The sequence below is a fragment of the Poecile atricapillus genome, chromosome 5 (assembly GCF_030490865.1).
Source record: "Poecile atricapillus isolate bPoeAtr1 chromosome 5, bPoeAtr1.hap1, whole genome shotgun sequence".
Classification (NCBI taxonomy): Eukaryota; Metazoa; Chordata; class Aves; order Passeriformes; family Paridae; genus Poecile; species Poecile atricapillus.
In genome coordinates, this window is record NC_081253.1 from 27,261,581 (window position 1) to 27,549,938 (window position 288,358).

General features: G+C 41.5%; 3 protein-coding genes across 4 annotated transcripts in view; 2 read left to right on the plus strand and 1 right to left on the minus strand.

Moving 5' to 3' along the window:
* Positions 1–4,509, plus strand: part of TYW5 (tRNA-yW synthesizing protein 5) — a 9,349-nt gene extending 4,840 nt beyond the window's left edge. Inside the window, exons 4-8 of the mRNA XM_058840097.1 lie at positions 455–499; positions 969–1,106; positions 1,704–1,791; positions 2,252–2,368; positions 4,071–4,509. Of these exons, the coding sequence (XP_058696080.1) occupies positions 455–499; positions 969–1,106; positions 1,704–1,791; positions 2,252–2,368; positions 4,071–4,327 (645 nt within the window). The 3' untranslated portion in view covers positions 4,328–4,509. The remainder of the gene's footprint in view (positions 1–454; positions 500–968; positions 1,107–1,703; positions 1,792–2,251; positions 2,369–4,070) is intronic.
* Positions 4,510–10,018: 5,509 nt separating this feature from the next.
* Positions 10,019–15,538, minus strand: C5H2orf69 (chromosome 5 C2orf69 homolog). The gene is made up of 2 exons (XM_058840276.1): positions 15,208–15,538; positions 10,019–13,516 (listed from the first exon to the last, which is right to left on the minus strand). The coding sequence occupies exons 1-2, from the start codon at positions 15,508–15,510 to the stop codon at positions 12,677–12,679; spliced, it is 1,143 nt and encodes a 380-aa protein (XP_058696259.1). The 5' UTR covers positions 15,511–15,538; the 3' UTR covers positions 10,019–12,676.
* Positions 15,539–110,055: 94,517 nt separating this feature from the next.
* Positions 110,056–239,953, plus strand: SATB2 (SATB homeobox 2). 2 transcript variants are annotated; one of them, XM_058840383.1, is made up of 11 exons: positions 110,056–110,377; positions 110,856–111,074; positions 130,384–130,560; positions 165,718–165,844; positions 167,943–168,066; positions 172,804–172,906; positions 185,291–185,763; positions 197,980–198,192; positions 202,781–202,936; positions 214,595–214,792; positions 236,951–239,953. In XM_058840383.1, exons 2-11 carry the CDS (start codon positions 110,906–110,908, stop codon positions 237,404–237,406), a joined length of 2,196 nt encoding a protein of 731 aa, XP_058696366.1. In that variant the 5' UTR covers positions 110,056–110,377; positions 110,856–110,905; the 3' UTR covers positions 237,407–239,953. The 2 variants fall into 2 exon arrangements, with proteins under 2 accessions (XP_058696366.1, XP_058696365.1); XM_058840382.1 differs by lacking the exon at positions 110,056–110,377 and adding an exon at positions 110,490–110,648.
* The last annotated feature ends 48,405 nt before the right edge of the window (positions 239,954–288,358 follow it).

Sequence of the window (288,358 nt, forward strand, 5' to 3'; positions counted from 1 at the left end):
AGTGTTCAGGCTAGGGATTTTTCAGATAACTGTGATTGGCAAACAAATAATTTTGAATGTAGACATGCTTTTTTCCTTTTATGCTGCATAGAATGCTGTAAGTTTTCAAACCAATCAAAATAGTTTTCTGCATCAGTATACTGAAGAACTTAAATTATAATCTGCATTTACTTTGAGTCTGTTCAGTAACAGCAATGCTGAAGTAGTTGACCAGTCTCCTCACACTTTACTCTTCTCCATTCAGTTAACTTATTTTTCCCATTTCTCAAGATGAGCTGCAGGGATCAGTAAAGGGCAGTATAACAAAGTAGCTGAATTTGTAGATGCCCTTTATTTGTACCATATTTTAATGAAACTGCATTAGATAAATGAGAAAATATAAGCTCTTTGTTTAAGTGTTTTGGTAATTCTTATTTAAAAACCCCAAACAATTCTCTTTTTGTGTTCTCTTCAGGATGAAAAGTACTATTTGCGATCAGTGGGTGAAGATGTTAGGAAGGTAAGTTACTGGAGATTACAGTTCTAAGACTGTAAAGTTGCAGTTTAGAAGTGTTTTTAAAGCCTGTTGTCATGCAACTTGCTTAGGGTCACATGGCTTGTGAATCTGACTGAATTTAGGTCAGAGTACTTCAATGTGTCTAAAATAGTTGATGTTGCATGGGAGCTTAGCTGATCACTGGAGAGTACATTGCTAAACTCCCATTCTTTAACTTCTGTTGTAAACTAATCTAAAAAGATTTATGTTGATCTTTTGCTCCTTCAGTGTGATTCCTAGCAGCCATGGTTAAGAACAGCTCTCTGGCTGTTCTTATTGAACAAGTAAATGCTGAAAAGCATTGCTGATTTCAGCTGTTTGCCAATGCTGAAGTTGTAACCCTGTTTCACATAATTGGAAATGACTGTGAAGCGCTCCCCCATTTTAAATGTGCATAGATGGTTCTCTAAGAGTTTTGCCCTTTCCGTTTCAGGATATTGCAGATATCAGGAAGCAGTTTCCTGTTTTAGCAGAAGATGTTCATATTCCAGAGTATTTTGAGAAGGAACAGTTTTTCTCTAGTGTCTTCCGCATCAGCTCAGCTGGATTACAGTTATGGACACATTATGATGTAAGTAATATGTGGGTTTAAAATGTTGCAGATTGCATTACAGTGTTGAGATAATAAGGTGCAAATCTCTGTCAAAGAGTAGAGAATAATAACAAACTTCACATATTTTTTAATAGTGAAATGAAGCACATTCAGTGCTACAGTGATTTTTAAATGTTACATTGCTTGGGCATAATATCTTAACTGAGTTTATGTCTAATTGCATATTTGTAAGCTTGAAGGAGGTTTTATTTTGTTTCCCTTTTTTTAACTGTTTAGAGTTTCAGTTGAAAATCTGAAACACAGTAACTTTCAATATTTTTGTCTTCAATTTTTTTTTTTTTCTTTCTAATGGCCAGATTTGGATAAATTCTATTTGTGCAATACACTGCCAGCTGTGCAATGACTGTAGTGGTTTCTGGCTGCAATGCAATAGATTTCAAATAAGGTTGTCTTCTAACGTTGTGCAGTGAGCTCTGAACAAATTTATTTTTAAGATAATTCTTAACATATGAGGGTTTTATTAATTCTCTTTTTTAAGCTATAATTAGATTGGTTGAAGTCTATGTTTATTCACTCAACTTTTGGCTGACATTTCTATTATTACACTTATCACAGGTAATGGACAACTTCTTAATCCAAGTCACAGGGAAAAAACGAGTTGTTTTGTACAGTCCTCGAGATGCACCATATTTATATTTATCAGGTATGCATGTCATAGGTGTCTAGTTCTGAGTCTGGTGATCTTGGCTTTTCAGCTCACAAGTGCTGCCCTGTAGAAAATAATCACTAACAGATGACTTGGTATAAGAGAAGTCATTTATTCCTTTGATTCTGTGTGTTTTAGTCAAAGTAAGGAGAACAGCAGCTTTGCCTGATTATTTGCCTGATTACAGTTAACTGAAGGAGTAAAATGTTCTGTCTGGGTTCAAAATGGTTTTTCAAATGTCAGGAAAAGTGTTTTTTAGTGTTAATAAGGTTGCAGTTACAGAACAAATACAACAGGAGAACATCTCTTCAGTAAATGAAGTGTGCCATCAGGTTTCCCTGGTTTTGAGAAATAAACCAGTACTAAATTTGATTCAAGAACTGCCATTTCCAGCAATATGATAAAGCTTTGTTACTATTGGAAGAATGGGAGTATTTATTCACTGAAGTTTTCCTAGGTACTAAATCAGAGGTGCTGGATGTGGATAACCCAGACTTGGAGAAATATCCCCTTTTTGTGAAAGCCAAGCGCTATCAATGTGTTTTGGAAGCAGGAGATGTGTTATTTATTCCAGGTAAGTAGTAAATGGTTTCTGACCATGGGATGGTATTAAACAGTCTTGTTTCTATTTTATGATTTCTGGAGATGGTTAGAGGTTACTAAAGCATTTCTGTGTTGTAAGCAGGAGCATTCAAAGATGCTGGCAAAACTTTCATTTTTTCCAACTGTACAATTAACCTGAAAAACAGTATTATTTTATCTACAACAAATCCTACTTTCCCTCAAGTGGACACTGTATGCTCCTGAATTTCTGTCTTAATAGATTAATACTATAAACTTACCTTCTGAAATCTGAAATTACTTCAGTGACCTGAGTTTTTTAATGACAGACTTTAAGTGAAATACCATTTCTATTTTTCTGTAGTCTGGCACTTAAGCGCTGTGAGGCACGTGGTCTGATGAGAATTATGGATGGTAGAGTTATTGGACCTTCTAAAGATTTATAATCATCTTTGGGGAATGGAAAGACAAGTCCTAATAATTTTTCTGAACAAGCAGAAAGCTGCTTCCTGAGCTGACATGACAAATTCTGGTAGTCAGGGCAAGGCATTTGAATTACTCCTATTGAACTACCCCTCCTTGTGACTGATTTTATTTTAACTCATTGTGAGCTTGCAGCAGATAGGACTGTCTGATATCCTGTCACTTCTCCATTATCTGGGCAATATAAACAGGTCAGTAAACAGGTTTTTTAGGAAGATATTCTATAATAGTTTCTTAGCCTTGGACTTGTTACTTAATTTTGAATTTACCGTTATGTTTCTTCCTAAATAAACTTTTGGTTGCAGTTAAACAGTTGTATGTCACAGTGCTGCTGATGTCAGCATCCCTGTTTTCTGTTTATGAAGTCCAGATAAATTTTTGTGTTTGCCAGTGGGTGAGCAGAGTCAAACTTGAGACACGCTCAGCTCTCTTAAGACTTACTGGGGAGTGCAGAGTCCAGAGAATTGTGCTTTGTCAGCATCCTACAGTGCATATCACTGAAAAAAAAGATGTTTTTTGAGGAATGTGTGTGGTTATTATGAAGAAGGTAGAAGCAGCCCCTCTTCCTAACCTAAAAGAAACTTCATGTTGATTTCTCAGAATAAACTTTTCTATGTCTTCAGCACCTACAGGCAAATAAGATGCAATAAAAATAACATTCAGACTTTTAGCTTAAAATTCAAATATCCTAAATATACCATGTTAAACTGATTCTTTAAATGCACTCAATGAAACAAAGATGTCTTGGCTTCCTTACCACAGTCATGATGATTCAGCTGAAAAACCTCATGCCTTCATCATGACGAGATTAGCAACTTGCCTGAGTGACCTGGCTGATGGCTGATGGTTTACATTTAATGCCTGGACAGTGTGTGCAAGGTTAGGGACTAATTGAAAATAGATATCTGCATTTAGAGTGGAGGTGAGCAAGGGAAAGTGTCTTTCTTTCATCCTACACATGCTTATCCTTTGCTTACATTTGAGTACCTCTACACTTCAGCAACTTTTACTTTTATGAGAAGTTATGGATCAGCATAAATGTCTTGAAAAACTTTGGTTTTTCAAATTTTGGTACAATGCAGTATATTCATATGGATATTTATAAATAAACAAAAATACAGTAGTTGAGGCTTTTCCTCAATTAGATTTGGTTTGGGCAATTCTGACACTTGCTTAAGTCACATGGAAGTTTTGGACAGTAATTTTTATTTTAGACACTGTTCTTTCTACAGCTTTGTGGTTCCATAATGTAATTTCTGAGGAATTTGGAGTGGCACTGAATGTCTTTTGGAAGCACCTTCCTGCTGAGAGCTATGATAAGACTGACACTTATGGAAATAAAGATCCTATGGCAGCCTCCAGAGCTATACAGATCTTGGACAGAGCTCTGAAAACACTTGAAGAACTACCTGAGGAATATAGAGATTTTTATGCTCGGAGAATGGTGTTACGTATCCAAGAAAAAGCTTATAGGAATGATTATGGATAAAGTAACACATTGCAATTCAGCAAGGTCCCTTGCAAGTAGAAAATTGTATGTTGGTATGGAAACTGTCCATTGGCACATACATTTTCTGTGAGACCAATAAAAACTGTCAATAAACATTTGTCTATAACAAAGTTGATCATGGAGATTTTCTTTCTAGTTTTTAGTGAGGCCTGGAGTCTGCTTGATCTGGAGATGGTCTTTTTTCTATAATGAGACTGACATTTGCAGTGCCTCCACTTAAAACTATTTTTTTGCAATGTTCTACTTAAATTTTTCTGAACAAAAGTTTTGGTATGTGAGCTGACAGCATGTATGCTTAGAAGTAACTGCACATCTTTGTGAATGCAATCTCATTAAATTTTTGGAAAGCCATAGTGGTTTCTGAGGAGGTCAAAGTAAGCCATTGGTGGTAGCTGTAATGATCATGGTTTCTTTTTAAGTAATGACCTGGCAATTAGTGTAGAGAGTTTCTTCTCCCCCTTGTAGTGAGACAGACTGGGAATAGGAAAAAAAGCAAAAACTTGCCATGCCAGGTTACACTTAGAATTGTGCAGCAGCTTGACTGCAAGGTAAGTGATTTACCCTTTCCCTAGCTCATAATGTTTTACTGGGGGGAGAAATCTCTTTTGTTACTGCCCCAGTGCAGTCAGACAGCATTGCTGTTCCTGCAGCTGTGGAACACTTGCCACTAATGTGCTCACAAATCCATTCAGATACAGTCCTGGTATCTGCAATGGAGTTCATAGTTGTGGAGTAGACACGGAATCTGTTGGGAGCTGTATTTGATGTGCTCTTTGTTTCCATATGAAAGGAGGTTTGCATAGCACCTTTTGGGATGGAGCCTGTTGTTTAGGCATTGTAGGTTACTTTTTCAGCAGATTGTGGTGTTTACAAAAGCCCTGTGAAATAAAGGTGTGGATCTAACAAAAAGGATAAGCTAGTCATTGTCTCTTTGAAATGCCTCTGCTGTTATTACTTGTGCTGTTTGGGGAATGCAGCGTTTATCTGACTTAGGTCAGTCTGTTACTTCTAGCAATGTTTTTTGAGAATTGTAACTTGTCAAAAGCTCTTAGACTAAATAAATGTGTAGTGTTAAAAAAGTGCTGGAAAAAAGCTTTCCTCAGAAGAGCAGGAACTTGAACACTGTGCAGATTATTCTTCTAAACCTGTTCTTCTTGGCAGTTCAACACAGTGAAAATAGTTGGGTACCATGTGAATGGGCACCCAGCCACCTCAATGAATAAGCATGAATGGAACCAGCCAAGCGATTCTGCCGGGCATCATTGTACGTTCTGAGGGTAGAATTTAAATTTGGGATCACAAATAGGTCTCCCAAAATTTTTGTTCAGAAAGGAAGAAGGATTGTTTGTGCATACTGCTGAGACAGAATGTCTTTGCCCATTAGGCTGGGGTAACCTCTTGGCTTTGTTGGACTGGTAATGTCAAGGGCCCAGTCTGAATTGGAGAGGTGAACAGAGCATATTCTTTGTGTGTTAGGACTGAATGGAGAGGTTCAGAGAGCCTGCAGGGCTCACCAAAGCTGTGTGTCCAGCATTGTGCCTGCACAGCCATCACTATAACTGCCAGCAGCTTCTCAAGATCCTGGTACAGAGAAGCACTCTGCTGATGCCTCCTTCTGCCATTCCTTGGGTCTCCATTCATAAAAGGGTGGTGTTAGCTTGGTATCCTCAGGCCCCCTCAACACTCAAGTGTAAATTTTATCTTCATGCTGCCAGCTTTCAAATGAAGCCTTTATTTCCCTTTGAAAGAGTTTCTTCAATTTTTTATTTAGTAACTTCTCTAAAACAGTTTCTGAAATGCTACAAAACAATAATACAAGCATTTAAAAATGTATTTTCTTAATTTGAGTGTAATTGGACAAGTGATAAAAATCTGGAAGTTACTGTGTTAAAAAAATTAAGTTACTTAGTGCTTTGTAGCAACTGTGCAACATGGTGTGAAGCAGGCAATAAAGTGATGAATGAATGGTGAAAGCATTAAAGGAATAACTTTCAGATAACATAGTAAAAGATTACAAGTAGGCACACTTAGAAATCCATTACTGAAATCACACAAAAAATTAGAGCCACTGACATTTTGTGGACATTGTCTGTTAGAGATCCTGCCACAATAAAACAGGTGAAGTTATGTTAACAGGTATTTGAAAAATAAACACTGACCATCTTGAGCATTCAAAGAAGCCAAAGCATACAAAGCCACTTCAAACAGTGTATTTGTAGGAGCTGGGTGATGCAGACTGTCCAGGACTGAAAGATGAGTTGACATTTACATAACGACAATGTCTGAAATCTGAAGTTTAAACTTGGCCTACCCCAAACCTTGAATTACTCTAAAAATTTGGTGACTGAGGCATTTAAAATAGAAATTCATTGCAAGTCAACACATGGAAAGTACTATTTACTCTTAGCCATATGAAATATAAAGGATGACAAATTATTTCAGATTTCTTTTTTTTTTAAATGTGCTTGCTGTGGAAACATTCAAATGAAAGAAATTGATGTAAAAATATTTTTCTTGTCAAACAATTAAACGTATAATTAAAAATCTGCCTGTCATGTTTGTGCTGACAATTTGATGTACTTAGAACATCTTCCTCTCCATTAGCTACACAGGGTCTAGGTTAAGTGTCAAGTTAAATGACTACTGAGAAAGGGTTTGACTTGGATCACAAAGGATCAGAAATACATTTGTAATTGTTTTTAAAATATGCAGGATGAAACTACTTGTCTCATTCATACTGTTGCTTTCACAAGACTGACTTGACTAAGATGAGAATGATTTTACCACAGTAGAGGTGAATTACAGATGATGTGATCCCAATATGCCTTCCTTCACAGCTTCATAGAAATTCTTGTATGCCTCGATTTTTATCTCTCACCAAAATGTATCTTCCCAAACTTGGTATCTTCCTGCTAATGATACAGGTGTTGAAGATACACATTCTGAGACAGTAGCTTTTGCAAGGGATTCTCTAAGTGTTGGTATCACTCAATAACCAAAGAGTCTGGTGTTATTTGAAGGACAGATGAAGTTTTACATCTTCTGAGTTACCCAAGTTTACAGTTAATGTGCAGTAGAACTGTACATTAAGATTTCCTGTTTTACTTTGGATCAGACTCTACAGTGGGGATAGATTTTGAGCTCCGTATGTAGGAATTTCTGGGAGCAAGAATCTCTCTTAAGTGGCAATTCCTGAGAGCAACAAGAGCAGATGACTTTGTTTCCAACTGTTCAGGTCTGTTCCTTGACACAGATTGAAGCCATTAAAAGAACTGCTCAACCATGTCACACACACAGCTCCACGTGCGGTGCTGCATTCATGCAAAAATGCTCAGAAGCTCTTGCTTGCAGTAATAACACAGATCCTAGCAATGGACAATTTCTGCTGTGAAAACATTTATATTTCAGCTGTCAAGCAGGACATGAATTGCTTTAAACTTCCACCACAAAACCCTAATGTATTTCTCATAATGGGGAATGGGAAAGAAGAGCTAAGCACAGTCTGTAAGAGATAAAACAGCTTTGTCTGACACCCAGGCTTGGGAGTTTTGCTCAGAGCATAAACTCTGCTGTGGGAGAAGAGCCTTGTCTTGCCCTTCAGCACTGGTCTGTCTCCTGACTATTTCTTAGGTCTTGCAGCAGTGCTTTCTTTAGAAACAAGTCAGCTCTGAAATGCCAAGTTTAACAAAAGAAACTAGCAATCATGACTGAAAGTGCTCTTTTGAGAGCCTACTGAAAGAAAGAAAATTTATTCTGAACCTTGAAGTAATGGCACTCTGTTCCTTTTCAAGTACATAAGGTGTTTATACACATGAATTAAAACCAGGTACTTTATTTTTCCATTTTTTATTCCCAGGTGCTTTTCTGGTTATTTGCTAAGTAGAATTTGTCACTTCTTGGGTCACTTGGAAACAGGTAATCAAGTCCTAATGACAGAAAACGACAAAGCCATCACTACCTTATAACCCACACTCCACTATTCAAAAAGACTGCCTGAATCAGTCTTCCATGGTTTCCACGGTGATGTAGAACAGCTAATCTGGTGCAAGTGGGTTTTGTCAGCAGGAGTGAATTACACTGTTAATACCTACAGAATGAAGTTAGTCAGGAACAGTATGTCTGGCACTGGAACAGGCAGTGCCTGTCTGATACATAGGGGTGTTATATGATCTTGCATTACTGGCTTCATGACTTCATGTTACTTTATTCCACTTAAAACCAGTCACCCTACATCTGAACTGAGTTAAGAGATCAACAACACCAACAGAAAGCCAGCTTTGGTCTTAGCTTCTCCATCTGCAATATTTAAATGTGTCTAAATTTTCATCAGGTTATGACCATTAGAAGTTAAACCTTTTTTATTTAATCTACCATCCTTACAAAAATGAAATGAGATTTCAATATAAGATTTAAAAAGATTGCAAATTAACTTTGAAGGTGATTTAAGGACGCTGTCTCTTATGGACTGCAGTCTTGAGTCACCTGCCTTTGCCTTTGTATTGCACAAGGGCACCAGACATATATTTGTGTTTGTGGATTCTGCTAGGCTGCAATGTACCAAAAGGTGTCACAACAGAGCACACACATAGCAAAATTTTCATTGTTAATAATTCTTTCTTGTATTAACAGATAAGACCCCATGTAATTTAAAATAAGCATTCAAGGTAAATTAATGGGTAAACAATTAACCTCAGTGCTTCGAATTTCATTCTGCACAAGACAACAAATACTGGTTATGTGCAGAGATGAACTGTTACAGCTCAAAAAGAACCGCTGGGGAAAAATCTTGAGTGCATGCTCATTCATTATAATTTTTATCTGTGCATATCCACAGTTGTAACAGTCTAACTCCTGAACTGACTTAGCAGTCTTATTTAAAATAATCTCTCTGACTATTTAAATACATAGCACTGCTATTACTTATCTCTATCACCAATGATGTTTGTTTAGAAAGATAGAACAACGTATCATAAAAGTGCAGGGGACAGAGAAAATTGCTCATTTCAGCCACATGTTAAGGATGGGACCCTTAATCATCCAAAATTAGGGGCCACTACTGACATCGGCATTTGCAGAGATGTGATTAAATCGGCCCCAGATAGGAAGAAGTTTACCAAACTTTCTAGCATTTTAGATTCACACAAAATAAAAATCATTTACGTCATCTGGACAATTTCACAGAATCAAGCCTTGCTTTAAAAGAATTTAGAAGTCACAGTTTAGAACATGTTAGCATGTCTTAAAATCTGAATAATGTCTTGTCTATTGTACCAGAAACAAGCATGTAATACAAAGGACACCAGCCATTACTAGGTTGTACTAAGGACTGTGTAATGTTGCTCACTCCATTAAAAACCAGAAGTGTCTTGAATTACACCACTATAAGTAGGAAAGCCACCTAACTTTAGGCATTTACATCTAAGCTTATTAAGAACTGCCTTTACAGTTAATGTTGAAAAATGGGCATATGCAAACTATGATGCATTTCATCCTAACATAGAAATGTCCCACCCTTGGCTGCTTCATGCCAGCTTTCCTGTGTTTGTGAGATGCCAGTAAGCTGTTTTAAAACTATGGATGCTGACTGCACAAATACAAAGCCTCCTTGAAGAAAAGTTACCAAATAAATCGGATTTTTTAAACTAGGTCTCCACAAACACCTGAAAAAGCTTAATCCACAAAACTGCACATTCCTTGTTTAATGGTTTTATACTCACATCAAAGTGGTTTCACCCATTAGAAAGTTTATTTTCTACATAGTTTGCAAAATTTATTTTTAGCATGCATTGTAGTGAATGACAGAGGCACATTCCAACAGAGTACTACAGCTGTTTAAAGAATGAAAAACAATCAGTCAGTTTTCCCCCCACAACACGAGGTCTCATAACAAGATTAGTTTTACAACAAAGTGCCTATTCTTCAAAGTAATGCAGCAACACTTGAGCCTATTTAACAGTTATTGTAGGCAGCTTTCATCAAACAGGTTAGTATTATTTTCGTAGGACAGCCATCCAGAAACTTTTGAAGACAATGTCAATATTTTAACAGCTATTTCCAAAAGCTTGCAACAACGTAGTCCTGTTGTTTTGGCAGGCACAGATTTGTTTAGAAATTGGTCTCTGATCTGCAGAGTTATTGGGTTGGGCAAGTGTTAGCACACCCAGCTTAGCCAAGTCAGTCTGAAACTGTGGGAGCAAAAGCAATAGAATGTTCTGGGGCTTTTGTTGGATTACTTTTTGAAATTTTATTTTGTAAGTGGATGGTTAAATGTATTTCAAGCCATTTGCAGGCTTTCTATTAAAACCACTTCTTTAGGTGACTCATACTTCTTTTACAGAAAAAAGTCCTCACATATGCTGCAAACGTTAACAAAAGGACCAAAAAGGGGGAAAAATGTTCCATGAAACACATTAAAAAGTTGTTATAAGCCTATTAAGATGGTAATCAAGAAATAGGAGTGAACGAAATCTCCAAGAAACTAAAAGAAAAAAGCAGATGGAACTAAATTTCAGGTTTTTTTGAGTTTGTTTGCATGTTGCACTTTTCTTTATCAATTAAAATAGATTTATTTTGATGAACATATCGATGAATTAGGTATATTAATCTAATTATTAGTGATAGAGTTCTCTTTCAAATTGTAAGGTGCATGCTGTATGCATAATTCTTTCTATCACCCTTAATATTTTGAGTGTTAAGAGAATTTTCTTAGGAGTACAACACACTTTTCTCATTGTTCAGTGATCACTGATATGCACAATTTCTGCCAAAAGTTGCCTACAGGGAACCTTTTAAATTTTAATGATGACAACAAAAGAAAGATCACCCAGGACTTCCCTTCCACAGTGTTAAGGGTCACAGGAAACAAGCAGCAGGGCAGAGATGTCACTAAGCCATCAAACATAGAACCAAAGTTGAATAAAACATCTTTTTTCAAAACTTAGCCACAATTGTGTAATCTTCATGGTGTTCTGTATTCCTTTACTTGCTTTTGTATTCCTATACTTCAGGAAATCCAAAACCATTTGGAGTTACTGGTTCATTGTTAAAAGCTGCAGTTGCCTTTAAGAATGATTCTAAGCTTTGTAGATAAATGGGAAGTTACTTGCAACAGTAGGAAAGTTCCATTAATACCATCATTGTCCATCTTTCAGTATTTCTTTCTAAAGAACACTCAGGTTTGGTGTCTGAACCAGATTACATCTTTTGTATCAAATCTGGCTGTCCTTCTATTCAATTAGAGATTGTTTTTTTTCTGTAGGAAAAATTAGGCTCCAAAAATAAGATTTCTGGACGTCTCTAGAAGCAACTACTGCAATACATTTAAAGGAGATAATAGATCTTAAAACTGAGGCATTTTGAAAGAGCTACAGTCAACACAGTCTGAATCTTTTTTTATGCAACTTGTAATAGATTTTGTGCTTATGGCTCAGTTTAGAGCAACATCAATGCAGCAATTACCAAGAAAAACCCCAAGGTAGGGACGTCACCGCTGGATGTGATAATAAAGGTATTACTGTTGGTCCTTACAAAAGTTAGCAAAGCAACAGCAAGGAATGTTGAAAAAGGAACAAGCTACACCCTGTTCAACATTCTTGGTTGCTTAACGTAGGTACATCAAATTTTCAAGCCCCCAGGTAAAATGGCTGTTCTCTAGCAGATACTACACAATTAATTAATCAAACTTTAGAGTGACAGAAATGGCAAGGAGCACGTAAGGAAGAGAAATACATTGGCACTATTATTCCAAAGGTGGGTATTTGTGACTTTGTGTCAAACAGGAAAAATGTTACAAAACTGGAATATTTAATTACCATATAAAACAGGTCTCAGCAAAATATGTAACTATGATTCTTCTTACAATCAATTTCCTTAAGCCAAAAAACTAACCTTCAATCTGTTATTGACAAAGAGCAATACTTCTAGCCCTGGAAGCCACTCAGTTGAAGTATCCACATATGTAAAATTATCAAGTACTTTAAAGTCCCATTAAGTGCAGTCTGTGATATTAGACATCCAGGACTAAAAATTCTGCCAACAGTTTAAGAATAAACATTTACATTTAACAAAAAAAAAAAAAAAAAAAAGAGTATAGGATTGTTCTTCATAACACTTTTTTTCCAGGAATCAAAAAACAACATCTGTTATAGTTATGGGGTCCCAATATGCCTTTTTTAAGCGACAGAAATTTATATATTGTATCTATTAGCAAGACAGAACTGACTTAGTATTCTGTTTAGAAAGCATCTACTCAAAGCTGAAAATCAAGTTGACAACACTTACAGTGTTAAAAGTTTCTACAAAGAATATACTGTTCATATACATACAGTCTCAAAATACTTCATGAACTCTGAAATGGTTGTCTAAGGAGGGAACTTCATCAGCAAAATGCAGTTGATCATTTATTTCCACACCAAATCCTTCAAGTATTTGTACAAATTTCTCATGCTCTCTCCCAATCCATGACCTCATTGTGTCAAACACCTGGTATGGTGTAACATGAGCATGAACTTCAATTCCTGTCTCTGCAAGTTCTTTCAGCACTTCAGGGTAAGTAACCCAAGTATTGCTTCCTCCCGAGTGACCACCATCCAGCCAGTAAATTGCTTTTATGTTTTTTAAGAAGATATCTGTATTCTTGTCTTTCTTGGCTTCCTTCAGCTCGTAAAGCAGCTGGTTCAAAACCACACAACCTTTACTGAAGCCAATCAAAGTAAATGATGCTGCACCTACAGCCGACGGTACCATGAAGTTCACAGCAGAATTATCAGAGCATTCACAATCTCTCTCCCTTTCTTTGGATGAGCAGCCATTTGTTGCAGGAACAGACTGCGGCTGTGATTTACAAGCAGCTATTTTTGCATCCTTGCTGACACCATGCACACTTTTCTGGGACAGCAGAATATTCTGAGAGAGTCTGAATGCATTAACTAGCAAAGCATGGAGATGCTTGAAAGCTCCAAAGTCAGTGCTGTGCTCTGGTGCTCCAAACATGTTACTCATCACAAAATTGTCATAACAACTGAATTTGTGCAGGTGCATTCGAGAGCACTTTATGACCCAAATAAAGCTGTTGGGGAACCGGCGTGCAAGTATGGTAGCAACATTTTCAAAACTCCAGTGCTCCCACTGAAAGTTTTCTGGGTGGCAAGACATGATGTCATGATAGTTCTGAAAAATTAAAGAAAATAGAAAAGATGCATTACTACATTGTGAAAAGATTCAGCTCCAATGTACTCACATTTTTAAGAAAGGACTTTAAAGGAAAAATATGCATTAAAGGCTCTCACTTTTCAGGTTTGCAGAACAAGAAACACATTAAAGAAACTGGTATATTTCAATTTGCTTACTTTAATATCTTTTACCACATATTTTTAGTACCCTCAAGATCAATACAATAAAATCAGCACATGAAAATACTCATAGTTTTTGTTGACTTCACACAAAAAGAAAACTGAAATATTACTCAACTTAGTATGACAAAGAATACATAATTTTACTGTATTATCTCCATCTACAGAAATACTGATTATCTTACTACAAAACAACAAAAAAAGACTTAATACTTTGTAGCAAGTTTTCTGGATTTTATACAGAAACAAAAATATCCCCTCTCATTCAGCTGCAGGAAATTTTTATTGCTTTATTCAAATCCATAGAGGGCATATATGGAAAGAAATTCATCCCCAAGTCATGAATGAACTTCATGTCTGAAATCTTAAGGGCAAAGAATACTAGTTCATTTATTTTACTAAGGAATAATGAAGCTACATGAAAGAATGGCAATCAGACATATGTTCGTAGGCCATCCCAATCCTTAAAACCCATAAAATTCTGCATCTTTACCTGACAGAAGGGAAAGCCTTTTCCCTTGAAGAAGAAGGAACTACCCCTGCTTTTGAGAAGCAGTAATGACAATTGAGATTAGCTGGCTCCAGAGCATGCTGTGTTAGAGAGGTCGACCACATGCTCGGGGACAGCACTTCAGAGTCTCTGCAATTTCTTGCCAACTCAGGAGACCACGAGTGCCTTTTCAGGACAGGCCGAGAAAGCGTTAGTGCCTGTCCAGTTCCCAAAGGATGGTGTGGGATGTCCATCCAGCTGCACAGAGACACGGTGCTCTGCCTGGAGAGGACAACCGGGCACCTTAGGGTTTCATCCTCTTGTGTCTATTGACACTTTCAGACACTGCCATCCCTGTCACAAATGTCACCCTCAGGCAGTGCTATAGGGCTGGAGTGAGTCCAAAGAAGGGCAATGGAGCTGGTGACGGGGCTGGAGCACCAGTCCTCTGAGGAGCAGCTGAGGGAGCTGGAGGTGTTCAGCCTGGAGAAGAGCAGGCTCAGGGGGAGCCCTTATTGCTCTCTACAGGTCCCTGAAAGGCCCTTCAGCCACATGGGGATCGGCCTCTTCTCCCCGGCGACAAGAGGACATAGTTTTGGGTCGCGTAAGGGGAGGTTTAGGCTGGACATTAGGAAGCACCCTTCACAATAAGAGTGATAAGCTATTGGAATGGATTGCCCAGGAGGTGGTGGAGTCACTGTTCCTGAAGGTGATGAAGGAAAGACTGGATATGGCACTTAGAGCCAGGGTCTAGCCTGACGCGGTGGTGTTGGTCATAGGCTGGACTCAGCGATCTCCAAGCTCAGTGATTCTGTGAAGACGACTCTCCTCCCCTCCTCTACCGCTCCAGCTCAGGTTTCCGGAGGGCCCGTTCCGCTGCCTGTGCCCGACCGTGCGGGGCAGCGAGATGCTCCGATGGCCGCGGCGGGAGCCGGGCAATGCCCATCCCCACATCCCCTCCGGGGACGCGTTCCTCCGGCGCCACTTCCCCGCTCCCGCCCTGCGGCCGCCCGCCGTACCTGCACGTCCCCCGGGAAGTACACGACGTGGTGCTGCGGCGACGGGGCCGGGCCGCGCGGGGCCGCCGGCGGCAGCAGCAGCAGATCGTTGCTGCGGTGCGGCTCGGCGCCCGGCACCTCGGGCAGCCGCAGCCACGGCGGGCTCAGCCGCGCCGCGGAGAACCCCCCGCCGCCGCCCGCAGGCCCCGCGGCGCAGGCGGCCGGCGCCCCGCAGAGGCTCATGGCGCTGCCCAGGCACAGCGCGGCGGGGCCGGCGAGCCCCCGCAGCAGCGCGGCGGCGGCCGAGCGGCAGCACCGGCTCATGGGAGCGCCGCTCCGCGACCCGCGCTCCGCCCGCGCGCCGCGCCTGCGCGCCGCCCGCGCGCCGCCCCGCCCCTCGCGCCCCGGGAGAGGGACCCGGCGGGGGGCGTCGCAGGCGTGCCCGCCCCGCGATGACGTCACGAGGCTGTTCAAACGGCGGCGGCGGGAAGCGCGCGGGGCCGCGAGGGAGCCGGTGCGCTCGCGCCGCCCGCGGGGCGGTGCCTGAGCCCGTAAATCCTGAGGGGGGCCGGGGGACGAGCGGCCGCGGAAGGGAAAAGTCTCTGCGGGGCACAAAAAGCCCGGAGTGGGCGGCTGCCGAAGCTGCGACACAGGGAGGGATCTAGCGCTCCACGCAGAGCAGTTAATTTCCAAACCGATAGGTATGAGTCTTCCCTTGTCTCCTGAAGGTGCTGGTTGTAGTAAAAAAAGTACATAAAAGGGTAGTTTTGAAATACTGGCTTTGATTGCACTAGTTCTGCTGCACTGGAAGAAAAGTTTTCACGTATACTGGTGAGAACTCTCATTTCACACGGTAAAGAAAGCCTTTATTTCTAAGCATTCACGGTTCCTTTTTCTAGATTTTTGATATTTCACATATTTATTCCTTTATTGTGTTTTCCTGGTCTACTTAAAAACATTTGTATGCAAACCTAGAAAACTACCAACTCCCAAGCCTGTCTCCCGTTAGCTGAGCCACTCAAGAAAGGAGAGTTAATTGAACGCTAATTGCTTAATCAAGTAATCAAACTATTGACTGGTTTCTTCTTGTTGGAAAAATTCAAAAAGCTATTAAGGATATTTGTTAGTGTAGCAAGCTGGAAACCAGCAGAATACTTTAGAATGTGTAATTTTTTTGAAGTCCTAGTCTGTGTTTTTGTGTGGACTGCCCGTGGAGGTTCAGTTCGAGCTATGAGGTGCTCATGGTCTATTTGGCACACTGAGTATGTCTTTGGGCTCATGCTAGCCCAATCATCAATATAAATCAACAATTTTTATATTCCAGAACTCATCCAAATGCTCTTCCATAGAGTGTATCTGCACCCTGTCATTGAGGGTCCTCTTCGAAGCACAGAAGAAATGCATACTTGAGATTTCACTGTTTGGTGTGTAAGCAATTCATGTTTTTCTTCAGTTGCAGTTAAAATAACTTTTTTTAAAAGCTTAACACTGCTAGGTTTTTCTTGTGTGAAAATTATCTTTGATATGGTTGCAGCTTTTTTCTCAGACTAGGAAAAAAAAATCCAATTTTTGGTCACCAGAAGATGGCGCTGTGCGGCGCGATTTGAAAAATCCGTCTCAGACCAGCCAGAAACATTCAGGTGTTCGCTTTCGAATTTTCCCAGGCACATCCTCTTTCTCCTGGTTTGAATTTTTGAGATATAATAGTAGAATGTCCTCTAGATTTTCCTCTGTGAGCATGCCCTACGGCTGTGATCCGAGTGGAAATTTTCACAATGCCTCTGCTAATGAAGCAAAACTATTTAGGAAAGCATCTTTAGTTCCTTCACTCAACTGTTTATTTCAGTTTATGCGGACAGATTTTCTCAGTCCAATTTTGAGCAGTTCAGGTGCTGACATTAAAACTTAATTAGGTGGGTTAATGGAACTTTCTCACTTCTGTTCCCTATTAGGCACTGTGCAGAAGAAATACTAGGTAAGATCTACTAAATGCACACACATAAGAAGAAACTAGTGCTCCGCTTTTCTCATAAGAAGCAGATAATTTAAAAGAAAGCACCTACAGAAATAGAGAAAAATGCCTGTGCTCTGAAAATCTGGATATTTGGACCTTATTTGCTAAGGTTTGCTTGCACAGGCACAGCCCTATTATCAGTTAGGATTATTGGTACCAGACAAAGATGCAGGGATCTATTGAAAAGAAGTGGTCAAGCAAAAGAAAGTTTTAATTTTAGTAGTTATTGTTGAGAAACATGAATAATGTCTGGCAGTACTGTGGAAGACATAAGTGCTCTCCTCCTCTTGTGGACTATATTCTCTCCAGTGGTTTCTGCAGATGAGAGATGAGTTTTCCCAGAAGTGTTTACAGGCATTATTCACATTGCGGGGATTGTTACGGTAACCAAAGGGGATGCTAGTGCTTCTGCTCTGAAACACTTATTTAACCACAGTGTGTTCATGGTGCAACTGGTACCAGGTAACTAAGGCTAACACATAAGGTTGTAGACAGGCTTTTGTCTTCATCCTAAGGCTAACACATAAGGTTGTAGACAGGCTTTTGTCTTCATCCAAAATGCTGCATGGGCCTTAGGGGAGAGCATGGAAATCAGTCCATATCTTAGTCAGAATTCAGACACATGCCATGACCAAAATTGTGAAATGGACTTCCTTTTGATTTTAGGAAATAATAATACAATACACCATAATAATGGTGTACATGACCTGCTTTTCCCACTTAAAACAGAAAGCACCAATTTATTCCTACTCTCAAGAAGATCCAAGAAATCTTCTGTGACATATTATAAATTTTGATGGAGACTGATTGCTCTGAGTTTGCTTCCGATCTTTGTCACGTGGCTCCTGCAATATGTAAGTAGATTCAATGATTGAGTGTGTTAATCCTTATACATATCACCCAATGGAGGCACAAAATACTGTATTTTTGAGAGGCCTTTGTCAGCCTTTGTGTTTGTCCTTTTCTCTGTGATGCCTTATGTCTACATTCTTGTATTTTTTGCTTGCTATGCTCTCTATTATTGGAAAAGCAAAGACCTTTTCTTTTTACATGCTGCTTCTCTTACCCCATTTGCTCTTCTTTCCCCACAGAAGCCCTAACATATATATACCGTATATATATATACACACACACATATATACAAGATCATATACCAGATCAGTCATGAGCTGACCTCTGAGCTGCCAGTAATACAGGCTGTCCTGCATGTGATTTTCCCTCCTTCTGTAGGTTAGACAGGGAAGTGAATTGTATAGCATTTTTTCAAACTTTGTGGATGTTTGCCCATACATCTCAGGGAGTTTGGCAGAAAGAATGTGTATCGTGGTTGATTAGCAGTGATGAGAGATATGCATATAAAAACTAATTCCTCTGGAGAGAACCAATGGCTTATTCACCTCTTCAGTGTCTGAGTTTCCATACAGACCTTTGGGGATGCCTGAAGGGTGGTTAATTAGTTTAATCTGTCAGAGGCAGCCAAATCTACAGTTTCTGACTAGAAAGGGTACCACAGCAAAAGTGATCTCTATTACACTCAAAGCACTTTTTCTGAAATTTGCTATGTTTCATTGCCTTTAAAGGACATATGCTAGTCCTGAGCTTCCATCCAGGGCATATATAAATGGCATAGAATAGAATTCAGGTTGTATGCATTTTCTTAGACTGAGAGAACAATCTGTAGTTTGTTTTAAGTATAGCACTTAAACTAAAGCATTTTAGTAGGTGCTTCACCAAAAGTCTAGGTGACAAGCAACTATCTGCTGATGTGATATCTTTAGCCAAGTATTTAATGTATTTGAATTTGTCTCTTCATTTTGTAGTAGCTGTAATATTTCAGAAGAACACGCTCCAGAAAAACATTCTTCCTGCTCAATTAATGTGCAGTGTACAGATACACATATTTGCATATCTGTATATTATGTATATTCTAGCCTCCTTTTAAATATTTTTCAACTCATATGCATTGAAATTCCTAGTTTTCGTCTTGGCAGAGGATCGGAATAGCTGTGAAAACACCTGTTAAATACTGATGGGAAACTCCTTAGCAGTTGATATGCACCTGTTGACTATTCACTATTCACTGTTCACTATTGAGGGAAAGTGCCAGGCCTGGCTTGTCAATTTTTCAGGTATAGTAACACTTCCAGGACTTAGCTACCTACATCTGTGGTGAAGTGTGCACAGAGAAATTCCCAGCGTCTGCACAGTGATGAACACCTAGGTCTTGGCTTGTAGTTTCATTAATGGCAACAGTTCAAATGAAATTACAGCTATTGTGCTGTATTTTAAGTACTAAACAATTTAATTCTGCTGAAATTCCTACTGACAGCTGTGCCTGCCAGCATCCATCTTTTGTGTGGGTAGAAGATATTCAGGAGATCATAGCAGAGAATAAATCACTCTCTGGGCAATTTACTGAGTTGTATGAAAGTAAGAATAAAAGCTTTTCTGCATGAAAAGTAAATCCATGTTTCTTCTATGTCAGCTGTGTGTAGAAGCTGCTAAAAAACAGAATATAGGATCTCCTTTTGTTTTTTTTAATGCTGAAAAAATCAGTGTATAAAGTATTTGGAACTACTGTACTGTTTAAAACACCTTTTTCTCTCCTCTATTTCCCTGTGGAAATTTGTTCTGTTTAATCTTGGTTCTGTCTACCTTTCTGATACCTTTCTATCAGTCATTTTAAATGTCTCTGCTGGCTGCTTTAAGTGACGAGTAGGACTTCAGAGAAAATAATCTGGAAGGACTGGGAAAACTGCTGAATTAATAGATTAGGATGATTCAAATGAATGCCTCTACTGATGGAAAGCTGGGGAGAATTCAGCTTTCATACAGCGTGTTTGAATGTGATAGGCTGAAAATTCAGTGTGGTAGCTCTGCATGCTGCAGCCTGCATGTGTGGTCTCAGTCCTGCTCAAGTGCCCAGAAGACATGGTGGAGAGAAAGGGCTGGAATTACTTTAATAGAAAAAATAAGAGCAAAGGGCAGGAGTCCCTAAAAAAAAAAAATAAATTGGTAGTTCTGCTCATTGTAGAATGCATACTTCATGGCAAGTTTCTGTGCTTTGCAGTTTGTCTAAGTGTACAAGAAACTTAGGACTTAAGGAAGCTCTGTGTTGCCTGGTGTAAGTCAATGTAAATTAGGAAAACTGTTTGGCATTTAAAAGAATGCACAGTGGCCCAAGGAGTGTAATAAAAGGGGATTTCTTTGCTTAAAGAATTAGACAAAGCTCAGCCCCCTAATAATTTCTGCAGTCTGAGGTTAGGCAGTGAAATTTTGTCATTTTGGTTTGTGTGTACTTGTATCACAATTTCCCTTCTCTCTTTTTTTCCTTAGAATATTCTGGCTTTGTAGATGTGTATATTGCAATGTATTCAGCATGAGACTAATTCTGTCATTCCTTTTTTTAACTTGGATTGCCTCATGCACAAAAATAAGGTCAGAATTTGGCCAAAGACAGTATCTGTGCACCATGGGTTTCTGGAATTTATACCACATCCACTCTAGTTTTTCCTTCCAAAAGTGGTTTGAGATGCTGCTTGCATGGTACATTACATTACATTACATACGTTACATTAAATAGTAGGCAAGTCGGTCCTCAACATGAAATTACTTGTTTCACAGAACAGTATTTTCTTAGGATGGGCTCTGCATAAGGTCAGGACTCTGTGCTAGCTCATTTGGTTATGAGATGCTAATCTAAAAAAAAATATTCAACTAGAATTTGTTTATATTAAATAAGGGACAGACATAGCCATACCAGTGGATACAGATTTTTCAGCTGTCAGTTATATTCTCTTATATGTAATGACAAAGGAAAGTATGTAACAGGCAATGTTTGTTACTTTACAGTATAAGGCAGTTCTTTGTTGCTCTTAACGCAAATAATCCTGTCACAGTCAGTGCTTCATGCGGATGAGGAATATCCCTTTTATCTGCAGATAGACTTTGAGGATTTTAGCACATGTAATACATATAAGGTTGTAAGAAAAGTGTCTCTAATTTAAATTATTATTAATCAAAGTATTTAAGCACCTGCTTCTGTTTGGCTTTATCAAAAGACTTGTTTTTAAGTGCAGGCAGAAAATGATGTACATGCTCATGCAATATGGAGGTTGGAAGTTTTTGCTAGTTGCTGAATACTAGAAATCTCAAATTTTAACTTCCTGTAGAGCACAAAAGTAGTCAAGTAGCAGTGGTAAGTACATCTCCAGATGATGCCCATAACAATCTGTTTTAATTAAAGAAGCTCCATTTGATATGTTAAGAACATATCAAATATTTTTATGCTCCTAAAGAATTTTTAACTCTTGTCCCAAAAGGAACTTCTGTGATTAGAAGATGAGTCTTATTTCCCACTTATCTGATGTAGAAGAAGCTATATTTCATATAAGGAAATATTTATTTCCTGTAAATGTGATGAAACACTGAGCCAGGTCTCCATACTTGGAGATATTCAGATGTCCTGAGCCATCTGCCCAAAGTGAACCTGCTATCAGAAGGTGACTTAGTCTAGATGTCTCAGGATGTCCCTTCCAACTTTAGCCATTCTGTGATTCTCTAATTCATCTCAAGCAAGCCCATGTGAAACCTAAAACTGAAAAGTATATTTCAGGCCATGTTGACCTACCTGTGAAACAAAACTTCTCTAATCTTCTTACTTGTTGTTCTAAGGTCTTGTGATGTACATGCAAAATGATGTTTTGTTCTGTTAGGAGGTCCCTATCCAGACTTCACTCAGATGAATTTGGAATAAAAGTCCAGAACACTCAGTGAAATTCAGTGTTTCTAGCTGGTTTGCTTTTTTCTGAGGAAAAAGAACCAACTAAAACCACAAATCAAGCAAACATCAAAAAATTTCCATAACAACAAACAAAAAACCCTCTCCTTAACTGATTATCAAGATTTATTTGGTGCCACCTTGAGAAAACTTGTTTTTGTTTAATCTACCAGTGGAAGCAATGTGTCTGATAGCAACATGATGTCTTGGGTTGCAATGCAAGATGTAACCAAGAGTATGTATTTTATTACTATCTGTTGAAACCAGGTGGGGCAATGTTCTTTATCTCTTCCATGACCCATCCCTCATAATTCCATGACAATATCTTCTGTTAATGGGCCAGCTGTTAATACCAGGTGGGGCAGTGTTCTTCATCTCTTCCATGACCCATCCTCCCTCCAGGAGACTCTCTTCTGATGATAATGGGCCATTGAGTCTCGCTGCATGACTGATAATGATAAAATCATCCCATTGGGAGATGCTCCACCCAGAGGGAGGAGCCAAGCATTCCTACCTGGATATAATCTGAGTTTTGGAACACTACAATCAGCCTTTCTCTGCTGGATTCTCAGAGGAAGACCAGACCCATGTATACCACCACTGGACCTTTGGAGGAAAATTACACCCTGCTACAGGATCATTGCTTCAACAGAACAATGTCTGTTACTCCAGGAGGACTGCAGCCACCATTTAATCAGACTGCTACCAACACCCTGACCAATAGGGTGTCAGGTTGTATTCTGTTAGTGGGGTTTTTTCTACTACTCTATTTTTATTTAAATATTCTTACTAAAAAACAGTTATTCCTATTCCAATATCTTTACCTGAGAGACCCTTGATTTCAAGATTATAATAATTGGAGGGTGGGGCTGTTTTATTTGCATTTTTCCATTTCAAGAGAGGTTTCTGCCTTCCTTAGCAGACACCTGTCCTTTCAAACCAAGACACATGAATTGACAAATTTTGCCAGGATGCTTTGGCAGAAGTGGTTGCCAAAAAAACCCACACAGTGAGACAATAACAGGGTGGATGATTTTTTGCCTACCTGGATCATGGTTTTCCAAAGACTCTGGTTGTGTTCAGCCTTGTATGGCCTTAAAAATTCAGAACAATAATCACCAGAGTATTTCTGTGTGCATATCTCACAAAAAAGACTAAGTTGTAGGACTGATTTTATAGAGCATTAGCAATCACTACTGAACACTTCAATAGAACAGGCAAGAGAACAATTTCTATAGTCCTACTACAGCCACTTGCAACAGCCAGCTGAAATCCATGCATCCTCAGTGAAAGGATGCACCTTCAGATTCTGATTTAGAGCCAGAGATCGTTCTGGGAAACTGTCTAGTAAATGGGTGCCTCAGTTTAGTATGAAATGCTTCTTTAAGCTGTTTTCATTGTGTCCCTTGTTGAACTGAAGAAGCCTCAGTTCTGCAATGCATTATTTTAAGATATAAATTCTTAAACCTGAGCTAATAAATGAAGCCATAAATGCATCTAGATTCCTGGACTGTTTATTACCAATTTATTTAGCCAGAAAAATAAATAAATACAAAAATTTAGACATTTAGAAAAATTCCTCAAAAAATTGAGGAAAATAAGCAAGAACTGTGCTGAACTGTATTTCTCCCTTTTAATAAAACAAAGATTTGCATGTACTTTAAAAATATATCCTCTCAGAAATTTAACTTTTATTGAGAATGGCAGTGTTTGGATCCATTTTAAAAATGTTATACATAAATAACTTTCTGAGAGGACAATACATGATTTTCTTCTGTAATCACTGTTTTTAATTTTCTTAATGCACTTTTCACTGTTGCTTTGTCTGAATACATTTTATTTTTGTTCCTCTAGACAGGATTCTGCCACAAGCATTTTTAAATCAGACATTAATAGCATAGTTCACAGTTGTTACTGCCAGTGCTCAAACACAAATACTGCATTTGTGTTTGGAGGAAAAAGCAAACATCAGATCTTAATTATGTGCATTTGTGCTTCTGTGCTTAAGCAAGCTGGCATAAGGAGTTTACATCACTATCAGTTAACTGTAGTCTGTAGCTATCAGGATTACCAACTGGATGGTTTGCAGTGGTGGGGGAGTTTGTCCTATTTCCCTATTTTTAAATGGCAGGATTTCCAGGAAAGCCTGAAGTTTTGTGTTTACTTTATCCGTAAGGAAATTAGTAGAACTTGAGTACCAAATGCCGAACTAAAATAATTTATTTGCGAACTGTTTTTGGGTTCCTCTGTGGGATTTATTAAGAGTGAGTAGGCCAAGCATTAGAGCAGAGATCAGAATTGTGTCAATCTGGAATATAACATCTTATGTTTTTCATGAACAGACAAATGGGTTGATCATCAGCCCTTTGGAACATGGATTACATTTGTCTGTTACAACAGGACTTTCCTCGTGGCATTTTTAGGCACATTTCTAGTGATAAGCTTTAAAACTTGAAAAATGTACATAGGTCATTCAGGCTTTGGATTGCTGGTCAGTTATTAAAAAAGATTGTTGTGATTCATTAGTCTCTGATGGATCACTAGAATCACATAATAATTTTTCCTTCTTCCATTTTGTAAGGTGTGGGAGGTGCTGAATGTCAGCAAAAGTGAACTTTCATATAAAGACATTTATTCTTTGCAAAGCAATAGAAACACAAAATCTTTATATTCTGGAAGAAAAGTTACAAAAAAGGTTCTGTTGTAGATCTTGTCCATATGTCATTTGTAGAATAATAATAGGATTGGGTCTAGTAAGAGTTAAGTGCCAGGGCATGCTTAGAGAACCTTCACCAAGGACTCTGATCAAATCACTGTTCAGAGCAAAAGAAATATCACCTAAACCTAGGAAGGATTACATGCCACGCAGAAACACAGGCCTTTATCAATAGAATTGTGTCAAATCAGGGATGCTGTCACCTGAGGTTCCAAGTATATACAAATTGTCCCACTGAACAAATTAAAACTTCAGTGTATGCTTTGGATCTATATAACTCCACTTTTTCTGTCATTTTAAAATTCGGTCTTCTAATGTACTAGTATTTTACTTTGGATTAATATTGTAAACAGTTGAAAATATTTTAATTATTTTTTTATCTATTTAACTAAGAATATGAATTTGATGTAGTTGCAGTGAACAGCAGAACATGTAGAATTGGTTGAATTACCCCCCTTTTCATATAAATAGGAGTCAGCATTTATTCTTTCAGTTAGAAACGATTATAATCTGGAGACTGTTGTTAAAGTGCTTTTTTTGCAATTGCTAAAAGGAATGTTACAAGCAAGATGTTTTCATTTTGTGTGCAGCTAGGAAAGTTTTGTTAAATGTGTTGTTGTCCCAAAGCCATAGGAATAGTTGCTTTTTTTCCTGCAATGTGAAGTTGAGTCCAGCAGGCTGAACTTTAACATCTTTTTCTTGAGCAACAGGCAATGGTGACTTAGAGAGAGAAGTGTTAATTAATTGTATTTCAAAGTTTTCAAGCTAGACTCTTGAACATGGATATTCAGTTTTGATCATTCTAAATCACACTGATACATCAATTTTATTTTTCTTGCCTGAAGAAAAGTATATGCCAGTCATTACTTGCTCCTAAAAGAAATTTGTGTAGATATCTCTCAGGCTCCATTTTTGAGCAGTGGAAAGTTTAGTCTTTCTGAAATCAGCTCATTTTTCTTGCTCTTTCATGCGGAACACTCAACAGGAAAGCCAAGAGGCCCATCTTTGGAACAGGAATTATTATTTAGGTGTTACTTTTTAAGATGGACAATGAATCTGATGTGAGTGGATAAAAGGGGACAAATGAAATACGTCTTGTCTGTTTTCAATAAAGACCTTTGTATATGCAAAAGGCCTTCATTTTTAGCACAGTGCAATAAAGGAACAGAAAGAGTAGGAAAGTAAAAGAAATTAAGCATGTACATATTGAATATTTGTGATTAAGAAGTCACCTGGAGACGAGGAACTTTGAGAAAGTAATAAAAACTGAACATAAATACTAATGGGCCAAGTGGATGCAGTGTCAGTCCAGAAACTTTTAAAGTCAGATGGGTTGCCAACAGAATAGGTTTGGAAAAGCTAGAAACTGCTCTTCTTTTTTTTTTTTTTTTTAATAAAGGTGTGAGAAAATGTGTAACTGATGAGGATTTTTGTTCTTACAGATCTGTTTTTCTAATGATTATAGGTATTGGAGCCAGCTTATATGTATGAGGTGCAATATGGCTATGGGTGCTGAGGAACTGGCTTCATGAAGAGGAGATAGCAAGTGCTATCCAAGGCACCAGGACAGGTGGTGTGAAGGTCTGTGGAAGACTTTTTGCCCACAGTGTGAAAACTGAACAAATGTGTGGCGTGAAAAATTTTAAGATCAATATGCTGACTTTGTATGAAGACTGAATATTTTTAATACTACGTTCTTGAAAATACCCCCCATGTGTCTGTCCTCAGTCAGCAGAGGTGTACTTTGAAGACTTGGCCCCCGACCATGGAAAGAAGACTGCTTGGATGGCACTAGTTGGAATCACTCTGAAGGACTGTAAGCTTTGTGTGCCTTAATGGAAGGCACTAGGTAATTTTGCAAAAGGGAAGGCAATTTCCATCTCACTTTATAAAATGCATATATGTATAATCATGTATCTTAAACATATGGATTTTAAATCTTGGCATTGAAAGCTTTCCTGTATTGAATTGTGAAGTGTATGAACATAAATAGTCCTAAATTGCTGTGTTAGTGGAAGCACAAATGAACAGTGTGAATCTAGAATGATTTCATGTTAATTACCGTGTTTTATTCCAATGGTTTAATTAGGGAATGGTGTCACATATTGCTACAGAATATCACAATTTACCTGCCCCCATCTGACAATCTCTTGGCTTTAGTAACAAATGAAAGTGTAGTCCTTTTTGGAATGGCTTTGAAGATCTGAGATGAAAATCTTATTTAAAGATGGATAAAATGAATATATCCTTTTGGAAATTCACACAATGAAGTTAACTGACCTTCTCAAGATAGATTAGCAAAGTGTTTCAGTAGTCAAGAGCATTTAAATTCCTGACTGTGTCCCTCTTTTTTAATCATTCTTTCCAGATCAGTCTGATGGTGCTCTCACCAGTGTCTGAGGCAGTCAACAGAACTGAATTACTGGGTATATATTTTTCCTACAGTGAGCTTTCTTCTTGTAAGTAACCTACCTCTTCAGAGTTTTCTGGTTTGCTTTTTTTTTCTGAGAGGAAGAGGAATGGGGTAGATGAAAAAGGTGGCAAGCTAAATCTGAAAGAAGATGTTTGGATTTCTTATTGATGCTTATACTTCAGGAGGAAATTTACATCACTGCAAGTTAACAAAACAGAAATGTATGTATATTAAAAGGATTTTTCTGTTCTCGCCAGGAATAGAATGCCTTGACTAATCATAATTGGTTTCGTGTCTTGGAATTAGGGTCAGTGGCCAGGAAGAGTTCTTATAAGAGATTTGTAAGAAATTCAGTATTTCTTCTAAGTGTCTAAAGCAGGAGATCATATATTACACTTTCTTTAAGTAAGCTCCGTTGATGATTTACTTTGTGGGATGAAAGATTGTCAGTCTGTGCCTTAAATCCATGCTTCTTGAAGATGTTTTTGAACCTTTGTTATAGTTTATGTAGTAGATTCTTTCAAAAGAATCTCATTTGCCTAGAATTGCATGCAAGAATATAGTTTTGCTTTAGAGACTCTATGCTGTGTTGCTGTCATTTACCCATTGCATGAGATGTTCTTGAATGTACTGCTGAAAAAAAGTTGTTATAAATAATCCTGTGTTTAGTAGCCCTCTAAACCAGAGAGGGATTACAGTTAGTCAGGTGAACTGGATGCTGTATTAGCAAGGATACAATGACCCAAATTACATTTTCTATTGAAATACTGTTAAGGATTACTATGTTTTCACCTATAGCAAACTTCAGACTCATTGAATTTGTAGGTACCAATTCCAGTAGTACAAAACCCCAATTTGCAGCGTGGCTGGGAATTCTGCTGACTTTTCCTCTGAGTACCTGTTCTGCTTTTTAGTAATCCTGCTATTGATTACTTCAGTTTCTTTTGATTGTGAATGTTTAACCTACTTTTGTGCACTTCTTATGTTTATTTTGATGTTAAACACGTCCGTTTTGCAGCTACTTTTTAGCAAGCATTCAGCAGACAAACATCAAGTGGAACTAGTCCTTGTAACAGCCATGTAGCAAACATCCCGACATACCTTGGTGTCTGACAAGGTTCATGCACAGCACAGGCACAGAATTCATTGAGCCCACTCATGCTGATCTCTGTGATGCTGTACCTCATGTGGGGCACTACAATTCCTTACCGTTTAACAGTTAATGTTTCCTGCTTCAGTATTGTTTCCACAACAATTCTTCTGTTGTTCCACAGGTACTAACTCAATTCTATTTTTTTACTTGTCTGTTTTTTTGCAATAAGAACTATATAAAGCCTAAAGTAAGAGACATGTTTCCTAACCTGATTTTGGCTTGCAGTTTGCTCTTGTTTTGTCAGATCTGACACAAGTATTTTTCCTGAAGTCTGTTTGTTTAAATGTAGCCATTACTCATATTTTCCACTGTAAACTTGGATAGCCACTGTGGAACAAGCCACAAAACACGTGGGTTTCATGACAAAATTGTAGACCAAGAATTTTATAGTTCAGGAGTCATCTTGCGTGCTTAACTAGCATTAATTGAGGAGCTGGATTTCCAAATATTACTCTATTGTCTGGTAACTCAGGCACTTCTCATATAGCGTGATATGTTTGCTCCAAAACTAATCTGTGAACAAGTATCTGAAAAATTGGAAAGCTAGGGTTGTAAAATGGATCTGAGTTATGGAATCTAAGTTTTACTTCAGAATTCAAAATCCATTGAGGCAAATATAATCTTCTCAGGACAAATAAACCTCTTAGTGGAATCATGCTTTTTAGAAGAGTACTGCCTTGAACAATATTATGCAGCTTCATGTACTTCATGGTTTTCATCTCCATGTGTTTAATAGTTAACAAGCTAACACAGATGAACAAAGGCTTGATATGTGCTTTTTGACAACTTGGGATGAAGTGAGTGAAAAGCAGCATAATTCATATGAACAGCTTACACGGAGACTTCAAGTATTGTCATAGCTGTTACCACTCAGCTGATCTCAGGAGTTATATCACCCTAACTTCAAAGGCTGGATGCATTTTGTGTCAGACATTCTTATTCTAAAAGTAGCATGCAGGATAGCTGGGCTCTCAGGGGAAATGAAATTAAAGTGTTAGGGAAGAGCAGAGGAGCTTTTTGTTTATGAAATTTGATGTACAACTCCTAAATTTCTAATAATACAATTTGTTAAAGGGCTGATCCCTTCTGGTAGTGCTGAATCTTTATTTCATACATAAAAGTTGTCTTGTTTGCAGGTCATAATAATTTCAGTCATCTTTCAATTTATACTTGGAGCATGGATCTCTCAATTGGTTATTGATCCCCTCTAAAACTAGCCTGACCAGAAGCATAATTTGTTGCTGTGATCTACTGAGCACTTAAGCTTTTCTGCTTCCTCAGTAAGGGAAGCAGAGCCTGGATTTTACCCTCTTATACTGTAGCTTAATCAAATATACAAAGAAAAGCAAAGGAAGTGGTTACAGTCGCCCTAAGTGTATGCTGTTGACTGCTCCAGTACTTTTCCCACTACCCTGGCCTATGTGGTTTTCTCTAAAGCTGCATTTTCAGAATTCAAGTGACCAAAAATTGCTTCTATTTTTGCAGTTTCTACTGCAGGATGTGGTTCCTTAGCAATAGATAAGTTAAAGCTGGTAGAGTCCTGTGCTCTTATTTCCATTTTTTTACCCTTTCCTGACAATGCTCCTGGCCTTTGTGTGGTTAGGGCCTCATTCTGCTCAAGATTGTCTCTCTTTAGTTGTTTAGTTTTCTCCATTAGAACTGAGTATGTTTCTTGGGATGGAGAAATGTGTGGGGCAGCAGCACATGAGATTGAGCCGCTATGGGACCTCTTACTGAGATCACTTACTTACTGAGTTATAACTGATGTTATAACCATGGGAGGAACTACTCTGCCTGTTACAGAATGGTATGGCTTAAACTTTAGAAGTTTTATCACAGCATCTTTCACTTTCTCTGAAAAGGACTCGATTAAATTTGTACTGACTGGTTTGGAGCTCCCAAATTTTGTTGAAAGAAGACTAAAAAGAATAATAATCAAGATACACAGATGGCAAAGCTGCAATTTGGAGAAAGGAATTTAGCTGTTCCCTGTCTTGCCATGTTGTGAGCAATTTACTTTCTATACCTTAGTATTCAGAATTGTTAATCAAATAGCAGTGGGCATTTGTTTGTGGCAGGTATTTTGCACACAGGCAATTGTATGCATCTGGTAACTCAGATTCTGAGCTGATATTTTTGATTGGGTGTTTAGGTCACTCAATGTATTTTCTTTCTCAGACTGAATGACTTTCATTTATTTTGATTGAAGTTCCCTCAATAAATGTTTGGTTCTTAAATTATCTATAAATAATTCCTCATACTGATAAAATCCCTTGTTAATCACTTGCTGACAATTGAAATTACTAAGTATCTCTAGGCAATGGCCGTGGTTGACAGTCTGAGTCAAATTTGGTGGGTGAAAAGTAAAACAGATTTTCACTTGTCTCCACATTGAAGTATGCTCTAGTGCTGCAGTGCATTTTTATGCAAACAATTTGTTTTTCTGTCCTAAACCATTTTCTGTCCATGGAACATTGGCGGGTTGTAATAATTTTATCTGAAGCTTTCAGCTTAGTATTGGTTTAAGATGAAACTATTACTGTTGTGCCATATGGTATAAAGCTTGCTGTTATGTAGTCTGTTACATATATGCCTTGTGTATCTTCATATCTGCCACTGGAGAGCTGTCTGATAATGCCAATCTCAGATATGAAAGGTAAGGAATGTCCTCAGTTCCTTCTGACTTCAGCTGGATCTAACATTGCTCGTGCTTTTGTAGACCACTGCAGAATGAGCAGTGCAAATCACCATTCTGCGTGTCACTGAAAGTCATTACTGTTTCACTGACTTCATAAAGAAAATTTCAGTAAAATGTATAACAATGTAACTAACTGACTTAAAAAAAGAAAATTTAAATTTATATACAGCTTTCAATTTGATATCAGTAGGATAAATATGGAAGAAGTACCAAAATGCATACACCATATTCTGTAGAAGCTGTAACTACAGGCCTAAATTTTTACCTGTCTTGCAGAAAGCATTTTGCACTATTTAGTAAATGTTTAAAAACCTAATTAGACTAATGTTTCAATTTTATTCAAGCAGATGTACACATTCTGACATGTATGTCCACATAGGAAAGAATTCCAAATCTCCATCTCATGATGACTTTTCCAATGAGATCTCGTCATACAAGCAATTACTGTGGCTCTTTGTTGTCTGAGAGCATGGCAAATTGCTGCAAATTTTCTTCCATATGTGGATGAAAGCAAACACTCATTTTTGTATTTGATTTTGCTTGAAATTTTACTGTATTTTGATATTGAACTCTATTTGTAGTAGTACTTGCAGGGCTAACATGGCTTAAAGCAGAAAACTGTGGTAGGAAGGATCACTGTGTATTCCATATAACATGGCATACTTCTCCTTCAGGAAAGGTTTTTTTGTTTCTTATTTGTATCTTATCAGTTTAGGATTAGATGCACCTAATTTTGTAATTCCACCTATTACTCTGATTACTAATTTTGAGGTTTGTGGTGTAAGGAGCAAAGAGATGAACAGCACTGGGAACAGCTCTGTGCTTCATGAAATCATTAGACTATTTCATGTGGATTAGACCAAGAGTTGGAGCAGTTTTGCAGAAGTTAAAGGAAATGTAATGACAATGTCTGAATTAAACATGGCTCTATTTGCTGTTTTTGCAGCAAATTGTTTACCACACTGCAGTGTAACCAGTGCTTGAGCATTATGGAAGAACTCAAGGGTTTCAGGAACAAGAGGGATGCCAGTCATGTTTGTATTCTATATGCTGGTTACTTTGAATACTACGGCCTGTGATGGTAATGCATCTAACTTGAACTGCAAGAATTGGAAGTTTTTCTAAGAGGAAGAAATGGAAAAAGAATATATGCCCAGCTTAAACATCTTATTTTAACACTGAATTGTAGTAAGAGGCTTGGTTATAATGAATTTTGTGTATAGGCATTCCTTTTATTGTTATTCAGTTTAAAGGTCCTTCAGATTTTCTCTGCTGAATCTTTATTTCTTTTGTAGCTATTTAAGTCTCATCCACACATTGCACATTGTTATGCGTAATTGTGTTGTAGAGCTGTTTCCAGTGTTACAGTAGTGTAACTTGAATGATTTCTGCTTTTGTGCAGTGAGATCAGACCTGGGTCCACTACTCAGTGTTATTTCTTACTGTGCTGCCTGACTTATTCAGTACAGAATAAGATACTGCAAGTAGTTCTTTAGCATCCGTTTGGAGGGAGGTGCATCAATTTGCCCTCTCTTTGTTCTTCCATTCTATTTGCAGGTAAGATCTGGACAAAAGCATCTGAAACCCAATATAATTTACTTTTTGTAAAGGCTTTTTTTGGGTTGTGACCTCGGTTAGTTGTGCCTTACAGAACAATGCTGCTAGCAGGGATTTTGGAGTTAGTCTTTTGGTACAGTACACCGTGGTTTTGGGAAGTGGAAGAATAGGTGGGGAGATAGCCCCTAGACCAGAAACTTCATATTTTAGAATTTTTTGTTGAAAACTTCCCCCAAATTATTAAAGTTTTCAGTAGCAAGAGAGGTTTTGTTTTATTTTTCTTTTTGAATAGATACCCTCCTTTACAATGACGATTATTCCTGTCTTATGTTTTACTTAAAATAGAAGCCCGTGGATGTGGGTTTCATGTAAAATTCCACATTCTAGGAGTAAGCATTTAGACAAGTTCAGCAAGGATTCTTTGGTAATTTTTTCCTTGAACTTTGGCTTCTGTTTTGTCACCTGTGTTTTTATTTACCTGTCCTTGTTGTACTTCTATAATTGAATTGACTTTGTCTCCTCATTTATGTATTTGCAAATGAATATTGGGACAGACTTTGAAATATTTTTGAATATGTTAAAATTCATTAAGATCCTAAAAATTAGGGTTTGCTCCTCATTTTGCTCATTCGTTGTGTCTTTTCTGGAGCTGAGTAGCACTGAGCACTGAAGCACTGTGTGGGAAGATGAGTGGAACGCAACTTCAATCACAATGCAGACTGCAGTAGGAAACCCTTGCTTCCTTTGGCAGTCATTTTATAAATTGGCTTGTAGAGCTATGTGCAACTGTAATTACTTTCAGCTTCTCAGCATTTAGTAAATCTAGAAAATGGCATTATTCTGGGGTCTCAGCATTTACGGAGCTGCCTTTGCCTTCTTTACATCAGAAGGCGGCAACTGGCTCCTCATGTGACAGTCGCACGGGTTTAGCAATCCTGCCTTTCCCTGTCTGTCTCCTTGCCACCTGCTGGCAAAAGGTGGAAGCCTGCAGCATGTGGAAATCAGACCTCCTGCTTTTAGGGAAAGTCTCTCCTACTTGTATTAGGCACAGTGGACCAATTTCTTCCTGTTTCCCAAAAAATCTGGGCTTTTTGTCTCAAACACCAAATTTAAAATCCACAAGGATTTCCAGAGGGATCCAAAGTTGTTAAGCCTTCAGTTTGAAAGAAAAAAACAAAAGCTTTCCTTGCTTTTTGCTCAATATCAGGTTAAAATGGTTTTGTGTTCTATGTTTGAGGGGTGGATCTATTTGCTGAAATGACAAATAGACCTTATGGCTTTGTGCAATTTGTGTGTATTAGAAGTAAATATAAAGTTTTCTCCTAATAACTTTAATGTTGTGCAGTTAAGTGGTCAGATTAAATATTTTCTGTTAATTTTTTTTAATGTTGCCACACCTTCAAAAGCATTGAAAGAGTTTCTGTGAATTGAAACGTACAACAGTGCTGCATGTAGGATATATGTTAGTGACTACCAGTCGTAAATATATACTTATCTGAGGCAATGTAAAAATAAAGGATGATGTAGCCTCTCAACACTTTCCCAGAAGCAAGGCTGCATTCTTTGAAATCTGCAATATAATGAAATGCATGGTGTAATATAAGTAGAACTTTTGGGTCTATGTGTATGTATAAATACAAAACATAGGGTATGCACACAAATATTCAAGCGTACCTCCTTCAGTGTAGACTGTTACTTCATCATATGCTCAGAAATGCTGCCTTTAGTTAATGCTGTTTTGCTGTTGGTTCTGTTATGATGCTTAATTTTTAATGAAATTTAAATGTAGGTTTCTTTATTCTTGGACTATTTCACATTGAATTCCTCAAGGAACTATGCAAGGGCAACATTAGGTTTGCATTAGTGTTATTTTTCAGATCATGCACATTTTGCAGTCATTGAGGGTTCAAAGCCCATGACACTTTAAATAAGGTGGCCATTTCAATTGTAGACCTGAGAGCTTTTCAATTTTTAATGTTTGGTTTCTGACTAAGAAGATGCTGATATAATTTGAGTTTTGGATGGAACACAGTGAACCACTCATGATGAAGTAGATTTCACTGAGGTAACCTTGGCAATGGGGCTGATGGGATTCATGCCAGTTAAGCAGTCTAAGTATATGAATTGGAATCCCCAGTTGTGTGCTGAAACCTGGACATTGGCTTTGTATAATTGTGTCCAAGATCAGATAACTGGATAACAATTATCAGATAGACAGGTTTTCTAATTACAAACAATTACTGCCAGAAGGACATTCATTATTCCAAAGAATGAATATCCTTCATATATATATAGATATATATGTCATATATAGCCATGCTGTTAATCTGTTACATTTGTTTGAACAAGGCTTTTGTGGCTTCTCAAAGTACTAAAAACATCTTCAGCTTGCAAAGTAACTTTTTAATTCCACAAACTGCTTAAGATGACAAGAAGCAATGCTGCTGCTCAGAGGTAATTATACTCTCATTCCAACCATCTGATCATTCCAATAAATTTCTCTCTCCCTTGCTCTATTTCTAACCAACTGTTTATGCATGTAGTTCTCTCTGAACTGATTTACTATCTTTAGAAAGAGTGAACTGTCTGATTTTGGTATAAAAGGAGCTGGAAAAATTAGAGCTTGTAGCATGAATGAGGGGTTGCTTTCATAATGTGATAACAGTGGTATGACCAATTTGAGCCATTTGTGTAATCAACAGCCTCTTAAGAAGATGGTATGATGATAAAACAGTATTCATGTTGCTCTTAAGGAGACAGATAAATCATCTCAAGTTTTCAGTAAATGCATATAATAAATGACAGCTCAGTTTAATGCTGCAACTATTTCATTTTGATATAGCAGGTCAGAGCCCATTGAAGACGTGTTACGCTCTGTCACCTTAATAAACTAATTACTCTTCACTAGCAAAATTAAATTTTTCTTGACCACTGAAAAGCATAAAAGCAAATAGAAGTTCTAGTATTTTCTTTGTATTTGCTGAGGGTGGGTTGCAAACATACGTGGTACACCGCAAGAACTGTGCACTGTACTTTCATTGGCCATGTTTTTCCAATATCCTTCTAAGTAATTAAAACTGGTGTAACACCAGTCCAATGACAAAACTGTCTAGTTCACTGGAGACCACTGACTTGAATACCTGTTAGTTATGGGAATAGCTCCATTGTTCATTTTCACTGTGATTGGTTGGAGAATGTTGACTACTGTCATGCTAATATCAACTGCTCATTGTGCTTTTTATGGGTGACAATGCAGTAAAACTCATCTTTAAATATGTCTGAAACACTCTTGCAAGTCAGTCCAGTTGCAACCCAGAATAAATTTGGAAAGTGAGCTGAATTGCACAGAATATATAAAATGTTACATTGCACAGAGAAAAACAGTATGTAAGGTTAAAATGACATTGTAGCAAACTAAGATTTGCATTTATTTGAATTGCTGTGCTCTGCACATTTTTGCAAGAGAAAACTAGTGTGTTTGGAGGCAAAACAGTTAAAGACCACCAAGTTATTCACAAGTGACTGGAAAATAATGAAAATGCAGTCTTTAGTTTCAAATGTGGGTGAGTAAGAAAGTATGTAGGAATCTGAAAAGAACTGTCATAGATTGAGAAGGTAGAATTTTGTTTCCCATTTCTCATATTGAGAATAATCCACTTAGTGTTAAGTGATGCTCTTAATGTAAAAGGGTAAATTTATAATTAAATCTTGGACTTCTGTTACACAACACTGAACAACTTGAGTCTTAAAATTTGTGGCTGTTCTGTGACTATGAGAATTGTTGTTCCATTGCAACGGGCAGGGGTACAAAGAAATGATCCCTAATTTTCAGGACATGAACCAGATTTAAACTTTTACTGTAGTCACCTTTTCACAAAGTACTTTGAGTTCCAGCAACTACTAAACATAGTTGCCTGTCCACAACATGTTTGAATTATTCCTATGACAGTTGTACATATAAGCATCTCATTTTATGGCTATGTTCCATTTCATTCCAATTGATTGACTTTTATCTCAACCCAAGCAATGAAAACAGTCTATAAAACTGCATTTTCTTGTATTTGAAAATTATTATTTTTATTAATTACTTTATTAACTATTAATCTGGTCTGACCCAATCCCATTCCTTCATAATTATGTACGTGTGTGAATATACACTTATATTTGTTACATTTTTTCTGTATATGTACTGTATATATATTTTTATGTATGTGTGTATTTATTTTCTTGCAAGTTATTATTGGCTTGTTTAGCATAGCAAAGTGTGATAGCTTTCTATATGGAGAAACTAGTAATGGAATAAATACTGAAGGGGATAAGTTACTTCAACTGGCAGAAAATGTTGGTAAAGAGCAAAAGGACAACATGAAATAAGTTCTGTCAGGTACTTTGCAGAAGGCTACAAACTACCATGAGAGTGAGGCATTGGAATGGCATTGTTAGAGTAGTGGGAGTAAGGAAACGCTACTAATTTTAATTGAGGGCTTGATGAATTCAAGTAGGATGAGTTTAAATCAGCCATAGATTGAATCTGTAACTTGAAGTGTCCTCTCCCCAGTCCAGTGTCCCAAAATTAATAGCTTCAAGTGCTTCAATATGATGTGGATGTAATATTAATTCACATTACATGTTATACTACTCTTAACTAAGTTGATACAATATATTGAAATGAGAATGACTCTCTAAATTTTATTTTTCAGCACATTTTTGCTAGATGAGAGAACTGCTAGAACCACTCTGTAAAACTGTGCAAGTTGCCATAGCAATTAAACCAGAGTTCTATGGTTTTCCTTTCTTAAGTCTTAATTCTGTTTGTGATTTTAAATAACAAGCCAGTATTTCATATTTTTTCTCATTTTTCTGGCTTATTAGAGAATAGATTCAGAAATTCTTGATTTCTTGTGTTCCTTGCCTGAAGTATGTTAAAATATAGCACCTTTTTAATTCGCACATGGTTTGGATTCTTTCTGCTGCTTAGATTGTTGGACAGCTCAGAGCAGGGCCAATGATTACCAAAGATCTCTAACAACTGGAGATCTGTTCCTGTACTTTTAACATTGTCCCTCAGTATGGCTCCATTTGGCAATACTTCTAAGCTGTATTTCTAATTAAAAATAATAATTGACAGGCCTTTTTTTCCCCCTTTACTGTTGATCCTAACAATTATGAACTTGGGAACAATTTACTTACAAGTCTCTGCTTAGACCTTTACTTATTGTAACTTTTCCCAGAGGCTAAAAATTAGCGCAGAATTAAAGATAACTTCTCTCCTGGAGTGTTTTAAAATCATCTGAGAGACTGAGGGAGGGAGACAGGAGAGTGATAATGTCTGTATTCAGTATTTCTGCTGCAGTGACCAAGGGGGAAAAAGGCTTCCATATTTCAAGCCATCTCCTGTACTAAGTCATGCACCCTTGTTCTTGGAGGCATGGAGCCCTGTGTTATGTGGACAGTCGCTGTGGTATGAATGGGACACAAGCTACAACTGAGTATGGCCCAAAGGGACCAAAAGGCGAGTTAGTGGGAATTCAGACCTTTTGTTATATGGAAAAATCCCCAAGAATTTCAGGAAGGTGCAGCAAGTCATGCTGCTTGGGAGGGCGGTAAAGAAATTATAAAGCTTTTCACAGAACAGGAATTTTAGAAAATTAATATTCTTGAAAGCCCTGAAAATACAATTTGTTTTTTTCTTGTTACTGAAGTAGAGCAGACAGCTGTCCTCAACTCCTGTGAGACAGCTTGGGAAATCTCTTTGCATAAACAGATTCTTACAGCAAAACTGATTCTGAAGATCCCATTCTTGCCAGGTAAGCTGGCAGGAGAGTTGACAGTGTTACAGCTGAACTTTGTTGAATGTACAATATATCTGAAGATATTGTTTTTATGAATCGTATTCTCCAATGAAAATTCCTTCAATAAGAAAATTTCTAGTTATAATTAATTCCCAGTTATACTTAGAACTTTTCTTAAAGGCCATTCAAGAAATTTCTGTCAAGGCTGAGAACTGAGAGAAAACCTTTTAGGGTTCTTGCCTTATTGGCAAGACAAATTCCAAACTGGAACTGAGAAAATAGCTGCTTCTCTTTGTATTCGTAAGGTGACTAGTGATGACCTTTGTTAGAAAATGAGTTGAATAGAGAACCTTTGCAATCTTGTGTGGTAGGAAAGCAATATTAGGTTGATTTCAGTAATTTGTATTCAGTTCTATTTAGCAGTTGCCTATGATGCTTCTCAAAACATGAATGGATAATTCAATTTCTTATCCCATAGGTTTTTGGTTGAGAGATTGTATCTTTATAGATAAGAAAGCTTTAACCTTGTTTTCTGATAAGCTACTCTATGTTAGTCATAAAGCCTGTCTTCTGGAAAATAGAAAGTACTTAATTTTGGATTTTGATTTAGAAATTTTTTTTCCCATTCAAGTGAGAGCCTGTCTGGGGAAGAGGCTTTCTTGTCGTATCTCTGACCTACATCTGTTTCTGGAATGGATCAGATGGAAGTACCTCTGATTTCCTTAGTCACTGATAATGGATTATGTATCTTGGCATGTCTGTGGACCCCTTTTTGGCTGTGGAAAAATGATTGCACTTTGCTCTTTTCCTGAGCCAGGCAGAAATACTTTTTTTTTCCCCATTTTGAATCTCGGGAGCTTGACAAGTGGCTTTGTGGTTTTTGGCTCAAATACTTCCAGGTATGGGCCTTCGCTGATCAATCATGTCAATTGGGCAAAGGATTGAGAAAGATGTTGTGGTTTTTTTTGGATGATGTCTTTAGGAGGAAGGGTAACTTGTACAAACCTGAAATTCTAACCAAGAGAATATCACATGCCCCCCTCCCCCCCTTTCCCCACCTGAGAAAACAGGTAGGGAAAGGCACTGTGTTTTGCCTTTTGAAGGGTCTCCTTGCAAGGCTTTCAGCTGCAGCTGGGAATCTTGGAGATTAAGCTAAAGCAAAAGTCTGTTGGTGTGGTGTGGTTGACCTTTGTAAGGTTAAAAATAGAAACCCTTTTTAAGGTCTGAAATGGAAACCCTGCACACTTGCATATTTCTAAACTTGTTTGTTGTTGGGCTTTTTGGAGTTAATATGCATTTTATCTGTAAAAATATCTGCAGTGCACACTGTTGTTCTGGAGGCTTATGATACAGATGTGTGGTGTTGTAAATATCAGTGATTTAAGCAAGGAACAATTTCAAGAGAACCATATGTACCTTACTCTAGCAGGAATCACATGTATAGGATGGATCCTGTTATTATTGATGGCATTTAGGAGAGAAATGGGCTCCAGCTGGAAGCATGCAAATGGTCATCTCAACAAGTTGTGTCTGACAATATTTGCTTTATAAATAAGGCACATGCTTCTTTTCTAGCATTAAGAGTGATGATCAGCACAAAAAAAAAAGAGGGGGCAATTCAGCTACTGAATTTTTTTAAGAATAAAAGCTGCTCTTTTCTGCCAGAATGAAGACATTTCCCCATGACAATGCCAGAGAAATTATTTTCTGAAGCATGGGAAGTGGCAGTCACCTGCTCAAAACTTCCATCATGTGGCCTCTGCTTTTGCCACGCGCCTTAGAAGTGCCTCTTGCTGACCTCTTTCTGAGAATGGCTTAGCAGCTTCCTCCAGCTCAGCCTAAGCATAGCTGGTGTTGCAGTCCCTGCCCTGGCAGGCCTTTAGCCAAGATAGGAAACAGCAAAACTTGTCTGTAAAAGTGGAATACTCTGTTAGCAGAAAGCAGAATATGTAGTTACAAGACATCTTACCCAAATAACATTTTCTTTTAATAAAATATCTCTACTGATCAGAATATAAATCTTTGCATAATGCTTGTTTTTGGGAGGGTCCTAGACAGCTGAATAGATACCTGATAGATAGCCCAGAAACCTGAGCACTGTGTATTTCTCATGTGTACATGATTATACATAGACTTACATGTGTGCCTATATATGCACATACATACAAAACCAGATATAAATCACCACGTGTATGTACTTAGGCACCATCCCAATCTGTTTTCCCAGACTTTTTCTGGAAAGGAGTGGGAACTGAGTATGATTCTGATACTGATGGCTTGGAGGAGCCATCTGTTGGCTCCAATCCATTTTGTAAACACTTTTGTATTGTTGCTGTGCCAAATGTAAACCATGTGTTGAGAGTGACAATTGATGCATCTACAGTAAGGGCATTCTTATGCATAAACTCTGCTTACAGTTTAATTTTGAAATATAAGACAATGTCTCTGTGGCCATCCAGTATAATTTTCTTAATCCAAATGAGAAATCATGTACTGCTCTATTTATACAGACTGTCAAAGGGCAGCTGATACTGTAGCACAAAGCTGATGGAGATGAGATGCATTATACTGGCTGAAGACCTTGTCTTCATTTGGATGTCATTCCAAATGCTTGCGTTGTTGTTCACAAAATAACTCTTGTGCAGAGATGCAAGCTCCAAGAAATGTCTCATATAGTAATCTTATGCACTAACTTTCGAACTACTAAAAGAGCATTCAAAACCACTCATGAGCTTACACTGTTTTATTTGTATTCAAATTATACAGTTTGTCTCTGCACTGTAGAGATCATCAACAGTCAGTGTGTTGGAAGTGACAATGAATGCTGAATCATTTCCAAAAAACTCTTCAATTAATAGGACAGAGACAAAAAATAGTCTGGAAAATGCAAAAAAAGCTCCCAAAATCCTACTGCTATAATATCCTTTCAGAGGTAAGGGCAAGTCCTGCTTTTCAGAACAAGGAGTAGGTAAACAACAGGAGGTAGCTTCCTTCAGCTAAACAGACCCTCTTTTAGCTACCACCTCAGGAAACATTTTTTTTTTTCTCTCAGAATCATGAAGCTAGTGGTTATTGAGACTACACTTGTCCCTAGGGCTCTTTCTTTTCCTCATTTTTCATGTATTGCTTGTCCTATACCTTTGTTCACAATTCAAATCTTGGATCAATTCTTCAGTTGTTCTTGCTCAATTTGGTACCATACACTGAAGTTTGAAAATAATTTTAATTTTGTAAAGAAACATTACAATTTCATAACATGAGAGCAGAGGTCTTAACTTTGCTGCTGTTGCATATTTCCCACAATGGCAATGTGTTTTTGCAGGATTTTGTCAGTAACGGTGTGACAGTAGAATGGGAGATCTGGTGTTTTTGAGGGGTTTGCCTTGGCTCATGTTGGACTGCAATGCCCTTCTGTATATGAGGGCAAATCCTTGCCTTACAGGAAAGCCAGCTGGAGTCTGTGACTTGAGGTGTAATCCAAAGCCATGTAGCTCAAATAAATAAATTGAAGAAATTTGTCTTCTGAAGGCTTTGAGTCATGCACTTTAGTATCTTGGAAGGATTAGAAACTTGGTCCAAATTCTTAATTTGGGATGTCTGGTTTTAATGGATTCTTAAAATCTCTCTGGTCCTTCCTTTGTGCTACCGTAACTAAGTTGTGCTTTTCAGTACACATTTTGTATTTATTGCATTATTTTTCCAAATGGAAGCTTAGCAGCAATCCAGTGCTGCATGCTTCAATGCACAATACCATTATTATTAAGCATTTTTGAGTTTTTTTCTGTTGCTGCACCTTTCAGTAATGTCAATATAGAAATAGTTGTTGCTAGCTGTAGAATCGGAATCTGTAGAATCAGACAGAAGTGCCTTATTGTTAGACTGGAAATGTCATCTCCATCAAACAGCTATTTAACTGTGATTAACAGCCACTACTTGAGATGTCTTGTTCACCTGTATCCTGTTGGACTTGTGACTGCCACTCTATTTATTCTGAATAAGTGAGTCTATAGCAAAGTTGCCATGGCTGATCTAATAATTTTTCTCCCTGTGAAGCTTGTGCTCTTTTCAGTGAACAGAATCAGGTGTTTAATGATGTGGAATGGAGGAATGAGTAATTTGTAAGGCAAGCAACCTGGGAGTGCTAAAATACCATGGTCTACTTATGCTGTCAAAATACTAGGGAGTTTTGTGGTGGTGTACTCTAAATGGCCAGTTCACATGCTTGAAAGTCTTATTAGTATGCTTTATCTCCTCAACAGAGTGAGGAGAGAATAAAAAAGATACAAATGATGATGTACTCATAGCTGGTATTGAGAAGGGACCGAAGCAGTATCAATGGCCTGATCTGACAGTAGCTTCAGGAAGAGATAATGTGCTTGGTTGTTCTACTGCTTGGGCCTAAGGAAATCTTGCTTTGTCATTATGTAGCAACAAAAGTGATCTCCCAGAGGCCTGTTTTCAGAGGATTTTAGTTCAGATTTTTGAAAGCCTGTATTAGTCAAATGGATTGTATAATGACAGTCCTGAAATGCTGAGAACTGAAGATAGAAATGAACATTACCTTCTTTTTAAAGTGTATTGGTTTCAAAACAAAAGATATTATTTTTCTCTTCAAGTTGTTCAGGAAAACGATGTGCCTGATCATTCTCCATTACTCTCTTTTGTCCCAGTTTTGAACAGCTGAAGGATTTTCAACATAAAGAATTACTGTTTTCTGTGAATTCTGAAGAACAAAGGATATTGTGGGCCTTACCATCTATGTGATAAAGGGTAATTTTCAAAGCTGGCTGGGAGATGGGAACACTATAGGAAATTCATGTTGTCTGGTGCAATGTAGCTCTTCCTATCACATCAGGCACTGGCCTCTGGTGGTTTAACCACAGCTGGCAGCTAGGTACTATGCAAAAAGTGGCCACCCACCATGGGGAGGTCAGTCAGGAAAAATGTACAACTTGTGGGTTACGTCAAGTTTAATACCTGGAACAAAGCAAAACTTAACTATTCTAATGATAATAATAATTGCAATGAAAAGGAGAGAGAGAGAATAAAACCTGAAAGAAACAAGAGTTGCTCAACACAGTTGCTTACCACCTGCTGGCTAATGCCCAGCCCATCCCTGAGCAGTGATCAGGCCCTCTTGGCCAGCCCCCCAGTTTCTATACCAGGCATGGTGTTCTATGATATGGAACAGCCCTCTGGCCATGCTCCCTCACAGCTTCTTGTGCATCTCCTCACAGGCAGAGCATGAGGAACTGAAGTGTCCTTGATTTGAATATGCACTACCTAGCAACAACCAAAACCTCAGTGTGTTATCAGTGTTATTGTCATGCTGAGTTCAAAACACAGCTCTGTGCCAGCTAAGAAGAAAATTAACTCTCTCACAGCCAAAATCAGGATGCCTGTCCTAGTGGCTTGCCCTTCTAGGGACTGTTTACTTTTTAATTTGAAAACTACCAATTGTAGCCTGCTTCTTCTCCGTTCTTTCACACTGCAAATAGGAAAACTTCAGCAGGCCAGATCCTTGTACAATATATGCTGTTGAAAACAAGCACTACAGTTATAAATGGGTCTATTAACTTGTAGGTCATAATCTGTGAATAGTGAAGGATTTACCTTTTCTTCCACATGTGTGTTATATAAGGGTTAACAGTGATCAAGAGCTGTAGAACTTTTTCCTAAGGGCCAGTAAATCTTTGAGCATCTAAGCATTACTTGGATGAAAGTGGCTTCAGAACTGTCAGAAAGAAATCCCTAAATAAACATCCTTATAAGTCACTTTCATGTAGGTTTATTCACTCTTGAAGCATTATAAATAATGCAAATTTACTGTCCATCTGGACACTAGGTTTTTGCCAACTGCTACCAGACCAGCTGCAAAATTCACTGACTACAAGCTTTGCAGCTGCCATGTGCCATCAGTGCCAAGAAGGAGCACACTGCAAATTCTCCTTTGAGTGCTTGGACTAGTATGCTGGACTGGAAAACAGGTTAACAAGGAGTGAGATAGGGAAATGGGGAATGTAAGGCTTTGCTTCAAGGCATTCACCTTTGTTTTAGGAAGGCTGCTTGCAGAGAGAAGCTAGCTGAGATCTAATCACCTTTGTTTGCAGTGGCTCTTGTGATTCTTGTTTACTTGCTTCCTACTGTAATGCATATTATCTGCACTTTTTGTGGCATGTAATAATACCACCTACAGAAATTCATAGAATCTCTGTATACCTATGATTTTGATGCCTACATCTGAATGCTTTTGTTTTTCAGTATTTTTAGTCTTCCCTTGTAGGCTTGTTGACTGCTTATCTGAATTAACTGGTAGACATTCTCTCTTAGCGACAGTTTCTTGTCAACATATTCAGACTGTTTTGGCCTCTGTGGTTTTGGATCTACATGGGACTCCTAAATTTTGAGGAAACCCCTCATTTCCTTGAGCAACTGGTCTGCTTTGTCACTCAGGATTTGTTAATTTTGATTTGTTCTTCCAACTGCTCAGTATTTTGGAATGCATGTCCCAGTAGACCTGAAGATGCTGATGAGGAGCCTAGGGCTAATGCTCTGTAAATTGAAACCCAGAGCTCATAGCAAAGGTGATTGAAACTCTGACAACAGGGGAAAATACAAGGTCTAAATTGAAGATGGATCTAAGATTATTGCAAGCTTTTTTTTCATTAAGAAGGTGTTCTTTACCTTCAGGGAGAGTCCATGCTTTTTGACCATTGATATTAAGTTGGCTAATATATTTAGATCTCTCCAAGCACAAAGCTTGTGCTTTGGACCACCACTGTATATATCAGTTTTATAAAACAGTGTTCAGTTACTCAAGGAATAGAGCTTTCTAATAAAGAGCTGGACAATGGTAGGTACCTTAAATTGAAGGCATCTGATATTCAGCCATGTTCTCAAGCCACTTTAAGGTTCAGAGCAGAATTTCAGCTGGCAAAAATCAGTGTCAGCTTTTTCAACTGTATTGGATCTATGCAGGTTAACATGAGCTGAGAAGCAAAGCATTACTTCATTCTCTTGGTGTGTATTTGGGTGATTGTGCTGCTCTGTTCATTTGGTTCAGCAACCCTGGCACGGCACTTGTGAGTTTTCAAGAACAGGAGGAACAAGGGTCTTGATTATTTATTTTGTCTTCTTCCAGACCACAGTGCATGGTGTGATGGCAATTAGTCTTCTCTGCTACAGAAGAACACCATAGAACATTAGCAGGGAGGCTTGCATAAATATATGTACTCAACTGTGAAATTCATAACTAGCCTCTTCAAAACTAAGCTTCTGTGAAAGTCTGGATTCTGGGGAATTGGTATGTTATTGATGAGTGATTCACAATTTTTCTTATTGTCAGTCACCTACTTCATGAAAAGAGGGATTTTATGAAGGGGACTGGGATAGGCTAGCATAAATCTCTGGACATTTCAGGTTTTGTGTTCATCTCTCAGTTGCAGTGCTCTGGCTTTTTATACACTGGTTATGAGGGCTATCCTGAATCCTAGACTTTAGAAAATACAGATCATTACCTCATGTTCAGTGAGACTTGCCTCATTTCCACATTTTCTTTTTTCTTTGGATGGGTATTAATATTTTATCATGTAAATATTTTAGTATGCCACAGTACTATTAATCAAATTATTTTTAGTCTTATCTGGGAAATTTGCCATATAATGAATATCGGTTTATTACTTGTAATAGACCTCTTACAGCTAGAGTTGTATTCTGAATGTTTATAATTGAACAAGATAAATATTTTATTTCACTCTGATAACAGATGTCACTCAGAGAGCTCAGGTGTTTATGCAGTGCCAGTTGATAAGCAGAGGTGTAGCACAAATCTGACTTTACCAATACACAGAGCAAGGAGAAACTAAGGGCATAGTTGAGCTGTGTCAGTGTGAGTGCCCTTGGCTGTAGAGGTGAGGATGTGTTTGCCTGCTGTACTGCATGAGAGCCCCAGTTCTGCCATGCAGCTCAGGCTGAAGGATGTTGAGTTCTCATTTGTGTAAGCTCAGTGAGAAGAGTATATGAAGTATAGTCTGTGTAATACAATACAGGCATATCAAAATGGAAACTAACAGGCATAAGTAAAAGTGATTTATTGATACTCCAAACAGTGCAATATGGAAATATTAAGAAATAATTTCAGTCAAGGCAAATCTTTCCTTAACTCTCTGCGAGCATAACCGTAATGTTTATTTATGTGAGCAGAAAAAAGGAAGGTGGAAAAGTTTTCTTTATGCAAACTAAATTAGACTGTTTCAGATGAATGTAAGTGTCCTGCAATATATATTTGCATATTGTTGTAATACAAGTGACTATAGGGAGAACGGTAATTTCTGATTGAGACATTACAAAATTTTAGTTCTTCCATTACAGTAATATTCTACTATAGTCAAGTAAAAGCACCATATAGAAAATCAACAGAATTATTTCAAAACTGAACTCAACTTGGAAACATTTACCCCAAGAGATAGGTGCTGGGGCTGACTGCCTTTAAAGATTCAGAACTTTAGTTACTTCCAGTTTTATGGCATTCATGCTTACCTGTCCAGCGTATATGGAGAATGAAATGTATTTTGGGCTAGTCATTCAAGTAGTTTGTTAACTGAAGTTCAGTGACAAAACCACTAAAGCCTGGAATCTGTGCACACTGTGATTTTATAAAACCTTCTCATGTTTGAGGGACTCAGCCAGCCCTCAGAACTGAGCTTCCCCAGATGCATTCAGCTTGGCCCCATTTCTATTAAAATCCATTTTGTGAGAACAGGTGCTAACATCAGCTTGTTACTAGGTACAGAAATTAGCTGGAGACACCCATCATGATGATGGGATGAGTGTTGAAGTCCAGTCATGTGCTATTGTGGCCCCTAATATGTGCCCTAGAGGACTTTATTGCAGCTGTAAAAGTAGGACTTTTAAAATGTGAAACTTATTTTTAAGAATTTACAATTAGTCAAAGATTGCTTTTGAAGAAAATACTGCAATATAAAATAGCTAATTGAGCAATATAAGCCATAAACACCTTAGGGAAGCTCTTAAAGGACACTTTTAAAGCTGACTTTAGAAATCTGCTGGGCTTTTTTAAAGTATTCCTGCCTCTAGCAACACTTCTTTGAAAACTTGACAGGCAATGAAGGGGCTGGAGACGGAACTTTGTTTCCATGAAAGGAAGTGGTAAATTCCCTCTGACTCCTACTGCTGGTCTGCTTTCATAAAAACAAGGAGGTTGGGAGAAGGACTGACAGATACTGGTGGAATGGGGAATAGGTTTGGGAGGCCTCTTTTTTATGACTTTGTAAAATGACTTTTATAAAGTTATTTTCACATGAGCGGGGTGGCGAGGAAAAAGGATGTATTTTGCACTGCTCATTTTTGGATCTAGGTTTGTATGGCAAAAGGACCAGAGATGAGAACAAGATTTATATATCAATTTGACAAAATCTTGCCTTCATTGCACTCATTGATGAAACTGGCTTTCCATCTCTGTATAGGCAAAGCTTCACCTTTAGTGTTTACCTTTTATCAACTTGCTTAATGTCTGCCTGAAGCGCATGCAAAGTGAAACAATATTTATGTAGTTCGCATGAACTAGTTTTGCTGGCAACATTCTCTGCAATCAGTAGGTTGAAAATGTTGCATTGTTTGCGTTGGGAAGTTTTTGTGAAACAGACCATTAATCCAAATTGGTGAATTCTAAAGCTGCTTGAGGTTACCTACTATTTTCCTTAGACTATCTGTTCAACAGAGTATATTGCAAAAATGAATCAAAGTTTTTAACACGTTCTTGTTTTTAAAGTATTTCAAAGTTGACTTCACAACTTCTAAAATATGTTTGCTAAAATTTTGCACTGTTTTCACTTTGTGTTTTTATTACTTTAAAGTTTCTTAATTTTTCATATTATTCCTTAACTACAGTAGGCTTTTAAAATATACTTGCAAAGCAGTTTTGAATAAATTTGAGTTTTTGAGTTCTGTTAGCAGTGAATGAACATTTTTTGAACCAAATTTATTCTGTTTTCATATCATATACGAAAAAAATAGCACTTCTACATCAAGTAATTTTTGATACTGAAACATGATGGGCAAGAACATATTTTGAAAATGTTGACTGACATTGCTCTTTTCATGGAAAATCCTGCTGATTATAATGTGCCAAGTGGTTGCTTTGACCTGACTCCTTTTCAGGTGCTCAGTGTTGCTCCTCACAGGGACTTGTAAGATCATGTCATTCCCTGGTGAAGCAATTCTTCCAATGGTGATTGTTATCACTCTTAAGGTTGAGATGTGCAAATCATAGAACACCCAGTTTGTTTGCAGCTTTTGCTTAGTACAGGAAGGCAAAGAAGGTCTCTATGGAAATCATTATTCACACTTTAACAGCTGCTATGGGCGTATTCAGAACACAAATAGAAGCTATTGAAGCCCCTGTGATGTGCTGGCTCTGGTGTGGTGCTTAAATAATTCACCATCAGTCTGAAGATCTGATTTGATGAACTTGAGGAACTATAGGGAATTGGCTGAGAAATTGCCAGTGTCATTTGGCCCATGTAGTAGGATTAATTATAAATCCCAATCAAGGTCTCTTTGGAGAGGATGCAAGTTTCAAATGGGCCCAAAATGGGCCAGAGATTTGGGCTGAGCTTTCCTGTGCTACTTAAAGTATGCTTGAATTCAAATCCCATTGAGATAAATAGAAACTGGGCATTAAACACTCACTGTAGGTGGTTTGCAAATCAGTCTTGAATATTAACAGTGATCTTTCAGTCCTATTGAGACTTATAATAGGAGGTATTATAAGTGAAATAAATGGGCTCTGACACAAGTCTGGCATTTTTGTTAAGACAGGCTGTATGTGCAAAATTGCAGGCACATCCACATACTCTGCCTAATGGGTAGGCCCTTTTGACTTCCGGTGATGTACTGTCTTTATTACAAAGTTACTGCTTGGGCAAGGAGCTTTAATATATTAATAATCAGTGCCTTAGGCCAGGTATCAGGTGGCTTTTATTATGTCAGTCTGTGTGGTCCCACATTTAACTCCATGGGTAAAGAAGTAGAGAAACCGCTCTTACTTTCATTTATTTCTCATATAAGAGAGCTGAACAATTTCAGATCTCTGCTCCATTTCTTTTGGTAAGCAATTCCCTTAAGAGTTACTTCAACACATTTCTGGCTGCAGATGGTTAACTATTTGAATGCACACAATCTTGTTAGCGTCAAAAAACTGTAATTATTCTGTCTTTATCCCCCTTTATCTTAAATCCACAAAAGCAACTTTGCACTGTTTGATTTTAGCTCTTGTTAGCATTGGAGTGGACTTCAAGAATTTATCCGTTTTTGCTACATATATCATGATGAATTTATATCCTGAAGGAAGCAGATAATGCTTCATCCTGAAATAATAGTTAATTAGGAAAAATAGTAAACAAAATTAGAATTAGTTTCATTTTTAAATTAATGCAGAGCAGAAGAAAGTGCTGACATAGTTGTCTGTATTGCATAAGAATCAATTTAGTGATGTGAGGCAAACAGGATATTAACACATTTAACATGGTAATAGCTTAACACTAGTAAAATAAGAGCATTTTTAAGCAAGACTATTTCCTTTTTATCTTTACTGATCTGGGCAGACATTTGGTCATGTGAACTTAGCTATTTTACTGCCCTAAAAATACAATATTCCATTGCTGCCAGTGTAGAGGTCTGCTCTTCCAAGCCCTTGCTGTGAAGAAACTTGTACAAAGATATAAGCATTGGGATTATTATGAGGCCAAGCCCACCAGAATAAAAATATTTGTGTGCTTTATGAATAGCTCCCATGACTGTATAGCCCAGGGCATAAGAACCTTGGTGACTTTGGCATATTATTAGTTTGTTTGCATATGAAACCCAAAGGAAACCTTGGAGGGTGTGAACACAGAGGTAAAGGTACTACTACTACTTCATAGTACCTTTTTAAGGGAAGAATGACATACATTAACAATTACTTCTGAAAATGCAATGGTCTGCTTTGAGTGGTCAAAGAGCCACTAAGGAAGTAATAGTGTCAATTGGGGGCCAAAAAAGAATCCTCTAAAAATTTGAGTGAGGCACTCTCAAATTATGATTCACATTCATACAAGTCTGCTTCAGTTTAAATTCTTGGGTGAATGAGAAACTCAGATTCTGGCTGTTTCAAAGGTTTACATTCCAGCTGCAAATTGGACTGAAAATAGTTTCTTAGCCTAGTCCTTTCTAATAAACGCCGGTTAAATTTGAGTTATGTGAGATTAAAAAGGAAACGTTTTTTTGGTTTTTTCTTATTTGGAGATTGTTGTGTAACTAATTTCTTTCTGAGAGTCCTGAAGTTTCTGGGTAGTGATTGTCATGATCTACTATGTTCAGAAGAGGGCAGCATCAACCTAAACAAGTGGGAACACATTTAATTTAAGGATTTCAGTATAAATGGGAGAGGCTCCAGAAGGTGACACAAATGCAGTTGTTAAGTTTAAAACCAGAATTTTGTTTGTATTCTGATATTGTAACAGATCAAATCCTTAATTCACAACTGAGTATTATAGTGTCTCTGCAATAACATATTTTTTATCTTCCCATAGTAATACATTTCTCAGAATATTGATTACCACACCTTAGTTATTATGACACCTATGGCCTTCTATTTACAGGTACTTTGAAACAGAACAAAATGAAAAAAAGGATCAAAAACTGAATGTTTTGTGGCTGAAATGCTACTGAAGTCATAGCTTATACAAACTAGGTATTGATACAGGTGATGGCACACTGCTCCCAAGGATCTCAGTTAACAGGAGAACTCGGGGACATTGGTTGCTGATGAATCTAGTTGCTTTGAATCTAGGGTTGAGTCAAATGCAAGATTTGGACTAAAATGGGCAAGTACTTGTGTAATTATGGCTTACGGAAATTTGCTCAAAGTTTTGACTGTCCAAGGACTGCACTGAGTACAGTTTATTCACTGTAACTGAACTGTTAGGTTAGCCATTCCTCACCTAGCTGCCCACGGCCATATTCATTCCATCATAGTGGAATGGGCCCGTGCCATATTTAGTCATTTTACCACACGGTTTTACTTAAACAAGGTGCTTGCGAATTTATGTACAAGTTCTACTGATGTCAGTGATGCTTCTGTGTATGCTGGAGTGTTTTGCTGAGAGGAGAACTGCCAGAGGAAGTCTGAATCATTAGGTCATGAGTACAGCCAGGCTGTCAGCCTGCACAGTGGCAATAGATGATCCAGGCAAAACATCTGCAGGGGCTTTTCTTGTAGGAGTTAACAAATTGTATTCTGAATCAGGGCACCAGGAGATAAAAGTGGATATCGAAAACAATATTTTTTTCCTGCTGACAACAATTTTAAGGTATCTGGATGATTACAGCTTTTTTTTCCCTGGATGTATTTAGAGTTCCTTGGCTGAGGAAGATGCATGGTATTTCAGTTGATTCCTTGTTACAGGCTAAAAGAACTGGAACAGGTCTTCTATTTTGTGCATCTCAAGGTGCATTATTTAACCTTGAATTGTGTCAAAATCCTGTTTCGGCATAAAGACTACGTGTGCATACGCTTAATGAAAAAGACCCTAAAGATTTGTAAAGAGCCTAAGTTTATATACTCCATTAAATATGATCTTCACAGGCTAATTAGTTAGAAATTTTACCCTTGCTTATAGTATACAACATTTTATGGTCAATAACAGTAAAATCTATGTAAACCATGCTCTCTATTAATAAACATTATATGCTTCTGGCTTTCAAATAAGGAAATTGATTACTTGTTTTTCTCTAGTGACTGGGCTGCTGGCAGAGTAAAATCCAAGCAATTAACATTATGGATAGATTGCTTCATGTGAGACATGAAGGCATTACAGATAATTTTGCTTTCTATGAAAATAAGGATACTAGTACTGTGAAGAAAACTTAGATCAGCAATATCTAAACGAAGAGATTTCGGGGAGGGTCCAAGCTCTCTGGGGGTTGATATTGCATGGTATTATTTCCCCTGTATGTTGCAGGTTTGTATCCAACCAAGATTAGTACTCACTCAAACTGGTTATTAGCTACTTGTTGTTGGATAGCTTCTGTCCTGTTTTTAGCAATAATGTGTATACCCTTAAACCTTCCCCTGTAAAGGGCACTGTTGACCTTTTTAAAGGAGGCACTGAAACGGAATGGTTTGGGTTATGCACCACTCTCCCCATCCCTGCAGGGGCCTCTCTGGGTCAGCATTTGAAATACAACGGTAGAATGAATGTTCTCTATGGAGCTGTAAGCTTATGTGACAAACTGTTGTTCTGCCAGCACACACAGACATAATAATCTTCTGTTCCAGTCCAGGAGCTCCCCAGACAATGTGTACTTTGGGGATGTATATAAATGAGCAACTAATTTTAACTTTTCAGTTAATAGGATTTCCAGTATAAGCCAGAAGAAAATACCTGTGCCCTTTTATACCCCTTACTTTCCCATAGAGGGACATTGCTGAAACAAAACAGCCTCTCATCCTAGAGTGACATGTTTGAAATGTGCACAGTTGTATATGGAACCCTACAAGCCCAGGACAGAGAACAAATATATTAAATAAAGGTATGCTGTGGTAGAGGTCTTTTCTATGGCCACACTCACTAAACAGATGCTGAAAATATTTTAGTAATTTAATTAGAAAGTTCAGGCTAATGGGTCTTCTGGTTATGAATAGAATTTAGATTGCCTTTATACTTTAAAAATGTAGTTGTTTAGCTTCAAAGGGAAACATTGAACTGGATGAAGAACAATTGCTTTTTTTGCAAAGAGCATGTCTTATTGATCTTGTCTGAAGAAAGCAGAATTTTCAACAGATTTTGTTTAAAATAGTAACGTTAGCACACAGTGCAGCTCCCTTCTCCTTCCAAAGGTGTTCCCTGGGCACCAAATATAGTTCATAAATATATAAAAAATATCTGACCAAATATCCAGATAAAAACTAATAACTTCAGTGCTTAGAAATTGAGCTTTTACATATGGGAGACTTCCTCTCTCCTGTATTTTGTTCTTTCATTTGTTTTTTAATCAAGAACAAAGTATATTTATAAGGATAGCAGTTCAGGAAGATTTTCCTGCCTTTTTCTGTCCTCTAGTAGCTCCTCCAAAATACCTACACTGAATTTACTTCACAGGTCACAACTATTATTGAGTTGAAAGCTTGAAAAGGCCAAATTAAGTTTTTTACATGAGTGCTTTTCCCTGAACAACTTTGCAGTTCCTAGAGCAGCTTATGATAATTTTTTCCTTTTTTTTTTTTTTTAAACTAGACTATATAGTGGTCAGACCAAAGCAGAACTGATTCATGCAGAAATGAAGATTTCACTCCTGGATGCTTAGAGCAGTGCCTAGTCATGAAACCAGAATCTGACTCTTGTATGATTCGTTCTCAAACTGGAGTGAGTCATTAACCAATGCTCATCAGTTTTAAAGGAAAACTGTTGATTCTGAAAATGTTTCCATAAGTAAATCACTTTTTCTCTAGAGAAGCAAAGGGAGACATTCAGCTCATGGAGTTAACTTCAATCTACAGTAGAAATTCTCTCAGTGTGCTAAAACATGAGGATTGAGAACTTGAGTGAATTCTTTTGTTGCTGAATATGAAAACATAAAATTTTTGCTGAAAGCAAAATCCTGTTGCTACTTGGATGATGGCATTCCCTTAGTAGGTGGCCACCATCTTGTTTACAAGGAAATCTCAACCATTAGGGTTTGAGCAAACTGCTTATGGTTGGCTTTTAGCAGGAATGACACAAAGAACAAATGAGGCATATATTGGATTGAGGTAAGCAGTCTCTGTTACCACAGCTCTATTACTAACTTATGTTTAATTGCTCAGCATTTATGAGGTTCATAGTTTATTGTCTTTCTTGCCACACAATAGGTTGGGCAAGTCAAAAAAGCTCCAAGTTTCAAAGGCTAGAGTTTTGGGTGCCTGCCAGCACTGATCTGTTTAGCAAACAGGCAGCAGGGTGCTTATTAGTAGGTTGTGGCTTGCAAACCATGAAGTCTGTGGAGCCAGATGCACTGATCAAATAGTGAATCTATAGATCAGTAAGCTCATTAGATGAAAAAGGGGAGCACCACTGAATATAAATATAGTTTTCATAGGCTTCAATTAGCTACCATAAATGACTTTTGTAACTCCTTCTGTTGACCCAGCAGTCTAAATATTAAACATTAGTTTAAGCAACATTTGTTCCAAATTGCTTCTCTTAGAATTTCCCAACGACTTATAATTATATACTACTTCATAGTAAAAGTGCCAAATTGCTCTTATTATTTCTATTTATTTCAGTGTAACAAATAGTGCCTACTTGTAACTCAAAGTGCTTGTATATTATTCATAAAAGCACAATAAAAATTGGCAGTGAATCAACCGCTGCATAAGATCAGGTGATTAGGTGGTCTGAATCTGTGTGATTCTGTGGAATCCAAGATAAGTCCAGGAGTTCCCTGAAGTCACTGGGGTTATGAAAATTTTCTAGTTGTTAAGGATCCTACAAAAAGACTCTGCAAATGACATTTCACCCTTTGAATTCAATTGGAACAAATGAAACATGAGTTGCTGTAACTTCAGATTGAAGATTCCAAGAGCAGACTTTACTGTTTTAATTACTTGAACTTCCCTGATTGATTTTTTTTTTTTTTTAATGTATTTCAGACTGTGAATTACTTGTTAATTTCCTAGGAACGCTACTGTTAAAGTAGTTGAAATTTGGTGTACCTCATCACTTAAGTAATTTGGCAGGATTCCCTCTTCTGACCATTTACCTGCTGAACCCTGGAATGAGCATTCCTAGTCCTGTTGCTTTCTAGCAATGTTCTTGTGAACACGATTTTACTCCTATAAATGTCTGCAAGGAAGAAGTGAAAGATGTTGTAATGCCACTAAACTATCACTTTTGTCATGCAAAATTCTATGAATTCTTTTTGTAGAGGACCCAATTCTGGTTTCAGTTTCCTGCCTCCTCCAGGAAAGATCAATAGGAAAAAAATACCTGAAAGAGTATTTTGAAGATCAATCTGAGATGACTTATATAATAAATAGGAAAAACATTAATTTCTACAGCTGAGAATCTTCTGTTGATAATTCTCAGAAGCAGAGAACAAAACTACTGTCCTTTCAGCCTCTTTCCACTCTGTTGTCAGCATCTTCTCTTTGTTTCCTTTCTGTTGAGTAACTCAGTGCTGCTTTAAATTTTGAGAAAAAACTACAGAAGAAAGCATGATGATAGTATTTTATCAATGATTGTCTCAGGCATTGCATGGTTGATGTGAATTAAATTTGTTTGAAGGTACTAGTCATTGCCAAAAAAGTCTTCCTCATCTGCGCTTTCCATATGGACAAAAGGGATATGCTGCACCAGTTTCTAAAGGAATTATTATAAAACATATTATTGGTAAGATATTTAGTTTCAGGTGTTTGCACACTGCAAGAGAAGCATATCCACATAATATAAAAAGAAATCGGAACCCATTAATTAATTTTGCAGCTTATCAGGTTGAATCTGTTTAAAAGTCTGTGATGACCTTAGTGGCATGCAGCTTTATTTTGGTTCTTGCACTGGCAAGATGCTTAAGCACATAGCAATTGTTATGTATTTCAGTAGTTCCATGCTGGCATGCTGAAGTAAATGATGTGTATAAAATTCAGTGTGTCCTTATATTGCTTAGGCTAGTGCAAACTGAGACTTTGCACTAGTGGAAGTGAGAGCATGTTTAGCCCCAGCTCAGCAAAATTTGGAAGAAAAAGTCACGTTGGCATTTTCAGAATGTGTGATTTATTTGGATGTTTCTTACCCTTCAGTTAAAAGTCTACTTTAAGTTGTATCATCCAAGGGCTACGTTAGCTCTTTTTAGATGAGAACTCTATTGTTCTGAGTCTAAATTAGGACTAGAGGCCAGATTAATAAATAATATGATTCACTTTCTGGAATTCTTAAATGGCACTAGGCAAGCATACCTCCTTGAGGTTTATTAGCCTCATTATTCCTGTGCAGAACTGACATCTAAGAGCACAGACAAGAACAAAGACTAACTGAAAAAAAGGCTAATTCTAATGTAGAAATCTTACGTACCATTGAATATAGGGCAATCTAAGACCCAGGAATCTACATTACAAGCATCTTTATTTTTCAAGCAGTAGCATTCCAGGGAAACACAATCACTCTGTGACCCTTACATTAAGTTGGTCCCTAAATTAAGGTATTTTGATTCCCACTTCCTCCTTTTGAGGGCCAAGGCCTATACCCCAGCCAAAGTAAGCACTCCCTCATCCATGTGCTTGAACATTGACAACCCTGCTCCTCAATTCAATTTGCAAGAAATCTGTTTTTGAAGCCTGTGAAGTTTCAGATGCATTGAGTGGGAGAAGGGTAAGAGCCAACAGGCCTTGCTGTGTTGATATCCTTTCTTACAATATTCCTGAAAAGAACTGGAGGAAACAACATTCTCTTTTGTTTATATCAGAGAGTATCTGCAGATAGAGAGGCTTTCTGCTTGTACAGCTGGAGTAATAGAAAATCTTTACAAAATGGTTCTGCAAGAGTTAATGACTTCTAGTTATTCTGGCCCACTGAAAAGTATCCTAAAGAAAAAGCAGTAGTAGTTTTTCTTTACTAGATTATCTCTTCAGAATGAACAGGAGAACATTAGTCCACACCTCTTCATGCTCATCTCCATACCTCTGGCTGTGGCCAGCAGTTAGTCCCGTATGAGAACTTCAGGTTCAGTAAGAAAGTGATGCAGAAATTAACTCGACCCATAGTAGTGCTCTCATCTCAGGCTTTGTGTGCAAGACCCCACACCAGAAAAGGGACAGAACTATTGTGAGAGCTTGGATAGAAAAGTCTGACACCTGTAAAATTTTCTGTAGCCTATGCTAACTCAGACTAGGTTAACTACCTTGATTTAAAATGCCAGAGAAGGAAGGCATCTTGGTTTTTATCTTGGGGTAGAGTGCTTGCTTTGAACTACTCAATTATCTGTAATTTAACTGATAACTTCAGTTTAAATCTTAGATATGTTGTTTTTGCTGCTGTTGTAGTCTCAGGTTAGAAGCTATTACACCCTCAGGCAAGAAGTTCCAGCAACCCCAGATAACAACCTTTTTTATTCCCTGACCCCAAGTTGTTTTCTTTCTTTCTGGTTAGACATATCATTTGAACCATATTTGCTAAGGGGTAAGTGTTTGCAGCTCCCAGGGGTTTTTGCTAGGTTGGGGATTCTCAGGATTTCTGAACTTCAAATCTTTAATGAAGCATGGGAAAACCAAGGAAAACATTGACACTGTAAGAACGCCACATGCTGCATGTCTGCAGAGAAAGAAAGACGAAAACTCTTTTCTTCTACTAAACCAGTGGATTATAGCTAATGCCATGAAACTGGACCAAAGTTTTCATGAAAACAAGTATTCTTTTTTGAATTCACGCCATCTTGCTTTGCCTCAAATGCTCTGTTTGGCTGACATTCAGCAGGGGTATTAGGAACTGCTGCTAGCTGAATGCAGAGCAAACTCTCACAAGCCAAAATTAAGAACAGTGCTGTCTTCTGCAGGGTTTTTAAAACCTAATTAAAGTAAATACTTTGGAATGATTAAAAGGCACACACCATTTTAAGATAAAAGTTTATTATAGTTAAAAAAGGAAGCTCTGTAATTTAAAATGGAAAGTTTATGAAGCTTCAGGATAAACCTCAGCTAGGAAAAATAACAGGTTTCAGATGTTCCAAATATCATACGTTAACCCCAAATGATCATTCTATAACACCAGTTTCCTTAGTCCATGCTGGTTGGAATTAGAACACCCACTCTGCTTAAAGGCACAATGCTCACTGCCACCAGCCATTAATCACTCCGTTCCTGCCCTGTGTCAAGGCTCCAGGCATCATGATTTGAAAAATGGGTGATTGTGAATCTATCCCAATTAGATCTAATTTCATCATATCTAGGTGTACTTTGAGCAGGAGGTTGGACTAGAGACCTCCTGAAGTCCTTCCTAACCCAAATGATCCTAGGGAAATGACATGTTTTGTAAGGTTGTTAGTGTAACAAGTAATGCTTATGTATGACAGAAAAAAGGGGAGAATATTCAAATATTCTTTACTTAGGAGTTACTGTTATTGAATCTACAGAATCAGATTTATTTGGATAGTTGCTATAATTAAATTCCAACTGACTACTAGAAGCATTAAAGCTTAACAACTATGTAATAAACCTTCTAGGCAACACTTGTGTTGGGTAGACAAGTCTACAAATCTTTTAAAGTTATTATGAGAAAGGAGATGGAAAAAATAATATCAGAAAGCAGTATAGTTTAAACTATGAATTAGATGTAAAAAATCAGCCCATGGTTTGTCCTTATTGGGTGCACCTTCCTGATGGTATGCAACAAAAGACAGTGCAGGAGGGTGGTAATGGATGAACCTGCAGCCACTGTTGGAGTTGTGCTGTGACTGAAATCTCCTAACACATCACTACTTGCTGTAAACAAAAAGGAGTAGTTAACAGCAAATTTCTATTAGGTAGGCTACTCAAGGTATTTCCTGGCTCAGAATTTAGTCCATTGGTTTAGACCAAATTAAGGTTGCAGAAATATGTACATCCCATTTCTCTTTCTTCCCCTCCACACTGCTTGAGCGAAAAACACCTCTCTGCTTTTAGTATTAAAAATACTGCTGTTCTATTAGGCCTGAACTCTTCTGATTCTACAATGATGCTCAATCAAAAGCTCTAAGGAGGTCTTGTGTCAGCCATTTGGTTTACCTTGCTTTGAGAAGATCTGGGAAGATATGTAATTGTTCCTCTTTCCATATACTGCTGTGGTAACACTTGCCTGCCTAACTCCCTTGGAAATACTTGGTATTTCTGTATGTTCTTATGATTACCACAAGTGGGGTTTTTTTTCTCTACCTTTGAAGTGGAGAAAATTGCCTAGGCTAAAAAGTTTTTGCAGGAGTGGGATTTATGAGTGACAAGCCAATTTTCAGCACTTTTTTATACTCATTTTTATTGTCCTTAATCATTGGTCCTTTCACTGACTATACCTAACTTAATTCTGTGACTGCTTGGCATTGGGCATTGTACTAACTGTTATGAGGGACATCCTTACAGTAGTGAGGGTCTGTATGAGTTGGCATTCAAAATGTGATGTCCTTGTGGTTTCAATGTTGTCATTCCATCTTTTGCTTCACAGACTGTGCTGTTTTTTTAAGCAGTAATTCACAGTAACCCTTTGCAGCTACAGAATTCTATAATACATTGTCAGTAATCAATTACAGAAATACAAAATATTCAAACACACTATTTGTGTCATTATTAAAGTAAAATAAGCTCTCTTGCTCAGAGGATAGTAACAGTAATGGCATTTTTTAGTCCAGCCATTGTATTCCTACTGTTTCTTCTGCGCTGCACAACCTGGAAAATATGCAAAAAAAATAATCTTGAAGAAAATGCATGCACTGTGCTTATATGAACTTTATTTCAGTCATTATTTTAGTCACCTGAAATTTCTCATTCAAACTTTTAATTAAATGACCCCATTTCTGTCCACAGTTTTAAACAATTAGTTAAAATCCTTAAGCCAGCATATCCTGACCTACTGTAGCCACCTCACAACTTTATGATGAGCCATGATGAGTATTTGTTAAATGTGGCTATAGAGTCTAGTTTAATGAATATGTGAGGAATAGAGGTTCCTTACAAATTGTTTTAGAAAGCCAGTATTGTTCGATGAATAGTATAACCAATATAAGTGTCTCCCCTTGTTGTTAATTTCCTGAAGTGTTTGTCTTATTAATGGTAACTTCTGTGTTTATAGTTGTTGGTATTAGATTTTTGTCTACAGCGTTTCTTTTCAAGTAGATAATCTATCAGCAGCTGCTGCATGAGGGTATCACCAGTCAGTTACTATTGTTTTAAGGACCATTATATTTTAGTACTTTGACATTATAATGCATCTTTGGTGAAACAGCCTAATAAATAAGATACAAGCAAATAAATTGGATGAAAAAATTATCCACATTCAAGAAAACAGCACTTTTCTGGGTTTATTCTAATGCTTGCTGAAGATGGGCTGGATTGGCTTTTTGGACTATAACAACAGTAGCATTCTTTAGGAATTATCTTCCTGAGCAGTCTGGCATAATTTATGCTGAATTAACTAATGAAGTGTAATTTTCTCTGCATGTAATTTTGTATAATCTGATAATAAGCACAGTTTAAAAAATTGGCACAAGCATCATGATTTCAGGGGTGCAAGTAGTTTTAACAGCACTTCATGACCTGCTGTGAATTCCTGTGTGTCTGAATGGGACTGAGGACCATTTTATTCACAGGATCTCAAAACACTCTACAGTGCAGCACATTTTTTTAAAGTAACTTGATATGAACTGGGAACAGAACACTAATCAACAGGCTTCTGAGTGCTCAGCTTTATCCACTTGACTTCTGTGTCTCTCATGGCCTTAAGCATAAGGAGGTTTATTGATTTCTTGCTAACAGCTTTGACACAGTTTGTGTTATCAGTAGTGCTCACTGTGTTTGGAGTGGACATCAGAACATTGACCTGCAGCAGAATGAGTGGAAAAGAGCAGTCACTTCCCCGACCCACAGATTCATAAAGAGAGCTTAGGTTAAGGTTAAGGCTTACAAAGTCTTTCTTCCTTTTTTGTTGGAATCCTGTGGCTTTTTCTAGTGGCAGAAAAAAAGGAAGTATTTCTGTCTCAGGAAAAGATCCTAGGTAACCTGCTCTGTTGGCCTTGCTCAGAGAAGCAGTGTTGGACTTGGTGATAACCTGAGGTGCCTTCCAACCTCACCCATTCTGTTACTCCATACCAGGGAATAGTACTGATCAGTCAAGAAAAAGAACTTTGAATAAGCAATGATCAGGCTTTTGAGAGATGCAGTCACATCACACTTTACTGCCTGCAGCCCTCAAGACTACCAGGTAATGGAACTGGAATCCTTTTTTCACACACACATGCTACTATTCTTCCACTCATTAATTTACCAGTTTTATGGTGCAAGGTTTCTTAAGATATTTTAATTCAGTTTATACTACAAAGTGCCAGAAATTCATTTGAGATGTTTTAATTAAACTTGAAATGGTCTATATCAAGCTGGCTAGAGAAAAGTGAACCCCAAAGGAGCAGCAATCATACGTTGCTTTGTTTCCTCTGTAGGAAGATAACCCTTGCAAAGGCTGAACTTTACAGCCACAAGAGCACTAGAAGTCAAAAGGAGAAATTCTTGTCTGCCATTGCTGACAAGGAGTATCAGCCATTATAATTTATGGTATCTTGTGTGTTAGAAGCTGTGTAGCAACAGTGAGATGGCAGCTTTTGTGCTTTGCTGCCACAGAAAGCCCCATCTAAATACCCATAATTACGTAGACCAGTGTCTGCAGAGTGTCATGAGAGGCTTGCCATTTTTGTACTAGTTTTATGAACTAAATGTATGTCCTTTTATTGTAAATCTGTGGTTTTATTTCTACATATCTGTATTTATCAGAAAGAAACAAAACAAGTACCATAAAATGGGTTAGAGGAGGAAAAGGAAGCATTCCTAATCCCAAAAGGAAAATAATTATGGTTTAAGAAAGACTAGGTTATAAGCTAGTTGTTTGGAGATGTTTTTTAGGGACTTCAAAGTTTGATAGAATTCTACTTTGAAAATTTCATGTTGTTCCATAGCAGACCTCAGCACAAATGTGACTGGAAAATTTGAAAAAAAATACTTCCACCACATTTGTAGAGAGAGAGAATGAATATAAATGCATTCAATATAATGAATATAAGACAGAAATGACTGGAGTACTTTAACCAATTTACAGAAACATAATGTCCTCAATTATGGAGAAGGGGAATTATGAACTTAATGGTGAGGAGGACAATCCTAAGTGCTGATAAATCAACAATATTTAAAAGTTTTGTTCTGTCTATAGTCCCCAATCCCTGTAATATTATGAAGCTAATTCCTTCATAATTATCTCTTTTACCCCCAAAATGCTCTCAGTAAAGGGACATGATCTATTCCAGACCAACTTCCCTTCTTATTTCCAAATGGGATGACACAGCAGGAGACAGACCGCAGCAGTGAAAGGGTATCCAGCTTGGCATATAGAGTTGTACTGGTGATTTTGATTTAAATAGGAGTTGGTTAGCTGGCCTTAAAAAATAGCCACAAGGTTACAGCTATGGAAGTTTAAGAAGGTTGTGAAGTTTTAAAAGAGCATAGCTACATCCTTGAAATTCCTTGAAGCAAGTTACTATTTTCTTCTGTACCAGTTCAAAATCGAACACAACAGTGATCTCTTACTTTGAGATCCTTGGTGACATGGCCATACAAATGAGTAGTTGACAACAGATGGCTTGCTTGCATTTGAAATTAGTAGTTAGACTTAGTGGCTGGGGAGTTAGTATTTACGTTTGTCTCTGAAAACACAGGGCAGGCAAGATGGACAGTTGTTCATACTGCATTTACAAGTATTTTTTGAATGATATTGAGTATGAAGGCATAAGAAGACTGAGCAAAGCCATATATTCAAATTTCTGATGCAAGAATGCATGAACCTTGCCTCTATCTTTTGTATGTAACAGCATTTGGATTTTCCATCTGCTAATGCTCTTAACTCATTTGAAGGAGTAGTTCTTAACTGTGCTGTTGTTGAAAAATGTAGGGTTTTTTAAAGGAAAGTATATAGTTATGAGGCTGTGGTTAAAGTCTTACTAAATACTAGTATAGAACTGTTTATCTGGGTGGAAAGAGAGCTGAGAGTACAGGCTGCTTGTTCTCACTGGAAACCCTCCAAAATCCAGGGTCAACATTTTATGGGCTTGGGGCCTATATGAAATCAGTGGACTAAGGCTAATATGGAGGACACGTTTTTTGGCAGAATGGTTTTGTACTGCTTCCTTGGTGTCACAGAACTTATGTAGTTCCTCCCTAACTCAGCAGGAAGGAGAAAGTCGCTGTGGTTTTAAAATACTTTCCATGGTTAGAGTTTTCTTACTGTATAAAGCAAACCATTGGCAGCAGTGGCTATCAGCCACCAGTGCAGCTACAAAAGACGTAGCTGCAGTCTTGGACCAGAATGCACCCAGTTTAGCCTCATTCACTCTTGCACCTTCTGTCAGTAAGGCTTTATCGCAGGTCTGTGCTTTGTGCTTGTCAGCCTTTGATCTGTGGACCCCTTGGGTGATCTTTAAATGTATGGAAAAGACCTGCACAGATACCTTTGCCCACGAGTAAAAAAAAAAAAAATGAAATGGGAAAAGAGAAGCAAAGAATGAACCCTTCCAAATTTGTACTGGTTTGTAAGCAGGAACAGGGTAACTTTACACAGGATGCTTGCTATTCCCACACTCCTGCCCCAAGGGTTATAAGGTTTCTAAACTTTGAGAAAACGTGTAGTAAAGTTTGCTGGTATTTAAACAGCCATTTCCATCAGTGGATACTTTGCCAGAGAGATGATGTTTTAAAACAGGTGTACGTATACAAGAAGGCACAGAGATTGATATGACAAAGACTGCCTTGCAGTTCAGTGGCAGAGAGAGGTTTCCCAGTGCTTGCCACTAAAATGCCCCATTTTTCCAAAGAGGATCTGTTGGTGCTCTGTCTTTTGACTGATCACTTAGTAGACCTTTAATCTCTCTGCAGACTGGACAGGTGAAGAAACCGCAGTTCTCTGCCTGCCTTAGCAAACAAAAACATTTCCTTACCCTCAGCATGCCCTTAACTCTGGTGTGGAAGGACCATTAAGGGCAATTCAATCTACATTGTGGATTTGATTTTTGGTTTCTCAGATGAGGCTGCTGAAGCAGGGAACAGTTAATGCCAATTATAGTTAATGCCAGTTAGAGTCGTGGCTTTTGTGTGAAGAACATTAATCCAGTAAGAGCTGTCCCAGGACCACCAAGCTGTTTTACAGAAGCCAGGAAACAAGCCACCCAATGGAAATAGCTTTTAGTTTTGAAAGTACAGCATCTTGCCAGAGTCTTTGAAAAAGCTGTTGAGAGCAAGAAATTCCTTGGTAATATCGCCACCTTGATTTTTTTTTCCTCATAATGCACTTCTGTTTTTTACAAGTACTTTAACATGATCTTCTAAAATGCAATTAACTTGTGTATGTGCTTGAGGCTTTCATGAACAAAACATATTTTAAAGTGACTTTTCCTGTTAACACAAAGTTACATGTAACCAAGAGGCTGCCACAGCATATTGTATGAAAGCTGCTGTGCCAGGTATGTTCACATTTCACCAGGGTAGCACTGATTTCTTTTCACTCCTCAGTTTACATTTCCAAACATATCAATACACAGGTACTGGAGGATTAACTTTACATTTTGTAAAGAGGTTGGCATTGTTTGTGATAATGCACAGCCTTTGGTATAATTACAGCAAGTCATGAGAAGGTTCAACTGTTTCATTAGCTGACTGGAAACAACCAAGCCTTGCTTTTCATTAAAATCAGATGTAATACTTGTGTTCCAGGATCAGTTGGAAACTAATAGGAACAATCTATTCCAACTGAGGCTGAGCTGTGCTAATCACATTGGGGATCATACCGCAGTGATTCTGCATTAGAATATGCCAATATCACAAGTCCAGCTTCTGGATGTAATCTCCTGGAGATGTGAAGAGTGAATGAAAGATGATGTAGGCTTTGCTTATGGAAGCATGGATATGGAGTTCTTGCCTAACAGATTACCTGAAGATACACCAGCAGTTTGTGAGCTCCTTAGTTTGGAGGCTGCACAGAACTCTGATGAAGGTTTAACACCATGACAGAGAGGGACTTCCTGCATCAGTTCTTTTTGTATGAAAGTCTGGAGCTCAGTAGCAACTCCTGATGATAAAGAAAGATGATGATGGACCTGATTACTGTTACCCAAAAAAGCCAGGGTCACTTTAATAGCAGCAGTACTCAGCACTAAGCTTGTGGTTCCCCTTGCTGGACAGGGTGTCATACCCTTCACACTAGCCCAGGAAGAGGGATGCCCAGCTAAATGATTATGATGGACTCTTTCAACTGGATTTCTTTTGTTAGTATCTGCTAAACTGAGGCAAGAAATATGGTTAAGGGGTTAAGCCAAAAATTTAAACACATAACTTTTAACTGGTTGCTACAGAAGAGAGAGCAAGGTCCAGTTTCCCCATCCCCTTAGTCCAAGCAATATTTATTCTCCCTTATAGAAGGCTTGGCCTGTGTAAAGGCAAGATTTTAAAAGTAAAGGAAGCAAAAAGTTGTGGTTTTGGTCTTTATATTTAAAAAAAAGTCTTACCCAGTCTGAAGGCAAGGCTGTAATTGTGAAATGAATAAAATAATTACATATAATCTAAGAGGAAAAAAAAAAGAGCCCTTTAAATGTTTTGCTTGGAGTTTTTTGGGTTTTTTTTAATATTTATTTAGCTTTAGTAGTTAACACAGTGGAGAAAAGCAGCCCTTGTTAGAGAGAGGGGAACCATTATCTCTTACGTTGTAAAAGCTTTCATTTTACATGTTCTGGGGAAATTCAGAGAAATAGGGAATCCTAGGAAATATGAATTAAACCAAACATGTTTAAAACTAAAAGTCATTCTGATAGGAAACACAACAGCCATAGTAACAACACAATGACATTTGAAACACAGCAAAAATCAAGAAGATTATGGCCAACTTATAGCTGTTCCTCTCAAAAGGTTTGTGTGATTTAAGGGTTTGGCCTTTACTATCTGTTTTCTATAAAGAAGTCTCAAATGCTGAAGCAATGGAGGGCAATATAATCTATTGGGTTTTTCTAGAAATAGATTGAGAACTCAGAAAACTGTCTGAAATCAAGAGAAAAAATTCCAAGAAACTGCAGAGGCTTGAATCAGATGCAAAATCCTTTGGGGTCTTTCTTTCCAAAACGTAGGAGCTGGAATCTTGTCTTTTTATTAGCTCCTGCTAGTAAAAAGTCTGCAGTGAAGTGAAATGAAAAACAATAGAACACGCTGTCTGAACTTCAGCCAGACACCCCCTTTTGGATCCCAAAGGAACTTTGATGTGCTGGTGCAAAACTGATTTTTTAGAAAGTGTGGCTGTGATAAAGGCATTCACATAGCGAAAGAGGCCTGACTGGGTTAGGAGGGATCTGAGAATATAAAAGCAATGCAATGTAACCTCTTTTTTGATTCAAGAACCCTTGCATGGAATGAGCTAAAATAATTAAATTTCACTAAGTGTTAGAGCCTTAGTTGCGTCTTGGTACCTTTCATCACACAAAATGATATTCAGCCCAGAACTAAAACATTAAATCAGGAGATATGAAATGAAAAATAAGCAGCAGAAAACATGACTTTTGACTAAATGAATTGGCTGTAAAAGCAGGGGTGAAAATGTGGTATAAAATTATCAAAGCTCTCTGCAATTTTTGCAGCACTTTCTCAGCCACAAATATGCTTTCCCACATAAGACAGTAACTTGTTTCTTTGTAGAGCTATCATTAACTACAGCAGAATGCCAAGTCAATGTCAAAGCTTTGTAAGCAAACTATTAGTGTTTTCTCTCGTCCTTCCTTACTTTGGAAAAAAAAAGAGAGATTTGTTTCAATTATGCATTTTTAACAGATTCAGATTACAAAACAATATATTCTACACACATATGAAAATGAAGATGCCAAGGATTTCTTTCAATAGGATCTTTCCAAAAGATCTGTTCTTTCCTTCAGAATGCATATATGACGCCTTTGGAAAGGTGAGGAGTATTTCCAGCATACCGATGGCAGTCTGCTTTCTAATTCCGTTTTATCTGACTGACCTGGCTGAACTTTCTTACAGATCAGTAGTGACTGGATCACACATGAAAGCATGTTAATGCACAGTGCTGAAGCAATGGTAGCTGACTGAGAACAAGGATTACAGCTGCATATCTGAGGTTTTTTTCAGACTGTGATTTTTGGAGCCTTGTTAGGTTTCTTCTTCATAATTAGATTGTAGTGAGCAGCATGATCGATGAAACGTAATCATCATAACTCCATCTAGGGCTGAGGTTGCATTACCAGAAATGTGAGTTATGTCTACATGACACAATGCAACATTGTGTAGGTATAGCAATTTAGCTCTGAGGACCAGAAATATGGCCTTGTGAGCTGCAAATATGCCTCTGGTGCTGTGCAACAGGGGAAGCTCAGGAATGCAGGCTGGTGGCAAGGTTACTAGAGGGAGGCATAGTGAACACTGTGTAGCCATGACCTCCCTCCCTCCTACTGCTTTGCTGACCTGCACGACAATTTACTTTGATGTTTTCAAACAGAGACAATGGCAGATACACACGTGTGCTCTTTCCACACTAAAGGAAAGCCCTAATGCTGGGCAGGCACTGGAAGGAGGTCTTCAAAAAGGTTATATGACATATACAAAGAAGAGGTTTCTCTGGATGCCTGACCTGTGTTCCTCAGGGTTACTTTGTATAGCCCTGGCCTTTAGGAATTGGCCTGGGTGTTTCATTACCTCTCAAGCTAACTTAAAAGTTCCCTAATATATGATGATTTCAGTGTGTGCTGTCAGTGTCATATCTTTAGATGAAATCTTTTACTAATGTACTGTTCCATTGGAACTGAAAAATCTAGCTGCTTTATTCACTGCTGCAGGTACAGTTTCAGCCATTAGACAAGGAATTGCCCTGCTGGAGAGTAACCACTCTGGAACTGGGTTTTTTTATGTGTCAGATCTCATATGGAATATTTCAGAAGAGGATTAATCACTTCCCAGTTTTGTTGAACCTGAAACAAGATTTTCTGACTAAAATTCACATAACTTAATTTTCCTGTGGCTGCCTATAAAAACCACCAAGAAATCATGCCATCCAGCAAGGATACTTTAATTTGGTTTTAGGGAGAAAGAGACTCAGTTTGGCACAGAGTCATGGTGTAGTGGAAATATACAAAAATAATAGACTGACGATTTTTTTTCTATACTGTATGCCCCTTATGCAGTAAGCTTATTTTCCTTTGCATGGACACTCCCCTTGTTCTGAAGGAAGGTGGAATCAGTTGGCAACAATAATAGTCTTGCTTTTTCAGCTCCATGTTTCTTGCAAAGGAAGAAAAACAATACTGATTCAGCACTAGAATGAAGTAAGTGATTTGAATATGAAAATGAGGTATAGAAAAGAAAAAATAATTATCTGAATTTGGGAGTAGAACCTGAGTAACATGGCAAAATTCTCTGGGGAAAAGGATGTTTTTCCACAGATTATTTGCTGGAGCCTGTCCTATTGTATGTTCAGTGAGAAAAATGAGGGCCTGCCTTAATACGTCATTAGTTGCTGTAATCCATCTGCAGTGGAACTGATTTACCCTCCACCCTCTCCATGGAGATACATCAGTACACACAATAAGTCACACACACCAAGAGGCACATTAATAAGTTGATTCTCACCTCACGTTTTTGTGTAGTTAGGATTTTGTTTCCTCAGGGGTGCAGTGCAGAGGTGCAGCCTCTTCTAAGGTGTGTTCTCATGGGCAGAGCACAACTAGTGCAGGTCACTGAAACCCATTGTCCCATGTGCATTGCCCATAGGGTCATGGTGCAGAAGAGAGGAGCAAAGCCCTCCAGTGTCTGAGATTGAAACCAAATATCGGACTCCCTACTCGAAAGGTGTTTGCTAATACTGACTAATACAATGGCCTTTTCTTTGTTACATCAACTAATGTGTCAGATGCAGTTATCTGTTCAACTGGATGTGTCACTGTCTTTCCAAATCCTGGGCAAATGTTTGGGCGGAGGGCACAAGGTTAAATGAGGGACAAAAGAGACAGATCTGAGAGTCGAGATCCAACAAGGACAAGGGAAGGTGGTGCAGGGGGGTGGATAAAGACCAGGAGAACTAAGGGGATAACGGGTGAACAGTGTGGCAAAACAGAGCCAGAGAGGGTTAAGGGAAGGAAGAACATCCTAGGAAGGGTACATGAATGGCAAACGGGGGCTGAACAAGGGTGACATCAATCCTCACACACTATCAGAACACCAGAACCCAAAAGGCACCAACATATGGCTGCAAAAGGCCCATGGGAGGGAGGCCTTTTCTTACTCTGTTCTAGAGGTACATCTCTCCCCTTTTGCCTCTGCCCCTCCAGGGCTGAGGTATGACCACCCTGGTGGCAGACTCCTGGGCCTCCACAACTCACTGCTGAAATGCTCAGCTTGATGCAGAAATTACTGCTGAAATGTGCTGAAATACTCTTTATGCAATGAAGCACACTACGAATTGCTGGCAGCTCTCAGACGGCAAATTCTTCACAAATAAAGGATCAATAAGCTTCTAGGAGTAGAATTGGCCAGCAGTTTCCTGTCAAAAGATTTTCAAACCTAGTATGGTCTATTTTTTCTTAACAAGAATTTTCAGTTTCTGTTAAATGTCTAGGTTTTTTTACCAAAGAGATGTGGGTTTAAGGGAAAAAAATCCTTGTTTTTCTAAAACAAGTGAGTACAGAATGTCAAAACCTTTTCAGAGGAAAAAAATGAAATAAATAAAAAAAGACAAATTGGATACTTTGGTTTCCCCTAAAAATAGAAGTGAAAATCCTGAGTAAACTGATTCTTCAAGCAACATGAAAAATATTTTCCATATTTGAAATTTTTCTATTACTCTGTGTTGAGAGCAAGACTTTATGTCATCATAAAAATAATCAACAGCCACATGTATGATAACCAAAGTGCCATAAAAGCAAATTATAAACAGTTTTTATATCTAGATGATATGTCATTAACAAAACAGTACTTAAAAAATTAATTATTTTCCAATAGTTTTCCGTAATGTACCTGCTTCCATAAAACCTCAATAACATGTCAGTAACTCAGTTTCCATCTCTTAAACTGCTGGGACATTTGTGGTTTAGTGTTAATAGCTTTATAGGCATAGAATTCTGACTCAAGCAAAGTATCATGTTAAAGGATTTATGCATTTAGTGTACTATCAAGTGCAAACACTGGCATTTAAACCTAGTACTTTCCAGACTGCCAGCCAAACCTGTGTTTAAGATGTCTGGATATAGTCATGTTGGGGTTTTCCTACTATCCTGTCAGAGGCTGGCTTCTATGACTGACTCTTCAGCTTGGTATGTCAGTATGAACATTGTTGTTTAATTTTGGAATATTTGAAATAATTTTCTTGTTTTAAGAAAATTAATTTAATTCAAGCTGGATTTTAGATATCTGAAATAGATGGGTTCACAGTGTGATGCATATGGTGTGATTCTGGGTGTCACAAAATTTATGCCTAATCAGAGGAAACTGAAAATGTTTCAGATTGGCCACTACAAAACTGAAACACTAAATTTACTTCATACGCTTTCCATATAAAACTTCGTCTTGAGCTGCTACGCCTTGCTTTGGTAAGTCCACTGTAATGAAAAGATAAATGTGGAGCACATTACCCAAGGAGGTAAGTGGTGTGACAGCCAAAGGGCACATTCCAAACATAAATGAACTCCTGTGGCTCAGGATAATCATGATTGAAACAGGGACAATTGAAGAGCGCACTTCACGAGAAGGGAGCCCACAACACAGACATGTTAAGAATTATACATCTGTAAATGTTATTCCTTGTGTGTATCCCATGGTAATGAGGGCCTTCCAAGCTTTCATGGAGGTGATCCCTTTCAAGAAGCACAGAATGTGGAGGGCAGGACTGTCCTGTGAATATATCTATGCTGATCACTGTGTCAGTATCAACTCAAAATTCCTGCTTTTCATATATCTGGTGTTTAGGTATGTAGGCACCTTTAAGCAATTCAAGCAGATCGTAATGCTAAAATAAAATACACTTGATCTTCTCTCTTTCTCAGTACAATGCAGTGTATTCTCAGTTGTCATGGGTCCTCCATATAGAGGGATAGTTCCATCAGACTCCCATCTACCCTCTGACTTTGTATAGATTATTTGAGGTACAGATATACATGTTAAAGTATGGTAAATATTCTTTTTAATTGCATAAAACCTTGTACTTCTGCACAAAAATAAAAATATAAAATTCTGTGGGATGTACCATATGCTTGCTTTGTTTCTGCCCAAGTCTCTGGATGAGGTTGACCGTATTCAAGAATGCAACAGATGATATCTGGAAAAAAAAGTTATGGCATTTTTAATACCCAAGGATCTCAGTATGAATGCACATACACAGCACTTTGCTTGTTCTCTGCCCTTTTTCCAAAGTTTGTAAGAGCTGCTCTTTTAGTAAGTATTCTATTAGTTCTGTTGTAGATAGAAACCAGCATTTCAGAAGAGGATTATTTATCTCTTTATCTAATATGTAATGAACATGATTATCAAATGTCTTGATGTAGAGCCTTGGTGTGTGTCTTCCTTACTGTGTTATGACAAACCCCTTGCATTTCTAATCCATCAGGAAGATGAGCAGGTACTGTGTGACTGCCTAAACAATGATCACAGCCACTCTAGGGAGGTAAGAAAGCACCTCTGCCATCTTCTCAGCTGTAATAGCAGAAGTGTGAGTTTGCTCATCAAATTCCTTCTGCTGCTCCCTCAGGGATAAGTGTGGCCCCCTCTAAGTTTGCTAGAACTAACACAGCTGCTTTGGAAGTGGCAAATTAGAATATCTGTGTGAGGTGGAGATGGCTGCCACCAGGCCTGATGGCCTACACATGATGTGGTGGTCTTGGGAGCTCAGAGCATTCTTTACAGGATGGTAGCATGGACCAGTCCTCTTTAGGGCTAATGCAAGCAGGAGTTTCTAATGCTTGCCAGAGAGCTAAAAGGCAACAGAGAAATAACATTTCTGTGGCTTCCTGGAAAGTTTTCTGCATTGCCCCTAGCTGGTCTGACAGACCTCCAATTGCTCCCTGGGAGGAATGGCAGTGTTCTCCTAGTATCTAGCCTGCCTCTGGGTTTGTAAACTTGTGCTAGAGCCATTAGCTGAATAGGAGACCTCTAGAACGTGCCAAAACCATGACTAAAAAGAATCCTCTTGGTTGCAGATACTGCAGATACTTCTTCCTGCTGGACGGCATTGAGACAGTTGTGATACCAATTCAGTGACATAACAATACTTTGACACCTAGAAAATATCTCTGTCAATTACTTGTTGTGTTTAGTATCAAATTAACTGTTCATGACAGTTCACCACAGGTTATTATATGTCATTTACTGCCACTGCTACTTTGCAAAAGCCTCACTGGTGGCAGAGAAACATGAATTCATAGCATTTGATACAAAGATTCCTTCAAAAGAAGGACATGCAAAGACTTTTAGCTTAAAATTATTTCATTCCTCTCATTTCCTTAAACATATATATGAGATGAATTAATCCATCATTCCTCATCAAATCATTTCTTGCTGTTCAGCTGCAGAATTTTAGGATATTAAGAAGCTTGTGAGAGAGAGGTGTTGATTGCCAAGCCAGCGGAAACTTTAGAAGTCTATGTCAAAACTAAGCTTGTTTGACATGCAGGACCAAAACATTTGCAGTTGTATAATGATGAGGAGGCTTTGGCTTTTGTTTTCTGTTTTTAAGTAGTTCTGGATAGCAGTTGGTGTCCTGTTTTGCAAGGCACTAATATTAGAGGTCTCTTTGATGTGGGGAGGAGACTGCACTATTTCTTGGGCTGAAACACTAGAGGTTGTTGCTTCATGATGATGAACAAAAAGGAATGAAAACTGTGGCAATCAGCGTGCTGGGATGGAGATCTCAGACATATACAGTTCACAAATGAGCATGTGCTGCTTTGAACATTGCTTGTTATTGTATGTGCACTGACTCACACATTCCATGTCTGCACAGCTGACCCCTGGGGGGTGGAAGCTGGCGCTAACTGAAGGACATGCCAGTTCCTTGATTAGATTGCCCAGGCTGTAGGTTTTTAGTAAGCAGCCATGAGATGTTTTTCAGTATGCTAAGCCATGAGGATTCCTAGTGACTGACATGTTACCGGGAAGGCTAGAAACTAGTCTGGCAATGGCACAAGAAACTCTGATTTTGGAAATCTTGGCCTGCTTTGTTCACTTTTAAAATGAGTGCTTTTTTAAATTGTAAACTGTTATGAAATTATCTATCACAGCAGCTACTCATGAGACTCCACCTGGATTCCTGCACAATAGGAAGGACATCAAACTTTTGGAGCAAGTCCAGAGGAGGGCCACAAAGATGATTAGAGGAATGGAGCATCTCTCCTTTGAGGAAAGGCTGAAAGTTTGGTTGGTGCAGCCTGGAGAAGAGAAGGCTTTGGGGTGACCTAATTGCAACCTTCCAGTACCTGAAGGGAGCATACAAGAGAGCTGGAGAGGGACTTTTTTACATGAGCATGTAGTGACAGGACAAGGGAAAATGGCTTCTAACTGAAAGACAGTAGGTTTATATTGGATATTGAGAGGCAATTTTTTACTGTGAGGGTGGTAAGGCACCAGCACAGGCTGTCCAGAAAAGCTGTGGATGCCCCACAGGGTTGTCCCTGAAAGTGCTCAAGGCCAAATTGGATGAGTCTGTGAGCAACCTGATCAAGTTGAAAGTGTCTCTGCCAAAGGCAGGGGAGATGCAACTAGATGATCTTTAAGGTCCCGTCCAAACCTGATTCTACTATGGTATGTGTTCCAACACCACCTGTAACAACAATCGGACCTGACACTTATTCAGGTGACTCATATATTCCAAAGGGAAGATGTTCTGGGAAAAGGAAATGAGGAGAGGTGGGTGTTATCCTGTGTGTTTTCATTGTTTCAAACAATGCTATCTTCAGACATATGATTAGTGGGATTGTGCTGCTGTTTTTATCTTCTGCATCACCCTCTCTCCCCTCCTTCCCACCTCCTAAGGAGCCTTCTCTTGGTGAGAAATTTGTATGAGGAAACAGGAAAATCTATACCCAGCATTTGTTCCCCTTGGCAGCTATCATCTGTCAATCCAAGGAAGCCACAGTCTCCTGCAGGGCTCTGCTTAATGGTGCTAGGAATAGAAAATACTGTCTACAGTCTTTCAAACATCAGTCACAGATCCATGGATTCTGGGATTGACTCTGTGTTGTTCTGGGTAGGTGTAAATCTTATCACTGCTGGCATCAAACTGATTAAAACTCTACAAAACAACATGGCCGAGAGATCCCCAGAAATGGTATTTCATCGACCAGAAAATATATGGTCTTATATAAGCACTTTAGTTAGTTTATAAAAGGATAAAAAGTCATGCTGGTTTAACTGCTTCTGATTGTTTAAACACAAGAAAAGCTTTGTACTTAAGTTGCTGAGGCAGGATTCAGATCCGTGTCCATTTTGTTCCACTGCAGAATTCCTAGGTGACCTGAACACATTCTTTAATCTTTGTTCCCATCTAAAAAGATACAATGATAAGGCTCTTTTTATTTAAGTTTTCATGTGTGAGGTTTGACAGCAGGCATTTGCCTTATCCTATGGGGATACAAGGTATTCTTTAGGAGGGAACCTCATTTAAGCTGAGCATTACAGTTGTCCTTCTTTGTTACACAGCTAATAATGGTACCTGTGAAATACAGCTGTCATATTATATAAGCTTAGTTTTAAAGAAAAAAGTTACATACTGGCTCCAAGGCTTTTCACATTGGCAGGCGATTTATTACACAATTCAGAAACCTATATTTTTACAGAACTGGCCAGAGCGGGAGCCTGAGAACCTGGAATTGCCCAACAGGGAAAAGGGGAGAATATACTCTTGGATTGAAACAAATCCCATCATCTTGTCTGTGGGAGAAGAAGGGAACTGCTGTGCACACCAGAGCAGGTGGGTTGTTGAATTTGGTGCACAAAGAGTGAAGATGCTGCTGGAAAACACAAGCTTCCTTTCATGTTTTAGGTGGTAAATGCAGATGTAATTTGAGAGTCAATGCGTAGCTTTTGATTGAACACAAAGGGGCAGACTGTTCCATTTAGCTCTGAAATGAGGTGCAATCATATCTGTGGATTGCATGGTGGCAAATCACAGTAATGTGCCTTAGGATGCATCATGCTGCCTGAAGTGCAGAGTCGTGCAGCAGCAATCTCTCCTCACTGCTCTGGACTGTGTCTGCTCGAGGCATTGTGCTGTACTGAAGCAATAACATACAGAAAGGAGAGCTTTCTGCCACAGCAAAGAGCAGTTTTACCAGAGTCAAATCTCACTAATCCAGGACTAGCATTGTCTTAATCAGTTTACATGGCTGCATTTCTGAATAGTTATTATTATTGCTGTTGTTCTAAAAATAACACAGCATTTCCTAAGTTGACTGTTTTGAATATTAGTGGGGTACACTTCCAGAGTAAATTGTGCTTCTCCTGTATTAGCTGCCACTTCTGATGTCTGGAGACACTATGAGAACAAATGGTTAATGAATCCTATGTGATCAAGTAGAAATAGGATCAGAGCACAATTATCTTTCGAGTTCCTTGCTCTTCTCAGAGCATTTATTCTTATTTAAATCATTAAATTAGCAAATTGAAGTCCAGTAAGCAGAATGTGACTAACATGAAAGCCAAGAGATTGCTGATGAAGATCACAGCCCTAAATACCTGCTCACCACTTTCACTAATTTTTTTTTAAATAATAGAGTGGTATGTATTAGAGCACTGAAAAGAAGAGAATAGACTGGTGACCTTATTTTAAAACCTTGAACTCTTTAAATAAGGAAATTGTGTAGATAGCAGGTAGAGAATCAATCACATAAATCTGGAAGAAGTCTGTTCTTTTCTGATTCTTTTAACTCTGATATTCAAGATTATAGGGCCTTAGAAGAAAGATATTGATAGAAGTTTATCTTTTCTCCAGAGAGAAAGTGAAAACAAGGTGTGCCAAGCCAGCCATGTTGGATGAGCTTTTGACATGTGCTCCTCACTCAGATCAGAGTCTGTGGCAAAGCCTTGTATAACTCTCTGAAGGTGCAGTATTGACTGCTGGTAGAAAAGTGGATGGAGAGTGGATGGCACTCACTGCAGCCAATAGGCACTGAGGCTTTATGGCTCTTGGAGTGCACTCCTGCCACACCGCAAACTTGTACCCAGCTGTGTCAGGCAAGGCCTGTTCTGTACTGGTGGGGAGCATTCGGTGCTGTAGCTGCTGGAGCAGCACCCTGGTGTAAAGATGCTGTCAGCTGGGAGGGGTGCACACTCCCACTGCTGAGAATTTTTCTATAAAGAGGCAAGCAACTATTTTATCTGTTTAACTACACAATGCAAGTGCCTCTTGCCAAGAGCCTGTCTTCTCAGTTTAAAGAAGTGTTAATTTAGCAATAGACAATATTTGTCATGAGGGAACTATATGTCTCAGGAATGTCTGCCACTGAAACACAAGTTCTGCAAAGCTATATTTTCTTAAGTAGCACATCCTTGCTGCACTGTGTGGGTTCTGCTGTGGCTACTGTTCCAGACAGGACTGGCCATAACCCCTGGAATAGATCAGCAGTGTGAGTTTTGTTTTGTTATTGTGGTAACCCTTGTAACCTAAGAAGTCAATAGCTGACTTTTTTATTTTAATTTATCTTATAATAAAGAAATGGCAATGCGCTTCTGGTAAAGAAACGCAATTCTGTTTCTTTCTTCCAGTCCATAAAGAAACATTGTGTTCACCAGATCTCGCTTCTTCAAAAATTTTGAGACTAAAGTCTTGAGATTATGCCCCTGAAAAAACCTATGAAGGATTGCTCTGTCTAAATTTTCATGGAATCTCAAAGTAATTATTGTATGTTTTTAGTGCCTGTCTCCATCTAGGATGTCAATTCACTAATCTTCAAGAACTTTTGGAAATCAGATTGCAAAAGGCTGTCTTGAGATGTCTTAAGCAAGTTTGCCTCTCTGATAATAGATACTAAAACATAATACAATCAGTCTCTTTTCAGATATATCAGATACTCAAAATGACTAGTCAGTTTTGAAAGCTAGAGACCCTTGGTGGCTGCTTTTCCATGATGTATCATGTTGAAATATTACTTCCTAAAGCTCATAATGATTTAAGATATCTAGAATTATATGAGCCACTAGTTCATAAAAATGTATTCTTAAAAATTTAATTTAAATTAAAACCAGGCTACTTTTGTTTCTGACATTCATTTTAAAAGCATTATACTGAATTTCTATGAGCAAAAGTCTCACCTGATTTTGATGTTAACTTCCTATCTGCTGTCTGGAAACACTGAGGTGTGTTTACTACTCACTAAAAAACACCTTGATTGGCCCAAGTAGCGAACTACAAACAAGTTAGTAGATTTCTAAACCAAATTGGGCACACAGGTACAGTTCTGAGGAGCCTGTGAGGAGATAGAAGCAGGGAGTTGGGTAGGCTTTGCCTACAGCAGGAGCATTTGGTCAAACTTCATAGCTGTAGTCACTGTTTCAGTCCTGAGGAGCCTGTGGGGAAAAGTCCCTGTTACTGGCAATGCCTTAATTTCTGCAGGGATGTGTCTCTTGACCTTGGGTAAAGTTTGATGACAAGGAGGTTAGAGGAGAATCTTGTTGCTGGAAACAGTGAAGGCAAACTCTTTCAGTTAGAATCCAGACTTGCTTCTACATGGCTGATTTGTTATTACAAACCTTTGATTTTACCTTTTACCTAATGGACATTGTCCTAGAGGATGTAATGTATTCTCATCTCTGCTTCCATGGTGTTTCTAACTGAGGGAAAGTTTTGTTGTAGATACTTAAATGTAGCTTTACAGAGAAAAAAAACCCACAGTGCATGTCTTTTAAAACACAGGAAAAGGAAATCCCACTGCTGTGTGGTTGGGTCAGCCATGACAATGAATCATAAGAATTTCCCAAAATCACAAACTTAGAGGTTCACCCATCTCCGATATTAAAGCTCTGGTTGGTCCAAGGCTGAATGTATTCCTGGTTTGTGTCCTGGCTGACAAACTGAGCAAGAGCTTCACAAAGAAACACCTTTACTAGATGACAATATACAATGCATTTTAACATTGCATGTTTTATATCTCCTCTTTTTGAGACATATTGTTTTTCTTAAGAGTTGTCTAAAGACCATATATATTCAGTTAAAATAATTAAGTCTAGAATGTGCTGATTATTTCTAGACTGTTCATAGCTGGACCACTCAGTTAAACAATTATGAATTTGAAAGTGTGTAATCTCTCCCATTTGGTGTACCTGAAAAGTGTATATACTGGTCCTAGTAATGATAGCTCCTTTTTATTCACTTTTACCTTTTTTGTGGCTTTGACCAAATGACATTTATAATGCAACAGAAATTATGAAATAACATCAGGGCAGTACTAAGGAACATTTTGCGGTACTTTCATTTTTTAATTCATTCTGAAGGCTTACATGTAGGTGTAGATATTTTATCAAAAATTCTTTTGTTTTAATTGAACCAATACCTTAATTCATGATGGAAAGAAACAGGCATTTTTCAAGCCAAATTTGTAGCAATTTATTCAGAGAGATGAATTGAACTGTTTTGGAAAAATTCGATATTGCTCCTTATTATATTCTTTACTCCTAAGTAAGATCTTCACTTGAAAAGAACTGACATTTTTAATCATCTGGATCATTGAGGTGACAGGAAGCTTTCTATTTCCCAATGAAATTTTAGTGGTGTCATCTATTAAGACCTGGTGTGACAGCACAAGCTTCTTGTCTTTCAAAGGGATTTCCTGCAAAGGTGAATTCAACTTTTTTTGTGGGAATGCAAGCCATCAGATCTCATGACAGTGAACATAGCATCTCAAGTGAAGGGTTGGATTGTGTGACAGTGGTTGGGAATGCATTTTTTGAAAGGAAACAAAAAAAAAGGGAAATAGTTTTGTGTTGAGTCAGCAAGGTGAATTAGCTCACCAAGGAGCTCACCAAAGGGTCCTTGGCCAAGAAGGATAAAATTCTGTGTGGTCAAGATCAGTGACAGAAAGAAGCCTGGTGGGTGTAAGATGAACACTATCTTTCCTTTTCAGTGATGCAGAGCAGCTAGAACAGTACAGCTTTACTGTAGCCTTTTATACTGGAAAAAACATAGGAAAATAATACCTGATGGGAATCAACCCTAATGGAAAAATAATGACTGAAAGTGTTAAGATGCTGGGAAAGCAGTATTTCCTAAGTGGCCATGGAAGATTCTTCCTGGTTCAGAATGTGTAAGGTCCCTGAAACCAGTGAATGGAAACTGGATCCACAGCCACTTCTCCCTTGATGGACTCAGTTATTGCCGTCTTGATTATAGACATGAAAAATTATGTAGTTACAGATACAAATCTGGCACATAGAGGAAGCAGTTTTAACTCCCTCATGTATTTCCAGTGCTGCCTTTCTCACTTGTTCTTTGCTTCTTCCCTTGACAAAGGGTCACTAGAAACCATAAAAATTCCCTATTTTGCGGAGTGTCCTGAAAACAAATGCATGAAAAGTGGAAGGTATGCAGACCCTGTGCTAACAGTGACCATACTAGGACAGTAGATAGCTGGCATTATGCCTAAATTTCTGCTCAACAATGATGAAGAGGATTTATTTCTCTAATCCTTTTAGTGTTTTACTTAAGTATTGTGTTGACTCAAAAATATGCATTTCTTTCCATCAAGACTTTCTAAGCTAAATGATTCATGGAGGAGAGGAACAAAACCCCATATTTTAATATGATTATAGATAATTCAATTTCCATGCTGGTGATCAGCAATTAATTAGTAGCTGAAAACATTAATCCAGTCTGTGAACCACAAAGCTACAGTCTATTCCAACGACTCCAAGATAGAGCAAATCTTTGGAGCCAGTTTAGTAATATAAGTAGACCATAAATCTGACCAAAGCGATCTAATGAAAAGTTCAAGCACAACCCAATGGTCTCTAGAAAGTTAGAATTCCAGAATAATTGAATTCAGAGTAATTTTATCCATTTGTGTGGGCTTCTGTGAAGTGGGAGATGGACAAGAGTTTTATTTCATTCTGGCTCTCCTAAAGAAATCTTAGACGTTTCCTTACTGATCAGATTACTTTTCGTTTTCTGTATGACATTTTATTAGAGTTTGTTGGGGCTGTCTGCTATTGTTCCTCACGTAATCTTATGGAAATTCTGGGCAGCGGTAAGCACAATGGTTTTACCACCATGATTGGTACACATTTTCCACACATGATAAATGCAAGTGATTTGCTAAATGTCTGACAATTAAATACTGTAACTTTCCCTTTTTACACAATTATTCATATAAGCTAGAGACTACAATCATCACTAGTTCACAATTCTGCCTTTATAACAATTAAACCAGTTATGGTATTGAAATGGGTTCTTGTGTCTTCTACTGGCAGCAACAATCTTGGTTAAGAGGATGGCGAATATAATCTACAACAGTTCCAAAAGCAGGAAATACTTCAAGCAAATTCCAGTGTAGTTTTTTGTCTGGTTATTTGTGAGGTTCCCAGCAACTTCCATCTGTCTCCCCTGGCTTCCATGTAATAAGTTAATAGTGCAATAATAGCTGATGAACAGAGAGGGAGCAGAGGAAACAGCAGAGTTGTGCTAAGAATGGAATGATGTGCCCTTATGATGATAAACTGATCCCATTCCATTAAATCACAAAGCTGTCTCCACTCTTCTCTTCATCCCACGTGAGCGGCTGAAGAAAAAATCACGGAATTGCTATCGCTCAACTGCAGCTGTCAGGAAACGATACTAATTAGTTTAATTTGCAATAACACAAGCACTTAACTCTCCAAATAATCTAAGTTAGTAAGTCAGTTTTTATATTATGACAATGACATGTTTAAGAGCCTCTGGAGCAGTGATTTCTTTAACCTCTGACTCAAATGTCTTTCAAAGGAACACAACAAAACTCTTTGTCCCATGTTATTCCGATACCTGCTTGTGAGGGCAATTACTTGATGGGAAATTGTGGCAGCATTGCTTAACAAGAAGAAAACCTGACAGCTGGTATACATAGGTATTTTGCAAAGTAATGTAATGAAACATTATTGAAAAAAAAGAAAAACAAAAACCTGTCCTATGGAAGTAATTGCCAAAGGATGATATCAAAAAAAGATGGTCAAACTGCCTTGGTTTCCTCCTTTCATGGCTTTGTGATGTTCCTTGGTAATTCCTTTTTTGTTTCATTTTCTGGTATTGTGTATGAGCTCCTAATGCTTCTGGACAAGGCAGAAAATGTTGATGAAACATTTGGAAGTACTAGTTAGTTGCAAAAGGAAGAAATATCACTCTATTGGCTTGAAAATAATGAAATTTTAAACCTGCCCACCTATAAAGTTGGGTTTGCTTGCTCTAGACATCTCATATTTCACTCTGGACAGTCATAGGATGTTATTCAACCTTCTGAAATTCTCTGATATAATTAGCAATTTAATGTAAAATCAACATTCTAACTTTAAAGTTGTGGAGTAATCAAATGTTGGAGATGAATGGGGCATTTGTACCTCTCCAAGCTTGTGTTTCAGGGTCTATGCAAATTCAAATACTACATTAAGGCACTGCTTCTATTTTGGTGATTATTTTGTATTGGCTTCTTATATTGATGGTGATGATGGTATGGAGAAAGCCATGACAGTGTATGCCATTTCCTCCTCTACCTTCATTTTTAAATAATGACTAACATTTTGAAGCAGAACTTTTTACAAAGAGAAAAATTCAGTGATAACTTCCTCAGTGATGGAATTGTGGAAATAGGTGTTTCCTGAAAACAAACACATTAAGCTGACTTAAAAGTCTTGACTGAATTGTCTGTCAAAGGCTGCAGTCATACCTTGGATTTTAAGACCTTTATGTAATCACTACAGTTCCATTGTACAGAATCAATCATCTCAGGATCTCTTCTCCTTCCTGGACTTTATTTGAAGACATTGCTGAGAGACATACTCATCCCAGTCTTTAGAGTTCAGTGAGGGTCTGAAAATCCTGAATGCCAGGAACAGTCATAACAGTTTGAAAAGTGTATCAGTATAGTAAAGAGGAAAAAAAGTCTCTGTAATCAGGGCTGGGAGGGGGAGGAAAGCAAGAAAACAAAAGCTTATTTACTTAAAGAAAAAAATCCTAGAACTCCTTGTTTCTTCAAACCTCATAATAAAGTTTATCAACTGTCAATAACCAAATGCATGTTTCTCTTTTCCCAAGAGCTGATTAAAGCTGTGGTCGCCTCCTGTAATTCAGGGCATTCCATTGTGTTTGTTTCTCCTGGAATTTTCAGGCTGAATTACTGTAACTAATATACCACTAACTCTGTACTGCAAGAGCCTGACCTTTTGAATCTCTGCTTCTTAGCAGAAAATTGGCATAGAAAATTTCAACACAATAAATGCTTTTAATGTTTTACTTTATTTTGATCCAGAAATACATATAAGCCATCTTATTAAGTTAGTTTGCCACCAGTATCAGATTGGGTTGGAGAGTTCTAAAGATGAGGAGATGGGAAAAGACAAACTATTCCATTTGCAATGGATTAGAAATAATCAGGAAAAGACTGAAAATTTAGTGCTTTTGCCCTCACTCTGGAATGGGACCATACTTGTGTACAAGTATCCATACAAACTAATCACAAGTCCTCACAGAAGTTCCTTCCCTTTGGAAATAATCAAAATTTCATGTATTCATCAGAAATTGAGAGAAAGTTTTTGTAGCTTAAAAAATTATTACCTGAAATGTGGTCCTGATTATTCCTTGAATTTAAATAATTGCATTAGCTCATTAGACCCTGCACATATTGAGAAAGTATTCAAATGATAGGTGCTAAATATCTTGCCCAGGCAAACAGCTACCATCTTGTAGTCACTGGTACCATATCAAGACTTCTGCTTACACAGAGCCTTAGCAACACAACGCTGCATGATATGGAATGGAGGCACTGGAGGTTGCAGAGAAGAGACTGTCTCTGGTAACTGGACGGTTGTTAAATGGCAATCATATCTCAATTCTCATGTGCTGGATGAATCAGTTTAGGATGTCTATGTTTCTTGAGGCTGCTTTCTTTTTTCCTAAATGTGAGGCAAATACTGGTATTTTTCAAGTAGTTCTGTTGTACATTGCTTTTGCAGATATATCCTACACTGTGACAAACACAGTAAAGTTTTGATAAGGGTGGAAAATACACAACATGAAATTTCCCTTGGCCATGGACTTCTGTGCTTTTTTCAGGCACAATGACACATATTTTCCTGTCACTTTTGGACAGACTGCAGGTATGGTGTGTGGAGGAGCAGCTGAATGATCTCTGTATGAAAAAGCAATAGTCAGATGACTCTGGCTCTCTGTGGGAGTATGGATCCACAGGATCCCTGTAAAGAGTAAAACCTGGCTCAGCATGTGACACAGAACCTTCAAACTAAAGGTAAGTTGCCACCGGAGGACCTCACTGCACAGGATCAATAACTATGCTACATTTTTCCTAAGGAAGTGATGTCTGACACTATCCTCTTCAAGCTAAAGCTAGTAATTTCACATAGTCATACGGATCAGATTGCTAGTTTTCCATTACACCTTATCTATTGTTGCTGATCCTTATCCTCAATATACCTATTTGCCATTGCTGACTTAAGTGTTAAAAATTTTTTAGCCTTTTTATGCTAGATCAAATAGAAAAAATAAAACACAGCTACTTTACAGCTAGATTATACAAATTCCTATACAGATGGATGTTATGAAAGTACGCAGATAAATCACTCAACAAAATTAAAAATAGTAAGATTGTTGATAAACAACAAAAAGAATCACTATTTAAATACAGGATTTTCAAAATTCTACATTAGGCAGAGTGGGCTATTTCAAGGGAAAAGCTTTTAGTCGCCTTTGCATTGTTTGTACATTTAGTTAGAACTAAAGTGAAAAAAAAAGATTTTTTTTAATGAGTCTGCTCTCTGAGGACAGCAATGTAGCTGAATTGAAATACCCACATTCTTTCTGCTGGTTTTTTTTTTTTTTAATAGGTTGCTATGTTCTAAAACCACAATGAAAAATATCTTCTTCTAAAGTGTGTAATTACACTCTGTCGCTTTCAAATCTCTGGTTTCTGAGCTCATTTAATAATAGTGAACAGATGAGCAAAAGTTACAAATGAAGGTACTATCAATTTGATGCTCAGCACATAAATACCTATAATGATAGTGTGCTTGTCAGCATCCATTGTTTCCAGTTCTACCCATTTTCTATTTCTACAGGGATTTCAATCCTCTTATGCAGACAGTAAGAGACAAACAGGGATTTCAGACTAGGCAAAAAGGGCCCCAAAATCAGAAAGTGTGTATATTAATCTCTGTATTCCCCAAGGTTTTAGATTGCTAAATCAAAAAGTTTTACCTTGGAGATTCACATCTGCACAGGCTGAAGTCTGGCAAGTCCAGACTGATTTGCTTACTAACAAGTTTGTTGAGTGAATTGGGGCAAAAGGTATGGGCATACCTCTACTTTGTCAAAAGCACAAGTCCATTTTTTATGTCACATTCCACTTAACCAATTTTGTATTGGACACGTAATGGAAATGTTGGACACAAAATGGACACACCATGAGGAAATGTTTGTAGAAGTGCAGTAGAAACCTCTGAGATACCTGTGGGGAGATTCATGGACAGTATTACATTGTATGGGAAGGAGGGAGCCAGAAAATATAAGTCAAAGGGTATAAAACAAATAATGCCTTATTATCTCCCTTACAGATATTTTGACCTGTGACTATTGCCTTGTTCTTGCCACCTCTCAAAGCCTCCTGGCAGTCACTATGCAATTGCAGCAAGCAATCACTTGTAAATATTAGAATAGTGGTTTTGCTCTAGTAGGCTGTTCCTCTGATAGCTGTGGGCATGTTTGGCTTGTTGTGTTAAATGCCACTACAAATTAGGAAGTTGCATGGGCATATGGAATCTTTCTGTATGCTCAGTGCAGGGCTGGAACACTGTGGAACACTGAGGGAACCATGCTGCCTTGCAGATTATACGCAGGACTAATGCTTTAGCCAATAGATAGACCTGGCAGGTTTTGTCAGGATAAGGTTTCCCAGATCCCATTTCAAGTGTCTTGGTCTAGGAGGGAGATCTGATGAGGATCTTGGCCTCTCATGTGATCCTGGGAGTATGGTACAGCTTTGAGTTTATTCTCCTTTTCAGACATGCTGAATTTGCATCCATATCCTACAGTCTGTTCTAAAAGGAAGCCTTAAGCTGCACTCCTGCATTTGCTGGAAGTGAAGAGACATCACAGACTCAAATTTATTTTGCTCTTATACTTTAGATCCAATGGGTTTTGTGACAGAGGGACCATGAGGCACATGTATGGGTGTGTGTGGACCCTACCACATCCTAGACCTCATTTGTTGGAAGTACTTCTTGTGCCAAACCTCATATTCCCTACATCCAGTAAGGAAACAAGGTGGGTCAGGCAGGGCAGAGCTATTGGCTGCAATTCTAGTAGAAACTGTGTGATTTGTGTGAGTATATGGAAAGTACACTCATCATTTCTCCTGTCAACTCCTTGTTTTCCTGAACCTTTCCCTTGAAATGAAGACAGGCTCTGAATCTTTGCTGATCCAGCCCTGCTATGTTTTTATTGGTAAAACACCACATTGTGCTCTGCTTTTAATATATTCATTCCTTAACATTTTAAGTGGGGAAAAAAATTGCCACTGTTCTGTGTAACGTTTAGACATCACTATTTACAGCACAGGCTTCTCCAAATGGGTTGCACTGATGTTGCCCTGAGAAAGCACAGTACAGATGGGACAAGGCTAGGCTGTGACATTTTTTATGAGCAGTGGGAAAATCCCTTCAGGGCAATCATTTGCTTTGCTACACACAGGCATTCCAGGGCAGACTCAACAGCAGTCTCTAAAATACCTTCCTCTAAAATATGTCCTTGTTATTGGGATGTAAAATGGAGGGCTTAATCCGTGCTACATAAGCAGTGCTCCCATAAAAGTATTTATCCATTTTATTTATCCATTGTTTGTTTCTATAGGAAGATACTCCATGCATCTTAGTTCTGAAATCCAGATTGTCTTGGGTTGTTTGCCCTATTGTGTTTTCCACAGTTGAAGGTACTTTTCTCTTGCTTTTAGTAGTAGTCACTTAAAATGTTTGCTATAAAGCCAAAACTCCTGGAAATTAGGAAAAAAGGGCATGTTTGTCTTCTGCTTGAACCTGACATTTCCATTGAAACCTGCCTTTATTCCCTACCCGTCGTTTCTTTGGGTGTCAGAATTTCAAGCTTGTGATTTCTATTGCAGGATTCAAGAGGGATGTCTCAAAGAACGAGGCTTTGAATAAATACTTGAATTTTGGTAAGAGTGAGGACAAGGGTGAGCCCTGCCCAGTAGCAGTCCTGCTCACAACCATTTCTTCTCCTTATTCTCTGTGAGGGCTCCTGTGTGTGGGGATGCACACTCTCACATGCACATGCGTGCACCTTCACAGGAAAGTGAAGCTGTTGTGTTCTTCATTCACTGCATTCTACCAACTTTTATTTAATCTCATGAGGTACACAGAACTGATATGAATAATAAACTATAAGCTATATTTACAAAAGAGAAGGTGGAATAGCAGCCTTTATTCTGTTTCTGTGTCTTTTATATCCTCTCCCATTTTCTATCTTTCTTCATTTTGCTCAGATCAAGTGTACTTTGTAAAAGCACCCTCTGCCTTTTTTTGTGTGTTAGTTTTATAAGAGAATAAGCTCTTCAGACACTTAAGTGAGTTGGAGTGAAAGGTAAAAAATTAATATTTTGTCTGCCTAATTCAATAAAGACCTTTTTTCATATCTATTTGGATTATCATGCATATCTGATTAGCCTGCTGGGACTAAATCCAAACTCAGGACCTTGTCATGCAATCCAAAAGCAGCCCAGGTTGTAAATTCCTGGTCCCAAGGCCCAAAAGCCACAGATGTTGAGTGCTTGCTGCTATGCAAATACTCCCTACTGGTCCCGTTTCCCCCACCCCCTTTTGTTGCAAGTTTTGCTAGGAGGAAAATGCTTGTCACAAGCTCTTATCAGAAGAATTTCTCATTCAGCATCTGTCCCTGCTGGTTAGCACTGCAACACCAGTGGTGCAGCTCAGAGTGCGGAAAAGGTGGTAGAACCACACTATTCTTCGTGTATTGAGTCATTCCTGCTGTAAACAGCATAAACTGCCATTTATCCAGATGTAATGTGTGGGACAGCAGACTCTGAGACTAGATGAAATAAAGGAATGGTTTATGTTTTTTTATTGATTGAATAGATGTTCAATCAATATAAACCCGAGGCCAGATTTATGTTGTTGCTGAGCCCACTGATTAATATCACAATTGTGAATACCACAATCAAATTCTCACTGATTTTAGACAGTCCTTAAAAATAACTTGTGAAACTACAAGGTGATATTAGCTTCCTATAGATCTTTCACCTTATTAGTTTTTAGGTTTAATTATATTCCTACTTGTTCTATATCTCTCCCAGCCCTGCCTCCCCCATCTCACAAACATGTGTACAAATGATGTACACAGTATATTGAAGACCCAGAGGTGCTTTGCAAGTTGTGAAGTTTATTCTCTCTTTTAAGCCATTACCTTCTCACCTGTGAAGGAATGTGATGAGCCAGCTAAGCCAGTTGTCTGGCTGTGTCACATAACTGCAGCAGTTCAAGGCATTTGAAAGCAAGAGAAGGTTTGGTGGTTCAAATCTTGATGTCCTTTTCTTCAACGAAAAGGTCTTTTCCATCCCCATCACAGAAACATGCCTGAAGAAACAGCTAGAGTTAGCAGCCATTATATGTATGCACACATGGGAGAACAGATGTCAAGTTAAAAAATAAAAAAGCAACTGTGAAAAATGATGGGAAAAGTCATCTGTTTCAGTGACCTTCTAATTCTGCTGTACTGGTCCTCTGGAGGACATTGCTGTCAGTGGCATTTACATCTCTGAACTGAAGGGGATGTGTGGCCATGAGATGAGGGCATTCATCTCCTCCTTGGAAGTGTTAGTTGAGTCAGTTCCCCCAGTTCCTGTTTGCAAGAGAGGAACACTGGTTTCCCAGAGCATTTGTAAGATCTAGCTTTTGTTTTCTGCAAAATGTAAGCGCATGAGAGACAACTGTCAGGCTTCATCATGGTCTTACAATTAATAATTGACCAGCAATTCTGGGATGAAAACAAATCAGTTCAAATGAGAGTGGGGAGAGCAGGACAAGACTGTCCAGACTGCATTTCATGACAAAGGCATGTCCCAGGCTGGCCAGTGCTCAGCGAGGACAAAAGCCTTATCTTTCCCTTGGTAAAATTGTTATCAGTAAAAGCCAAGACAATGTTCAAGTAGATTTTCCATCTTTCAGAAAGGAAAAGCAAAATGTAGAATTATCTTTTACATGCAGTCTGAGCAGTGAATTAAATGTTTCTACTGATGTATTTTATTTCTCTTATAGTTCTTATGTATCCCTGTCTCCTGTGCCACAACAAATTCCTAATATTTTCTTCCAGATAATTCTTTCAAAAATCTTGGGTTTCCATATAAATAAATTAATACAGACATCTTCTGCAGTGGAAAGTCCAAACTCACTATACAACTCCAGGTAAGGTTTGCATTGTAACAAGAACTGGATTTTGCCAACTGAAGCTTGCGTGTGTTCAGTATACCTGTAAAGAACAGTTCTTGCTGTTTGGAGCTGATACTTGATCATCCCATTTTACTCCAAAAGAAAAACAGTTTAAGCTTTATTTGGAAAATTCTTCAAATGTGATTTATCAAGTAGGAAAGCACTCAGTTATCATTTGAGATGATAAAGTTTGTGCAAGTTTGCATATTAATAAATAATAATACATCTGCCATGCAGGTCTTGTTTCTGGGAGCTGGAGTGGAAGAGCAGATATTGTAACCTCTGCAGTTTTGCTTTTGCCTGAGGCAAGATCTTGGCTCCATGGAAAGCAGAGGCAAATCTTGCATGAGTGTAGGGACACAGGATTTCATCTCAGATTGTCAGTATTATACTGGGCATCACGCACCACTGACCAAGGTCTGTCTCAGCCTCCATAGTATTTACAATTGTTATCTGTTGAAGTTTCAGTGCTCACATTACCAAAGAAAATCCTTCAGGCATATTTATTAACACTGAGGCTAAAGATAAATCCTACGGTGCCTTTTGACCCAAGCACAACATGCGTATGCACATGTACACCACATCTCACCTCTAAGCACTCGATGAATGCAAAAGTACACACAGTTTCCAGAACACCAAAATTTCTTTTTCAAATTTACTTTTCAGTTTCTTTCCACAGCTTAGTGCTAGATCAATAATTGTCAGGGCCCTGAGTGCCAAAAGGTCTAGGGACCATGATCAGCTTCACCTGGGGCTTCCCCTTACATGCCCTGCCCATAGAGACAGAACCATAGCATAGACCAGGGGCTCTATTTGAGCTCAGCCCTCGCTAGTTCAGGCTGCTTCTTGAGAGTAATACGTACTGTGAATCAGGAAACAAACACTCCACCCAGGAAAAGAAGCACTTAAGGTCAGATTAAAAGATTTTTGTGGTGGTTAAAGAAATAGAATAAAACTTATGGAGAATGTTAGCCTAATGTATTACAAATGAGATATATACTGAAATAAAATAGTAAATATTTTTGTGAGGTTTTTTGGGTTGGTTTGTTTGGTGGGTTTATTTCCTCTTTTGTTTGTTTTTAGCTGTTGGCCTCACTTTTAAATAATTTGGATTTTAATTAGGTTACATTTTAACAGAAAAAATCCCATTAGAATGAAAAGTGATGCCTAGAATATATTGTGAAGAAACAGTTTTTTCTAGAATGGTATTTGTCTACAAATACATCATCTGGCAGGGGAATATGGGGGAAAAGCCAGTAGTGCAAAGATCTCTTTTCCTTCCCAATTGTTCCTACATATAGCAGGAGCTCTATGAGAACTTGATGGCTTCTGACCTGCACACTGCAGGTTACTGTCTTCTCTGTTTCAAGACTATTTAACTGAAGGCTAGATTCACCCCACTTCTTTACAAGTTCAAGAATACAGTGTATTATACATTCTGAGTAAGGGTTTCTCCCTGTGTGTTTTAGCTTCTGTTATTCTCTGTATTTCTTCATACTGTTGCTTGCAAGAACAATACTTTGCAGCACCCTCATCTGCTGAGTCCCTAATTATTTTTTAATAATCTTTTTGATCTTTTTTACTAGCAACCAAATATTTGTTAAAGACCCACCGAGAATGGAAAGAAGCTGAGAGTATAAATACTTTCTTGAAGTATATTTCCATTTTTCACATGTAACTGCTTTAGCGGATGTTGTTCTTAAAATATACAACTGACATAAACCCAAAGCAGCTTCAAGAAATAAATTTCTCACAAAGAATGCCAGCCTACAGAAACATTACAATGAGCTAGAGCATGTTTTTTTAATCACAAATGCCCCAAACAGCATGCAATTGCCTTATTTTTGTACAATGCTTATAACTAATGCACTGTCAGGAAAAAGAATCCAAATTAAAAAAAAAAAAAAAGTTTGAATAATTAATTATAGCCACCTGTTTAAACAGAATGTCTCAAACACCTAAGGCAGCAGGATCCATCTTAGGGTGCAACACAAGATGTAACCAAAAGTATGTATTCTATTATTATCTGTTAAAATGGGGTGGAGTGACATTCTTTATCTCTTCCATGACCCATCCCTCATAACTCCAGGGGTATCTCTTCTGTTAATGGGTCATTGAGTCTCACTGCATGGCTGATAAAATTACAGCATCCCAGTGTGAGATGCTCCACCCAGGGGGAGGAGCCAAGCATTCCTACCTGGATATAATCTGAGATATGGAACACCACTGTCAGCCTTTGTCCACTGGATTCCCAGAGGAAGACTGGACACAACTACACCACCACTGGACCTTCAGAGAAAAACTACACCCTTCTACAGGATCACTGCTTCAACAGAACCACATCTGCCACTCCAGGACTGCAGCCAACATTTAATCAGACTGCTACCAACACCCTGGCCAACAGGGTGTCAGGTTATATTCTGATTCTGTCAGTGGTTTTTGTACTACTGCATTTTATTCTAATTTTCCTATAAAGTTGTAGGGTTTTTAATTTTATTTATACATACTAGTAAAGAGCTGTTATTCCAATCCCCATGTCTTTGCCTGAGAGCCCCTTAATTTTGAAATTATAATAATTTGGAGGGAGGGGATTTACATTTTCCATTTCAAGGAGGCTCCTGCCTTCCTTAGCAGACACCTGTCTTTTCAAACCGAGACATATAAGAGAATAAATCAGCAAAACTATAGTATCCATTTAAAGTCAAGGTGAACACATGCTGGAAACTTGCAAATGCTGGGGAGTTTATCCAAGATTTGCAGCTTGGTCACTGGGACAAAAAAGAAAATTGATATCTTAAAGGCAGGTACCATGGTGAGACAGTACTGTCTGAATGGTGGCTGAGTGGCTACACTTATTATCCTACTGAATAATCCAGGGGAATTAAACTCTGCATATGTCTGCCAAAGAATGACCCTTTTGAAGTCTTGGATCTCAGGCTACATTCTGCCAGGCTTCCTGAGTTCATTCATAGCTGAACATTATTCATCTTGCGGTAGGGACTGGTAAACAAGTGGGAGTTTCTTCATCAATGCTCTTCCTCCTCTGATGTATCTAGTCAGGGTTACCTGATTTTCCTTTCCTTTTTATTTTCTTTTGCAGTGATAATCTTTGTTTGGTGTCTTTGTTGTTTATGAGCTGAGGGAAGGAAGGATGGACACAGCAGTCAATGTGCCTGCAAATTTTGCTTAAAACCTCTCCTCTTTGATATTGGCTACCCCTACTCCCTGTGTAGAAGGGGGTGCAGATGGTGATACCTGCAGCTCATTAAATCCTTTGTTTTAGTAACAGCAAAAGTACTTTTGCATTAGACAGAAGTGACTCATTGACTTAGGGAGGTCTGATGGAGTAACCCAAAATACAGCAGGAGGCAGAAATTTTGGGCAAAACTTTTTTTAGTGTTCCATATTCTAAATTATTTTTTACTTTATCAACATATTTGTTTTCATTTGTATCAGGCTGCAAAAATTCCAGATTTTGGAAACATAATAGATGAGAAGGGAATCATCTGAATGCTTATTCAAAGTTTGAATGCTCTCTACAGCAACAATTGTCAGTGTAGGAAAGGAAATATGACTATATTTATTGTCAATAAACCTTCAGTAAATTGGTTCTTAAAATCATTGAAAGGCTAAGTTTAGCTTAGTTATTTGTGTAACAGGGCAGAACCTACTCCTAATGCAACTGTAGAAATGGGACTTTTGGTATTGCTACATGTAGGATTCAGCTCTGTTTTTGAAGCCTCTTTCCTGTGTTGACTTGATCACTGATTCAAACCAGGTGATGGGCCAAATGAAGTTTTTATATTTGAAATGTGTGAAAGAAGAGATAATAAGAACACACTATTTGTCCTGGGGAATTTCTATATGTTGCACATTTTATCATTCTCTTTTTATAGTAATCCAAATACTTATGTTCTAACTAACAGTTGAAAATTATCCTAAATACAGAAAGTTTGCAGATCATTCAAAATGTTCTTAGAGTCTGCATTTTGGAAATGTTCTGCCAGACTGGGAAGCAGACTGGTCTGGAAGAATGCAGGGAATAGGGAATCAGGAATGACTGGGGAACCTTCCAGTGATCCTCTGCACAGCCTCGGGCAATCACTCGGCTCCTTGCCTCTTTTTTCTTCCCGCACTAAATGTCCCTCGGTGCATGTGAGGGCAGGAAGCTGGGAAGCAGCAGGGCAGGATCCTTGGTGACTTTCTCAAGTCTGCCTTTGTGCAGAACAGAAATGTAACTGTTCTTCAGGTACTTTGCTCCTCCTTAGGGAAAGGGTAAGAGCTGTCTTAGCAAGTTCAGTGTTAAGACTTTATGATTTCCAGCTAACAGATCCTCTCTGATTGCTAGGTGGGTCAGGTTTGTTTCCTTTTACAGATGTAAAAAACAAGAGGTGACTTGAGAGGTTCTCAGTTGTGCTTTTGTGTCTTAGGAGGGTGTGTCTGGTAGACTATTTGTCAGTCTTGTTCTCCCAGATCAATAATATACTTCTAAAATGCCACTCAAGAAATCTCTCTGTAGAAAGGGAACTGGAGCAAAGCTATGTCTGTAGCCCAAGCTTTTAAAGAGCCAGATTGTGCACTTACCTTTAGACTATATCTTCAAAATAGGAGCTAATGAGGCTTGAGCTCCATCAGATATTAATAAGTGTTCATGTGAAAGTTGTCAAATATCACTACTGCATCTCAGAGGATAAGTTCTGTTATTAGTTTTGTAGTTTCATCCCTACTAAACCATAACCCATATCTGGTAAATCTTTCCCAGACCACTATGACTTTTCTTGTGTGGGGCATATCCCACCCTTCATATCGCCTCTGACTGGGTCATACTTCATATCCTAAGGCCAGATTTCAGTTGGTGTGGGCTTGCTATCTTCAGTGACTTATGCTAGAGATGGCAAGAATAGGTCCAAACTTGGATGTGTGGAATGTCTTTCATCTGCTTTTATAACATTGGAAGGAAAAAATAAATATATCCTAGTTCTTAGCATATCTTGCTTTACTGAGAATCTCTGCTTTTAAGTATCTGAGATACCTCATACCTCTTATTTCCAACCACCTCCTCATCCACCAAATTCTGGAATCCTTCTAATGAACCATAAAACAGAATGAAAAATAAATTGAATATGGTGAAGACCCACAGCAAAGTTTCTGCAGCCTTCACAATCTGGCCCCAAAAATACACACTGGTCTGTCTCTTCTGGTATGACAGGAGAAATAATAGATCCAAAGTCTCTGAGACAATTTTAGAATGGATTAGTTTATGAAAAAGTTTTGATAATGTAAGGGATTTCCAGTGATTTCTGAATGGTGATAGCATTGACAGAGCAATGAAGACCAATGAAGCTTTTGTCTTGTCTGTGTCTGATAGAAAAATAGAAGTTTTGGGGTTTTACACTGTGTTCACTACTAAAGTAGGTATGTAATCTATTTTCTCTAAACATGCATAACTGCTATACCTGAGAAAGGATAGATGTTGTAAAGACATGAAGAATTAAATATTGATAGCACAATAAAGAGCAAAATTCTGACTTCATCTGCTTTGGTTCAGCCATACAGAAGCACATCACAGCAACACTGAGTGGCCATTTTTTTTCATCTTCAGCCAGTTTATATGCACTGTACTGTGCATTTTTGCACACTGTGCAGGAACCTGGAGTTCAAAAACCAGCATTGATGTTTTCCTCTTGCAGTTCCACCTTTCTTATGTAGAACTGGAAGAAGCACTGTCTGCTGGTGTGTCAGAATGCTTCTGCCACTGAGGTTCTCTAACTTGCCCACAGCAGCCTCCACTGTCACTGCTTTACAGTCTTGCCCACCAAAACAAGATACCCTCAGGTGAACTGCTTATTGACATTGATCTCTGGCCTCAGACAACTCTGGAGATCTGCCCAAGACCTGTTTCAGACAGTGCTTGTTGGCAAACTCCAAACTCATGCAAAGAATCAGTTTTGATGTCTGGTGGCGCAGACCGTTGTGTTCTGTGGTCTAGGAACATTCCTAAAAATGCAAGGTATTTCCCACATTGATGGATCCCAAGCTGGTACAGAATTTTTCTCGATAAAGATGTTTTAAAAGTATTTAAAGAGTATTAAAAATTTCAAACATGTCAACAAATTTAGTTTTTATTGCAGTGGAGATGGACTAATGTAGCAAGAAAATTGAAATATGATGGTATCGAGACTACGCAGAAACTGAAAACACTGAGAGCTTTCCTGTCTCTCTAGAACTCAAATGGGTATTGAAGCTTTCACCAGCTGAGCTGATGGTAGGAATAACTAGATGTGCTGCTTTATCATAGCTGTGTGGTGCCTTTGCAGGAGGGGCTTTGTCCTGTTTTCTTAAATTACAGCAAAAATAGAATGGAGAAGGAAGGATATGTAATTTGGAAAGGACAGGCAGTGAAAATTATTTTTTCCCCTTAAAATTATGAAATACTCAAAATCTCAAGTTTCTGTTGAGATGTGAAATGGAAATTGGATTTTGTTATCCTAAAACTTGGTTAAACCAGGAAAGCATTTTCTGCTGAACTCTAAGCAAAGTATTGTGACAGACCTTCAAACAGAACTTCACCAACAGGCCAAAAGTGACTCTGCATCCCACCAGAAGTCCTAGAGAAAACTTGGTGGTACAGAAAAGGTTGGCTTCAATTTGCAAGAAAAGAAAGTCTTCATTGCTTTAGAAGTGATGAAAGATAGCTGAGTAAAGGCTCAAGGAGCTATGTCTGCAACAAGGGAAGTGGGTGGACAGTTCCCTGTATACAATAGTGCTATGAGATGTGAAATTGCTAAAATAGCCCCTGCCTAATGTAATCACCTTTCAAAGAATATTTGAGAGGCATTTTGTCAGTAAAATATAAACAAAGGCTATGTTTGAAATTTGAAACTTGTCTAAAGTAATTTTTCTTTCAAAGGCTGTTTCCCATGCTTGTTCTAGTGCTTTGAAAAGGCGTCTTTTTAGAGGACAAGCTATTTTTAATTGTTTATAAAAAAACCAACAACCAAACAAAAATTTTTTACAAAGGAGTAAAGAACACCAAACGCATATCTGAACAACTTTACTTTTCTAGCACAATAGAAACTGCATAAAAGCAGCCATTACCCAAGAACTTTTAGGTACTTCTAGAGCAGAGATGTCATGAGAATATAGAGAGAACAGAAGGCATGGTACCAACAATTTTTTTGCCATTTACAAATAGTCTGTATCAGGACAATCACTTCAGATCTTAGAATAATTTCTCATTCTACGACATTCCAGCTTGCACTACAAACTAGTAGCATGATCCCTTAACTGTGCCTGTGTAAGACCCCTGTTAGCTTCAAAGGCAGTGCTGTGTTCAGGCTGACACAAGATCATGATCTTGACCCAGAGACAAATTATTTACTGTGGTCACTTCAACTTGTGCTGCACAGGAACTAGTGAAAGAAAAGGGACCAAACTGCCTAATATTGTCTGTATTAGCTGTTGCTTAAGTCAGGAAAGTAAAAACTATAAGCCACAAAAAACCTCACCTCTTTCTGCAACTAAGATTTTGTTGGGTGTTGAATTATGGAGGACATAAGTCAACAGCTGAGCTAGGATTCTGAATACAGTTAAATCTAGGATATCTCAAGTATCCCCTGATATCTCTTACAATCACTAGTGATCACCTTTGGCATCTTGAACACTGAAGTTTATGAACACCAGGAGCAGTGACACGTGGTTTCTCATGGCTTTTGTCATTACAAGTTTTTTGCTACAGGTGGTCCATTTATATCTGCTTTTCTTCTCAGTTGATCCTTGTCTAATGAGACAGTTCATCTTGGAGCTTTGCTTATGGCAGGTTACACTGGGGGAGAAATAACAGGACTTCCCTACTCTACCCTTCTCCTTATCGTTCTTTGCAGGCAGGAACTTACTGATCCCTTTCACCTCTGTACTTCAGGTCTTTCTTGTAAATTTTAAACAATTGTTTGTTTCAACCATCACCCACCAGGTTTTAGAGGGAGTTGTGAATGTATTGTTACTGTGTGAGATTTGATTTACAGGAAACTGAGGAGGGCAGAAAAATTCACTGGTGCTATTTGCAGGCATTGGTGGACATTATCTCAGAAGAAAACCTGTTAATTTGTGGGCACTAACATAGTTTTTCTTTGTTGCAATGGGAATCTTCAAAAGGTTTCTATTGTATATTCTACCCTTTTTGTGCTTGGAGAGTAAAAAAATGTAGGAGTCTCATTCCCCCTGAGAAGGAACAAACCACAAATCTCCTCAGACCCTTTACCATCTTCCTAGGAAGTCCTTGATTATGCAAAACGGAGGGGAAGGGACTGAAGTGCAAACTACCAGGGACTCCCACTGCCATCTCCAAGAGAAAAGTCACCCCCCTGTCACTTGATGGTTTTATCCTGCTATACATGCCCACTCAGATGGTCAGCTGCAGCCTGGCCTAAATATTTAAGAACTTGTGGAAATGAGTTGTGTGTTATTCATCAGTCATGAACATATGAAAGATAAATCCAGCCTGGCAGTTGCAGTTACTTTACATGCCTGATTTCCCATGAATCCTACCTCTTATTTTCATTCTTTGTTAGCTGTTGTTTCTAATTTTTGTGAAGGCTTCAGGAAGCTTGTTTCAGCTGCAGTGAGTGAATTGTCTTGGCAGAAATGAGGGAAAGGTTAAGAGGAAGAGTCTGCTACATTGTGCTGATGTTGTACATTGACTTAATTGAAAATATATTAATATAAATAGACTTCAGACTTCCTCTCCTCTCTCTTTCCAAGCTGAAAGCCACCCATAGCCACAGTGATGCCGAGGGCTGTTGGGTGGCAGAGAGAAGGTGGCGAGGCTCAGGGTGATACCATGAGAGGCTACCTACAACAGAGGCTAGATAATGTTAAAGGAATTAAGTAGGTATTTATTAAAAAGGCCTTCAAAGGATACATCTTGGGCAGTACAAGAGCCTAGCTAAGGTTACACCAAAGATGGATGACGGATCACACGTTTCACACTTTTATAAGTTTTGGACAATTTCCATATTGGGGCCAACTGTCCAATTACAGCTTCAGGTTATGAAGTCCCATCCTCCCAGATTGCTCTCCTCAATTTGCTGTTTATACTTTTTGGGGCTGAAGCTGTAACGGTGTCCTTGGTTCTTGGGCTGGAAAAGGATTGTTTAACTAAAGTGTGAAGAGAACTTGTGAGCACTTTATATGAAATTCAGAGTTATATAGTTATGCAGTACAGAATCTGGAAAATATGAAAGCTAAAACTTAAGGCATCAAGGGTGCAGCCCTTGCACACCGCACTCCCCTGTTTGCTTTGTGGGAGTGACAGGCGCTGGGAGTTCGCTGGGATTTTATTGGCGAAGCTTTCTAACGTGTGTAAATGTGTGTGCACAAGCTGCCGGGCGGGCCTATAAAAGCAGGACCATATCAGCAAGGTGAAAATTGAGAAAGTGATTTATTTGGTTCTCGTCCTCGTCAGTGAGGACGAGAACCCCCTGTCCCGCCTGGCACTGGGTTTCTCACGGCCTTAGCGGGGCTGGGCGCTGGAGGAGGCGGGGGGGCAGGAGCCTCAGTGCCGCTCGGCCGGGGCACCCGAGCTCCACGGGGCCAGGGCACAGCAAGCCGGGATGCTACCGGTGTTCGAGACCTACTAGAGGTCTGGTCTGGTTCGTGCTCTTCAAAGTAGTCCGCAAATATTTGTTTGACTGTGGGCGCCCCACAGGCAAATGCGCCGGGAGGTGCTGGCAGGGCCCTCGGCTGCCGCCAGCCTTTGCTGGTCTGTGGGGAGCTGCGAGGCGCGGGACTCCCGTTCCTCCGGCTCTGAGCCGCGCGGCGCGCCCGGGACTGTGAGGGTGGAGGGCTGGAGCGCCCCGATGCCGTGGCTGCTGACAGCTCCTTGACACGGGCACGGGCCAGGGCCCGGCCACCTCTGGCGTGGGCAGGGAGAGGACAAACGGGCAGCAAACGGTGAGCCCGGGCAGGTTGTGTAGCAGAGACATGCGTGCCTCCATCTTCCTTTAAGATAGACTGGCAGTGCGATGCCCCTGCGCCCCTCACCCCGTTCTCCAGCTGATACAGCTGCATATCCTGCAGACCGGAGGAAAACACCCGGCGGTGAAAACCTGGGGAAGCAGCTTCCACTCTTTGATATATAGATGCTGATATAGCCTGCCAGAGGCAGGTTGAAGAGGTCGAGGGCAATTGACGGAGTTAGCACTGCTGCTCGCACTCTCCCATCAAGGATCCCATACAAGGATCGGCCTTTGCAGGGAGAGTGGACCCGCAGTGATAGCGGCGGCAGCGTTAGGGGAGACTGGGAAGAGTCCACGAGAGGGAAAGAGTGTACACGGGGAGAGTGGGAAAGCCCCGTGCCCCGGGCATTTGACAGGGTCGGGCCACCGGCCTGTAGGTGCTCCTTAGCCGGGATCTGCGGAGTGCCAGGGGGAGGCTGCCTGGGTGCCAGGGTTCAGCCCCTCGGCCATGCTCGGGTGCAGGGGCTGGGGATGGACCCTCTCCCGTGGCCCTGCGTTGTGGCGGCGTGCGAGGGGAAGGGTACGGAAGGCCCGGCTCGCCCAAGAGAAACGACGGAGAGGACAAGAGGCTCTCAGAGGGCCGGGAAAGGTTCTTTAACTGTCCGCGGCCCGGCCCACACCCTTGGGCCACGCCCGACCCTCCCTCTTGCCTGTGAGGTGACGCCAAGTGCAAGCGGGGCGGAGTGTCACCGCCGGCACAGAAAGGACGGGAGTCGCCTCCAGGCCTGTGGATCGCCCTGCCGGCCTCTGGCCGCTCCACGTTCCGCGGCACCTGCCGCCCTGCCCTGGTCCGGTTCCCGTGTCGCGCCGGTGCCACCGGGAGTCGTGGAGGCCAAAAGTACCAAAATCCGGATGCTACTAACGCTTCCCTCGCGGGGTGGCAGGAGCAGGTCCATCCTCTCTCCATATGCTAGGAGTCGAATCCCGGCTCCACCTGCGTGAAGGCTTCCCCGTCAGTCCTCTGCCTGACTAAGCTTAGTGTCCCCTCCTTTCTTATTGCGGCAAGCCGGCAGGGCTGTGGGCTCCCGCTCGTAGGAGTAGCAGTGACTGCCTGGGAAGGGATAGCTGCCCGTCTCACTGCCAGGCTATCGGCGACTCGGCTCGGCTTGAGACTGGCCCGAGTCGGTGCCTGGAGCTCTGGGAGTGGATCAAGCAGCGCTGGAGCTGCCGGGGCTCGGGGTGCCGTCAGCTCGCCCCTGCGAGGCGTGCGCTTCGCTCGCGTCTGGGCGCCCAGTCGCGGTCCCTCGATCGGATTGAGTCAGTTCTGTGAAATTCCTTGGGGCTGACCGACAGGGTGCCCGGGCTTTCTTTAAAGCGACTTATGAAAAGCACAAGGCCGAGGAACTTTGAGAAAGTTGGGAGAATTCGTCCCTTTTCTGTGAGGGGAGACTAAAAAGTCGTACGCCATGACCCCCTCTTGAGTGAGAGCGCGCACGGGAGCCGCTGCAACTTCGCCTTTTCCTGCCTGCGGAGGGAGATGCTGCAGCCCGAGAAATCCCGCCGTATCTCGCTCAAAATAGGTTGATACAATGTCAAGATGCTGACAAACAGGCTTTCCCCGGTAAACGCGTGCAAAGACGCCCCAGAAATCGGGAGGCTGTTGTTTATGTCCGCCTTAGCAAGGAGGGATGTGCAGAACTGTTCCCAGGGACAGAACAAATACTTGCTGAGAACCAAAGGTGCCATAAGTTGTTGCACAAATGAATCGATCCAGTAAACGCTAGGGCTATAACACCCTTATTTATGCTAAAGCATGTGACACAATCTTCAAAATGTGGTAGCTCCAAGTTACCACCTCTTTATTACTTGTACAAGCTATAAAGTGAAGTGACTTTTACCTTCTTTACTTGAAGGAGGCACAAAGAAGCAGACAGGTAATTCCGCGCTGCTAATTATTGTGGTGTGATGGGTAGGGAAGGGAGAGGTTGTAGTGAAAAATGGGAAGACCGATTAAGAAATCTTGCAGTTTAGCTAGCAGTGGCCACCTCAGAGCTCATTATTATTTTTTCTTAAACTGCAGATGACAATATGTTGGAAAACCTGGCACCTTATTTGCTAGCGAGTGAACCCGTTTATTCTGTCCGAAAGGATGATTTGATAACAGGCATCCTTTTTTGTTCTTCTTTTTTTTTTTTATTATTTTTTTTTTTCCTGTGACTGATTTGAATTCTCGCCTAAATGTCAGCGTTTTAAATCGAGTGTTTAGCTGTTGCGCTTCAGGGTGTGGAGAGAGGGAAGCGGTAGCTCTCTCTCCCGCTCCTGGGTTCTGAGGTACCGAGAAAGATCGCACTCAGTGCCGAGAGTGGGGAGCGGAATTTTGCCGTCTGCTGCGCTGAAGTTGCGGTAGTGTTGCAGTTCCGCTTGTGTGAAGCTTGCCAGGCGTAAGGCAAAAAGTGTCCCGTATACAAAACGATCAGAATATTTACAGGTAATTGTGACTGTCAAACACTCCATTGCGTTGACAAAGCGCAGAGATCTTGGAGCGTTTCGTCTTTCGGGGGGTGGGAGGTTGCGGGGGTTTGGTACCCCTGACAGGGGCAGCGGCGTGGGCCCGTTCGGCCGGGGAACTGGGGGGCTTCTGGATGCCAGCGAAACGCTAACAAGGAGGAAATAACAGTGTCACCCCGCAGAGACGGTGTGGCTGAAGGGCTCTTCCTGGGGCAGAAGTGCAGAGGTTCACGGAACAGAGTAAGTGAGAGCTGCTGTCCCCACTGGGGACAAACTCTCTTGTTAGATGCTGATTTAGTTGGAGCGATTCCGTGACGGGGAGCACACGAGCACCGCGTCTGCTCTGGTTTTATAATGGGATTTCAAACGGTGGATAACTCTCACCCGTCCCTTTACAAACCTGAAATTTGTCACGGGAGAGCGCTGGCTGCGCGCAGGCCGGCGGCCCCTCCGGCGGAGGGGGGCGGGGGGGGAGAGGGGGCAGGGCGGCCGGGGGAGACGCAAGGGCTGGAGGAAGAAGAGGCTTTAGATGGAATTGTTCTCGCTGCGTGACAGCGGTGCTTGGCGACAGTGGTGCCTTGCCTGGGCAGGGTGGCCGCGCAGCTACCGAGGCCATGGCGGCTCCGGCAGCGGCAGCTGAGGTCGCACTGCGGGGCTGGGAGGTGGCAGCCCCCGCCGGCCGCAGAGCACTTGCTGCTGGTCCCCTCTGCTCCCTGCTTGCTTCTCAGGAACTGGGCGGGGGCGGCACGGACACAGCGCCGTCAGAGACTGTGGAAGCAAGGGGGGATCAGCTCCGCGGATCCCAGCGGGCGAAAGGCGGGCAGGCTCAGGGTAGCGTCCCCAGTTCCCGACTGCCCCGGTATCTGCCTCATAGGCTTCTGCCTCGTTTCGCCGCATCGAGATGCCACGTCCAGGTTGAAGGACGCCGCCTTGGCAAGGCTTACCGGGGCTACCTCGGGCGGCGGGCCACCTTTTGGCCACCCTTTAATGTGCTCGGACAGCCCCGAACCCCGAAGGGGCTCTTTCACGGGCCAAGTATGAACTCAAGCCCTGAAACTCTTTATAAGTATTGGAACACATTGGCTGGCAAAGTTTTGAAGTCACAAGAAAAGACAATAGGATTGTTTGCAGGAGGAAAAGCGGCAGGATTTGGCCCTTTCCTGCCGCCCTGGGCCCCATGTGTGACCCCTCTTCAGAGAGCGCTTTGCTGAGCCCCGTAGGTAGCAGTACAGGGCTTGCGAAAGCCTAAAAAGACAGAGCGTTACCCTGTCAACTTTCCATCTGCGGTGATTCCGCCAGGGACAAGCCAGGTTCGTGGCGCGGCCGGGAGGATCTGAGCTACCTTCTTCTTGCTGGAGCCAGACTGCGGGGTATTTGCGGCTTGTGTGTGTTAGGATGCGTTTCCTCGATTTGTTTCACGGCGTTTTCAGCCTTTACAGTTCAATAAACCCTTGTTGTTAATCTTCATTCGAAATCCCCTTCACTGCCTGCCCTTTTTTTCTGGGCAGATCCGCAGCCTTCAGTTACTTGCGCAGAAAACTCTAAGTCTTCAGCCGGGTACCGCAGCTACCGGCCGGGCTGTTTTGTCACAGGCTGCCTTGCCTTTGGCTTCAGCCTGACGGCGGCGAGCGAGGGCGGGAGTTGGGGGCCGGCACCGGGGTCCCGTGCGGTCCCGCCACGGCTCTGCTCCCTGGGCACCATTTCGCGTGGCAGGAGCCGGAGGGAGCCGCTGCCTTGTGCCGCAAAGCAGAGCAGAGCAGGGGGTTCTCCCTACGCATTTACTGAAGTTTTCATTAACACGGGCGTATGAAAATAAGAGTGTCTGTTGAGAGGCAAAGTTTGGATTTAGGAGGAAAATGGCACTCTGTTCTATCCAAAGGACAGTGGCTAATGAGCCACTGAGCGCGGCGGGGCTAGGGCTGAGCTCAGCTCGTTGGGAAGCTCACGGGGAGGGGGGTCGGAATCGACTCTGTCCTCCCGGTTCTCTTGAGGTCTTTACTCCCATCTGGTCTCGCTGGCCGTAGGAACCCGGAGAGCGCTTGAGCTCTTGTGAGCCGATGGTGTCCAACCTGTGCGGGTGATGTTTTGCTTCTAGGTCAGAGCCTGGCGGGGCAACAAGGATGCTATCTTGCTAATTGACGTAAATCGTTGTAATTAAAACGATTCGTGTCTCGGGGTACGAGTCCTCAGCCCTGCACGCTCGGCAAGTCCTGCACAGCTCCGCCGTCACTCGTGTTCTCACCCCTGGCGAGAGCGCGGTTGGAAGGGAAGAGCGGGCTTCCCCGGCACCCCGCGTCCCGCAGGCACGTTAGGGGTGTAAAGGCAGGCGCTGGGCTGGCTCCCGAGCTGAGAGTGGCGGCTCTCTGCTGCAGCCCCTTCCCGCATTCGTTCACGCCGCAGCTCGGGCAGTGCGCGGCAGGCGGAACGCTCGTTTCCCGTACTCGCGCCGCTCGGAGCGGCCACTCCGGGGTGGAGCGGGGGACACCGCCCGGCCCTGGAGGGGCAAACGGGGAAAACGGCACTGGAGTGGCCTTAGGCTGCGGAGAAGGAGCGGCCGCAGTTGGTGTTCGGGTGGAGGGGTTTGTTAGCTAGTTCTCTCTCGGATCTAGGGAACTTTCCTTAATTGCAACGAAGGTGGCAAAACTCTTCCTTCATTTCCAGATATAAGCCGCTAATTTGAAGGAACAGAGCCACAGGGCACAGGCACTTCGGTCTGTGCTCTCTGCTTCTCACAGTTTACAAATCTAAACAGAACTATTTGAAAGAAGCCATGCAATACTGAAGAGTCTCGCAAGTCTGTTAAGGTGAGGTGGGTCGATGAGCTTGATATCTCACGGAGGAAATCCCTTGCGGTTAGCATTGCAGCGTGTGATTGCGGGAAAACGCAAGCCCGAGGCCAGGGGGAAAGCCAAGATCTGGAGACGTGTGTGAGGAACACGGGGAAGCTGCAGATCGTAGTGAGGAGCCGGAGGGCGGGAGACAGCCTAGCAGGACTCGGGCAGAGGCCAGCTCAAGCCCGCACCAGGCATCCAGCCGGCCCGGCCTGCCGGTGAGCCCCGCTCTCTGCTCCCACCTCGGCCGGGGCTGCGCTGCCTTCTGGGCACCGAAATGCGGTGTAATAGCTACGTGCTACTCGGCTCCGGCCGAGTCGTTCCCTTCCTGTATACGTCTGGCTGTAGAGATTGCTTCTCTATTGTCCGCAGCTCCTTCTCGATATGAACCAGCGTTAGCAGCAAAGGCTCATTAATAAAACCAGTGGGGGGAAGGATGGAATCGTGGGTAGGTCTGCAGAGATACTGCTGTCCCGAAACTCTTTGGTCGGAGCTCGGACGCCGTAAAGACGCTTTGAGTTCTGTTTTTTTAAAAATTATTTTTCTTATGCCATTGGCACAGCACGAACGAGCCGCGTGGATCCCGAAGGGGCTGGAGGCAGCCGGCGGTGCTCAGGGGATGCGGAGCCGGCTCCCGCGGGGCCGAGGCGTTATGCCGCAGAGCCGGGGGACTCGCCAGCCGGCCCGGCTGCCGCCCCAGCGCTCCCCCTCCGGACAGCCGCCGTTTTAGCCTTGGGGTGCTGGGGGAAAGCAGCGGCTTGTGGCTGGGAAACGACGATGGCCGGCGCCGTGCTCTCGCCGGCACTATCGGCTGGAGCCAGAGCTCTGCCCTCGAAGTGCTGCGGGCAGAGCCGGGCTCCTCCCGCCATTGGGCTCAAGGACATTTTCGTTTCATTTCGGCTTTCCCTCCTGAACCTGCCGCCGAAAGAGGGATCGCGGTAGTGCGGAGGGACGGGAATCCCTCCTACGGCGGCAGGGTTTGTTGGCTCGTCCCCGACAGCGAGCTCTCGATGGCGAGGCCACCCCCCAGAGGCGGCCTGGCTCCTCGGCTGCCCAGCGCTTTCCCCGGTCCGAGAGGGTAGAAGGCACGGCTGGGCAGGAGGTCGGTCCTTAGGCGCTGCCCATGGCCGGTTTGCCTGTGCCACCGCTCTGCGAGGGCCGGGCCGCGGGAGAAGAGAGGGTGTCGGAGCCTCGACGGCATGCGGCGCGGCGGGCAAGGTGGCAGGGCGGAGCGGCGCTGCAAGGGCCGAGGGCGCAGCCGAGGGCGGCGGGAGGGGCCCGCTCGGCCCCGCGGCAGGTGCTGCGCCCTTCCCGCACCGCCGGGGCCGCGGGCGGGCGGGAGCAGCGGCCGCCTCGGGCTGCGCCGGCGCCAGTGCCCGCGCGATGGCGCTGTGCAAAGCCGAAGGCACCGGGACGGCTCGGGCGAGCGGTCCCGCCGCGATGGAGCCCGGGCCGGGCGGGGAGACCGGAGCCCAAGCCTGTGGGATCCGCTCTCCCCTCTCCTCCTGACCCGGTCTCCTGGCAGTGCGGGCTGCAGCCGCCACCCCGAAGGGACCCGGAGCTGCCTCTCAGGTGCTGAGGACCACCCCGCTCCGAGTCCGCCGGCCGCTGTGGCCTCGTGGTAGCCCGGGACCTCTGCGCTTCGAGGGGGTGCCCGCGGGCGGTGGGCCGGCGTCCCCCGGGACCCCCGCGTGCGGCGCCGGGGATCTCGCCTCGGCCCGGGCCACAGCGCTCAGCTCCGGCGGAGCCTCGCGGCGAGGCTGTCGTCCCGCGGGCGCCGTGATCCCTGGGAAGTACCGGGTGGAAGGCAGAGAAAGCGGCAGGCGAGGAGAGCGCCCGGCGGATCCTGCCACGGGGAGAGAGAGCCACGAGGGCCGGCTCTCGGGCCGGCGGCGTGGGGCGAGAGCTGTCCCGGCCCGGGAGGTCGCGGCAGCCCCGGCTGCAGCCGCCCGCCTCTGAAGCCTGTGTGGGTACAGAGCTGCGATCGCTTCCATGCGTTTTGGCTCTAAAAGCGGTACTTAATGAAAACCAAATCTTTCCAAGGAGGTGTTTTTGTTCAAAATTTTTTGGCAATCAACGACTTAAGGCGTTCGCAAACTTCAGTAACAAGGAGCGCTGGGCACTCGGAGCGCATCCACTTCTGCTCCCATCACTGTGAGAGAGCAAAAAATTCTCGTTCCGAAGTTCGTGTTAGAAAAATAAAAATAGGTTATTAATATTATTATTATTTTAAAAATTATGATTTTTTTTAATAGCGACATTGAAGACGGGTGACGAAAGCAATGGGAAACAATTTTTTTTTCAGTGGAAATCAGGACATGTGAAAGTCATGCAACGGGGGAAAAAAACCGTGTGTAATTCAAAACAGAGAGAAAAGTCTTTTATTGGGAAAAAATATGTGAAAGAAAAATAAGCATCATGCTCCATAAAATCCGTATAAATTAAGTGATGTTTACAAAACAGAAGTTACCAAACAACATTTATACAAACTCGGTTAAGTTTCCTTCAGTTTCACTAACAAGCCCCTTTGCTTCCGCATCGAAATTTTCAAATTATTACGGCTCCCGATTTCAAAGTTATTTTCTCAGAGTATTTTATGTAAACGTTTAGTTTATAAATACGGACTAAACACATATTCGGTAGTCCTGATATTCCAGTGAATGTGCAAATGAGAAACCAGCTGCCGGTAGAGAAAAAACGAAAGCAAGAGAAAGGTGCAGGGGATTCATTGCAAATGAAGCAATCGCTACATATATATTTAAATGTATTTAATTGTATGCATTATTCAAATGCCCTTCTGACTAGTTTAATAATTTAGAATCGATAGTTTTCCTAAAAACTTTATAAAATATTTACACTTAATAAAATATTAATCGATTAACAAGCCAGTTGTACTCTTATAGGAGCTTTACTAAAGTCCTGTAATCGTGCTGTCGCCACACGTCTCCGCTGTTAAGGAAAGGATCACTGACAAAATGTAAATGAAGATCTTCAGACGGTGGTGTTTATAAAATACCTCATTAATGGGCTTGGATTGAATCTCTCCATCCATCCACATCATCAGATATAATAATAGTAACGAATCAGACAGGGAAGATCCTGGCTAAACCATTGGCATTTTTTTTTCCAGAAGTACTGAAGTCCTAAATCACCAATTCTTCTAACTTTCTGGCCATTGATCCGCGGGCATTCGTAGTTCAACATCAAAGGTAAGAACAAAACATTATTCAATTATTCGATAGCTGGTGGAGAACTTTAACTTCCATGTAAGAACGTTAACTTCCATGCTGCTGAGCCTTATAAAATTTAGGGGGGGGGGGGGTAAGGGGAGAAAAGTTAGATCGGGTTATTTAAAAAGAAAACAGAGTTCTCCAAACTTTGAGGCTCCTTTCTGAGAGGGAAGGCGGGGGACCTGGCTGGCGGCAGCCGCCGCGCTCTCTCCTCCGCAGCCTGCGCGTTCCGGCACCGCCGCTCGCTTCTCCGACCGCTCCCGGAGCCCCGGCCCTTGCGGTGTCCCGGGCCCCCCCGCCCTCGGCCTTCCGCTGTTCCCCGTATCCTCTCTGGCTCCCCCCGACTTCAGCCGGCGGTGGGACGCGGCTCCCACCCGCGTTCACGGCTTGCTGTCCCGGGGCAAGGCTGGCACCGCGTCCAGCCCCTGCCGAGGCGGTGAGAGACACGAGAGCTTCGGCCGAGACGGGGAAAGCCGCACTTGGCACTGCTTTTCGGGGCCGGCCCGGAGATCGGATGTGGAACGAAGGGATGATTTCTCTTACCCTGCCCGGGGATCCGCTGCTTCTCCTGGTACTATTTTCAGGGGCGGCCCGGAGCTCACCGGGACCCCGGAGCGCTCGGCGGGCGGGTGGGCTGTCAGTGCCACTCGGAGGGAAGGAGGGGCACAGCGGGACCGGCGGCAGCCGATCTCCTGTGGGGACCGGACCCTCCTCCGAGCCCCGAGGCAGCACTGGGACGACTGCGTGCGGGCTCGGGGCAACCACTGCTACTCACACTACTCTCCCCGGGCGCTTACGGGACGAACGAAGATCTGTCATCAGGGCTGCCCGGTGGCTGTGATGCTCCCGACGGCCTCAGTGTCGCCGTGCCCGAGATGGGGGGGCTCCGCTCCCCACTAACCCCCCCGGTAGCCCCCTTTTTTTTTGACCCTCCGGCGCCACCGTAAAAGGCAGAGCTCTTAAGGGAGCACGGCGGGGAGGGCGGCGCCGCGCAGGGAGCCAGCCGCGGACGGGCGGCGGGGGAGGCGGAGGAGGGGGGTGTCGGGGCACTTTGGGTGCCCGCCGCCGCCGCCTCCTTCCCCGCCGCCCGTCCGCCGCCCGCCCCCCGCGCCAGAAGGGATTCCCTCGGTCCACCTTAACGCGGGTCTCGTTCCGCCGCCGGGCGGGCGGCGAGGGCTCGGCGGCGCGGGGCCGCCGGCTCATTCCCCCGCGCCCCCCGGGCCGGGCAGGGGGCGCTGCGGGTCCTCGGGGCATGGCCCCGCCGGGAGACGCGCCCGCGCCGCCGCCGGCCACAGGGAGCGGCGCGGTGCACCTTGCATCAGAGAGAGAGGGGACTGCCTGCCTGCCTGCCGGGTGACCGCTCGCCGCCCCGGGACTGGTGAGGGGCTCGATCCCGCCCCGCTGCGACTTCCCGGCCGGAGCTTTGCCCGCACCACTGGCTGCACTTAGGTAGCGCTGTCATGCCCTACCCGGAGCTCCGCTATTAAATAATTTAGCGGCGGCAGCAGCAGCGCTTCCCTTCCCGCTTGTCGCCTTCTCCCGGCCCCCGCCATCAATTATTCAGGACCACCCCGGTAACTGCCTGGAGCCGGGCGCGGAGAGCAGGGCGACGGCGGGGCCCTACCTGGGGCCGGTCGCTGGCTCTTGGAGGCCTGGAGGAAGCGCGACCGGCCCTCGGGGCGGCAGCCCCCACCGCACCGTGAAAAGTTACTGTCGCCTCGCCCTGGCGGAGAGAGGTTGCGGGAGGATCCCCGCCGTCGGTCGGTTCTCAGGGGGACAGGGGTGGGGGCCGGGTGGCAGGAGGCGGTGAGGCCGCACGGGCTGCATCGGACCAACCCGGGCGACTGGACTGAATGCCGGTGGCAGCTTTGCCTCTCCTCGGTCGGTCCGGTGTCCCCAACTCTCACTTCCCCACCATCCTCCCCTCCCCCCCGCCCCCCCGCCCTTCCCCTTCTCCCGGCTCCTCCTCCTCTCTTTCCCTCTCGGCCCTCCCCCAGCCCGGCTGCCCCTGCCCTTGCGCCTTTCTGCCCTGGGTCTCTCCTGTCACCACCGCCTCGTCCTGCCACGCTTCCCCTTCCCCACCCAGCCCGCCCTACGCCCTCCCTTCGCGCGGCACCGCGCTCCTTTTTCGCGTGCGAGATGTGTTATTTATTTATTGGTGTTTAATTTCCTGCCAGGTGGGTTTTTGCCTCCCACCCGTGCGCGCAGCGGGGCCGGGGCTCCGCGGGGCGGGCCGGGCCGGGCCGGGCCGGGAGGAGGTGGGCTGCTGCGCGCCCGTCTGTGCCCGATTCCGAGGTAGCAGCGAGACTTGATTTTTGCGGGGGGGCGGGGAGGGGGAGGGGTGTCAAGGCGAGGAGGGGTGGCGATGTTTGGGATGCACAGCCCTGGGACGGGAACGCCGCGCAGACAGACAGGCAGACACACACACAGGCGTGCACATACACCAAACCCGAAAGCAAGGACAACCCCAAAAAGGACTCACTTTGCCTCGATGACTCAACGCAACTAATAACCGTTTCTCCGCTCTCTGTGGCGAGTCCCTCCTGCCGCTGCTGTCGCTGGCAGAGGAGGGAGCGATTGAAAGTGACACACGGGGGGCCGCCGCCGCCACTTCCCTGCGCCGCCAGGCACTCGCCGCCGCCGCCGCGGAGCTCGGGAGAGCGGCGCTCCCTCCTCTTCTCCTCCCCCTGTTTCCCCCGGTATTGATTTTCTCGGCTGAAGGTGTGAGAAGTCGGCTCCCTCTCCCTTCTCTTCCGCGCCGCAGCCGACGGCCCCGCGCCTCCCCGCCCCCTCGTCCCGACCTCCCCGCTCCGCTCGCCACCCGGGACCCTCCGGGACGGGGCTCTGCCCTTGCGGCCCCGCGGGCAGCCGCCCCGGCCCCGCCGCCCCAGCACCCCCGGAGGAGGGCGAGGAGGGGGCTGGGGGTGGGGGGAAGGAGTAGAAGCGAAGAACGCGGCGTGGGAGAAGGAAACGGGAAAACTTTCCACCCTGGATTCTCTACTTCTGATCCATGGACAGAGCCCAACTCAGCCAACTTACAGACAGGCTATAAGCAGTAAGTACAGCGGCAGCTCTCGGGAGCCGCTCGCTAGAGGCTTCCTCGCCGGCAGCCGGCTACTCCGTGGCTGCACAGCTGGCCGGCGCGGGGGGGCCGTGCCAGCGGGGCCGTCTGGACTGGCAGCCTCTTCCCCGCGGCCCCCGGGGGCGGGCCGGGATTGTGACCGGACCCGGGGCGCAGCACCTGGCTGCGGCAAGCGGGTGGGCTGCTCGCCTGCCGAGCGCGATGGGAACCGGGGCGCAGCATTGCCTGCCCCCGCCCGCGGCAGGTTGGCGCCGGGCGGGTGAAGCGAACCGTTCGCTTCCAGCGGGGCCGGCTCCGGCGGCGGGAGCGGGGCGGCATCGCACCCGGCCGCTGCTCGCCCGGCTTTACGGAGCTGAACGCCCTGGAGACGCGCAGCGGGCGCCCGGCCGGGTGAGCGGGGCCCGGTACTGGCCGGCGGCCACTGAAGCGCCCCTTGTTTCTCTCGCCCTAGGTCCGTGCTCCTTCTACTGCGACCTGCCAGCGGGAGCAGCGTCTCCGAGCATGGAGCGGAGGAGCGAGAGCCCCTGCCTGCGGGACAGCCCCGACAGAGGCAGCGGCAGCCCCGATGTCAAAGGGCCTCCCCCCGGGAAGGTGGCCAGGCTGGAGCAGAACGGCAGCCCCATGGGCACCCGCGGGAGGCCCAACGGCGCCGTCAGCAAGCCCGTGGGAGGTAACAGTGCGGCTCCGCCGCCCGGGGCGCGCAGGGCGGCGGGCCCGGGGGAACGCGTGGCGGGCGGGTCGGTACCGTGCGCGGAGGAGCCGGCAGGTCCGAGTGGCAGCTGCAGGGAGGGCTGCTGCCCGCTTTCCCGAGCGAGCATTTGGCTGCTGGGCACCGCTGCGGTGATGGGGATCCGCGGGAAGACTTGGACCGGGAGTGCGGCGCGCAGCCCTCCGGCGTTAGAAGGCCGCCTGCCGAAAGAGGCCACCCCGGGCCGCGCTCTGGCCGGGTGGCTCTCAGAAGGCCGGGACTGATCCTGCCGGAGGGTAACGGGGTGCGAGCGTGTCCTGCGCTCGGCGCTTTCTTGGTGCGGATCGCCCTGGGCAGCCCGCGGGCATCCCCCTGGCCGGCGGCGCTCCCGCAGGGCACGGCAGCGGGCGCAGGAGAGGGCAGCGCCTGCGGGGCTGAGCGCCGGCGCTCGGGCAGCTTCACGGATGCAGGTGACAGCAGTTAGGTGCGTTAACATCCACCGTCACAGCTTTAAGAATGGGGTCAGCAGAGCGGGAAAAATGGTAACGTTTATGGTAGCATTTGGAGAATTTATTTTTCTTTCGTAGCGTTTTGTAGCTGTTGTTGTAAAAGAAGGTAGGAAATGTTCAAGGTTCATCTCTTTCAGGAAATGTGTTGTGCATTAGTTTTGCAGTTTTCCTGCATTTCTCTAGAATACTTAATCTTTCTTACTTTGCTATCAAGTTGCTGGTCAGTTTTGTATTAAGAACATGTTAAGTACGTGGTTGCTTTTCCCCCTCCTTTTCTTCCAAGCAGATAAACTTTCCAGACACTTCTCTGAAATGCCTTCTTTTTTTCTCTTAACTCTGATGCTGTCGTGTTTAAGACAGTGCAGCCTCGTGTTAGGAAAAATATATTTAAAAACCTTGCAATTAGCCAGATGTTGTGGGCAGAATGCAGCAGGAAAGGCCACCAATAACTTTACCTTTAAAAAAAACCCCTGTATATTTGTGTTTTAAAATGAGCAGAGCGGTAACACATATTTGTAGTTGTTTATACACAAGGAGTTCGTGTAAATGGCATTTCGAGAGATACATTGAAATGGTCGTCACATGACTCTCTATTACGTGAGGTTTATTTAGCGATTTTACCATTAGATGCTTGTTTTAGACCTCTTTGGCTCTATAGGCTTCCTAATTGCTGAAGTTTGCTAAGGAGCTGCAGATTTTATTTTAAAAGCATAGGATTCATTTATATACCTAATGAAGGGTAAGAGAGCTCACTAGTTTTTTATGTTTCTATATATCTAGTTTTAATCCTCTTCTCTGTGTTCTTCCAATGTATGGAAAAACAAGAAACAGCTTTGCAGTGAAAGACTTGTAATACTATTCCACTTAGAAATTGGTGAAGAAATAATTTTTTGAGTTATTGTAAAAAGGAACTAGTCAATCATATAAAAAGTAGTATATGTAGTTTTAGATGCCTTTTTCAAGGCTTGGACATTAAAGCTGCTTGATTTTTAAAGGAATGTTAGAATTAGAGCTGAAATCTTTTTCCTTCGGGCATTTATAGAAATATACTTTAAGAGAACTCTTTTAAATGTTTTGGAATATATGTTTGCTTTCTAGTTGCAGCTGTGTTATCCAAGAGAAATTCAACAGCTTTTATAGTTATATCGGTGGTTCAGCCTGAGTCTGGCCTATTAAGCTATGGAAGATTTCTTCTGCTTAAGAAAAAGACTTTCATTTCTGAAAGCAAACTTTTAAAGAGCCTATTCATTACTCTCCAGCTCATTTATAAAGGTGTTGTAGATAGGAGTGTAGAAGTGTTGGGGAATAAGAAATACAGAAGAAATGCAAGAGTATTTTTTTTTCCTTAGCTGGTATTCTTTAGGCAGTCTCAGTCTCTTTGGGTTTGGGCTGTTCATAATAAAGGTTATTCATTACTCCTTATTGATGCTGAAAGCAAGAAGAAAATTATTCTTGTCTGAATACTTACCTAGGTTCTATAATACTCAATACTAAATTAGTTAAGGCAGATTTTTTTTTTAATAAGATAATGGTGCTGTTTAAAATTGATTTATTTTTTTTTTCTCCTGGAAATACTCTCACAATAAATCAACACAGCTAATTTCCAGATATTTTTTTCTGCTCTTTTTCAAGTTTGATCTTTAAGAACCTGTTACGATCAAGCGATCTTTTCCTGAATGCGGATCACACCTGTTTCGGGTATTTTTGGAAGTCTTTGCAGTGATTACTGTGGTGTCAGTAGTTTTTTCACTGTAGTTGTGAAATGCATCTGTAGACATTTGTGGAAGGTCTTACTTTTAATTTACTGGCAAATTAGTGTAAAATTATTTGAAATAAATATTGATAGGGACTCTCCTACTACTGTGCCTAGAGTCTGACAAAAAGGAAACTATTGAAAGTCACAGTGAAGTGACATTTGAGGCTTCAGTTGTCAGTGGTTCTGTTTATTCTTATTTCTTGGGCTTTAACAAGAGCTAATACTTAATGAATGTGAATTGCATTTGGGAGAAAAATGGAAATACTTTACTGAAAATTAGAGACCATTTTAGTTTTGCTTTGTTTTATTTTTAATTTCATAATGTGTATCTAAAGATTTTGAAAGCAAAGCCAAATGCTAGCAATTAATTTTCTCATCTCATTTTGGGCCTTAGATATGTAAATGCTGAAATTCTTTCCTATTTGTCAAGTGTCCTTTTATTGTAATAATATCAGTTTCTGAAGTTAATTCGTGAGAACAGAGCAATAAGCTCTCAACTACCTGCTGCTATGATGTGCCTGATGACCTTTGGTAACGAGTTTTATAATCGTACTGTTTGCTGCAATTATTTTTCTAGTGACTTCCCTGAGAAATAGAGAAATAAAATGCTATCGCTGCTTCTAGCTTTCTCTCTAGTTTTATGAGTGAAAAACTGTTTTAAAATAAGCATTTGTAATGCAGACAGAAAAACAATTGTTCTCATGAGAAGTTTTGCCTTACGATTTTCCTGTTTTTTTATTCCTAACATGAATGTACTTAATTCAGAAGGCCATTACAGCAGCTATAATAATCTAGTGAAGGTCACTAAGAAGATAAACGAGGTCTTAAAGGTTGTGTTTAATAGGGGATTTAAAAGTTTTGGTACTGTTTACAATGTTGTTAGCGTCAGTCCAATGTATTAGAGTCCAGTTTTGGTTTGCCTGACTAACCCAGTGCTTTCTGAAGTGTTTCAGCAGTTATCTGATCAGTCTGTTTTAAAACCTGTATGTAATAAAACACAAGCGCTCAGATTTTAAGGAGAGTAAGGTTCCTTGGAAAAAAAGGCTAATATCACTTTAAAAAACATATGAAGCCTGGGAGAGAGTTTAGAGCAAGCAAGAGCACTATGGTGTTGACAGCTTTATATCCCTGTTGGGTAACATTCACTTACTAGAATTGGCGTCTCCTCTCAGTTAGTAATTCACTCCATAAGGATTAAAAAAAAGAGGGATGATTAATGACTAGGAAACTTATATTTACAGAATTGTTGATTGCAGTTCGTGAACCTGTTTGTGTAAGAGTGGATGTGCATATATATATGTGTGTGTTGATTTGAAGAGTGTAGAAAATAAGCGTCAAAAGCCACTGAAAGCAACTTAAAAGGCCAGTATGCCGAATGAGCTGTTCTGAAGTTTGATTTTGCTGAAAAAGAAACATAGAACCAAATGATAGCCAAGGGAGCATGTTCAAATTTGGAGCAGGAAATGATTGCAGAACATTTTTAGTTTAGATGAGTTTGATGCGGTCTGATAATATGTTGATATTTATTTAACTGTTAAAAACTGTGATTCAATTTACAGAATATTAATTGGGGGAAAAGCTTTCAGGCAATTCAAACCAAAGTGTACAATCTGGATGTTAATCAGTAGCTGTAGTTTTGGAGCTTGTACAAAGTCAGATACAAGAGAAATGTGACTCTTCAGAGCACTGCTGCTGAATGCTGTGAGCCCCCTCAAGTTCAGTGTATCGTGGTCATGTCTGAGTAAGTGTAGTTAGAAATCAGTTTTAATATATCTCTGGGGTGACAGAAACACAGGCTGATGCTTGAAGAGCTGTTTGTCAAGGTCCATTCTACATATTTCTGTAAAAATATTGTGGAGTTTGTACTACCTTTTATATCTTCACAAGGATTTAAAGTACTTGACCGGAGGGAAAATTCACTTCCGTGCAGATGGAAGAATACAGCCTGATTAAATTTGCTCCTCTGTTCTAAATGGTTAGTTAACATGGCATCCTGAACACAGTAAGGGAGTATGTTTCACTTGTCCTAAGGAAATGAGCGAAGCAAAAGGTTAAGTTTTAGATTCCTGCCGAGATCCTAGATGAGGATATCGTCCTGCTGCCTGAAAGAAATATGTAGCTGTTTGAAAGAATTAAGAACATTGAAATACAGAGGCATGAAAGCTGCAAATCCATATTAGTTCAGGAACAAGCATAGATGTATTTTTATGTTTTACATTTATGTTTTATCTTTGGCTGCATAGTTGGAAAACGTTGCTTTGTAATTTGATATAATTCAGTAGGGATTTGGAAGAAATGTAAAATCTTGGATTTTACGTGTTTCTGATACATATTGAGGAAGAAATGGCTAATTTAACAGGAACAGTAAGAAAAGCAAGACAGTGATTTATTCTTCGAGATCAATTGTTAAAACTGAGTTTCTGGTCTTTTTGCTGATCTTCACCCCTCTCTCCCTTTTCCAGTTAGGCTATGTCATGTAAATAGAACAAACAGAGCAGTCACTCCTGAAGGGTCATGCAGTGTATCAGCTGTATTTTTGCTGAGGTAGAAAAATAGTCTTTCTTTATGTGTTTTCAGTACTTGGTCTGTTATTAAAATAAAGACACAGTTGGTTGAAGTACGTGTGCAATTGAACATATGCATTAAACAGAATATAGGGTATCCACCCATTCAATGACCTAGACATAATTTGATGTTTAGGATAATTTTGGAACCCTTAAGTTGCATCTGCAGAAAGACACCAACAATTTTGAATTCAAGATTTAAGATTAGTGGTAGTAAGATTTTTTTCTTTCCCCCGGAACAGTTCCTAAGTATTTCAAGTCATCTCCCTGCTTCCTCTCCACACCCATGGCCATGTTAGTTAACTACATGCTGTTATTCTTATCATAAACCAAAGGAAAGAAAAAGCAACCAATATAATTGAAATAATCCATAATAATTCTCTGTTTACTCCTCCCTTTTTAAGTTGGGCTCTGCCTTTTCTTGGTTTCACTGGGATAGAACATAGTATATTTACTCTTAATTATTTACAGGGCAATTCTTTGACAAACTCACCTTAACAGGAGATTTCAGTGATTCCCCAGAACTGATTTTGTTCCAAAAGAAGGTGGAAAAATAATAAAAACCAGAGGAGATGCCAGTGAGGTAACATATATTCAAGAAATTAAATAGTACCTTATCTTCCATTCAGAATTTAGATGAAGAATTTGGACACTGAAGGAAGGCTAATAGTATCAAACTTCTATTGTTATGAATAAACACTTAGAGGTGAAGTTTGAAGATTCCCAAATACCTTATTTTGTCAAATCCTTATATTCTATTTAAATACTCTTACTGTGCTGAATATTTTATCTTGATTTAAAAATAGAAAAAACCTGGCATAATGTAACTGTAATCAAGACATCATTTCAACAGACAGCTATGTCATATTGAAACTTTCTAGTCTGTAGCACAGACTTTCAGATGGTATCACTTATTTTGAAATTCCTTTAAAAGTATTTGAGTTTAGTACTCTTCATGGAGATGCTAGTCTGAATATTTATTTTTGCAGTTACTTTCTATTATTGATGTTTTCTTTAGAGCTGTCTGTGTGGAATGAGGAGAAAAAGGGCCACAACGGTGGTCTGGAGCTTAAGTAAAATACTTGAACCAGTAAGATTTTTGCCACTCGCATTGACAGAGAACATGGTAATACAATATGGCAACTATGGTGCTGTAAAATGAAGAGTTTTATTGCAGTCATGTATTTATATTCACCAAACATCTGTGTGACCTGTTTAGGAAAATTCTTATTTTTGTGATTGAGCAGTTCCCAACCTGCTTTTAAATCTTATTTTTAAACTTTTCAAAATAGCTAAAAATCTGTAAAACTTGGGAAGATTTTCTTTTGAATCTCAAATTGCAAGGCTTGGCTAAGTTAGGCCTTTAATTACTGCCCCTCATAATTTAGTTAAATTAGTAACCACTGCTGTGTTTTTAGGATTAAAGGCCCAGTTTTTCAAGGTATAAAGTATTACCAAGTCCCTTTGAATTGATAGGACGGGGGTTTGTTGGAGATAACCTGTGCCTGATTCCTACTTTGTAACTACTGATCAAGCGTGCTCTCCTTTTGAAGCTCGGAGTGCTTTTGAAACCAGCCCTGTGTGCTGAACAAGGAGCCAGAGCCTTTTCTAGCTCTGAAGAAATCGCTTTGTGGTAATTGGTTCCTACTGTACCAAATGTCCGGGGTCAGCTGCATCAGTCCCCACGGTGGCATGTGTCACTAGTGCAGATGTAAGAAATAGTCATAGCAGACAAAAGGCAGCTGAGTATTTGATGGCTTTTGAGAAATGTTTTCTAGCCTCTAGCGATACTAAAAAAAATTGCCCTGTAAGAAGCTTTGTACTTGTTGCAGAATGCTCATCAGCAGCGTCTCTGCTGCGGGGCTGCAGACAAATGAGTTTACATTGATTAGCGGTATGAAAGACAGAAAATACTCTTCGCCGTTTCATTTGGGGGCAGTTGTTAGCCCATCTAGTTGAGGTTCTCGTGACTGTTCCCAAGTGTTGACTGTTTAATGTGTGATACGTTCTCAGCCAGCAAGGCATGTTGTCCATATTGTCACTATTCTATAGTTAGGGATTTTTATTTTTTTTTTTTATCCAGAGTTCCTGTGCTTTGTATGAAAGCACTTACTGCAGCTGTTGAGTACATTTTGTCCCCGTCTTCATTTGCATTGATCCAAATATTGGTGAGGGAAAAAATGTTTTATATTTCTGGTGTTATTTCTTCTATTTCAGGGAACTTTAAAAAAAAACATGAAATAGTATTTTTAGTTGTTTGGTTTTGTTTTTTTTTTTCTTTTAAAATATATTTGCTAGCTCTGTGAGTGTCCCCTGAAGATCTACAAATATAAAAGATATTGATATTTGTCTATTAGCAGTTTAGGGCTGCTGACATTGAAAAACTCTTATAAAAAGGTTTTGTTTGTTTGTTTTGTTGGTTGGTTGGTATCGTGTTTTTACTCTGATTTTTAAAGGTGTGAATGTCGATGTTGCTAGTGTCAGAGGACTTACGTAAAACCTCCTTCCTGGACGCACTTCTGTTTGGAATAAAACTACACAAATAATTCACAGATTGTTTAAAAAATGAAGTGTGAGCCTGCGTCGATGTTATGGTAAGCTGGATGCTAGGGCAGGAGTACTGTGAACTCAAGATAGATTTTCAATTTCTTGTTGAATGCTGAGTGATTATTGGTGTTTCATACAGCGATGTTTGGAAAAAGAGAAGATTGTCCTTATTTGTAGAAGCTGTATGAAGGGAACAGAAAGAACATGAAGAGAAAGGACAGGTAGCTCTGGGTAAGAGTCTAGACATATGACTTATTTTCTAAATAGAAAATTATCTGGCTAATTATCTGGCTAAAAATGTTTAGTCATTGTGCTCTAACTGGTGTCCTTGTATCAGATGGACATGCAATATTAAAAAATTGAAGCACAACTGTACCTTGTGAGTAGCAATGTCAGCATGGTAAAGAAGGTCAGAAAAATCTTAATACCTGTCAGACACTATTTTATGTGAAGCTGCAGCATCTCTTGAAATAACCACATACCCACTGCATTTTCAGAATGCAATAGAAATGTCTTCCACTTAAATATGCTTCCTCATTTGTTTCCTAAAAACACACTGAGATGAAAAGACGCACTATTGACTGCAAATCTTTTCAAAGGTACTAAACCTGGCATGAAATGTCGGGAGGGGAGTTCCTTATATCAAAAGCATGATTTGTATGGCTGCATACAGCCACAAGGTTACTTTGTCTCTCTCTCAGCTGTTCCATTCTATTTGTGATGCTGAGAAGGGGCTGGATTAGTCTGTCTTTACTTGGGTATCACCAACACTTGACTCTTGAGAAGTTGCTGACTTTGTCAGCATTTGTATGGAAGCTTCAGATAAGTGAGAAAAGTCACAAAGAAGTATTTACCATCTTAGTAATCTAAACTCACGGAGAATGTTTTGCCATAAATTTAACTGACAGGCATATATTGGAAATGAAGCATGTTATTTTCAAAACTATAACCAGCCTATTTTTTTGAGAGTAATATAAATTCATATTTTGAACATATTTTGGTTTATATGCATTTCCATTATTTATATATTAAAATTAGATGTGCACAATTTCCAGCCTTATTCTTTTGAACGGTTATTAAGAAATGTAGTTATAAATTATGAGTTATGCAATACTTTGGAATAAAAGGTGATTTTCATAATGTCTTTTCCCAACTTACAAATAACTTCTTTGCCATAATACAAACATGTTAGCGGAGCAACATGATAGATGTCTCTTTAAGTATCGTAGTAAAAGAAAATGACTTGTATTCTGAGGCTGTGGATAGTTTATGTTGTTTTGGACCCATTTCCCAAGCAGTGATCGAAAACAGATTACAATAACAATTATACAGTCAGAAGATGCAATATCCATTTCTGTTTTAATTGAGTGAAAGAATAATAAAAACATCATTAAGAAAAATGAGGTGGACCTGTCATACATGGTACCAATTTTTAGACTTGGAGAAAATGCAGAGTAACAGAAGTGTGAGATTTTTTTTTAAATTTTCCTTTTTTTTAAAGTGGTTTGTTCCTCAAGCTAGAAGTCTGGATAGTAGACTTCATATAGGGTCCTGTGAGCAAGTGTGCAGTAAGTAGGTGTCTTGCTTGACAGTAACGCTCAAGTTCGGCATTATCTGAGTTTCTGCGTCTGGCATAATAATGAATGTATTGAGCCTTTCTGATGACATTAATTATGATTACAGTGTCATATTAACCTGCTATCTAGATGTGCTTTGAGAGTGCCATGGACATGTTGAAAGTAGTAAAAATTACTTCCTTCTCTTTCAGAATGAAAAGCAGTGCTACTTCATGTACCACATATACTTTACTGTTTTTTTTGTAGCCTCTTCAAATCTGTGGACATGAATGCAAGTAAGAGTACTTGGTCTCTTAAGCCATCACTACCTGGGTCTGATTCTTCTGTGGCCCTTTAGCCGCCTCACCATCTCAGGGTTCAGATTAAAACCCAAAAGGCAGAAAGGCCCTGTGCCAAGGCACCGTGTGTCTGTGTGCCACTTGCAAAGGGACTGAACTGTAGTTGAAGGCCCAAAGTTGAGGGATGCTGGCTCTCCATTTTCTCTGACTCCTAGAGCTGTAAGCAGAAGTGTCTTTTCTGCTGTACTGTTCATGGGAAGAGAGAGCCTTGCTACAGTAGCCTTGGCTCTAGTCCTGTATCATACAGCTTTATAAATCAACATTTGGAATGGCATCCAAAAGTGAACCGAGATCCCGTTTGGCCTTTGGAGCACAGATGTAATCTGCGTTCTTTGGCTAACGCCTCTCAATGAGCACATGGATTTGCACTAGCAGAAGTATCTAATTCTTAGGTGTAGCCCTGTATACCATGATAATATAGCAATTCAGCTTGTTGAGCCCCAGAAGCATTGCTAACTCTTCACAAGTGAATCCACACACAGTAGGTCAGCCTATAGGTAGGTCTTTCACACCCTTGCCCCAAAATATTCCTGACTGGATGAAGTGTACTGTGCATACCTGAGAAAGAGAATGTTACTTGTTAACTTGTCCTTGACCTCATGTCTTGTTTGATAAAGATCTGGTAATTGTTAAAACCCATTAGATTAATGTGACCTGCTGGCAGATAAATGTAAATATTCCTAAAGGAGTAATGTTCAAACTGATAGCTGTTAAATGATCTTGTATTTGTAGAGTGGTTCCCCCGCAACTCTGCTATAAGACAGTACAAGAGAAGGCCAGTCAGAAGTTGCCGTCTGTCCACCAGGGTGTAAAAGACTGGAGACTGAGGAAAGGCCAAGCCCCAGAGGCCAGTTGCTGAGCCATAATGGGCTGTAGCTGCAGTCTGTCTGAAGACTCCGTATTGGCTGGTGACAAGGGAGGCAGAGGGGGAAGTTGGATGCCTTCTGGAGGACAGAATGGCTTCTACACTTTCTCATTTGCGATTCTCTCCTCCACTTATTTTCCCACTGAAGATCTGATGAAGATTTCTGTGGTCTCCTTCTACCAGAAAAATACTATTTAGTAATGATAGAGCAATAGCCTTACCCTTGCTGAATTTGAAACAGGATGAAGAGCTTCATCCATTACCGTTGAGTTTGACAACATTTATTCAGAGAGAGTTTAATGTGGCTTGTCCTCTTGCGTGCGTACTTGTAACTTTTGCCCATAGCCAGTTCTGCCATATCTCTTGACATTGCCACTTAGAAATGACATTTTCTAGCGCTGCCAGTGTCTATAAGATAGGAGGGAAGGAGGCAGTGGTTACAGTGGTTGCATATAATTCAGCTTGTCTCACTGTTGGAGCCTGCAAGTAGGTTTGAAGGCAGAGGTGTATGTTGGCAGACATTTAATTTGTAACACGGAGAAGGGGTGATAAAATTTATACTTTTTTCTTGCCAGGGAGTGCTTCACAGAGGGATGGACATGAAGGAGAAAAGAGCTTGCTGGTGGGTCCCAGTGGAGACCCCGAAATAGGCCCAAGTGTGGTCTGCAGAACTTCTCCAGAAATAAAACCTCAAACCAGCTATGAAAGCTTTTCTGTTGCATTCCAGGGGACTTACCCCAGTACCAGGAGACTAGTTAATAGAACCTTCATTAAAATGCTTTTGCTAGAAGATTTTTTTTTTTTTCTTCAAAAATTACATAATATGGTGGCATCTGCTAGCACCACTGAATTTAAGGGCTTATTAGTGGTTCCAGTTTTCAGGGTTTAAAAATGTTGGTCATTAAAAATAATTTTGGGTGGAACTTGGCATAGAGAGTCTTAGCCCCTTAGGCGAGTTCTGTTACGTTTTCGAGAGAAAAGAAACAGAAAGTAGTCCCCCAAACTAAAAATCCTGCACGAACCCTATACTTGTCTTTAAGTTAAAGAAACCAAAACCTAAAACTTACAGGAAATTAATGGCTTAAGATGATTTTTTAACAAAAAGTCATCTGATTGAGAAGTATTCATTCCTCTGCTTTTGAGTAAAAGGAGTGTATTTTCCATTTAGTTCATATTATAAAGTATGGCTATGGAGTATTTTTTCTTCTTTTATAACTGGGAAACAAGTGGAAACAACCAAGCTGTTTTATTTAGGAAAAATATAGCTGTAGTGTCTTCACCTTTTTCCTTTCAATGGGAATAGTTGGACTCAATTATTTTAAGTGTTCTTTTCCAACCTAACTGATTCTCTGATTCTGTTCCATGGATTGGAAGGCCTGTGTGTGATTCTGGTGGACAGCATGGTGCTGGTGCCCCCCAGGATTCCTGCCTGCCGGTGGTGCTGAGCTTTCTCCTGGAGCAACCTAGACAGCTGTTTGTGCTGCCTTCTCATTCGGGCTCCCTCAAAGCAGTATTTTGAGCTCTGGGCTATCATTGCTCTCGGTTTTGCTTGTTTAATTGGAGAGGTGGAAGTGCTTTATTCTCCTGTTTAATTGCTCTTGCCTCCTGGCTGCCCCGTGCATGGCTGTCCCTGGGCTAGCAGGATGGCACAAAGCCCCAGTGGGGCTCCTGTTCCTACTCTGTGAACTCAACCGGTGTGACGGATTCAAACTTCGGGCTAAGTTAGTGCAACAGGTTTAGCAAAGGGGATTTGTTACCTGAAGGAGCTGGTTTGCTTTGACTTAGAAAAGGCCTCATCTCCTGCAAGTAATACTTCTGTCCCGGACACGCTGCAGGAGAGGCTGTGCCAGAGGTAAATGCTTGGTGTTCTTCTAGTTCTCGTTTCTTGTTTGTTGCAGCACATGCTCTAAATATGGTTTTTCTTTTATACCATTTTTTTCAGAAATTTAAGCATTATCAAATCAGATTATGAGTTTCATAATATGTTTCTCTGGTGGGATAGTGGCCTGAAATATTTTGTGTTAAACGGTAAGGCTGTTATTTCAGCTAGGAGAAGGATTCTTTGGGTAGTTAAGCTGTCAGAAGCAGAGGACATCTGCAGAGATGGTAGTGACTTATTTATAAGACTTCCTGAGATCTGGGATAGCTGTGATGGCTGGGAGACTGAAGCCACAGAAAGGACTGGAAGCTGAAGAAAGATGTAAATAATACCTTGTGGTTTGCATTCGCCATTGGCTAAAATATAAAATGTAGAAATGCATTTCCTGCCTACAGATTTATTGAATATGTAAAGCCAGAAAAAATAGCCGAGGAGGAGTAGAAAGATATTGTCCTTAGTTTTACTTCCTCTGGCCCTCCTAAGAAGAAAAATTCTACAATGTAATGTTATTTAACATGATTTTGTTTCTTTGGCAAACATTGTATTAAAATCATCTGTGAACTGAGCTCTTCTTTACCAAATTGCATCCTGGAACAAATTATTTGCAGCGGGCTTATAAACCCATGAAGAGTAGGAGTTTAACAGCATCACATTACTGCTTATATGCAAAATCAGATACCTTGCATTTTGTCTAGAGCACACTGGAGAGCAGAGGATTAACAGAATGTAGGGTCCTTGTTTTTAAACAAAACCTTTTGCTGTAATGAGGTGCTTGATGCTGCGTAGGATTTTACAGTTGTGAAGATCTTGGTAGAGTCTCCTGTTACTTGACATAGCGATTTCCCGCTGGCTGCCTGTCAGTGTGTGCACACGGCTTTCTTCACGTGGTTCCGAGTGGTTAGTGACAAACAACTGCAAAGTCATTCCTTCAGTCCCCATTAAAAAGATTTACAGTGAAAGAATTCTCAGCTTCATAATGAGACTGTTGTAAGCTGATGCTTGATAAGTAAAAAGGGGCTGAAACACAGTCCATTTACCCAAACCAAGCATTTATTGTAAATAAGTTAAGTGCCAACGACTTATATTCTGTCCAGTTTAACTGTATTCATAATTCATGGGGTAACTTGAAAGTGAGCCTTCATGGACAATGTCTAATGATTGCTTAAATGAGAGGGGTGCGTCTCTGCCACCTTATCATGGAATTGCACCGGCATGGGCTGAATCTGGCATCTGCTTCAAGCCAGATCCTTCTTGAGTGTGAACAGTCGTGTGTGTGTGGCCCTGTGGAAACGGTGTGATGGTGCTTCTTTAGCCTGTCATTGTGTCTCCTGCATCTGCAGCCCTCAGTTGGACTCTGCAGGATTTTTTTGAGAAGATCTCACATCACCATCAGCTACAGCTACGGTGTAAGTGGTGTTGAGATCAGAACAACTGGCTTTTTTTTCAAATACTGTTTGATGTCTTTCCTCTTGAAAAAGCCCTAGCCAACTGGACAAAATGCCCCACGTTTTGGAGTGCGGTTGATTTTTTAAATTATGAATTTATCTTCTGTTGTTACATGTGATCTTAAAGGACTTTTCCAACTGAAATGATTCTGCTTCTATGTTCAGCTAGTCGGGTCTTTAATAGAAACCTCCTGATTATTAGCACATGAACTAGGTTTTAATTTTAATCACTTCAGGATTTGCAGTTTACACTGTTTTGAAGAAGTGACACGCTGAGGCTTTAAAGATTCTCTTTCTTTTCTTTTCTCTTTTTTTTTTTTTTTTTAATTAACTTAGTGGTGGGGTTAAGTCTTTCAGAAAGGAAATTATGGATTTGTGTTACACTTTAGAATGCAGGATGGCATCGTTGCCACAGAAATTCAGGTATTTCTGTGTAACTGAAAGCTGTCAAACTTAATTGGCTTCTCATTTTCAAATCAGAGCTGCTGGATGTGAAAAGGAGAACTGGAAAACCTTGCCTGTGCTGATTTCTGCCTTTTAAAGCATTTTTCTCAGTTTAGGTTCATTTTTCAAATTTGTTTAGAAAAAAGGGAAAGACAGTTAAAATACCAAATCGGTATGTGTAAGGTCAGCTCTACTGCAGTGCAGAGAGAAATAAATAAATGGACTGCTTTCCCTTGGCTGCCTTTGCTGGATAAAGGTCTCTCTCTAAAGAAAAAACAGAAGCAGATTAGGTTTAGGAAATGTTTGTAGTTTGATTGCTTCCTGTGGTTACTGCCAGTTGTGGAAGCATGCTTTATTGTTAAATATATGGAATCTTTATCTAGATAATTTCCTCAAGACAATCCATGCTTTGCTAATTGTGCTTCTTAGTTTCTGTTGTAGAGTAAGGGTCTGATCTTAGAAGTCCAACCAAAGTTGCTTGTACTTTAGTGGTTTTTAGGTGTGCGTGGAAATAAGCATTTGTGGATTCTGCTCTTGCAATTGCCAAGGTTTTTGTTTTTTTTCTCTGTGGTGGAAAAGCCTTAGAGAGTGGCCCACGTTGCAGTCTCTGCTAAGGAAAATGTTTTCTACATAAAGCAATGAAGAATTTTCAGTAGTTTATGAATTTTCAAGTAGATGTCCTGGTTTCTGAACTCCAAACCATAGAAATTTGCTTTGTCTTCGGGGAAGATTACTCTGCATGTATGTCTGTGTTCTGTTTAAAACAAAACAAAAAAATAACCAACAAACAAAACCTAAAAACCCAAAGCATAACAGTAACAACAACAACTTTATTTTCCACTTTCTTCACTTGATAAAAATCTCTCCACTGTAGAATGATTTCCTTTGGGTTTGACACCACCATTTGATCTCAGTTTTTAATAATTTTGGTGGGTTTTACTCCCAGAAGAAAACATGCTTGTGCTGTGAAGTATTCCCACTAGAAATCTGGGAAGTCTTAAAACCTCATGTTACTCAGGGCAAAGAACTGGCTTCTTTATTAATTCCCTGCTAGACAACCCCTGTACAGTAAATCTTTCCATAACACCATGCTGTTGAAATTAATCAACCTGATGTTTGGAAATTGTTCAAATTAGATAAAATTAAATAACACCTTGATGGACTCAAAATTTCACCTGATGGAAAGAGATTTTAATTTAAAAAGACATAAATTTTATTGGTGCTTTTTCTTTCTAGTTGATGTTCATTTTATTCTTATTAGGACACACAAGCACTGCTCCCTGTTTAATGGCTGGAGAGGTGGGTGGCTGTAAGAGCTCTCAGCTTTCTGCTCTGCCTGTGATGCTTCTGTGCAAGCAGACCATGCATAGAAGTTAAGTGCCAATAGTATCATATATATTACTTAAAAAAGCACGTGCTGGACAAAGTATTACTTGCAAATGAACAAAAGAAATAGTGCAGGTCTTTTTAATAACTGCTTTCTTCTCTTCCTTCTAGTTTGTCATTAGAAATCTGCGGCTTTTACTTGGAAGTCTTACAACTGAAAATGTTTTCCAGGGAGCTGTATGATTGCAGATTGATAATGCTTTTAACTGACTCTAAATCTTTTTTTGTAGAAATGAACACTTCATGTAGCAGAGTATCTTGGGTTTTCACTTCCCTAATAAATATCTATTTCTCTTTCCTTCATTTTTAAAGAATCGATTACTTCTCAGTGAAATAAAACTATAGATTAAGATGGGCAAGGAGGAGAAAATGTGCATTTGGTCTCCTTGATACATAATTAATTTCTTCTTAATTTCTCTGCCCCTTAGAAGAGTCTTGGCAAAAAGCGCAAGTCTGTTTACAAAGAGTCTCTGTACATTGCAGCTTTTCTGTGAAAGCAACAGTGGAGCTTAAATCACATCTCTGATTTGCTTTAAATGTGTAATACAGAGGTACTGATTGCTGCTAACCATTCTCTTCTTCTGGGTAATGGTGGTAACAGTTTTGCATTGCTCTCTTTCGTGGGTTAGATGGAATTCTTGCTGTGTATGGATGTCCTTATAAAAGCCTTTCTGTAGATCTTGGTTTATGCTCCCCTGACATTTTATGCAGATGCCATCTATATGGGGTCAAAGCCCTGTGGGAAGCGTGAAAGAGCTGGCCGTGAGTCAGTTACGTTAATCAAAATCAAGGAGAAAAAGCCTTTAGTATGATTTGCAATTGCTGTTAATGTTTTGTGTGCGATGTGTTTGTCCTTTAAGGAAACAAGCCCTTTCCTTTTTAGCCCTCGGATTACTCCTTGTTTTCTCCCTGTGTGAAAAGCAGCGTGTGATGTACCATGAGCTGTGCAGCATCAGTCCCTGCAGCCTCTCTCTAAAGCTGGGAGAGGAGTGCATGCGAGTTCAGTGCCGGGAGACCTCAGCCCGCTCCGTGCGTGTGCACAGGCGAGGGAGGATGAGAGGGATTCTGGCTGCTCGCTCGTTAGGGAAAGAGCTGAGGAGTTCCAGGATTTATGAGTAAGGCTGGCTTGCGCTGTGGTAGCGCCGCATGTGAGACTGCTATGGATGCTTGGTCTCCAGCTCTCTGAGTACCGCTCCAAGTTCTTCAGCTGGAATGACAGTGAGTAGTGACTAACTTGTATTGCTCTTCTCTGAGGGCCCTGTAGCGAGCTGGAGGTGTAATACATGCATGTAGGAGCAAGCCATGGTGTATATCAGCATGTAAAGAGCATATTGGTGTCTGCAGATGTTTTTCCTTTTGATTCCTACATACTGAAAGTATGTTTATTTTCATATAACATTAGGAAACAGAGAAGTTTGAGGTAGTAAGTTCTTTGGAGATACGACAGTTTAACTCTCTAATGTGAAATAGAGAGCAAAGCAGTTGAAACTTCCTTGGAATGAGATTGGCTTGGAAATAAGTTTGATTACTGTTGCTTTGTATTTTATTTTTAAAATCAGTATTAAGATTCCAGGTGCTATGGTAAGAGGCATGACAATGGGACTTTAATGACGGACGTGGTAACCTGCCCTTTGCTCTCTGATTTTTAAGATACAATAGCAGCTTATCATCAGTTACTCTGAGTCACAGAGTTCAGAGATGTTTTTTTCAAAAGCTGTTTCTTTAGCAGGGTTCCTGCAAGCATGGGTGGAGGAAAGTCATCATGGGCAGGAGTTGTGTGGGGTCCTTTGTGCTGTCCATAAAGTGATAGAATGAATGGCATCCGTTGTAGCATTTGAGATCTTGTTTGTACTCAGACAGTAAAGGATGAGTGCAGAGAATAGGTGCAACTTCTGTGCTGAAAAGGAGAGACTGTTGTATGACAAGGAAAGCATCCAGCAGGAGCATAAAAGACAGTGTGACATCCTTCTCATCAGTTTGCTTCACCACTTTTTCTGTCTTGCCAAAACGTAATTTACACAACTGATATTACAGCCTCAGCATTTGGCCAATTATCTTAATCTTTTGCTAAGACATTAATAGCCCCATCAAAAGTGCTGTGACAGCCTGTATGTTCGACAGGACTGGAAGTTTGTCACTTAAAGAGACTTATTTTTGTTTTAACTAATTAAATGGTGTATGGACAAATAGAATTCAAATTTTAACCTTTGATAGGAGAAAAAATTTTGTCACTGATTTCAGAGGAATATGATCACCCATGTGCTGTCTCTTCAGGAAAGCACCTAGAGATTTTTTTTCACTGAGCTTTTTTTTAGCACTGTGTGGTAGAATTTGGCTGCTTGAACTTGCAAAATGTATCAGTTTAATCAAGCCGAGAAGAGGGAGCAGCATCAATGTGATGCTGTAACCTTCTTTCATGTTACTTTGAGATGTGTTTTAAAACAAAGAACTGAAACACATCAAGTGGGTATTGTAGTGTATAGCTCCTGAAGCTAGAATGTCAAATTGAGAGTCTCTCTATGCTAGGTAAGTCACTAACTGAGAATTGTGTATCTAAAATATATTTTAAAGTAGATCTAGTCTCTCAAAATTCAAGACAAGGAGTATTTAAGTTCCTTAGGAGATGCTGGTATGACTGTTTATTTCAGGGCAGGGTGACTGCTCTGAAGGAATATATAGCTATTGGTTTGAGATACTAGGTTTTGAAGCTACTGACAGTAGCTCAAAAATATTTAATAGAATTCATGAAGGAGAACTGAAATGTGGCTTTTTCTTCTTTTGCCCTTTAAGAAGTGTCTGGTCCAAGAATAGAGTGATTTGTGTCTGAAGTTCATCAATATACTCAGATATTTTTTTGTAGTTAGTAGGTAGTGGAAATGGTTATATTTCATTCCGAAGAACAAGATTAAGAGGTGAACTTGCTGGTGACATTATGAGCCTTAGATGGCACATTTGGAAAAGTGCTTTAGGTTGAGATTGTTCTCTGCATCAATATTTTCTAGTTTACCTAGGGACTCAGAGGTTATATGTAACCAGTTAAAAAATGTCTGTGACTGGTAGACTGACCTGTAGCAGGCGGTGGAAATGGCCATGCAGAATTCTGTCTGTTCCCTCTTCCTTCTGGGAATATGCTGTAGGGCTGTTTCCTGCAAATTGGCACATTTCTCTACTGCCTGTAGTATTGAATCCCTTGCAGTTTATGCCTCACAATTTATCTAATGTCATAGATAACTTGATCCTGTAACCACAAAAGTAGATTTACAATAAAATACAACAAAATTGAATCCGGACCACCCCCTGAGTCTTCCACTTCTGTAGTTGCTCCTCATCATCAATCCTTTTTCCAAAAGAGTTGTTCTTATGCTCTTCATGGATGCAGCAGAAAGATAGCCTTGTCTCTGTCTGGGTCTGAGTCACCATCAGCTGCCAACACAAGATTATAATTTCCAACAAAATCAATGCAAGAGTTTTTTCCTTGTACAGTGAGAAGACTGGACATGATCTGAAAATACACAAATATCCCAGGGTCCCCCAAGGAGATCAGCCTCTGCTGATTTCTTCATAACTTCACTGTGTAGAGAGAAGCAGAAGTGGCATTTGTATGTCAGGTTTTCATATGGCTGAATGTGGAGAAATGACCTGAAAGAGGTAGGGACATTGATAGAACTGTAGAAAACTGCAATGTTGAAAAATCCTATTAGGAAATCTTGTTTATCTTCATGCTGGCTATGATTCTGTTCCTGAACTGTATCCTCTAGAGCTTTTAGTGTGGTTTTTAAATGAGTCAAGTGATGAGACTTCAGTATTTTGCTTGGAAAGAAAACAAAAATTATTCCACAAGGAAGAAAGGCAGATTTCCACTTACGATGAGTCTTCTAGGAGGTGTGTTAATTTACAAGTTTAATCAGACATGTATGACACAGTTCTTGTTCCTCTTATTGATGCTTTGTTGTTTTTTTTTCTGGTGTTTTTTCCATGTAGGTTTGATGATTCCAGTCTTTTGTGTGGTGGAGCAGTCAGACGCCTCTCTTGAATACGATAATCGAGAAGAGCATGCTGAGTTCGTTCTGGTTCGCAAAGATGTGCTCTTTAGCCAGCTGGTGGAGACAGCGCTCCTGGCTCTGGGGTATTCCCACAGTTCTGCAGCTCAGGCACAAGGTATTCAATAGTTTTTTCCCACTTCTCTGCACTGCAGAAGACAGCACACCTGAGGTTGTTTGATGTAAGGAAAAAGTAAGGAAATTGATAGCAAATCTTGAAAGTGTGTGTATCAGTTGTGTTAATTGCTTAATCCTAAACTAGGTGCACAACAAGCCCTACATTTTTAGCCTGCCTAGAAAGCTTGCTGAAGTGTGAAATCTGGTGATAATGATCAGTCAGGATATTCATGGCACACTTGTTCTGTATCATGAGGCAGGTTGCTGCTTCGAGGAAGTCAGCACGGAAGATAGAACCTTTAGGTGTACAGCTAGATGATATCCAGTATTCCTCTTTGTATCAGGGCAGTTTTAGACAGCATATTGTAGTTTTTAATTTTTTAAATTATGCATTGTAGATAATGGTTACATATATATGCATGCTGTCTTTATGACAAATAGTTGTAGGACTAAATGTGCAGGCTGATTTCTGTTTTCGCTTACCTACTATATTGCTGCAAAACCCTTTATAAAGCTCCATAGTCCCTTCCACTCAGAGATGATTCTCTGTTAGCAGCAAAATCTTAAAATAAACAAAGCTTTCCTCTCTCTACCCAAAATATAAGCCTAAAAAAACCCAAACCTAAAATCGTAATCTTGAGGGAGATGGGCAGGAGGTGGTGGGTTGGGAAAAATCTTTCCAGAATGAACTTGGAATTTCAAGAGGCTTTTTTATACTAAACAGGTTATTTCAGTGCTTATTCTTTTGCATGAGAAGCCTGTAAGTTTGTTTTATCTCCGTATCACCAATAAAACCTCTGCACATTTTGAATAGCTTAATAGCAATTTGCCTGGGGATTTGAATTTTGTCTGTTGATCTGTTTTGTATAGTTAGGTATTTGAACGTGGGAGCAGAAGGAGCAATGGTGGTGTTGAATCCAGGAGTTCCAGGCAGTGGTTAATCGCATGGGCTCCTTGTGCAAACTTCTTTCCAAGCAGGGTCATAATGATTCATTTCCTCTGTCAGACTCTGGTCTGTGAGAGAGGCTCAGGTTCTTCATACAGACAGAGCTTATGTACATGTGTTTATTTACACAATATGGTAGTAAAAGCCCTGCAAGAAGGTAGTTGTTTTGGGCTTTAATACAAAATGCTTTGTGTCATCTTAGGGACTCTTTTTTCCTGAATGTAAAAGGTCAGCATATCCCACTGTTTCCGTCCTGGTGAGCCAGCTTTCTGTTTGACAGCACTATCCATCTCAGTTAACACAGTTGCCCAACATGTTGCGAGCTAACATGTGGAACATGCTGCATTAGGTGGCCAAGATTTGATTCTTGGCACTTGTGAAGGGGAACGGGCTTTGCAGAAAACCTGCTCCAAGGGGACATGTCATCCAGTGCAGTGATCCACGCTGGCTGAGCATCTCGCTTGGGGGAACCTTGCTTTTGTGGCATTGCTCTGTTGTGAGAATAGAGAGGAGGAGACAGATTGACTCATGAAGGAAATTAGTCACTGTGCAGGGAGGAAATGGCCACTGAGCTTTAACAATGAGCAGGTTCAGATACTGATCTGTCACTTGATGTGCTGCTCGAATAACTCCACTAGAAAACAGTAATTCAATCTCTAATTATTACAATTAGTCTAAAAGAGAAGACCGAGGTATTTTCATCTTTAAGGCAGCAATTACATTCCTCTAGGCAATATCACATGGTATAATATTTAGAATGACAGAAAATAACCTTAAAGATCCATCAGCTAACAAATCTCTTGGTCAGGTTATTTACCTTCACACTGAAGGGCCAGTCCACCAACGTTGTTTAGACATCTTGAACAAATACTGCAGACCATGCTGATCTTGAGGTATGAAGCTGAAGTATGCAGCATGTTCTGTAGTATCTTGCCTCTGTGCTAGCTGTCTGTAAGCTGAGGGGTGAGGTACAGGCAGAGACAGCCAATAGATTTCTGAGATTATTTTGTTTAATGCAAAGCTTTATAGAGTGCAGGGTGCTAATTTGTTAACTAGGGCTGACCAGAAGCGTGCTACTAAATTGGTATTCTAAGGATTTATTTGGGAACACACCTTTCTGATGTTAAAAAGGTGGGGAAAATAAAGCTATTTACTTCATTCATTACGATTGTAGGACACGTCTACTTCTGTTCTAGTGCTTGGAACTGATTTCCATTAGCACAACATATTAATAAACAGTCAGTTCTTTTTTATGATCTACTGAATTACAGAGTCTGCATGAGAAGTTGAAGGTCCTCAGGTGCATTTTTCAAAATGCTCTTGAGCATCATGCTCTGCAAAGCAGTGACATGAGTAGGTGTCCCCATGTCCTCCAGGAACAAAGTAAATGAGTTTGTCAAAGCTTTGGTATTGTAAAAGCTGTCTAAGCTGTAATTTAGCATGTAACACCTTTTGAGTTTGGGAAGTGTTTCATTTCGGCCCTGTCTTTTTTTTGGGGGAACTGCAGTTTCACTTCATCCTGCTAGAAGCATTTTGGTTTTGCCTTTTCTTTCTAGAACAGGGTCTGCTGTGGCAGATAGAAGGGCGAGTTGGGCGGGAAAGAAGAGCTGTGGCAGCAGAGAGAATTGCTGTAGATTTCTCACCGCCTTTGCTCTGCCTGCAGAGCTGCGGAGGTTCGAGTTGGTGTGTGCCTCGTGTGCAGCCTTGCCTGGTGCTTCCCAGCTGTACAGCAGCACAGCAGAGCCTGGCTGGCAGAAAGGGAACATGGCACCGGGTGGTAGGTGGTGTGTGCTGAGGGGGCCGTGTGCCCAGAGGGGCCCTGCTGGCCTGGGCTGCAGCCTGGAGCTGCACAGCTCCCCGAGGAGGTGATGCTGTGTCCGAACATTTGAGCTGTAGCACGCACACCCCGCTGTCTCCTGGTCTGAGCCTCATCTACTGACTTGTGGTCACTCACCTTATTGTGGATCATTTTTATTCCTGCTTGCTAGGTAAATTGGTAAGTTGTAGCACAAACAGTGTTGAGACAAGAATGGATCAGGAGGTATACATGAAGGTGGCCCCATGCCTCCCTGGAAGAAGCTCTTTATTCCCATACAATTTGGGCAGGACACATTTATTCCACAAACAGCTGGTTCTGATTTTTTGTTGATGGTGGTGGGAGCAGAGGCTTTTCCAGCGAGTGCTGCCCTCATGAAACTTCCCTTTTCTGACAGGAGCTGTGAAATTTCTTCTGGAACAGCATGGGAATTTGTTAACAGCTTGGCACTGGGGTGTGAAAGTTGGTGGTGTAAATGGCAACAAAGGTTTAATAAACATTTATGTATTTTTCTTTCATCACTTGAGTCTACACCTGACAGTAGGGAACCTGCTGCATGGGCCTTTTAGAGAGGAAAAGAGTCATGCTTTAAAGGAACACCTGTTCTATATGTAGTTTAATAAAGTTTACGTGCCTTGATGAAATTTTTTTTTTTGTGGGTAAGGTATTCTACCAGGGCTATGCAAGAGAGGGGAACTGATGGGAGGTACATAGAATACACAGTGCTGAGTGCTGGGACCAAAGTAGTATGAAAGTAACTGCAATCTGGTGTATCCTGCGTGCAGTCCTGTGGCTTTGGGACCTGCTGTGAAAGCTGATTCCCTCCTCAGTGTGGGGTGGAAGAAGAACAGTGTTAGTTTGATGCTTTTAGTATCTACTTTCTTACAATCCATGTGAAAAAGAAAATAGTGTGAAGTCCTGTGGATACACATTTTTTCTTTTGACCAGTTGCTTGTTAGCTGTTATGAGTGTGTACATAGAACTTATGTGCATTGTCTGCAGAAGTTAGCAGAGCTGAATGGGTAATTGAAATGGAGTTTGTCTTCTCAGGTACTTGAGCTCGGTGTGTTGGCAGGGCAGAGTGGAGTGCCTGCCCTGACTGCTCTCTGGGGGCAGCTTTAACCAGGCACTGACAGGCACAGACAGGATGGTTGCTTGGTTAGTTGCTGTGTGTGGCCATGACAAGGAAAGGGGTGTACAGAAGAGTGAAATGGTGCTCGGATGTCAAGCTGAACAGGAGGAGGAGGAGTGAGAAAACAGCAGAGGGAAGTTAACACAGGGCAAGAGATCCTTCCCATCCTTGTCACCGTAGAGGTTGTCAAGCTCTGGTTCTTAAGCAATGTGTTACCTTGAGTAGAGCTATTGCAAGGGGCAGTGCCTTGCACTCATGCCTCAGAGGCCTCTCTTCTTGTGCTCATTTTCTTCTAATGCTGTCTACAGACTTAGGGAGGAAAAATTGTGCTTGCAAGGAGCTGTGCATGGGTGGGTGGAGTGAAAGGCTGGAAGGAGAGGTTGGTAGTGGTCAGTGGGGAAAGTGTAGTACAAGAACAAGAAAGGAGTATCTTGCCTTGCCATATGGAGTTGCAATAGCTGGACACAGAGGTGAGTGATGCTCTCTGGGGATTGTGGCTTAGTGAGCAGAGATCAAGCAGCTCAGCCCTGTCAGCTTTGCATCACTGGAGTGGGAAAGAGGAGAATTCTGTTGGGCTGACCAGTGCCTGGCCAGAGTAGCTGACACACAGAGGAACCTCAGGACCTACTCCAGTCGTGCTCCAGGTGCACTGACTGTGAAGCTGTGATATTGCTTGTCGGGCAGTTTGACTTCCGTGCTTCTACAGAGAACTGTGTTCTGGAGCACTGATGGAGCTGTCTTTGCAGTGAGCTGCCGTAAGAGAGAAAGGTGGCTCTTCTGAGTGTGTAGGAGGGAAACCAAGGCACAGACAGGTTAAGAACTCTCCTCTGGTGCACATGGCTGGGGTGGGAAATAATCCAGATTGCAAGTGTTTTCGTTTCTTCAAAGGTTTATGTGTGTGAGCTCAGCCCTGCTCTCTGCTGTTAACTGGAGGCCCCTCACACTCGTGGCCTGTGTTTTAGTATTACTTCAAAGCGCAGACCAGATCTGTGTGATATGGGGCTGTTCAGCAAATCTGTCCAAGCCCCAGGCTGCTGTGTGCAAGAATGTGGCAGCCGCAGTGCTGGGCTCCTTCACTCAGACTAGCCTTTGTGAGAGCAGCATGACCATCTTGCCCCTTATGGGATTATAACCATGTGTACAAATATTTGAAGGGTGTAAATACCGATGGGAGAATGGATTTGCCTAAGCTGGTACAAGAGGGTAGGGCTCTGAGGCAATTGGAAGGACCTGAGCAGATGATTAGTAGGGAAAGATCCTGTGAAATATTCCCATCTGTGCTGTCTCCAGAACCACAATAGCTTCCAACTGAATGTCAGGTAAAGGGAGAACATACCAGCTGGGGGCTGTATTGAACACACACGCACAAGCTGGTTTTATATTTCTGTATCAAGAAAGGTACAGTAAAAGTGTGGCAAAACCCTGCTGAACTGTGCTTGATGTATACAGCCAAGTTTGTTGTAGCTGGGAAGGCCAGATATGCTATTTTCTACACGAGTGCAAGGTAAAAGTACGGGAAAAATCAGAGGAAACCTGAGTTCAGGTTTCTCATGTGAATAATGTGCAATAAATTACAAGGCTGCTATAATCTGGGATCTTCTGACCCCTCAGCCCGCTGTCACTTGTGTCTGAGTTATGGCACCCTATTCATGTGATCAAAGACATTCTAGTGAGAAGAGTTTAATAACAGAGAGACATTAGTGATAGAATGCCTTAAATAACAAGATGATACAATGATCAAACAGCTAAATATTGGGTCACTTACTAACTGTCACTCCTTACCGCTACTTCTTACTTTTTCATTTTAATAGAGACTGTGTGTTGCTCTCACCTTAGAGTTGTCAATCCATGGAAAGCTGCTGTATTTCTCTGAGCTCAAACTCTTTTGACATGGACTATTCTCACCCTACTAAATGCATATGATTAAAAACAAAACACCCCAAAGCAAATGAAAGAAATCCACCCAGCTCTCTTCACACCCCTTTTCATCAGTTTGGATTTATACCATCTCTAATTAAGACCTCCTTACCTTTAGTAATCCCCTTTGTCCCCCTTGCCTCTACTGGGATATTTGTAATGGGCAAACTCTCCTTTCTTCTCTCCAGTTTTGCAGGTGGCATTATAAAAGGCCCAAGTCAAATAATTTAACAGTAGTGTGTGTGAGGGGTACGGCTCGAGCCAACATCTTGCAGTAAACTCTGCCCTGCAATTCCATGACAACTTGTCTGAGATTGCTAAGCAGACTGGATTTCTTGCAGTGATACTCAGCCATCCAGATCAAAGTTTTCCTTGTAAAAGCTGCTCTTTCTTGAACTGCTCATTGCTTGAGTTGTACTCTTTGTCTTTCTCCCTGACGTTTGAAGAAAGAAGGCTAAGAACTTCTCAAATATTTATTTCTCTCCCTATATACATCGTTTACCAGCAAATCACTGTTTTGTCTACCCTACAAAACTTCATGACAACTGTAAGTGAAATTCAATTAGCTGGAACTATGAGAGAAAGTCACGTTTTAATGAGAATATTGAAAACCTCTTGGTTCTTTGTGGGTTTTGATAGGCATTTCTGTGCATAATGGACACAGGGGTTGAAAGACACTGTTGTTAAAGGTTCAGCATCTCATGCCATTTCAATTAAAGCCCTAAGAATTCTTTTTAGGAGTTCCTCGGAACTCCTAAGAAATCTTACATAAAAAATAAAAGAAGCAACAAAGATTGAGCCTCCTTATATTTGTAGGCTTTGCTAAAGTTAGGGTCGCATTTTTTATGGAAAATGTGGCATATAAAGAAATGTTAGAATGTCATATTTATAGATACATAAATGGAATATATTTTAAGTTTTACTTTGGTTTATATATATAAGCATGTATGATATATTTATAGCTTACTTTATACATATACGTGCATGCATATATATTTATATAAAAGTGTAATATATATGAGGAAGCAAAAGCTCAGAATTAAATTAATGAATTAATCTCAGATTATTTGTCATCCTTATTCTCCATTTGTGCTGTTATTTTAGATAACCTCATTATCCAAACAGCATGAATACTTGAGTTTTTGATAAACTCTCTTTAAAAGTCCTTAACTTCTGACTAGTGGTCAAGAAGTGTCTGTCTTTCCTTTTCTTCCCTGCCATCCCCCTAAACTGACGTACAAAAGTTAGCATGTGGTATTGGCATTCTGATCCCAAAATATTATTTACAGGACTCTTGTGATGGAACAAACCCTTCTACAAATAATAATCTATTTTTCTAGATGGCAAACATCTGGGTAGTATAAGTAAATGGGTAATTTATTAGTGTTTGAACAGCTTAAAGGAGGGTAAGTAAAGGTAGTCCTGAACAGCTCAGCGTTTCTGACGCTGCTTTCCGTCTCATTTGCGGTCTGTGACTGAGCACAGCAGGCTTGTAAGCAGGAGAGGGGGCAGGGGGGAAAGGAGGGAGCAGAGTGGACACAATGGGCTTTGGTTGTTCCAGTGAGACACCCTTTCATCCTTCTCTCTGTGAGACCCACATACCTGCAAAGGGCATTTGGTGTCGAGTGCTTTGGAGCAGCGCACCGTGTTTTGGTGACAGCCCCGCAGGCTCCAGTGAACCTGTTGCGGAGGTGTGTGTGTGTGTCATTTGTTTGTTCCATGGTCATAATGGATCAAACTCGGACTGTGCTATGGGAAGAAATCATTAAACCTTTTGTTCTTGTCTCCTTTGTTTCTGAGCAATATTGCTCAGGCGATAACAGTGAATCAGTGGTTTAGTTTGATGAGGGCCATGTTCTTTAATGCTTTCCATTCACTTTATGTTGCAGGCTGTGTGCGAAAAGGTAACACTACAGGACAGGTTTCTTGAAGCTTTGTACTCTTCAGGGAAAGATTTGCCTGTATTCTGCCTGTGTTATAAACCAGTGAAGAAATGCTGGGGAAAGGGAGCCACAAGCTTTTTTGTGTCACAGCGACCATTACAGTAGTTTGGGGTGAAGTAGAAATCAAGTTCACTCTGAAAGGCCTATGTGTACTGAATTAAAAACTTAGATCAATGTGTAATAAATTCAGATTTTTCCTGTCTCCTTTCCAGCCTCTCAGCTAAACCCACAAGTCCAAGAAACACCAGCAGTTTTGAGTAAAACTGATAAATGGTCTTTATTAGTTTTAATTAAAAAATAAAATTTTGTTTTCTCTTTTTTTTTTTCCTTCTTCATGAATCTGATAATGATGCAGTGCTCTACTTAAAAGTGGAAATAAATTAGGTTAGGCTAGGTCTTCCCCTGTCCAGAGAAGGAAAATGAGGTGCAGTTAACAGCCTGTTAGCTAGCAAGATAAATATTTAAACATTCAGTAGGATGAGCAGAGCAAAGCTTGGTTCTGGTTAATGTGTTAGGGTAGGTTTTTTCCCCCTTCCTTTCTTCTTTTTTTTTTCTCTTTTCTTTTTTAGATTTTTTTAAAATATTCTTACCTGCTGAAATTTTTTTCCATTCCCTCCTCTAGATAAGGGAAGCAGCATTTTAACCCAGTGATGTGAAGGGCTTGGTTTTTGTTCCAGCTGCAGATTGCCCTGCCCCATCTCCCTTCCCCACAGGCACACAAAGCCGAGCCCACCCCCAGCTGCTTCTTTCTTTAACCTAACAGAGGTAGGGCACGTCCTCCAGATTGGCTTCTGCTTATTTAGAAGTAAATCCCACCTTTCAGAATCCCTGCTTTGCCTCGGGTGTGGGTTCCCTGTGCAGCATTTTTAGTGGCTATGCTGCTGGAGAGAAAGCAGAGCTGTTTCTGCCGGCTGGTCTGTCTGAAGTCCTTTTTTTATCATCAGTGCCCCGTTCTGGATCTTCCTACTTGTGTTCAGGGAAATTGGTTTGAGCCTGTGGAGAGCAAAGGTGCTTGGCTATAGGGCTCTCTGGCAAGCTTGTGGTGTAAAGCAATACTTCTCAGTCCTCTTTAACCATGTAGACAAACTAAGCGTGAAAACCATTTTGTTTTTGAACTGAGAACCTAACAAAGTAGGCATAGAAAATCAGAGGGTGCTAAACAGAACGTGTTCCCTGGTTTAAAAAAGCAAAAGAGAGGCCAACACACTGGACCCCCTGTTCAGTGTCTTCCATCTCTTTAGGAGAGGTCCTCCTGGCAGTGACAGCAAAGGGTCACTTCAGACTGTTTCTCACCGCTGTACGTGAGCATTGTAGAAGGGACCTGGCTTTAATCCTCCTGGTTCTTACTGGAATATAAATGAAGCTGTCAATCAGCAACTGTATTTGATGTTTGAGTCCTTTCATACCGGTTGAATTTTACAAGGGCGTTCTGCCCTCCTGCATTGTTTGTCATCGGGGGTCTGCAGCAGATTAAATGGCCACATTTAATGGAATGGAATGGGAAAGGATGAGCAAAAGACAATGCTATTAGTGACCTCCTCTTACCTCCTATCCTGCTCACTGGAAACCCACTCCAAGAGTACCGGTGAAGGTTCACATTCAAGCTATGTCTGAGAGGAGTGGGTGTGTGTACCCTCCTCCCATCCACTGAGCTGCCTGATTGTTCAGGGTGCATGTCTCTTCCTTGCTTTTCTGGTGGAGGGCTTGTGGAGAATTGCTTGTACTCTGTCTTTTGGCCAGTAAATACCATTGATTTATCCAGACAATTTAAAATAATACATGTTTATACAGGTGTGATTAAAAAAGGCATTGCATGAGGTTGGATGAGATGAGGTTGGGGCATTTTTCTCTGTGTATTTATGGGCAATTTTATTTTCAGCCTTATTCCAAATGAAAAATTATTCTAGAATGAAATAACTGTCAATAAAGCTAGTATAGCCCTGGAATCTGGGGTCTGTATTTCATTCTGTTTTTACTTTCCATACTGTTTTGTATGTCTAGCACCTTTGTCTTCACCTGGCTGTTTCCAAGTTACCAACAAAGAGTTAAATTCAAACAAGTAAGCTAGGAGGAAGATGAGTGTGCCAGTCAGGATTCACAGCTAAATTGCTTTCATACTTTGTTTTTATAATATATTTGCTGCTTAGCCACATTTTGGCCTTTTTCCTTTTTCTAACAGAAAATCATTATTTGGCGTAGCTAGTAGATAATTCCTACTTTTACAGAGACAACACCATGCTAAAAATGTCCCTTGGCATAGGGATTGTTAACTGATGGCAATTTGTCTGCCTTTCTGAGTATGTTTTTCTTCGGCACCAGCTATAGAATCTATGAAATAGTCTGTGGGAGAAAAAAGTGTTTATCTTGTCTTGAAACTGAGAATGGACCAAATGCTTGAGGGAAAAATTCTATCAAATAATGAGCTATAGATAATACTGTATTTTTTCAAGATCCTGGAAGGAGATGCTTAGGCAGTATTATGTGGCAGTCAGCGTGAGAAAATTGGCATTTCGTTAAATGCTACCATAGAATGTGCTTCAAACGTCACTATTTATATATCTGCGTATATAGATAACATCGATTACATATTTTTAAATGTTGGTGATGGGTCTAAAAGCTATATGCATTACAAACATAAAAGTTTCCTTTTCTGTGGCATAACCGTGGAGAACAAGTCTTACTTTCCTTCATCTGAAAACCGTATTTATTTGAATAACAAAATGCAGAGTGGTATTTTGTTAGTAATATTAATAAAGGTTTATTAATATTTTATTGTGGAACTTTCAAATAAAGGACTACATCTACTAGAGTTCTTTTAGGGGGTGGAGTTGTTTACCTTTTTGATATATCTATTAAAAGAGCATAGCAACACCATATATTTGCATTTTCTGATCGCTAAAAGTCCTCCCTACCATAAATGTGTATGTGAAATTGAGAACCTAATTAAAAGATTAACAGCATGTACAGTAATTTACCCAAAAGGCATGTGTTAATTTGTTAAAACACTAAAGATCTTTATGCTTTCTATTTTGATGCTATCAAAATATTTTCCGTGGAACTGGTTGAACCTGGTCCCTTCATTATAAATTTTCTGCAGAGTAAGACAATTTCATATCTAATTGCTTAAGGAATTATAAATCATCTTTTCTAAGAGACCTATGACACTAAAACACAGAATGAACAAATAAAATGGATTTGTTCTAGTACAAATGAAGATATATGGCAGTATTTTTATTACAGACACCATTTGTTTGGGCTGAGTGTCTGAATATTTTACAATAAGTTGCAAAGTGCTATTTGTCGAGCAGCCATTCTAGCAATGCATCTTAAGGTGTTTTGCAACTAATTGCCATGAAAGGAAGAAACCCAAATCAACAAAACCCAGGCCCACCCATAAAATAAAACCCTATGCAGAACGAGATAAATCTGTTCCAAGGGAAGTACATTTTATGTGCATTTATTGAAGTGGGATCTGCTTTGTGGATCAAACATACAACTCTTTTTTTGTTCACAGAGAAAATACCTGTTGATTCCAAAGGTGCGCTTTAGCTCAGCAAAAAGGTGACTTGCTGCACATAAAATGATTTCCAGCTAGGTAAGAGAAGGTTCTGCAGTGTAGACTGGAGCACACAGCTGAAGAATTTCATGTCTGGTTTCTCCTGGGGATGATGTATAGAACAGTTTGCTGGATGTGGGGCATTTCCCTGATGCAAAAGGAAATGTAGGTCCTGCCCTGGCTCCATTGGTGTCACACAACTGGAGGGGATGCCATTCTGCTGCACAGTTAGGACATCCCTCCCTCAGGTGGAATCCTGAACAAGTGTGCCTTCCTGCCTTGAAAACACAGTAGGTTTTGTAAACAGTGTAAATAAAGCTTTGGAAACAATGGGGTGTTGAACAGTATCAAGTGACATAGTAATCTGAGAATTGAATATTAACCTTATGGCGGAATTCATTAGAAACTGGCATTTATTAAAGATTTGTCTTTTGTAACTTTTTATAGTATTGTATATATATATATATATAGCGTATATATATATATAAATGTATAGAATTGTGTTCTGGCATTAAAACTTTAAAATATTGTATAGTACATTTACCATTTTGTACTGCACTGTGTAATTGTTGGTGCTAAGGCTGTTTGAATGTTGCTGAATGTCTGTTTAACCAGCTTAGATTTAACTCTAATACATCACTTAGTGCAAGGAACAAATTAATATTATACTGACCTTTGGAGAGTTGAATTAATAAATTTATCAGAAGGATTAGTTTGGAATTGCATAACAGAGATGTTCTTTTATTTATTTCTTTATTTATTTATCCAGAAGTACTTTTATTATGAAGTTTACTAATGCAAAGCTGCTTCTGTTAAGCTGACTGTTATTCCTAGATATTAAAAGATCAATGCCAAATTGTCTAAATCCTCATGTATGGATGGATTCGTAAATTTTTGTAGAAGGGTGCCAAAAAGGTAGTATGTCACTTCATAAAGGTGAGTAGGAAAGAAGTGTAATAATTTTAGCTAGAGAGTTTCTGTGTTCTGGTTTGACTGGTATGAGATAAAAAATTTAACATTTATAGTGAAATGTGGATTACCCTTTTAAAAATAAGTGTGCCTAATAATCCAAAGTGATTTCAATAAAAGGGTTAAGGCACATTTTTGTAATCATACAAACATGGGATTTATTTTTTTTCCCCTTAGCTTTCTGTAGCTCTGTATTAAAACTTCATTTTGCAAGAACTTCTTGTGCTTCACAGTTTTGAGTGTGTGTCAATACAGAAAAGCAGAGAGGGAGAAAGCAAAAATGAAGGGAGACAGACAAGTTTTTCTACACTGTGTGTAATAGCAATGTTGTGATTTTGTGAGGGATTTCAGTGTGATTTTTGGTAGTGTAGTAAGCACTGGCACCAGGCCACTGAGGTCCAGTAAATCCTTGTCCCACTCTTCTCCTTGCTGACCAAAGTTGGGACGGAGTTGCAGGTACAGTCCTGGCACTGTGATGCCCCCAATGTCAATTTTGTGGAAGGAGGGGCTGTTACAGAACAAAATTGTCACCATACATCTTCAAGGCTTCTCCTTGAATCCTTATCTTTTTTTTTTCCTCTGGGTCTCTTGTGCACAAATTCACATTTTGCATGTAAATGTGAAGAAGATAGAGAAATCTTATCTGCAGATGGAAAAAAAAAACAAACCCTCCAGTGTCTTCATATTTTAAAAAAATCCAGAATTAGAAGGAGATAAATTTATGTAGCCTTTGCACCATAATAATATGGCAAGACCTGACACAAAGCCATAAGGCTTTTTTCACAGATTCAGTTGTCTGGAAATTGTGCAATGCTGTTTAAATAGAATGTCTTTTAATAGATCACAAGAAATTTAAAAAATACATTAAAAAAGTCATGTTTTCACCACGGATTACATGATGGCAGTGTTAACTCCAGTGCAATTAATAGAAAGCGTGTACTTTGTTTTCCTTTGAGCGCTTAACATTTTCGCTAGATTTTATCTGGTCACGTATCCAGGAACTCGGTATGGATGCAAGCTGCTGTTAACTGAACTGTATTTAAGACTATTAAAACCATTGTGTGTGCAGTATGGCAAGATGTTTATCTAAATGTGCATTTGCAGCAATGTTGCCGTGCCATGTGTATCCTGTAGTAGGTGAGCAGCCCCTTATCCACATATTATTTTTAGATACAAAACCTAATAGGTTTATGACAAAATAACGTCTTATACTGGCATAGCATTTATCTTTTACAGAACCTGCAGGTATTTTCCCAGGACAGTTGAGGGGTGCAGTTTGTCACTTAACAGGGAGAAAGATGGAGCATTGGCCCATTGAGTCAGGCCTTGTGTCGTAGCAATTTCTCTATATAAAAGAAGGCTGGTCCTGGTTTCCCCTATTTCATACACCTACTGAATGTCTTTCTACATCCAGCTAGTTGTGTGATGTAGTATTTGGGGGGAAGAAGATGCTGTTTTATACAAGGAGTGATAAGTTCAAGTCTAGAAGCAAAAAAAATCCCTTATTTCTGTGCTTGATGGATTAAGTCTTTTATATAACATGTTTTATAGCAAAAGGGCTATGTTTGTACAGAAGGAGGTGCCAGAACGCTAATAGAAGTATAGTAGCTCATCTGATGGGTGGGACAGATTTCTGTGTGCTGTTTGGAAAAAAATTTAACCCCATGTAGGAGTGTAGTATCTGGCATTGTTAATTCTTGACATTTTGTTATATTTCTGGGGCTCTTGACAAGAGGAGCTTCATCTTCTCTGTAAAAATTTAATTTGTAAAGATAAAAAAAAAATTCTTAGAGGATTCCATCAGAAGTTTGTTAGCATGATCCTGCCTTTGGCATGAGAACATGGAATAGAAAAGAATCCAAGCATTTTAATTTTCTGGGAACAAAAAGGAGCTGGTTGGTAACTTTGGGATGCAGTCTTGCTCTCTGAAGCACATTACTTTGCAGGCGTGCAGGCATGTGACAGTGTAATCGTACTTGGGGCTTGCTTAGTTTCAAGCATGCCTAGGGCCTCCTGTGGCCCTTTTGTTATTTCTCAGCCTTTGGCACCGAGTGTCAGTGGGGGATGTGTGGAGACAGGGAAACGAGAGAAATGGATATTAGAATTCAGTAGCAGATTTAAATTAAGCAGAAACCTCAGTATGTTATAAACTTGTAAGGCTATATATACACTATGGCATGTGGCTGGACCATAGTTATGCTCAGCAAACCACTGAGTATTATAGGACAGTTCATACATTTTCTAATTCTTTCCAGAAAAAAAGAGGATTTCAGTACTAAGTAATACCTTGTTATCATATTCCTAGCTGTTGGCAGCAAAGCAATCTGAACTTTCAAAAATAGCAGATTAGATATTTCCCTAAAACTATACATATTATTTAGCATCTTACAGATGTTCTGGCAGAACAGCACAGGGATTGGCAGAAACTGGGGCTGGAAGTGACTTAAGGGAGCTAATAGTGTTTAGTGAAGGTTATGGAAAAGCACTTGCAGCTTTCCAGCAGATGTCCTGTGAAGAGAGGTGAGAAAGGAGCAGAGATGCCAAAGCAGGAACTGCTCATCACGAACATGACTTTTTCAGCCAAGAGAAGTCCAGGCTGACAATGTCATTGACAATGTCATTTGCATCCTTAGTAGGAAGAGTTAAGAACAGGAGTGAAAAAGCTGGTAGCAGTAGACATAATGTTCTGACCTCTAGAAATGTAAGCATGGGGTGCATATCTCAGAGAATAATACTCCTCACAATGGTGGAAACTGAAATCAGGGTTCTGCTACTATTGTAGTAAGGCCAAAAATGGAACTAGAAAGTTTTGTCTTGTGTGAAGACTAAGTGAAACAGAAAAATTAAGTGGGCATCCAGTTCTGTGACGTAGGGTCCAGAACCAGCTCACACAGTGCTGTTAGTGTTCATAGTTGTTGGTGCTGTAGCTTCAATAAGGGATTCTTTACCAGAAAATTAAGCTATGTTTTCAGTTGCAAACTGTAAATATAAAGTCAAATGCTTCTGAAGTCAGTGGAGTTTTTGATTTCCACTGATGCAATTGAGGGCAGAGGTTGAAACATGATTTTTGTTTCCAGACGTATTTCAAGCTGTATTTCAAACTTGTTTTATATGAAGAAGTAAATAATGTGTTGTGAAGTGGGTTAGGATCAGAGGCAACACAGGTTCACACAGTTTTATGTATATTAGTATGTGGTTACTGACCCTATACTTGACTGTTTGCAAAGAGCTTGTTTAGGGTGTTCCATCCATGTAAGTTCTCAGTTGTATCCTAATATGGAAAAGCAAACTCAATACAGCTGTTCTGGAATGAGTTATTTAGCTACAGGAGATATAGTCCAAAGCCATTTTACTACAGAACATTTTTCCTTATATTGAAAGCCATCCTTTTGCAGGATACTTTTTGATTAATGATTTTTCAGAGTAATTTGATTGTTATTTTTAATATATCCTCAAAGTTTGGGTTTGGGTTCTTGCATGCTTATGTGAATATCTGAGACACAGTGACGAAGACTGGGACAGCAAAATCGGGATTGCCTGTAGGAATCCTCCTACCACTTAAGAGTCATGGAGAAAGCCTGTGTTCTCCGAGGCCAGAAGTGTGGGAAACTCTTCAGACTGAGAGTAAGGAGCCATGTGTGTCTTAATATATGTAAGCTTTGACTTGGTTTCAAGTACTTCCCTTAAGACTGGAGGAAAGACAAAGCTGCAGAGTAGGGAGACACGTGAAGCCTGGGGTTAAGAGCCTTAAAGTAGGGTAAGGTGTTGCTTTAGTTGTATGTGTATGTCTGTGTTTGATTGAAGGTGGGGATAGCAAATATCCACCGTTTTGGCAAGGCCTGAGAAGTTTGTTTGAAGTAGTTTTAAATATGTATGTAATGTAGGAAGGTTTTAAAAGAAGGAGAAAATAGTTGTTAATTTGGACTATTTGTGGTTGAAACATGAATACTTGGTTGTAATAAGGAGAAATACAGTAACTTTTTCTTTACAGAGAGCTTTTTAGAAATACTAGTTCAAATTAAGATTCATACATTTTGTGAGGTTTTCACATGGAGGGGAAAGCAGGGTATCCTGACTTCATCCGTATGTAAAGATGATGCCTTCTTTTCTGTGAAGCTTAAGGTAAAAGAGTTGTGGTTTTAAAGCACAAGGTGGTTGGTACTTGTCTTTAGACTTCTAAATAAAAAGATTTTTATTTTATTAACTTTTTTTTAAAAATTTATTAGCAAGTTGCTTATGGAGAAACATTCATCAGAAGCTTTAGAAATTGTAGGAGATTTATGATGTCATATGATGTCATTACAGCAATATGCTGCATTGTAAAACTTCAGAGCAACCACTGCTGTACCACCAGGGTGAATAATGGAACATTCATTCACTCCTACCAAATCCCAACATCAGATATTCCACAGGTTCTCTTAAAACAGAAATTGTGCCTGTAGGAACGTGTACTGAGAAATAATGTTTCAGAGAGTATAATTAGAGTACCTCAAAAAGAGTGGTAGATATTTATATTTATTTTTTAATTCCCAGAAGTAAAGAAGATGTGTTAAAACTGCACAATAGAGATTCTTAGAGGTAAAGGCTCTTCATATGGAAGTGCTGAAAAAAATCTTGGCTATCTCATGGGCATCTGGTGAGAAGGAACACTAGAGGCCAAATGCTGCTCAGTTACACCATCCTATGCTTGGAGTAGCGCCAAAGACGAGCGCTTTCCCTGCTGCGACTGGACTGGGGGGAGTACAGCTCTGAGGGGTCTGAGCAACCAGTGACTCTACTCTAAACCACACATAAAAGAAGTTTAGCAATCTTGGACTGTTGAACAATGATTCATTTTATAATATGACCACAAAATGTAGCTGTGTTGGTAATGATTGCTTTAAACAGCTCGAGAAGCTGAATGAGCAAGGAGAAGTTGGGATTACCCTTAGCCCTACTAAGTGTCCTTGTTGGGCCGGAGGTCAAGGCTTCTTGGTATAACTTTTGCCCTGGGCTGCACAGGCAGGCAGGCAGGGCAGAGCTCTGCTGGCAATAGACAGACAAAGGTCTCATTCTTTACTGGTAAATGTGCTTTAATAGCCACCGGTGTATACTAATACTTAAAATGAAAGGAAATGTTAAGTCTGCTGCATGTTGCTTGTTCAGGATGTTACCAGCTGTATGGCAAATACATCTATAATAGAGGAGGGAGAGGAAGATGCAAACAACTTTCATAGCCATCCTTTCATATCTGTAATTACATCCAGACTTAGCAGCGGTGTCATTTCATTTTGCAGAAGAGCGTGGCAGCCCTTGAAGTGAGATTTGTTGGTGTTTGATCCCACACGGCAGAAAAGGTCCATTGTGCTCTGACCTGCTTTAAAACAAACCATACTAAACCATGCATGCATACTCAAAGAGTCCCCCCTTTTTATAGACAACTGCCATTTGTTGCAAGGGTTGCTATGGCAAACCAGGGCAGAAAATGCTGTCTTGATGTTAAAGCGAAATACTTAAAAATTGTAAGGAGACAGATTTTGAGAATATAAATTAATTAAATGGCAGTAATTGCATTATTGCACTATCTTGCCAGTGAAATAGCTATTCCTGTGAGAATCTATTACTGTGTTAGGTGTTGGAGCAGAGTGTAATTTTTTGAATGTGCTCTAGGTTTTCAAAATCTGTCTTTGAGCTTTTATTTAATTCTAACTAGTGATAAATAGTAGCTTAGCCTTGCAAAGGTGATCATCATCCGGCATGCTTGAGTTGCTAAATCTGTAAGACTGAATAAACATTTGCAGTTTGGGCTTTAAACTGAAAGAAATAGCTAACTATAACCTCACCAATCTGGCCTACACAGCTGCTGGATAGTTTGCCAGGCTGGGTTCATTGTCTTTGGATTTGGACAGGAAATGTTGCGTTTCTTCCAGATAGAAGTCCTACAGCTGTCTAATGTGCCTTTTGCTTCTTGGCTGCTGGAGGTGCAAAGTGTCAGTCAAGAAGAAGACTTCCATGGGACGTTACTTCATTTGAGAGAAAAAGGAAAAAAACCCAAGCCTGTTTTATGTTGCTTGTCTTGTTTGACCCCCTGTGTCCTGAGTGCTTAACAGGTCTGACCTTATTGCAGTTGTGCCCTTCTTCAAATCAGCAATGAAACGATGAAGAATAAGCTTCAGAAACAGAACTGATAAAATGGATGCTGCCTAGTGTCTTTTTAGTGCAATTTAAAAAGCTGCTTGGACTTTTCGTTTTTGCCTTAAATGCTGAAAACAAAACAATGTCCTTACATCCGTAACAGTTATTTGCTAAAGTACTTCCTTACATTTTTAAGTGAGACTGTGTTATTGTCCTTTGATAACATTCAGGGAGAAATGAAGATTAAAATGCTTGTTTCCCACATGTGAAATAGGACATTCAGATTTAAAAGGAGAAAGAGAACAAATCACTATGTAGGGAAAGAAATGAAAAATGTTTTTTGTAAATGGATTACCTTGGACCATGAAGAACCTTCCTCAGGGTGCCCTGGTGAGTGAAGTCCTTTCTGTAGGTGTTCTCCAGGCATCTCTGGTCTTGGCTCAGTCAATGTCAGTTGATCAGTCAGCCTCTGCTTGGCTGAATGCAGGCACAGGCCAGTGGCTCTATGCTGATTATGCCAATATTGCCGGTTTTATGAATTGACCATCTGCTGTTTGCTTTTGTATGCACTTAAGAATCAGGCAGGAAGAGCGCTGGCAGTAGCCTAGGATTAGTACCTGCATCAAAGTTCAGCAGCTCTAGAATCTTCTCAGTTTTGCCACTGCCAATTGTCTTCAAAAAATCATCTTCAGTTGTCCTACTAGTACAGCTTGCTGCAGGTGGTTGTGCTGGTTAACAGAGGTAAATGTGTGCTTCTGTCAAACTTCCAGAGTTCATTTTAGTACACCGAGAGTGTCGTTTTGTACGCTCTCCTTGGGTTCCTGAGTAGGCAGTCGACTGGCCAATGCATCCAAGGAATGGAATGTGACAGAGCTTCTGTGTTGTGGATTGAATTTTACAACTTTGGAAGAGGGACCAGCAGCTTCCCAAATGGGAATTTAATAAAAGAGAAATGTAAAAACGTTTCTAACTAGTTCATGTCAGCATCTTAATCTGGAACTGGCTGTGTCTAATGCAAGATGCTTTTCATGCCATCATGTTTGCCAGCTACCTCTTAGACTAAGGCATCTGTAGCGATTCAAGAGTTCAACTTTGTGTTAGAAAAAGAAAAGCACTTGTGCAATATCATTAAAAGCTGAGCCAATTTTTTTTAATATTACTTACTTGAATCCACTGTCTTTCCTAGTATTTTGTGTGGCATTTTTCTTTCTTGTTGCATTTATTGTTATTCAATTGAGAGGCTTTTCATTGCATTACCCACCTTAAAATAATCTCATGTTCAAGGCTAAAATTGAGGAGTTCTGCAAAGCTGGATATTCTGATGGTCACTAATGCAAATGACTGAGTGCTTTGAAAAGGAGTTTTTTATCCACTTACCAGCTTTTCTTAAAAATTATGAAGAACTAAATAATTCTGAAAATACAAAAATGGTTAATTGTAAACTACTTTTTCATACATGTTGCAGTCATTCCTTGTGGGTAAACATGTGCATAAAACATTGTAACTGCAACCACAACATTCGTGTTTATTAGATGCTTTTTTATACTAACTCTGCATTGTAAATGGGTAATATTTATCTTAAATGCTATATTTTTCCTCTATGGTTACAACCACAATTAAACAGATTCCCTGTGTGGAATTATATCCCCAACTACTTACCCCCAAGGTATTTTTAAACTTTTTGCCTAAATGATGTGCGTTATTTTAATTACAGCACATAATAATTATCTGGAAGGTATTGGTTATTATGTCAGTCCGAGGTGGCACTTAAGTCCTTTTCTTCTCACAATTAACAGAATAATAATTGTTTCAAAGGCAGGCAGGGATGCGAACCCCAGTTAAATCCTAGCAGACATTTCATTATCGTAGCAGGGGAAAGCAAAGGAGCGGGTCCCTCCCTGGGCGAAAGCATCGGGAACAAACGGGTGGCTGTATTTACTTTGGCGGGCTGAAGCTGTTGTGAGCCCAGAGTCCCAGCCAAAACCAAGTGAGCTTGGAGTTGACTTGAGCTGTTTCTCAAATGTTTTTGTGAACTCTCACTTTTTTTTTTTCTTTTTTTTTTTAGTTCTCCATGTTGTTTTAATTATATTTCTCAGTGCTGGGAACATCACACTAGATCTTCCATGTTTTGGGATTATTTGTGAAAAGATTTCTTATCGGCTAATAGCAATTGTTTAACAAAAAATCTTCACTGGTTAGGGCAAAATCTGAGCTCAGATGTGTGATCACATAAGGGAAAATTCCATTGAGACTGGGAGTGGAATTGAAGCCCCCTCTTTAATACTTTTGTCTAACATATGTCACTGTATTAAAAATAATTGCTTTGGTTCCTTAGAGGGGAAGAAGTAGGGCTTTTTTAAAACCTGGAATTCTATATTGAGTAGGCAAATAAACTCCTGAGATTGCTTTCATTGGAAGAGGATATTTTAAATGGTACCTTTTACTTGAATGTTGGCCAGTTTAATTTAGATTATTGCTTCTGACAATTAACCTCGTGTTGGGCTGCACTTGTCTCATTAGCAATGTGGCGAGTGATGAGCTTGGATCCATGAGGGCTCAGCTCTCACCTGGGAAACTCCCCCGCCAAGGCTGTGCCACTGCTTATTAACAATTTATTAACAAATCCACCTAAAAGCCGTCTGTAGAGAGCCGGGACTGGGGGATTAAACAAATATATTTGTAGTCTTATAGAATTCTTGGAATAGTTTTACCAAGAGAGAAAGTTAAACAGTACAGGAGGCATGGATATAAGTTTTTAAAATACGTTGATTCGAGATGATTTGGTTTTGATGTTTTCCTTTTCAAACTTCTTGTAGTTTGAGACAGAGTTTCTCCTTCAAAATGTATCTGCTTTATAAACAGTTTTAAATAAAAAGGGAATATGGTGGGAGAGAGTAAGAATACGGCTAAATAATTAAAGAATAAAATTCTTGAATTCTGTTTGAACGTAATGCTTCATCTGCCAGGAAATGATCAGTTGATTTGTTTTTCATTTAAGCAAAGCCAGTTACGCAAGTTGTGGTTTTATGAACTGATTCTCTCTTTTTTTCTCCCCTGATTTTTATATCCACCAAAGCAAAATATCTGTTACTTCCACAGTCTGCTGCTCTGTGTTACACAGGGAATATTCTGAATTAATATCATCTTTTGGTGATGGTTTGGCAAACAAAAGGATTGAAGATAATTTTATGTAATAAGAATAATGACTTTACCAACTTCATATAGCTTTAAAGCTTCTCATATAAATATTGTCAGAGAGTGGCTACTAATGTCCATACCCCAAGATGAAATGCAATAAATTTTCTGGCATTTCTAGGAGAAACAGCTGAAAAAAACTTGTTTGCTTTTCAATTTTTTTTTTTTAACTTCTTATGTACTTCCAAGTTATAACAGCAAGCTGTGTACTTGTGTCTAAGTTTAAAACATACATATCAAATGTGTAGTGTCCAGAGTTAGCACAGCTACACATGTATTTATGTGTAGGAAAGTGTTAGTCCCTGAAGTAAGGTTTTTATTTTTTTCTCTTTTAATTTTAATCCACTTTGTGTTATATTGTATCAGCTCCCTACAAATACTTTACTGCTTCTACTGTGAAAATCACTAAAGGGAGCAGGATTTAAACTGACTACTGTGTACTCTCCCTTTACTGTGGCTGTGCACATAATATTTGCATTCACTTAAAAGACATCACACCTGCTATTTAGAAATAGTAACTCCATTGAATATCTAAAAATGCATACATGAAAGCAGATCCAGAAGAGAATATATCAAAAAAGATTTGTTGTGGCAGTAAAGTGGGTCATTTTAGTGGAAAGCTGCGATGTTTTTCTCTCCTTGGCTGCAGTGAGGGAGGGGTGTGTGCAGCTGGGCAGTTGGCTGTGCAGTCCATATGTGCACAGTGAAGAAGGCTAATGCTGAGGTGTGAATTGACTGGCAGCCATCGCCACGCCTGCCTGCCCTGTTCCTTCCTCCTCCACCATGCCAGCTTTCCCTGCCCTGGGAACAGCAGCTCGGTGTATTCTGGGCTGCCCCGCTCTGTATGGGCTGAGTGAGCACCCTTGGGCATGGCTCTTGTGGAGCTGGCATCCCTTGCTCATCCCTCTTACGGCACCTCTAGTGCCCTCTTCCTCTGTTTATAAATTTGAGTAAAATGCACGGGAAGAAGACGGGAAGAAAAGTCGTGACTCAAGCTAAACAGAATGTAACTCGTTGCCTTGGGGGTAGGAGGAGGAAGGGATGTTAGAGGTTTGTGGTTTGGAGATTTATTCCTGTAGAGCTGGGAGGTGCTGGCTGTCATTCAGAGACGGGAGCAGCGAGGCGTGGGCAGGAGGAGGAAGGTGACAGTGATGTGGTCCTGGGTGGACGGGTGAGCAGGCACTGACCAGCAGAACTGCTTGCCATGGGGGATTCTCAGATGGGGTCAAAAGCATCTTATTCACTATGATAAATGTGAGGTCTGTTTAAGCAGGAAAGAAGACCTATTCATTGATTTGCAAGCTCAAAATTGAAATGGTTTTCTTTGTACACAAGAAGGGCCTAAAATGCTGGTAACAAGGTTGAGACCATTTTCTGTCCGGGTGCAGTTGCTGGTGGAGGGTTCTGCTGTCTCACTGAGGCTGACGGAGGGTGTACATCGTTCTTCCCATCAGCATGTCAAGCCTTCCTGTCTTTTGTGAGACACAGCACTGAAAATTCCCTTTCCTTTACTGGCAGAAAACTCCTTAGCTGTAATAATAGCATAATTTTGCAGTTCTGTCAACATTGCTCAAAAGTTTTGGTTGTGATACTTAGTTACATTGGCTAATATTTTCTTTCAATATAAAAGTGACTCAAAAGATGCTTCAGGTGTGACATTCCTTTTGTTGATGTAGGTCATATGGAGGTACTGACCACAGTGAATGGAATATGAAGCCTTTTGTACACTACATACCGGGATAAAAGCTGGCTTGAGTCCCTAAGTGCCCCCATTTCATTTGTAAAGAGCTTGTTAGCTCAGCCTTAACACAAAGTGTTTAGATTTCAAACTCTTACCTTACTTTTTCTAAATTAGCAGTGCTCTTTAGACATCTCCAGATGATGGGCCTTGGTATCTTCAGTTTGCTTCTTTGAACATTTGATGAAAAATATTTCACCTGAGAATTAGGTAAAGGAGGTAACAAAGAGGCCACTGTTTTGGACCTCCAGCAGTAAAATTATTCCTGATTATGAGATTGGGTAAAACTTAATTTTCATCATGGCTTAACCGAGCAGCCTCTTGAATTTCATCAGTATAACATGTTTAGTCTAGAACACTTCTTCTAGACTAAACCATTTCTCAAAAAATCTTATCGATTAATCTCTAATTTATCAATTTTGTTTAATACTTAATTTTATTCTCCTAAATTGCAATTTTAATGGTTTGGCTTTGATCTTTTCCATCTACACTACAGTGATGACTGGTCACACTGACTGGGACCTGTACTGCATGAGCTTTTCAAATGAGTTAATCTGTGATAAACTGTAAACTGGGGTCATCACCTGGGAAACATGAGAGCTGTTTTAGTGCTGATAGGCTCCCCTGATTGGATTTTCATCCACCATGAACTCAGATGTCAAATGAAGAAAGAAGGGTATTTTTTTTTTTCTGACTAGAAGAAATTCCAAATAGTTTTAAGCCTGAATTACTATAGTATTTTAAACAACTCAGATTTTTAGGATAATTCTTTAGTTCCAAAGTTTTTTCTTAGTCAGAAAGTCTTTGCTTCTTTGGTGTGTATACCTGTCTTAAGACCTCCAGTATGAAACAACCAGTAATGCTCCATGCCTCCAAATGAACAATAGGCTTTGGGGGAGTAAAATAGACTTTCATTAAGATGCAGATACCCTCAGTGCAACCCACGTCCCACCACCTGAGTGAGTGCCAAGAGCAGAGAATAGATACTGGCTGTGGGAAACGACTGTGTCGGCAGGAACCAGATTGAGGCTTTTCCTCCAGGGTGACCTTTGAAATCAATCAGATTGTGAAAATGATAAACTTCCCAAAGCTTCCTTGGTGTGTTGGGCTAGTAATGCTCCCTCAGTGTTGAGATCTACTCTGGTTCCCTGTGCCAGTAAGGAGAAGAGAATATAGCTGGATTATATGAGAGCTGTTCAGCCTATTCTTTAAGAAGATGTGTGCAGTGTCTTCATCTTCCTACATAGGACTTTGTGAAGTAGTTATTTGTATCTCCTCTTCTCCTTTAGCACAATTTTATTAGTTGAAATCCCCAGTCAGATACTTTGTATTTGAGATACATTGGAGAATGCTGGCAGCAGTATAGGTAGTGCCTTATGGGGAAGTGGTATCTCTGGTAGATTACAGGGATTTTCCAGTGTTGGTGCCATGTTCTGAATAAGGCATCATCCCGCTGTATCTTTCTTTAATTATATTCCCCAGAACTGGGAATGGGCCTCTAGATTAATTTTCTTCTTCCACACGTAGAAGCTATGCATACGTGGACCCAAGACACCTGGGGCTTTGGGAGATGATTAGAAATGACAGCCTCTCCTCCCTTTTCTCTTGAAATATCGCCATGCGGAGTTTCTTATCTCTTCGATTTGAACATGAGACGGAGTTTAGGAAAGAGGAAGAAGTGGTGAGAGGAGGTATTTGAGCTCCCCACCATCTCAAAAGGGTGTTCGCAGTGCCACCAGTGCTTCAGGCTGTTGGGGCTTGGAGTGTCTGTCCATTAAACACTCACGCTGGGATAGAGTTACTTCTCTTCATAGCAGCTCCACAATTTCTATATACTGTGATTACATGACAATCTTAGCTGCTACTAAAGAAGTGGGGAACTGGAAATGCTTCTGAGCATGATGTGTGTATGCTGCAAACTTCCAGATCCAAAATGTGAGTAACTCTTTCCAGTCTTTGCCATGTGCACAGAAATTTATCATTTAAATTAAAAAAAAAAAAAAAAAAGTTATTTCTGTCTTTCTATTTTTTGGTCTCTTCTTCACGAAATGACTAACGTGAAGTTAAAATGCTAACAGAATCCAAAAAGGATCTGGTGGCTTTGTAAGAAAATAGGTTCAGTTCTAGGAAGATGTGGGCTAAGAAAACAAATCTAGGTTCATCTCAGCATTAATGTGGGCTCATCAATGGTACAAGGGAAAACAGTTTTTTCTGAGTCTGGTAACAGTTCCTGCTTGCTCTGAGTCATCTCCTCTAGTGGTGAACTAGTCTTTTTTTTTTTCCGCTTTTGTTTTCTGTTGATAGGAAATGTAGCATAGTTCAGTAACCAGAAAAGCTTTATTTAGACTTGTCAGAAATGCAGAATTTTTTTGCTCTTCCTGGGAATAAAAGGGAGAGGTGGGGAACTTGAGGTCAGGTTATCAACTGAAATAAGTGTCAGTAAAGGAAAATTTCTTATTTAATTTAATCAAATTCATCTGAATTTGCAATGCTGCCCAAATTAAGAACAAGGGTTATTAAAACGTATTTTGAAAAGAGATATTACAACCCTAAAGATCCTATTCTCTGTCTCTCTCAGGTCGATCAACTTGTAAGGGAGGGGTGAGGTTTATTTAGTCCCTTACCTTTTACCTGTTTGTGCTGTGAGTGAGATCTGAGCCTAAGCATCAACAAACAGTCTTAGGTCAGTTGCCTGTTCTTAAATATACATGTGTATGCAAATTTTCATGGATACTATTACTTCCATAAAAATTTTTAATATAAAATGCTAAAATACAAGTGTTACCATCCTTGTTAACTGCTTTGTGGTGGAATTAGTTTTTAACTGAATGTCATTAGAGATACTGGGATCACACTTGCGGATATTTTTTGATCTTGTATGGATCTGGATATACTCTTACAGTAAGGCAGGTGCAAAGAGCAGAGGGCTTCAAGGTTGAATGACAAAAATTACAGCAACTGTATCTTCACTTATTGCATTCATGTTGAATTAATGGAAACAGTCATTTGAGATTATCAGTAAAGTCCTCAATCCCTCTATTTCCTCAGCAATACTTGCTTTTCTATCCTGATAGTTAGATGCTGTCCTGCTAGTTTTTCAGTTGTTCATGTTGTTTTTTTTCTCGTGGAAGTCAAGAACTGAATGTCTGGTGGGAGGAAAGAAAAGACAGAAGGCAAACCAAAAGTAGTAATTTAGTGAAAAAAACATTCTGCTAGTCTTTATAGAGCGTAAGGAAAACCCCAAGACACAAATCTGAAACTAAAGAGATTAAGCTGTTAAACTACATAGGCCAGAATACGAAACTGCATTAGTTTAGAGGTTTGTTTGTGCAGCACAGCATGCTGTATACCCTTATTTTTCTTTGGACTTGAGACCCATGAATTTTCAAATCTACTTGTAGTTGACTCAACACAAAGATAGTTGGCTACTGTATGTTTGCAGTCCGAGCCAAACTTTCTGTGCTCTCTGTAGCTGTTGCTGTGAGTGGGCAGGATATTCAGATTCATACAAGGCCAAACAATGTCCGTAGGCTTAAGTCTAAGCTTATTATCCTCTACAATGTCCTGTTAGCAATGCTCTTTTATAACCTTTAAAATGTCTTTTATGTATTCAGATGCAATGCCATGTTACTGTGCTGTTTCTTCCGCTCAGTAGATTGACTTTCCGTGTGAAGCTTATAGGCAAGCATTGAAGTTGGAGGTGAATTGAAGGAGTTCGGGGCATTGGCGTCTTTTTAAAATCAGATGCAGGGTTTTCCTCAGGCAGGGAAAATATCTTCTACCTCTCCTCTTCTCCATTGGGAAACATCATATGAAATTCAAGAAAGGCTTCTGGAAGGTAGGGGCCAAAGGCTCTCTGCCCAGATACCCTATTTTTGCTGAATGTGTCATGAGGCAGGTTGTGTTCATAGCAATGGGCTGGCTGGCAAAAAGCTGACAAGGAAGGTTTGACAGCAAATGTTTGTGTAAAGCTCTGGTCCTTTTACTCATGTGCAGCCCTTTATAGATGGTGAGGTGGCAATGTGGTCACCAGGTCCAAAATTTCTGGTGAGATGATCCAGGCATTGTTTATGGCTGTTCAGGAACATGTGCAGTGGAGAAAAGCACCACCTGTTGAGTACACTTGCGTTCATGTTTCTTAGCAACTGATGCAACTACACTGAAGCCCCAGTTCTCAGTCTGTAAGGCTGATCTGGAAGCACGTTACAGGTCCCCACTAGCTGTATCTGCTTATGTTGGCTCTTTGGAAAGGCCCTAAATTACAGGCAGGTCCTGGTGCCACACTGGAATGGCAGAGGAGGAGCACATTTTACCGGGGACCCTGGGACTCAAGGAGAGACAGCTGGTGTCCGAAGCAAGAGGAACAGCCATGGTTTTAAGGTGGCAAAGCAAACCTCTACTCATGGCAGCAGCTAAAGAAGCTCTGTGATCAGGGAATAAGCTGAGTTGTGGCACTCTGGATTTCAAGGGCGTTCAGCAGGCACTGCTCCCTGGGAGGAGGCACAGCCTGTGCTCCTGTGCAGCTGAGCAAGCTCAGGTGTCCCAGGACTAAGCTAGGAAAGATTTTACCACAAGAGCACAGATTGCCCAAAAGACAGCAGTTGCATGCACAGCTGGGGGGAGTGCCCTGCTCTGGACATTACTGTGGGGGTGACATTAGTGACATGCAGTGGGTGCTGCAATCCTATGGGTATACTGAATAATACCACTGAGAAAGCCCCAGTGTGAGGGTGCCTCTCAGGAGACACCTGATGGGGCGTGAAGCTGAGCTCCAGGCTGGTAGGGTTCTGAAAGACACCTGGATGCAGTAGCCTTTCTGTTCTGAGTTGTCATGATTTAAAAGACTTTGTATTCTGCTGTGGAAGTGGTATTTAGGGGAGTGATTCTCTGTCTCAGATGAGGGGAGTGGACTTTTCTCTCTCTATGCATATTCTTGCTGTCCAAGGCAAGTGCGCACTTATCCCAAAAATGACAAAAGGGAGATAATATGCAGGACTGAATGTGGTTTTCCTCAGTGAGGTGGTAGTTTTCCAAGTAATACAGGAAATGTAAAAAATACTTCAGAAGCACAGAATATTCTGAGTTGGAAGGGACCTACAAGGATCATTGAATCTCCTCTGGAAACTTAAGTGAATGGCCTGTTGTCTTGCTGTTTTTTTAATAGTACTTCCTTTGCTTCCTTGCCCTTCTATTTATTTGTGGTATTCCTGTTCTATCATATAACAGGTTTAAAAATAATCCCCTGAAGTAAATAGCATCAATTTTTTTTCCTGTTTCCTTACTAATTATTGACTGTTTTTTCATAGTGAATAGAGGTTGGAAAATTAAATAAAGACTTCCAAAATAACAAGCTCCAGAAAATTTTATTTAATTTGTAGGTTCATTCTGTTCGCTCATTCTCTCCCCCTCTAGTTTTTTTCTTTTTTTTTAAGAAGAGCTTTATTAATTTAGTCTAGTAACTTAGTGCCTTATTAAATTAATCTAATAAAAGTCAGGGTCCTCACATAACGTTTCCCAAATGTGAAGCAGCATCTATTACATGAGGCACAATCTTTTTACTGTAAAATGTAAACCCGATATGTAGAATTACAAGCCATTAAACTGTTTAGTGTATGTTATTTAAGTCGAATACTTCAGTACAGTCATGCTGTAGGAAAGGAAAGGGCAATGCTAGCATTCAAAAAATTAAAAACGCAAAACCAAGCTTCATGTATCAAAGTGATTTTCATCTATGAAAGTACTCTGAAGTTTGGCATTAAACCTTGTACCACAAACAGTCTTTCTATTGATAGTTACACCCATGATTCTATAAAATTTTTAATATGTAATCATATAAATATCATATGTAATGATGTAAATGCATAGTCTATATTAAAGTATGTGTACTGATACAGATGTGCAAGCCAGAAAGTGTTTAAGTTGACTGGCTCATAAATGTGTCGTTTTGTGCTCTAAACCATCACTGGTACACAGAATTTCTGAGAGGATTTTTAAACAGCAAGAGCAAAGACTTCAGCAGCAGCAGTTCAAGGGGCTTTGTGCTGCCAGAGCTCGGCTGTGCTTTCCCCTTGGGTGAAGGTCACCCTTCTGTGCAGAGCCCTGAAGTTGCACAAGTCCCATGAGCTGGGGCGAAGCATTCGTCATTCGGGGATTGTGGGTGTTCCTGTTGATTTGTGGATGTGTGCATCACAGTGTAATCACATAGTTTATTCCTGTTCTCACACTGAATTATTTATTATGGACTGAAATGAGGAAAGAGGGGGGGATTCTTTTGTATTGGCATAAGCATAGGATTATGTTCATTGTATGCTTTCAATCACTACATCACCAATATGTCAATTGGCAGAATACAGTCTACCTCACATGTAGGATGTTGCAAAGTTTGATTAATTAATGTTTTTAAAGTGCACTGGGACCCTCTCATGAAAGATGCTTTAGAAGTACGGGGTAGGATTCTGCTGATTATTTTTTCACATCTATTACACCAATGTGTCATCAATTGAAATTCAATAGAATAATATAGGCACCCTTATAACAATGGGCAAAGGCAGTATAATATTTTCTTAGATTTCCCAGAAAACTAGAAAAGACGGCTCAATAATATAATACAAAAATTGTTATAATCAGTTTATTTTCTTGTAATTTTTCCCATTGCTTTTTCATCCTTTCTGCTTGAAAAGTCATTCACTTTGCTGGATTAACAGTAATAACTACAAATTATGGCTTTATGTTGTTACAGTGTGATGATATACTACAGCTAGTGTAGAAACACAGGCTGAGTTGTTATGTACTGCAGGGGAGTGATTTTCTGCAAACTAATTTATGAGTAAATAATTCTTTGTACTTACTACATGGGACAGGCAGTTTTCAATTTCTGTAACAAAACACAGCTTAACAAAGGAAAAATTACATACTAAAGCATAGGGACAAGACGCCTTTGAAGGGGATAAACAAATGCAGTCACTGTCACAAGACCCTACCCATCTTGAAGGGAAGTCCTGCAATAGTGGCTGATAGAGAAATAGCTTGGTGGTCCCAGAAGTGGGGCTTTTATTGGGTATCTCTTTGAGGTGCTTCATTTGGAGCTGTAAAAGAAATCAGAAGTGTTTGGGTGCTAATGCTAACCTGCAGTTTCTCCAGAGTGTCTGTTGTTTTGGTAAGAGCTACTGTTAAAAAGCACAATGTTTGGTAAAAACTACTTGATTGAATTCACAAGGCAGCAGCAAATGCTGGTTGTGTTCTTCAACCAGCCTCATGTTTGCAGTCTGCCACTCTGGGGCTGTGGTCCTGGGATCCCTGGAATGCAAAGAAACAAATTCTAGGACACCTGATGAACTTTAAACCCTGGCAGATTAGCATTTAAAATAAATTACATTAATGCTGTGCATGCATTTGCATTAACACTATGAGTATCCATTTAAGATGTAGTTCAGGTATGCTCATAATTTGTGAAAGATGGAAGCAAGAGTATAGCCATGGTGAGTGCAGGGGATAGTTTGAAAGGAGTGGGAGATGCAGGACCTGGTCTTCATTCCATTTAGGACCAAGTGTCATAGCTAGACTAGGATATGTATGTTCCAAACCCCAGATGTGGCATTCTTAGAATGAGGGTACTGTGTGGCTGTCTTTCCATTTGCAATGACAAATGAAGTTTCTAGCCCATATAGATAAATAATTTTTATGGGACAGTGTGAACTACATAATAATGGAAAGGGTTTGCCAGCTTAGCTGTGTTGTTCTAGAAAGCAACTTTCTGCCTTTTGTCATTTTATGCTCCTGATCTGAGTAGTGATTCTGGAAGTCTGCTTTAGACCCAGCCTTGTATCCATTCAGTTCACATCTCAGTAGGGTGATGTCCTAGGAATAATCCCAGTACTTTAGGTGCATCATTTTTTCAGGTGATAAAATAAAGCTAATGAGGATCCTGTGATGTGTTCTGCTGAATATAGAATGGGTCAGCTGTGATATAGCAGGGCAAGGCTTCTGCTCAATGTAGAGTTCTTTCTGCTCTCACTTGTGTAGTTACCACTTTTTTCTCCAAAGGAGCTGCTTTTTAAATGAAACTCAATTGGAAACATGCTGGCACATCATTGGCCTAAGTGGAGTAACAGCAGTAAATTGCAGTGGTTGTTTATGTACAAGCCTGACACTCAAGCTCACAGAAGTTTGCCACTGGTGTGTTCTGCCATTCTTATGGGTAAAGGGAGTTACACACATTCTATGCGAAGTTACTATGGTTTTTTTCTCTGTCTGCATTTTGATGAAGCTGAGGCTTAAAGTTAATGAAAGACCTGATGGTAGAAGTACATGCCATTCAAGAACCAACAGCCAGTGTGGGTAGAGAATCTCTTCTAAAATAGATTTTGGAAAACAGTCTTTTGAGAAAACTGATGTCTTTAATGTCTTTTATTGCCTGACTGGCCTGGGCAGCATTCAGTCATTTCTTGGTGAGTTGAGAGCTGTTCTAGTGTATAGCCATTTCTTGAGTTGTATGCAAGCCTTGAAATCTGTTAGGTTTCCCTTCAAAAAACTTTCGCAGGAAAAAAGACCCAATAGTTACAGGAAAGAGAACCAGATTTGTTAACAGAAGAGTTTTGGGAATTCAAGGAAGGTGTGTTTTTTGATTTCCTGAGCTTTTTGATCTGATATACATTATCCACACGTAATTTTGAGAAGGTCTGGAGCTGACAGAGAAGTGATACTCTCAGAGCAGTAGTGTATTCATTAATAACACAGTGACCTTTGCTCATTCCTGTTCCCCATCCCAAGTGTTAGTTGTGGTAGGATAAAAGCTCGGCCAGGCCAGTTAAAGTGATTTCTTTAAAGGCCTGAGCTATGTAATTTGAAGTCAATGAGAGGAACAATAAAAAAACGTGCATGTGAAAGTGACACCTTGCTACCGGGCTGTTTTCATCTCGGGGTTGCTGTCATGCTAGAAACACTCAGTCTGGATAAGAAGGGACCTTTTTAAGGGGGAAAATTTTGGCCCACTCAGTTTTGACCGAGTAGTCATTCAGAGATGTCTTAGTAGGCAGAGAACACATTTGCTCAATTAGCTGGCATCATCTTCCCAAACATAGCCCAAGAGTTGCCTGAAGTACAGTGTTGGTGCCATGAAATAAGCACCTCTGAAGTCTGTTGAGGAGCTGAATGGAAACCATGGCTTCTGGCTATCGTTTGGACCAGCTTAATGTGCTCTGGAAAAAAGTATTTCACACGTCACATCACACTGGCTGAAAAAATAGCGTGCATCAGCAGTGCTGTAACACAGAGTAAAGGACTCTCAGCAGGTGTTAACGTGCTGAGGCACTGAGCATTATGGTAACACCTGTGTTTGTTTAAATCCAGCCAAAACAATTTCCTCTCCAGTTGTAGAGGAGGATTTAAAAAAAAAAAAATCTCCCTAATTTCCAGTAGTAGCAGACATTCCTGTAAAACAATTTGCATAGTATTTCCCATGGTGCACTCTGCTTGCACTGGGATTTTTTTTTTCTTTAAACCCTTTTAGTCTGGGGACACCTTTAGTAATGTCAGTGCTTCCCGGCCATCTCTTTGTCCTTTGCTAGCATTGCCAGGCCCGAGCAGTTGCAGATGGTGTGCTCTCTGAGTGCTTTCCTTAATTGAATGAAAAATAAAGCCTCTTGTAAAATATTACCAATTTAGATGTGACTTATGGGGCACATATGATGCTTATTTTTTCAATTACATGAAAACTTGGCGAGGTTGAACATAGGAAGCCAAGTGTTCTGTGAAGCCGGTATAGATTTCTGGATTTTTGGGTGATTTTGTTTTACATTATTATATAGCAAGAGGAGGTGAAGAAAGTCAGCAGCTAAACTGTGTTTTTCCAGCATGTATTTTACTCAGTGGACCCTTGATGCTCATTTCATGACTAATATATGCTGTACTATATGCATTTCTTGTTGTCACCAGAGATAACATTAAGTAAACTATCCCCTTAAGAAAAACAGCTTTTCTTGGCAAGTGGAATATGACTCAAGGAGCCAGCACTGGAGACATACGGTGCTGTGAATGAGTGCTGTGTGTTACTCTACTGGATCTGAGTCCAGGCACTATTTATACTGCAGCATATTCAGCACCAGATTGTTAAATCTTAATACTGAAACAGTGCATCATTGAAATGTTTTTGTTCTGTTTATGTCCCATTTTCAAGCATTGGGTATCAAGCAACACTTACTAGCTTTTTGTTTCGTTTGGACAGTATCTCTCTTTGCCAAAAGCTTTCTAATATGCTCTTGAAATATTAGCCTGTCTGTACCAGTATGTTACAGTGAAACTTTGTGCCCCTGAGGATGAACTAGGTCACTTCCAGCTTCTTTCAGTATGTGGTGACAGAATGACTTGCAAAGCAGTACGTTGGTGGTAAATGCAAAGATTTAAGTGCTACAGAAAAGGAGTTGTACTAAAATTATTTCTTCTTCAATCTGTGTAGGAATGGGGAAAAATACTCTATAGCACGTACTTCATGGGCTCCTTGTGTTCTGTTATTGTCTCTACGAGAAGCTTTGTTTCACTGTTTCAGCGTGGTGTTTATTTTATGATGATTTTTGGGAGATCAGGATAAAAGGTTTTTGTCATTTACTGCAGTTCAATTAGTTCCAGAGCTGGTGAAGGGCTGGGAGGAGAAAGTGAGGAGGAGATGGTTGAAGTTTCTTGGCATCACGACATCCTTCCAGATACCCAAGAGGAGTTCTTGGCGTGCCTGTTATCTCAGAAGTAGTAGTCTCATGTATTAGTGTATTCCTTTTTTTCTGGCAGTTGAGTTTATGGATGTCTTTTCAGAGATTAAACAGTATATAAAGAAACCTCAGGAGGCATCAGTTTGAATGGGAGAATGGTGTCTTGTGGATTGTAGGGCTGAGCTGAGGAAAGTTAAGTGAGCAGAACAGTGGGGCAATGGGAGCACAATGAAGGAGGAAATAAAAGCAGTAGTGGCAGTACTGCAGAACAAGGCTGAACTGCTTTGCTGTCATGTAAGATGGCACTGTGGCTTTCTTTGTTTGGTGTCTTCCTGGAAGTCATTCCTGGGATTAGTCATTGTTTTTGGTGTGGGTGGGCTCTCTGCAATTGTCTAAACAGAAATAATACCTCTGCACCAAATGGTTTGCCATCCAAGTTTACAGTCTTTGTGACAAGCTCATCCAGAAGAGGTGATGATCCCTATTAAAGAATGAACAGAAGTAGAAATAGAACTTACAGCATTCTCCCCCGCCTCCAAAAAGCTATTTTGGATCTGCGGTCAGCAGCTTGCTGTTGTTTGGTTCTTATTTTTTTTTCCCACAAAGAAAAGCAACCGTCTGCATAGTGCAACTTGTATCTGGGAGTGAATGCTTCCTACTTGGTGGGTTTCCAGTGGCATCCATCCACACTGGGAATCGTACCATGCTTAGATTATAACAGTGCTGAGAGCCCACGCATAGGAATTTTCCTGTTCCAGTCAAAAGCAATACATTTATTTACTGGAAAGCTTTTCTAGACTGCAAAATCAGGAGCAGAGAGTATTTAAGCTTATTCTAACTTAAAGAACTAGACTTTAGAGCTAGTGAAAGATGTGAAGGGAGGAAGTCTCCTGTGCTTCTTCCTTGAAGAAATTTAAGTCAGGAACGTGTCAGCAACTGTCTGCTAAAAAATTTAAACCTATTCCTGCTCTTCCTCACTCGTTGGCTCAAGAGTCAGTAGAACATGTCTTTCTGGGCAAGACTGCAATAGACCTGAAGGCAGATATTGAATCTTGTGGAAAATCAACCTGGCTGAAGGGTTTAGTAAATGGCTGATAAAATATAAAGTATGGATTTTTTGTTTTCTTTTCAGGAATAATCAAGCTTGGGAGGTGGAATCCCCTCCCTCTCAGTTATGTGACTGATGCACCAGATGCGACAGTAGCTGACATGCTACAAGATGTCTATCATGTTGTGACATTGAAAATCCAATTACAAAGGTGGGTGTTTCTGAACATCTGTCCTTCCCTATTCTCTGAGCTACTCTGCCGGTTACAGCATTGCTACAGAGATTAGCACATCCTGTCTTCATTAATTTCTGGGCTTTTGATGAAATGAAAAGAAAATGGAGAGAAGGGTGGGTCACCTGGCAGCTTTTTGGTGCATGTTCCAACTGATACTGTATGTTTCCTGAAGTAGCAGTATGGCAACAGAGAGGGGAAGGGCAGAAACACAATCAAGTAAAGGTATGGGGCTTTTAGAGGCAGACCTTTCTACAGCCCATAATTTAACGGATTCTTAATTTCTAATTTTATCAAATAATAAACTCCTTACCTTTTTCTAGGGGCTGCATTGTGAAAATCCAGGTCTTCTGCAGCCAGTTGCTGAGATGTGGAGGAGGGGAGCTTTTTTTACTTTTCGTTTTTTTTCTCCAGTGGTCTTTCCAGCAAACAGAAGACAAGGAAGGAAAGTGTCACTGCAGCTCCATTTGGTGTTTGGAAAATATTTTCCTTCCCTGAGGGCTAGCTCTGATTAGCAAAGCAAAAGCTCCCAACGCTTTTACACTTATTTACCCTCCTTTCCTCCCACTCCTCCTTCCTTTTTTGTTTCTTCTTTCTCTCCCTTGGCCTCCTAAAGAGTCCTCAAATGTAAGGTCCCTGGCAGTGCATGGCAGGGCAGTGCATTCAGAGCTGCAGATAAGCCTACATTACACAGCCTCCCGTAGCTGGATGGCCAGAACATGACAGAGAAAAGAGTGAAAAATAGCAGATAGTCTGGAATAACTTGCTGACAATGCTTTGAAGCTTTGGCTTTGACAGAAGAGGGGCCCGCAGGGATATGTGCATGTCCTTTGGTGACAGGTACATACCCTCCAACTGTTCAGTTCAATTTAGAATTTGGAAGTAGTTGATGCCTCAGTGACATTAAACTTCCAAACAGCAACATGTCTTTCTTGTTGAATCTCTAATGGTGCTTGGGTTTTCTGATTTCCATGAGCAGGTCTTTCCTTGGTTTTCTGTGCTGTTAAAATTTTTCAGTTGGGCTGCATCTCTGCAGTGTAGTTGTAAAAGAGTGTCTAGACCCTATAGCTGCTATAAAACGAGTGTAATAACTCATTTCCTCAGAAGTGTGAGCTACCACGGGTTGATGTAGTCTATTGTCACATCTGTACTAGCAAAGGATATGAACCTGAGATTAAGGTCTAATTCTTTATCTTCAAAGTGCCTGAATGCCCGGATGCCACATAAATAAAAGACAGTCCATGACTTCGAGATAAAAATGATCACGGATACTTGAACTCTTCGAGCACAACTGAAGGTTCAGCTCTGAGGGAAAAGCCAAGCTGTAAGGGCAGAAGGCAGAACCACCTTCTGGGGCCGTTGGAGAGCATGCGTTAAGGCTCTGCAGCAGGAATGGCAGTGGCAAGCTTCTCCCACCTTTTTGGTTTGCTTCTTGGGTCTTTCCCCATGCATGCAGACACAAACCATAGGCTTGTTAAATTAAAAGAGGCACAAGTCATATGAAGTCAGAAGCTTCACTACATACGCAGTTCTTGTGGAATGAAAGTGAGAATGAACTGCACGTGACAGATGTTGGGCATATGGCTTAATGTGTTTCTGAAAGGCTCTCGGATACTTCAGTGATAAGGGCAGCATAAGAACCTGTATAAAATTAAACTAATTTTTCAAAGTCACACAGTGAGAGCCCTCACTGTTCAGGGATTTTGTTAGCGGCAGTGCAGCATATATGTTTATTTTTCTACCCCAGCAGGAGTATCTTTGTCTGCAGAGGATGGCTTTGCTCAGCCATTCCTGGGGCTTGCTTTATGCAGTTCCTTTGCTCTCCGTCAGGCCCCAGCAGGAGTGGTTATGCACACATATACCGTAGGAGGATCAGCAGCCGCGTGTTGAACTGCACATCTTCTGGTAATCGTGCTTGGTGGGAGAGGGACAGAGGGGAGAAGCACCTTGTTGGGCTGGCCAAGCAGGAGACTCCAGGGTTGTGCTTGCTGCTTAAAGGTCTATAGCATTTGCACGCAAAAAGTAAGCATCTGTGAAGGTGATGTTTCTATCTGCTTTTTGCTTTCTGTTTTAACAGTTGTTCAAAGTTGGAAGACTTGCCAGCAGAGCAGTGGAACCATGCCACAGTTCGCAATGCCTTAAAGGAACTGCTCAAAGAGATGAATCAGAGCACATTAGCCAAAGAATGCCCTCTCTCACAGGTCAGTGCTTTCACCAGGCTTAGGGAAAGAAAGCTCAAACTAAAGCTCATACTTGGTCTGTAAAGAGCCTACATGAAACAATTCCATAAATACCAAATAAATTTCTTGTTTTCTTTAGAAAGGAGGAATTCTAATTAACATGTTAAATAGTATCTTATACCATGTTTCCTTAGTGGGTTGCCAGGTAAAACTTATGAATTAATTGATTGGTTTTCATAGATATGTAAATCCTTTATTTAGACTTTTATCTGACCTATTGCAATAGGACTAATGATCCTCAAATGCAAGATTTGAGTGGCTTCTTCCCAGTAGCAGAGGCTTGCCTTCCCTCTAACCCATGGGTACCTCTCATCAGCCTGCAACCATGATAAAAAGTATGCAGTTTTAACAGTTGTGCCCCAATTTCTAGGAAACAGCAACAAAAAAATGTATATGTAATTATGTTAAAAAAAGAACAAAACCCTCAGCCTCATTCTCCATGACTGCTTTTTAAACGGCAGTGATGTCATGTCTAAGACACAGGTTCCTACAGATGTCACGAGCTCTATTTGTACTTCAGATTGTCATAATGAGACATTCATAAAATTTTTATGACTTACTTCTCCTTGCCTCTCAGAAAACAGAGTAACACTTTATCACCCAGACCAGGTAACTTTGCTAGGCATGAAAAAAAAAAAAAAAATATATATATTGCCTTCTAAAACATGTACTAGAATCAGGTTAATCTGTCCTCTGTGTCTTTTAAAAGTCAAAACATGGGTAATTCCAGCTTCCTAGAAATCCATTGCTTTGTTTTCTCATATCCAACATTTTTTTATCCTGTGGTTGTCTGTCTTCCATTGCACTGTATGTTCATTCTGCAATTCATGATCCAAAGCCTCCAGAAACCAAGAGAATTCTTTCTATTCACCACGACTTTGCCTCACTGTGGTATGATTACAGCTCCAGGGACAACACAGAGGGTGAAATACAGAGCTGGTAGCAATCACATTCTTCACCTTCTTCAGCCATGTGGGACCTGCATAACTAACAGGAATGGAAGGGTTTTGTAAGGAAAAGCCAGGGAACTTGCTGATTTAGTAAAGGAGTAACAGTCACTGTAGATACACGTAGTGTGGAACACGCGTTGAATACAAAAGTGTTTTCCTTTTCACACAGTTTAAGTGTAATTTCTTTAAATAGAATTATCTGTGGAATCTGGTCAGCTAATGACGATTGCAGCATATGGTTGTCTCTGCCCAGTCTTCTTCAATATCCAGCATAACTAAACTGCATCATTTCATATGCAGAATTCATTTGTTGTCTAGGTCTGTTTCCTCCCACTTCAGTTTCAAAGCCTACCAGGTGGAAACGCTGCAGTTGGTTTACTCCTTCTATAGCCTCAGTCTGACATACATTTACAAAATTACTGATGGCAGAAGTGTAGCAGCCAAAATCCTTGCCCCAGTATTTATTTAGTGGACAAAGCTTAGAGGAAATCCTTCTGTAGGAAATAGAACTTGCTTACTATTGAACACAGGTATAAATGACCTTGGGTAGTGACTAACCCTTGAACTGAGACTGCAGAATGCAGCTTGTATCATTATTATTATTGCCATAAAAAGTTTTGGTCTCTTTTGGTTTAGCTTACAAAATGCATAAGATACAATGGAAGGTTGTATAGAAGCTGTCTATTACCATCATCTGAATATGCCTCTAATACAATTCCTTCTCCCAAATCAGTTTTAAAAAAATATCGTGCCAAATGTGAAATGTCATTACAACCCCCTTGTGGTTAATATATTATTGACAGCAGCAAATTGCAGAGTGGTCTCTTAGGAGTCAAACTGCAGAGTAAATGCTGCTGTTTATTAATGTGTTCACAGTGCCTCAAGTACAGAAGTGGAGAGGGGCAGCACGGGGAGCTCCCGCTCCCACCAGCGACAGTGCTCCGTCTCTGGTTCTCAGTGCCCGAGCTCTCCAAGCAGCCCAGATGGGGATTCTGATTGCTGCTAATGGGAAATGTAATCATTCACTTTGATTTAAAATTGTTCTGGTTTTTTTCTGCTAGGTGTATTACATGTCTGCAGCTTAGCTACCCTTAGCATACGGCTCCTGTTCAAACAAATAAATCCCAGTTAACCAAGCTGGGGGGAAGGAGGGTGGGTGGGGGGAGTGTGTGTGGCAGAAAGAAATCCAATTATTTCAGTGTTTCCATCTTTTCATAGAGATCTCTGTCTTTCCTGTGTCATATAACTCATTTCAGCACTGACCATGCATTTTGTCTCTTTGCTGGACCAGGCTTTCTTGGGATGTGAGCCTGTCCCATGTTTTTCTCCTTGAACTTATTGCACCAGATTTTCTTTGTGTGCGTATTTCTTAGCTCCTGGTCTACGTAGTTTTCATTCCACACGGCTGTCATGGCCACACACATACCAAACATCTCTTCTGCTTTATTCCTTCCTTAAGGATTTTTCCAGAAATATTATGCTTTATTTAGAAATTTGTAACTAGAGAGTGATTTTTTTTCCCTGCTCTCTTTTAAATGGATATTACCTTTCTGCAGACTTATCAAGATTCCTAAGAGAAATACCGCTAGTGTTCCTTTATGTATAATAGTGAGGATATGTGGTTTGAAAAATGTTCTAGTTCTTTCCCCTGCAGAAGAGAATCTGTCCTGGGTTTCTTTCACCAATGGTTGATGTATTGTTTGATTTTACTATTTAGTTGAAGTTTTGCTTTCTCAAATAAAGGTTAATGGGTTAATATATTCTGTGATATTTAGTAGCCTCATGATTTCAGTAATGTTGATTTCTTTTAGAGCTAGATGGAAAAGGAACTCACCCCTGCTCCCCCCCCCCCCCCCCCCAAAATTAAGAGAACCAAATTGATGTGTAGACAGAGTTCAACAATTTCCCCATCCTTCCTCAGTGAATGGAAATTTAACTGAAGTGATGCAAAAAAAACCTAGGTTTGCTCAACTTTCAAAAGCCTTCTTCAGCAGAGGCTATCGCCATGTCAGGCTTTCAGAATTCTATTGCTTGTTAAAATGCTGTAGAGCAAGGGAAGATTTATGGGCAGGGAATTGCTGCTGACTGCCACAATGCTAGGTTTATGTCTCAAAATATTGATTTTAATTAGAAAATTGAGTCTCAGTTTTAGATATTGGAGCTGCTGCTTAACAAGGCTCTTACTTCATAGCCTTCAAACTCTACTGCAGTGCACCATAGCACCCTTTGAGTGGAAAAGGCAGAGTGGAAAGGCAGAAGGGCATCTTTAGTGTAAGTGAAATTACCTGTTGAAGACTGAAAGTAATCTGTATCACCGAGTTATTTTAAGTTGCTCAGTTTTGCTCACATTTTCTAAGTCCTAAAACTCGAGAGTTAGGAACTCTCCTAACTCCTGTGATACTGCAGTGAATAGGACGGGAGGCTGGGTAAATCTAGGAAAGGGCAGGGATGATTTTGTTTTTAAAGCATGGTTAAATTCATTGAGCCAGTGCATAAGCCTTGTAGCTTTCCAGAGATGGCCAAGAGCCTGCAGGAGCTCATAGGCCAGAGCTTGAAGCCATGGTTTGAGCTGTGAAATCACACTTGCTCTCTCCTCTCGGTACAGAAAGGTTGCACAGGGTGCCACAGCTTTCTCTGAGCTTTGACATAAGTGCAGAAGGAGGGTGTGAGGAAAATAAAATACAATCTGTGGAGAAGGTGCATTGGCTCCTGTGTGTTGGTGCTGTTAGATTGCATTTTCTTGCTGACAGCGTGCACAGTCATTCCTAAATGATTTGACCCTGGAAGGTTTCAGAAAGGGGAAAAGAAGAGCAAAACATTTTTAAAAGGATGCCTCCTCTATAGCATGGAGGAAGAGAAGGGACAAAGAGAATGGAAAAACTACCAGTAATGAGGCTGTTTGCTACCCTATGGCAGAAGCACCCCAGGTATAAAATATCCTGTTTATTGGTATCAGGTACTGGAAAACCAGTCTGCTGCTGCTGTCTCTTCAGTCAGTGAATTTGCAGAGTAGGGAGGGGTGCTGGTTAGGCAAGTGATTGCAGTTTTGTTGAGCTTTCTTGTAGGTTTTGACTGCTCTGTGTTGTAGTATGTGTAGTTCCCTGTGCTTTGAATGGCACTGCTAATTTCTCTTCTGGGTGATTTTTCACACAAGGGCTAATCACACGTTTCTATAAATTATATTAATTTAACTTATTTGCCTAACTGTTGTTCTGCAGCGAGTAGCACGGATGTTCTCCAGTTCTTGGCTGTGCAGCCTTGCTGCATTTGGAAGCAGAACAGTGACAACTGAAAAGCATTATTTGTATTATGCATGCTGGAGCATCTAATCTTACCTTTAGGATCTGGTTCCTAAATTGTGCTTGGTGCAGTGAGCATGTGTTCCTCAGCACAGCACTGCCTGTTGTTATGCAACTGAAGTTTAGCTTTTGCAATATCACAAGTACAAAGCAAAGTAGAACTTCCCCCCCCAGCCTGAGCTGCAGGTCTCAGTGTAGGTTTGTACTACATTTTTTTTTTACATAATTGTGCAAAATAATTATTATTATTTTGTGATTTTATTCATGGCTGGGCATATAGACTGGAGAATAAAACCAATTTTTTGTACTCATCAGGCAGTTCTTTTGGGTTTAAAGTCACAAATGGATGATCATTATGCACTCACATGTCATTTGCTTTCCCTGGAAAAGATTTCTAATTGTGGAAGATATTTTAAATTACTTTTTTGTTTTTCTTTCTATACTTTCAGAGTATGATTTCATCCATTGTAAATAGTACATACTATGCCAATGTGTCAGCAACCAAGTGCCAGGAGTTTGGGAGATGGTACAAAAAGTACAAGAAGATTAAAGGTAATTTGATTTGTTTTTTGTTACTTTCCAGCTTCTTGGAATTCTGCTGACAATTTGAGATTATTTGCTTTAAATAAAAGTAATAAGCAATAATAATATTTGTGAATTTGTCTACAAAGAGGACACAGTCACAGCACATTTGAAATTAAATCTGATACTTTACAAACAAGGCTGGCATGAAAACACAGGACACAAAACATGCTTAAAGTATCCCATTTAACTGTGCTGAAAGATCAACTGTGTTTTAAATTAAGCAAAAACATTTTGGAAAGAAAATGTTATAGTATCTCAGGATTTAAAAGTAAAATTGCTATGTAATTTGCCTTAGTTTTTTTTTTGTTTTGTTCCTGAAAGCTGAAAGTCTAACTTTTTAAATTACATGTACCCTTGTTCTCTGTTTTTAATACTGCAAAGTGTACCAGCATTCCTGCTGTATTTTATCCTGTGGAATCTGGATACAGAGGATTTAATACTGATTGTTGGGAGACACACGTAAATAACAAGGTGCTGCACCCACTGAAGAGAAGAATAGTTCATTTTTTATATTTTTGCTGTAATGAAATTGTATCAGTAGGTCTGCAGTGTGTGAGGCAGTAAAATTATTCAAAGTTCATCCCATTCTTGCCACTGAACTGTCTGATCACCTGTCAATGGTGCACAAGATGATGTGACAAGCATCCATCGTGTGTGGTTTGTTCTTTCATTCTCCCTTTCCTTTGGCAAGGGACTTAGGTGCAGCGGACTGTTTGTTTTAGTAGGTTTTTGGTTTAGTTTTTTTTTAAACACTCATGTGCTTTAAATTCTCAGAAGTTAGAGGATAGTAGAAAACTTTTTCATAATTCCACCTGGCTCCTCTCTACCCAAATATCCATCACCTTTGGAGATTAGCTGTATCCTTGGATAGGGTTTTTCCATAGTTTTTCTGTCTCTTACACAGCTGAAAGGAGGATTCGTTGCCTGAAAGAAGGCATAGACTGTTACTGTGATCTGTCTGTGATCCTTTCAGTAGCCAGGAAAATCATAACAGATTTGCAAACATTATGAAGAAATAGGGCAATGTCATGTCCTTCCTGAGAAACCATTGTATTTTTAGTTGTGTGAAGATTAGCACCTTTCATAAAGAGTGTGCTGTCTTTTCCTTATAAAAGGCTGGCAAACACAAGCTATGAAAGGTTGCTTGCTTTGTCTCCTTAGGACAGACTAGAAATCTGCACAGTAATACCATAAAAAGTCTGCTGCTTGAGTTAGGAACGCATGAAACAAAATTGCATGAAACATCAGAACAAGTTCTGAGGCATCTGGTTTTTCTCTGCACGTCTGGCTTGTGCAGAGCATACCTGTAAGACACTCATGCCTGGGCTCTGCAATGATTAGATTTTCACTTAGGGGAAAAAGGAAAGAATGTTCTGTGCTGAAATTATTTGTGTCTAGAAGGAAAATTATCCAGGCAGGATTGGGGTAACAATGCAGGCAAGGAAATGGAGATGTTGCTTTTCACCTACTAAAATGGCTTAGGCTAGAAGTTAAAATGTTGATTGGACATTTTAGTATGTGGTTACCCTCATGCCAAATAAACTGGAAATTTTCTTTTCTCTCTAAATTGTCATTGTGCGACTCAGAAGTGTTTCTTTTCTCTGAATGGTGTCTCTTAACAGAATTTTATTCAAAGTGCTTTAACATATCCTCATGGTTAAAAAGCAATCAGAGGAATCAAACAGCTTCGAGGTCATTACCATTCGCTTTTACTTGCTATTCTGGGAGAACAGAAATAGGCTTTTTTTTTTCATTTTTCTTTTTCTTTTTTTAAAACTGGGCGAGGGTGCCAGTTGCAGAGGCACTGGAAGCCCTTAACTGTAGTGTTCTTAACTGTAGAGATACTACTACAGCTTCTGAGTGTTTCTAGCATACTGTTGTCTTCCACTTTCTTCCATTCTTACAGCTTACACCCTTACTTTTTTTACTTAGTAAGTGCACAGTTAAATTGTTAAGTGCAGTAAAAGCAGAATGAAACCTCAATCAAAAGGTCAAGGATCCAAACCCAAAGAGGTTGCCAGATAACTGTATCTGTGCTATTCAGAGACACAGCCAGTCATGGCTGTTTGGAAGTTTATGTGTGTGTTAGTAGGAGGAGAAAAAGGAAGGTTAAGGTATGTGTGAAGTAAACACAAGCTGCTATAAAGCAGTTCAAGTAGTGTTGATTCATCAACCATATGAGTGGGAGAGAAAACAAAGACTCTGTGGCAGGTACAGTGGTGCATGGAGAATAAACAGTCATGCAACTTCAGAGCAGTAATCTTAACTGCCTGCAGACAGGAAGACTTCTGCACTTCTTTAGGTGGTTTCAGTTTCTCATCATCTCTCATTTCATGTTGTTTTGTTTCTTTTCTATAGCCAGATAGTCCTGCAGGACAGCTCAGTTAGTGTGCAAAATCAGTGACTCAAGTCACATGCATCAGTCATCACGAACTCCTTTACTAGTATTTTAAGAAAGGACTTCCACAAAGGTGAATGGATGATGCGGTGATTTGTTTCTTGGGCTGGAGATGGATAGATTAGGTAAAACTATGATTTAGAGTCCTTGGAACCAGCACCCGTCTCCTTGTGTAACTCTAGAGCTGGTTACTAGAAAGTAAAAGCAAAAAACAATTCGCATGAGCTGTGGTAAATACAAAATAGGAAGGGGCTTCAAAATAACTTTATTGACGTTGCAAACTAAATGCAGCCTACAGTGCTAAATGTGTTTCCTATTATCTGCTAATGTCTGTTTTAATAAAACAGTGGGAACTAAATGGTTGCTTCTTAATCAAAACCATGATTTCCTAAACATAAGCTATGTGATTCTGTTACAAATTGCCACAGATAGATCTACTAGGTCAATTTTTTTTCCTTTCTCATAGAAATAAATAAACAGTAAATTAATTATACTCTCTGGAAGATCAAAGTAATTACAACCAAGGGCAGACAGAAACAAAAAGTTCTCTTGAAAAAAAAATAAAAAGAAAAGCATCAGGTTGCTGAGTGCATAGTTAATGTTTAAATAATATAAGAAAGTGAACAATCAATAATTTGATATCATTAGCAACAGATGTAAAAGCTGTACACAAATGGAATTGTATCAAATCTCAAGTAAACATTCTCAGTGTGCATTCTGTTGAACTCACCGAAAAGACAGCTGAACCACTTATGCTCATAATTCTAAAAAAGTTTTCAGTTAGTTCAGCTCAGCATGACAATTTTGTCTTGTGTCAGATGATGCTAGAATAAAATTCTGCTTGAATTTTTTTTCTCCCACCCTGCCCCATCCCCTTGATGTTTTAAGACTTTCACAGTTTACTCAGCGGCATGAGAGTTAGTGTACAGCCAGATTTGGGAACTGGCAGGTGTGAGGCTTTTTGTCTCCTCCTGGGTCTGCCACCTGGGATGTGTGTGAAGACATGAGGGAGATTATAACGGGATGTCCACTCTTTCCAGTCTCTTTGGGATACAAGTATATATTTGAAGGAAAGCTTATATTAAAACAGTTCTAGTGGAATGTGTACAGTGGTTGGGAAATAAAAGGCTTAACAGCTCTACAGTGGACTTTATGCTATCATGGGTGCCTGTAATCACATGAGGTGGTAATTGAGCTATTTGCTATGTGTTGTAATTTTGTTCAAAATATGCACCATGAATTAATTTAATATTACTATGTGAAGCCTCTTTTTCCCTTTTTTATTTACTTTTTCTCTTTGAGGGATGCAAGGCTTTTTAGTACAAGGTCGTGCATAAATGATAAGGCTTAATTATGTTTAAACCTGCCTCAGTGAAGAATCAGAGATCCCCCTATTTTACTAAAGAATACAGACTAATCAATGGCAGCTATAGACCAGTGGCTTATTCCAGTGGTTCTCAAACTGCCTTTCTCCTGCCCAGTCCCATGGGGATGCTTCTCTCAATCTGAGAAATGCTCATCGTGATTTCTCTAGAAGCTGAACTTGCCGAGGCTGGGGGAAGGCATTCAGCATTGTTGAAATGCAGGATTTTAGTAATTGCTTAAAAGGTTTGCATTGATTTTAAATTTGGTTAACAGATAGATACAGGAATAAAAACAACAGTTTGTAAGTAACTATATATGTATATATATATATAGGTATGTATGGAGAGAGGCATTTCAGAACTTAACCATGCAATTCAGGTAATTGTTAAGGGATCAAACTCCTGTGAGTTACCTACTTGTGTCCCAGTGTTTTGGGTTTGTAGCATTTAGAATATTTTTTAGCTCTCTTTCTCAATAGATATTTCACTTCCAAGTGTCATGCTTTCTATTTTTATCAGAAGGACTATCACTGTATCAGAATTCTTTCACAACTGAAAATCTTAACTGGTGTGAATATTTTCTTTTTGCCTGATGACACAACTTAGCTTGGTGGGAGGAAGTTAGGAAGGCAGCGGGAAGAAATAAATACATTGTGGACTTAAAAATAAAAATACATGCTTTTTTTGTCTGCGTATGAAGAACATGTCATCTTTGCTCCTGCCATCAGTGTCTGTCAAAATATAGCTTTCTGTGGATGTGAGTTTTGAGACTGTGGCTGTCTCAAAGTTTTTGTGGAATGATGAGGCTTTTTTGTTTAAAGGAGGAGGCCTCAATTATTTCTGTTTCAACATATCAAGAATGTAAGACAAAGCTTTCATAGCTTTCTTAAATTGAGAATCTGCTTTGGCTTCTCTTTGATTTTTCCAATATTACTGATTTGTTGTTTATGTGCTCTTATATTCTTGAACGTTTGTTTGCTTACTTCCAATAATGGATAGACAGAGCAATCTGTTTCTCTCTTAATGTGTTCCTAGAGGCCAGTGTAGGTTCAGAGAGGTTAGAAACAGGGTTCAGAAAGGCTCCCAGCTTTCATATTTCCAGGCTGAAGGAACTGAGGATTGCGGCACAGTGATAATGCCAGTGCGAGCCTGGGGAAAACTGTCATTACATGCTTTCAGGAAGAGTTTTTAATTGTTCCTCTGAAGCAGATGTTGTGGAAGCCTCCTGAAAAGGCACACCAGATCTTTGCCCAACAGTGTTTCTGACTTAAAAATACCCTTTTTACTGATACATGCGTGTGTATTTACCTATCTCCATGTAAGTAGAGGGGTTTATAGATATATTATATATTTATATGCATGTATCCTGACCTTTTGCAGAAATGGTAAGTTTTTTAAGGAAGTGCATTTCATATCTTGTTTGGATATTAGTTGTCGCTCTGGCACTAAAGTATTTAGAGTCGGCTGTGGGGCTCTTGACGTTGCTGTAACTTCTCCTTTGCTTACTTTTCACTCCTTACTGTGTACTCATTTCCCTAAAAACAGAACTTTCCCCACTTTCGTAAATAAAAAGGAAGAAAAATAACATTAATCACAGGCAAACTTGTCAGCATCTAGGTAACATACACGACCTGAAGATCATCTCTTGACTCTGAGACATCCTCTTAGTCAGTGGCCTGCTGTGCTATTTTATGAGGAGTGTAGTTCATCAGTTGTTACAAATGGTGAGGAAAAAGTGGCCTCTCTCTTTAAATATAAATTAAAAGTGTCAAGATTCAGCAAGAATTATAGACCCCTTGGCTGCCATTTTCCCCACCCACATTAGCATTTTGTATTTCAGCATCGTCAGTGAGGTTAAGTGCCAGTTTGAAGGATTTGTGCACGTGTATTGTTAAAAACCAGTTTAGCTGCTGCCTTGCATTCCAAGGGTGTATGAGTTGTGGCCCTCTTGGCTGTTCCTCTCTGTAAAAAGAAATAAAACACACCCTTTGGGTTTATTTTTTTAATTGGCAGTAATTTTTATCTAAGGTAAATGCCTATATGAATCTTAGCTTTGCAAAAAGTCTTCCCTGGCTTGTCTTGGAGCAGTGTCTGTCACTGCTCATGGTGCCTGTGCTGTGGCAGAGGAGATGTGAGACTTGCTGAGTGGCATCTCCTGCGCCTGTGTGTGGCTGGAGCTGCAGCCAGTGCTGCTTTAGGAAACACAGGCCACACAGTAAAGATTGGAAATCCTTCTGTGGAGAAGCTGTCTAGCCACTTGTCCTGTGTCTTGCTCAAATGATGTCACTGAACTTTTTTTTACAATGTCTTCTGTTCCAGTACTGTACTTTTCTCAGTGAGGACCAGTTGTGTGCTGCAGCTGGGACTTCTGCCCTTTTGAATTCTTAGTGAAGAATAGTCATCTCCATTTTCTAAAAGCAAACGTTTTTGTTTTAACCTTTGGAATCTCAAAATTAATTTTCTTTCATATTTAAAAAAACTATTTCTGTGCTGCCAAACAGCGGCATGCTAGCTCAGAAGAAAAGTGATTTTTACAAAGTAAGAGTTAGTGGAGATTTCTTTGAAAGAGGAGGATAACTTGAAGCTTAGGTACACAGGCATAAGCTTTCCTAAGTGAAAAGCTACAAAGTGTCTCTCAGATCCCATGTATTCCATAGGGTATGTAACTCCAAGAGCAGAATGGCATTCTGTTCACTTGAAATATCTGAAGAGTTTGTGCCTCTGACTTAATGATGTTTATGTTCTGTCTCCCTCCCTTCACCATCTCTGATGTGAATCAGGAAGACACAAGTATGTATCCTCCAGAGGGATTGCACAATTGACTGGGTCATCTAGGAGGTTTGTACCTCCCTTTTGAGATGGCCACAAAAGATTTGGGTCTACTGTTACAATATTTTGACAGGAAGTGAGATATTTTTATATCAGATGATAACATCAGTCCATCTAAATCAGTACTGCCTGTGTTTCTGTCAGACTGCTCTAACTAACAATTCTGCTGCTTCTCCTTTTCCATTTCACCTGACCAGTATTCGTGGGTTAGAGCAGGTGGTCACTAGAATACCTTCAGTGTAATGGTTTTCTCCGCCAGATGGATCTGGCATATCCTTTTGACAAACATTGTTAACATGATTATGAAGAACTGAGTTCATACTTCTGTGTGCCTCTTGAACCTATACACAAACCCAAAAATAAACCTAAAAATAAGATGATGATGTTTGTCTTCTGACAAGCAACTTTGGAAACAGTCTGTCCAGGGGCAGCCCATGTGAAGAATATGACTTCCTTTGCTTAAGTGGAACTGCAGGAAGACTTGTTAGCATCCCTGTGTCCCAAGGGATGACTTAGAGCTAGTCTTGAGGATCAGGGATGAGAAGGTGACTTGCACAGAGACTCAGCAGTGTTAATACACTCTGCTCAGTTTACCTCAGATTGGTGGTTAAAGGCCCACTTTTAATCATGATTCTAAGTTAAAAAATAGTGATTTGTGCTTTGGTGGGAACTGAATGGTTTGCAACTCAACAAAGAACAGACAATGGCCTTTCCTGTCTGTTTTCCATTAGGCTTGGATAAAGGCCTTTGCTACCCACAGCCAGCAGCCAAACAATTTTTGTATGTGCTCTGTAGCTATTTTGAGGTTCTGTGCTGTCCTACAGGAGTAGGGGAAGGGAAAGGTTTTAAAAGTTACAGCTTTGTGTCATGTCTGCCTCTCTGGTCAACCTGCTTTTCCTCCAGTGCTGAGTGCAGGAGCAAGTGGCCTAGGCAGAGATCAGGCACTGAAGCCAGTAAATTACTATGGATAAATAGAAAGATTAGATATTGAATGAAAATGAGACTCCTCAGACCAGCCCTTTGCACTGAAGTGGTTAAGTGGGCTGTAATTAAAAGAAACAAGTAATTTTCCCAATTACAGATAAAAAGATAGGGAATTTGCACTTTAAAAGCACCTCCTGTGCTCTGGAGTGGTTCTGTTATTTACAGCGTGGTCGTTTGTAATTCTGTAGCATAAGCAGGAGGGCACCCTCTGGGTGTAGTGCAGCAGCCCTGTCTCTCCAAGGCAGAGCTGGTGCTGTGCTTTGTCCCCCAAGCACGGTTCCAAAGTTCAGGTCTTGCTCCAGTGAGCAGGATGGTGCTAAGCCAGGAGAAATTGTGGGAAGCTTTCTGTCTCAAGCTTAGTGCAGGGTATACCAGAGTTCACAGAGCTCTCCCGTCTTGGCCATGACCACTGCTAGAAATGGCTTTTATGATCACCAGGTTTTAAATAATAAATAAAACAAAGAAGCAAACTGAAGCACTGGAGAACAGCCCTGGGTGGTGACATCCTGTCACAATTGAAGCATGGCAATTCTGCCGGCTAGTAACTTATTACAAAACGTTTCTTTACCAGCTTCTTCTTACTCCGGGGCAAAGTGCCTGTGTGCCTGTGGGACTGAAAAGTTCCGGACACGCTGGGTCATGGATGCTGGCGGGTCCTCTGTGTCCCCACTTGCGGTGCAGTGCTGGGAGACGTGTTACACTCTTGCTCTTCCTGCTGCATCCCTTATTGTGCATAGGAATTTGGTTTCCAGTGCTGTCAGTCAATTCAGTGCCATGCATAAGCCCTAAATGCCCCACGGGCTGTTTGTCAGAATGTTCCTATTAACAACTCAGTGCAAATAAAGTGTGAGGGGAAGAGAAGGTGGAGAAATAAATCTTATTTTAAATCTTTTGAGCTGGTTTTATTTTAAATGGAAAGTTGCATGCAGACCACCCCAAGCTATTGTGCTGTGGTCTGCGTCAGCTGCTTGACTGTGCAAAGAAGATTGGGCTAGAGGTTAAGAGCATCACACAGGGGAAGGGTGCACTGAATTCTTTTTGTGCTGTATCCAGGAAGTTTTAACTCAGTATGGAGTTGAAATACATTGACACACATGGTAATCATTACAGGATGAGAACGGAATATTCAAATACAATAATTTGCTGCTCCCATTCTGGGGATTATGTTGGTTTCTGACTCTTGTAGAGGTAGTGACATTAGTGACATTAGAGGTTAGGGAGGTATAGAAAAATTAAGGGCAGATGATATTCTAGTGTGCTGTCAGGGCTAATTGCTGAGCTTAGCACAGTACCTGTTGTCCAGGCACAAGTCTCTGCCTACCCAGTGATTGGCTTCAGAAGGGTGGGTGGCTCTGCAGTATGGCAGTGCTGTTGTACTCGGTTTAGATGAGCTCTTCAAGCAGAGAACTGCAGAACTGTATACCAAGTGAGCGATGCAGAGAGAAAACGAAAACACTGCAATGTCTTTTGCTGTGGTCACACCACAGATGGAGGTAGGTAACAGCCTCCTGAACCAGCTTTTATTTAACTACCACAGGCATTGCTAGCAAAAGTAGTTTATCAGCAGTGCTTGAATGTTGTCAGCACGTATCCATGGAACCCTTCCTTCCCAGTGTAAGGTCCTGCTGCTCTGTCCTCGGATACTTCTGTTCCAATCGGTACAGCTTTACATTCCAGTCACTACAGACTACATGAGCTCTGAACATATCTTCAGTTTGAGTAGAACAATAGTGAACAAAGGAAAGACCATAATCAGGTGTGAACATGGAAGTTGGAGGATGCAAAGGTAAAAGCCCTGTCTCAGGAGGATCTGAGGCAGAATGCTGGTGGCTCCTGTATCCCTTTTTTCTTAGAACATTGCTGGAAAGCTGTCTTATCTTTCAGGACGGTGCCAGTCTCCATCTCAGGGCTGTCTCAGTCTTGCTCCTGTTCAGCCCTGCAGATTTGGTAACCAGTCCATGGTTACCAAAGAACAACAGGGAATCAGATATGGGCAATGTGTTAGAGAAGGAGAGTCTTGAGGAGTTGAGTAATGCACATTTTTTCCATCCACTGTAACTGCTAATGGTAACCTTTTATTACTGAAATGGTCGAAATCACTAGAATCTGGTTTGTTTATAGGGAGTGCATGCATGGCTGTATAGTCTAATGTGATCAAAAAAGGAAACTGATAATAAGGGAAAAATATACCTATGGAAGCAAGTCAGGTGATGTTTCTGTGTAATTCCAAGTAGCACTGAAGAGATTAACAGCCTGGCAGCCTTTTCATCTTAAACTTTATTTTTATAGGGGTTTATAACTTGGCATTGAAGTCAAGAGTGGGTGGAAACTTGGCAAATGTGGTTGAGCCCAGAAAGTGAATGTTATTTATATTTATTTCTCACCAAGTTTTCAAAAACACTTGGTTTCTGTTTTTATGTTCTAACAAGTAATAATTTGTTGGTTTCAGTGACTTATTCTCTATGTGCTCCTCAAACTACAAATAGTTCATAACTTTTTCAGCTCTTCTGAAACTCCTAGCGGAAGAACTCTAGATTTTTAGGGTTGTCAGTGATGTAGCAGGATGCTCCAAGTATTTCATTACACTGAGCAGCAGCTTCATTCTACTTACACCTGCCAAGTGGCTATTGTACCTTTGGAATAATTGCATTTGGCTACCAGCTGTGTGTATTTAATGGCATTACTCAGGTGCAGGCTTGGTGAGGAGGTGATAGTATGGCCATGTTGGCTCTGAATCATCTGTGTTGCAGAATGTGGTCTGAGGCTGTGACAAAGCAGCCCCTCCTCACTCCCCTGCCCACATCTCTGTATTGCTGACAGGTCCATCCCTGGAATTAGCACTACTCCTGTTGCATATTTCACATTGATTTTCTGTCTGTTCCTGAAGTGGTATAGAGCTTTCTGTACCTTGTTGCAGGGAGGCATACTGACATCATGAGGAGCAGCTTTTGAATAGGGATTTTCAGTATTTTCAGCAAGATGAAATACCTGCATTATGTGTCTGACAGCCTGTGAGTAACACAGCAAAATGGTCATTTGATGACAATAATGTTTGTGTATCACACATTTTGCATTGCCTTTCATAGTTGAAATACAGATAAACACTTAAATAGAAATTCAGTTGGGTTGAAACATTAGGTTTTGTGGAAAAGTGGAATTAATAGTTTTCTTAAAAATTAATTATTTTGAATCTTTTAAAGCAATTATTTAATAGAAGGCTAAATATGTTATGGGATTTTCCTTTTAAAGAATGGGAAGAGTGAGTTAAAATTTCATACAAGGAAAATTGTATGAAAATAGTTGTAAAATTCAGTACTTGTGATGTTCCAGAGTGACAGTTCTAAAGATAGTAACTGTGTGTTTGTATGTGTTCAGGGAATGACTCCCTCTCTGTCTTAGATTAACTCTGGAAGGTGGAAAGAGCTTTTTCTATTTAGAAGAAAACAGAGCAGGTCATCAGTAAGCTGCCATTTTGAGTATTAACTGTGGAAAACTTCAAAGCTTTATATAGACCAGGTTTTTAAAACGAGTATTTTTTTAAAAAAACACCTCGTGCAGTTGTTAATCATTACACAAGTCATAATATTTTGAAATAAATCCTATCTTGTTATTTGCTGAGACCAGTACGGGGTGAAGTAGTGGTTTTCTATGATACATGTTTCTAAACACTTCTATATCAGATCAATATAAAAATGCCTATTCACTTGCATATAGGGAGGCTTATGGAATCTGCAACCTGCTGTAAAATGACTTCTGATTGCTTAAATTTATCGAGGTAGGAGTTGTATCTATGCACTTGCTAAACTTAATTTCCTGTTTCAAATTGTACTTTTAGAGAAAATTTAATTTTGTAGTATGTGCATTTAGTTTTGCAGTTACCTGAAAAGATACTGTGATATTGCTGCCATAAGATATTTAACAGGGACAATGCAGATCAGTATATAAAATTACTGTATATGCATCTTGTGAGTACTGTTTAATTTTTTGTAACATGATGTCACTTAGAATCAGTGTTGTGCTAAACAAAGTTTTTTTGAAGAGAGTGAAGGCACTTTCTTCCAAGTGGGCATTTGTGCATAAGTGCTTTAAAGTTTTTGGACAGACTTGTGGCAATGAAGCTTTGGCTGTAGGAACCTTTGCTTTAAACTTTTCTCATCTGTGAATTTCACTGTTTTGTAACATGCTTTCACACAACCAGCATGAGTCTGCTGTGGTGCACCTGGGTGAGCTGATGGTACCAGATAGCTTTATCCGCACACAGGGCAAGGTAGAGTTTATGCGGAGAAGATAATAGCTGCCAAGTTTGTAACGAAAAGCAGTGCTGTGAGCTGCACAGGGAATGACCTTGTTTCCATTTGGTTTGTGTGAGTGGATACCAATTTGAGTTTCTTTCCTTTACCTAGATGGCAGTGATTCTGAAACACTGACCACTTTTAAAGGTTAATCAGTTTGCTGTGACAGATTCCAATGTTAGTAACAGTGTAAATGGAAGTGTCCAGGCTTGTTTCTTTTGTGAAGGAGGCTGGAGAGGGTACTTGCTGCTGGTTTTTAAGGAATCTTCATGAGCTGTGGGTGAAGCCTGGGAAGTCCAAAAGAATGTTAATTATTCTTGTTGCTTTTACTTTCTGTTTCTTTTGCTTGTGTTTCTATGATACTTCTGTGCAAGTGTAGACTTACAAAGTAAAGCAGGTGCTGTTGTGTGCAGTTACCTGCAATATAGTCCTTGCCCTAAATGCAAACTGAAATGACAGCAAACTAATTTTTCTCTTTTAACAGTGGAAAGAGTGGAAAGAGAAAACCTTTCAGACTATTGTGTTCTTGGTCAACGTCCCATGCACTTACCAAATATCAACCAGCTGGCAACTTTGGGAAAATCTAATGAACAGTCTCCTCATGGCCAAATTCACCACAGTACTCCAATCCGAAACCAAGTGCCAACGATGCAAACAATGATAAACCCTGGCCTCCTGTCTCCTCAGCTCAGTCCACAACTGGTGAGGCAGCAGATAGCGATGGCCCATCTGATAAACCAGCAGATTGCTGTCAGCCGACTCCTGGCTCACCAGCACCCACAGGCTATCAACCAGCAGTTCTTGAATCATCCACCCATCCCTAGAGCTGTCAAACCAGAGCCATCAAATTCATCGGTGGAAGTCTCTCCAGATATTTACCAGCAAGTCAGAGATGAGCTGAAGAGAGCCAGTGTGTCTCAAGCTGTCTTTGCAAGAGTAGCATTCAACCGAACACAGGTATCAATTTCTATTCCATAACCAAGAAGGGGAAAAGTTGTGTTTCTTGTGGGGCTGTATGGTTGTTGCAGATCAGGGCAGGGGGTGTGCCGCAGAAACAGGTCAAACCACTCTGAGTCCTTTCTCCAGTCCCTTTGTCAGTTTTGAACAAGGCTGTTTCTTCCTGGAACAGCTGTTTGTTTGCATTTGGCCACTCCTGTGCCGTTACCTGAGCTTTGTTCTCTAGCAGTCATTCTACTCATGGGAGTTCTTCCCTGAGCTCCTCTCTGTGGTTATAAACTTCCACATTTGCCCCTACCTGATTGCCAGGAAGAGGTAATAAGAGACTGAGAGTCAGAGGTGTTTTTGGGCTTCCTTCTGATGCTTCCTCACTTCCTTCCTGTGGTACAACTGATGCCACAACTAGTTCCAGAAGCTGCTCCCGTGAGAAATATGTAATGCAAGTGTGCCGGGAAGTGTCTGCCTTTTGTAGCAGATTGTGTTTGCTTTCATACATCTGACACAGGTTTTCTTACTCATCTAGTAAAATGCAGATGTTGAAATGATTGCATGGTAGTATCAGCTTAAGCCCGGCACCTGGAGTACCCAGGGTGAATGTGTGCTTGGAAAGACAGGCCATTTACATTTATCCTGCAGGATACAACATGTGATCTCTCAATTGTGGTACTCTGTAGCAAGGCTTAAGAAATGGAAAGTGGCTTAATATTTAATATTGGTACAAATTCCTTTTGTGTAGCTGGAGTTGTTCTTTGAGGTAAGATTTACCAGCAATAGAAGAAAAATGGGAGTGTATATCTCTAGGAGGTCTGTCCCTTGCCCCATACAGTGCCTTCGTCTGTTCTCCTAGATTAATGATTTTCTTTGGCACTGCCATTTTGGAAATGCCATGTTATGAGGGAACTAATTAAAGTATGGAGCACATTTTATTACTTCCCTTCTTCCATTAAATTCATAAGATGGCTGCACTCAGAAAAAAACACTTGAGTTCTGGGGTTAGCCTTGAGGATATCAAATGAAAACTACATAGGAATGTATGAGTATTTCCTCTTTAAAATGCTGCTTTTAATTTGGAAAAGCTTTTCATCCCTCTGGGATCATAACCCGTTGTATATAAAGCCTGGTATAATCAAGGTGGATGGTATTGACAGAATGACATATTCTGAACTGGAGCAAGAGGTCGGCAATAACATTGCCAGTGAGGCTTTTGTCACTGTCAATGAACATGAAGCTCTCCTTTAGCCACACTGGGAGACCTGGGCTGCTAAGGCCCAAGTCTGCTATTAAATCAAAGGTTCATTCCCCAACAACAAAGATATTACCTGCTTCTTACCTTCCATCATAAGTAATACTATGTGCATACTGATTCCAGAACAGGCAAGTGTTACAGACAGCATCCATACAAGATTTGTTCATCTCACAACAGTGCTCTGTTAGTCAGCAGCACCCTAATACAGAAGACCAGTCATACATACAGTCATCATGTCTCCAGGAGCCATCACTGTAGCAGAAGAGTGTAGATACCTTACCTTTCCTTGTCCTCAGCTGTTAATTCCATCTCAAATCGAGCTCCCCTCACACATCAGGGACTGTTCAGGCTATTAAGGAGAGAGGGTCAGGCAGTCAGTATTGCACTGCACAGTAGAAGGGGTGGGATATTCCCACATATCCATGGTGAAGAAGCAAACTCTGTAAAGAGCACTTGGAGTGGAAATTCAAGTCTACTCTCACCTCCTTGCATCCCCCCTTCTGCCTCTGAGGTACAGAGAGGTGTGTGTTTCTCTCTGGAAAGGTTTGGGTTTGTTGCATTTCACAGAAGTGCCAGCATTGGAAACTGGAGGTCTGTTGTTTCTCCTGATGGTACCAAATAATAGATGCTGTGTGCCAGCCAGCTAATAATGGTATTAATCACTGCATTATGGGCCACTGCTTAATCTTTCTTCGTGGTAGCTCTGTGGTGCACATTAGCCTATAATTAAGTATAGCTTCATGAAATATGTACCGTGAGGCTTGTTTAATAGATAAACTATTCTCTAATTTATTTTAAAGTCCAATGACCTACATACTCAATGCCGAAAAGCCCCTTCTTACTAACATTATTTCTCCCCTGAGACCTTCCATCTGAGCAAATCTGTTAAATGAAGTAGAGGAAGCTTTGATCCAAACTAGGCTAAATCCATCGGAACAAGTGGCTGACACTTGTATGTATGCATGTGTGCGTGGGAGAGAGAACGTGAGGAGGGTCAGAAGAAGGAGAGATAAAATTGTACGGTTTGTGAGACATCCAAATCTTCCTCTGGAAGTTGGAAATACATAACTGAAGACAACAGTATTTGCTTATACCTATGGCCATGTTGTCTGCACACATGGAAACAAAGCACTTCAGGCTCTGTGACAAGTTCTGGATTTCCTGGAGCAAATCAGACTGAACATCAGGTGGTTTAGTACCTGCTGTATGCACAAGAGAGCTGCACAGGCTGTTTGGTGAGGAGCTGGCCCAGGCTGAGTTAGCCATGAAAAGGATTTCTTTCAAACAAAAAGTTCCAAAGTGAACATTTCCCCATTCATTTCAAAGTGTGAATGAAGAACCCTCAAAGTGTATATGCCTGATTTTTAATAAGTGTCTTGGGCTAACCTGTGCTGCTTCTTATATTTAGAGACTTAGTGTCATAATTTTAATTCACACTATTGTGGAATCTAAATGCCTATTTATTCAGCACATGGGATAGGTAGAAGCACACCCACAGAGCCAATATACTTATTACTTTTCAATAAGTAAGCAATTCCTACACAACCTTCAAAATACTTAAAATGGTGGTGCACCCTGCCATGTTTGTCTAAGATGGTGTTGCCATAATCTGCTCAGCAATGATGAGAATGGTGCCTGTTGGAATAACAGCCTATTGGGCTCTGAGTAGCCTTCCCTGCTCTTGTGGCATGGAGAGAGCTTGCCATGGCTAAGGCAGTTAGCAGTATTATTGGGGCAGGAGGTTCAGTTTCTTGCTCGTGTGATTGCATTGCTTGTGCCCAAGTTTTTTATGGCCAGGATCCTTGGCCTTGGCTCCCTCTTGCCTCTGACCCCTAAGTCAGAAGAATGTGTTGCTTACTGAAATAGTTTGTTCCTTCTGTTCAGACTGCTGCTCTGAACTAACAGCTCGCTAATGGAAAGCTAGGCATTCTTATCTGGACCTTAAAAACTGCATGCAGGAGTGTGAGTGGGTTTGAATTGAAGGCAGACAGCTTTATGAGGCCTGTCAGACACCTGAGAGTTCGATATCAGTCATACCTGATACCTTTAAAATTGGAGGCATCTTCGTAAGGCACGTAGACATTGAAACCAAGTTGTAGGCTGAAGTTATTATTTAAACAGTCATGAGTGAAAGGTTTGATTTCTATAAGACTTTGGCACTTTTTGATTGTATAAAGCCATTCAATCTTGAGAAAAAACCAAGGAAGATTGTGATTAATACTGCAAATCTATAATGAAAGTACAACTGTCTGAGTTAGAGCAGGTGTACCTCACACTTGGAACTGCCCTGTGCACATTTTAAAAAGCAATCAGAGTGAAGGAAGTGCCTGCAATATACAGACCGTACAGGGTGAGGAGGTGGAAGTGCACAGAGGGAGCTGATGTCTCTCCTTGGTCTGAAGTAGGCAGTGAAGTCAAAAGGCTGTCAGTACAGTGCAGTACTGCTCCAGTGCAGGCTGCAGTTGTCAAAAAATGTCTGCCTGGCTGAAGCCTGCATTGTCTTTCCATCAGGATAACTTGTAGGTGATGTTGTTGATGTAGGTTGTTTCAGGTGGCCCCTGAAAGCATGAGCACCACGTTGGCCAGTGGAGATACTCTGAAATGGGAGGCAGGACAAGGGGCCTGATGGCCAAGGCTATGGGCTTCTTCCTGGAGGAGAATACACACATGGAGTTGGGCCCATCCTCAGGGCAGAGTCCTTGTACCATCCTGCAGTTTATTGTTTCCTAATATAGCATTCAGATTGCAACCAAAATGTTGTAATAACCAGAACTTGCTTATTGCAGGTTGTTATGTTTTGATAAATTGGTAGGTGATGTTGGCTACAGAAAAAAAAGTAGGACTAAGAGGACTATTTTAAAGGAAATGCATGAAAATGCTCTCTTGTATTTACCTTGTATTTTGCTGGAAAGCTTTTCAGCGAATGTGGAGGGGCTGAAGTGATCCCACTCTTCAAAATACAAATTGGAAAATAGGTAATTTGAATCCTGTTCTGCATAAAGAAAATGAACATATTGTTCTTCTCGTTTGCTCAGCATTTCTCTTTGCTGCAGGCTCATGGAGTTGTAGTCAGGACAGTTTCTTGGGCTCTTACAAAGAGTCCAGACAGTTTAACATCACTTGATCAGTGAACTGCTGCTGTCCTTGGGAGTGCCCAGTGGACTGCAAAGCCTACAGACTGAAGGAGTGTTTCAGTTTGTATCTTTCTCTTTTTTCAAGCATCTTTTTTTTGGCTGATGTTGTGACATAATAGCAAAAACTAGTAAAATGTTTGGGCGAGTGGCCAGTGCTTGTTTAACTGAACAGCCTCTGAAACTGGAAATATCCTTGAATCTGAGGCTTTTTAAATCAAAAAATCGTTGTGGGGCCAGGTACAAAGACAGCTGGATAAAAACACCAGCGTGTTCAGGCTGCTTGTAACTTCCTTCCCAAAGAGCCCTGCTCCCTCCTTCCTGCCCCTGAGCAGCTCCATGTGGGAGCGTTGGTTTCCCAGCCTGCAGATGGGAAAGCAGCACACACCCAGCTCAGCTCCTGCCTGTGTAGCTGGTGCCAGCCACGTCTCTTTGGATTAAAGGAAGTAACAGCCTGAGGAGGAGGAAACTCCACCAGCTTCAGATGTAGTGAAATTTACGATGAAATAAACGGCACTGATCCTCCTTGTTCAAGGGATTTGGTCACACCTTGGCTGCAGGTGTGGGTTGAGGCATAGGGGAACACAGGATTGATGCTGGGTGTTGCCCCAGCTTCTGGTGCAACTGCAGGCAAGTCCAGGGTTCTGCAGTGAGGAAGAGGGAAATAACATTTGTTGGCATACAAAGGTGTCACTGGTCACCTGTAGTGGGTTTGGGGGCTCTGAGAGCAGGAGTGTGGTTGCTAAGGAAATAAGGCTGTGGGTTGTGACTCCTCGTTTTAATTCTGCTTTCTTTGGCAAAATTCCCCCAAACAGAAGTGGATTCAGAAAAGAGTCCTCTACAAGGCATTAAGATCAGAAATATGCTTTGTTGAAATAACTGACTCTTACACGTCTATTTGCTTGTGAGCCAAATCTTGGACAGAATTACTTTTGCAAATAATTTTCCCTTTAAGTCAAATGAGAGGAGCACAAGGAGCTTTAATTCTCTGCCTGGTATCTAGTGAGACAGTCATGCTGCATTCATCGCTATGGTGTCTGCCCCATTGTGTACAGATTTTCAATTAGCAAAGCTTCTGGTTTGGGTTTTTGGGGGAATTTTTTTTTGTTTTTTACCCTCATAGAAAACTCTCTCTTACAGCATGAAACCCTTTCATGCTGCCTGCTTGTTTTATTCTTGGGTGTAATGTGGCACAAGCAGCATTCTGGTTGTACTCACAGGAAAGAAGGCAGTCTGTAAGGGAAGTGCTTACTTTAATAAATTGCAGATTTTTGGTACATGGGATATTTGTTCCAACAGTGGATTTTGCACTGCCCAAAATTTCAGTTTCAATTAACTTAATTGTATTCAATAGGCTGAATGAAAAGATCTTAAGTAGCATGTGAGTCAGGCTTTCAGAATGTGTGCTTATAGGAGGTGGCTGCTGCCTGCTCAGCTGATGCACGGGAGTCCTGAGCCTTGGAAGCAAAGGCACAGATCTGCAGTGTGCACAAACTGTGTGTCTTTGCTCATTTTCCAGCTTATTTCAGGGGAAAGGTCTGACATGCATGTCATATAAATGGTGGCACTTTGTGGCTGCAGGTGGTCGGTGTTTCTCTGCCTCCTTTTCACCATGCGTCCGCATTCAGATCCGCATGCACATCCTGTCTTCCCTCATAAAAACAGATACCATAATAAAAAAGAGGCTTTATTAAACTAATGCAATAAAGCCGTTTTCTTTGAGGATTTAAACACTTCATTTTTAATAATAAAAATCAAATTGTCATTGTTGCACCCTGTATAAGTTTTATTCAAATCAGCCTCTAAATGCTTTGTGCCTAAGCAGCTCTCTCCTGAGATGTATGTATTTTAGCATTAGTTAAATGAGTTTAAGAACAAGGCTCATACTCTGGCTGTAGGCACTGAATCTGGAGATGAGAAGATTTCTTCTAAATGAAGGACTGATGTGATGTGTTCGCTGAAGTATACTGGGAAAGTGTCGGTCTCCCATTCACGAGGAGTTAGCCTCAGTCAGAATCCTTCAAGTTCTGAGGTTTGTAAAACTGATAAAAATGTAGCACCACACATTTTTACTATTGAGAAAGAAGAGCTGGTCAGGGGACCCGGTACAAAAACACTTTTGCCTGATGGAAACTGTGACAGAATGGATATGAAGGTGCTTGGTTTGGCTAACCACTCAAAATTTTCCACTGATTATCTAAAGCAATTTTGTTCATCAAAATTAGACTGGACACATTGCCAGGATAAGCATTTCTGATAGACTTCCAGCACTTCTGCTTCATATCCTAGCTGAATTAGGAAGAGATGCAAGGGTATGGAAACAAAGCAGTGAGCATTTGAAAATGACTTTGAGTCCCAAGAAGCCTAAAAATACTTCATGTATATAGAGGTTCTTGGCGAGTGCTGTGTACTTAGAGGCAAAGAGAAATATTTTGGAATTGTTGAATGTATCTTGTTCAGTCCAGAAGACAATACTGAAGGTGAGACCTGGAGTAAATGCAGAGAGGCAGAGAGATGTCGTGATAAAATCCTGCCTTGATGTGAGAAAAACACAGCGGGTGGAAATGCTTTATTCCTTGAAGGGTTGTGAGAAGTCAGCGCTTCTGCTGCAGAGTTCCTGCACTGACCTGATGCCTCCAGCTTGCAACTGCAAGTAGTGGACAACTGTAAATATAAATGGTCATTTTAGCCTGGCAAAATCAAGTTTGTTGTTGTATGTTCAAGGTACAGTTATGATGTAGTTCGGTAGAAACGCGTAGCTAACTAGGGGTTCCCTGTGTGCTGCCTTCTGTGCTGGAAACAGGCTTTGTGTGCTGAGGGGACAGGTGGACATCACTGACCTTTAAGAGCCAGATGTTGAAATTAAATAAATCCCTACATTTTCTCATCCTGATCAGAGTCCCACCGATCCCTGATGGAAGGCAGAATAACTTTTCTATTGAGACTTGATAGTACAAGTGCATGGTTTAAAAGTACTTGGAACTTTAAGCACTTCAGAAGCAATATTTTTCTTGTATTTCAGCATTTTCTTTGTTGCTTTTGGCCATAGCTGAAGTATGGAAAGACACAAATAGACTGAAAGTCTGAAAAAGTGTTTATGCTTTTTCAGTCCTTCATATATATAATTTCCTTATACAGAACATATAAACTGAGGTTTAGCACATTAGTTGGGTTTATTTAAATTTTTGCCTTGGCCGGTGTTTTGATTGTCCGAAGCCTATTCTGAACCTCTTTAACATTAGTGCCTGGTTTTGTAGTCAAATGGCTTATATCTGTAAGAGGGAGAGCGGGACTTCTATCCAAGTCACTGAACCTGATGTGTGTGAGGCCCTGTCCAGTGTTCGGGAGTCTCCTGCTGCCTGATGGCCCTCGTCCTCCTCTGTCCCCAGGACACGAGTGCCTCACCCCCATCCAGAGTTGCAAATTAGTGCTGCCTTAGGTCACTGGTAGTGCAGTCTGTTGTCCCACTGAGATCTCACTGACACCCTTCCCAGGCCTGAGCAGCAGCACTCTGGGAAGAGGGCACAGAGGCTTTGCTCATTCTGTGTGCTTTGGTCGAGCCTGTGTTTGCCTCCAAGGCTGCTCAGTCGCTGCACTGGATGTTGGAGTCAGTTGGAATAACAATGCTCTACATTGTACTATATCATCTCTCAGAAGCTGGTTAAAAAAAGATTAGGTGCCAGTGAGGTTTAGGTTGTTTGTCCTGGAAATCCTGTAGTTAATAAAAGAAAAAGAAGTTCACAAATGGGGTTTCATAGAATAAATGCAAAGCAAACCCCTGTGACAGTGACTTTACTGGCCCGAAGGGACTGCATTTCAGTTAGTTTGAAAAAACACAGTCAAAATTACTCCTGCCTTAAATAGATTCAGTGACTTTTTTGTTTTGATTGGACATGTGCTTTTTTCTCCACCACAGGTATTATTTTCTTAAAGTCAGTTACGGATCCAGTGTGTAATTTTAAAAATAGTGCAAGTTCCAAGGGTAAACCAGGCTGTGCAGAGCCCTTGTCTCAGGGTGATCACACCCCTCATTTGCAAGCACAGCCTGTGTGAACATTAAACTTCATCAGTTGCCTCTTCAGCAGCCGGTTTAAAAATGATGCAGAGGAGTGGAAAAGCAAAGATATTATCAAGCTACATGTCCTAAAATGTATCCTGGGAGCTGCGTTCTATGTAGAAGATCTGTTTGGCTATTTAAAGTCATACTGAGACTTTCTAGTCCCTGAAGATGATCTTTTAGGTTTGCAGAATCGGTTACTCTGCAAACTGCCCATTTTTTTATTTTTATTTTTTAATATGTGAGTTGTAAGTAAGTCAGAATGAGCTAATTTAGCCAATGGAATTTTATAAGAAATCTATGAATGCTGTGGGTTTCCCTCTCTCACCCCCTCCAGCAGAAACATAATTTGCAGAAATGAAAACAGTCTCTGGCTGGCTTTAGGGTTTTCTCAAAAATAGAAACAGTAGGGTTTGTCTGGCTGGGCCAGTTTCCTCACCACACACCTGGTGTATATCACTTTAAAAAATACATTATGCCTCATTAAATTACAATTAAATGAAATCACGATCATTTGTTTTTCTGGAAGGAAGATGTTTTGCATATTGAAAGCCTAATTTGTTGCAGGTGACAAAAAGGCTGAACAGATTATTTAATATCACTTTATTTTTTATAATGTTGCTCACTGGTTAGTTTGCGTATACTTCACTAGCTCAGAATTATATTATTGTAAACGTTATTGCTCTCAAGACACTTTATTTTATTGTCCTCCCCTATCACTCAGCTATCTGCTGCTGCTGTTTACCGGCGTTGTTGTTTATCTTCAATTGCAGGAGGACGCGAGATTTGTCCCTCGTGAGTCAGTTCTCTTATTAGCTCTCCTGCTGTTTACATGGTTCCTAAGCTGCCAAAGCACTTAGAGGAGCTGCAGAAGAACCCTGTTGGCAGCCAGATTTCCTACCTGTGTGCCTGGAACAGGGCATGGGGAGCAGGGCTTGCCCCTGCCAGCGGCTGCTGTGGTGCAGTGCTGGGGGAGCAGCGAGTGCCCCCCTGGAGCAGGTGCCTGCCTTAGGAGGAGAGGCTCCCAACCTGCTGGTGGAACACTATCAAAATACTGCTGTGTCCCTGGAGCAGGTCAGGATGAGACCCCCACAGAAGCAGGAGCACAGGAACCAAATCTACTGCGTGATAAGATGTTTCTGGTGATAAATCAAAGCTTTCAAGCACAAGGGTTGGTATCTCAGGTGGTGAGATACCTCTTAGTGCCATGACCAAGCCACTCGTACCTGTGAGCCTCTGATTTACATACAGAGTCAATGACTGCACAGAAAAGTAATTGCTGGCATGCTTTCACATATGTTTCTGCTCTCCATTTTTTAAATTGGACCATAAATTTAGTGAGGCTAAAATGGGAGGGAGAAAAAACTGTCTTAGATTCAGCTCCAGTAACTTTCAGGTCCCTTTCTTTCATACTAAACTCATTTATTTTTGAAGTTGAGTTTTTCTTTTGAAAAGAAGTTTTACATATATATTCTTTCAAAGACATGGGGAATTGGAAATCTAAAGAATTGGTGTAATCAATATTTCCTTTATTTGCTGCAATGAAGACGTTTTCACTGACTCTAGGGGAAAATTTTAATAAAGACTTGCATTGGTCTTAGAATCATGCGGGCTGTGTCTTCAAGCTCCTGTGTGTCCTTTTTTGGTTAATCTCCCCCAGCCTATGAGCCTGCTAAACTTTAGAAAGCTTTTCAAAATTTCCTTAGCTTCTCTGAGAGCTGGTAAACCCTGAAGAAGAAGCCAGGTATGAGCATGCAATTGTGTTGAGGTCAGACAAAATACCAGAGGACAGCCCAGCACTGCAACTTCTTCAGATTTTTTCCCAGAGAGCAGATCTTTTTCACCACCCAGCTTCTCTCTAGCATCCCACTTCTGAGTGCTGCTAACCATGATTCCATTCCCAGCTCCGGTCCTTCTGGTGCCTACACTGATCATTGCACAAAAATGTAATTGGGAGTGTCTCAGCTTGATTATGTAGATGAGGAGCTGAAAAGATGGAGCCTACCTTCAGGTTATGTGTGGAACTTAGAGCACTTGTGGTGTAAACTCCGCTGAAGTAGAGGTTTTACATGTGTATTTTAGTGTTGGTGTTTAACAGCAGATAAATGCAGATAGAGGTATGGCATTTGTTGGTCATTTGGTTTTGTCGGGAAGACTGGTAAATAAGGTCAATATATACTAAAAATGTTGGAATTTGGTTAATTGGCCAACTGTAGTGACAGTGCTTTTAGCAAGGCTTTTTGAAAGAGGCTCTCTGATATGGAAGAAAATAAATGAGAGCTGAATATTACAGGGCTTGGGGTATGTGGTTGCTTTCTAGTAACATTTTTCTGACAAGAAAGGAGAAAGCCTTGCCTGTCCTTGGGAAGCAGCTTGCCTGGGTCCTGGCTGTGAAGGAACTGCAAAACACTCATGTCAACAGGCACAGCAGGGCTGTGTTGGGACCTGCAGGGTCCCTATGCACGCTCCTGCTGAGCTGCTCCTCTCCCAGCGCAGCCCAAGGTGAGCCCTCCCAGCTCCAACTGGGATTTCACACAGCTGCTGTGGCTGGAATTCCTGGGAGCAGCGGTGCAGACAGCGTCAGCCTCCAGGTTGTGACAGGAGGGAAGCAGGAGTGGTGTCAGATGGCTCAGGGAAGGCATATTGGCAGAATAGCCTTTTGAAATAATGAGCACATAGAATTGCATGTTAACATAAGATATTGTTTTGATATCATAATGATATGTTACATTAAAATAAAAGTAGTCTTGATGGGCAGAAATGCTCCCTCTCTGCTTCCTTGCACACCAGTACATTAAAACAGGTATAGTTCAGGAATTTGCCATTCCCGCTATTTGGAATGAAGTCCCAGTTTGTGAAGTGTCAGATGTGAGGGGGTGCCTGGGAGAAGCTGGTGGCACACACTGTGCCCTTGGTAGTTTCTGTAGGCCCTGATCCTGACTTGTGTGCTGTGCCTTTAGCTTTTAGATAATCCATGGAACTATTGAGTGTGAGCGAGTGTGTACTCTTATGCATAAATGCAATCCCATCATTACATTTAGGCCTCTTATAATGAGTTATATTTTGAATTTTCATCTCTCCAATTCTTTTATATTTTTTTTCTCTTTATTTTTTGGAAATGCTGTGTAATGGCTTTTGTAAAAACTAGATTAATATGGTGTTCATTCACAGTTGCAGTGTGAAGCCCATGGTATTTTAAAATGAGGCATGAAAGAATGGGTTAAATCCCTAAAGCTAGATTCCAAGGTTTTATTATTGCTTCATTTTTCTCCTTTCAGAAATGATTGTCCAAACTGAAATGAGCGGACTGTAACATCAAAACCTAGCCAAACATTTTTCTTTATAAACCTCCTGTACTGTTTAAATGTCGAAACTAAATTTACCAACCTTGGCAGATTTGTCAAAGATGAACAGGATTGCCAAGTGTTCCCAGCTTCAAGTAAAAAGAGAAAGAGAGAGAGAGAGATCTAACAGCTCCTAAAATATTTGCAGCAAGCACCTGGTGATAACTGCAATTTCTTCTAACCAGTGCACCTACCTTCCTATCCAGCATCTCCATACTCAGAAGCTTATTACCGTGCCAGAATAGGACAGTCCCAAAATAAACCCCAGCCCCCAGAAGACAAACACTTTCCTACAAAATATCCCCTCAGGGAGAGCCCATGAGATTCTGATGTAGATTCTCAGTATTGCAACCCAGCTGGTTACACTAAACAAATTTTTAAAAACCAAAGAAACCCATCAACGCATGACTGGCTTTTTTTTTTTTTTTTTTAAACCAGGGTTTGTTGTCAGAGATCCTGCGTAAAGAGGAAGATCCTAGGACAGCTTCTCAGTCCCTCCTGGTAAACTTACGGGCAATGCAGAATTTCCTCAACTTGCCTGACTCGGAGCGGGATCGTATCTATCAGGATGAGAGAGAGAGAAGTATGAACCCAAACGTGAGCATGGTGTCTTCAGCTGCCAGCAGCCCAAGCTCCTCCAGAACACCCCAGGTAAGATGCAATCCTTTGCTACCCGTTTGTTGTCCGGATAATTCCAGGAAGGGAGTTTCTTTCCACTCTTCCTCTGTCTGTTGCTCTTCTTGCCCAGATGAGTTGTGGAAAATCTTTCATAAGGTTTTGGAGTGGCTGTTAAGACACATTTAGTGTATGTCAGCAAGAGACTGTGATGATCATTCCATCTTTAATCAATGCCATAAATGCCAAAGAGTATGTAACATTAGTGCCTGAAAGAGTGCATGTGGGCATTACATACAGGCTGTTGATATATGTCCATTAAATGGCTATTATAGAATATATTACGGAAAGACAGTGCATGTGGCTTTTTTACCTGTGCCCATTACCTTCTCCAGAACACAGGAAATTTCTGGGCTTCTGGTCCATACGTGTTGCCATAAAAAGTGTCTAGTGAGCAGGGGTTGATATTGCATTAGATAGATGTTGTTAGAAAATACTGTGCTGCGTAGGAAATCATAGTCCTTGAGTTAGAGGTTTTTACACATAAATGTTTGAGGTACAGAAAGTGGAGATGGACAGTGTGCTGGGAAGGAAGATGATGCTTAGAGCTCCCAAGCAGCTGTTGTCTCATTGACTTAACTGCGTGTGTTTATTAACGTGCTGTTGCCGCCCACTCTTCCCTGGGTAGGTTGTTCCTTTGCACTAAGAAAGAGCATCCACAAACTACACTGTAATAGGCATCCCCCCTTGTACCAGGCTGATGCAGTCCCACATGTGTGCTCTGCAAAGTGAGGGTGCTTGCACAGGGCTGCTGCTCAACTCCTGTCATGACATTTGCCTGACTGGAGTCTGAGTTTTCTAACAGCACAGGCATGATGCATCAGTTCTAGCACTTTACTGATCTTCAGTAAATGGGCCCATATAATCCTTCTAATCATATCAATGATCACTTCTCATTGAATTCTGTAGTCACAGCTGCTAAAAGTAAGTAAGCAAGCAAGCATTGCTGGGGAGAGTGAAGTTTTACATTCAAACTGACCATCCTTAGGGAAGGTATGTTGTTTTTTTAGAAACCATTGAGATTGTTTCCTTTAACCCAGACATGTAGGTGCACTTCACCGAATAAATGATGTAAAGAACTGTTTTCATTGAAAGCAAGCTTATCCTGCCAAGCCAATTTGACACTGATTTTCATTACATGGGAAATTCATCATATGATCCTTATCTTTTTTAGTTACCTATAACTGAAAATAAAAATATACAGGTATTTTAATAGTGAGTACACTATTGTACTGTTTAAGCAGTGTAGCCACTTTTCTGCCTTTGTATTGATTCATTGAAGAATTAGCTTACTCCTGCTTATATTGGTTGCAGTAGGTTTTGTACTAGAATCAAGCACTGAAGGGAAATCGAGGCTTTAGACACAATCCAGTGAGAATAAAAATTGGATCTCTTGGCCCATTTCATTTCTGTGTTGATATATACCATTTTCCCATGCTCTAGCCACAGCTAAAACATAATTTAAAATAATAGAAATTTTACCTGCCTTTGTAAGAGCTAAATATTGCTAGAAAACCATACTCTAGAAGTATAAACCAGCCCATATTTGCCTTTTTTCAGTGTGAAGAATCCAACAGAGTATTGTTAGGTTTTTGATCAGTAAAAGCAGCACACAAAGGTTTGTGTACCCCATGCTCGCCTTGTGCCCGCTGTGTAACATTTCCCCAGCCCTCAGAGGGCCAGCACCAGTCAGCACAGGTGCTGTTTTGACAACTTGGACACCTCTGCAAATGAGGCTCTTCCCAGCTCCCGGGCAGGCAGCACGGCTACTGCGCTTCCCCATATGCCTGGTATTAGCTGTGACGAGACAAATGCCGTCCTCGCGGGCAGCGCGGCGATTCCGGCAGCGTCAGCTCCCCGGGCAGCTCTTACCAACCCTGGAGCGGGGTGCTTTGGGGCAGCAGTAGTAGGAGCTGTACCAGCCTTGCAGGAACTGTGTCAGTGTGCCAGAGAAGGTGATGGAATGGCAATTGGAAATGTGGTTTCCATAGATACTGATATCCTGCAGCAATGCTTTTGGGATTGAGTGTGCTGAGTAGGAGAGGAATGGCAGATACCTGTGGAAATGCTCGTGCTGGGGCTGTCATGCAGGCAGGTGTAAGGGCATGCAGAGTAACCTAGCTCAGCTCTCCTTGACTCTTGAGCCAGCCCCAAGCCACCCTTTTGTGATGTCCCTGGCTCAGGACCTGCCTCAAGGTGAGAATGGGAGATTGATCCAGAAAATGGGATACAATTGTTGTGGGGAAGGTGCTCTGAGCTGTTAGGAGTTGTGTGCACACAGAACTCCAGCAGTAAGGGTCTGGGTTGCAGTGCTCTGGCGCTGTGGTTGCAAACACTTTTTCTTTTTTCCCCCACTGTTTACAATAAGATGTTTTAATAGTGGCCAACTACTTCTTAGTATCAAGACCAGCTTTGAATCTAGGAGTTTTAATGTTAAATACTCTATTTTAGTGACTTTGCATTGGTATTTTCCCTTTTTATTTTGGTGATTAAATAAAAAATGGTGCAGCTTTCAGGGTGTGCAGGTCAAGATTTTTCCTGACATGTAGCTGTGGACCTAGAAGTGTAGGAGACCCATGCAGTATGGAGTTATATTTTGAATCTTTCTTTTATGTGCTAATTTTATTCTTCTCAGCATCTCAGACATCCATAACAGCCTCTGAGGCCATGGTGACCTTGGCTGCTGTGCTAGCCAAAGGCTCCAGCGCCTGGAAAGACTTTTTTATACCCGACAAATCTCTATTAGATCAGTCCTGACAGACTTGGACAGTCCTTTTCCTTTCTGTGAAGTCTTTGTTGTTTTCTTACATTTCCCACAATTGCCCTAACTCTCATCTATCTGTAAGCATTGAATTTCAGAGCAGGGTGTCCCTGCCAGTCCTGTGTTGCACTGTACCCAGCTCATGGCCTGTGGATGGCACTGCTTTAGCCCTGGCCTTCTGGGGCATGGTGGCCATGCTCTGCCCCAGCTGCTGTCCAGCTGCCTCTGCCTGCCCACGGGGCTGGCCTTAGGGAACAGGAAAATCTTACACCCTTCCTGCACGTGTACAGCCTATGACAGGCAGGGAGCAAACCCAGAGCAGTGCCTGCTGAACCTGGAAAGGGAGAAGATAGAGGTTGGTTAAGGCTTTATCTGGAAGTCATAAAGAAGAGTGATTAGTCTAGAGTCTTGATTGGATTTTGGTTCCATTGTTAATGTGGCCTCAGTACAGAAGAGATGTCAGGAAAAGGAAGATTTGGAGGACAACAAAACAGAAGAAGTTCAGAAGGTTTGGTTTTGCCTAGTTAACCTTCCTATTAACAAATAAACATTTGGGCATGTCTGCCTAGTTAAAAATTAACATTAGATATACTCTAGCAGATTTCAACTCTGACACAAAAACAGGATTAATCTGAAAAGATTCATAATTGAGCCAAATATGAGTGTCACTGGAGTATATGGATGATTCTGGTATATTGTGAAGTGTGACCTTTGCAATTTAGGTTGTGTTCTTTCCTAAGACCTTTATGTCTCAAGACAGAACAGATTTTACATCAGTTACCCACATTTCCCTTAAAAGGTGTAAGGGGTGCAGTGGTCAGCCCTGGTATCTCTCCTCTTTGAGCCTGGGAAAGTAAATGAGATCTGTCTCCAAGGGGCGGCTGGGAGCACTCAGTGGGCATCACACCACCCTCACTCCCTCTCCTGCCAGTGCATTTTGGGGACCACCAGTCCAAGGGGCTTTAAATTGACATCCTGTAGCAGTCTTCTGAACTGTATTGATAGAAGCTTTGCAGGGGTAGTCCAGCCCAGGGAAAGCACTGGCAGCGTCCGTTATTGTCCTTCATTTGTCACAGAAGCTGATGGGAAATCATTCAATTAAAAGGAGTGCAGTGGAATACACAAAATCTCAATATGAGTTTAGGAGAATGAGGGCAGCACATCAAAGGCATGCCAAAGCCCAGCTTTATGAAATGATTTTTTTTTTTTTTTCATTTCCACTGATTTCCTAGGTGAAATTAGGTGACTGTCTGGCTAGCATAATGATGATAAGGCTGGGAAACCATACATACTCAAGTGACATACGTATAGTTTTAATAAAGAATGAGGGAGACTTGAGGGAGTGCATTAAATTGAGTAATAATTTATTATTTAGAGACCTCTACCCATTTACTCATTTTTTCTGGGAGAATTGGCTCTTCCTCCAAGGTGTAGGCCACTTTTAGAGAGGGGGGGGGAGAAGGTAGAGCCTGCTGGCTGTGCTGCAGTAGCTGACTGGCAAAGCCAATGTCAGTGTGTGCCTGCAGCCCAGTGCCCCAGCTACCTATCCTGTTGTTGAGCTGCTCAATAAACATGCTGGGAGAGGGAGAGGGGGAGAGTTGACAGGGCCTTGCATGTCCTATAGGAATGCACTGCAATTATTTCCAATCACAATTAACCTGATTAGAATAATGGACAGGAAGTGTCCCTCTGTAGCTAATGCAGTTTGGCATCAGCTGACTGAAATCCTTTGATAATTTCTGCACAGATGGCTGGGCTGAAAGCAGCACTTTTTTAATTATTATTTTCATGGTCTCTTGGTAGGCCAAAACCTCGACACCAACAACAGACCTCCCCATTAAGGCGGACAGCTCCAACGTCAACATCACAGCTGCCATTTATGATGAGATCCAACAGGAGATGAAAAGGGCCAAGGTATCTCAAGCTCTGTTTGCCAAAGTGGCTGCCAATAAAAGTCAGGTGAGTGGTATAGGGGATTTCATTGTTGTGGGGCTTTCTAGGGTTTTGTTTTTAAAGCAAACTCTGGGGTTGGGACTTGATCCATCTCTTCCTCCCACCAATAAAATTACATCTGCTCCTACAATAATAATAATAATTTTAATCTCTGGGGAACCTGTCATATTTGGCTTTTGCCTGCTTAAGTGGTTTCCTTTCCCCCTTTAAAAGAGGCTGAGGAAAGGGTCAGTTCATAGCCAAGCTTTTCCTCCCCTTTTGTACAAACATGTCTCTCTTTTCCCGTGTGTGGTATATAACTTACACCTCTGCTAGCAGGACAAGGAACTTTCAAAATGGCAGTATCCTACTCATTTCAGCAGGTAATGAAATCGTTTTCTCAAGTGGTTAACTGAGGGAAGGCAATGGGAAAAAGCATATTAGGCAGGTGTTTCCTTTTTAGCATGTTGTATGTGCTGCATCCAGTATTGCCATGCGAATAAGTCACATCGGATCCAATCATTTTTACAAAAAGGCATAAGAAGGCACTGCAGTGAGTTCTGCTGGATTCATTTCTACCTTGGGTGTAAAAAATACATGTGGGCAAGCCTAGGTCGGGTGAAATCTTGAAGAGAATCCATTAATTTAAAAATTTCATCCAACTCTTTAAAAAAATATAATGCACCAGAAGGGATTTTGTGGAAAGGAGGACAGACAGATTTTTTTTTTTGAAGGGCAGCAAGTGGATTGGAGATTGTTGGAAGGAATTGTTTACTCAGTGAAAAGAGCTGCTTCTGATCCTGGATGAAATGATTCAGTTCAGCTAGGAGAGGGCATCAATATGCACACAAAAATGCACAAATGTGCATGTGACAATGAGAGAGTGGGATAGAAGTATCTAGGTGCATGCACTCTGGAAAACACACACTTCCCTCTCTGCAGGGAAACATTATAATCATTAAAGTAGATGTAAAATAAGCAGTTGAAAGGCATATAAAGAAAGCATCAAAGGCTATCAAAGTACATGGGAAAGCCTTGTCCTTGTTACAGGTATTTGTGTCCTGACACATGGAGATCTGATTAATTTTTCCTTCTTCATGTAATCATTAATTTTCTTTGCCTTTTGCCTTCTCTTGTCAGGGTGCAGGGGTTACAGCCCCTTTACCCCCCCAAACCAAATCCCAGGCTCAGTATGAAATACATAAAAGGAAAATACCATGGAACCCTCTTAAACTGTTAAATGCATAAAAATCTCATGTACCACATGGCAAAATATAATGAGAACTGGAGCTGTTAAACGAATAAAGCTGTTAAAAGCATAATGCCACTTGGCACAACTACTGTGCATTTAACGGTTTTCCACTGTGTAATAAATGACATATGTGGTAAACGTGCAGTAAATATAAAAACTGCACAATTGATTTTGCAAACGTGCCCCTTATTCTTTACTCCATGCAGATATCAAAGTTCCACCCAGAATCCGGACTGGACAGCTTTTAATAAGGAGTGTTTAACACAGACCGAATGCCAGCCTCTCTGAGGTTTGGCTTAAAATTGCCTGCAAGCTTCCTGTCATTATACCCAGAGGCTTCTTGAAATAGAGAGGGACTGAACCACCCAACAATAATTTGGGTGGCTCACCAGCTTTGGTCTGTGCCAGCTTGAGCTTGTGCACTTTTCTGGCAGCATTGCACACCAGCGCCAAAACAAAAATAAGATCTGTAGTCTTTCACGTGGAAAAAAAGCAGGGCAGATTTTGAACACCAGATGCAAAAGGTTAAGAACAGGATCCACAAATGTTATTGTTTAAAGCAAAGTTACTGCACATAAAGGTTTTGTTTCTTCAGCAGCAGCGAATAAAGAAGTGTTTCTGAGGCTGATGTTTCTTTTGTTTCGCAGCCTTGCCAAAGCAGTGCTGGCTCCCCAGGATGGCCCAGCGTTCGCCACGCTGAGATGTCATAGTGCTCTGCTGGAGCATGAAAGTGGTTTATGGGGACACTGGAAGGCAGGGACAGAGGAGGCCAATGCCAAGAACCACAGTGGTATGGGGCCCCCCCTGCCTCAAAGCCCACCTGTGTGCCTGCCCCTGGCCTGGCTTGGTGTGCCTGTGGTGTCCTGCCGCTGGCTGGAGAGCTCTGAGGCCCGGAGAAGTGCCAAAAGGAAGGGCAAAGCTGCTTGCATGGGGGAGAGCCACGGTGTCATGGTCAGTGCGTTGCTTTAAGTCTAGCTTGTCTGAAAGCTAGCAGTTGGGTGTTCCCAGTGCACTGCACAGACCAGCTGTGCCAGTTGTGGGCATTTCTGGTGAAAATGTTGCTGATTTCAGCAGCTGAGTTACATGGTGGGAAGCGCTCATTGAAAACTGCCCATGTTTGCAGAAGAAAGAGTTTGAAAGGGGGGAAAAAAGAACTAGTCTGAGGCTTTGCTTGGACTCTCCGCCAAGGTTCGCTCACTTGCTATTCTCCACAGGCCTGGCTTGTGTTGCGTTGGCTTCCTCTATTATTCCCTCACCCCAGACTACTGAGAGGCTTCCAGTTTGCTAACAAGGCATGTGTTATGTTGGGCGCTGCTGTTCTGTCAACAGCAATCCACGGTGCTGTGAGATCTTCACAGTTTTAGCAGGCAGTGAATCTCCGACAGGGATGTTTTGACATTTTATACACAGGGCTGTATGTCATGTACCCGAGAGAACATCCAGAGGCAACGGAGGCCTCGTTTCCTCTTCTGTCTCTGTACAGGAAGAGTGGTACCCACTGAGAACAGTTATTGCAAGTGGCATCATCTACTGGTGGAGTTAATTGACCTCTAATTTAACAAGTAACCGTCTTCATTCTTAAGCCATGGCAGAGTCTCAACAACTGAAGAGAGGGGCAGTTTCTAGAAACTGAGGTTACAAATCACGAAGCTCACAAGTCAACATAAAGGCAAGTTTCAGGGCCTCATGGAGGTACCAATGTAGTATGGTAAGAATTCAAAGAAATCTACCTTCATAAAGATTTCAAGACATTTATTTTAGACATTTACTTATTCATCACTTATTTACCTTAATATGCATTTTATTCCTTGCACCTTATATCTAGATATTTTTAGCCTTTGTGATGTGCATCCCTGTGTATTTTTGAAGCCATCAGAAGCTGAGAGTTCAGTGCCCTCACAACACAGCCTCCACAGCTGCCCTCTTATTTTAGCTGCCAGCTGTTAGGGATGGACCCAATGGACAGCAGGATTGTCTGGGGGTGTTGCCTGCTAGTGCCCTTTTAGTGGCTAAACCTGTATCAGCACATTGGGAATGTTTCTGAGTGTGGCTGGAGCACCAGGGTTTGGTTTCCAGTCTACAACTTGAGCTCCCCTGGTTATATTTAAGTCACAAGAAGACAAGTTTCTGACGTGCTGTTTCAGAGAGGTTTGGGTGGCCTGTGTGTGTGCAGAGCTGGGCAGTGAGACAGGCAGAGACTATGGCCTTGGATTACTGCAAGTTTGGATTGTTGGTTTTACAGCTGGCTTCTACATTCAGTTCTACAGCTGCTCTACAGTGCAACTTCAGGAAAACCATTTTCCCCATGACCGTGTGCCTTTAATGCTGTGCAGCAACATTACCCCTTTGACCTCTGCTAGTGAGAGCCCTGTCAGAGGCTGTGCTGTGCTCAGCAGACATTTTTTTCTTAGTCTTTGCAAAATGGGTTTGGGAATGTAGTTCTGTTCATAATAAACAGTGACTATCAAAATAAACAGCTGGCCAAAGCCCTTGTTGACAGTCTGAGGGAGGGCAGGGTTTGTATGGACATGGAGATCAAAATTCCCACAGTTCTCCCAGGGCAAGAGACTCTTCTTAATCAGCCTGGGGTGGCATGGGGAAGCATGTTGCTGGGGATCAGCCCTGGGAAAGGCAAATGGTACCTTCACCAGTCCAGTGAAAACAAAAAGTATAGCCTTGAAACTGAAATTCTTTTCAAGGGACTGGATTTTATTCCAGTAGCACCACAGTAAAGCAAGAGAGACCCCCTTGGAACAACATTTGAAAAAAATGTTAAGCTACCAAAGATCAGTCTCTGATCTCTGTTGGCTGAGTTTAGCTCCCTCCACCACCTCTCCACCCTCTGATATTTTTATCCTGTTGAAAAGTAAGCAAACAATAAACTTGATGAGGGTTTGAGTTTGGAGACAGAAAAGCCCTTCAGTTGAGGCTTGTCAGGTAAAAAAAAAAAGAAAACAGGCCTATGGGTGGAAATTACTATGATAGTTCCTTGCCTTTCCTCTGAGTTTCCTTTTCCATGTCAAGATCCCTGCCTCATTGCCATTTCTCTGGCCAAGGAAGGTGTTAGCCCACAGCAGGATCCCAAGCTAGATGGGACTCCACACCATGGCCACCTTCCCATGCCCTTACCTCCTGCTCATCCCCCAAGGAGGAAGTACAGGCAATGAAAGAGGAATGAGCAGTGTCACTTTGAGGAAGTATTAGCTTTAGAAACCCTTAATTTCATCCTTTCCTCTCTTTCCTTCCCAACTTACATTCCATTGTATTCATTTGATAGGATAGGATGCCTTCTCTCTTCCTTTTAGCTTATAATAGGTGTTTTCTGTGGCCTTAAACTAATTAGCTTCCAGTGATGATGAACAGCAGCTAGAAAAAGCAGCTGGTGTTGAAGATGTGTAGTGTATATAGTGTGTGCATACAGGGCACTTCTTACAGCCTTATCTCAGTGCCTTTAAGATGCTTTGAATCTCTACAGCTGGCCATATCTGTTGTGCTGATATTTTGATGTTCTTGTCACATATGGAGGAAATGCAGAAAGACATTTCACTCCTTGACTAAACTTGGAATTTCTTTGAAGTACCTTTGGAAGTTTCTTTTTTACAGGCTTGCATATGCAGTCACAGTGTGACCCCATCCAGGACAGGAGAAGTGGGCCCATATGAACCTCATGGGGTTTGACAAGGCCAAGTACAGTGTCCTGTGCCTGGGTGTCAGCACAGGCTGAGGGATTAAGGGATTGAGAGCAGCCCTGCCAAGAAAGACTTGGGGACGCTGGTAGGTGAAAAGCTGGACAAGAGCTGTCAAAGTGCACTCTTTAGCCCAAAAGATCAACTCGGTCCTGCAGCCAAAGGAGCGTGACCAGCAGGTTGAAGAAGGTGATTCTGACCCTCTGCTCTGGTGAGACCCCACCTGGAGAGCTGCATCCAGCTCTGGGGTCCCCAATGCGGGAAAGACTTCAGCTTGTTGGGGCAAGTCCAGAGGGGGCCACAAAAATGATGAATGGTTGAAACACCTGTCTTGTGAATTCAGGCAGAGTTGGGGCTGTTCAGCCTAGACAAGAGAAGGGCCTGGGGATCCTTCATTGCAGCCTTTCAGTACTTAAATGGGATTTATTTAGCCAGGCCTGTTGTGATAAGGTGAGAGGTAATGGTTTGAAACTAAAATAAAGTAAATTCAGACTAGATATGTAAGGAAGAAGGTTTTTACAATGAAGGTGGCGAAACACTGGAAGAGGCTGCCCACAGAAATGGCAGCCTCCCTATCCCTTGAAATATTCAGGTTGCTTAGACTCCAACCTGACCTGTCAAAGATGTCCCTGCTCATTGCAGGGGTGTTGGACTAGAGACCTTTAAAGGTACTTTCCAACCTAAACTATTCCATGGTTCTACGTCAGCATCATCTGCAGCAGTGTGTTGGCCTCTCAGCCATGAATGAATAAGGGACAGTTGTGGAGCTGGGGCTTTGCTCACAAGGTCCTTGGCAGACCTGGGAGCTGATGGTGGGCTGCCTGCCCTAACCACAAGCCCACACTTCCTCTCTAGTGTGGGGAGAAGCTAGTTCAAACTTGGAATGCAGGAAATGCCCTCAGTGCACAGCATCCTTCCCTCTGAGGCCAGGAGCTCTAAGCAGACTTGGTGTTCTCATGAGTCTAAGGTACTTCAGGGCTCATATATCTCATTCTTTTTTTTGCGTAATTTCATGCTTTATGAAGCTAGGGAGAAACTGGCCCTCATGAAAGTGCTTTGCCTTTTCTGGGGAGGAAAAGTACCAAGCATTTCAGAAAATCCAGACTGTGGAGTGATTAACCTTGAACTGTATCAAAATTCTCCGAGTAAAGCTTCTCAGGTTCAGTCCCCCTCCCCCGGCCCTCATCAAGAATTCATTGAAGCCATGACAGAACTCTCCATTACAGTTAGTCTTTTATCCATTTCAGCTTTCTTGATTAGGTTATCTTGAATCATTAGGGGGTTTATTTATTTTAATAGACACTTATTGGATTCATGGTAAGAGAGTTTGGCGACTAAGGAACAAGAGCTGAATATTATCTAGCTCATTTTGTACTGTAGAGTCCCAAACTAAGCAGAGAGAAGAGATGCTGAGGAAGTTTGTCCAGAGGACTCCTGTGATCCCACGTGGGAAGGGAGCCTTCTCTTAGGAGTGCATTTCTTTACTAATCTTTCAAGACTTGCGTCAATCATTGCTGCTTTTTTTTCCCTTTTATCACATATGTTGACATTTTCTGCACTGATGATGTGGGTGAGGAAACGGCCTTTTACATTTATTTTTGAGATTTATTCCTGAATCACTCTTACTAAAAGCTCTTCGTTTGCCTACTCATGCTTTCACTGGAGACCCTAGAAAATGTCAGTGCAGAAAACCAGCTGTATTGTTGGTACTATTATTGTTGTTGTTGTTATTAATTTTAATGTAAGTGCAGGGAAACACAAGGTCAGTTAAGCTGCAGGTTTATCCATGCTCAAAACAGAACAGCTGCCTGTGAATAAGTCACGGTGGACACCCAACTGCCACCTCCTGCAGTGGCTTTTGGCAAAGTGTAAACATGGGCCTGTACCCCAGCATGACTGTGAGCCTGAACTCTTCCCATGTGCCTTCTTTGTCCTTGGTCAGAAATTTGGTCCTTGGCAGGCTGCAGGGCAGCAGATCTGCAGGAAGCAGTTTTGGGGGTCAGTGTGTTTATGCACACCTTCACTGAGTGCTGGAAGAACTGACCTTAATCTAGTCTGGTACGTCTAGCTGCCCTGCTCCAGGGTAAACACAGCAAAAGTGAAAGGGTCGAGCTGCTAAACAGGGCTCTGGGATAAGTGACAGAGGATATGGCTCAGGATTGCTGCACCAGCTCGCTGTCCTTGAGGGGGTTTGAGGGCACCAAGCCTCGCACTTTGGTGTTCTAAGCATGCTGTTTCTTTAACAGCATAAAAGCACAGTGGGAATGGCTGGCTTTCTGCAGATTTTTGTTGTTGTTTGCTTAGATGGTGTGGAAATGTATTTGATTAGAAGACACAGAGAGAGGTTAAAAATAGGACATTAATATGATATTATTTTTTTTATCAAACAAAATGCTTAGAAAATGTTTATCTTGTCTCATGAGAACAACAAAAATAGAGGCCAGCACTTCTCTGCAGCTCTCTTTAATGAGCTAAATTGGGCTGCATTCCTGATGTCTCTAGAAGTTTTGGGGTGAAATGAAGGAAGTTCTGAGCAGAATTCCTTGTAACCGCAAGCACAGGGTGTGCCTGAATGTAGAGCCAAAAGCATCCTTTAATTGTGCTGTTTTTCCTCCTCTTATTTTTAATGGAAGACATTCCCATTTGGGAACCTTAGAAGCTGACATTAAGGGCTGGATTCTGCCACCCATATTGACACTGGTGTGTATCAAACTCTCTGGTAAGTCTGGCAGCCAAGGGGGCTGTTTGTGTGGTGGAGCGAGACCTGCGATGTGCAGGGGAGGCAGAACCAGAAACACGGCGTATTGCACGTCTGGGGAGGGGTGTGTTATTTGTTAGATTTTTCAGAATACGCTCACAGAAGTTGTATTTATTTGTAATGCAGGGCGTTCAGATGCTGTGGATGAGTGGGGAAAAAGGTGGTGAGATAGTGTCTCCTTCACTTTTCCTTCTTCATGCCAATAAATGTAGCTATAGATAAAAATTGACTGTGAATGGCTGTAGCTCCAAAAATTTCTGTATGTTAGCATTTCTTAAATGAAATAATCCTCCTGGAAAGCTCTGTGTAACATACACAGACCCCAAAGAAATAAATAAAAGAAAATAAAAAAATTGTAACCAAAAAACGCCAAGTTGAGATTTTTAACAGTAAAAGGAGATTTTGTGTATTAATAATTCATGAGTTCTCATTGAACATGCACGAAGAAACGGTGCTATTCAATAGAGAATACTGTCATCTGTCACTGTTTTATTTGACATTTACACTTTTTTTTTTTTTTTTTGCCTGGTACTGCAAAACTTTCTTGGATGGCGTGCTAAGATTATTTAAATAAATAATTTTAAAAAGCCGATGCAGACTTTTCATCTGTGCATGGGGAAGGCGGTTACTTGCAGCCATAAAGAATGTGTGAGTAAGCTGCGGCACGCTGTTTTCTCACGTATTAGTCAAAGCTATTGCCTAATAAACAGCCCCATAGGTGGATAGAGAAGGTCTTGAATGAATGCTTGAATAAAGAGAGGGAAGGATAGAGAAAGAGTAGGGAAAGGACAGATTTGATGCAGATAAGTGTACACATGCACACAGTGGGTATGCGTGTGTACGTGGCGGGGGGGTGAGCGAAAAATGGCTCTTGTGAAGAAAGCTGACACAAATACATTGCAAAAAATAAATATTTATAAATGGCATTGGGGGAGACCCAGTCCCACACAACATGAGAGAAGACAGGGCATTTAGCACAATGACAATTCAGTTAGGCGCACCTTGCAATTTCTTGCTAATATTAGGCTCGTGGAAATCTTTCTGCTCTGTAGGTTAGTTATTATTTATAAAAATCACAGAACCAGCTGATACATTCATAAGCTAATTATTGTAGCAGCTGGGTACACATGGTGCAATATGTCTGAGGCTGTGAAGTATCACAGATTTCTTGGGGCCTGCTGTGGTGGGGGTGTGCTGTTGAAGGCTAGATCCCTTAATCTGATCAGCCAAGCAAATACTTTGTGGGGAAACTGGATTAATATCTCTCTAAATACCATGGATGTGCTTCACCTTCAGAACCAGGCTCCTTTAAACGTGCCATTAGCTTATCTCCTTTGGGGAATGGAGAAGTTCTCAGGTGTCCTCAGGACGGCAGGATCTTTGCCTGGTGCCTCCTTTTGCCAGGAATTAATTTGGTTTGCTCATGTCTGCACACATGGTCACACTGCAGTCTAATCTTTTCCCTAATAGCTCCAAGGTCAGGACCTCGCATGTTGCCAGGCAAATTGAGCGCTATCCTTCTTAAAGAGTAATGGCAGCGAGTGCCTAGTCCGTAATGAGGCCTGTAGTGTTGCTCTAAGTGATTGTAATGAGCGCTGATTATAACGGGACAGATAAATCAAAGCGCGGCAGTCGCCATCGGGCTGCCCGGTCCAGCGCTAGGAAGGGGAGGTGGCCCTGCCGAGCTGTGCCAGAGCCAGGCACCCCATCCTCCCACAGGCCTGCCCAGCAATGGGCTCCAGCTCCACCAGGTGCAGGGCTTATTCTGGATTTTCTGTTACAAGATGGGTCTTCGTGCTGCAGCAGCCCCCAGGAGGTGTTAAGCTTACCTGCTTGAAACATGTTGAAAGAGTTCATTTGGAGACTTACTCAGATCACTGAAAACAGGGTGCAACAGGAGCCAATTTTTTCTACAGATGGTTTATTTTCCGTTTCAGAAATTCAAATGTATGGAGGAACCCCTGAGAAAACATTGCGGAGCTGGGAGATTTTCTTCCTATATTTTCTCTAAAACAGACAAAGTTTTGGTGGATTTCTGAGCAGTGTAAGGTGGAGAATTGAGAGTAAGGGATGTGGCCAAACCACATTAAAATGCAGACTTCACCTGGCTGAGAAATTGCCCAAATACCAATCAAAACATTTTGAAAATACAACAGAAGGTTTTTTTCCCCTAAGTAAATTATTATATATCTTGTTTTCATCCTTGCCCCCCCCACCCCCCAGCCCTCCAAGTTTATTGCAAGAAAAGATCAGGTCTGCACAAATGTGGCCTCTCACTTGTAAAAACAAGGCAGTGTTGTGTTACAGATTAGTTTATAAATCCCTGGTGGCTTCACAGTTCAGTGCCTACAGCTGCTGCAGATGGGCCTGGGTTTTTGTCTCTTCGCTGTGCTGCAGCCGGCAGTTGAAGGAGAAAATGGAATGATCAGGTTATTAACATGTAGGCCGTGAGGAAGAGGCTGCACAATGAGAACAGCTGGTGTTGCTGTCTTGGCTGATGCAGCGGAGATAATCAAATCTTGCCTTTTTTGGGGGGGTTAAGGCAGAAGACACAGTGGAGAGTAAGACAAACAACGGCTTATGATATTATACACGGGGTTTAGAGTGCATGGTAGAAGTTGTCAATGGCTTACAAGTTGTTACACAAAAAAGCAATACCGAGAAGCCCCCCTGTGGGCTGGTAATGAACCCGGCTGTTTGCCTTGCTCTGGTCACTGTTCAGAAAAACACAGTTTTGGCTACTTCTTCTACCAAACGTTTTTAACATTGATCAAGCTATCTTTTAGGTATTGTAAGGTGCCTGTCAAAATGGTGTCAGAATGCTGAGCTGTAGCTTGAAAATGATGGGTTATAAAGCTACTAGGTAAAATATTTTGACAGGAGTCAGTAAGGCGCGTTGACAGCATCCTCGGCATTATCTTCTCATCTTCTGTCATTTGCATTGCGTCTCCTGTGCAGGCACAGAGGGGAGGCTCTGTCCCCAGCCCCAAGTGGGCTGGCTGCTGGCAGGCAGGGCAGGGCTGGCTGTGCCCCCACACCGGGCAGGAGCAGCAGCAGCCGTGATCCCTGGCTCACCTGCTGGGGACTCCAGGGCATGCTGTGCACATGCCGGGCTGTCCTCACCCCAACAGCTTTTGCACTTGGAGTCCAGGGTCGTTTCCTCTTCCTGGAGTGCTGAGCTTTCACCTCGGAGGTCTGAGCAGTCTCCCTCTGGAGAGGTCCTACAGCTCCTCACATACAGCAGTAACCTTTTAAAAGCATTTCAAACTGACCTTAAAACAACACATCAGAAGTAAAATCTGTTTTTATTATGATCTGTAGTTGGGTTTAGAATTACTTCTGCCTAATATCTTGGTATTTCTAGTAACTTCTGCGGGAACCTTTTTTTCGTTCTTTTGTGCTAGAGGATTCTCTTTCTGTAAGGCTGCATCTTTTAGATTTTATTATTTAAAGCTGTAAAATTTTAGTGGGGTTCAGAGCTGGGGGAATCAGTGCAACATAGGGTCAGCAAATCAGAAGTCTTGACAGTATATTCTACTAGACATTTGGAATAGTGTTGAATTTCTGGTTCTGCAGCTGCAGGTTGCAGTGAGGGTTGTTAGCAAGTCTCAGGAGTTATGTCTCCTTTCCTCTTGTTTGGATGAAGAAATGAAGGGGCTCTGAAATGGAATTGAAGGTGCATCTCTGTTTCATCTTTCTTTTCTGTAGGAGAAATACTTATACACGAGCATTTTGAGCATGGTGTGAATATGATGGGGGCAAGATACTGGTTTTTGCTGAGCGCTGCTGCTTGTCCCAGTTTCTCCAACTTGCAGGAAATAGAATATATCACGGATTTATTGAGACCAAAGGGCAGCTTGGGGTGGTGGGGGTTTATGTGCGAGATGAGACCGACAAACCTTTCAGCACAGAGCTTTAAGTCTGACCTTCAGCTCCCATCTGGCTCCTCGCTGCTCGGTGAATTCACTGTGCTGACCCTACCGTTGCAGGGCTGGCTGTGTGAGCTGCTGCGCTGGAAAGAAAACCCAAGCCCGGAGAACCGCACCCTTTGGGAGAACCTGTGCACCATCCGCCGCTTCCTGAACCTTCCCCAGCATGAGAGGGATGTGATCTACGAGGAAGAGTCCAGACACCACCACAGCGAGCGGATGCAGCACGTGGTCCAGCTCACACCCGAGCCCGTGCAGGTCAGAGCGCTGTCTGCCTCCTCAGGGTGTCTGTGTGGGAGGACTGGGGTAACACATGGGGGTTCAACAGCGTGACACGGTGATAGGCTTTTTATGTATTGACTGAGACTTAAAAGTAATTCTGAAATGACCATGGTAAGCATTTTGTGAGGAATGGGCCTTCATTTCACAGCCTCATTGGGATTGTTTCGCTCCTCTATGCATTTCTAACTAGTATGAATTTTTGGTTGATACACCCTTGTTCTACTCTTGTCTCAGGTATTAGTAGAATGAGAAATAAATAAATGCAAATATGTGTATGGAAAACAAAGTGAAAATACTACAGACTCTTCTTTGCAGTTCCAGCTTCAGTCAGAAGAGAAAATCAGCCTAATGTGTATTCCTAATAACTAATAATGTATGTCACAAACTCAAACATCTACAGATGGTCAAGAGAGGCTCAGGAGATATTTCTTCAATCTAAAAAGCTGAGGCGACACCTTCCACAGCAGCCCTCCTTCCCTTCAGCCCTCCAGTTCAGCCCCTGGCACTTGGTACCATTCACTTGATGCCAGATTATGTGACCACTCTGGGAGCTGTTTGTACTGTGCATTTCTCTGATAATCTTGCAGTTCCTCTTCCCACCTTCACTCTGCCCATTGTTTGATGGTGGATTGCACTGCTTTGCTACTCTTGCTGTGAACCTTGGCATTCAGCCTCTATTCTTTGTTGCTGCTCTTGTGCTCCTACCATTGCTGCCAGCTATCTAGTCACCTTTTCCTAAAGGCAAGAGGTTTCTCTGTCTTGTTGTCCTGACCATCTGAAACATGTAGGTCTCACTCAGATTAATTATTGCCTAGTTCAGTCCCTTTTGTCTCTTCTGCTAACTTCTTCCTCCTTACTTTCCTTTGTGTCTTTGCCTGGAAGAAAAAAACCTGTTTCCTGTTTCCTGGGGTTCAACTTCTCGGGGCTATAAAGAAGGGAAAGTGCTCTAAGTAATTAATGTAGCAAGTTTTATCTTCCACATCCCAAAAAGTTTATGGGAGCTTGGAAGCAGAAAGCTACAAACAGGTAAAGAAAGGGGCAAGCTAACATGTTGGAAGACAGCTAGACCTCTGTAGACTTGAACATTTTAACACAGTTCTGATGCCCACAGCAAGTGGTAATATCTTGTAAGGGACAGAAAAAGTTTCCCTGGGATATTGTGAGTGACCTTGATGATTAGCCTACTTTCCAAAGCCTTCTGCACATCACTTTTCTACATCATGCAGGTTGGCTCTTGTGAGTGACACGTTAACGCTGTGCTGGAATGCTGTGCATTTGTATTTGTCAGCAAGTTACAAAGCCATGGATTAATTATTTATTACAGTCAAAATATGAAAAATGAAGAAAAATAAATGGGACCAGCTGGCAACTACATACAACAAAACTCTGGAGACTGGTATGCAGTTGATACAGTAGACTTGTGTTTTGGGGGTGCTGCATTTTAAAGCTATGCTTGCCCATCCAAAAACCCCAGTAGGTTTCTGAGTGACACACTACCAGTGCCGGGCACAGGAGGTCTGCTGTCCACCTGCTCCCTACTGTCAAAAGATACCCAACACCAAGTAATTTTTGAGTAGTTTTCAGTCTCTGGGACTTGAATTGTTTTAAAAAGCAAGGTTTGTTTTTTAGCTTTGCTGCAAGGGTCACTATTAGGTAATTAGCCATGAAGAGCCAATGACAGCAGCCAGAGATGTAAAGCTGAGGTCCTCACACTTGCAGTCACTGGAGATTTTGTGACACTTTACATAAGGGTAGGGGTCTTGGGCCCTGCTCCTGGCTGAACTCCAGGCCAAGTAATTACATTCTGCCTATCTGAAATTCCCCCTGTAGTGTCAAGTGGGAAAGCAACTCTCATTTCCTCCTCAAAGCAGTGGCGGGTGCAGAATATCTGCCACAGTGCCTGGCTGCATTTTAGCGGGGGGTGGAAACATCCAAGAGCTGCAGTCACTGACCTACTTTGTTTTGCAGGTTTGCTGGTGAGAAGTGTGCTGTAAGTCAAGCCCTTACCTGCAGCCTTGATAGCAAAATGACAGTCCTTTGAAGAAGATACAAGCAGCAGTGCTGTGAATAACAGCAGGTGCAGAACTGTAACATAGAAGCAGGCAGGATCTTACCTCTGTTCTCTCTCTCTGCCCAGCCCATCTTTCTCTTGGCTCTGGTGGCTTAGGTGTGTGTATGGTAACTTCTGTCTGCTGCTTGGGTCTCCTGCTCCTTCAGCTGAGAGACTGGGAGAGCCTGAAAACAGGCTGTCCCTCACTGCTGCCAGAGCTCCCAGCCACCATGGACCTGTCAGGGCTGAGGACGTCCCCCTGTCAGACTTGGAAGAATATCTTAGCTTATTGTCACAAGAGGCATGACCAGGCTATGTTGCAGCCTTTTCCTCAGTAAGGCTTCTTGGAAATGGCAAAGATATCATTGTGACATGTTTTGTGTAGCTCACTTGCTGCTTACAGTGTTGGGGGACACTTCAGGGAGGGCATTACCCCAAGGCTGGGTATGGTTTCTGTCTTGGAAAAGGCTGGGTGTGCTCAGTGGGGCAGTTGTGCTGTAGGAGATCAGCTGGACACAGGCTGGTTCTTCGTGTTCAAGGGATTGTTGTTGCCTTTGTGGGAGGTTCTTGCCCTCAGTGCTTTGGTATTACTAGCCTGCACCTCACTGTTTAGCTTTAGGTTCAGGGCTTTAAAAACAAACATGTTTATTTTTCTCTCTTCCATTAGATTTTTTTCCCATCAGCCATATATTAATCTGCTTAATTGTTTTGCTGTTTCTGAAATGAATAATATCTATAGTGGAAGCTGAGTGTTAAAAAAATTCCTCCCTGCACACTTGATTTGTTTGTTATTGTCCTGAAAAGTCATAAAATGTGAGCCCTGTGGAGCTCTGTGACATGGCTGTGTTCTCTGGCAGCACTGGGTGTGACCATATGGACGTGTCAGAGTGTGGCTTTTCCTTCACACACTGGTTATGGAGCATCCATGCTACATCTACATGTTGCTGTGCATGCAGGCTGAGCTTGCCACAGCCTCTCATTAGGTTTTTAAGGAAATTGAGGTGTCCATTAAGAGGCTCCCCCTCCATTCCATGCAATGTGGTGTAATAGCAAAGTGCTGCTAAGAAGAAGAGCAGTGAGGTTGCTGCTAGCTGGGGTACCATAAGGACATCACCTCTGAGTTACAGAGTGCCTGAGCCACAGGTTCCTGGAGGATATCCTGGAAAGCATTATTACATTTTTGCTGTGTTCCCAACCTCTTCCACCACCACCACCAGGAGTGGGATCCTGTCTGGCCCTTTGGTCTGGCCTGGCCTGGCCCTTAATGGTGAGCAAAGAAGTCCCTTTGCAGCAAGCAGTCCTTGTGCTTCTGTGGTCAGCGCTCTGCTCTGCAGAGGTGAGCCTTCCCTGTCTTACTTTCCATCCCTTGCTAAATCCCACCATTCCCTGGCTGTTTCCTGGCACTGGACCTTTCTGGAGTGTTAATGCTGACAAGTGCCTACAGCTGCTTCCCATTGCCAGCCAGGGATTCCGTGTTTGTTACAGACATGCTGGGACACAGTAAATCTAATTTCTCTCCCTTCTCCCACTATTCCTCTGCTGTGTCCAAGGTGACCACTCCAGAGAGTAACCATCTTGCTTGGCACTTTAATATAGTGCTAATTCATTGTTAATTGCTGGGGCAGAGAAGCCTGACTCCATTGGGAAGGCCATGAATCAGGCTGTTGTCTCTGGAGTGTCCAGGTGGGTAAGACGGTTCTCTGGAGTAATGAGCCAGCACTGCAGCAAAGTACCTTCTATTCAGGGAATGTGGAAACCTTGCCTCTCATTTTCTCTGAAGTTGACAGGTAGATCTGCTGAAGCTGGTAGGTACGTACTTATCTGATACACTGTTACTTTTGTCACTTTTTAAAAACAACATCCCTCCACCCTCTTATTTCTCAGAAGCTTTGATTTAGACAATGACAGTAGTTGATTTGTCTAAATGTTGATTTAGACAATGTATAATAGTTCAGATCATAAATCAAGGAGGAACATCAGTAAATAAAAGAAGGCATAGTAAAAAGCTCTAGGAAAGATCTTCTGTATTGTATGTTCACTGCAAACGTTGTGATCTCTTTCAATATGCAGAAAATGGCATACCAGAGAAGTAAATAAAATACTAATTTTATAATTTTGTGAGGGATAGAAGGGAACAAGTATTTTAGAAATGACAATGAAATGCAAAAGAGCAGAACATGGAGCCCTCGTAAAAATGGGTCAAGGCAAGTGGCGATGGCAGCCCAATGAAACTAATTTTATATTCTCTTTCTAGAAGTAATAAAGAGGGGGATGAACATCACAGTAGTGCTTCCTAATGAAATAGCTGTTTTCTAAATAATGCCTTGGAGTTCATGGGTCACATAATGCATAGCACACAGATGGAAAAACCAGTGAGACTTAAAATTTCTTAAAAAATAATATTAATTAATAATACTTAGGCAATCATAGGTGATGAGTGAAGCAAAGCTGTGTTATTCCATAGGGGAGCATGGTGTGCTTAATGATCTATAGGATGATATGCACAGTGAGGTTTTGCTGTGTTTGAGTTACACCAGGGGATTTTGCATACTAGAAATTAGGACTGAGTTGTCTGTGAGACTTGGACAAAAATTACTTTCCCAAACCACTAGCTCTGAGTCTGGTCCTTACTGTTTTGAGACAAATTTTTTGTGGAGATGCTGTGCCCTGTGATTCATTCTTAATGGCTGCACCATGAGAGTTTTGCTTTTTGATTATTTCTCTGCACCCAAAAGACAGACCATAGATTGATACCCACCGCTTTTTGACTCCCCAGTTCTTTAATCCATGGCTGGATGTGATGCCTGCTCAGACAGGGGTGGTCGAGACTGGTGACACAACTTGTACTCAGCAAATCCAGATGGACTTTAAGAGAAACTTGTAGGTTATTCAGTACACTCAAAATGATCAGAGCTTTGGTTTGGGAGGGTTGCACTTGGATTATTGTTTTTCTTTGATTTAGAGCTACAGAGGGAAATGTGTGTCAGAACGAGGTCTGTGAATTTTGTGAGTGGAGAATATCTGTCTTTCTTAGATACCTGTCCTACCAAAATTAGACAACAGTCAATTTCAGTGTCTCCTTTCAGTCTAAACTATTAAAAAAACACAGAAAAAAGTCTCAAACTATGTAACTTCCATTTCTATGCAGTGTTAAAGCTGAAAGCAATATTTATTGCAAATGCCACTCACACTGCATTTATCTCTATTGTGTGTGTGACTGCTTTTGGGTCGGGGTAAGGGAACTGTCTTTAAAGCATGTGGTACATGCAAAAAAAAAAAAAAACAACTCAGGGATTTTCCACTTCTGAGCTGCTTTCTCACGTTTCTCCAGTACCTGTGCCCCAAAGCCAGAGATGGTGCATTTTGAAGTACCAGCTGTGGCTGCATGCTCTGCTTCTCCATCCTTTTGGTGCATACCATTTTTCTGATGGGTTACAGTAGTTCAGGAGCCTTGCACGAGTTTGACAAAGGGGCACAAATACAACAATCCCCTTGTATTTGACTCTGAAGTATCCAGTAGATCTGCTTGTGATTGATAGTTACCACAATTGCAGGGGAAGGCGCTGAGCTGTGACTGCTACAGCCAAACCTGCCTACTGTGCCATTTCAGCTGTTTCTGTTTAGTGTGGGTATCTAATGTGGCTGAAAATGCTGCTGATTTTTATTAACGTTAGGCCTGCTATTCCCCTTGAATGATGGTGGGGAGTGTACTTGCAATTAAAGCCAAACTGCCTCTGTTCTGAAATCAGTTTAGGTTTAGTACTGTTCCATTTAACCCTAGAAATGGGAGATCAAGTAAACTGCAAAGTTTCACGTTTTTCTGTGGTGGCAAGTTCAGTCTTGTCAGAATAGTACATCCTTTTCACATTTGTACAGAATCTGAAACCATGAGACCACTTCAGTGACACCTGTTCCCAGACAGCTTTCATTTGGTCCAGGATCAACTGAGGACAGGGCAAGAATGAGGTGGGACTCTTACGTGAAGGAGCCCTGAGAATATGACTAGTGCTTTTCTTCAGCAGCATCTTGCAATACAGATGACTCTGAGGCTACATTTTCTGTGAGGCTGCCCCAGAGCAGCTCTGCTTGGGCTGCCCTGGCTCCCATGGCAAAATGCTCCAGGCAGAAATTTCCCTTAAAATCTGAATGTGCAGATTTAGCGCTGCTGAGACTTGGCAGGAAGCAGCAGGGTGGTGGTTTGTGTTGGTGTTGCTCTGACAAGTTGTTGTTTTAGCAAATGACATCACTGTAGCTCTGGCCCCTGTTGTCTCACCCTTTTGCCTTTCACACACAATTTGACCAGATTTAGCCCTCATTTCCTACAGTCCTGGCCCCGTTGTAAATGATAAGCTGCTAGTGTTGTAAGGAGCCATAGTAGGTTGAGGATGAGCAAACATAGAGAGCAAGATCACTAAATAAAGCTCTTGAAATTCACATAACCTTTGAAGCTTGCCAGCAGCAGGCAAACCTTGAAGGCTGATAAGGCACTTGATGAGCCTCTGTTCCATTTACATTTGAAAAGTTTTGCAGTTAAAAATATTGCTCTTTTTAATTTAGTTTTAATTTTAATGCTCCATAATTACTCTATGTCCCCCACACTTCAGGCTTCAGAGATGTGTAAATGTTTATAGGCTATTGGCTGTGTGCAACATTTTATTCTCAGGCTCTCAACAGAAATCTTAGGATAAAGTTAGAGCCCTGGATCATTGCAGCTGGTCTTTTTCTGCAGATAGGCAATTACAAAAAGTACATGGGGAGGGAAACCATTGAGAGTAGTGCTACCGGAGCACTTTGCACTGCTTGACCCTCAAAGAGCAAGGAGCTACTCTTCCTTCCATGTTGGACAGCATCCTCCAGGGAAATGGTGCAGCTTCTGGGCAGTGCTGGGAGTTAGGCTGTGACAGAGCAGGACATGGATGGTCAGTCTCCTTGCCCGGGGCCAGTCTTTTTTTGGAAATTCTTTGCTGCATCCTTTTACTTTTTTGTTTGTTTGTTTGTTTTGGGGTTTTTTTTTGTTTGCTTTTTGGTTTTTTGGTTTGTTTTTTTTTGTCCCCTGAATGGCTTAAAATACCCAGAGACTGTAATGTGTGCAGAGATACGGTTTTTTCCCCCCAGGGTCAGTATATTGTGTACATTGTTCCATGTTTATATGGACTTTTACAGGAATTGCAGATTGAAAGGAGAAGTGTTTTTGTGTGCATGCACTATTCTCACGCATCAAGTATCCAGAAGTACAGTAGCACATATTTTTTCTCACAGTCATCTATGCTTACAGTGTTTCAAAGAATATTCCAAAATATCTTGGCACAGACAAAGCGAAGCTGTTTGCAAGATCCCTAGCTGTGGAACAACAAAGGCTACACACATCACACATGACTTTTATTAAAGTCTTAAACAAAAATCAGATAATGTATTTAGAAAATTAAACTTCACTATTTATGATGCTACTCACATTGTGAAAGGAAGTTGGTATCCCCTTGTGCCTCCTTTCCAATGATTTCTCTCTCAGTTCTACTCAGTTCTTCATGTTGCAAATGAGAAGATGAAAATCTTAACTACAAATAACTACATTTAGAAACCAGTAATTTGGGACTAACTCCCATTGTGGTGCCTAACTTAAAAAGGGTTTGGTGTTCAGAAACAAAGGAATACAAGCATGTATAAGGTGCCTCTGGTGGAACATTTGGAAGTTTGAATCATCTAAAATCATTATTAACCTCTTACCATTACATATGGCAAAAAGGATGTGGTAAATCACAGAACACATCCTGGATATTACAGACCCAGCCATCTCATTAAATTTGTGTTAAAAAAACATTCCTCTATTTCCAGTTGAGGCTAAATTTAGTTTTACACATTGTGCCATTATAATCCAAAATATTGTTGGCACCCTTGTATTTTCTAGTTGCTTTTCCCTCAGATTTATGTTTCGAAGCTCTACATTTTGCACTTATTAGGCCATGCCTATTTGATGTGCCACACTTGAATGCAAGGCACGAGGGCAGAGAGAGTTGTGAAGAGCCCCTTCCTTTCTGCTACAAGTCCTATCATGCAGATGTTGAGGAAAGTGAGCACATAGTGCGCAAAGTCTTAATGCAGAGCCAGAATTGTTCTGGTTTTTTATGAGCGATATGTGGCTGTCTCATGGTTAGGTCTGGAAAACCTTGGTATTCTGAGTCTTGCTGGCAAAAGCTTGGCAGCCAGGATTCCTTTTGTTGGGGTTTTGATAGTTCTTAGAGTTGAACCATGCAGGGTATCACAGAAGTCCCTTGTACTCACAGGAAGTAAGAGCTGTCTCCTCTTTCTGTACTGTGTTGAGGGAAGCTGTGGTATCAGCTGTGACTTCATCCAGTTGTAACAGAAAGAAAGAGACACACTAAAATTTCAGGACTCAACAAGCCCCATAAAAAGATCTGTCTGGACAGCACTTTACTAGTTAAGTGCTAAGTTATTATTATTATTTATTATTTATTTCCTCTCCTAATTTTCCTCTTACTGAACAAGGAGGAAATATCTTTGTTCTTTCATTTGAGAAGTGAAATAAATGTATTCCCTGCAGCATTTGAAATTTTAATAATCCATAATAAATAAAATCATATCTAATAACATAACTGCTTTCAATTGGCAACACGATCTCCTAGATGCATTGCAATGGCAGAAACATAAATAGTTGCAGCCTCTGAAAGCCTACTTCCTATTTGCTAAATATACTTGGCTTGCTTTAAATTCCTTTGTGTGCAGTCATTAATACAATCCTCTTTGACAGCATTTAATTAAAGTGCTTTTCTCTATTAAATTCATTAAAACTTTTTTTTATATACAACTGTTTCCCAGACACTGAATGTTAAGGACCTGTAGGCCTGTCTTTAAATAACTTCTCTCTCCTTGTTGTAAATTGTTAATTAAATTTAACTTAGACTGTTTAAAGATGGCTTGGAAAAGAAAGCCAGATTTCAGGATATGGTCTCAATCATGGCTGATTTTTTTTAACACAATTTTTTCCATGTAGTTATAGACTGCGTGTTATATTGTTTATGAATGTTGCTGTACTTTCAGCTGGAACCAAGCAAAGAAATACCCTAAAAAGCTCATTTCCATCTCACTTCAAAAATTTCCATCTTTTTAGTGCAGTTTCTTAGCCTAAGAGGATTTGCAAGGGGGGAGTAAGGAGGGAGGAGCTGTTTAGTATTAATAGATTATTGACAGCTTAATGTCTTGGCACCTAGACAGCCCATAAGGTATAATAAACAGGAAGCTGTCTGATGTGAGCGCAGTCAATAGCGTATTCAATCAGAACCTTTCAGTTAATTGCTGGTTGACCTCAGACATTTCCTTTAAGTGAAACTGTCCTTCGCTCAGATCTCATCTGGGTTTCAGGGTTTAATTTGAGAATGCCCTTTCCATATGGCAGCTTGTGCATACATTCCTGGTGGAGTTCTGCTTTGCTCCCATGCACAGCATTACAAGAGCCAGCATGTGCCTGGAGCTTTGCAAATCTTATAGCCATGCACTGGGCTGCCAGTGGGGCTGGGAATAGGCCATGGGGCTGGGAATAGGCCATGGAGCTGGGCTGGGAATAGGCCATGGGGCTGGGAATAGGCCATGGGGCTGGGAATAGGCCATGGGGCTGGGCTGGGAATAGGCCATGGGGCTGGGAATAGGCCATGGGGCTGGGCTGGGAATAGGCCATGGGGCTGGGCTGGGAATAGGCCATGGGGCTGGGAATAGGCCATGGGGCTGGGCTGGGAATAGGCCATGGGGCTGGGCTGGGAATAGGCCATGGGGCTGGGAATAGGCCATGGGGCTGGGAATAGGCCATGGGGCTGGGCTGGGAATAGGCCATGGGGCTGGGAATAGGCCATGGGGCTGGGCTGGGAATAGGCCATGGGGCTGGGCTGGGAATAGGCCATGGGGCTGGGAATAGGCCATGGGGCTGGGCTGGGAATAGGCCATGGGGCTGGGCTGGGAATAGGCCATGGGGCTGGGAATAGGCCATGGGGCTGGGCTGGGAATAGGCCATGGGGCTGGGCTGGGAATAGGCCATGGGGCTGGGCTGCCGCCGGGCACCGGCACCACGGTTAAAGCAGGCAGGGCTGTAAACTGACGTCAGGGGTATTTTCAAAGCAGCTGGGCTGTTGCCGAGGGTGTTTTGGATGGAGAGGCACTGCGGCACTAACGAGACCTGGCCTGGCCCCTGCAGATGTGCAGTGCTGCAGCCCAGCTGTGCACATCAGTGCAGTGGCTGCCCCGGCAGAGGGGTCAGCACCCGTGGGCACAGATTCCCCTGCTCCTCTGCACAAGTGCAGACCAGAGCTCATTTGTATTTAGTTTCCCTAATTCCTGTACTTAGCCATTCTAATTTTTTCGGACTGTATATCTTGATGAGGCCCAGATAAGCTACAAAGGCAAGCAGGCAGGAAACCACACGGGCAGTCCCTGACCCTGACTAACTGGAAACCATCTGCTTATTTGGGGAGGAAACCTCCATGGAAATCTCTTCTAGCAAGTCTGCCGCATTTGGGTTTTTCTTCCTTTCCCTCCAACTGTTGACTCTGAGCGTGTGTGTTTTCCACAGGAGAGATCAGGGAGGGTCAGCTGTGGCAGCTCTAGTTTGAAGCACAGGGGTCTGGATTTCCTGACAGCAGCGAGTGACTGCCATGTAAAGTAAATGCTGCTGTATCAGAGCAAGTTTAATTTACATTTCACACAGTCAGGAGACACTTTTTTGTCTTTAGATTTGCAGTGATTGTGTTTTTTAGCCACTTATCATACACTCAGGCTGTGGTTTGCTAGAAGGAGTATTATTACTTTTAATCTCTAATTTTTCCCTGGTTTTGATTAATTTCTGTGGTTCTCTTTGTCCCTCTGTGTCAAACAAACTGCTTATGCCTTTTTAATGGCCTGATTAGCACCAGGGAAGCACTGCTGACTTGGAGTAATGTTATTTCTGGTGTTCCCTTGTTTAAATGAGATGAGGAGTAAGAATGCTGCATTGCTATGTTTGGGATCCATTAAAGTCTAGTCTGGACCCCTGCCCAAAGCAGACTGTAAATCTTTTGTCTTCATTCATGCAGGTTGGAAAGGTGAGGGGGAAGAGTTTTGAGATGATGCCCCCTTTTCAGGAAGATTAAAGGATAAGAGAGGTTTGGAATAGTTATTTCTGGAGAGAATGGAACAAAACCATTGCCAGACAGGACAAAACCAGTGAAGGAATCCAAATTTACATGTGTGACCCCGGGGCCATCAGCTGCAATACTCACGCTTTGCTCCCAGGTGTCTCTGGCCAGAATATATTTGGAAGTATTTTCTGGTTTTATCAGACTTACTGGCCAAGCTGCTAATCAGTGTTACATTGACAAAAGGACTCCCATATGCAATAAAAATCATAAGCTTTATTGGATTTTGAGATAGAAAAGAGTCACATCCATCTCCTTTTATAAACTGCATCACATTTTGCAGAGCTCCCATCAGTACAACCCTTAGTAAATACGGTGGTGAAGGAGGTAGGTGGGTAGATAGATGGCTGTGAGCTGCTCTTTCTTGGGTGGTACAGCCTAGAGCTATAGAACTGCGTGAGCTGAGTTAAAGAGGTTGCTGACATTTCTGAAATGCTGAAAGAAAAAAATATGTCGGTCCTTTCTAAATTATTATTTTCAGTTCAAGTAAAAAAAAAAAAAGTTTGTGGCAGTTTAGAGCAACAAGCAACATAATGCTTTGAAGGGAAATAGGAGGAATTTGAAGAGCAAAAGTTTTTCTGAATAAAAGCAACCAGAATATGCTGTTTCATGAAAAAATGCCTTAACAACTGCTTGAACTTTGTCAGATTATTCACCCCTCTGCTGCCCCAGGCAAGCAGTTTGGCAAAGTAGACTTAGTCAATACTTTGATGTCACTCAGTCAACATTTTTGACCAGAAGATTTTTGACTGAAAAATGCCACACAATCCCAACCTTATTGAAGCAAAGAATGGTGTTCTGCATTTCTAGCAAAAGCTGGGGCTCCTTGCACATAGACCTACAGTAGCTGCAGGCTTGTGTGAGCTTTACCCCTGTGGTTACGTCTGTGTAGCCAGCCGTGGACAGAGCAGTCCATGGAGTTCCCCACAGCAGCCAGCAGCAAAGCTGGATGGATCCCAGGGCCATAACAATGTCATCTTCTGCTTTGTCCTAATACTGCCCCTCTGGCCTTAAATTAAACTGTTTTATTAAAAATGAACGAAAAAACTGAATATAAATTGCACAAGCTGTTGACTTTCCACAAAGTCATTTTCTACCGGCATCCAGGGTCTGTAAAACAGGTCAGATAGTGAGATATGGAGCTCAGCATGGGAATGAGATGCCAGGGTAGCTCCCTCTGTCTTCCCACATGCTCACCTTTTCTAGAGCTTAATCACGAGGACTAAGGATTTCAGATCTAATTCTCTGAGGCATCCTGTCTTCAGTGACCTAATCTGTGCAGGAGACTGTACTTTGGCCATTAGATTTTTATTTACCCAGTTTCAAGCTAAGGGTATAATAAAGCACATTATGCCAGTTGCGTGTGTGGTAATACTGGATATTTTGCTTTTACCATGGTAGTTGATTATAATGCACTTTTTAAGACTTGCTTTCTAAAAAAAGGAATATTTATACTTTTATGTGTTTGATTCACACAGTATAGTTTGCACAAGTCCTGTTATTAAGTGCATTGGTGGTTACATCTCAAAAGCCAAAAAACATGCTGAGTAGTGTTTTATCAGCACAAATCTGCTATTTTCACTAACCATAACAGTCAGGTTCTCCTGACTTCTAACTGCTCCCATTGTAAAAATTAGCAGTACAGTTGGGTATTCTTGAAACCCCAAATAGCCATCTGTAAGGACCTAAAACAGTTTGATGGGACAAATAATTACCCCCCCACCAGAATCCAGTGTCTAATCCAAACATAACCTTCCTGAAATAATGCAGTGCCTTCTCCTGGTCTGAGTAACTGGAAAACAACATGATTATAGTGGCGCCATTCATGCCACCATAGTTAGGGGTTTAAGAGCTTGACCTTAAGCATGGCTCTAGGTTGGGGCTTGTCAGGGAAGATCTTGCTCACACTGCCCACAAATACTCTTCTGATTTTCAAAAGAAAAGGAGAATATGTGTAGTGCTATTTCAACAAGAAAGCATAGAGGACACCCAAAGTGTTTTGTCTGCAGAAAACCAAACCAAAGACCCTTTTGCTGCCTCCTTAGTTCTTGTGGCATTCTGCCAGCTCCTCATTAGGATTATCAGGCTTGGAATGGGGAAATGCAGAACTGACTTGAAATCTTTGGCAGACCCTCCCTTCAGCCAAAACCAAGCTCAGGGTCTATGTGGAAAGTGCTAAGCCAAGCTCTGCACACCACAGCACCCCAGAGAGCCTTGCTGGAGCTGTGAGAGAAAATACAGAAGAGGCAAGTCAGAGGCCCACAAAGCTCATGGTCTTGTTTTGGAGAAGGTGAGTGTTAACTGGAAGGTTTGTAGCCCTCAAGGTGCCACACAGGTGTTAAAAGTCCCACTTGAGGTCTCTACTCAGCATCACCATGAAGAAGGGCAGTGTTTCTGAGGCTGTTGCTTTTCCCCCTGTGGGTGAGGCTGCCTTGCCACCACAGGTTACGGGCAGGAGAGACTCGCGTGGCTTCTCCAAGGCCAGCAGAGTCCCGCCTGCCTGCCAGGGGTGCAGCAAACTGGCCCCTGTGCCAGTTGTGCTGGCTGTGCCCCATCCCCAGACAATGGAGCCATCCATCACCGATGCCTTCAGGAGAGAGTCTGCAGCGAGGTTGTGCAACGCTTCCTGGCCGCATCGGCCGCTTTGTCACCAGTGCCCTGGTTTGTGCCAGCAGCAGCCGGAATGGATCCGGCCGGCTGTGGATGGGCGTGGGAGGTACGTGCTGCCACCACCTGAGGGCTGGGCAGGAGCTGCTGGCAGCTCTCCCAGGCTGCAGCCAGGTATTAGAGGAAGAGGTACCCCGTGCTGGTTGCAGCTACTCTTCAGTGAACTTAAGGATCTGGCTTGAACCAGCCCAGGATGGGAAATTCAGAGCTAATACATGAATGTTCATCAGCATGAGCTCATTTATGCTGCCCCATAAAATCAGCCAGTTCTCAAGCACTTGCACAGCAATGAAAGTTGTGCCTCTGTGCTTTTGTGGGAAGAGTTGAGTTAGCATTCGAGGGAGAACAGTTACCCCAGGAAACACCGGGACACTGTTCTGCATTGTCAGAGTTTTCTGATTTATTTTTTTAACATTATACAGACAAAATAGTGGCTATTGTGTAGGCACGTGCTGTCTATTAACAGAGATCAGGAAAGGGAAATAAACCACGCATTACTGAAGAATAAGATCATGATTGTGGTCAAGTGGTGGCAGAAGTTTTTTTTCTCTTTGTCAAGCTGATTTGTAAACATTCTTCAAACAACTGTGCAGACAGCAGTGCCACAGCTTCTTGAAAGGAAAGCAAAGACAAGGAAAGATTCCTCTCTGCAGATGTTTTACAGTAACCTCTTAGACCTGTCCCAAAGTTATCTGGTCATCTGAAGTTGTCATTGCAAGCTACGCTGCACATGTGGCCTCTTAGCAGTGCTGTGTAATCAGGCTGTAATTTATATTTTATCTCCAGTGATGATAGCGCTTAAAAATGTTTTGTGGTGGATTTGCTCTTTGATGCATGGTAAGCTCCTGTTAGCATTAATGGGAGCAGTGTGTGCTGGAGAGGGGGAGAGACACCTTCCCCCTGCCTTCAAGTCAAGATTAATTATGTTTTGCTTATACTTATCACTGTGTGGGATGCCAAAAGCAATGTACAACTGAAAATTTTGTGGATTTTTCCTTCTTTTTTTAATTCCTGTTGTCTTTTTTGTCACCTTTTTGACCATTTTTGATAGTTTGGTCCTGGAGAATTGCAGGATGGGGCTGCTGTTTCAGAGGCTGGGTGTTCAGTGTCTTGCCATGCTTTCAAATCCCTGCCTATTTCCTGCCCTTGAGCAAGGCAGCCGCCATAAAGCAAAGGGAAGCATGTGGCGAGTGTGCTCCAAAGATGTCGAAATGAATCACTTCAACCAGCTTACATTCCAGCCTGGAAACCAAACTTGCCTTTGACTTCGGGTTCTCTGTGGAATTCATTCCTCTCCTCAAGAGTCCTCTCTAAGTCCCGTTTTCTGTAGCTCAGAGTGTGAATTGTACCTCAGAGCTGATAGACTTAGGACACAGGGTTTGTCTGATCTGATATTCTGGCTGCACTGGTGGTCAGGAGCAGGTGAAGGGTGATAGGAAAGGCCTGAATATTTGGGGTTTTTTTAGTGTGGGACTGCTTTGCAGACAAAATGAATGGTACCCAGAGCTGCTGGCTTACCAGGCGGTGTAGCCACCAGTTCTTGTTGGCTGGTTTAGTCTGGTGTTCATGAGATGGGGTACATCATATCACAGACAAGTATTTTAATTATCTCTAACAAGGGTGTTTACTCTCGTGCAGAAATTACTGAGCTGCATTGGAAAATGCACAGGATGTGTGGCCAGCATTTGAGCTACAAAATTAAAAGAAGCTCAGACTGAAGTTAGATGAAAGTGAACATATTTATCCATGTCAGACTTCCTACCATTTTGCACGCTCATATTGATTTCTTTTGACACGGTCTTCTTTTATTGAGTACCATATATTTTTTTAAATCCCTTACCGATAACAGTACCTGCTAAGGGCAATTGTAAAAGGAAACTAAAGTATATTAAACCTGCCTGGAGTCAAAATGTAATCTAACACCTGTAGTCTGCAATTTGTCATCACTTCATAGATACTTTTTCTTTTTTAATAACAGTTTTGGATTTCCCTGAGTTTTGACCTTAGGATACTGTATAATCCAAGAAAAGCAAGGAAACTAAACCACAGTCTTTAACACAGCTTTATGGTGTCAAGGTGTGAAATCACTCTGAGAACGAGCCCAAAGAAAATACTTCCTTTGGTGCTGCGACTAGTGCTGCAGTGTTTACCCAAATGAATGTATTTTTGCAGGGAAGAAAAAAGAGTAGACTTAAGACCCACATTTTTAATAGGAAAGAAATGAACACAGGTGCAAATTGTAACTTCTGCTACAGTTTCTTGTACAGACATTCCTAGAAACCTGTAAAGAGTCTTGGCACAGTGATTGTGTGTAATTAATGTTCTTAGCCCTGCGAGCCCCGGCCTGGGAGGCTGTCAGGGGGGAGGCTTGGTTATGGCAGCTGCTGCCTCTCCTCTTCTTGCATATTTCTATATGTGAAGAGAGACCGGGGCTAGGGAGTGTAAGGCTGTTCATTTGAATAGATAATCTCCTGCAGATTAGTCCTGTAAACTCTGGTAAGAGCGACAGTGTCTCCTTCTTGGTATAAGTTTTTTTTTTGTAACAAAAGGGAGTTTGTCTCTTCAGTAAACTTACCAGGATATCTGGACACTGCCTGGGGGCTCTCAGCTTACAGAGGTGAGGTGTTGCTCAATGAAACGCAGCTGAAGACCTTGTTTAGGCCTGTCTTCCATCCTGCCTTTGAGTTCAGCTGGCCATGGGGAAGGAGCTTTTCCAGTGGCTTGCTGACAGGAGGAGTGTGGTGAATTGTTTTTGCATAGGGTCACACTGGTGGCATCTCCTACTGATGAGCCGTGAATGCTTGCTTGAAGGGCAGTAATAGATGACTGGTGTACGAAATGAAGATTCTGGACCTATGTTTTGTAGTATGTGTCTCTTCTCTCTAGCTTAATTTTGGGGTCCTTAAGCAGGCTAAAATCTTGCTGTCTTTGGCGTGGAAGTCCTTGATGTGATACAGTGTTACTATGGGAACAATGTAAAGGTGAAGAAAAACAGAAGGGTGAGACCCCTTCCCACCACTGAGAATAGATTGGTAGAATTATATGTTCTGGAAAGAACAAATAATCTGTATCTGTAACAGAATAAACTTAAGATTATTGAGTCTAACCATTAACCCACCAATGCCACGTCCACCACTAAACCATGTCTCACTAAGTTCCACCCACATCTACACATATTTTAAGTACCTCTAGGGATGGTGACTCCACCACTTCCCTGGGTAGCTTGTTCCAATGCTCTACAACCCTCTCACTAATACCCAATCTAAACCTCCTCTGGCAAAGAGAAGGCCAATCCATTCAACTCTACTCCTTGTGGGTTCAGGTTATCAAAATTGCTACTGACTACCACATGTCATCAAGGTACCTGTCAGTGCTCACGCTGTCTGCGCACAGAGGCAGGTGGTGTCTGTTCAGCAAGGGCAGTCTCTGTTGCAAATGCACAGTCTTTCAAGAATGTAACATTTTTTGGTGCTTCTCTTGGCAAGGGGCACCTCATCATCTCAGCAAATCCCAGCGGAAGGGAGCTCAAATGACCGATCCTCTCTGCAAAAGGAAGGGCAGAACCACACTAGGAAAAAAAAGAGCTTGGGGTTTTCACATAGAAATGCAGTTCCTGATTCCAGCGTGCTGCAGAGGCTGTCCAGGCAATGGAGGGTGACCTGTCACCGAGCCAGTGCTGTCAGCTGGTGCGTCACTGCTGGTGGTGGCCGGGTGTGTGTGTGTTCCCTGCTCGAGCATCCTGCTTGGCTCCCTCAGCCACTCACCGTCACGTGTGTAGCTCTAGCTAGAAAGTGGGTGGAAATGGAAACAAACATCAGTGGCATAGTGAATCCAGCCAAAGTTAAATACAGTACAGGCACAGACTGCAGTTACATGACATTCATCTTTCAGTTTGAGTTTGCTCACCTCTTTTCTGTGGGAATGCCAAAGTCAGGTTTCTTCTGTGGGAGCACATGGAGACATGGGGAGTGGATGTGTGTAAAACAGTGCAACAGTCCCTTCCCCCAATAATTCTTTGGATTTTAGATGGACCACAAACCCTTAGCTTATTACAAATAATCCTGATCACCCCCGTAATGATACAGTACATTATATACTCTCCTAAATTTAATCATTCAATATCTCACTTCCTTCCCTGTAGGCATGTACTATTATATTTTACACATGGCTTCCAGCTGCTTTTCATTGCAGCCTTCAAATCATATTTCAGTGCAGTGTGATCTAAGACCAGTCACTTTATCATTTAAAGTCAACTTCCATCACAGTCATTTTCTTACAAGCGTTCTACCAAGGCTGGTGAACTTGTTTCAAAAAGCTAAGTTTGTCTGTGAGGAGAAAGTCTACCTGAATGAACCTTCATGAAGCAGCATCTTCCAGAGATGCTCTGCTCTCAAATGTTGAAAGGCAGCCATGCCTATAGAGTTTAAAAATTAAATCTCTTGAAGGAATGAAAAGAGTAAGTCCTCTGGGCATGGAACGAAATCTGTATCTTCACATTTGATTTGAAAGTAGATAGGAAGTCAGGAAAAGGAAGGGAAGTCAACTCCAGATGGTGCTGGCTTGTGGAGGAGAAGGAGGAGGCTGCCCCACCTGTGGCTGGGGAGCAGTGGGGAAGGGCATGGGGGACGGAAATGGGAGTGGGAAGGGGGGCGTGGAGCATGCCACAAAGTGCACCCTTCTGAGCCCAGCACCAGCTTTCCTGGGAAAAGGAGAGCTGAGCATGGCCATTGTTGTTATCCCTTTTCTCAGAAGCCCATCATGGTGCTTGGTGCTTTGTGGTAGGTCCAGCCACCACGGAGGGTTCACTTGTGCTGGGAAATGCACCCTGTACACGGAAGATCAATGATGTTTCCTTCTTGGCAGTGCAGAGGCAGAGCAGCACTGACCCAAAACCCAAAGTGATATGGTGGGGTGTGCACAGCAGTGTGTGAAGCTGCTGGAAATTTTACCTGCAGATGTAGGAGCCTAATAATGACCCAAGATCTGAAAATCTGGAACTCCAATAATGGTCCATTTCCTCTGAGGCTGTAGCATGCAGAGCCAGACATGAAGTAAGCCAATCACTCAAATTGGCCAGCATGCTCGTCAATCAAGTGTAGTTTAAAGCAAATATTTAACATAAAGGTAATTTAGATTTCATATTGTACCATATGCTCAGCATTTGATCTGGTTTGCATAGAAAAGTGTTCTCTTTTGTGCTAAATACCCTGCCTTGTCAGAAGGAATTGCAAAACTGACCACAGCCCAGATCTGAAGGACATTCTGTGCATTTATCCATCTCTCTCTATATGGCTAAAGTTCTGTTGCTGAAAAATACAATGTGGCTGAAATCCTTTTTTAATCTCACTGGCAATCCAGAAAAAACCCCCAGAAGTTAATGAAACAATGAGATTTGTCTGTTAGAAGAGCAGGTTTAGGTTTTTTTTTCCATTACCTAGGATAACAGGAGATAAAATAAAATACAACATTTTTCTAGCATTTTACACTGATAATCCCCAGGTTTTGCATTTTCTCTTCTGGAGAAGGTGGAGAGGTCACTCTGGAAAAGGAAGGGTTAATTGAAATTATTCTTCCCTCCCGCACTCAGCCTTCTCTTTGGTTGATTGCTTTATAGATGCTGTAGGCATCTCTTCATCTCCTTCAAATTAAACATTTTACTGCTGCTGAATCCCGTACTGTTGGATTTTTTTTTCATCATTATATTTGATTGGAAGTCTTGTAACATTTTTCAAGCTGGATCATTTCTCATGCTATTTGTCAACTGAAAAGGGAAAAAAAAGCCCCTTTCCAACGCCAACAAGAATGAACTGAGTAATTCGCACCCTTTCTGGATGTGTTTCTATCTCTGTTAGATGCTACTTGAATCCAGCTTCTGATTAGCAATGCTGCTTGCAGCTTTTGTGTGACGCTGTCTGTAAGTTCCCTGGCAGTTTATTTGTGGTGTTAAATCCTTTTGATTTTGGCTGCTCTGGGCCTTACTTTGTCAGGGGACAGGACCAGAAGCCACAACAGAGGAGATTAGGTAGGGTCTGTGTGACAAATTTATGGGGCTTGGGAGCCTGCAATCCTGGGCTCTGCTGCTTTCAGTGCTCCCTGCTGACGTAGGTACGGATCCCACCCTCATCTGTAACCCTCTATTTGGAAACGTCAGCCCTTCTCTTTGAAAGCAATCCATGGACAAAACAGAACTCCTCAAAGAGCAGCTGAGCGATTCCATTCATTGGAACATTATGCTCTTTTATTGCAAGAGATGTAATAAAACATAAACCAGAGTATCTGTCATTTCCATTTGAGCTCCCCCTTTTCCCCCGCTCCTTGGTTAGCCATTTCTGTGGCACCCTCAGTATTTCTGTGCTTGGGAGGAAAACGTACATATTGGCAGCGAAACAAGTTTGTGGCGCTTCTGCCCAGCCTCAGCTCTCGCCCGCAGGGTGGCGAGTCCTGTGCTGGCACCTGCTCTCGGCTGTCCGTGCAGAGCTGCTCCTTGCTGGGCTGCTCCTGCCGCTGTCCTGGCACGGCTGTGCCCGTGGGGACAGCGGGCAGCGCTGCCAGCAGCAGGATGTGCAGCTGTGTCCCTGCACTGCCAGCCCTGGCTCAGCCCCGCTGCTCCGGGACGTGGTGCCGGCTCCTGCCTGTGTGGCCGGGGAGCTGCAGCCCCCGGGGAGCAGGGACCTGGCCTGTCACAGCATCCCTGGCCTGTCACAGCATCCCCGGCCGGCTCGGCCCCTCGGCCACGCTGCCATGGGCAGTGCCCGGGGACTGCGACCTGCTTCCCTAAAGCTGCGACTGGAGATCGCTGATGTTACAAACTGTTATGGCAGGAACGTTTGAGGAAGGAGATGAATAAAGGGCTCTTCGGCACAGAGCCTTTTCATTTATTTGCATAACAGGCTGATATTCCACAGCGGACTTCCCTCTTGCGGTAATAACTTGACTGGTGTAGCATTTTACTGGGGGCTCGGTATGCGTGTGAAATTCAGTGAAAGTTCTCAGAAGATTTCCACTATTTATCTTTGTGTTTTTGGGGTTTTTTTGTTAGAGAGCTTTAATGTAGGGTTGATTCTCTGGATGTTACTGTTTGCAACAAAGACATTTTCTTCTTGGTTAAAGAGCCAGAATTCCCTCTTACTTGTGGGAGAAAATAGTTATCCATATTGATTTTGTTAGCTTTGAGTGTCAAGCTCTAATAATTATTTCCCTGCATCTGAAGAAACCTCTGGGCAAATACAGCTCAGTCCTGTAGGGGATTTTTTCTGTTAATCTCTCTTGTATAGATTTGGTTTTAAAGAAAGCATATGGAGCTCCTCTGTGTTTTGAACAATTCAGAGCAGGTATTTTTTCCCCTGGAATAAGGGCTACACGAGGCCCTTTCTTAGTCATTTTAAGTGGCTGTTAGGAAGATTAAGAGCTACATATGCTTTCTTTAAACTTGCCAAAAAGGAGATACTGTGGGTGAAAATCTGTTACAAGACTGCAAAGTGTGTTTGCCCAGAGGGTGTCTCAGAATGGAGGGCTATAATTATTTGAACTCAGAGCTCCTCAACTAGTGAAATTACTACAGATGTGATACAGAGAAGTCTGTTCAGGAGACACATTAAAGCCACCTATGTGAAGCAACAGCATTGACTATGCTGTCTCTCTTGAGAGAAGGGAAATCCTAACAAGTCTCTGCACTTCTACTTTTTTTTTTCTTATATAAAGTAGCTGTGATGGATTTTAATGCAAAATCATTATTCATAAAGTAGCACCTGACAATCCCACATGTGCCTAGCCCTTTGGTGGTACTTGAAATCTTGAAGAAATGGTCAAAGTGTCTAGCCTGAAAAGATGAGAGGAAATAAGGATGGGGAGAGGAGGAGCAAAGCAGGAGATGGGACTTTTCTGAGACGGGATAACTAGCCAGTCATCATGACAATGAGACTATAATACCTTTTGACTTAATTTTTATTTTGGCTATTTTATATTTCTTTTTGTTACTTACATTTTGTATTTCTTACTTATTTTGTGGCTTTACGTTTATTTTATATTGTTTTCCTTTTATATCACTTCCTCCTTTCAGTCTTTAGTTGTACAGACAGGTATAGCTGTCTTACAGGTGAGAAGGGCACTGGAAAAATGCCTATTAATTGTGTTTTTCTTGACCAAAACAAAGTAGGTCCTGTGTACAGACCTGTACAAGTGCCCTTATGTCAAGCACTGAGGGGGTCAGCATGTGAAGTGTGTGTCTGTTTGATCTTATAGGTGCTGCACAGACAGCAGTCCCAGCCTGCCAAGGAGAATTCCCCACCCAGAGAAGAGGCTCCTCCTCCACCTGCTGAGGACAGTTGTGCCAAAAAGCCAAGATCCCGTACCAAGATCTCCTTGGAAGCTCTGGGTATCCTTCAAAGCTTTATTCACGACGTGGGTCTCTACCCTGATCAGGAAGCCATCCACACCCTCTCTGCTCAGCTGGATCTCCCCAAACACACCATCATCAAATTCTTCCAGAACCAGCGTTACCACGTAAAGCACCACGGGAAGCTAAAAGAGCACTTGGGAACAGTGGTTGACGTGGCAGAGTACAAGGATGAGGAGCTGCTGACGGAGTCGGAGGAGAACGACAGTGAGGAAGGCTCAGAGGAAATGTACAAAGTAGAGGCTGAGGAAGAGAATCCCGACAAAAGCAAGGCGGCTCCAGCAGACATCGACCAGAGATAATGTGAGATAGGAGTGCAGAAAGCAATACATTGATCCAAGGATTTTCTGGTTTTTATTTTTGATTTTTTTTCCTCATTTTACTTTTTGTTTGTTTGTTTCCGTTGCGCATGATCCATGTGCAAACCGAATGAATTCAGCATTGCCCAATCAGACATCGCCTTGACACAGACATTCGAGTGTTACACTTCCTACATCTGACTGAAGCAATCGTTGTAGTCACATAGGATTATGCCTTCATCAATCTTGCACTTATGAAAGGGACAGCTAGCAAGTAAATGGGAAGAAAAAGTCCTATGAAATCAGTGAAGGGAAATTTACAACTTTGTGTGTGTATATATATATTTACATAAAATATATATATATTAAATTGCATGGGACGGAACTTTACAACCTGAAAGTATAGACTGTGAAATGAGTTCTTTAAAGATGAGACTTGTTTATGTATTAAAACCACTTCACAATGAGTTGCTTTGGCTTTTTGATAAACTGCCGCCTGCTCTCAGGGTGTGGTGACTATTTTTGAATTCCTATTTATTTTCTATGTTTATCCCTGATTTTTTTTTTTTTTTCATTATTATATGGCTTCCTATCTGGCAACTTGATGGGTAATTTTTGAGGTATTTAAAGACGTAAATCAACACTGCCAAAAAAAGAGGAGAAAAAGAGAGGAAACGGAAAAAGAAATCAGGGCACCTTAAAGAGAAAACAAGTAAGTTAAGTTAAAAGTACTTTGAACACAATGCACACTTAAAAGGATACAGCATGTTCCACTCCAGATAGTCCTTTCCGTAGTGAACAGATGATTTTTCATGGGATTCAGAATGACTAAAACTGAAATGCAGTGCATAAAAGACTTTTCCATTAACAAGGTCTTTATAGAAAGAGAAAAAAGATAAACGTGTTGAGATTTGATGTATGGAATTCATACTATCAACCACATTTTAGCGTGGATTTTATTTACCTGTTCTCTGTTTCAGATCTTGAAATTTATAAGCTTCCTTCTTGTTGTTGTTTTTTCCTTATACTGAAGCGAAACACACACCCACACACAAACACACCCACACACTCACACGTGTAAAGTTACATTGCGACACAAAATGCCACGATCCCGAGAATCCCGTCCAGGTAGATTGCTGACAGCCCGAGGGTTTGCGTTGCCGACTCCCCGCTCGCCCTCCTCGCAGCCTCCCCGTGTTCCCGTTGTGCTTTCCCCGTGTCCCGCGCTCCGTGCCAGCGCAGCGCTCGCAGCCGCAGCCCCGCTCCCTGCGGGCCCCGGCGCTCCGCAGCACCCGGGGGCAGCCACGGTACACAGAGCCGAGCCCGACTGACTCTTGGATGGCCTGAGCACAGAGCTGCAGTCTGCCATAGCATCCACCCGCTCTGAGGCACCCTGTCGAGAGAGACGCCAAGTAGCATTTACTTTTCACTTCCGTGCAATGCTTTCCGAGACAAAGACCTCACCTTGCAGCTGGATCGATTTCAGACGCCTGTAAACTGCAGCCATAACCAACAAGGCTTCTGGCTTTTTTCTTCCTTTTTTTCACATGGGCTTTTCATGTAATCTTGACAAAGACCTCATGCAATATCACTTTGAAAGTTACTTTCTGTTTACTACACCAGGCAATGTAATATAACTGTTAATACTATTTATATATTTGAAAGGTATAAAAGGTAGGAGTTAAAAACGAAAAACAAACCTCTACGTGTAGATATTTACTCAGAACAGACAATATACAGGGAGAAGACGTTGCAATACAAGCTAATTCTAGCTGCTCAGTAACCTCTGGAGTTTTTATGAGATTTTTTCAGAGCTAATGTTTGAAACATGAGTATCTCTGCATAAATTTCATATACCTTTGCAAAATTATGGTGGGTTGCTTACTTAATGCCCCTTTTGCTCTTCATCCTTTAGTTCTGTAGTATGCTGCAGCTTTAATCAGAATTTCGATGGTTGCTGCTTTATGTTTCTCTCAGAGCTACGCTTTCAAAACTGTCTTCTTATCCTGTAGCTAAAATCACTCCATACATTTGAAAGGAAACTGAATTTTGCCAAGCTGTGTAAGTTGTTCATCTGATGATGGCATCAACATTTGGTATCTTTTACACTTCAACCAAAAATTTTATTAGGTATTTTTTCAATGCTGAGTCTTGCCTTTTTATTTTTAATTTCACTGCCGATTTTGCAGTGGTTCTAAGTGAATCTGTGGGCATTTTAGCCTGTGGTCTTGCCAGAACTTTGCGAATTACAATGCATATATGTCTATTTATTCAATATCCATCATATAATATCTATTTGGAGAAAGAAACTTTTCTTGTAGTGCCTCTTAACAAAGCACAATTTTCCGCCTTTTTTGTGAAATAAAAAATAAAAAAAAGAAATTGTGTTTTATTGCGGTATCAACAATGTGAATAAGGATTAACATATTGTAAATGTTCATTTTTCCATGTAAATCAACTTTATCTTCGTTATCACTAAGTGATAATTAATTTTTAACTTATGTGCATTGTTAGGCTGTTAGAATTTTTTGGTTGTTGAAATAAAACGCATTCAATAAATATGACTTAATTTGTCAAGTAATTTACTGGGCCTTTTTTCTTTTCTCCTGAGTTCAAGTGGAACAAGGTCTGCAAGATGGAGGGGGCATATTTGCCCCTTGAAAAAAGGTTTGATCAGTGTTACTGGGTCTTGAAAACCTTCCTCAGTCCCCTGGAGCTGGCACAGGTGACGAATGTGTGTCACCAGGACTAACCTGTTGTGTCAGAGGCTTTCTGTGCACACGTAGGTGCCTGCACAGGCTGTTTCTGGTGGGGTTGGAAGGAGGGTGGGGGTGCCTTCAGCCTGTCAGAGAATATACTCAAAACACACACATAAAGATCCACTTCCAGTCTGCTGTCTTCTTTTGCTGGTAGATTTTTTTTCTGTTTATAATTAAAAAGCCACAAATGACTGCGTGTCAGGAAACTTTTGGAGCACACATGTCCATGGTTAATGGACATAATAAAAGGCTTTATTATATTTATAGCGGGGCATCCTACTGAGTGCGTAGAGGAATGCCGGAAGGATTGATGTATCTGAGAAATGTGTGAAATGTTTTTGGGGAGAATACAGATAAATGGAAAAAATTGCTCAAAATTCTTAAGCTAACAAAGTGGTAAGTGCCTGGATTCAATCCTAGCATACAAATCGTATACTGCACGTCAAACTTGTCTAGGAATTGAGGTAGAGCAATTTTTGAAAGCATTTATTATTTTTTCTCTAGTTCCAATACAATAGTTCTTCCCTTTTTTATGGCTTATTTATATCTTATATAAAATATCTGTGTGCTCTCTTGAGAAAAAAAATAAGGGGAGGTGAAGGAATAAGCACATGTTTGGGTTCCCAGCCACCTGCATGCCACTTATATTTAATCTGAGACCAAATAAAACCAAGCATGTTTCTGTGTCTTGGGGAATGTCTGGGCACCTGAGGCTGTGCACAGCAGCACGTGTGGAGTGCTGCTCACTGGGATGCACAGCTGCTGTCCCTGCACTCACCTCTGAGGGGTCCTGGGATAACTGTGCCCTTCCCATGGGATTGCATGTGCAGATCTGCTGCCTCTGCTCGGAACTCTGGGCAGTCTTTTGCTGGTCGATGGCCCAAGGCTGGGGCTCCGCTGGCCTTCATGGGCATGGGAGGTGACAGAGGGCATAAACTGGTGTTGAAAACTGCACCTGCAGGTGCCGTGAAGGTGCTGATGGTGGTGGATTGGGTGTCCTTTCTGCCTGCAAGTAGGACAAGAAACCAAAGGAGAAGCAGCTCTCACTTCACTGGTAGAGAATTTTGTAGATGAGCCCTGTGTGTGTGTGTGTGTGTGTGTAGCTAAATAATACTTAGAGAAAGACACACTCATACACACATATTTTAATTGGGGGGAAAAATCCTATAAACATATGGGTTCTTCTTCCAAACCATAAAAAAATAAAAAATCATTCAATAGCTGCTATAGCAGAAATATTTCTATTAATGCTTCTACTTCTCTATACTTTACATGCTGCTGCTCCTATTTGTTTTTCATGTTTTAGTCATCTAGACATATGTATTTCCAATTACAAACCTGTGTCAGTGAAAAATAAACATGTTAAGATTAGTTTAATATGTTTTAAGATGAACATACTGACTGGTGTCTCAAGTTCATTGTTGCTAAGGTAAAGTATCCCTCAATCTTTCCACTTCCTTAATAACCAATTATTTGCTCTAGACTAAATGGATTAAAATTCCTCATTGATGAAATTTTGTTTCTATCCTGAACTTGTTAAACATAGAGGGATAAAAGCTGGATACATTTGACAGTGAGCAAATGGCATCTTAAAATTATAAACGAATCATTACAAAAAATCTCCACTTACAGTATAAAGTGCAGTGATTAATTAAAGATGCAGTTTTAACTTATTTATAGCCATTAAAAAAACATAGTGGTTTTAACACAAAATAACACAAGCCAAGTCATCCAGGGGAGAGACACTGGCAGCCTGAGACTTGGGGAGCAGGCAGTGTGACAAAGCCAACAGGGAACCGCAAATGCAGGCCACCCTTGAAACCTTTGGGAAAGTTCACAGAAGCAAGGATGGAAAGAAGTGGCTCTGGCTTCCCTGCCAAGACCCCCTTGTTTTTTGCTCACACATAGACGGTGCAGGCGTGTGAAAGCCCCATCTCTCTGGGATGGCAGGAAACCTGTGGTGCGGGCGGTGGGGATCGTGCCAACTGCAGAGCTCGCTCTGGGTGAGTCAGCCCTACCTCAGGCAAAGAGAGGATTCGGGTGAGGGAGAGACAGCAGCAGTTCAAGTGCAGATTTCTGCAGGCTTTCCCCTCCTTCCAAATTTTTTGGTTGTTGATGGGTGAATGCTGGTCGTGCTTGACTGGTGGGTGTGGCTCGCTAGAGCCAGGGGCAATGAAGGTGGTGGGAGGCAAAGTGAGGCTCAGCTGCTGAGCTGTGAGTTGTGGTTGCTGCTCCCTGGCAGGTCTGTCTTTGGAAGGCTCTTCTGAGCCTGCCAGGGTCAGGGACACACACCAGGCACTCCACGCTCCAGCCCCGCAATTGCTGGCTCTGTCTGCAAGGCAGCGCTCGCTCAAGGCAAGAGTCATCCCCTGTGTGCAGTGGTACAGTTTCAGGAGCTACAGCTGGTTCCTCCTAAGAGGAGTGGTGTAATTTACCCTTCAGAGGGATCTGGTCTTGATTTGAAGACCTCAGGAGCTGGAAAATCACTTTTGCCCTCAGTAGTTTGTTTGAATGGTGGTTTCTCTCCCTACTAAATCTGTACCATATTCCAAGGGGAATTTGGCTTTTCCTTCCTGGTGTTGTCTTTTGTCAGGCTTTTCTCTTCTGGGTGAAAGTTGCAGGTAATGACAGATATTTTTTTCCCTCAGAAGTAGCTGTACTGATCAAATTAATTTTCCTGAATTGAGGCCTTATTGTTCAGCTGAGGCTGTTTGAAGGAAAATTTTGCTTTGGCTAGTGACAGAATTCCTCCTTGTACTCTTTTTGAGAGTCCATCGAGATAAACGACAGAAAGAAAAGCTTTAGAAAGAAAAGGTTATTTGCTGCTAGTGAGCCTGGACTGCTCACAGATAGTATCTGTCACAGTTAAGGTATCCATAGTTCTATTCTGCATAAATTCTTCATAATTGTAGATTTTGATCTCATAGCCATGAGGAATGACATTCCTTGGCATGGAGTGTAGATCTCCAATGAAATCTCTCAGAAAAGAGACTTTATTTTTATGACCAATCAACAGTTTTGATTTGCAAGAGCAGAAATGCAGGTGGTGTTCACTACTCCTGTTTACAGCACTGGATTAAATGTGCCATCAGCCAATGTCTCCTCACTTGGTGACTCAGGGCACGACTTTCAGCCTGGGGCTTACTGAGGAACTGACTTCCTTCAGGGTAGAAGGGCCAGCCAAACACAAACTAAGTGCACATGCATGGACCACAATCTTTCTGAGACAGAAGGTTAATGTCCCCTGTGTGGACCCCTCCAAAGGCTGACACCAGTCTGAGCCCTACCTAGCTGTTGAGGTAGCAGGACAGAGTGCTGGAGGTGATGCTGCATCTTCCTCAGACACCCAAAAATCAGCTGAACTGTTTTGTCCACAGTCACAGAGAGCCCCTCTATCCTACTTTGATGCTGTGTTTTTCTTAACAAGGATGGGACTGGGAAAAAGTGGAAGGACCCCACAGAAGCTTCCATGAGCTACAAGGATGCTGAGAGCAACAGTGCTTCTCTGTCATGGCCTCAGGACATCTGCTCCTGGGATGAAATAACTGAGTAGCCTGAGCATCAGCCATGGTGCCTGAGTAGCTACAACCACCATGCTGTCACCTTCCTTACAATTACATTTAAGAGGTGACCTCTCCATGGCCCAAGTTTGAGCAGGTCAGTGAGACCACATTCCTTTGGCTTTGAGAGGAGAGAGAGCACTCCTTCATGCCTTAACAGACTGTTCCCTATTTGTCCAGCCTTGGTGCCTCTTTACCATATGATGAAGTATGTGCTACACTCATCACAGACTCAGCTATTTATGATCAGAGATGACCAGAGAAGTGTTTGGAATCTGTTAGCCCTTGAGAGGAAAAAGCAGCAGACTGGTCTCACTGACATGAAGGAGACTCTTGCAAGGGAAGTAGAGCAGGACATGGCCAGCAAATGCAGTCCTTCACCACAGGGCTCATCCTTTGGTTTCTCAAACCAACCAAACCTCCTCTGTTAGTATTTAAAGGCTGTTGCAGAATATCGTTCCCTTAATGAATCTATTTTCACAAGCCATTTAGCATCATGTGTTCTGTGTCAACATTGTCCTTTCATTTAATTTCCCCCACCCAGCGTCCCTTCCTGACCTCTGGCCACCCACCACCCAATATATTCATAGACAGCAACTGCACCCCCTGCAAGCTGGGTGTCCCTGCACTGAGCCAGCCCAGCCCTGTCCCAGCACGGACATCTGTGCCTGCCTGGGTCCGCAGTGACAGGCACGGCTGCTGCTCCCAGCGCTGCCCCTCGGCAGCTGCTCTCCGCCAGGGCGAGCCACCACCAAACCACCACTGAGCCACCACTGAGCCACCACTGAGCCACCACCAAACACCAAACCACCACTGAGCCACCACCAGGCTGTTGTGGGGCTCCCCGGGCAGGAGGCTGCTGGGCCCCGGGGGTGGCACAGGCGCTGCCCCATGCCACCGAGAGCCCTGACGAGCACTGACAGAGCCCTTCAGAGGAGATGCTCAGCCCCAGGAGAAAGAGAAGTGCTTGCAGCTGCCCTGGTAATGAATGGCTGGGACACAGTCCAGGCTAGCGTGGATTCCGGCAACCCCCTCAATACACAAGGGAAAATCCAGAAGTGCCCCATGCAAGAGAGATAATGAAAGGCCACAGCGAGTAGCTACCAGCAAGAGAGGCACATGGATTGATCACAACGGACTGGGAAAGTAGCTGGAGCCATTAACTTCTCTCTAAATGCAGGGAGATGACAGAACACGGCCTATGAGCATACAGGACATGGACCATGGCACAATTCCCCAGTGGAAGCCAGCTGCTCTGGGAGAAAATGAGCCCCAGTGTAATGCAGGCAGATCAACAACATCGCTCAGCCCTACACAACCACGGGTGCTGGATGCCCTGCCCAGGCGCTTGTGGCTCCCACACCAGTGAGCCTGCAGCTAAGGAGTTTCCATGCTGGAGAGTGAGAAGGACCGTGGGGCTGAGAGAAGTAATTGGGATCTTTTCCTCTTTCTTCTTGTCTTTCAAAATACTTGCATGGCAGCTGGGTGAATGCTGGTTTCATAATTGATGGGCATGGTCTTGGCAATCTCCTTTCTAAGAGCCATTCCTTGTCACATAACTACCATCTATCAGTGCCCATTGTCTTTATAGTGATCTTGAGCAAACAGTTTTATTTCCAATCAGGACATCACACATTGATCTAAACACTCATCTGTAATGGATCAATTTACATTAGGAGAGTAGTATTGTAGCATTGTTGTTCATTATATTGAAAGAAGTATATGTTTAGTTACAGGCTAAAATCAATTAAACAGCCTTGTGCCTTTTGCTGTGAGAAAGTCAACAAGCCAGTCTATCTTGGACAATTATCCAACTATAGCTCCTCTAAAAAAGGGCTTCAGCATCATCCCCTTTCTCTTGAGTTCTCAGTTTCTCCTTCAGAGACTTATTTTGCAATGTTTTTCTTCTTGTGCAGTCTAGCAAAACACTCAGCTAAAATGCACAGGAAATAAATGAAAGCAGTCTTACTCTGCTGTTGTGGAGGGGACTTTCCCAGAGCCATGCAAAGTCATGCATCCAAAAGAGAAACCCGCACTTTCACCAGAGGCTGCCTGATAACAGACAATGGAATATGCTGGAGATGCTGAAAAATGTAGATGATGCTGTTTGTATCTTTATAGGTGAGATCATTATCTCCAAGAGTCTCTGATTTCTCCAGAGGAGAAAAGGAGGGAGTGGGAGGCAGGGAAGAATTTGTACATTGGGCTGCTGTTTCTTGCCTTGCTGCAAGACATAAGACTGAAAGGAGTGCTGGAGACTTTCTGACAAAGGGAACATGATTTGAGCTGGGGGTGCAGCTGCAGAGAGAATGGAACCTGCAATTTCAAAAGCAAAACACATAGGGGAACTGCAGGGCAATGCAATGATGGGATTTGAGGAGCACATCTCTCGGGGCTCTGGTGGATGTGATGGAGGCAGAGGAAGGTATTCCCTGGCCTGACCCCTGTTAGAGGGCTGTGGCAGAAGGAAGCGTGTCCTTGTACCCTGCCTCCTGTGCTCTGTCACCACCACAAGGCCAGGAGCAGCTGGACTCTGGGCTGCCATGCAATTCCCAAATGTCTCCCACTGCTTTCTGCCTGCTTGCAGCAGCTGACCAAGCCCATGGGACAATGCAGCAGTGCTGGGAGGGCCAGGCTAAACCATGACACTGCAACACTTGATTAACGTAATCAAGTTTTTTGCTTTTCCTTGTGCAAAACCTGAACTGGAAAAAGTTATTGATGGGGTAGATTCTTATTTTGTGGTCAGAATCCCCTCATGACTTGGCCTTTGCTATGAAGAGCTTGTATACCATTCCTGGTTTATATACGTGTGTTTGGATGTGTATATGGGTTTTTTTTAGCTTGACACTTCCCCCACTCCTTTCCAACCACTGACGCCACTCCAAGTCATCTTACTCTTTCATTATATGCACAAAACACTGCTGCAATGCTAATAATAATAATGAGAAAGAATAGCAGATATTACAAAGCTTATTAGGAAATTGATCTTTGATTTGCTCTTGAATAAAAAGGCAGACCTCAAAACTGCTGGAGCCATTCAGTTAATTGGTTATTGGCTCTCCTGAGTGATTATATCTACCCTGGTTCCACCAAGTTCAGCAGGTCTCGTGCTGGTCAATTAGCCTTTGGCATCCAAGAAGGGAAATGCTTCAGACAGGTTTTCTTAGAGACTGGGTAGCATAAGGTGGACTGAGCAGGAGGGGTTCCCCATGGTCTGAATCCTGCACTTGAGCTGTCACCAAAAGGGTATTTTTGCTGTACCCCAGCCCTCTGAAAAGGTGGATGCTGTTAAGTGGGAGACTGCCCCAGGGACTGCCCTGCAGGAGGACAGCAAAAGCCAGAGGGTTTTTGGAGAAGCACAACAGTTTCCTCCAGGGTGACCTTCACCCAGCACGCCCAGAGTCTGGCTCTCTCATGGGACGAGCAGTGCCGGCGCATCCGTGCTTTTGCCGGCTGTGCGGATGGATGCCCTGTTGCTTGGTCACAGTGGATCTGCAAACTCACTAATCACTACTGCTCTGATTCCTTCAGCGTTTCCAGGGCTGTGCAGAGCTACACAGCTGATGCCATTTAGTGGCTTTTCCTCCAGAGTGCTCCGTCCTGCCCTCACCGCTATGGCTTGCCAAAGGGCTCCAACACTTGCATTGCTATGATGCAGACCCTGTAATAATAGCTGGTTACATCCAGAGAATTCAGTTCAGATTTTGAAACCTCATCAAATAGTTAATGACTGACTATTTCAACACAGCAGTTCCTGCAAGTCTTGGGAGAGAAGAGAGAGGGAGATGGAAAAGTTATTCATGTCCCATCTGTCTGGAATGCTTGTCCCCTCCCTCCCACCCACTGAGTCACTTCCTCCCTTTATATATCACTTAAAATTTTTCCTTTCCCCTTTAGCTTATGATTAACAGGCATTTACCCTCTGAAAATGGTTCTTTTTTTGTGATGCATGATCAATGTTAGTTAAGGCTCTATGCATAAAAAGAACATATTGTCTTGCAAATGCACGTATGTGGTAAAATGCAGCATATATTGCATGCATGGCCATGTAAAGGAACACATCAACCACTGCAATATCCAGCTGCTGATCCAGCCTTCCCAACTGAGCTACAGAACTTGCAGTGTAGTGCCTTGGCTATTTTGTCCCTTGGGCCCAAAGATCAGTGGTGTGCTGGGAGAGGTACATTGCTCGAATTGTGATGTGGAGGTGTTTTAAAGCAGCAGCTCAGCCCAGGGAGGGATTCACTCAGCTCTGTTCACTCAGGACCTGACCCGAGTGGGTGTGTGGGATGAGGCCACTCAAATGCCTCAAGGTGAGCTTGTGAGGAGTCTTGGGTAGCTCAGCCCACTGCCTTGCTGCCAGGGCTTGAGGCAGCTCTCTTTTACTTAGCAGGTAGTGAAGGGCTCTGAGGAGAATGGCAGGCAAGAGAGAGAGGTGGTCTCCTGGGATCTCTGCAGCCTGTGGGTATGTGCTGACCTGCCACAGCAAGCAGGAGAGACTGGGCTACCTACAACATTCTGATAGAGGAGCAGGAAGGGCTACAGAAGGTGAGAATGCTGGCAGGTTCATCCTGGAAGCAAACAGGATAAAGAGGAGGAGTCTGGATGCCTTCTGAGCACAGATGTGAGATGGTGGGGATGAGTCTCTAAGCTGTAAAACCGATGAAGGCTAGAAAAGGGAAACTTGAACCTCCTTGAGCAGGTTATTTGAGTTACTTCAGGTTTCCCAGTGAAGAGAGAGAAAATGAGTTCCTGTGTTATGTAGTGCAAAAACCTTGCATGTGTTTACTTGATTCAGCCTTTTTTTATGTGGCTCAAAGGGAGGGTGTTTATCTGTTTGGCACCTTGTTATTCTGATGATACAGGAAACTTTTGTTCTTCAGGGATGTCAGGGTGACAACAGTCCTTTTAAAAAAAAAAGTTTCAAAGGCAAATACTTGAGCAGCTATCTGTGACTGGGGGAATCCCCATCCAAGAGAGATCCCAGCATCACTGTGTCCAGCTATCAGATGCTGTTCTCTTTTTATGATCATCTGCAATAAGGTTTCACCATCTTTTCTGGTTCCTGTCAAGTGTCCATAAGCTGATGGCTGATGCAATAACCTAGGTAGTACATCCACTCTGGGATGCACTGAAGGATGGGGCACAGATGTGTCACAGAGCCTCTGTAAAGAGCCAGCTTGGCTCCTGCTGGAGGCTTTAGCTGTGTGTGGGTCCTGCTCGTTCTACGCCTGCCTCCCACTTCAAGAAGTTCCCTGCAGGGGTGCCTCCATGCTGGGCTGGCACTGATCTTTCAGTGCCTTTTTTTTTTTTTTTTTTGTCTGTGATTCTGTGTCCTGTGAAAGTAGCTGTCCTGGCCTGTGTGTTCTGCAGTGCTGGGACTGGGCTCATGAGCTGCAGCCAGGCCTCTAAATATTTGGTATCTGAAAAGTGACTTTATTTTATATGTGTGGGTGATGCTGCAGGTGGGCTGAGGCAGGTCCAGGAGCTGAGGGTGGACCTGTATTTGCTATAACTTCACAAATCACGAGCTGAGCGCACTGAAACCCCAGCAGTTTCCCTTGAAGAGCAGGACCGGAGAGGAATACGTGGGTCTTGTATCTTTAATGACACCTAATAGATTGTAAAATGGCCATTGAGTTTTATTGCATTTGTGGGAGACTTGATGAGTCCAAGGATGGTTGCTGTGTTACTGGAAGTCAAATAACAACTGATGCTCCTGTTGCCGAGTGGTTTTTAAAAGGGAAGTTTGTTAGTTTATTCTCCCATGCCTTTGCTCCGATGGGTAGCTATACATCCTTCAGAAATTTTGTATTCCATTTTATCTATTCTTTTTCTATTTTTGGAAACAATTTTACATATATGAATGTGGGGTCAGCATAGCTACCCTTGTATTATGTGGCAAATCAATTATTTCATTAGCCCCAGGGCAACCTTTGGAAATAAGACAATAGCCTCAGTTGTTTATTTCCCTGAGAGATGTTAATGATTAACTCGGAAAAGAAAAGTAATTCTTCTATCTGGCCTACATAAACTTTCATAGTTCTATGCAACAGCAAGATATCTTTAGGTAGTATATGGCATGCAAAAAGCTAAGCTCTGTAACGTTACTGTGCAGATAGATTTGGCTCCTGGAGAACAACTTTAGCCTAAGATTTTAGTGCTGCCAGCTGGCAGAAGTGATCATATATGTGAAACCTTAAGCTGAGCCAGAAAAACCTGAGTTCAAATCTCTTGCCAGGGATTGTAGGATAGAATGATTAACCTGATTTTATATTTTTGGATAACTATCAAGTGCCCGAATATTTATAGTAATAAATGTCTTCCATATGTGCTGATACTGCATCCATGGAGTGCAATAGCATGATATGGTTATTGTCTTACTTGAAGACACTAATTATAACTAATCCTATAGGCATGTGAATCATGAAACACTGGCCCAGTTTCTGCCAGCTTCTGTGGGATGCATCTGACTTTGTTCATGTGAGCAATGCAGGTCAGCAGAGAGCTCAAGGCAAAATTCCAAGAGTGCTGGGGATCCTGAGGTCTCTTTTCATACTAAATACATGCGCTTGATATTTAAGCACTTAAAGCTGCAGGTGGGCACTTTACCATCTTATACCTTCTGAGACTTCCTTGTAGGTGTCACGAAGCCTCAAGATGCCACTGAAAATAAAATCCTCTCCTTCAAGCCAGTGTTACGGAGCCCTGTGATCTGCCAAGTCAAGGGGCAAGGGGCTCTCAGGTTCCTGAACTTGTTTGCTGCCTGCTAGACTGGCACAATAACCAGGCTTGGAGCACTGCCAAGTTTTGGGTTTTGTGGTACTGAGGATGCTCAGCTACTCCAGGGACAGTGCTTCTCCAGGGATGTGATGTCTTCCTAGGCCAAACTCTGAAACACACCTTAAAGTAAAAAAAAACTTCTCCAGTGAATGACTGTAGAGCTACTTTTTGGTCGTTAAGAAAAAGCAACAGAGGAACTGTATGAAGGTTATAATGTTGTACTAAGGCTATAAAAACAGAGAAAGAGAGACTAGACCTCTGTTCCAGTAGTTTTCCCCTGAAAGAGGTAAGACTGCCCAGACGTCTTGCTTTTAAATACTGACTACTGCATATGTTTTAAACCAAAAATAATACCTTTTGATTGGAAATGTTTCAATAACATCATTTGTGCATTTTATTGAGGCGGAGGTTACAATTATTAGAGTCACCAAGAATTTCAGACATTTAAGCACAGCCTCTATTTCTCCAGAGTAAACCACATCCCTGTGTGATTATTCTTCTATCTAAATGCCTTCAAACCAAGTCTTAAACCAGATCTGACGTTTGTTGCTGGTGGTCCCTCATACAAATTGGCCCTTGAAATGAACATATGGGGTTAAACAATTGACAAGGAGATGGCACTGGATTCTGAGGGATCCCTGTGGGTGCTAAGGGAGGCAGAGCCTGTGCTAGATGGAGCAGGCAGCCCTGGGTAGATCATGTGGCTCTGAGCAAGCTGCTGCCAGTCTGGCCAGGTACTGTAGTCTGGGCCCTGCAGACCTTGAGAGAATAAGGAGAAAGGTTTGTCTGGTCATGGAAACTGCTCCTTCAGCCATGCAATCTCTTTATGGCTTTTCTTTCAGCTGGCTTCTCCCCAAGAAGGCAGAAAATGCATCTGTGGCAGAGAAGGCACTTGGCTCAACAACCAGAATGTCCCACCCAGTATGCTCTGTGTTTCCTCCTAATGTTTTCAGCAAATGTTTTTGGAACGTCAATTAAAAAACTGAGACTCTTAAGGGGCCTCTAAGGCCTGAATCCCCTTTGTTTTCTGGCCTTTCTACATCCTCTATTGGCAGCAGGGGGGCAGGCGTTTAAGCACTTTCAGTTTCAATTTTTTTGAAGCTTCCAGGAGAGCAGAAGTAAGAATTTGAGTTTAAAAGACCATTAAAATTCTGATATCAATGATGACAACAAACTTTGAAGCCAAAGGAATTGTCCAGCTTACAGCCTACTTTGGGACATAAGGAGGTGAGAGCTTGTTCAGGAGGTGACTTGAGACAGCAGTAATAAAAGGAATCCTCTTCATCTTGCCAAGGAAATTTCAGCACCTGATTATTTAATTCTCTAGCAAATGCTTGCTTATTTGGAGGGAGCAGGATTAGTCTCATGGTGGAGTGCAGGGATGACACTTATGCCTTCTGTCCTCTGCTGTCTGTATCATCTGGATGTGTTTTTCCCTGTGTACTCTGTACAAAAAGATGCTGAGAAACCTGAATTGGGATGTTGATATCCCCAGAGAGAAAGGGGGTTGCAATCTCACCCCAAAGGTCTTGTCCTAGAGCATTTTGATACTGGCTGTGCACTTCCCCTGGGTCTGGGCTTTCTGAACCTGTCTGAAGTGTGTGTGTGTCTGTCCCTTTTCCCCAATACAGTAGCACATTGACTGCTCAATCCCTATCCTCCTCTTCCTCCATAAAGCCTCAACAGTTTTTAGGAGAAACATTGTTCTTGCTTATTCTCATGGTGCTGATGAGCCTGCAATGATGAAGAAGCAGAACAAAATACAGAGCTCTTGCTCTAGTGGAAGAGGTGGGTCTGTAGCCATTGCTTATCTGAGGGCAAGCAGGTTTCTGGCAGGACTGTGTGTGTGCTGGTACTTAGAGTTTTGTCTACATAGTGAGCCAGGTCTTGAGTGCACTGTCAATTAAGGGCAGCAATTCAAAGTGATTCACAGCAGATTACACCAGCCTGTCTCTTGATGGAGCACACTCTGGTCCTGTGCCTGCAGGTGCTGCACAGACTGCCAAGCCTGGAGCTAGCCTGCAGTTACGCTGTCAGCCTTGCTTAGATCTAATGCTTTATGACAACTGTCTACCTGTAATGTGATAATGGGCTGAAAACCTCTGCAAAATTGATAGGGACTCTCGCAAAGAAGGAGAAACTTATAATGTGGCAGGCCTGATCCCTTTCTTAAGGCCCACATGAACTGCAAAGATTTCTTTGCAGCTGGCAAGTCTGATTGCTCTTCTGCTCCTGAGAGAGGATGACTATGTTGCCGTCTGTGAAGCTGCTAACTTTAAATCTGTTTTTAACTTTGAATCCTAAAATATTGTTGGCATCTACCTGCTAGGGCTTCATCCATTCTGTAGCTGTACTTTTCATATTGTAGATAAAATCATCTTCTGCCTGCAAAATGTTTCCAGGGTTTATACAATAAATTCATTATGTTTAATCCCTAAAATAAAAGTAATTATCTAGAACAATTAACAAGTAGTGTTCTAAAAGAAGCTGTGCTTAACATGGTGTAACACAGTCTTTATAGAAGAGGCCAGATTCCTACCCACCTTCTTCTGGTGTGATCCAGGAATTGCAGCCATGACTTTGTGCTAGATCAGTGCTAAGTGAGAGTTGGGCCTAAAACATCCTGATGCAGTTTCAAACCCTCCAAACTTGCTATCCAGGTAAAAGCACTGCAGCGAGGAAGTTGCAGCCATGGGAGAGAGAGGTTGTTCTCCTGGCTCTGGAGAGGCCCAGGTGTGTTCCCTGGGAGCTGTGCAGCTGATGACCAGGACAGTGACAACAGTCACACGTTGCCTAGTTCAACAGTGCCCAATTCCTTTTACAGGGCAACCAAAAGCTCTTTATATAGCCGCAGCTGTTGTTATTTTAGCTGCAGCCAGTCCTGTTCCAGCTGCTCAGCTTCTGCCTCAAACAGGCCCAGGACTGGCAGGAGGTAGCGGCAAGGCAGGCAGGGCCTGAGGAGAGCAGCACAGCCATGGTGCCCTGAGGCGCTGTGGCGGTGTGAGGGACAGCACAGGCGAGGGTGGCTGCCGAGGTGGCTGCCGAGGGTGGCTGCCGAGGGTGGCTGCCGGGGTAAATGCCAGGGCTTTGGGCAGGATCGGGGCCCTCAGGGCGTGCTCCCCACACCAGTGCTCCGGCCCTATCCGTGGGTGTGCTGCCGGGAAGCGGCTCTTGAGGCTATGGACTGTGCTCTCCAGATCAGAGTCCCCTCCAGAGAAAACAGGGATGTTTACACAGAACACAGCTATCCTAACGGCCATGTGATAATTAAGAGGCCGGAGGCTGCTGGATAAACCCTTCCCTATGACCTCCTCATCCTCCAGAGTGTAGGCCCCCACGGTGGCTCTGACCCCCGTGCCATTCCCTGCCACATCTGTGGGCTTATCATGCTTCTTAAAGAGCCCATAAACCCATTAGCTCTGGGTAAATGATCCCTGGGCTGTCTTTAGAATAATTAAAACCACAAGGCAAACAGTTACTCTGGACTATCAGCAGCATATCAACAAAACTTGTGTCTTGAAATGTGTGTTCAATTTTTGTTATTAAAAGGCACAGAGCCATATGTGAAACATTATCATGCATCTTTGTGAAATTAGCAGAAGTATTTGAACAACCATTTTGTCTCTATCAAAACAGTGCCTTATTATTTTTTCATACTGTGTAGGAAGGTGAGAGAGCCTTATGAAGGCAGGAGGGCTCAGGCAGGCAATCCAGCTTCTGTAGCCCCTGACCGTGTCTGTTTGCTGCGTGGAGGCACACGATGTCTGAGGAGCCCAGATGGTGCTGGTCGTGAATGGGGAAGAGGAACAACTTGACGAGTCCTTTAATCCTGAAACCCAGGATTGCAGGTTTTATCAAACTCCTTAATTGCTTTACTTTGAGTGAGGCTTTTACAGTACTTGCTGAATTTAGTTGCCATTAGGGTCAATAGAAGTTTGACTACTGATTCAGTTGGAAAAAAAAAAGGCCAATGCTGAATATGCTTTGAAATTCCCACCGCTTATGCTTAAGAACATATGTTAGAAAAGTGATGTCACTTCTGACTGCTTATAAACTTTCAAAATAGCATTAGACCTTTAAAAAAAAAAATAAAAGTTCTAGTTCTTAGTTTTTTGAACTGCTTCTCCAAAAATGGCACCAAAACCACTTAAGAGCAAGGTTTCCTGAACGAAGGGGAAAAGGAAGAGGAGCTGTTTCTGATTAATAGTGACCAGTAACTGTGGGCAAGGTCAACATCTGTCATACAGCCAGGCTTGAAGAAAAACATGGTATGAAGTGTTTTGGCATTTAATGAACACTTTGAAAAACACTTCTGAAACATAAAAACTCCCAAATTATGATCTGTTTGGCAGTGTATTTCACAAGTGACACTAGAATATAAGTCCTTCCTGTGGACCAAATGTCTTTAGTTCTGGCTTTGTGTGGCATAAAGAGGACATAGCTGGAGTCTTTCTTGCGTGTGTCTGGTTTCACGAGTGGTGAAGACAAGCAAGATTGCATTTGGAGAAGATGATCTTTAAAGAAAACACTGGTGCTTCTTGTCAGGCCTAGTTATCAGCCAAATGGATTGAGATAAGGCAAACAGAACTGTCTGCTTAGTCAAATTGAGCAACAACATCCCTCGATTGTCAGAGCTGAATCAGCAAATATAAAGAAGCTAAATACAGCCAGCCCTACACTTACAACCCACTTGTGGTTTTCATGCTGACAACCTAGTCACTAAGTATAAATGGTCCTCCCACTACTGGTTTGTCTGCATCTCAGGTTATATTCAGGGATCTGACTGCATCTCTACCCTTGCAATCTTAACTCGTTTTTTAAAACTGAACGAGTTTGGAGCTTTCTAACAGTGCCAAGTATTTCTGCTAGAATATATTCTGGAGGATTTATGTGATAACAAACATGTGAAAGATTTCTGATATGAAAGACTCTTGCCTATAATAATTTTTTAGCTCCAAAGTGGGATTAGTTTTGTTCTATAAATGTTTAAAATCTAAACTTGTATATCTCCAAACATGCAGTGGCCAGAACTACAGGCTCTCGATACATCTATATTATAGGCAGGAGGTTTAGCATACATAGTAATATGTGATATGAGCCCTGATTACACAGACTCAACTCTCCCTCTTTATTAATGTATTTTTTTCCTTTCTCATGAGAGCTGTGGGTCCTGGCTGAAATTTGACACTTTGCTTTTCTGAGAGAACCTTTGTGGATCCTTACTGAGCAGCTCACAAATGCATAGGGTTTAGTGGACCAAAGTGAACCAAAAGAACAGAGATAACTTCAGAATTAGCAATTTAGCTATATTTGTATATTAACAACTGTTAATACATCATTTCCACTGGTAAATTAATATATAGTCATTGTTTTGTGCATAAGATTCAGTCTCTTTTACACATTATGCAGTGCCAAATACAGAGAATCTAGGATTTCTGCTGTCTGGAAAGGCAACTGAACAAAAATGTTTTCAGAGACACCTTTGGAGTCCACCACAAATAACACCCGAAGCTTATATGAAATGATACAATCAGCTGCCAACACCTCTCTAAACATCACTGTTAACAAAAGGTAGACATGTTTTAGGGTGTAGACAAAAACCACACTTTTGTAAATTCTGGAGGCTCAACAACCATTAGAAAAGACTCCTGTGCATTCCCTTGTGTGACATCAGGCTAACTTGCAAAATGCAGCAAGATTTCTGCTCTTACAGAAAGACCTTCTCTCTGGTGCTGCCATCATAGAATTGAAAAAAGGCAAACACAATCCAGAGCTGTTGCAGCTGTCCACCAACCTAAAGATGCCATGGCATGAAACATATTTTGGTTTTTACCAAAGCAGACTCAGCTCAAATAGTGTGCCTTGTCCAATGTCCTTTTGCTGCTCTCAGATATTTTGTGTGCTGTACTGACTTACCAGTGAGTGCTGAATGCCCCTGAAGCTGGGAGATGGCCCACCTGGGTTTCAACTCCCCTTACCCAATTACTCAATTACCCCTTACTCAATGCCCTCAAATGCAGGCACTCTGAACAACATGATCCCCTCTGGTATATTGGCACTACTGATGTGGGTCCTGTTGCTCATTTAGCTTCTTCAAGGTAAGTTTTGCTCTGGTGAGCATCCAGGAAGAGCAATGAATTCATCAGTTTATCCATTATAGAACTTAAATACCTGAAGTATAAAATATTATAATTCCCCAGAACTGAACCTGAGGTGTTGAAACATCTCCAGCTGGGACAAAGTGAACAGAGTCTGATAAGCTGCAGTTTGGCTGTTTGCAGTGGAGATACCTGGAAAACTGCCCGGTGTGCTGTTGTAAGAGACCTGTAATTAGTACGTGACCGCCACTCGTAGCATATCTGAAGGTAAAAAGAACACGACAAACCTCATCACTCTTCAGTTTTTGCAGGCTCTTGATCTTCAGCGCTTTACAAAGTTGTGGGTAGTCTTTTAATTAAAACTCACAATTATGCATTTGACAGAGCTCCTGAGGGCCAGCAAGTTGTAATGTTGGATGCCAATTGATTATGGAATGTCTCTGCAAATTTACAGCCCTGAGATCCACCCTGTATCAATATTATAGTTGGATGTCTTCTGCAGCTGTGTATAATCAGCATCCTATGAAATCCACAGCATCCCTACATGCTGTGTGTAACAGTTTCTAGAGAGCTGGATCACAGTGTAAGTGCTGAATGTATGGGGAGTGGAGGTGAGTTTTACTGGTGCCACCTACAAAGGGGGTTAAGTCTCACAAGAGGACACCAGGGAATCTCTCAGGCAAACAAATCCTTTGAGATGCTTTAGCTGGAACAGCTCTTCTGCAGCAGGCCTGTGTTTAGTAGGAGTGAGTAACCAGGGATCTCAGGGGTGCAATGAAAACATCGTTTTCAACACAAATCAAAAACATAGCATGATAAAGCTATGATGAAGAAAATTAACCCTATCCCAGCCAAACCCAGTATAGCCTTCTGAAGGGAGAACTTGCAGTTTTGCCTGTGTGTTTTGCTTCATGCATGCTGTAGTTACAGCCCAGCTGACATGCAGGCTGGCTGGGATTTGAACAGATGCACAGAGCAGCTCGCTGGAGCAAGATGGGAGTGGGACAGCAGCTGAGCTGCCTTAGTCTTTTGCAGACCAAATAATTAGCCTGGGCAGATCACCCTGCTGGACTTCAGGTCCCCAGTGGTCTTGGGTGTCTGCCCTGAACTGAATTGCATGATTCAGACATTCTCACCTTTGTCAAGTGCAGCTTGGTGATGGAGAATCAAAGCTAGAAATGTTCTCTATTTCTCTGTTTGGGCTACCTGTAGATTCTGCTTTGCATTTACAATATAGCCACCTGGAAGTAAAGGGCATTAGAGGCTTTCTCTGCTCTTCCTAACAAAGGGAAGTTTCAGGTTCTACCAGCCAAACCTCAGTATGAGGCAAGAGAGCCCTGGTAATGTTGCAGCTGTATCAATTTGCCTCATTTAGAACATATCACAAAAAAGTTTGGGGTTTAGAAAGAAAAGATGTGTCTAGAAATTATCTCTTAATTTGTGTTTGTTATAATATTTTGTCAAATGCATGCTCAATTGCTGCTGAATTGTTATAATTAATTACATTATACCTTGAACAACTGGTAAAAATATATACATGTTAGAGCTGGACCTGGAACTTCATGTCTGAGGATGCTTGTGTTGTCTGGGAATTCAGGTAAGGCTTTGAGGCACTAAATGCTCTGCAGTAAAATATCCTTTGAATGAATTTGGACTCCAGCAAAGGAGCTAATACATACCACCACCACCCTCAGAAACACACAAAACCCACACTGAATGTCAGTCAGTGCTGTCAGGAATGCACTAGCAGGAGCTCTACTTTATTGTTGCTACTCAAACCCAGACATATTCCTAGCTTTGTTTATAGTTCTTTCATATATTTGAAGGTGTCCCACCAGCTATTGACAAGAGAACCGTATCTCTGGTGAAGTCCTAGCCAGAACGTGTTTTCTTCTCCTACACTTGTTTCTTTGGGGATTTAACTTGTGCCAGCCTGCACAGCACTATTCCTCTGGAAGCCAAGGCTTGCAGGTAGTGTCAGTCAGCCTGGCTCCCAGTTGGGGTCTCAGGTTTTGGGAGAGAAGGGAAATAGCAACTTATGCCCTCTTCTGCCTCCTGCTCCATTTGGCATCCTTTGGATCTCCCATTTAGCACAATAGGTACTTTTAATGTGGTTTCAAATTGAGGGTCACAAATTACTTGTCAAATGATTTGCCCATATTATGTTGCACTTTAGACTTTCATTCTCAAAGGTGAACATTGGTATATTTACGATCTTCTGAGGGAGAAAACCAGAATTTAATAGGACTTGCTAAATAGAGCAAATGAGGCTGCAGTGCACTTTCCCTCTGTTATATATTAAGCTGGTGTTATTAAGTGTTAACTTAACAATGTATTGTATGGACAGCTAAAAGGGGCCAGGAAAAGTCTTTGTGTAAAACATGTAAACAGCTAGTTTTTGGTTGTTTTTTTTTTTATTGGAATCATTAACTGCAGTGTAGTTAAATCTTTTGTTTTCATGGCTGGTTTAAATTAAATTAGCAACATTGTGATTTTTTTTTTTTTTTAATATGGCAGCTTTAATACATATCAAAAGGTTTAACAGAATAATTTAATTACATATATTTTAAAGATTTTTAAAAAAATATTTACTAATTTTTTCTCCGGTAAAAGGCTAGGATTGTCTAAGGCCAGTTCAGGACAAGCATGTTTAATATGTAAATTTCAGTGATACTTGTAATACGATCCAGTGGTATATGCTTATTTTAAGCACTCATATAAAGGTGGAGATGCATAGGAATTAAGAATAAGCTCTTGAGACGAGTCCTGTGGGACTTAAGGGACCAATGCCCATTACATTTCAAATATTTGGCTATGTAATGCCACAGATTTTCCAAGGGAGTGCTCAGCTAGTACACACCTTAGCATCTGTACCTTAGCAAAGAGCCGATTTAACAATGCAAGGATATGTATCATTAAAGTATAGAGCATTACACTTAGTCCTGAGGGCATTCCCTGTGGTTTTTATCCAGACCAGACTCCAGGCATAGAGTATTTATAGATTCTGTCTCAGTGCAGCTCCTTTTCAATAGGAGAGATTTTCTGCCCTGCTGCCCTTGAGCACCTGTCATCTTGGTTTCCTGGTCAGAGCTGAGGGTGTCACCTTGGAAGTTCTAACTTTCTACTTCAGCTTTAGTATGCTTCAAAAAACATCTTTCAAGCTGAAAGGACATAGCTTAGTCAAACTCATGAAGTAATGCTGGGGACTCTGTCCCAGCTGGTGTTCCCAGAGAAGTTTGGGGCCTGGGGTTTGGCATCTAGCCACTCTGAGGGCTACTATAAATCTTTCTCTAGACAGGCCACTTGCATGTCAGCAGATGGCAGAGAGGTGCACCAGGATTTTTTGATTTGTTTTTCTTATCTTTTTCTTCTTCCACTCTTTCAGACGCCTGTTCATTCCCAGTGAAATGCTATGGCCGTCACAGCATAGGAAGCCCACAGGGCTGTGGGACACACTCAAGTGAATGCCAGGCTTGCCAAGGCCCAGCATCTTGCAGAAAGCCCTTGAGGAATGAAGCTTGATGGTGGTGGGATTGCAGAATCCCCACCCACAGCCCTGGAATTGCCTTTCCACTCCACACCAGCTTTAGCAGTAGTGACACAGGTCAGCCCCATCTCTGGCTAAGAAACAACAGGGTCTGTCTTCTTTCTGTCTTTCTCTGCACATTCTTATGTTGCATTCAGCTCTTTTTCCTGCTTTTTTCCTCCTTGCTTCATGCTTCCTTTCTCCTACACATACACCTGGCCATTGCTGCCTTCCCCATGTGCAGATGGGGCTGTTCAATAGCCTATGTTTGTGGAATGAGCTAATTTAAACACACACATTTGTCTCTTATATAAATGTGTTTATATTGTTTTTATGTGCTTTTGCATAAAAGCTGGATCAAATAAACCTGAGCCCTGGGAAGGGTAGTAGCATCTGCTGGATAGGATAGGCTGCTGGGATCCAATTGCTGGGGTTAGAGCAGAAGCTCCTCACCTGAACAGTTGCCGATCATGATCATGCAGTAAAGTACCTGCACGCCTCATCAAAATGCTCTTAAATAAATGTAGGCTGAGCTGGTGAAACCCTTTCTGGGATTGGTTGAGCACTGGAGGCCATGTTGTGCAGGCAGCTGGGGGAGCTCAGAGCAGTTTTGTGGCAGAAGTTTTGAATGGGTGATGGTGTAAGAGGTGGCTTGTGGCCCCTTCTAGAAGCCACTTACTGGTGTGAGTTACCTCTGCCAGGGGTCATTGCTCCTCTGTGCACTCCTACAGCAGCTGCTCCTGCACATCCCCCTAAAGCAGCTGCCAGGGAGCAGTAAAGGCAGTGGTGGGCAGCAAGAGAGTGAACATCCCCTTTTACTTGGAGAGGATATTTGAACACCTAAGAACAAATATTGTAATGGTGCAAGTGGAGGAAAGACAATATAGGAGATGTTCCTGTCCTTTCCCTGCCTTTCTGAAAACACTTTGAAAGGAATGAAATGGGCAATCAGTAAATGATTCTGCAAAATACATTCCTGATCTATCAGCAAAGTCAAATGAAATTACTTAAACAATTTAGAGATTAGGAGCATTGCTGAGCTCTAACCCTTCCTTGAAGGGGGTAGACCCCCAGTTTGTATTTACTGGAGCATGAAAATACCATTTATTTCAGCAGGAGACAGTAGGACTTTCCAGGCAGGTCTAGGTTCCCTTCAGGAGGGTCTGAGATTTCTACAGAAGGTGTTTGATGGGTGAGGTCAGTGTTTCCAAGGTTGTGCTAAAGAAGGAGCCGGACAATAGCAGTAACTGGTCCCCAGATAATTTTAGGGACTCTCTGCAGAAATACATCTGCACAGAGCTGTTTGCTGGGTTCCCTAGACTTTGAACAGACTTCATTTCATGCTAGAAGCAACAGGATTCTTTGTCTTCTGTGTTTCTTCAATGTTGGGCCATCTTTCTAGCATGTAGTTCAGAAATTTACCTAAGGCTACTCTCTTCCCATGCAGTAATTAATCACAAAGAAATTAGGTAACAGACTTTCCTTCGATACTGGAGAATGTGGAAACATAACTTGGAGCTCAGGCAGACCCTGATCTCTGCAGCAGGAGGTAGCAGGCAAAGCATTCATGCATACCTGATCGAGAGGGAGCTCTCCTTGAGCAAAGCTGCTCTTTGTCTTGGTGTCCAGAGCCTTCTGTGAGCTTTGTTTTCTTATGCCTCAGACACAGCAAGTAAAACTCTGTGGTAAGCAGGACAGACATTCAAAAGACTCTCTGGGTACTTACAGGGCCCGAAGAGTAAAAGGTTCAAATATTTGTGATTGGCTGGGGAGTACTCCTATTGCCTGATGCAACTCTGCCCCTTGAATTCTTGTTTCGTTTTCTGAAGTTGACTCTAAAACTGTTGGAAGAAAATATCTGATGATACCACTAAATATGGTGGTAGCAATGTTCTGCTTTTTAAATTATTTTGAGAGTAGCATTGAGGTGCTACAGAGATATATTTAGTGAATTGTGCTGCTCTGGTCAAGAACCTTTGTATTTTAAATGTTTCTTCCCTTACAGTGTGTGCAAAAGCTTTTGTTGGCTTATGCAGGGGGAATAATTGAAACAAATATTTCACTATTTTTATTCCCCAATATTGTTCCCACACAGAGAAAATTTCCTGCCCTCCTCCATTCTCTCCAATAGCTATCTAGAAAAGTTTTATTGGGAGATGCTTGAAGGGAAACACAGAATTCAGAACAATGTGTGCTTTGTGGATATTCCATATTGATTTGGGTTTATCTCTTTTTTTGTTTTGGGAGGGGATGGTGTTTTGGGGGAAAGAATTGTGTGTTTATTTTTCCCACTGCAGTTGGTATTTTGTTGCATATCTTGGAGAGTGGAATCTCTTACCTAGAGAAAGTGTCCTTTTTTTGATGGATGTGGGGACCAATACAAAAATATTATTTTCTGATTTAAATTGAGGTACTTTTAATTCCTCCCCCCCCCGAAGACACTCAGATACTTTTATCAGATACATGAGGAAAATAAATCAAAGCACAGCAAATCCTGGCTGCTGTGCTTTTCCTGTCGCTTCTTGCCTCTTGGCCACAGTGAGGGTTGGGTCTCCTTAGGAGCAGTTCACTCCTCTGCTTGTTGGCCATGAGCATGTGCTGAGGCCAGTTGGTAGACAAGGATTTGGCAGCTGCTTCCATCCAGCTAAGGGTGGGAAGGATGGGGTGGTTATTTCATGGAATTACAATCTTCTTGCACTGTGCAAGGCCAAATTCTCCTCTTGTGTGCTCAATATCCATGGAGTTAATCCCAACCTACAGTGATGCTGGAAAACTCTGACCTCTACAGCTAATTTCCAATTGTAATCCTGAAAGAAGAATGGTTGGCTAGTTTGGTTTTTCTGCCCGTGCTTAAGTGCATTTTGCTTTCATTATGGGGTGTCAAGTTGTTAATATTTATGGAGGACACAAAAGAATGAAAATTCTGTTTCGTGTTCAATCTGACATCTTTTGGCACCAAAACCCTCTAGTCATGGTAGTAGCTCAGTTTCAATTCGGCAGAGCTCTTTTCAGATGAAGTGCTTTAAAGTGTGGTTTGGCTCTGAGGAGGGATTCTATGCAAATAGTATTCAGGGGGTCTGCCTTTATTGTCTCAAATATTAATAATTTCCAGATCAATTGCAGTTTGCCTTGAGTTTGGTTTTTTGTTCTTTCTTCCTGTTCTGCCAGCTTCATTAAATGCATCGTGATGCTTTTAAAGTCAACCTGCTTCTTTCCTTGGCACTTGTCCCCCTGCACAGTGAGGTACTGCAGGCCTCCTCCAGCTCAGTTACCCCTTTCACTCTGGAAAAGGCAGAAGCAGCAAGAAGTGGCTCCTGGGAGCTGTAGCAGAGGAATGAGCTTGCCCAAGTGGGTGCACTGAGGCTCCAGGGCCACACTGTGCTCTGTGAGCCTGAAGTGGGACAATGTTGTGCCTTGCTCCTGGAAAACTCTGCCTGACCACACACCAGCACCTGTCCAGATCTGCTCAGCCCAATCCAAACTTATGAGGTTCTTCCAAGGATTCACTGAGAAATAATGTCATTGCTGGCACCATGCTGAAATGCCAAGCCCTGGAGACCTTCTCTGCAGCTCCAGCAGCACAGCCATGCATACTAACATGAGTGAAGTGACACTGCCTTGGAGGTTCTTGGGTCAATGAAGCTTGCTCTTGTGGAAGACAAAAGCTACCTTATACAGCTCTGTGTGCATTTGGCAGCAAAAATAATCCAACAACAACAACAAAATTCTCCAGAAGGCTCTGGGGATGGAGAGATTATTACTGAAAAGGGTATTTAATTCTCTTGTTAAAACAGCCCGCAGATTCTCAGGAAGTTAAGGAATGTTGGATGCTGCAAACTGTGCCTGCAAGGTCCAGTGCATGTGTTCAGAGAATGTATGTTTACAGATAAGTGACTTGCTCGTGAGCAGGCATTGTTTGTGATGTGTGCTTTGCATGCAGCGCTGAATCTGTGAAGTATAACAAGCATGAACTATGAAAAAATACTGACTTTTGAAGTATTTTATAATTCTAATGCTGGAATCACAGTTGTCTGGAAAAACCTTCTTCCAGTAAATGCCCTATGTTTCTTGCTAAAACTTCATTCATTATTTGGTATACTAGCTTAGGCATACATTGCATTTCCATAAGCCACTACATGTGGAGTACTCATTTAGACCAGACCTCTCCTGGAATAAAACCCTTTAGGACAGCATGATAGCTCTCTGAGTACATGCTAGATAGCTTCAAATTCTCATTAATCGTTTTTATAGTTTATGACTGCAATATATTCTACTATTGATTAGATACTCCAGTTTAAATAGGTTTCTTAGTGAGGATTTGTGTATGAGGAGAGAAACAATGTGTTAGTAGTAGGACGTAAGCAAAGATACAAATGAAATAACAACCTTTGAGCTGGAGGCTTGGTTTGTCAGTCACTTAGATAACCACTGCTATTGCTAGTGACCCTGTAAGTGCAGATGTTCACATGCAATGTTCTCCATCCAGTACCCTCCCTGATACACTCCATGGTGGCGTTTAATGCGCTTCACACCAACTGAATGGGGTGGAACATAAAAGTTAATTTGCAAACTTTCACATTTTCTGCCATATTTCAAAGTCCATCCAGACACTTTAGCTGGGGTTATTGTGCCAATGGATAGTGCCCTTTGATCCTGAGGAAACCAGGCTTAGCTTCTGCCACAGTATCCTCCTGCTGCAGTCTGTGTGAGCCACCAAGGGCTGTGCCTGTTGTCCAGGAAGAGAGAAACTGTGTCTTGATTTAGCTTAGTATTAGAATCCTGGTATAAAGCTTGTGCTGAAGTGTCATAGGATGATTACACAGCATAGTTGTCTCTCTACATTTTAGTGACCAAATGAAATGGCAGCTTGGAAGGGTCTGTCCCCCAGTGTGCAGACAGGATGCCAGTATTCTCACCCCTTGACAAAAAGTATCAACAATTTAATGGATCTTAGCACTGTCTTTCTTCTGCTTTCTGACATTTGACATGGAAACTGCTTGTAAGTGTGTGATCAATGCTTGGTTTGCTGCATGGGAATGGTTATAGTTTGAGGGGAGTCTAGAGGATACTTTATGAACTATTAAGTAACTTATTAACTGGCAGGCTGCAGTACTTGATACCAGAATCCCAGGTAGGCTAACCTGTCTTCTGATACAGTGTGCCAGAGTTTAAAAATGCAGCAAATAAATGTTCATCTAATAGTTCCCATCTCTTCTCCTTCAGACAGCATGTAATTTTAAATGGCAGAGACACAAATTGCCTTTGCTGCTGGACCTCTCCTAGAAAGAACACCTGTTTCCGATATCACTCACATTAATGCTAGATAAAACTTTCTGTGGAAGTGGAAAATGCATTAAAAGATGGTGTTGTTCTATTGGCATTAACACCTTTCTATTTTTTCTGACTGTTATTTATTTATTTTTTGTCTAAAGCAATAGCTCTGATATAAGGTACTTCTTTCAATCAGTGGTGGTTCACACCTTTACCTGGAGTTCCTGAGTCAGCTGTAGAACATTTTGCTGCTGTACTCCTACACCCCCATTTTCTGCTATCTCAGCACCTTTCAGCTGTAAATCAGGTATAGGGAAATATTATTAGATAGGCTATATTTACAGATAAACTGAGGCACAGGGCATCTCAGGGTATTTCTATAATGCAGCTGAAGGATGAGCATGAGTGTACATGCCCTCATTATCAGCACCTTCCTAGGACCCTTAAAATAGTGCTAGCACATGGGAGCACAGACAGCAGGTGAACCTAAATACAGCAATTCCCTGTTTTCTCGTGGAAAGCTGTGCTCCCTGGACTGGAGCTTCCAGCAGGAAGTCCATGCAAAGCCCCTTGATTGCATGCTCTGCTGTCTTCAGTCCAGAGTTGGCAGAAGAATCAGTAGCACCTCATTTAAATCTTCCCTTTTTCATTTGCCAGATTAAGGAATTCTTTCTGCTCCTCTGCTTGGGCCAAGCCACCCCAATGGCACAGGAATAACTGTGAGGTCAAGGTCATGGGGGACCAGCAACAACAGAAGTGTGGAGTTCATAACCATGTCAGGCCATGTTCAGCTGCCTGAACCAGGATGCAAAAGCCTTTGCTCCATCCCACACCAACAGTGGCTTGCCTCTTCCTGGGGGAAAACAAAACATAAACATTACTTCACAGGGTGAGCAGGAACACAAAAAGCCCAAGTATAGTGCAGCTCAGTTCACCAAGTGGATGCTGGATGAAGCCAAGTCAGTAACTGAGCTGTTCCTTCTGCTGCCTGTGGCATCTCACTGCCTTAAATCCCTGCCATTGCATCCCATGACTGCTCATGGATGCTGGAAGGGAGCAGAGCAGAGTGGGCAGTTCTGTGCCAGCAGGGAGAGTGGACTGGACGGCACCAGGTGGGAAGTACAGACCATATTCAAGTAACAGAGCTGTCAGGAAAAGATGCTTTGGAAGTATTAAGGCCTACTTCCTTGTAGATTGTTGTGGGAAGTGCCGATGGAAAGGAAAATAATGTGCAATATGATTTCATGGTCAGTGTAGGGTGTTGCAGACAAATTCTCTTGATAAACTCAACGTGACTGAACCCACAAGCAGCAAGGATGCCAAGGAGGGTATCTATACTGCCTGTAAGAGATGGGTTATTTTCAGAAGTGTCTAAGGTGGCATGGAGGTATTTGCAGAGTAAAACAGGTAAACAAATAGGCATTTTCATTCCTTTTCATTTCCTTTTCATTCCTCCACGGAATAAATTATCAGTAGAGACAAACAAAGCAGCATTTGGAAGAATCTGGAAGTTGTTAACCTTCATCATGGCCAAAGCAGAACTGGGACTATACATATGCTGTTTGGTCTCCTCTAGGGTACTAGAATTGTGGGATCTCAGCAAAGTCACAGTCATTTGGTGAAGCAAGAGAAGAGAGAAAAGAAGCTGCTCAAATTACCCAGTAAATATCAGGAAATCACCTACATCTTATTCAGCCTATTTTGACTCTTAGGTTTCCTAATCCAGTTGAAAGATTTTATAATGTGTGCAGCATGCAGTTCACAAAAATGACAGTTATAAGGCAAAGCTATTGTTTTGTATCATAATGTTCAAAAACATTCTCAGTTGATAATAGCAATAGTCCCAAGCCCAGCTATTGATAAACTCAGCACACCAAGTAGAATAGTAAAAATTATGAGAGTTTAGAGTAAAAGACCTTCTCTGGTTGGGTTTTTTCAGGTGCATTGGGCTTCTGTTTAAAGCATGCACAACCCACTCCATGAAGTGGGACAGCTTTCCAATATGTGGTTTAAACAAATGCAAGTTAAAAGTCTCCCAGATTCACCTGACTCACAGTTGATTCTATAAGATGCTTGACAAATACTGCAAGACACCTGTTAAATATTTTGGCAAAATTCCCAGTTGCATCCAGCTGATAGATAATGCATCAGGTTGCAACTGGATGATGTATTGGGAAGTATTCTGGAAAAGGCTGCAGCAGCAGGTTGTGAATGAAGCAGGAAGAGCAGAGTTTTTTTCCTTTGGAAGTAACAATGTTTTATTGCTCAGATTTTTCTCCCACACTGGTTTGGTTTTGTTGTGAAGGAAAACAGGTGAGGCTGGAAGAGGCCTCTTGAGACCATCTAGTACAAGCTCCATGTGCAAAGCAGGATCAGCTAGAGCATTTCTGATGGAAAATGAGGCTGGTTATATCAGGCAGTGCACTTGGCATTTCAGAAAATTGCCAGAAGGCAAGGAAGAGGAGGAAAGGGTGATGGGCTCAGAGAAAAGAAAATGTGGCTGGCTTCAAAGACTACTCTAAATGTGCTTTAAATGCCTCTGATGAAGCACCTTACCATGCCCACCATTAAAGCAGGAAACATATTTCTGAGATTTTGTATTTTGGTAGGCTAAGTGATGACAATGGAGACATATGTACGTATAATTGCATAGACTTTATATAGCTAGAGATAAGCTTAAGTGAATGCTGCACTTAACAAAGGTAGATGACAACTCTGCAAAACATTTTGAAACCTTTTCTTCAGGCAAACTTCTCTAATGACACATGGGTAAAGCTGTGGTGCAGAGCAACCAGCTCCCTATCTGGGGAGCTCAACTTACAAGAACTTCAGCTATAGAGCAATCACAACAAATGAGCAGCAGATGGAACAGGTGTCACACATGGTGGGTGTAACACACTCAGATGTGGTGACTGCCACCACAGTCCTGGGCTGTGCTGCTGAGGCTGGGACTTAACATGGTGCTTTGAATGATGGATCTCCCAGTGCACTTGGGGGAAATAAGGCTGTTTCTAATAATGTGTGTGACACGTGCAAGATGGAGATCACTGGGTGTTCAGCAGTTAGAAGGAAATATTAATATCTTCAGGGACAGGCTGGCAAGCTGGGGCAAGAGATGAAAAAATTGTGGTGGCCAAACACATGCCTCCAATTACCTCTACATGATGGGAGGTCATTTGGCAGACCCTTGGGGAGAGTGTTCTAGGAGCAGGCTCTGGACAGTCGTGCTGTCTTTGCCTCTTCACTTGTGCTATGTCAGCTCTGTGCTGCAGCAGCTTTGCCCTGTGACAACCTGTTTGGTGCACCACCTCCCAGTGGCTCTTGCAGTAGCAGGAGGCTGGGAGGCGTATCAGCAATTCTAGTGAACTACTCTGACCTTGGACTGTTGGTGGTAAGGAAAGTTCCTATCTGGCAGGAAGTCTAAGTGTTTAAAAATTAAAATTCACTTGTAATTGAAGTGAAAAATTAAAATCTCATCATCTTGTGTTAAGCAAATTCAGGGAAATGTTGATTATTTCCCTAGAAATTGTTCTATTAGTTTTAATGTTAAATGTAATAGTCATATTAAATATCAAATGCATGGCTACAAAGGGTCAATGTAAATATTTACTGTAGCATTAATTATATGATACGATTGCAGTGGAATGTTTGAACTCTTTTCCCCATTACAGTTTTATCATAATTGACATGTTTCCCCAAACATTTTGGTTTGAACAAAATGATATTGATCTTTTTCAAGAAGAACTGTTTTAGTCAGCATTTTTCCAGGCAGCTGAGGCCCACAGGGCAGAAGTTAGGCTGACCTTGTCCCTTCCAACATCCTGCAAACAGCTCTTCTGTTGGGTTGCTCTTCCAGAGTAGTTTTTGATAAGGCTGGGGAGATGTTGTGCTCCAGGGGTGCTTGGATTGAATCAGGTGGTGCTGTGAAAGGAATCTGGGGATGCTTGGCAGGAGAAAGGAGAGCAAAATGCTTTTGCTATGGGCATATTAATAACAGAAAGGGGAGATGCTAGAGCCAGCTATTCACAGATATTCATGCTGTGTTTTTGGAGCTAAATCAATGGGAGTAAGGACTGGCCCGGCCAGACATGCTGGAGTGGGGTTGTAAACCATGCTGGAAAATCCTGGACAGTGGCTCAAAAATGCTGAAGTGTCAGTTTGCTGTAAGCTCAGGCTGCTGGATCCAAATTGTTCTGATGGGCTGGTCATGCCTCAGGTCAGTCACTGAGCACCTTTGCTGCCAGGGCTCCGTGATGGGCTTGATGTAGTCTTGCAGGAATGCTGGAGCCCTCTTGCACCTGCCTCTTCCCTCTGCACTTCAAGGCTGCTCTCCCTGCAGGAGAAGGTGCTGTTGGCACCTTTCCATAGGTGCAGGTGTGCCTCTCTTGTCCCCTCTGAGTCTTGCCCACCTCACAGGCAGCCTCTGGGCTAGCTTGCATCTGGGCTTATGCTGTCAAGGATAAGCAGCTCTCTGGCTGAAGCAGCTGCCAGAGGAGGAGGCATAGGCAAAGCTGCTTTGTACCAGTTTAGGGTGGGCTTAATAATTTTCCACTTCTCGAAGAGGCAAAGTTTTCCTACTGCTCCCGCTGTCTGTGTGTGGTGGAATAAACATCTGTTGGGCAGCTCTAATTTGCAAGTGAGGTCAGTTAGCCGTGGCACAGGTGTGTTATCCTCTGGAAGCTTTTATTTCTCTCAAATACATGGACATGTCTGCAAATAATTTGAGGCATTGCTATTATATAGCCTTACACCCTATGGAGGATAATTACTGAGCTTTTTTCCCTTCACCTTACTGTATCTTTGTTTTATTCACCAGAGGAAAACTCCCACTTATGCCCCTCCCAGCTGCCACATAAAAACTCTCTTTGAAGTGGGAATACAAGTCACAATAACTTTATTGTTAAAGTAAATTAGCACTGAATGAGAACACAGTGTATCTTTATAAGCCAATACGGTTTTTGGAGAATGAGGCATTAAATTCCAGTAGTTTGGCTCCTGTTTGTTGTTCGCTGCCGGTTTGTGTGAATGCCTGATAAGAATCAGTGGGAGAATAAACTGACCATCTCCTGCAAACAAAACACTTTTTTTTGACCTCTCTGTCTGCAAAATGCAGAACCTTTAGGGTTCTGTTTCCTTTCATTGCAGGCTGCATCTGCAGATGATTGGAAACATACCTATAAGTCCCAGGATGTTCAGATAGAAAGCCTTGGAAGTTCAGTTCTACATCAAACTCTTTGAAGTTCATTCCCATCTCTGCAAATGACTGATGGAAATGACTGATCATCTGAAACTTGTTAAGAATGTAATCCATTAACTCCCTAGTGGCTTTTGGATCAGGCCCTTGCAGTGGGCTCTCCCGAAATAAGGGACATTCATTTTCCATCTCAGTTTTGCTGCATTATTTATTGGTAGGAATCTGAAATGGGACAAAATCTAATTTAAATTTTCTTTTCCTACGGTAATTTAAATAGTCTTTAAATGGCAGCCTGGTGCAAAGTGATGCCTAAAATAGGGCAAAAATAACAAAAAAAAATTGTGGGCTTGAAAATTCCAAAGGAAGTTGACGTCTTTGAAACATGGGCTGGACTGAAGTGCTAATTTACTCATCTCGTTATTTTCTGGATCCTGGGGCTCATCCTATTCTGGAATGTGGTAGCAAGTTTTCCTGAACAGGGGACAGAGGGAAGATGGAATGCAATTGCTTAGCTCCATGTTTTCTGGCCCAGACTCCACTTGTTTTGGCATGTCTTTAGATTGTGTTTGCAGTGCACTCAGCAGAGCTGGATATGAAAATCTCCTTACCACAGGGCATTCCTATATTTCCCAACTTCCCCATGATTTTTTGCAGGAGACTTGAACAAATTCTCACTGCCTGCTGTCCCTGGCTCAGGAGTGAGCAGTGGAGGGAATTTGCTGACCTGGCTTTACATACTGGTATACAAAAAACAATGCCAGGATCTGGTGAGCATGACAGCATCTTAAAATGGTGTGTGTGCATCTGCAGTGAAAGCTTAGGAAAAAAAATTACAATTGAGCTACTTCTTTCTGAGGGCTGTTTAAAGCTGGCACAGGAAAAACTGGAGAGTTTGTCTTTTTGATTGGTTTGGACTCTGAACTCTTTACGTGTGCATATATGTCTCTTGGTAGGGCTGTTACACACAGGGTGGAAGAAGCCTGGCTTTGCCTATCAGACCTCTGGTTGCTGTGGAAGAACAGCTTTCCAATTTTTTTACAGTTTTCTCTGAGGTGGCACATTGGAGATGGTATGAACACAGAGTCATCTTAAAATCATTTTGTAAATTCAAGTGTATACTAGGATACATTGATCTTGATGGATGAAGAAAAAAACCAACCCATCACACTATTCAAGTCTTAAGAAAACAAACCTTCTGAAATGAAATACTGACTTGCTGTGGGCAATGCTGAAGCCAATGCCTAGAGATGGTAATGTGAGTCTTCCTCTGGGCTAGAAAAGCATCAGCCCACTTGGTGTGTTGGACCAAGGGTCCAGACCCCAGCTCTAGGGACACTGTGGATGCCATAAGCCCAAGGCTTGGAACCCAGGACTGGCCAGTGTAAACTGGATTTTCTTGGACTGTGACAGTTTCTTAGGGCTGCAGTAGCCTGTGGCAACTGGCAGACATTGCTGCAGCCCTGAGGTTGCTCTAGTTAGCACTGAGAGATCTATGCAGTGAAATATTTCATGCTGTAGGAACTGAAGTGCTAAATGCAATCCACTGGGGAGCACAAGGCCAAGTAAAGCATTAACACCAGAGTTAAGACAAACTAATTCAGGAATAACTAATATTGTTGACTTTGCTTGCACAAAATGTCACTTTCTTTAAGCTTTTATTTTCTCTCCCAAGAGCAGGTTTAAGGGCAAACACAAATATTAGTCATCTTTCTCCTATTAATTATTGTTAAAGATTTAAAGGGTCATAGACTTTGAAGTTAATGCCCCATTCAATGTGGGAAAAGGCAAAACCGTACATCCCCAGTGGTGTTGTTCTTTCTGGCTGGCTGGTTGATCACAGGCTGACTGTCCTGCCTTGTGACACCGGCGGCACATGGTGTTACTTAGGGGCAGTAATTGTGAGAAGAAGAGGGTTTCAGTGACCAGAGTGAGCACAGCTGCAGGTGTGCAGCACATGTGCATGTGCGTGCACCCCTGCACATGTAGGGGAATGAATGCAGCACAGCCCTGCTCCTAAATCCTGGTGTGCCAAGGCCTGCTTTCCTGCCCTTGTGCAAGATTTTATCTTTGCTTATCCTGTACAGGGATCTCTTTCATGACATATATGCAAAGGACTTCTGAAATCCTGGATTAACTTTGGAATCAAGTTTTGATTTCCTTCAAATGTGGGTGGTTTTCATGGCCTGTTCCACTATCACAATGACTCTGTCCAAATGGCATTGCAGGACTCCTGGATCTACATTTGTCAGTTCCAGGTCAGATTTCTTAGCTTTAGAAAAGTGAAGATGTTTTGTAACACTCTGCTCACTTCCTTGGACAAAGATGAGCAGTTATTGCTTTCTTGGAAATCTCTTCTCTTGCCTGTGTGATTTGCCTTTTATCAGCCCTACACAGATAGTATGAGGGATGGAGTTTGGACTCATATTTAGAGCCATTTATTAATGGGGATGTGTGTAGGAAAAAAGGACCCAACCCTGCTAACAAGATTTTAGGAATGGAACAGCTTTTATGAACTTAGTATGTTTGTAACACAACATTGAATGTAATATTGAATTTAAACCTATGAAAAGACCAACAACTTGGCTAAAAAATTGATTATTTTTACCTAATCACTTTCATTTGCCACAAATACAATTTTGAAGCAAAGACAGCTATTACTTTGGATCAAATTCAATTAATAGCTTTGGCTAGAAGTGTTGAAATATTTTGTATTATATCCATATAGCTATACCTGTATCAAAATAACCTGCTTTGCACTTCTCGAAGTATTTCAGTTTGGGGCATTGGTAGAGATGGGTTTTTTTTTTTCAGTGAAAATTCAAGCTTAAAACTTCACATTTATAAAAGGATGTATTTTCTCCTGCTGTCTAACTGAAAAGAATAGAATAGTTTGAATATTTTTGAATGTTTTTCTTTTAAACGTAGGTGATTTTTCTGAAGGGTTCAAAAAGGAAACATTTCATCAAGAGCAGGTCTTCTTAAGAGTCCTCCTGTTTGTTTAAAATTAAATTTTTAAATATTGCTTCTAAGCCACTGAACACAGCTCTATTTGTAGTAAAAGCCAGGGGATTGCTGCCTGGACGTAGGATTTGCTCCCACATCACCTCCCTGCTGTGATTACCACTCTCCAGGGCATTCTAGGGTGTCTGATGCTCTACCTGTCTGGACTTGATTGAACATTATAAGAAGAGAGGACTCACTCTGTAGCCTGGCCTTCCTTTCAAGTACATGGATGTCCACAATGCAAGTCTTTCCCTTTACTGAAAAGGTCTGTAAAAAGACCAAGACCCTTCAAAACAAAACAAACAATAAAACAACCTCAATTTTGTGCAGTTTGAATGGATATCCATGCCTCTCTTGTGTGCAGCAATATTTGTAAAAATGGAGCAGCACTTCTCACTTGTTTCTGAACTCAACTGCTTCTTCTGTGACAGTGTCAGGCTCAGAAATGGCTACTGACTACAATAGGTGGAAATCATGAATACAGAGGGACTGGGAGGAAAATTGCATTGCAATCTGTCATCCATCCTGGTAAAGCAGAAGGCAGATGATGCTGTGCCAGCATATCCTCTGTCCATGCTGTTTAAGGGCAAAAGGGGAGCTGGACTCTCCCAGGGGTCGATGCTGAGCTTTAGCACCTTTCAGAAATCATCTCTTGAAGCAAACGAGGGAACATGGTGAAGGCAGCACTGGTTCCACAGCAGGGCTTTGGGCAGCAGGATACCATCACCTGGCAGTCGGCAGGTTGAGGCAGCACTGGAGAGAACCGCTTGGCACCGGGCAGGTGGACCAGACAGCAGGAGTGCAGCACCGTGTGCTCCACAACTTGGCATTAATGAGACACCTATTGGAATTCTGCATGCTCTTTAAAGCCCTTCTGTGCAGAAAATTGTTACGTTTACCCTAATCCTGGGCAAGTGAAAAAACAAACTGGAATCTTCCCCGCTGTACTTATTTGTGGACTTCCTAGGATGCTTTTGGAGCTATGCAAATCACTTTGCATTCTGGAAAGAGGTGCTGAGAGGTAGACAGCTGCTGCAAGTGATGCACTAACTGGAGAGTTTGGTGCACAAGGTGGGGAGGGTTCAGTATTAAGGTCTGTTATTTGATTTGACAGTCAGAGTTGAGTTTTTCCAAGCAGTTTCCCTCTGTGTGTGCACATTTTGAAAAGCACTGTTGCTGCACGTGCAGAGGAGAGCTAACACACCATGAATGGAAGCATGCAGTGGAGAACAGCACTTAGAAATGCAAGCCTCCAAGATTTGGGCTCTGTTTTAAAGGTTCTTAAATATCTGGCATGCTGAGCTCTACCCAAAAGAGTGGGTATAGGATTAGCAGTGAAGAAGTAGACTGAGACATTCTGTGTTTAGAAATCCTTTTTCCTAGACCAGCTTAAAACAACACCAGCTTAAAAGCTGTTGGCTTCCTCAGTGACAGTAACATGCAGTCTGTGGAAGCAGGCTCTGTATTAGGAGCACAGTGTTCTCTGGCTTATGATGCATGTGGACTGGTGGGAAGGGTTCACTTAGGGGGCCTTACTGTTTTCTTCCCAAGGAGATGTCCACTGCACATATGCTTTTGAAGTAAATGTCTGCTCTCCTGCCCTAATCCTTTGTTTGCACTGGCATTTTATGATCACAGCCCTGACCTACAGCCCTTGATGGCTCAAATTTGAAGCTCTGGCTCAGCAGCTGGAGAATGTAAGTGTTGCTCCTGAAGCCCTGCCCCAGAGAGCTGACCCTTGCTGAGGCAGAACTAGGAGCTCTCTCCTGACAGAGTGAGCTTCACTGGCTTGCAGCACCACAGGAGGTGACCCTGCACCCTCAGCCTTAGCACCTCTTTCTTCAACCTGCCTAGAGAGAAGGATGGGGAAGAGAGCAAAATCAGAAAGGCAGAGGAACTATTCTTTTGTTGGGGGCAGGGATGCCCTACTACTTACCGTAGCTGAGAACAAGCACAGCATCCTCTGTAGTACCAGAGCCAGGAGGCTGCAAGAGAAATGTATAATCTTGTGCCTGGTGTGGTAGGGGGAGGGGAATATGTCTTTTAAAGTGTAATAACACCTAGGTTTTATAATCCTGCCCAGCTCAGGCTTGACAATTCTTCCGATAGCCCAAATACTATAAATTTAGTTGAAGATAACAGAACAGATGGGCAAAACATATGGTTTGTAGGTAGTGTGTGGTGGTGGATATTTGTGGTACATTAGGGGAATTTATTTTATTCTCTCTCTTTCCTTGTATAACTTTTTTGATACTTTCTTGAGTTCTTTGTGCCTTTAGGTGAGCTTGGGGCTCTGCAAATGTCTTATAAGTTAGCTTTGTTCAACGAAATTATCTGTTGCTTTGCATATCTTCTTTAGAGAGTTTGTTGCCTGTACATGTTAACTTCAAGCTCCAGTTTGAGCCAGTAGAAGCTGAATCACTTAGACACCAATCACTTATTCCATCTGTCCCATTAATATTGGTGGAGAACTTGAATGGACAAGTGATGCAGACTGCCCTTAGCTTGGCTGCTTTCTCAGCCCCTACCATGTGCACTGGACACTGAGAATTTGCCACAGGTGCAGAGTGTGACTGCATGGGCTGCCTGGGAGCAGTGTGTGACCAGCTGGGCAGAGGCCACTTTCCCACCCATGCTGGCATTTCCCTGCTGGGACACAGCACCCCACCAGCTCTGTCTGCAGGAGGGGACACCTCAAGCAGTGTGTGCTGTTGCCAGCAGCATGGATGGCTTCCCTTCTGGTTTTGTTTAGAAAAAGCCTGCCTGTTCTGCAGGGGACTGCTGGAAAAGCACCAGAATATTAACCCACTGATTTACCTGCCAGTCTCCTCCCCAGCAAATCTGAGTGTTATGCCAGAGCTACATACAGTACTGAGCCTTTTATATTATGTTAGACCTAGGCAAGTCAGGTTATGTTCAGTGCACAAATATACAAATGCTTCAAGTGTTTGCTTATGGAAATCTGAGAAAAGCTGAGTAAGAATGAGTCATGGTTACAGCACAGATTTATATTTAAGGGAAAGGAATGTCAGAGAAATGTAGAGGACACAATAAATTTGCCCATAACTTTAAGATGGTTGTGAAGAGCCCTTTTTTCTCTTGCAAAGGACATTTGAAACCTCATCTTTCTATGTGGCTGTAGTTTGAAAGGAAGGTGCATGTTTTTGCCATACTAAATGAACAAGATAAAGTCCTTGTTATCAGCTTCTGATAACAGATGAGATCAGGCTTGAACCAAACTCAGCTTTGACTGTCAAAATTTTCTGTCCCTGAACCTCATCTAAGTGCTGTGAGTTTTGAGACAGGGTGCTGACCCACTCACAAGTGTCTGCCTTGGTTTTTGAGTGTACTCTTGTGATGTAGGGACAGTGCCTTGGACCAGAGCTTCTGAATATGTTTAAGCCTTCGTTATCGACTGATCCACCATTGGTTCATCACCTGCATGCCTGCCTTCCTACAAGCCCACAAACTGCAGGTATCTGTACCCCTCTCACATTCAGTAACAAAATCCCTTGCAGTAGTAGTCTCGATGTATTGCTGACCTATCTTTGCTGAATCTATCTGAAAACCATCTATAGATTTTTGACCTCAGTTTAAGACAAGGCTCTTCCCTATTTTCTCAGACTCCTTGAAGTAGCCTGGTGGTACATGATCTGTCAGTAGAGATGTGGAGTCTGTGGGCACCCTGATCAAATTAATAAGGTAAATATTTTTAATCAATATCAAATAAATAATGTAAATATGCTGCCCAGTGCCATAAATGACATGAAATGCATGGCATCAAGTTTATCCTGATGAGAATGCCAAATGTGCCGTGGAGAGCCAAATGAAGCTGAGAGTTTAGATCAATTTAACTGAGCCAGGCTTGGGTTGATGTCTGTTCTGCTGAGAGCAGGATACTGAATAGCTGTGTTTTTGTTCAAACTGTGGAAAATTGAGCAGAAGATTACTACTTTAACTGCCTGGAAAGATGCACTGCTAATTAATGGAAACTAAGAATGTAATCCTGCAACACATTTGGCATTCCTATAATCAGTGTATGCTTGATGCATAAATCTGCTCCAACCAATGGGGTCAGTTCTGGGCTTCCATTGACAAGGATGGATTTCAGGATTGGCTTGTAGAATCAACTCACAGATGTGGATTTGTATTTCAGGAGCAGTGGTCAGGTTCCAGCTGGCAGAAGGTCAGTGTGAGTTGTCACTGAAAGCACAGCTCAAAGGCTAAGGGAAATTGTAGGATTATCTTGGCAATGCAATGTGGGCCTTCCTGAATTTTAGGATTATTGCAATATGCACATGTTAATCAATGAAGATCCTTAACTCTGGCATCTCCCCCTTGAGGTCGGACTTTAAAATTACAAAATTCTGAGACTCAAACTTCAGAACCGCATTGAAGACCCAAAGCTATGGTTCCTTGTGCAGGCTTGTGACTCCCATGTTAGCTGGGTACATTATGGCTGCCTGGGCAACCTAGGAAATGAGGGAGTAAAGTAGTGGAGAAGGAGCTTTAGTATCTGTTGATACCAGAATGAACAGAACTGGGATCCATAACTTGGAAAAGTGAAGGCTAAGTAATGGGTGTGATATTAGTGGAGGATGAGTGTTGTGCCATGTTGCTTAGTCCATCTCTGAAGGTCTGTGGAGAGATGCTGTGGCTGGGGACAGGATGACTGTGCCTGGGGAGCTCTACAGATTGGTCTTGTTCTTTTGCTTGACTGGAGAACACTTCTGCTCCAACACACAGCCTTTGTAAAATCATAATTTGTTTACAAAGTCACTTTTCAAACCTAGAGTACATTCTTAGGAAGGGATTCCTGCATGGGTCAGAAGTTTTAAAACAATCATTACTGAGTTTCTGATAGTATTTTATGTATATATGTATTAGAAATGTTTCTTTTGGAAGGTTGCAGGAAGCATAACTATTCCCTTCGTCTTTAAATGAGGTGTTTTTTCAGCTGCAATTGTGTCTTTTATTCTTAAACTTACCCTTATAATTAAAAGGGCATGACAAACTTCTGCATTCCTAAATGCTGACCCATTTAAGATGATTGGTTGTTCTTGTTGTATTTTTTCCACTTTTCCCTGAGTTCCTAGTTCCCAGGTAGCCAAAATTATCTGTTTGCTACTAATAGCTTTTCCACCCACTTGCCCCACCTAGTTAGAGGTTCAGTAATGTAGCACTTTAAAATTAGCCAGAACCTGATTTTGCTTGGGCTTACACTGACTGTGTGGCTGCAGCTCCAGCAGGGAGGTTGGAATCAGTCTTAATCTATAAACATTAGTCCTCTGAAATATTTGGCAGTGACTTATTTTAATTTTATTGCAGAAATTTCCTTTGCAGGACCATGAAAAATGTATTTTACATCTGATGGGGCATTTAATGAATCATTGGTTTACTCAGAGTTTCAATAACTGTGTCTTGCTGAAAACTTTATAGACAGACCCTTTGGGAAGGGAACAGGAGAGAGCAGAGCTGCAGCCTTTAAAGGCCTGAGGCTGGAATCACCATTGCACCACGTCTGGCTGAAGGAGGGCAGATGCCTGCCTGCAGTGCAGCAAGGTAGCAAATGCCATCCTGATTCTGAAGTAATTTTCATCTGCTGTGCTCTGGTGTGATTTCATGTAGCCTAGGCACACTTTTCTGGGTGGCAGAGAAAATCACAACTAAAGAGAGAGGGAGATATCAGCACCAAAGGACACAAAGAGGAGGGAGAATGAATGCTTGTTGGCATTGTTGTGGAGAAACAATAAAATCATTAGTAACAAAAACTGCAATGTAAGAGGATTTAGCTATTTGCTTCATAGGCGGCTGTGGCTCTCAGAGCCCTTTACTCTGGCAAGTGTTCAGTAGCAGAAGTACCCAGAGCTGCAGCTGTCCTTGGTGTCCCAGTGTGCCTCTGCTGAGTTCACCTCTCCTGAAATCTTTCCTGCAGCTGGTACCTCACAGAACTGAAGACTTTTCAGCCAGTTTGCTTCTTCCTTTGCTTGGATGTGGTGACTGTGTTTAGCTAATAAAGGGGCTCCATTGTGAGAGAAATGTGAGCTAGTGAATGGAAGGAACATGTTGACTTTCAATTCCATAGCACTTATAATCTGTTCAAGACCAAAAATGTCATTTGTTACTAAAGGCTTGTGATTCTTGGTATTGTTGCAAAGGCAGTCTAGTTATGTCTCTACTTGGCCTTAGTTATATCGCTTTTACACGGGCCTCCCTTTCCTGTCCTTTCTAAACAGGAAAGGCCAGGAGAATCTGGTAGCAGTGATGCTGTCTCTGGGGAGACAGCACAAGGGGCAGCCTGTGCTCCCCACAGGTATCCTGCCAGCAGTGCCATTCCCTCCATATTAGCAGGAATGTGGGACTGGCCCAAGGCAAGGATGGGCCTTGTTTGCTGTCAGACCTGTTTTGGCTTATTTTCGCCCACGAGGTATTTTCCTCTTCTCATAAATTTATTCTATAGCTTGAATTTAGTCAACAAAAAGTGAATAGGAAAAGGGCATTCTAGGAAAGAGAAAAGAAAAGCTCATAGAGGTGTGGGGGAAATGTTGTTGATGGCTGGCACTCAGGGTAAATGGAAATTAGGTGAACAAAGCAAATCATCAGTATCTGGCTGATGCAGAATTTAGGGCATTTAATTTAACATTTGGAGAAGGATCCCATGTCAGGCTCAGGCTCAGGGTAAACACATTGAGACTTTCTCTGGGTTCTCACTGTATTAGCACAAGGAACCATAGTTCTGCTGTTACTAGATTTCTGTATAAAAGGGAATCTGGGTGTTTCTGTCCACCCTGAGTAAAATGAAGGCATAATAAATAAGTCAATAAAGTCTGTCTTTGTGAGGAAGTAAAACAGCCCGTTTGTCTGCGTACGTGCCAACGCCCAGAGCACCCTTGTAAAACAGAAGCCGCAGCTCTTCTCCCAGTCCCTTCCTGGTGAGAACGTGACTGGGTGCAACCTGCCCCAGGCCTTGCTGCTCCTGCAGAGCACCAGGAGAGTTAAAACAAAGAGACAAACACTCTTGAAAATGAAGAGGCAGCAGGAGCTTGGCATCTGTTTTGAGAAAGGAGGAAGTATGAGTAAATATTTGAGGGGAACAACCGTTTTAGTATTTTCAGAGCCCTTTCTATTGGGTTTTGCTGAGGCCAGAAGGATGAAGCACTATGTTTGTCATTAGGACTAGGTACACATGGTTCCATGGATTTTGTACTTTTATGGCTGCTCTGGGATAATTTAAGAGAAAATAATCCTTTATGGTCCTTGATTATCAGGTTGCAGTTTATTAGAGATATCAATGCCAGCAATTTAAATGACTCTGTATTAGATTGGCCTTGAAAAAAAGAATTTGTAACTAAAAGGACAGTGCAATTAATTTTTTAGGAAACAATAATGCCATTTTACATGGAACAAGTACTGTATATTTTTATGTTTTAAATCATTGAGTACTTCTAAGCAAAGTATCTGTGCATTGTTTATCTTCCTTCTTTATGAAGAAAAATATTTTATTGCTAGCTATTATGAACTCCACAATCTCTATGCAGAGATTATAATGGACTAGATACAGGGCACTATCAATAATCTTAGTTAAGGTTTCAGTTCTATTAGCTTACTACACTGATAGCATTCACTGTGGATTGAATCACAGTTAAAAGCATACCACAAGAATAGCTGGACAACATTTACCTGTATGAAGAATTATTCTACTGGGCTATATATCACACTGATTTATGAAAGTCTGGCTGCTCTTTATTCTGCAGTTTGCTGCTGCCATTTCACTGTGCGAATGATTGTAAAGCTGGAGGGTTACAGAAGGACGCTTGTGTGAAGCTGTATTGAGTGCTGGCTGCAGTGGCTTGTCTGTACTTGATTGTCTTCCAGATCTCTGGGGTTGTGCTCCACCTGTGCCAAAGAGTGTGTCGTCTAGTGGTTCCCATCCTTTCTGGAGCCAAGCCTCATGTTCGAACCCTGGCAGTGTCCCATGCTTCCTTGGATCAAGCTCCAACTGGATCACGGCTTGGAGTCCTAGTTTGCTGCTTGCGCATGTACGCGTGCACCTGCTTTTTGATGTGAAGTGTTAGCAAGTACAGTTTGGTGTGTTAATGCAAAATCTGTTGGAGCAGGTTGCCCACCTGAAGTGAGTTCCTTAAATGTATGGCAACCGCATTTCTGCTGTGATTTCTGGAAACCCTGCCGCAGTTTAAAAGGGAGAAATAGTGCTGTTTCCAGCTCTTTAGACTCATAACTGGACTGCTTTTTGAACTGCTTTTCTCCCTTTAGACTGGTTTGTGAACTGCACCCTCTATACCCTGACTCCATTCATGAACATATATTTGGTGTACTTTAGAACAGTCTGAGGCCCCTCTGCTCTTACTACTGTCCTCAGAGGTGTTCTGGTCAAAATCTCTGTCCCTCAGATCTCTGAGCAGGGAGAAAGGTTTATCTCGTCAGCAGCTGCAGCATGAGGTGTTAGTTGAAGGTCTGCCTCTGGAAAGCAAGGTTGAACACTAGGTTCAACCTAGTTTCTAGTTAGTACTGAGGGGGAAGCTGTAATGTGTAGCTGGGCTTCTAGCAGAATATTGCAAGTCTAAAGTCCCACTTTTCTTCTAATGTCCAAAGGAATGTAGAAGATATTGTCATGCAAATCATAAATATCTGGATTTCCTTCACACTTGCTTTATTAGCGTTGTTTTTCTGTGCTGAATTCTAGCTTGAGTTGAAACCATGCTGCAGAAAGGCAAATTATCTTGTGTTTGCTTTAGCCCAAAAGAGCACACAAAGCACTGGAGCTCTCCAAACCCACATCAAAGATGAACTTACTCATTGCTCACAACACATCTATCAAAAAGGGCAAGCATTTGCCACTGCATGGAGAGATGCTTAACTTCCTGCTAATGTAAGCAAATTAGTTTTTCCCTTTCTTGCTTGGAAAAGACACTTGAAAATTAAACCTGTGTGGTCTGGGAAAAATGCAGAACAAACCTGGGTGGCAAACAGCTCCCTGGAGAATATCAGAGCAAAAGGATGCAAGATAGAGAATAAATGTTCTGAAGTTACTGGTTGGTGGCAGTGTCTTCGAATCTGCAATGAGAGAGGATCAGCTCAACAGGCAACTTTCTCTGCTGCTGCTTACTGTACCTGTGAAGGAATAAAGTGTGGAGGCCTTCTAAGTAACAAAACCTTCTTGCACAAAGCAGGAATTTGTTTTGCCCAAAATCTGTCCCACTCAATTACTGTCGGGCTGAGAACTGGACTTCGCTCAGTTTGTACAGCTCTAGCCTCAGGCTCCTGTAAATTGCTTTGATCTGCATGGATCCCTGAGGATCTCTTTAACTTGTGAGTTGGGCTCCTCAGCTTGTTCCATGAGATGGGAAATCGTGCCTTAGTGGCAGGGGTCTTGCTGCCCCTTCTGATAGCAGCAGCCTGGTTCACATTGATAAACATAGCTCCTGGTGCTTCTCTAAAAAGCGGCTTTCCAACAGGGTTACTACAATTAACTGTGCACTGTAAATGCCATAGGTGAATGACATTTACATAGGTGAATGGCCAAATCATCTATTTAAATTAAAAGTTTATATTATTACTTTAAAAAAATATATTTTCTTTCTAAAATCCTCACTCCAGCTAAGGTCTATGGCATTTCTGCAAACGATGACCAGCTGGGGTTAATAGCCATTCATTGTACCGGAGGTTATAATTTCTCAGCAGGTTTTTTAAATTTTTTTTCTCTTGGAAATTTCCTGTCTTTAGGTCTTATTGTCTAAGTGATACTGATCCTCAAATGTCAGTTGGCATACAGGAGTGCTCCTCTGGCTTACTCAGTTTTGTCTGCAAGCAGGGTGGGAAGCTTTCTGTCTGTTTTGTTTCTCAGGGAAAATACACTTTTCACTACATATATTGGCCTCTGTCTGGGAAATGCTGACTTCAGGGGTTTTTGGTTTAAAGCCTGATGGCGTTTTCTGTTTATTTTTAGTTAGCTTAAAGCTTAGAGTCAAAAGTTTGTATTTGTTTTCTGTGTGGGAAATACCAGTTATTTTGCATGTTCCCTACCTCACATTTTTTCACCAGAAAAATATTATATTATAAAAATGTATAGGGAAAAAGGAGATTAGCAAACCCCAGTGTTTTCTGCAGAGATATAGTCAATTTTTCTGTAGCTGAAATGTGTATTTTTCTATGATTGAACTGTATGTTCTGGTGGAACTTCCTTTGGGTGACCATGAAGTTTTCTTGGGCCCAAGTGATCTCTTGGTGTCCTCTGGGACTTCAGGTCTTCAGTGCATGTACCCAAGGTCAGTGCTAACCCTGGGTTTGTCCTGCCTTCACAAACAGCTTCCATCACCAGCAGCTTTCCTCCACTAGGAAAACCTCCTCTACAGGGTTTTATGGGAAACTCAGGTGAGCCAAGCAGGCAAATGAGTTCTTTGGCTCCGGAGGCAGCTCATAGCTTGAACTGTTTTAACTGTTTTGTAATGAAACATTTTTGCTTTTCTGAATAGAGGAATTTTGATGCCAAGTATTCCACAGGTGTTTTCTGTAGGCCAACTTGCAAAAAAAAAGTGATTTTTGTATGCCAATTTAGCAACATACATTATGAATACTGTCAGTTTTCTTAGGACTAAGACTGTGCTTTTCAGCTAAGGGAAGAGCCCAGGTTTACATGATGGAGTATTTGTGGTTTAGCTTCCTGGTTCCACTGCTGAGGATTTACAGTACTGTAAATCTAGATTAACATCATGTAAATCCATAGTAATTTAACTATATTTATTTCCCTCCATGGAGCTGTTCAGGTTTATACCAGTGAGAATAAGAACAGTATTTGGCCCTTTAATATCTATCTCCAGATAATAAAAGTCATATGAGGGTTTCACTAAATATTTGGCAAACCTACTAAAACAAGCCCAACAAACTATGCAGGACATAGATTCATTTCCTCCACCAAGCATCTGGGTTCAGCATTATAATTAGCAGCAGATCTATTGAGATGCCAAACAAAGATGTTTATGTCAAATAGCTATTTCTGTGAAGTAAAAAAAAAAATGCAGGGAGAAAGGGTAGCTTAAATTAATTGATTATCATTAAATGAGTCCACATTGCTAGCCTGAGTGATAAGCAGTTACTGCCAGAGGTGTTTACAGATGACAGCTAGCAGAATTTTCAGTTACATTATTCAGTTTGGTTCATGGCTGCATGGGTATTGCAGGGGCATGGGGGACTTTAATCTGTCTTCACTTTCTTACCTCTCCTAATGGCTGCATTTCCCACCTGCAATTTCTTTTGATCTCTTGGCACATGAATCACACTTGTTCACTTGGATTCACTTAGACTTTGAATCAGCTCTCCATGCTGAGTGCACCTCACGTGGGTGACAGGCAGTGCTTAGAAAAGTTGGCATGGAAGCTTCCTCAAAATGTAGCTAAAGCAGACATATCCACAACCCAGTGATTTTTCTGCATCTCCTGAACTGCCACAGTAGCGCTGTACATAAGAAGAGATCAAATTTCCTGTTGGTGTTTTGGAACCTGTAAATCCCACTTGCTGTCTGAAACCTGTGGAGGGGAAAAGAATGACTTATTCAGACCTTCAAAGAAGTTTGAATTGAACTCTGCTTCTAGAAAGAGTTACAGGTCTTTGTGTGGACTTGATAAAGGAAGCTCTGATCTTCCTGAGATTAGGCAGTCACTCTGTAACAGCAGACTTGCAAAGAGTTGGGGTAATGTGAAGGAGTACTATCAATTTCTGGAATGACTGAATGAAATCCCTGTCCAGAATGATCAAGAGTAGTCTGAAGACAGATTTGGCAACTCTTCTAGACTGTTTTACCACAAAATGACCTTGGATTTATAGCTGTGTCATGATAATGTTTGAACCTTCAGTTTGTGTGTGAGAGGGCTGTACTCCACCAGTGGCAAAGAATGCTTTCCCTCATTTATAATCTAGAGATATTAGACATCATAAAAAGTTCAATATACCAGTGTGATGATAATATATCAGTTGTCTGCACTGCAAACTTCCCAGCTAGCATTCCAAGACTATTTGTCAGGCAGTAATTAGAATGATACATTTTAAATCTTCTGAAACTATGCCAGGAAGAGAATTGCTTTCTGTTTTGAGCAGTGTTAGTAGTGCAGCTGGAAATGCTGCCTAATGAAAATACTTTTAAACATCTCTTGGTCTGTATTTGGTCACAACTTGCCCAAGGAACACAGGCAATCTCTTATGTTCATCTTTCTAGGTTGAAGAAGAATTATTTAACAAGTGATCAGTGCTGAAGTGGGAAGCACATAGGGAAGAGTCCAAATTTTAATGCTACTGAAATGAACTGCATGGAAATCAAAACAGTGCCAAAGAATCCAACACACAAAATATTCAGAGGGATCTGTAATTCTGCCTGAAATGGTGGAACACATTCTCTTGCAGCCAGTGTGACCTCCAAAGACACCTGGTGGATTTGAGACCCAGTTCTGGATCTTAATTTAGAGGGCAGCCATACTGATCAGGATGTTTCTCATCAGGGCTTTAGTTCAGCATATTAAAAAAGGGAGACGTGTTCTTTTATATCTATGATTTCTAAGTATCAATGCAGAGATATGACCAGAAGATTGGTTGACTTGTCTGAATTCAAACTCTGTCAGAATAGGAATGAAAATTTAATACTAAATTTTGAAACAAAGTTTTAACGTTAACTTTTACTTTTGTAACTTTTCACGAGGAACTCCAGTTATCTGTGATCAAAACTTTTATGTCTACAATGAAAGAAATCTTTATTTAATTTGTTTATAACTTACACCTGGGACAGAAGGCTCTGGGTCAGGTCATGCGTCTGTGAGTGGGGCATTAAGTTACACTAAACTCTGACTCTAGCTATATTATCTCCTGCTCAGGCTTCATAGTAGTAGTAGTCTATTAATCCTGGGATTTAGAGAAAGTTGATGAATGAACAGATGCTTACGTGTCCTCTTTCCTGCCCAAATCAGTGAGGCAAACACTTGGCTTGGCAAAGTAAAATAGAAATAAATTCGTCAGTTTAAAATATTCAGATGTTATCTTTTGGTCACCATAGCATTTTTTCAGAGTGAAAGTCAAATTTATGTGTGGCTGTGTTGCCTGCTAGACTAATCTTGATATTTCTGCCTTTCCAATAACCAGTTTTTGGGAACATTGTAAAGGTTTATCACACATTTGTTATACTGAATGACAGGTCTTCAGCTAATATAAACTAGCAGAGTAAAGCAAATTTATGCCAATTTACTGCAACCCTGGGTGAGACTGAAGGAGATTAAGACGAAGTCATTATCCTACAGAGCCAAACATATGCATGTTGGAAATGGTTTCAATTCTTAGCTCAGTTTTTTGTTCCACTCTGAAGTCCGTGTGCATGGGTGTCTCCAAAGGTGAGGATCCATGTGCTTCAATGTGAAACGCTGTCTCTAGGAAACATTTGCAGGATAAATCCGTCTGCAGTCACTCTTTGGCTCTTAATCTGGAGCTGGCACACTGTTTAGATTCTTAAATGTGGCTCCTGCCCTAACACTGAAATCTTTCTTGGGGATGCACTTCCCACTTTCACTTTAAGTTACGTGATCTCTATGATATCTAAAATTATTTCTGTGCTTTTCCAGTTCTTTCCAATCATTTCCACAGAAATCCTGCTGGAATCACAGTGAGGATGCCCACAGGTTTTTTGCCCTCAAGCTATGTGAAAGAAGCAGCAGGCAGTGCTAGGGCCAAGGCTGTTGCTGGCTGCTGATGAATGAAGGTCCTCTCACTGCTGGTTCCTGCACTGTTGGGTTTTCATGCTCCCATCTTGGCAGTGCCCACAGCCTTGCAGTTCCTCAGAGGCCAGTGCTACGTGCTGGGGTGAGGTGTGGCAATTCAGAGGTGTCTCCTCAGGACCCTGACAAGCAACAGCAGTGCTGGAAGATGAGGATGGTGTTCATCCCTGTGCTCAGAAAGAGACCCTGTGCTCAGAAAGAGACCCTGTCTCTGTGTGTTTGAAAGGTAAAAGGGAGACATGGCTCCTCTTTGTCTTTCTTCTACAGGGCAAGGTGAGTCCCCGTTTGGCAGCTGGCATGCAGCTTCATTCCTTCTGCTTTTTTTTCTTAATTTTCATTTTCTCTCTGTAGTGCAAAAATAGTATCAGCAACACATTTATATCCTCCAGGAAAGGTAACATGTGGACAATGTTGCAAAACTCCAGGTGGGAGCTGTGGCTGTCGTACAGAAATGACATATGTACAACTTACCAAATATACACAGAAGCTTTGAAGGAGAAAGGTGTGATTTCAGAGAATATTATTTCATGATTCCTGAGAAAAATGGGAAACCTCATTGCCCCTCATGAGAGTTTTCATGGCATTGAATTACAGTTAGCTCCTGAAGTCCTTATGTGAGATGAAGGACACCTTGCCTAGACACCTCCTCCCTTAGTAGATATGGACATTGTGCTGTATCAAGGTACAAGTGAAGATTAGGGTTAGTGGTAGCACAAGAGAAAGACTGTCTTGAGAGAACTTTCTGTGCTTCCAGGTCACGGGATAGCTCTGAGTCAGTTCCTGCCCTGCAGACGTGCTGCTTCTGATGCAAGAGCCACTGTCTCCTGCCTGTGTGGCTCAGCCCTGCTGGCTGCTGAGCCTCCTGATCCCTGTGAACTCTTGCCTTCAATATACGGTGTAAGAGTGGCATGGAGTGACCAAAGCTGGAGTGATAAGATAAATCACTTTAGCACACCTGGCTTCTCACTAGCTGTGTGATCTCCTTCTGC

Bases quoted from the DNA above. Each gene is read 5' to 3' on its own strand.
- C5H2orf69 (XM_058840276.1), bottom strand. From the start codon at position 15,510: ATGAGCCGGTGCTGCCGCTCGGCCGCCGCCGCGCTGCTGCGGGGGCTC. The intron at 13,517-15,207 runs GTACGGCGGGCG...TTAATTTTTCAG, and splicing joins ACTTCCCGGGGGACGTGCAG to AACTATCATGACATCATGTC.
- SATB2 (XM_058840382.1), top strand. From the start codon at position 110,606: ATGGGAACCGGGGCGCAGCATTGCCTGCCCCCGCCCGCGGCAG. The intron at 130,561-165,717 runs GTATTCAATAGT...TTTTCTTTTCAG, and splicing joins TTCTGCAGCTCAGGCACAAG to GAATAATCAAGCTTGGGAGG. The intron at 198,193-202,780 runs GTAAGATGCAAT...GTCTCTTGGTAG, and splicing joins GCTCCTCCAGAACACCCCAG to GCCAAAACCTCGACACCAAC.